This window comes from Ambystoma mexicanum, chromosome 10 (assembly GCF_040938575.1).
Source record: "Ambystoma mexicanum isolate Mex_15411 chromosome 10, UKY_AmexF1_1, whole genome shotgun sequence".
Taxonomy (NCBI): Eukaryota; Metazoa; Chordata; class Amphibia; order Caudata; family Ambystomatidae; genus Ambystoma; species Ambystoma mexicanum.
In genome coordinates this window covers 889,708,981-889,997,338 of record NC_090932.1, presented here as the reverse complement: position 1 = coordinate 889,997,338, position 288,358 = coordinate 889,708,981, and the positions used below count along the sequence as shown (strand labels likewise).

The 288,358-nt window shown below is 46.0% G+C and overlaps 1 protein-coding gene across 1 annotated transcript; it reads left to right on the top strand.

The window, feature by feature from the left end:
* Positions 1 to 53,620: 53,620 nt before the first annotated feature.
* LOC138493246 (T-kininogen 2-like) lies at positions 53,621 to 229,380 on the top strand. The gene is made up of 13 exons (XM_069620380.1): positions 53,621 to 53,833; positions 73,714 to 73,809; positions 95,358 to 95,445; positions 113,321 to 113,454; positions 129,702 to 129,803; positions 155,915 to 155,996; positions 157,801 to 157,946; positions 175,839 to 175,940; positions 179,920 to 180,001; positions 187,918 to 188,090; positions 214,486 to 214,593; positions 221,443 to 221,535; positions 228,545 to 229,380. Exons 1-13 carry the CDS (start codon positions 53,642 to 53,644, stop codon positions 229,169 to 229,171), a joined length of 2,025 nt encoding a protein of 674 aa, XP_069476481.1. The 5' UTR covers positions 53,621 to 53,641; the 3' UTR covers positions 229,172 to 229,380.
* Positions 229,381 to 288,358: the final 58,978 nt, after the last annotated feature.

Genomic DNA, 288,358 nt, shown 5'->3' with positions numbered 1-288,358 from the left:
TCTTGGAAGGGAGTCCATGTAGTCGGAATATGTGTTCCAGGAAAATTCCAGCAAGTTCTGACGAGGATGGCAGTTTATACAGAGGTGTAAAATGAGCCATATGAGTGAACAGGTCAATGGAGACCATGATGGTTGTGTATCCCCTGGAAGGTGGTAATTCCACAATGAAGTCTGTAGCTATGCATTCCCAAGGCCTTTTCGGAAGTGGAGGTTGCTGCAATAGACCCACCGCTCTTTTGTTGTCATGTTTGTTTTGATTACAGACAGAGCATGCATGAACGTACAGTTGTACGTCAACTTTCATTTCGGGCCACCAAAATTGCCTTTGAATTAGTCGGAGGGTATTGGTAATACCACGATGTCCGGAGTGAAGGGTATCGTGACAGAGGTTTATTATCCTTTGTTGTAGTTTTTGTGTTGGGATGACCAAGGCGTTATCTTTGAACAAGTATCCATGCTTAGTCTTCAAATTCCACTGGTTCTTGCTCGAGATGTCTTTCCAGAGCTCAGAGGATTGAGTTTGAATGCGGACTTCGTCTAGGAGACTGGTTGCTTGGGCTACAGATATTGTATGGGGAAACATCTTAGGAAATGGTCAGTCTTCAGGAGGTTCATAGTCAGGACGCCGAGACAGGGCGTCAGCGATTATATTTTGTGTTCCCGGGACATGGTGAATCTGGAACTGGTATTGGGCAAAGAAGAAGGCCCAACAGGCTTGACGGCTATTCCTGCATTCCAGGGCCTGTAATACTTGGAGATTTTGATGGTCCGTGCAAACCTGGACAGGATGTTTAGCTCCTAGAAGCAAATGACGCCACTCGGTGAAGGCTTGACAGATGGCTAGCAGTTCCTTTTCTAAAACTGAGTAATGACTTTCACTGGGGGTCAATGACCGTGAAAGATAGGCAATGGGATGTTCCAGTCCGTCATCGAATTCCTGTTTCAGAACTGCTCCGATGGCATAGTTAGAGGCGTCTGTTTCCACTAGAAATGGTCGATTTATATCAGGTTGAGCCAGGATGGGGGCTTGTGTAAACTCTGTTTTCAAGCGTTGGAAAGCCTTCTCCTGGACTGATGTCCAATGAAAGGGATTATCTTTCTTCAACAAGGCAATAATCGGTTGAACAATCTCGGATAAGGATGGTATGAACTTCCGATAGAAATTGGCCAAGCCCAGGAAAGACTGGATCTGTTTTACGGTGGTCGGAGTAGGCCAGGATAGTATGGCCTTAACCTTGGATTGATCCATTCCTATGCCGTCTGGGCTAAGGACAAATCCTAGATAGTGAACAGTGGAAACATGAAAAAGGCACTTCTCGGGTTTTGCTAGAAGTTTGTGTTCACGTAGCCGTTGTAATACTGCCTTAACATGTTCTTCATGCTTGAGAGGATCTTTAGAGAATATCAAAAGGTAGACGATGACGAAAAGAAATAGCATATCCGAAAATACCCGATCCATAAAGCATTGGAAGTGCGCCGACCAGCATCGGAAAAAGGCCCCAGACTATCAATTAGGAGACCAGGTTTGGTTAGCCCCCAAATACATACCCATCAAAGGGACCCAGACCTTCCATCCTTGATATTTGGAACCTTATACCATCAAGGCAATTATCAACCCAGCAGCCGTCAAATTGGACTTACCACCTAATCTACAAATCCATCCGGCATTCCATGTGTCCCTCTTAAAGCTATGCGGTCTAGTTTTTTGGGTGTGGTGGCTTAAGGACTACTTTACCTGGACTACTTTACAGTGGCTATTTAAACCACACCCGAACATGACAACACGCTTTGCGTTTCTTTGCTTCTAGCAACATGACGCTCACCGTGTCCAGCTTTCTCACGAGCCTGGTGAATTCCGGACCTGCAGAAAAACCAAGAACATCGTTGGCAGCAGAATCTTACCTGAATTCATCATCCTTTACTGCTCGCAGCTCCTAGGCAGCTCTGTTGGTGGAGTTCACCGCCCGGATCGAAGGACCTGAGAAAAGGAGAAAGACATCATTAAAGGAGGTAGTGGAGACATTACAACCACAAATCGCTTAAAGACTTACCTGGTTGGTTGCTTTTCGGCCGGCATAGCTCCGGAACTCTATCTGCACTGGGAACTCACCGCGACCTACGAAAAGAGAAAAGCACAGGTCAGTGGGGACAAGACATCGCTGCGCTATGCAAAGCACCTCCTTACCTCATCATAGCGCTATAGTGCGCCATCATCTCCCGGTGAGAACCAGCATACCCAGTTCTCCAAGCGGATACTCCACGCTCCTAGGGAGATAAAAAAAGAGACATTCAACAGAGAAAAGGCATGCAAGAATTACGATGGCATCAATCGCAATAAGAGCTACCTGAAAGACACTACAAGGGCAGCAGTCAGTGAAGGGCAGCGCCCACAAAAGGCAACGCGCCCCTGCCCAGAGAGCAGGACGGAGAGCCCACCAATTCCGACAACCAGGTGAGAAGAGAACCTGGAGGGGCTGGAAACACAAGGGAGGTGGGGGAAAACTTACCTTGGTCGCCCAGTCCTAATATAGTCTTCATTTCCAGGCGGAATCCCATCGACACCGAGACCACACCAGGGAATCATTGGGAAGGGCACCAATGACGAACTGGCTGGGAGGCGTCCCCGTGGATACCAGGTGAGCGTAACAGTCCCATGATGCAATAACAATAATACCCAGAATAGGCCAGGCAGCCTATCTGACCCACCCCAGGACATCCAGCCATGCAATGCAGCACCACGTAATCAGGTCAATGTTCAACCCATGTAAGCATATCCATGTACCCTAAATGGCGTACTGTCACACCGTAGCTAACCAGTGCATTGCAATGTCACATCAGTGACAGACTACAAATGACTGCGGACTCCCACAATGCATATGACTGCAAGACATTCATGTTGCCCATGTCCCAACAACCCGGATGCACACAAGGTGCCCCACACCCATCCACTGAGACATGCCCATTGGGGTTTGCACGTCAGGACCATGGACTTGTTCCCCGGACCACACACTGCCATGTCTTTCACAGTCCATTCATGTCTTGCAGATGACGATGGATACCGTAGTTGCCATGGATACAGACCCCTGTGCGAAACCCTGCTACACCACAGGAGATGGCCTATTATGAGGCACAGGGGAGAACAAGATCATGCATTGAGAGGACATTTGGCCTCTGAAATCCAGGTTCCGCTGCCCACATCGCACAGGTGGTGCACAGATGTGGGGCCTCCCAGATAGACTCCTAAATATTTTGATCCATTTACATCAAGGCACAATGTTAAGAGTAAGGCTGGGTAAATTGGGGCTACTCTCTAGATCAATTGCCTCTGAGAAGGGAGTCTGTCAGGGGTGCCTATTGGCTCCATTCCTTTTTGTTCTGCTTATGGCAGGCTTGGGTGAGTGGTTGGCAGGTAAGGGCTTGGTAGCCCCAAAACTAGGAGGCAAAAAAGGTAAGTGGTTGGCTTATGCCAATGATATTGTGGTCATGGACCACTCTCAGGTCGTCTTGCAGAGATTACTAAGTGCACTTGTGGACTATGCAGTTTTGAATGATCTGTTAATTAACCCAAACAAATAGTTTATTGTGAGTTTCAAACATTCACTAAAATGAAATAAACCGTATGTATGGTCACTGAATAACATGACAATGCCAGTTGTAAAGGATTTTTAGATATGGTTGAGGCCAGGCTTAGAAAACTGGGTGCACACTGCCGGTTCTCAATGCTGCCACTAATAAAATACTATGGAAAGGTGGTGTCTAGTGTTACGTATGGCCTAGAAACTCACTTACAGTCTTTCAATGTTAATTGGGATAGATTGGAAGGTAAACCTTGGAAGGATGTATTGGTCCTTCCTTCCTCAATCCCCATTGTAAGTGTTTGATATGAGTTAGGCCTGGGTTCACTATTAGCAACAGTGGAGTGGAAATGGCTTAGTCAATTTAGGCTTATTTTGGAGCCTCACAAGAAGTCACTGTACAAAGAGGTAACGGTGCAAATGAAATTGAACAACAATCTGTTCTTGACGATTCTCTCTGATAAAAGCAGGAAAATCGTAGAGCAAGCTGATTGCTCATTGGAGACTCTGATCCAAATGCCGGTTAAAGCTAAAGGTCTATTAAAAAGAATGGACTGGATCAGGACGTTATCAAAGATGAGAGAGTCCAAAGTTTCCTCTATGTGATCTATCTGAGGAAGGGGTAGAACAAACTGTTGCCCATTTATTATCAAATTGCCCAGGGACTTGGATGATTAGACAGAAAAGGTTAAAGAGATGTGTTCATGACACTAGCATGTTAAACTAAAAAATGTTCTGGCAAAGATCGTGTCAGGGGCAGGAATCCTTCCTTACAGTGGAAGTGGTAGCTGTGTTTATAGAACTAAAGCGTGGGCAACTGACTGTGGTGAAATTTGAGTATGTGGTTACATTTTGAAGATCAGGATGATGAAATATTTTGGATCTTTCTTTTTTTCCCTCTCTTTTGTCTGTGTCTCTTGGTCTGTGCTATCTGTTTTAGATGTTTTTATTGTAACATTTTGTAATATGTTTTCTTATTTTTGTGTAAGAAGTCAAAATGTTGACTCATTTTTTGATTTTTTTTTTATTGAAACTTCAGTTTAGCTGTTTCAATAAAACAGTTAATAAAGCTAAACTTTTGTTACATACAAGTCAACAGACAAGGACAAATGCAAAAAACTGATTCTTAAATGTCAAACAAAACATCAAGATTAATAATGAGAGAATAAATAAAGAAAACACAGGAAAGACACAAAAGGAAAACCACTAAGTTGGCTGCCCCTTCCTTGAGCTATTTTTTGGCACCTTTCGCCAAAATCGAGTCCATAAAGTTAACCACCGCACAGGTTAGTTTTATGTTGTGACCTGCAATCACACACCCCCATCAATTTTCCATATCGTTGCCTAGTGGTGCAAAGATGACAAGTACATTGGATACTCGTGCCAGGACAAGCTATGACAAGGGGCCTCATTACGACCCAGGCGCTAAGTGGTTAACGGCGGCGTAAAAGGCTACGACGCCGTTAACCACTTAGCGCCTTACTATGAGGTCCCTTTGCGGGACCTGACCTTAACGGCTGATCTGGACCAGCCGTTAAAGTAGGGACCCGCAAAGGGACCTCGCAGGCAATTACGGTACCGCAATTTGCGGTACCGTAATTGCCACCTTCCCTATTCCCACTGAGCCCTATGGGACAAAAATGGGAATGGGGAAGGGCCATGGTGAAAGGGGGAAATTCCGCCCCGCCAACCTTGGAATGGGGTGGTATTTCCCCATTTAACCATGGCAGACCCGTTACAACACCTGCACCAACCATGGTGCTAATAGCGCCATGGTTTAGCGCCAGTGTTGTAATGAGGGCCATGATGTTGTAATGACTCGATGTCACTCAAACAGTAACGACATATATTGTCCGTTATATCATTGTTCTTTCGTTGCCACATCATTTCTTTAGTATTCAACGCATTTAGGCGAAATCTCAAAAATTGCTCACGATAGTAGCATGATGGACACTTTGTGAAATATCTACATTGTTTATTTATTTTGTGAGTTCCTGTTTCAATCTTCAGCGTTGATTACATTATGTCCCGTTGTTCTAGGTTGCTGATCCAAGACCAAGATTCAAATTTCTTTTTGACCCACTGGGGGTAATTAATCAGATCTGATTGTTTTAGGTCGGCCATTGACAGATGACCCACCAAAATATTCTTCCACTCATCTAACAGACTGGTGCTTCTTTCTTCAGAGCGTATCACAAAGAATTTGTAAAGTTGAAATGTTGACTAATATGCACAATAAAAAAAACAAAACCACTGATGTACAGCCCTGGAAAAGTAGGGAAAATCATAGTGGTCCGCTCCATGCTGCACAACATGTGCATACACAGGAATGTAGCAATGCCCGCAGATGAGGACAATGACCCCCTAGATCTGATGAGGAATAGACTGGGAGAGGGAACGGGGCACCCCAGGCCATACGTGGGGAAGCAAGGGAAGGTCGGATGGTCTGCCAGGAGCTCATTGAAAAGATGTTTTGACTCCGGACACATGAAACCCATACATGCAATGAATGCATCTGTCTAAATTGGATTACATTAATACTCTCAATATGAAGAAGATTCAAGTGGGTTTACTACTGGCAACAAGGTAACACCATCCCCAACACCAACTACCACCCCCAACCCATCCCCAACCCCAACTACCACCCCACCTCATCCCCAACACCAATTACCACCCCACCCATTCCCAAAATCAACTGCCACCCCTGACCCCATCCCCATACCATGTACTACTCTCATTAGTGCTTGTGCTTATCCCCCTTGTCTGCAGGCCTGGCAGTATTTGAGACATGCTGTTGTGAGCACCTGGGCGGGATGTTCTGGAATGACCCATCGGTAGGGGTAGTGGACTGCGAGCTCCCCTGCACACTCTCTTGTAGATGTGCCATGCTCAGCTGTATGGCTTTGGCCATGATCTAATGTGATGAGGACATTTGTTCAGCCAGCTCCCGGACCCTCTGGCTGGTGAGATGCAGGCTTGCATTGCATGTCACTGTGCTCATGCAGAGACGGTCGACTGACTGCGAAAACCACCCCGAGGACCCCTGGCTGCAGTCACGCATGGCCTCGGCATGCCCCAAGTGTTCCTGTGCAATGGCATGCATTTCTGCCTGCCTCTGTTCCATCCGGTCTAGGCGGTTTCGGATGGCCTGGAGTGTGAGGGCAGGCACTGGCGGTGGTGCTTGCATTTGGCCATGTTCCTTGTGCTAGGCATGACGCTGAGCATCCCTGGCCTGATCATCAGATGAGTCCTCCGCATAGCGCAGGACATGGTGAAAAATCATGCTAGGATGGTGGTGTGTGCAGTAGGGAGAGGCTGCGCAGGGGGCAGGGGGCCGGACTCAGGTGAAAAATGGCAGAGGGGCAATGTAGGTGGCTGGATGCAGGGGAGGCACCTTCATACTGGTCTACATCCATGCCTGTAGTGGCTTGGCCTGCTGTGATTGGTGGCTGTCATCCCCACTTTGACCCACCTGTGTGCCTGCAGTCAGACCAGAGGTGGCACTGTCCTGGCATCTTTGTGGTGGCACGGACTGCACACTTGACGTCTGTGTTGAAGTCTGTGTTGACCAGAGTGTCTGTTGTTAGCCTGATGGACTGGTGCCTCTTTTTGGGTGGCCCACTCCCACTCCCTGAGTTGCCTTGGCCTAGCTGCTTGCTGGCAGTGGTTGGTGCTGGTGTCGTAGAGGGGCCAGCCTCTTGGGACAATTCCTGGGTGTCTTGAGTTCCTGTTGGGACAAATTGACATGTGTGTTACCACATTGGTGAGGAGGTGCTTGGCAAAACAACATTCACTGTCATTTGTACTATGTCATCACTGTGTGATGAGCCTCCTGGGGGTGGGGAGGGCTGGCATCATGTGTCAGCCACTGTGTGCATGGCATACATTGCATCTGGATGACCAGGTGTGGGCTGGCCAGCTTCATTTGGAGGTGCAAGGGATTAGTTGGGTTATGGGCTGTCATGTACAGTGGTGCATCTGGACTGTTAGTGGCACGTATCTGGTGGTGCAGTCAGGTGGGTGGAGTGCATTTGGTTGTGTGTGGGTCAGGTGGGCGTGTTCTCCTTAATTTGTCTGTACATGGGCAAGAGTAGCCAAGGGGCTTGTGGCTGTGACACAACTATCAACAGTTGTGCATGGTTGCATGGTGGCTATGTTGACTGTGCATGGTTGTCATGTCGGGGGGTCCTGTGGCCACTGGTTGCTGTCATTGGGGCCTGGTGCCACACATGGATGGTGACTGCTTGCTTGGGGTCACGTTGCTTGCTTGTATGGCAGTGTGGGTGTTCGAGCATGCCTGCAGGGTTGTCCATTAATCATTGGATGTATCAATGTGGTATTCACCAGATTCAGCTTGGCTACTGGCTCCTAGCTCTGCCACACCCTGTCCCTCGATCCCAGCCATCTGCAGTATCCCAATGACCATCTCCTCCCACAGTGTCAGTTGCAGGGGTTCCACTGTGCCACCACCAGTGGCAGCTGTCTCTGGTGGTAGATCGAGATGAGGTTCCTGACCCTGGCCTTGAGGTCATTGCACCTCTTCTTCATGTCCTCAATATCACATTGGACATGCCCTATGGCCACCAATTTGTCCCTGATTTCAGCCATATGTTGCTTTTGTGCTGTTGGCTGGTCTTACTGTGCGATGCCTCATATAGCTCATCAGAGTTGGCAATCATTTGCTCTGCCAACACTGTGAGCTCAGGATCACTGAATTTGTGCTTCTGCTGCCTCATATGAAGCGCTGGCCTTAGTTGGGTGTCTGGATGGCACTTCTATCTCAGGATATTTGATGGATTTTAATTTTCAAAATGGCCGCTGTGGAGATTCCTTTTATAGCGATGATGAATTTCTGCTGACCGCTATGTCGGTAACGGTAATTCTGCCATTTCTTAATGTTATTTCATTGTACCAAGGGTTGTTCGGCGCTAGCTCCGCTGGGCCGAATTACCGTTGCCACCATTGGTGTGTGTGTGCGCCTGCCAGGTTGTAATTAAGCATATTTCTGCAGCAACACACAGTGGTAATGCTAATTCTGCCACAGAGGAATTACCACCGAATTAGCATCAAATTCGTAATGAGGCCCAAAGTTCTTTGGTGCGCATCCAATGCAGCACATAGTCCTGTGAATTGTTGACCAAAGGTGGGTGAGTATCCAATATACGCCTGTCTGGCAAACAGAACTCCCCTAAGGCTGGTGTACTCCCCCTTGATCTCCGCAGAGCCTCCAAAGTGTAAGGTGGACCGGACTGTGGATTGTGTAGATGAGCACAGTATGAGTATGAGAAAATAACATAACAAGCAACCTGTAGGAATTCAGGAGAAAATGGAGAAAATGGTCAAATGGAATCTGTTTATTTGTTCAAAAAATTAAAACTAATGGGAGATTTAATCGAAAATCAGCTTTATGAATATTACTACAGCCGAAAATGTTGAATACATCCCCCATTTAGTGTTATTATAGTCAACAAGGACTGCAGGAGCTGTGAGGGTGTTTCTATAGTTCACTGTAATTCCATCAGGGGTGTCCCCTGCTCCTTATTAAAAAAAGAGGTCCGTGTGGCAGTGGCTCCCATTCATGTAAGTGAAGGGAAATGGCGTTGCAGAGGGATGCAGGAGTTGGCTGCACAAAAGGAGGTGTGCTGCCAAGAGGTAAGTAAGGGGGTGAGGGGAAGTGCGTTGTCAGAAATGTCCACTGGAGTGAAAACTGAAAGTTATTTTCAGTCAAATAGCTTCTGTTTTTTATCACTCTCTGACATTTCACATACATGCGAGTGTCCGGAGATTCCAGGGGAATGATAGGGGTAAAACCTCGCCTGACCCTAAGAGGGTGGATATGGATACCTGCCTCCACCAAGAGGGAATACAAAGGGCTCTCTCTCAGAGCCCCCTTTACCTGTGAAAGGAAATAAAACTAGCACGTTTCGTAGATAAGTAGCTTGATAATGTGCACTACAAGGGAATAAATGCAATATACACAAAGTATGAGTTACTAACCCTGGAACCAGGCAGTCTTTATATGATGAATACTAAATAGATCAATGATGTGGCAGTATAACAATAACACAATGACGGGCTAGCTTTGAATCCTACATACAATAGCATGAGAAGCCTCGCAGATGATATCAAAATTGATCTTGCCACCTCGGTGTATATACATTTGCATTTGATAAATAATTACATACCAGTGTTAACTTAAACGGGCAAACAATGCATTAAATAAAACCTGTTCACAGCTTTAAATACATGGGCTTTTCATTAAAAGAGCTGAGCAAATAGCGCCATGGATAACCCAAGTTCACAGCTTTAAATGCATTGGGCCTCATTCCGAGTGTGGCTGTCAATAAGTTTACCGGCACCCTTGTTTCCAGACTGCCACACTAAAAGTATGCTTGCATGGGCCGCAGCGTCTGGCAAGTCTGTCCCTGCCTGTTGCATTGGCCCGGGTAGGCAGAGTCATCACAGAAGAACTGGCATCTTTAGCAACAGTGCTTCCGTCTCGCCGCTCCCTTGCAGTCCTCTGGGACTCCACAGGAATGGGGAGTTACCGAATCTGCTGACTGACTTCCCGCCCCGCCGGGACTTGTAATGTCCTGGTGGCACCGGGAAGTGAGGTGCCCGATTCAGTGTTTCGGGGTTGGCGTCAACCGGTCAGTAGCACCGGCGGGCTACCGCTGACCTCGTAATGAGGCCAATTGGCTTTTCATTAAAAGAACTGAGTAAATAGTGTCATGGATAACACAAGTTTACAGCTTTCAATACATTGGCTTCTCATTAAAGACTCTGTGATCCCTATTCCCTCTTCTTTAGTTGGGTTCCGTGTGAGGGTCAGCATCTGTGTGTGTGAATTAGTGAGGAGGTGTGGTTGGCAGCACTTCATTAAATCAACTGTGTTTGCTTTACCATTTTGGTGCCAGTCCAAGCCTTCAAGTGGCTGACCTGCCATCTTGGATTTTTCGTTCCCTAATGGTGGGGACGATGCTGTGCCAGTGTGTCTAGGCAATTCCCTTTCTCTGTAAATGACCCCGCATCTGGGCTTGCTACCTGCAAAGGAGTTAACTGATTATGAGGAAATTAAAAACATTTTTAATGTAGTGCCATTTACCTGCACAAGTACTCAGGGCTTGCGCCTCAGGAGGACACTCACAGCATATGTTTTTAAAGTGCACACACCAAGCCATTATTATACAGAGGTATGGTATAACTCTGAAGTTCAGATGGGCTTCCTGCATGAGTGTTTTCAGAAAATATGTGATGTGCTTCTGATGTCGGAGTAGGCTTGTGAAGTGAGTGCCGTAGGAAAATGGTACGCTACTCTGATATTGAAGCGGATCATGGAGAGTCAGCCATAAAGGAGGAGTCTCTGAGGTTTGAGCGGCCTTGTCGAGCAAGTGCCACAAGGAAGTAGATTGTGCCTTTGATGTTGTAACGTATGTTCACTACCTGAGCCCTCTACGTGGTTGCTTTTGCTTGCTGAGTTCAGTTCCATTAAAGGGGCCATGTTCAGAATGTTCTCTGCTTCAGGAATACATAGAACACTTTTCTTTGGGAAGGAGGTGAGCATGTCAGCACTGATCTTGTTTTGGTACAGCTCCCCAGGTTTAGGAGGTGTTTAACTTAAAAGTATCATCTCTTTAAATGACCCCATGTTATGGTCCCCTGATTTAGAGTGTGGACTAAGTGTGGGTGATCAGGGAATCCTCCCCATAACACCCCTACGCACATCCTGTACTGGCCGGAGAACACCCAGCCCCCTTGGTCAGCCCACTGGATGTCCACAGAGTTAGGAAGGAGACTTTGTCACAGCAGTAGTACAACTTTGTGTTGGAAGTGGTTTGGATTAGAATTTGTGAGTAACCACTCTACTATTCTGAGCCAGTGTAGCTTTAGTCAGCACACTCTCTGAAATAAACTGAGAACATCTCATCCAGAGCGGGAATTACTGATGCAAAACTGCCAAAGAAATGGCCTGTGTGTTAGGGTATCTTGAGAATTCATCCATTACAGCTAGGATGGAATGATCACAGTGCAATGGACCAAAGATGTCAATTGCTTCTTCATAATGTATTTTTTCTGCAAGTGGTGACATGCTTAATTGCTTTGGTGGATACTTCTTGGACATGCTGTAATGTTTTTCAAAGTGTCTTCTTCCTTTTTATGTTTGTTGGAGCACAATTCCTTTGTGGCCATCAGGGGCAAGATCAACAATCTTTTTTCTTGGAACAGTAAGTACAATAATCCTGCTTCCATTCTGTCAATTCCTTGAAATTGACATTCATTCTAAATTAGCAGAAACGTCTTAACACTGTACAAGTTATTTCGTTCCATTGTCTTCAAATTCATCAATGTGATGTCATTGTTGAAAATTAATGAGATCCATAACTTCAGATAATGTGGATTCCGTATGAGACAGATGAGCTGTCACTCAAAGACACATGAATGGGGCTTCATTGGTGAACAACGAAATAATGTTTTTCTATTGCTGCCAATGGACGACTGGACTTTTAAGGGAGTAGATTGCGAGAGCAAAAGTCAGCTGGGATATGATACTTTCCAGTTTTATGTACAATTTTGATGTGGTGGTCTTAGAGAGGGATCCCATCGGGGGAACATCTTTGCTCTTGGATTCTCTCACATTGTCAGAAGCACTTGATGGTCAGTTATGATAATAAACCTATTTCCATACAAGAAGAGATGATGGTACTCACACGCCCACCCAATCACCAACCTCTACTTCTCAATACTGAGTAGGCTCTCTCAATAACTGTCGAAGCCCTACTGGAAAGTATTTTCCCCCCTGGTGTGTCAGTTCCTGGTTCGTGTTTTGTGACAGCAGTCCTCTCAAGCCCACCCCACTTGCATCCACTGTCATTTGATTGCATGGATCTGGATCAAAGTATGCCATGCAGTCCACACTGGCGATGTGAGATGATATTCAGAAAGACATGTTGACACTATTGAGTGGAATGAATGTCTCTCCATGACAAGTCAAAAACCAAGTGGAGCAATGATTCTTGCCAGGCATTGAATGTATTTGGTGGAATAGCTCGCCATGCTGAAATATTAGCATCATTCTGTCATGCGTTGGAGCAGGGGCCAAAGTCAGCACATCTATTTTCTCTGGGTCAGGACACATGTCATCTTTGAAAAGATTCATCCTTAGAAGAATCAGTGTAGGCAAATTGAATTTGGCTCTTTTAAGGATTAAAACTCAGTTGTCCCTATACCAAAGCCACCCATATAGTTATCATTATGCTGGTGTCTGTATCCTGTAACTAGCCAAATAGCAAAACACTATCACTACAATTATGTCTTGAAAATAAACTTTTAATTCATGGATATCCTCTTGATAAATTTCAGCAGCTGGAGACTCTCTGAAGCTTAGTTGTTTCTACCTATCGAGACGTAATTGTGTCGCACAAGTTGCAATGCACCTAGGTCCGCGATGTAATTCGTGTTGGTGGTTTCTTTTATTAAAGTCTCATTTAGAAAACATAGTGAACCCTTCTGTATATCTATAATGTACTATTTCCTGGGTAGATGCTTGGGAAGCCGCCTGCCAGTGTCCACACAGACACCTACCCACACCACATCTTGCCTGTTGTGGGACATTTTCCTTCTTGAGGAAAAAACTCATGTCAAGTTCAAATGTATTCGATTGTAGGTAATGATAATAATGATGTGTTATTAATATAGCCCTTTAATACAAAGCGCTTTACAGAGCACATATTTACATTAAATATCACCCAACCGAAATTGGTACGCATTTATTGACCTCAGAAGGATGAAAGGCTGAGTTTGGCTTGCCAGGATTCCAACCTGCGACCTGCAGATAATGCTCAGATCGCATTAGCGAGCGCTCAACCCACTGAGCTATCTTACACATAGTGAACTACAGCATACAACAAGAATCCCATGCAAAACAATGTAAAATGCTTTCCTTCTGAAATAAAATCTTAGGACATAACAGCTTACAAGGAGACATCAGTACATTAAACGATAGATGCACGGGTTAATAATCAAAATTTCAATTGCAATTAAACACAATCAAGTTAGTAAAACGCGTCAGTGATAACATAAATATAAAAAGCCCAGTAGTCCACGTAATCTTATTCTGCCCCAAGGGGTGTGGGGGGGGGGGTCCTTCATAAGGCTTTTCCTTAGACCCAAAGCCCTCTTTATGTACTGATCTAGTACCCAAGATATGATACGGTCTTGCAACATGAGACAACGATAAAAGGCGGGTCTGAACTGCGAGAACCCACTTTGTCTCGGCACCGATATTAAAGTTCTCTTGCGTACACAATTATATACCTGACAAAAGAAAAGAAAATGGCCCAAAACACTTGCCAGATTTGGGTAATTTAGGATGTTCACTTAGCTTGTGAACTAGTTTGGGTTAAGGTTTTGAAGTTGCATAACTGTCATAGCTGCCACGTGCATGTGTGCTGCGGATGTGGCACGCACCCTCACTATTATGTTCTCTAATGTCCTGGGCTTTTGAAGTAACACTCTTGCCCAGCTGTTACTTGGCATGTCAGAACTTCATCACTAGAATACAGATGTAAGTTGCAGTGTTTTATTCTCATGTTCAGGTGCATTTAACGACTGTTCCAGGTCCCACCCTTGGATTGTACCGTCAAGTAAAATAAGTATTTGTCCTAATCTATGGTTTTCTTTGGAGTGAATTATTCTTTCAGCATGACCAAAAGCATCAATTTTATCCTTTCGGAACTCGAAAATGGTATCACACACACCAGGAGCAACCCAGTGCCGCAGTATTTCTCTTTTCCCCTTATCATCCACAAGACCTATGCCTGCAAAAAGTCATGATCCCATCTAACTCACCTGCGACCAAAATGGCCTCGCTCAGGAACATGTTTTGCCAGCTGCAGAGAAAGGGCATTAAGTGCAGGGACATTTGCGCCAGATGAGGCCAGGGTGGATGTGGCACACTGGTGTCAGATGAACTTTCTTCCGAAGACATGGAAATCCTCAAAATATAGAGGAGCGTATCTGGGATCCATGCAGCATAACAAACGGCCAGAAGAAGTAGGTGCCACATATAACAATGGTACGATGCCAATGTATGTTTTGCAAGTACCAACAAAGGGGGTGTCACATGAGGATTAATGGACATACCCCAGTCTCATGTAGATACACGGTAAGCCGCCAATCGTGCTGCTTTCCCATTAGCGAGTCCACAGCGATAACGAATCAATGCATTATTTATTACAAACATGTTTATCAAAATCCATGAAACTAAGACAAAGACGTATATTTATTTGTCAACACATTCAAAAGTGCATCTGTGCTTATGGCTTCTCACCTGACTCACACTCACTCTCTTTATATCTGCATACATACATCATATCATAGTCACAGACACAAAGGGCTTGTGCTGTTTCACCTCTACTGAGGGATTGTGTGGATCACTATTTTTTTGATCCACATATGTTAATCAAGTATATGGTCAACTAGCAGAGGTTGTAAATGTTCATTTTTATTCCCAAATGTGTGTTTTAATGCCTTCTGCTGTTGACATCTGAACGAAGAAACCATTATCATCAGTCATCGTCAGGACCAAACACATGATTAAAACCTGCATCACAAACAAAAACAAACAAAAAATAAACTCATAGGTATCAACCATCACTTACTCTGTGTCTGAGAACAGCTCAAAAGGGGACAAGGAGTTAAAACAACCATAAACATATCTCTGCGAACAAATCTTGCGGTATGTTCTCATAGTGAATTAAATCGCAGATAAATCCGTTGTCCGGGTGGTGCATGTCAGGTGGAAGATAGAATCACGCGCAGAAGCTCCATGCAAATGTATCTGTGAGCGTGCACTCTAAAATATAGTGCCCCTGGAAACATGGAATCTTACCATGTTACCATGGAATCTTTATGTCCATATGTATCCTTCAACTTGAGTCATGTCAATCCACCCAATGACTAAAGGGTCTGGTCCTTCCCTTAACAAGTCCTGATCATTACATGTATTTTTTTTTTTTGCATTTTTAAAGCGCTCACACAGCCCGCGGGCATTGTCATGAGCGCTACTCCCGAGGAGCCAAGACTGGCCCAGCGTCCCCGGAAGCAGGCTCATCATCCACACCCCCGGTTCCAGCAGACCCCTACAGGGGCCCTTTGGACCATGTCCTGGCGCCTCTGGCGCCAGGCTCATAAGGAACCACAGTCCCGGCGCCATGGGCGCCGGGCTCATATTCTTAAAGTGTGCAGTAGTGATTGGGTGGACTTACCTGTGGCAGACCATGCTGCATACTCACCTAGAACAATCCAAGCTGGGTGAAGTCCCAGCCACTGGCTGGGAGGGACCAATCCTCTGTTACAGGAACTCTTTTCTTACCTGGGTGGGGCTGATGCTAATCCTCTGACACTGGAACTCTTTTCTTACCTGGGGGAGGCTGGAGGATGCCTAAGGAAACCAAAGCACTTCTCCACTATTTAAACCACGCCCGATAGAATTCACGTGCTTCGCGTTATTCTGCAACAGCAGCAGGACGCTCACCGAGTCGGCTCCTGCATTCCAGGTCCAGACACACCCTCAGCTTCTCCAGCAGCAACCTGTGGATGAAGAAAAGGCACAGGAACATCTACTCACCAGAATTCAGCCACAAGAGTCCAGTCTCCGACAACCTGCAAATAAAGACATAAGGTTAGAAAACGGGCAACACGCTCGGAGCTGAGCTCGCTTACCTTATCCATCCGTGATCACACCGGAGTTCACCGCGGCCTTCGCTTCGGCAGCATCCCAGCACCTGGAAGACAAAAGACATTATTAGAGGTTCCCATTTTGAAGTGGCCACAATTCAGTAATACTTACGCGCTTCTTCAAGCGCAGCAGCATCGCCCTCAGCATTTCAGCACCTGAAAGGAAGGAAAATACATTATCAGAGGCGCCCATTTGGAAACGGCCACAATTCAGTTATACTTACGTGCCACCGCACGTGCAACAGCGGCGGCATCGCCCACAGCATCTCGGCACCTGAAAGACAGAAAAGGAAATTATAAAAGGGTGCTCCTTCAGAAGCGGCCTCAGATCTTCTATACTCACGAGCCTCTTCTTGCACAGCAGTGGTGGTGTCGCCAACAGCTCCTCGGCACCTGAAGGACTATTACAAGCCACAAAAGGACACTGAGCCTAAACACTGAAATCATCCAGTGACGTAACTGGATTCCACGCGCCCCTGCACCAGAAGCAGGATGGAGAGCTCGGCTTTATTAAACCAAAGGTGAGAGTTCGTGGAGACCAGTCGAGAACCAAGAAGTGGGAAAAGCAGAAGATTGGTGGGAGAACTTATCCAACCAGCTTGTAATTACCCCTTTTTCTTCCACCTGCAGAAAACTCACCTTACAAGCCAGACAGTCAATATTCGGAGGTCCTCCCCAGAGCGTCTTCCGAGTTCTACGCCTCATCATAGTCATAGAAGCAACTGTAGCAGTCCAGTTTGGGTCAGCGCCTCCGTGGGAATCAGGTGAGCGTTACAGAACGCAAAGCCTACCCATAATCTCCTACCCAGGCGCTATGGAAACTTCCGACACAGACCAATTGGCCCAGTTGTTGGGGGAATTAAGAGCTGAAGTCCATGCTGCTCGCCAGGAAACGAACGCCCTTAAGAGGGAATTGATAATGTCAAAAGAACGAACTGACGATCTCACCAGACAGTTATTACAGAGTCAAGCGGGGCAAACTCCTCTACCTAACTCAGGGGGGAATTATACCCCAGTTACTTCAACCAATCCCGTTCAAATCAACCTACCTGGAAATGTGCCATTGGCACCACCTGAACGCTTTTCTGGTGACCCTAAAAGATTTGCAGTGTTTATAAATCAATGCCGACTGCACTTTCTTTGTAGACCAGCAGCCTTTCCAACTGACCAGACCAAGGTAGCCTTTGAACTTTCGTATCTTAGCGGCAGCGCCGCTGATTAGTCGATCCCTCTGGTTACACAGGATGACCCAATTCTTCGGAACTTCTCAGCCTTCCAGGCGAGTATGGAGAGACTTTTTGCAAGACATTCCCAAGGGCAGGCCCTGGACAACGAACTCCTCTCCCTGCGACAGGGCAACCAGGACCTCTTAGCCTACATTGCATCTTTTAATAGGTTAATCGTGGAAACTAGATGGCCCGAGGATAAAAGGATCACGCTAATTCACAGAGGTCTGCGTGGTGAACTTAAAGACGTCCTTGCCCAGGTCGTGAATCCTCCTCAGGACTGTTCGGAATATATTGATTTGGTGGTCCAATTGGATCATAGGCTCCAAAACAGAAAGGCGGACCGATCCAGGTTTGAAACCCGAGTATTCACAAAAACACAAACCAACGCCAAAGGGGTCGACACCGGTGAACCTATGCAGATTGGGGCCGTAAAGGGTCCCTTAACCCAGAAAGAGCGTGACAGAAGACGACAAATGCAATTTTGCCTCTATTGTGGAAACTCTGGACATTTTCTTCGAGATTGCCCGGTAAAACCACCTAAGAAGACAGTAGGAGCTTCTGACAAGAACTCTGAAAAGCCTGAGCTGGGAAACTACCTCGCCCGACAAGTGTAGAGGTCCGCTTGCCGAGCTTAAAAACCAGTTCTTTGACCTCGCACTTCATAATGCCTATGGTCCTCGTAAACCCAAAGCAACCAGAACGTTTGCATGCTATTAAGGCATACATTGATAGTGGAGCAATAGAAAATTACGTGGACCGCCAATTGGCTTCCAGGATGAACCTACCTCTTTGTCCAAAGGCGGTTAAAGACGTCATTACCACGGTGGATGGGACCGAAATCGCCTCTGGACCGGTAACCCATACCACTGCTGAAGTGACGTTACTAGGCCAAGACGGGCATCGGGAGGTAATTGTGTTCGACGTGATCAAGGCTCCTCAATTCCAAGTAATCCTAGGAATCCCTTGGTTGGAGAAACACAACCCTCAGATTAATTGGCGAGCAAAGACGATAATGTTCCCTGAGTGTGCACCAACCTGCTATCCACGACCCAGTATTGGCCTAACGTCAGCAACGACTGACGGTCCACAATTACCTCAAGAGTATCAAGAGTTCCAAGATGTTTTTCAAAAGGAACAGGCTAACACCTTGCCACCTCACAGATCATACGATTGTCAGATAGATCTGCTACCCGGTGCAACTCCCCCTTGCAGTAGGATTTACACCCTCACCGAGCCTGAGAACCTTCATCTGCGACAGTATTTAGACCAGTATCTCGCCAATGGCTTTATCCGTCCGTCAAAGTCTCCTGCATCCTCGGCTCTGTTCTTCGTACCAAAAAAAGAAGGTGACCTCAGAACCTGTATTGATTACCGTGCTCTGAATCAGATAACAGTAAAAAACAGATACCCCTTACCTCTGATCCCGGAACTCCTCAACCAGGTGAAAAACGCCTGTATTTATACCAAGCTTGATCTCCGGGGAGCTTATCATTTGGTACGGATCAAGGAAGGTGATGAATGGAAGACGGCATTTCGCACTAAGTATGGGCTATTTGAATACCAAGTGATGCCCTTCGGACTATGCAATGCCCCGGCCGCCTTCCAATATTTCATGAATGACGTCCTCAGAGAGCTCATTGATGCCTGTGTTGTCGTCTACATAGACGACATTCTTGTGTACTCATCTTCGGAAGCTGATCATCGAAATCATGTTAGGGCGGTCCTTGAAAAACTTCGCCAACATAAACTCTTTGCCAAGCTCGAGAAATGTGCCTTTCATGTCACCGAGGTCGAATTTCTGGGATTTATTCTGACACCCAAAGGAGTCCACATGGACTCGAGAAAAGTTGACGCAATCCTCAAATGGCCATCTCCTACTTCCGTGAAAGGCGTTCAAAGCATGCTAGGCTTTGCCAATTTTTACCGCAGATTTATTCCAGAGTTTTCACGAGTGGTACAACCCATCACATCCCTCTTAAGAAAAAATAAGCGCTTTGAATGGTCTGCAGAAGCTGAACAAGCCTTCCAAGAGCAAAAGGCCAAGTTCACCTCGGCGCCAATACTGAAACACCCACGCCCGGATCTCCCTTACATCGTTGAAACCGACGCCTCTAGCTTAGCAATGGGAGCAGTTCTATCACAAAGGGATCCAGAGACTAACCAACTGCATCCTGTGGCGTTTTGGTCTCGAAAGTTCTCGGCGTCTGAGATTAATTACACCATCACGGACAAAGAGCTTTTAGCTATTAAATCCGCCTTTAAGGCCTGGCGGCATTATCTCCTCGGGGCCAAACACACCGTTACAGTGATCACCCATCATCGAAATCTACAGTATCTGAAAACCGCCAAAGCTCAATCCTCCAGACAGCTTCGCTGGGCTCTATTCTATGCTGAATTTGACTTCGTGATCACTTACCGCCCGGGCAACAAGAACGGCAAAGCGGATGCTCTTTCCCGAATTGGAATGGGAGATAACGTTGTCAATCCCGAACCCGTACCAATAATTCCTGAACAAAGGATCTTGGGTCTGATTTCTTCGCAATCCATCGAGGATATTGAGGCAAAAACTAAACAACTTGTGACCCCATCAGACTTACAAAGCTGGTTACAAAGAGGAGAGAACTTCACCGTAAACAATGTCTTGCCTTATTTCCAAGGACGATTATTCCTACCACACGCCGATTTACAAAAACAGGTAATCTCCTGTTATCATGATTCATTAATGGAGGGTCACCCAGGCATCGCCAAAACCACAGAAAAAGTGAAGAAACACTTCTGGTGGCCTTCATGGAGAAAAGACATAAAAGAATTTGTGATGTCCTGTGGTGTGTGCGCTCAAAACAAGGGTCAAAAGAAAAGGCCGGCTGGTCTTCTGCAACCATTAGACATTCCACCGTGTCCCTGGCATACCCTTTCCATGGACTTCATCACAGACTTACCCTCTTGTTCCGGGTACAACACTATTCTCGTTATGTCACGATCCGTCCCTGGAAGCTATGGCACGATTGGAAGGCACTACCACGAAGAACCTGACAGTAACGGCCTAGCCCTCAACCAACATGGAGGCCACCGCTACTTAAACCAGCCCCGCCCACTTACCTGCGCGTTGTATCTGTGATTTTCAACGATACGCTCGCTCGGCTACTCCTCCGAGTAGCCTCCTCCCAGCCTTCTACCGTTTTCTTCCTGCAATTCACTCTACTTGCCCTGCCTACGAATTTACCTTGCTTCCTTCTTTCTGCGGCGTCTGCCGCTCATCATCCACTCTGATTCCTTACCTTCGGCGCCTCTCCGTTCCGACTCGCGGTCTCCTCCGCCACTCTCGCGCCTCCTCGCGTTCTCCTCTATTCGCTTCGGGGTTCGGTCTATCCTTTCGGTTTGGGACTATACCTGGCTTCTAGTCTCTCTCTCTCTTTCTATCCTTTCTGCTTCCACCGCTCTCTTCTGAAACTGTTACGGATCCTTCTGTGATAGCTTACAGTACTCTTCTACTTCTCCCAATACCTTGTACTCTTTGCTGGTATATTATTCCTGGGGCTTTGCTGGTTTGCTTCCTATGTGATCCTGAGAAGTGAAAGAAGTGAAAGTCACCCCAGAACTTTACCGGTCTGCCTCTTGCAACTATACTCGACGCGAGTACCCTTCCTGGAACAGTCTGCAGGGTTTTTTGTGCCATCCATCGGCTTTTTCCCTGTCTTTTTGGGGCTTGGCTCCTCGGGGCCCCCCTCAAGACAGGTCCCATTCCCTGTCGAGGTGGCCTCCGAGGGAGCCAGGCCTTACTTGCATGACAGGAGGTCAAAGGAGAAACCATCTAAGGAACATCCCAAGGTACTACGGAAGAAGCCATCCAGTGTCCGAGAAAGCCAAGAAGGATCTTCAGGTGAGGAGCAGGGGGCGGAAGGTGATCAATGTGACAGAATACAACGCCGAACGTAACCATGGCTTCTCTGGAACAGTACCAGGAGTTGGTTGCCGCCTTACAGGGTTTAACCATAGAAGTACAAGCCCTGAAGACTGAGAACGCCGCTTTACGCCAACAAGTGGTCTTCCGTAGAGATGACCAAGGGGATTTGCCGCCTATGCCTCTTACATTTGGAAAGTATGATGGTTATCCCGGCGGTCTAAAGGAATTCTTAGACGCCTGCCAAGTTCACTTCGTCTTTCGACCTTATGCATTTGAAACTGCTAGAGCTAGGGTCGGTTTCCTTATCACCAACCTAACAGGGAATGCCTTGGCATGGGCCACCCCTTTGGTGACCAGAAACGATCCCGCTCTGTCCAATTATGACCAGTTTGTGGATCTCTTCAAAGGGAGATTCGATCGTCCTGAGGTCCTATACACCTCTCTTGAGGCAATACTCGATGTGAAACAGGGGAACACAGACGTGCAGACCTACATATCCCGATTTTTGAGACTAGCGGCGAAGACAGACTGGCCTGATTCGGCTAAGCAGACGATATTTAGGAGAGGTCTCCAGGACGAACTAAAGGACGAGTTGGCTAGGGTAGCTCGCCCACCGTCGTTCCAAGATCTCATGACACTGACCCTGCAATTGGAATACCGGCTATCTGAACGCCGACAGGAAAGAAGGAGACCTCGGCTCAATCTACCATCACCTAGCCCTGCTCCACATCCTCCCAAAGACATGCCGACATCAGAAGAACCAATGCAGATAGGAACAGCCCGAGGTCCTTTGACGCCTGCAGAACGCAAAAGAAGGAGAGACTCTGGTCTCTGTTTATACTGCGGCTCCTCGAAGCATTTACTCAGGGACTGCCCGGAAGTACCTCCACGAAGAAAGGAAAACTCCAACCCTCGGTCCTTTGCAAGGGTGGTCTCGGGGGAACAAGAAACAGCCCTTGCAACCTTACCCGACCCTCGGAACTAAGGGAAGACAACAGTCTGATGATCTTTCGGGTTCAACTATGGACTACAGAATCCTCCCCCATAGAAGTTCTAGCCATGCTGGACTGCGGAGCCGCAGGAAACTTTATGGATACCGAATGGGCTAAGGCACAACGAATCGCCATTAGACGCAAAGAGAGACCTATCCCTGTAGAAGGGGTAGACGGTGAACCCTTGTCCTCAGGTCCCATAGATTCCGAGACTTTACCCTTACACTTGGTCTTGGGAGAACACCATGAATCTATGATATTTGACCTGATTCGAGCAGCACATTTTCCTTTGGTGATAGGTATTCCATGGCTTAGACGTCACAACCCTCAGATCAATTGGACCACCAATGTTGTGCGTTTTGACTCTACTTATTGTAAGGACCATTGTACCATCAATCCCCCTACCCAGGGAGAGAACAAGGAACACCGAACACCCCAGCATAAGGTGGTAGCTGCCATTCCCCTACGATACCAGGAATATGCTGAGGTGTTTCAGGACACTGTACCCAAGCTATTACCTCCCAATCGACCAGAGGACTGTGCCTTAGATCTCCTTCCAGGGTCCGTGGTTCCCTTTGGTAGAATGTATCCTTTGGCTCCTTCCGAAAAACTAGCCTTACGGATCTACTTGGACGATAACCTTCAGAACGGACTCATTCAGGAATCCCGATCGTCCGGGGGTGCATCGTTATTCTTCATCCCCAAAAAAGAAACCACCGAATTGCGACCCTGTATTGATTACAGGGGACTCAACCAGATCACTGTTCGTGACCGCTATCCTATGCCTTTAATCAGAGACATTCTGGAAACGGTCAGAGGGGCCTCTTATTTCACGAAACTAGACCTCAGGGGAGCCTATCATCTTCTCAGGATAAGGACAGGCGACAAATGGAAGACCGCATTTCGAACCCCATTCGGGTTATACGAATACCGTGTCATGCCCTTTGGTCTCGTGAATGCCCCAGCTGTTTTCCAAAGATTTATAGATAAGATCTTTTCTGACATGTTGTTTGTGTCGGTTGTCATTTATCTGGATGACATCCTTATCTACTCTGAAAGGCTTCAAGAACACCAAGAACATGTGAGACAGGTGTTACACCGACTCCAGTCTAACCACCTTCTGGTAAAACCAGAGAAATGCCAGTTCGAAGTAACAACTGTTTCTTATCTAGGTTATATCCTATCCAAGGAAGGAATCCAGATGGAACCCGAGAAGATCAGAGCCATCATCGAATGGAAAGAACCTAGAGGAATAAAGGAGGTTCAAATATTCTTGGGTTTAGCCAATATCTATCGCCAGTTCATCCCTAACTTTTCCGACCTGATGTTACCTATTACCGGTCTTCTCAAGAAAGGAGTTAAGTACGTTTTTGGTCCAGAACAGAAGAGGGCATTTTTGCGCCTTAAGGAGTTATTTACTTCGGCTCCCATACTTGTACAACCTGATCAAACAAGACCCTTTATAGTGGAAACTGACGCGTCTGGAGGAGCACTGGGAGCCGTACTTCTACAAAGAACGGACGATGGCCTCAAACATCCAGTCGCTTATTACTCAAGGACTCTGACGAAAAGTGAACGTAATTACTCAGTTCTGGAAAGAGAATTACTTGCCATAAAATCAGCCTGTCAAGAGTGGAGGCACCTACTCTTGGGAACAGTGTATCCTTTCCAAATACTTACAGATCATCGCAACCTCCGGGTATTGCAGCAGATGGAGTGCACCAATGCTCGACATGCCAGATGGGCCTATTACTTTTCCCAATTTGAGTTCACCATTTCATATGTACCGGGTACTGAAAACAAGATGGCAGACGCACTCTCCAGATGCCAAGGAGAGGAAAACAACCTACCGCAAGAGCATGACCTCTTGTTCCCAAATCTGAAGATTATGGCTAGGGTCGTGCCACTTTTACAAGATCTGGTAACCCAATACAGTCTTCTACCGGCCATACCCGCTTCCGTCACTCAGGCCAATGACGGTCTATACTACCATGGTACAGAGCTGTTTCTCCCTTCCAGAGAGCTTCAAGAACAGATACTATCATGGTGCCACGATACCCCCCTAGCGGGACACCCAGGTATCAAGAAGACACAGGAACTCATAAGCCGCAGATTCTGGTGGGCAGGACTACCCAAGGATGTCAAAAGATATGTAACCACCTGTCCTGTATGCGCCGCCAACAAATACCAAACAGGCAAACCTTTGGGCCAGTTGCAACAGCCTATCCTACCCACTAGACCCTGGGAACTGATTTCCATGGATTTTATTGTTGACCTGCCGGAATCCGAGAATAAGACAGCTATTATGGTCACTGTAGACACCTGCAGCAAGATGGCTCATTTTTCTGCTCTCTCAGGTCTTCCGTCAGCTCCAGAGACGGCTTCGATCTTTCTCAGAGATGTCATTCGTCTCCATGGATTGCCTCGGACCATCATTTCGGACCGCGGAACCCAATTCACCTCCAAATTCTGGACGTTACTATGTCACCAATTGGGTATCAGCCGAGCACTTTCCTCTGGTTTTCACCCCCAAACTAACGGACAAACCGAGAGACTCAATGCTGGGCTGGAACAATATTTAAGGTGTTTCTGTAGTCACAAACAAGAAAGATGGTCAGCCTTTCTCTCTCAGGCCGAATTTGCCTATAATAACAATTACCACACGTCCATTCGCATGAGTCCATTCTACTGCACTTACGGGTATCATCCACAACAACTGCCCTGGACCGGAATGCAACCTACCCAATCTCCCGCCATAGACGACAGGTTGTCCGAACTCAAGGAAGTTCATAGAATGGCTAGAGAAGCACTGGAAGGCAGTCAGCTCACACAGAAAAGATGGGCGGATAGAAGTCGACGGTCCAACCCAGAATGGAAGCCAGGACAGAGAGTCTGGTTATCTACCAAACATCTTCCTAGATGGATACACAAAGGCAAATTTGCACCTCGATACCTGGGTCCTTATCCCATCATCAGACAAATCAACCCCGTAGCTTATGAACTACGCTTACCTAGAGGTCTTCAAAGGGTACATCCAGTCTTCCACACCTCATTACTCAAGGAATACAAGGAGGATCCTTTTCACCGCAAGACTATGAAGACTAAGACTCCGAAGGTAAAGGAATCCCAAGAATACGAGGTTGATTACTTAGTGGATTCACGTTACCACCAAGGGAGACTCCAATATCTGGTCCATTGGAAGGGATATTCCGAAGATGAAAGGACGTGGGAACCCAGGTACCATCTTCACGCACCCAGACTCGTAAGAAGGTTTCATCTGAGGTATCCAGGAAAACCAGGGGGGTTCCGGGGAGGGAGAGGCCATACTGTCACGATCCGTCCCTGGAAGCTATGGCACGATTGGAAGGCACTACCACGAAGAACCTGACAGTAACGGCCTAGCCCTCAACCAACATGGAGGCCACCGCTACTTAAACCAGCCCCGCCCACTTACCTGCGCGTTGTATCTGTGATTTTCAACGATACGCTCGCTCGGCTACTCCTCCGAGTAGCCTCCTCCCAGCCTTCTACCGTTTTCTTCCTGCGATTCACTCTACTTGCCCTGCCTACGAATTTACCTTGCTTCCTTCTTTCTGCGGCGTCTGCCGCTCATCATCCACTCTGATTCCTTACCTTCGGCGCCTCGCCGTTCCGACTCGCGGTCTCCTCCGCCACTCTCACGCCTCCTCGCGTTCTCCTCTATTCGCTTCGGGGTTCGGTCTATCCTTTGGGTTTGGGACTATACCTGGCTTCTAGTCTCTCTCTCTCTTTCTATCCTTTCTGCTTCCATCGCTCTCTTCTGAAACTGTTACGGATCCTTCTGTGATAGCTTACAGTACTCTTCTACTTCTCCCAATACCTCGTACTCTTTGCTGGTATATTATTCCTGGGGCTTTGCCGGTTTGCTTCCTATGTGATCCTGAGAAGTGAAAGAAGTGAAAATCACCCCAGAACTTTACCGGTCTGCCTCTTGCAACTATACTCGACGCGAGTACCCTTCCTGGACAGTCAGCAGGGTTTTTTGTGCCATCCATCGGCTTTTTCCCTGTCTTTTTGGGGCTTGGCTCCTCGGGGCCCCCCTCAAGACAGGTCCCATTCCCTGTCGAGGTGGCCTCCGAGGGAGCCAGGCCTTACTTGCATTGACAGGAGGTCAAAGGAGAAACCATCTAAGGAACATCCCAAGGTACTACGGAAGAAGCCATCCAGTGTCCGAGAAAGCCAAGAAGGATCTTCAGGTGAGGAGCAGGGGGCGGAAGGTGATCAACGTGACACGTTATTGTGGATTTGTTTTCTAAAATGGCCCACTTCATTCCGCTAAAAGGCTTACCTTCAGCTTCAGTACTAGCCAGAGAATTCCTTGAAAACATTGTCCGGTTACACGGCTTCCCGTCGGTACTAATCTCTGATAGTGGAAGCCAGTTTATTTCTCACTTTTGGCGTAGTTGTTGTCGGTCAGCTCAAATCGATGTAAGACTTTCAACCAGCCATCACCCCCAGAACGACGGGCAAACCGAGAGAACAAACCAGACTCTCGAACAATATTTACGATGCATGCTACAACAGTCTGAAAGCAACTGGAAGGACATCCTTTGGATAGCTGAATATGCATACAACAATTCAGTTCATTCGGGAACCGGGAAGAGTCCCTTCTACATCTTGTATGGAATTCATCCTCAAACCTCCAACCTCGACCCACCTCAAGATCTTGGAACACCCGCCGTAGATCAGTTGCACTCTGTTATTACCCAAGCTTTCAAGTAAGCGACTGCACATCTACAACAAGCTAAAGAAAGGTACATAAAAGGAGCAGACCAACACCGAAGCGATGCCCCTCAATACCAGGTTGGGGATCAAGTCTGGTTGTCCACCAAACATTTATCACTAAAAGGACCTCGCACCTTCAACCCCAAATACCAGGGACCATATTCAATTACGGTCATAATTAATCCAGTGTCCGTTAAATTAGATTTGCCAATCCATATGAGAATACATCCTGTGTTTCACGTATCTCTTTTGAAACCCATGCAACCTGGAACCAGACTGACCAGACCTCCAGAACCCATTCAGGTGAATGGAGAGCCCGAATTTGAAGTTAAAAACATTTTGGACTCCAAGATCATCAAATCAAAACTATTCTACCTAATCGACTGGAAAGGCTACGGACCCCAGGAAAGATCCTGGGAACCCTATGACTACGTCCATGCTCCTCGTCTAGTCAGGAAATTCCACCGAACCTTTCCCGATAAACCAAAACCCCCGGGGAGGACAAGTTTGGGAGGGGCCTTGAGGGGGGGTGCTGTCATGAGCGCTACTCCCCAGGAGCCAAGACTTGCCCAGCGTCCCCGGAAGCAGGCTCATCATCCACACCCCCGGTTCCAGCAGACCCCTACAGGGGCCCTTTGGACCATGTCCTGGCGCCTCTGGCGCCAGGCTCATAAGGAACCACAGTCCCGGCGCCATGGGCGCCGGGCTCATATTCTTAAAGTGTGCAGTAGTGATTGGGTGGACTTACCTGTGGCAGACCATGCTGCATACTCACCTAGAATAATCCAAGCTGGGTGAAGTCCCAGCCACTGGCTGGGAGGGACCAATCCTCTGTTACAGGAACTCTTTTCTTACCTGGATGGGGCTGATGCTAATCCTCTGACACTGGAACTCTTTTCTTACCTGGGTGAGGCTCGAGGAAGAATACGCACCAAAGCACTTCTCCACTATTTAAACCACGCCCGATAGAATTCACGTGCTTCGCGTTATTCTGCAACAGCAGCAGGACGCTCACCGAGTCGGCTCCTGCATTCCAGGTCCAGACACACCCTCAGCTTCTCGAGCAGCAACCTGTGGATGAAGAAAAGGCACAGGAACATCTACTCACCAGAATTCAGCCACAAGAGTCCAGTCTCCGACAACCTGCAAATAAAGACATAAGGTTAGAAAACGGGCAACACGCACGCAGCTGCGCTCGCTTACCTTATCCATCCGTGATCACACCAGAGTTCACCGCGGCCTTCGCTTCGGCAGCATCCCAGCACCTGGAAGACAAAAGACATTATTAGAGGTGCCCATTTTGAAGTGGCCACAATTCAGTAATACTTACACGCTTCTTCACGCGCAGCAGCGGCAGCATCGCCCTCAGCATTTCAGCACCTGAAAGGAAGGAAAAGACATTATCAGAGGCGCCCATTTGGAAACGGCCACAATTCAGTTATACTTACGTGCCACCGCACGTGCAACAGCGACGGCATCGCCCACAGCATCTCGGCACCTGAAAGACAGAAAAGGACATTATAAAAGGGTGCTCCTTCAGAAGCGGCCTCAGATCTTCTATACTCACGAGCCTCTTCTTGCACAGCAGTGGTGGTGTCGCCAACAGCTCCTCGGCACCTGAAGGACTATTACAAGCCACAAAAGGACACTGAGCCTAAACACTGAAAGCATCCAGTGACGTAACTGGATTCCACGCGCCCCTGCACCAGAAGCAGGATGGAGAGCTCGTCTTTACTAAACCAAAGGTGAGAGTTCGTGGAGACCAGTCGAGAACCAAGAAGTGGGAAAAGCAGAAGATTGGTGGGAGAACTTATCCAACCAGCTTGTAATTACCCCTTTTTCTTCCACCTGCAGAAAACTCACCTTACAAGCCAGACAGTCAATATTCGGAGGTCCTGCCCAGAGCGTCTTCCGAGTTCTACGCCTCATCATAGTCATAGAAGCAACTGTAGCAGTCCAGTTTGGGTCAGCGCCTCCGTGGGAATCAGGTGAGCGTTACAGGCATCGAGGCGCTGTATGTTTAGCAAGTCAGCAAAGCTTGAAGACTCTTGGGTGTACCCAAAAGAAATGAATGCCAAGACACAGAGGACATTTCGGTTGTCAAGTATCTGTGGGCAAGGCTGGCCTCCTCAAGATTCATGGAGGACAGAGAGGAAACAGCAGCATGCAAATAAATCAGCAGTGCTAATTAAGATCATGCCAAAGCACTTGCATAGAGGGAACAGCGGAAGGGACATTTCAGCACTTCAGAAGTTTGACACATGTTCAGCAATCACTCTAATCCGGAAGCCCTGTAACTGAACTTGCCCTCAGAACATAGCAGACCAGGATATTCATACTAAGCAGCTTCACTACTAGATAGAACTGTGAATGTTAGCAATTGCCACATCTAGACAGGATTGTGAATGTTAGACATTGCCACATTTAGACAGAATTGTGAATATTAGCTTGCATCACATCTAGACAGGATTGTGAACATTAGCCTGCATCACATTTAGATAGAATTGTGAATGTTAGCCGATGTCACATCTAGATAGGATTGTGAATGTTAGCAATTCCCACATTTAGATATAATTGAGAATATTAGCCGGCGCCACATCTGGACAGGATTGTGAATGTTAGCAATTGCCACATTTAGATATAATTGTGAATATTAACCATTGCTGCCACATGTAGATAGAATTGTGAATACTAGCCAGTGATACATTTAGATAGAACTGTGAATATTAGCTTGCATCCCATCTAGATAAAATTGTGAATATTAGCCTGCGCCACATTTAGATAGAATTGTGAATATTAGCCGGTGTGACATCAAGACAGGATTACAAATATTAGTCTGCATCGCATCTAGACAGGATTGTGAATATTAGCCTGCATCACATCTAGACAGGATTGTAAAGGCTGGCTTGCGTCACATCTAGACAGGATTGTGAATGTTAGCCATTGCCACATTTAGATAGAATTGTGAATATTAGCGTTCATCACATCTAGACAGGATTGTTAATATTAGCCTGCATCACATCTAGACAGGATTGTCAATATTAGCCTGCGTCACTTCTAAACAGGTTTGTAAATGCTGGCTTGCGTCACTTCCAGACAGGATTGCGAATATTAGCCAGTGCCACATTTATATAGAATTGTGAATATTATCCTGCATCACATCTAGACAAGATTGTAAGTGCTGGCTTGTGCCACTTCTAGACAGGATTGTGAATGTTAGCCATTGCCACATTTAGATAAAATTGTGAATATTAGCTCGCATCACATCTAGACAAGATTGTAAATGCTGGCTTGCACCGCTTTTAGACAGGATTGTGAATGTTAGCCAGTGCCACATTTAGATACATTTGTGAACATTAGCTTGCGTCACATCTAGCCAGGATTGTGAATGCTGGCTTGCGTCACTTCTAGACAGGATTGTGAATGCTGGCTTGCATCACTTCTAGACAGGATTGTGAATGCTAGCCAGTGCAACCTTTAGATAGACTTGCGAATTTTAGCCATTGCTGCCTTTAGATAGAATTGTGAATATTGGCTCGTGTCACATCTAGACAGGATTGTAAATATTGGATTGCGTCGCTTCTAGACAGGATTGTGAATGTTAGCAAGTGCCGAATCTAGATGGAAATGGGGAGATTGTCATGCGCCACATCTAGAAAGAACTTGGAAATTAGCACGTATCAGCTCTAGATAGTGAGGCCAATAACCAACCCACTAACAATCTCACGCCTCTGCAAACACCTCTCAAACACTAACCAAACACAAGCACAACCCTAAAGCACAGCAAACTGCACAAACTTCACTAAGTGTAGCAACAACAAAACAAATCACACATAGCTTTGCACAACAGAACACGATGGCTACCAACCGAAAAGCACACCTAAACTCAACGAACAGTATTACATGAACTGAAGCTGCCTACAGCACATAACTTCTCTCTTGCACTTTTCCCGCTCAGTCCCACTAACTCACCCCACCTCCTTTCCTTTTCAGATCCGCCAGAGCGCCAGGGGACCATTCCGGTGGTGATAGAGTGTGGTACAAATATCCTTTAACATATCTTTTAACATGTTGGGAGATAGTGTGGGGTGAAATAACCCCAGATGCCATAAGTAAAAGGCCAGGGTGAGTGGGGGACAGGCCCCCAAGTAACAGGCCAGCGCTGAAATAATGCTGCCCTTCCTGAAGGAACAAAAACACACATGGACCTAAGGTGTTAACCAACTTAAATATGTGAATTACCATTCATGAAGGAACAAAAACACACATGAACATCTGCACTGATATTTCCAGGAATTGTAGTGCACATAATATTAAATGGAAATGCTAAGATTGTGTTTCAAACCGTTGCAGTAAAACAAAGCCTTTTTTTCCTGTGAAATAAATACATGCCTGTCACTTTTTTTTCCTTTTCAACTAATAATATGTACAGCAAAATGCTTGTCAAACTTTCAAAAAGTGGATAGGGTTTCTGCCATGCAAGTGTTTTTACACAAAGGTCCTCCAGAAGAGAAATAGCTTGAGCTACAAACACAGTGTCAGGAAACATCTTGGGGAAGGTTCGTGCTTCGATGGGCTCGTAATCAGGACGTCTGGACAAGGCATCAGCTATGATGTTATGTGTTCCAGGGAAGTGAAGAATTTGAAATTGGTATTGGGCAAAAAAGAAGGCCCAACGGGCCTGACGACTGTTTCTGCACTCCAGGGATTGTAGCACTTGTAAATTTCGAGGGTCCGTGCGAACTTGTACTGGGTGTTTGGCACCCAAAAGGAGATGACCCCAGTCGGTGAAGGCTTGTCGGATGGCTACCAACTCCTTCTCCAAGACGGAATAATGTGTCTCACTGGGAGTCAAGGTGCGGGATACATATGCAATAGGATGTTCCATCTTGTCCTCAAGTTCTTGCTTCAAGACTGCTCTGATGGCATAGTCGGATGTGTCAGTCTCTACCAAGCAGGGTCGATCTATATCAGGTTGAGCTAGGATTGGAGCTCGAGTGATTTCCTGTTTCAGTTGTTGAAAGGCTGTCTCTTGAGTCGAGGACCATTGAAATGGAGTGTCTTTCTTTAGAAGTGCTACAATAGGATGTAAAATGTCAGAAAACATGGGTATACATTTTCTGTAGAAGTTAGCAAGTCCCAGGAAGGATTGAATCTGTTTCACAGTAGTGGGAGCAGGCCAAGACAGGATGGAATCAACCTTGGAAGGATCCATTCCGATACCTTTGAAACTAAGGACGAATCCAAGATAGTGAACGGTTGATGCATGGAAAAGGCACTTTTCAGGTTTGGCCAGGAGCTTGTGTTCACGCAGGCATTGTAAAACTGCTTTTACATGTTCTTGATGGGTCTGAGGTTCCTTGGAATAAATTAGTATATCGTCTAGATATACAATGACGAAAAGGAACAGCATGTCAGAAAAAACCCGATCCATGAAGCGTTGAAATACTGTGGGGGCATTGGCGAGACCAAAGGGCATTACCAGATACTCGAAATTGCCAAAGGGAGTTCTGAAGGCTGTTTTCCACTCATCGCCTTCCTTTATGCGAATGAGATGGTAAGCACCCCTGAGATCAAGTTTAGTGAATATGATAGCACCCCTCACTGCCTCCAGAATGTCCAAAATAGTGGTAATGGATAGCGGTCCTTGAGAGTGCATTGGTTGAGGCCACGGTAATCCAGAAAAGGTCAGAGTTCCTTGGTGTCCTTTTTAGGGACGAAGAAGAGGGAAGCACCAGCTGAAGACTTGGAAGGTCGAATAGTACCGTTTGCAAGATTGGTATCCAAATATTCTCTGAGGGCTTTCTTTTCTGGTTCAGACAAAATGAACATTCTTCCAAAGGGAATCACTGCTGATGGTTCTGTATCAATGGCACATTCCTCAGGTCTGTGAGATGGGAGAGATTAAACAATGGCTGTTGAAAACACATCTGAGTATGTTTGGTATGCCTGAGGGATTTGGATAATGTTACAAACAGTTGCGGATGGTTGGTTGAGTTCCTGGAAATCCGCTGAAGGACTTGACAATATGGTAAGAGATAAACAAGGGGACATGCAATGTTCTGAACCGAGAAACAAGGACCCGGCTGCCCAATTGATGTAGGGATTGTGTTTCTGTAACCAAGGCATGCCTAAAACCAAGTGGTAATAAGCAGATTTAATGATGTCAAACTTGAGTATTTCCTGATGGTTGTTTATTGACAGCAGTAAGTCCTTGGTTTGGTGAGTTATGGGTCCAGAAGACAAGGGTCTGCCATCAATGGCTTCGACAGGTTGTACTATCTCTTTGGTTTCCTGAGGAATGTGATGATCGACAACCCAATCATGAAAATGCCCATGACACCACAGTCCACTAAGGCCAGGATGGGGTAGGATTCTCTCTTGGAAGGGGATAAGACTGTTTGTAGAATCACAAGAGTGTTCTGTCCTGGAGATTTCACGGAAGGAACAGATGAGGAGCAGACATCATTCTTCCGAAGCTGTGCTCCGCTTAGTATCGGGAGCTGGCATTTCCCAAACGCTGAGGTGGCGCTATAGGACATTCTCTTACAAGGTGTTTATCAGAGGCACAATACAGGCACAGTCCTGTATTAATCTGACGGATCCTTTCTTGGGGAGAAATAGGGCCTCGGAAGGCGCCTAGTTGCATAGGTTCTGGATCTGAGGCTTGCGAGGCAGTTGTTTCTTTTGGGCAGGGATAGCTCATGGCTGTCTTTGGAGATGTTGTCTTAGATTTCTTTTGGTCTGCCTTTCTTTCCTAGATTCGGAAATCGATCTGTAGGGAGAGGTCCATGAGAGCTTGAAAGGAGCTTGGGCGAGCTACTCTAGCTAATTCATCCTTTATCTCATCATTTAAACCTCTTCAAAAGAGGCTAAAGCTGGCTTCCTGGAACCAATCGGCTTCTTTTGCTAGCTGTTTAAAGCGAGTCACATAAGTGTGCATATCCTGAGTTCCTTGTTGGAATTCAAGCAGTCTTTCCTATGCACTATAAACGAGTTCAGGGCAATCAAACATGGCCTTGAGGGCTTCCACAAATCCATCGTAATGATCCAGGAGAGCATCGCTCGCATTGACTAAGGGAGTTGCCCAGATTAAGGCATTGCCCGTGAGATGAGATATCATGATTCCAACCTTTGCTCGTGGGGTGGAAAAGTAGTACGGTTTGAAGGTGAAGTGTACTAAACAAGAATCAAGGAAGTCACGTAGGTTTTTTTGATGATCCGTCGTATTTGTCCACTACTCCCCTAACAATACACTTTCCTTGGCTGCAGAGTCAAGAGATAAAACCAACTGCTTTAATGCCGCATTATCAGCCTTAAGGTTTTGGACTTCAGTGGTTAATTCTTGCATACCTCTCATGAGGTCCTGAACTGCGGCTTGCATATCTGCCCTTGTATCAGGTTTTAGGCATCTCAATCTGTCACAAGTTTCTCCCCTTCCCACCTGTTTCTCCTTACTTGCGACCTTCATGGAAGTGGCTTCCTTCTTTCTTACTGTCGGGACTTATACAGACCTGGACACCGGTCTTCGGATTCCAGCGTGAGGTCTGTTGCCTTCCACTAGGAAGAATTCAATATCCAGGACAAGGAACCAGAAAGGAGATGACCTGGCTCGGATTGGAGCCGAAGCGCCGTAGGACCAAGCACAAGGTTAATCCAATAATTGAGTACGAAAAGAGAAGTAAAGGGAACAAAGGAGTACCAGGAAGGAGGGAAGCAAAGGAATCAAAAAAGGGAGCGCAAAGCGAACTTCGATAACGCAGGTCTAACTACTCCAAGCAGTTGCGTTGAGACGCGCGACACCGCAGGGGCGTGGTTATTTTCTAGGAAGTCGAGCATAGCATGAAAGGACTGGTGTGCAGCATTTCCGAACTGTCGACCATGCTGGTAGAATCACGGAGTTCATACCGCGGTGCATCATGGACCATGAAGTCCAGAATGGACGAATTCGGCGGTTCATGACAGGCAGAGCTAATCTAAACACTGAACCCTCTCTGATGTCAGAGCCATGAACAGGGAAATTGAAACTGGGAGAGCAAGGGTGAGGGCCAGAGCAAAGGAGTGGTTTGGCTGCCCATTGTGCAAAAGAGGAGAAATGCATTTTATCGTGTAAAATTGAAAATATGTATCGCACAATAATCATTGTAGAATTTCTGGAAAGGTGTCGGTTTAACCCCTTCTGGTCATCATAAAATGATTTTTGTGAGGTAAACACAACTAAAGTTATTCAGGAAAATGTGATGTGGCCCTTCTTGCCAATTCCAGTGAGGAGAAAAATTGATAAAACATGTAAAATGTGATCAGTATGGTTCCCATAAAAGGCCATCTTTTTCACTGATATGAGTCCAGAGCAAATGAAGAAAAACAGTAGTTCTGCACAGGAATGAAATACAAACCCATGAGTAGTGTCATTTGACTTGCAGCAAAATATATGTTTCAAAAATGCATTCATATCTATGAAAACATGGATGTAAAAGGTATTTTTAAGGTAGTGAGATTTTAAGGGCAAAAACATGACCAAGCCCCCTGTCAAAGTGAGATGAAAAAGTGGTCTCCTCCCCTGAAGTGGTCTCCTCCTCTGCAGTCCCAAATCACTCCCACATTTCTTGGACCTATTAGCACACAGGTGGGGGTGGGGTACTGGAGCATTAACCAATCCCTTCTGCAGGAACTATGACACATTATTGATGTCATTTTCACTTTCACTAAGTAAGCTTGCCTCAGAGCAGGACTTTCCCCACTAAACCCTGAGGTGATCTGCTGTCGACATCTGGAGAAACATCCCAGCAGTGAGAGGATTACCTTGCAGTGGAGCCAGGAGATGTAGAAGTTGACGCTCCCTGATATTCAGTCCAGACCTCTCCTCTAAGTAGAACTAAACACCAAAAGCCATAGAGTGTGTAGGCTCTGTATTCCTTTTGCATTGCCTTAGAGAATTCCCCATTGTAAAATCCCCTTTTGCCTGTATATTTCAGTCATTTCCCCATTGAAGAATCTTTTGTGTGCCTGTATATTCAGTCATTGCCCCATTGAAGGATCCCCATTTGCCTGTGTAGATCCTTGGCCTATTTGTCAAAGTAAATCTTAATTCCCCCATTTAATCCACAGGATCTGTTTTGGTGGAATTTGAAACCAACAATCTTTTCCCAGTGTTTTGTGAGCTGGTATAGTCCTAAAGATTTGCCAAAGAATTAACTTCAAAATGCCCTTTTTCCTATCGTCCCAATGAAAGGTGCAAAACAAAATTGTTTCCATTTTTCCATTCTGTCCCTATTGTCCCATTGTAAGGTGCAAAACAAAATTGTTCCCATTTTCCCATTCTGTTCCTAATTCCCCATTGTGAAGTAAAAACGAATTTCCATTTGCTTTGTCTTTCCCCATTGAAATTGTGCTCAACATCTCAAAATCCATTTTCCCATCCTGTTCTGACCATAAACCTAAAACCCTGTGTGTTATTGTCAGGGGTGGCAAAAATGTTTTTTCCATTGCATCTCTGTCTCCTCTTTAATGTTTTTATGATTAAGTAATCCTAAATCCGATTTCCCAATGTGTGCTGACTAATAAATAAGCCTTGCCTGTCTTTTAAGTTTAAAAATAATGAATTCCCTTCCTTTCTATTGCTTCCCCAAGCAGTTGTGATAAATAATTCGAAGAAAAACGATTGTACCTTTGTGCTTTAAAAACAAATGTTCCCATTCTTTGCTTACTCCCCATATTGCTTCTGTGAACCACATCCCAAATCCAATTATTCCCTTGTGTTCCCACTCCTTACCACTGCCTTCCATCCCAAAGAGGCAAGCCTAGTGGATGTTTGGCAGGGGGGGCTGAGGATTGCTGGGACCCAAAGCACACTTCTGTGTGCATTCACTTTCCTGTTTGTTTGCATTCATCTTCTTGGTTTATTTTGAACTGTTCTTTGTCTGTATTTGGGGGTGGCGGGCGAAGCAAAAGGTAGCTATTGTAACTGCATAACCCGGTATCAGCTCTGTGGTGGTACATGACCAAAAATAATAGTTTGTCTTTGTATTGCCACAACATTGGTGGGTGATGTAAGCTGTTTATTCTAATTTGACATAAATAATAAATTAATGCATATCTTCTAATACACACCGTCCTGGTTCCTAGTCCATTGGAGCACTGGGTATTCATTGGGATTTGTTGTGTGCGAGATGGTTTGGAGGCCTTCTAAAAAAAGGACCTAAATTGTAGAAATCAAAGTGTTTTTATTGTGCTCCACATTCATTGTAGGGGAAGGAGATTCCTGACTTGCGTGTGCTGCATAATAAACTGTGACAAATTGGGGGCTCGTCTGGGATTGGTGAAGTGTTTTCAGGATGTTTTCAGAGCATACTAGTTATTGAAGGTATTGTTCCATTTAGTGGATAGAAAGCTGGGTGGCATTGCGAAGGTGCCAACCAAACTTGTACCCTGGGTTTCAGGGCTTTATGCATACATAAAAATAATCAGTGAGTCCATTGGTGTGAATACAAACTAAGCAGGAACAGGGTGGAGATTTCACCCTTGCATAGAGAACCTATGAGGTGCAGAACACATTTCATAATGAGCACCGTAGAAATTAACATGGCTAGGAAACACCTTCTATCTAAATTGTTTATTAAAGGTGAATGGGTAGAACAAGAGAATGAAGCATGGCAATCTAGAATGATGCAAGAGGTTACTAATTTCGATATGTGGTAAGATAATGGCCTATTACATCGGGCCCTGACAGATGTTTATATGGCACAAACCACCAGAGATGAGCCAAACACTTGTGTATAGGCGCGTTTTAAATGCCATGTCATATCATATCATATCAAATCAAAATGGCTTAGCTCACAGCATATATGTATTTCCATATGATGATCATGGAAGAAAGATATCAGGAGAGTGTAGCCTTTGTGCAAAATTAATCTGAGCTTTTGGATCAAGCACAGAGAAAGTTGAAGCAAGTAGAGGATAAAGTGCAACAGTCAACATTCTGAGTTAAAATGAGAAAATATCATTCAGCAGCTAAAGGATGAGTTGGCAGCACAGCAGCGAAAAAACTTAGAGCGAGAGTCCACATTTTCTGCACTGAGAGAGGAATGTCAAGAAGGTGTTGAGGACCTGAGAGAGAGTCAACTAAAATTGAGTCAATAAGTTGTGCACAATAGAGCCTGCTTAGAGGAGATGAGTACATTTCAAAAGCAGATTAAGCAATTGAAAGAGGAGAATAGCCGGTTGGCCATAAGGGAGGTCCATTCTCAGGTGGAATTCGATCTGGAGCACCAGAATTTGAGTGCTTTGAAACAACAGAGAGATCAACTCAGCGAACCGAATAGCAAATTGTGTCAGGAAAAAAGTGCCCTGTGTCAGGAAATGTGCCAGTTAAAGACAGAAATGGAGAAACGCGAGTCATGTTTTCAGAAACTGACTGACATGAGGATAGAAAATGAAAAATTAATGGGACATGTGAGGCACGCAGAAGTGGACCTAGAGTAGGAAACACAGACCAAAGGTGCACAAAGTGAGGAGATTAGTCTCCTGCAAAAGAGGAGTTCTGAGTACACCCATATAATACAGGCTGTGGGAAAAATAGTCCCTTTGTGAAGAGAACAAGGGACTCAGTGGCCAAATAGTGGCACAAAGCAAGGTCATAGAAGCTACTCATGCCCTGATAGCAGAACTCAAAGCTCAGGCCTTTACACATCAACAAGAAATAGGGACTCAGAAAGATAAAGCTGAGGGATTAGAGAAGGAAATGGCTAGATACAATTAGGCTTTGAGGCACCGTGAGCAGTTAGGGTATGGAAGGGAAACCCCTGACCATGGTGTGATGTCCTCTTTAACAGGGGCCTCAAGCCAACTCACCACATTATATGTGCAGGGTGCTGTTAACTTCATGCCTACCAGTTTACAAGAACAGGGAAACATGAGGCAGCTGGACTAATCAGGTCTAGTACAACTGAGCCGGAAGGCCATTCCCTAGCAGATATTGACGGATATTCATCTTTATCCAGATTTCAAAATACACTAGCAGACACATATGACCAGGAGTGCTCCTATGATGAGAGGATCAGGGAGTTAGAATGGCAGAAACATAAACTACAAAGGGACCACTTGGTCTGCTTTGCAGACAGAGAAGGATCAGAGTCCAGTCCTCAAAAGAGGTCATTTTGGGAGGTACTCCCAGTCTCAGGGAGGCATGGAGCTCCTAGAGAACAGGGAGTGGACCACAAATAGTAGCAGCTCTGAGTCTGTGCGAGAATGGTGCAGCAGAAAAAGAAGGCTGCCAAACAGAAGAGAGGTCTTGTAAAGGACCCAATTCGGCAGATCAAAGCCATCAGAAGCTTCATGACTCCCTACCACAAAAATGCCAAATACTCAGCATGGGAGCATCTGGAGCTGTATGACCAAATGATGATGTCATTTGGCATAAAGAATTATCACAATTCCATGGAGTTTGTCAAATGGATATTCTCCTCAGAATACTCCAGCTTCTTTGCTGGGCTGGAGTATCAACATCATCAAAGGTGGTCCACCTATAGGGCAGCCATCTTGAAGCACTTCACTGTGCACAGGAACCCTCAGGAGGCCTGCAAGGTGGCCTAAAACCTGCAGTGCACAGGGGACCAGGCACCTAAAAAGTTTGTGCAAGACATTAATCTGGCATTTGCCCAGACCTCTACACGGTGCGCACCAATAGCAGGGAGTTCATTAAGACATATTTGCATGCCCTCCCTAAGTACATAATGACCCAACTGGTTAGGTACTTCCATGAGCAAAGGACCCTGGATTGGGTAATAGAACAGGCTACCTGGATTTACGAGGCCCAAAAGCCAGCTGAAAACAAAAATAATCCCAAAAACCCCAAACCTTCAACCATTCCCGCTGCTGCAAAGGTGGCAGAGGTGAAGAATAACCCCATTTTGGACTTAGAAATGGGAGGACCTAAAAATACTCCTCCCTATAATAAGCCAAATGAGAGGCAGAGGAGACGCTCTGATCAATCCCAATTGGGTGGTAGCCAGGCAGGGTATCCAAAACAACTCTTCACCTCACACTGCCACCTATATTAGCCCGAGATATATGGGTAACAGTCCCATCTTGGGGTATGTATGGACTCCCCCGGCTCAAGGGAGGTTCAATCAGGTAAGTACGGCCCCAGGAAACCTCCCTCAAAACTTCCCTCAGAACTTCCCTCAGGAGGAAAGAAATATTCCACCCTCCAAAGTAACTTTCTTTCCCAGGTACCCTCCAAACCCCAACTTCCAGAACAATCCTCCTCTCTCACCCCACTTTCAGGACTCTAGACCCTCGAATCAGGGAGAAGGGAGACCAAGGATGGAGGGCTACCAGGGAAACCCTCAATACCCAAGGTACTCTGGGAGAAGGGACAGCTGCCCTTGCCAAGAGCAGCAAAGGTATGACTCTAGACCCCCATACCAACCAGAAAGGATGCCGCAACTGGAGAGCCAGGTTCAAAGTCTGACACAAGACCTGGGTCACATGTAGGCTCAGCAAAGCCCTCAAATAAACATGGCTGCCCAGAACAACTCAACACCGAGTCTGGTGCCCCGGAGCAATGACAGGGACAAAATCCCGACAACCAACAGGTACCAGAGGAGGAAGCACAGGGGGAAGGGAGATGCAAAGCCCTATAGGATACTTCCTTTCATACCCAAGAAAAACCCCTAGAAACCTCTGAACCTGAACTTAAATCTCCTACCCTCGAAAAGCTGCAACCTAGGGAACAGAAGGTAAGTAAGATAAACCGAGGGACAAAGAAAACCCATTTCGTGGAGGAAGTCCGCATCATCCCGTTTGAAGGGGAAGAGTCCCTGGAGGATTGAGGGAAGACAATCTTCTCTTTCAGGGATGTGGGGATTCCTGCCAAGGAATAATTGGTCCCATAAGACCCTAACTTAGACTGGGTATGTATGGGGAGTGACCAAGAACCACCAATTCCTGTAGCCCAAAAATTTTAGCCCCAGATCTCTGAAAGCAATTAGGGGGGCAGCAAAGAATCAGGGAAAAAGGGGATTTCCAAACCACACAAATATCTGGGTGCCAAATTTTCTTTACAGATTCCCGGTCTCTGACACAGAAAACTGCCCAAGAGCACACAGTGTCGGAGTTCAAAATAAAGAAATTAACTGCCAAGGTAGCTCAGAATGCACATTTTCTTTGCTCCCTTGAAGAGAGAGAAGGCAGATTTTATGCCTCAGTCAAGGTATAGGGCCAATGTGCATTTTCAGCGCTGGTGGATACTTCATCCCAAGCCACCCTCCTGTCCAAAAAGGCAATAGACCAAATTAATTCAGGAAGGGGGAGAGTTACCAAACTCCCCTCATACCGCTTCCACGACAACTCCAAAACTTCGATGGAAATGATATTTCCATTGAGGGGAGTGCGGATCTGGAGATCAAAATTGGGCGTCATAAGGTGAAACACCCGGTAATAGTCGAAACTCCAGAGGGCACACCTTGTCTACTGGGGAATTACCTCCTCCAGGGTTTATCACCTCTGATTGACTGCGTGAACAAAGTCCTCTGAACACAGACTAACCGTCTAAAAAAACTGAATCAAAGTACAAATTATGTGAGTCTAAATGGCACATGCCACATGATTGAACAACGGTCAGACCAAATCGAATTTCACTTTAGGAACAATGAAGTCTCTGACATCACTGTCATCTTTGTAGGAGAGCAAACTGGTGATGGGAACCCTTCTCATTTTTGAAAATCATTCCAATCCTCCTCCCAGTTTTAAGTGGCATTCCACACTGGAAGGAAATAACCAGAACTTTTATACCGATCCACAATCTGAAGAAAACTCAAATCCCATGACAAAAAATGATGAAAAACCAGCTGAGTTTGACTGACATCCAGAAAAAGGGTAAACAGTTCTTTCTCCTGATTCAGGTAAATGACAGGTGCGGGGGGGCATGTCCTCCCCAGATTATGCCTGAATAATGGAAAACGCTTAATCAGCTAAGCATTATTCAGGAAACTCCCAAAAGATCAGACCATTCCCACATTTAAGTTGATTGATAAGTGGGAAATGGGCCTGGAAACTCCCAATTCAAACATCTCCTGTTTTGAGAGATGTCCCCTATGTCTTTTACTTAGGCAGTGACATTCTCGATTGAGTCACAATTAATTTGGACCAAGTTAATTACAAAGGTTGGTCCCGACTTGGGGGTGGGGGGTAACCTCATGGGCTTTGACCACTCTGAGAAAGCATTTCGGTTATCCCAGTTGCTGATGTATGCAGTTGGGGTTCAAACGGGAGAAGAGGTCACCAAACCAGGACTGGTATGACAATTTACAATTCCCCTAAAACTTAAGCGAGGACAGAACCTCAAAAATCAGGACGCTTACATATATTTAAATTATCACCTCCAACAGCAAGGGTTGTATTTGAACATGACACCACTAGTTGACCTAGAACACAGCACCATTGGAATATTGGTGGATAACAGCAACCATAGGAGTATCACTCTGGGCGCTGACACCTTTAATGGAATGGCAGTTGATGCCCAACATTTTTCCATTGACTAAGGGTATGAGATCATGGGACAAATTCCAAATGACTGTTACAATTGTAATGACAACATCTCTCCGGAAATGATTTTCACCCAGCAAAGCGGGAATTTCTTGTTATATTCTTCCTGCCCTTGTGGGGGGTAAGAGGTAACCTGTGATATCAGGAAAGATGAGGTGGTATTTCAACAACAGTGACTACCTTCCCTCCTTGAAGCCTCCTGTCCAGGCCAACACCATAACAGGAGATCTCTCCACTCAACTGGAGGATACAACTGAAATTGCAAAACCTGAGGTATTTCCAGGCTTCAGGCAGATGGTTGAGGAGCAAATCAACCTCACTGATGCCTGCGAGACTGGGGAGAAAAAGCAGAAGCTGAAACAGGTGTTTTTTTGGGATTTTCAGGAGATTTTGCCGTTGACTCGTGTGACTGTGGTCACACCGAGATGCATTCAACCTCCATACCAACAGACCCTGGTATTGCCCCCATGTTTGTAAAGCAATACCAGTTGCCCCTTGCATCTATGGAGTCACTCACAGAGATTATAAAGAACTTAGAATCTCGTGGGATAATTTGTCCAGTCCACAGTACCTTTGATAACCCGATACTGGGGATACTCAAACCCAATGGCCAATGGAGACCTTAGGGAGTTAGATAAATGGGTCCACATGTCCCGATAGCCCCTTCCCTGCATCAAATAAGGACTGGCCCAGATCCAAGGGTCAAAGGTTTATACCACCATTGACCTGACCAACAGTTGGTTACTGGACAGTACCCGTGAGTAGGGAAGACCAGTACAAGCTTGCCTTTACCTTCGGGGGTGGCAGCAATACACGTGGACCCAAACCCCCTTTGGATACATAAACTCCGGCAACTAATTTAACATCTTCCTGCATAAGGCCAAGCCTGACTTGGGCAAAAGGCGAGTGAACCTGGCCTATGTAGATGATGTTCTAATCAAAAGCTCAACTATTGAGGAACACATAGCTGAAATATGTTAAGTTCTGACCCAGTTGAAGGAAGCCGGAATGAAACTGTCCTTTCAGAAGGCGCAGTGGTGTAAAACCCACGTACATTTCTTAGGGTATGACATCAGCCCTAAGGGTCTCAGTCCCCAGGCAAAAAAAGTGGAAGCCTTATTGAAATGAAAAGGCCCTACGACTCTATGTGAACTAAGAAGCCTTCTTGGACTGACTTACTATAGGAGAAATTTCATATAGGAATATGCAGAGGTCACAAGACCCTAGGTCCATTTACTTAAGGCCGGGTCAAGTGGGAGTGGCGTGCAGAGCAAGCAGAGGCAGTAAGACAACTGAAGGAAAGTCTTCCCCAAGCGCCTTGTTTGGCTTACCCCATCAAAAACAAGGAGCTCTTCTTGGAGACAGGGTTCTCAAATATTTGCTTAACAGCAGTATTATACCAAAAGCATGACAAGGTCAATAAAGTCATCTCATATGTGAGCAAGAATGTGTCCTCTGTGGAGGAAACCTTCAACAATTGTGAAAAGGCACTCCTGGCAACGTTGTGTGCATTGAAAAATTACCGCCCGTTCAACCAGAGAGAGCACATTATTGTCGAGATTCCTCACCAGCCCTTGCAATATTTCCAAAGTGACCGAATCCGAACAGGGAACGTGAGTAATTCCAGAATTACTTCCTGGATTCTGCCCATGCAAGGCTTTCCCGTGGAGTTCAGATATAGCCAAAATAAGAAGAGTCCTCTCGCGCAAGGTTAGGCTGACTTGCATGACTGTGCTCAAGAAAACTGTCTCGAGGTCGAAAGTCTAAAAACCAAAGACAACATGGAGGGTATCTAACTTCCCTGCACAAAGTCTACGATGAAGACACGAACCAGGGGATACCCAAAGTTTATGTGGATAGGTGCTCCTACCATGTTGATAATCACGGGGAAAAGGAACTAGTGGCTGGAGTTGCTAATGCCTGAGTGAATGATGTCCCAGAGCCCTCTACTGGGTACAAGGTCGGTCCCCAAAGTAGTCTGGTGGCAGAATTAACAGCGGTACATCAAGCCATCCTCACTGCCGTGCAACACTAACTCCAAGAACTGGTCATAATCACTGATTCAGATTATGTTAGGAATGGGTTTGTGGAGCACCTGTTAAATTGGAAAAATCAAGGCATGCTCTGTGCAAACAACGAACCGCTCAAACATGGGAAATGAATACAATCCATTGATGATCTGGTCACCTCTAATGAGATGACCATCTACTGGAAAAAATCAAAGGTCACTCCAGAATAGAGGGACCAGACAAATCTGGAAATTACTTGGCTGACCAGTTGGCCAAAACCGGAGCCATCCACGGAGATCTCATAGAGATCGAGTCACTGTTGGGGGAAATCCAGGAAGCTGCTGTCACCAGGTCCCAAACACTTGCCCAAAATGAACTCTCAACTGCCCAGTGGAGTAAGGAAAGGCCAGATGCTGATCTGATTACAGCACAAAAAGGGGATCAGCTTATTGGGAAATTTTATCAACACATTGAAGAACTCATGAATTTTCCTCTGACAAAATCTGATTACATCAGGAAAGATGATCTCCAGGTGTTGATGAAGTTTTCCAGAATGTTCTGAATCCAAGATGGTTGGTTGATACAGAGATCCATCTCTGGATGTGACCAGTGTGTGGTACCTACCTCATTCTAAAGCCTAATGTTAAGTCACCACCATGATGCGTCCAATGCCCATCATAGGGGGTTTCATACAACTCTGGAAATCTAGCGAGAGGTTGCATACTGGCCACACATGGGTCAGGACATCAACCAACATTTTAAGGGGTGTCTTGTGTGTGCTCAGCGAAGTTCCATCACATACAAAGCTCCCCTACAGAAAAGGGGATGACACTGCCTTGGTCAGATTTGCAAGTAGATTTCATTGGGCTCGTGATTCCCTCCTCTAGAGGAAACAAGTACATGTTAAACGTGACAAGCTTGTTTCCCAAGTGGGTGGAATGTCTCCCCAAATTGCAATGCAGAAACCGCAGCTTCCCTGATGATCAAGCACATCTTCTCGCATTTTGGCCTTCCCCAAAGGATTAAGTCGGACCGAAGAAGTCACTCTACAAGTGAGGTGATGTCATGATCTCTGCTTCCAAAAGGTCAGGGTTTTCCCAACTCCCTTGGAAGCAGATCCATAACCCAGGTTCCGAGTGCCAACCAGTCCCAATTGGGACCTTTTGGACCCAGTCCTGGCGCCAGTGGCACCAGGCTCATAAATATGCCCAGTCCCAGCGCTGGAAGCGCCGGGCTCATAATGCTTGGGTGGACTTACCTTCAGCAGACCATGCTGCTTACTTGCCTGCCAGTTGAGCCTCTGATCCTCTTCTGTTTGGAACTACTTTTCCTGTTGGGTGGGGCTGGAGCCACTCCCTAGATTCAGAACACTGGAACTCTTCTGGAAGACAGGAACTCTTTTCTTACCAGGAACTCTTTTCTTACTTAGGCGTGGCTGTGGAAGGAGACACCTAAGCACTACAGGAGGCTATTTAAACCACACCCGGTGGATGAATCTTGCTTTGCGTTATTCTGCAACCTCTGCAGCAGAACGCTCATCGTGTCTTCTGCATCCGGTCCTGGGCCTAAGGAAAAAGGCTTACCATCCTGAATCCAGTCTTCAGCAACACCTATAAAGACAAGAAAGAACAGGTTAGCATTCCGGCATCTGAAAGGCAAAGGCTTACCATCCTGAATCCAGTCTTCAGCAACACCTATAAAGACAAGAAAGAACAGGTTAGCATTCCGGCATCTGAAAGGCAAAGGCTTACCTACTCTTCGTGCGCTCCGGAGGCCTTCGGCGCTGCATCCCGCATCTGAAAGACAAAACAAGGTGCGTTTAAAGACATTGGGGAACTTTAATACTCACGTGCCATTACTCCTTTCCACATCTAATCCAGTGGGTATTCCGGCACCCTGCAGCCGCTCCGAACTCGTACCTGCAAAATAAAAAGACAGTTAGAGCGCATAGTGAAGCAGGCAACAAGCGCTTACTTACGTGCTTCCAGGCGCTTCTATTCATCACACGGGCTCCATCTTCAACTCACTTCAGCCCGTCATCCGCCATCGCCGGAACCCTGCAAAACAAGAGACATCCTTACTAAAGACTTTAAAGACATTTGAATGACTCGAAACTTACCGTTCGTGCAGTAAACGACGGACAGCAGTCCTCTGAAGTCAAGAGGCCTGCGCTACCTATCCAGTGAAGAAACTGGTTACAGCACCCTGCCCCGAGGCAGATGGAGAGCTCGGCATTCACTTACCTAAGACATCTTACTCTACACGTCAGGCATACAGTGCACAGAGGTCCAGCCCAAAGAGCCAACCGGGTGCTACACATCACCTTTGAAGATACGGTAGTCGCCCAGTCAAGACCGGCGCCTCTGCGAGAATCAGGTGAGCGTTACAGGTGATGACCAAGATGTGGGAGATACTCGGGGTAAAGAAAAAACTCCATATTGCCTACTGCCAAGCCTTGAGTGGGTCAGTTGAGAGGTACAATAAAATGATTGTGGGCATCCTAACGAAGTTTATGGTGGACTCTGGGCCTAGTTGGGACAGTCGATTACTGCTTGTCCTGATGACCATCAGGACTACACCATCTTCTGTGACAATTATGTCGCCATTTGAGCTCATGACTGGATGAGAAATGGTGCTACCTCAGCATTTGCTCAATAGAACTCAAGAGCAGACCCTGATCAATGCTTCCATGTCCCATGAATGCATTGATACTTTGCAAAAACACCTGCAGCACGCTATTTCCTTACACTCAGTGAAATCTGGAAAAGTCGACAGAGGGGATCAAAACCCACTACAACTTAAAGACCACAAAGAAAGAGTACCAAGTAGGAGACAGAGTCTACCTGTGCAATTTTCAAAGGTGCCAGACCAAAGACCGGAAGTTCCTCCCCTCCTGGCGTGGTGCCTTTAAAATTTTAGATACAATCTCACCTGTCACCTATAAAATCTGCATCCCTAGAGGAGAACAAATGGTAGAGAAATGGGTTCACATCAATCAGTTGAAGAGCTGGCATCCCAGGCAGAACTTGCGACTGATTGAAGAGCCCAGTGAGGGTAGAGCCCAGGAACCATCCGAAGAGTAAAGGTAAAGAATTGGAACCCGGACAAAGAAAATCATTCACTTACAGAGAGTAGAAAAATGTATACTTATTTTAAAGTCGTTATGAATATATAATTGCAATGTTCTCAAATGTTATCATCAAATGTTATGTGTTACTTGTTCTGTTGGTTGTCATTTTTTGGGGAAATAGTATTGTATGAAATACTTAATCTCTCCTTTCTTCTTGGCAGATTAAATAACTCCTTGCCTATACAGGCCAGAGGTGGAGCTGCCAGAACGGGAGAGGCCCAGGACAAAAACCTAATGGAAAAATTAATATCTGAAAAGAGTGGAGGACCGAACAGAGCACCACTCCATCAGGACCAGCAAAAGAGCAGACACACTCTAAACAAAATCCCTGGGATGAACCCAGGCCCCCATAAATGGACACCTCACTCTCTCCTTGCTCATCTCTGTGAGAGACATCAAAGAGCCAGGAGGGGCGAATGTGTGGCTGGAAATAGCAGCAGATGCCATATGTAAAAGGCCAGAGTCAGTGGGGGACATGCCCCTAAGTAACATGCCTGCGCTGAAATAATGCTGCCCTTCCAGAAGAAACAAAAACAAACATGGACCTAAGGTGTTAACCAACCTAAATATGTGAATTACCATTCATGAAGGAATAAAAACACATGGACATGTGCATTGATAATTCCAGGAATCATAGTGCACAGAATATTAAATGGAAATGCCAAGATTGTGTTTCAAGCCATCACAGTGAAACAATTCCTTATTTTTAGTGTGAAATAAATGCATGCCTGTAACTTCTTTTTCCCTTTCAACTAATAATATGTACAGCAAAATTCTTGTCAGACTTTCAAAAAGTGAATAGGATTTCTGCTGTGCACAAGCTCACAAAATTGACAATATTCAAGGAACTTGAATAGTTTGAAACTGTGTATTTCATAAGATGTCATTTTAAATGCATTTAGGTTGCTGCCAGCCATTTATCCAAGATGTGAAACTGGATTCCAAGGTCCCTGTTGTCATGGGGATTTAGGCCTGGTTCAATTCATCCATCAAGTGCCTTCCCTTATCAATACAGATATGAGATGCTTTGAGATGAAATCCACGGGATGGACGAGATAAAGAAAGGTCTGTTCTCCAGCCTTTATGACCCCAGGTCACACAAGCCGCAATAACACATGCATTAGCTAATCATTAGCTCTTGAAGGGCTGAGCTTATCTAAACACAGAACCCTCTCTGATGACACAGCCATTAACAGGGAAATTGAAACTGGGAAAGCAAGGCTGGGGGCCAGAGCCAATGAGTGGTTTGGCTGCCCATTGTGTAAAAGGGGAGAAATGCATTTTATCATGCAAAATTGACACTATTTATCACACAATAATCATTGTAGGATTTCTGGAAAGGTGTCGGTTAACCCCTTCTGGTCATCCCAAAATGATTTTTGTGACATAAACACAACTAGAATTATTCAGGAAAATGTGATGTGGCCCTTCTTGTCAATTCCAGTGAGGCAAAACATTGATAAAACATGTAAAATGTGATCAGTATGGCACCCATAAAAGGCCATATTTTTCACTGGTATGTGTCCAGAGTAAGTGAAGAAAAACTGTAGCTCTGCACAGGAATGACATACAAACCAATGAGTAGTGTCATTAGACTCGCAGCAAAATATAGCTTTAAAAAATGCATTCAGATCTGTCAAAACGTGAAGGTAAAGGGTATTTGCAAGGTAGTAAGATTTTAAGTGACCACACATTGCCAAACCCCCTGTTGAAGTGAGATGATGAAGTGGTATCCTCCCCTGGTGCCCCAAAGCACTCCAACATCTTCTGGAACTATCAGCAAACAGGTGGGAGTGGGGTACTGGGTATTAACCAATCCCTTTTGCTGGAACTTAGACACATCTGATGTCATTTTCACTATAACTAAGTAAGCATGCCTCAGAGCACGACTTTTACCACTAACCCCTGAGGTGATCTGCTGTCGACATCTGGAGAAACATCCCAGCAGTGAGAGGCCTAGCTTGCAGTGGAGCCAGGAGATTTATAAGATGACTTGGGGCCCCTTGGAGGTCTCAGCAGAGACCTTGACTGGCCCCTTTTTGCTGACCGAGCAGTGTCCTGACGCTCCCTGATGTTCAGTCCAGACCTGTCCTGTGAGTAGAACTAAACCCCAAAAGCCATACAGTGTCTAGGCCTTGTATTCTTTTAGCACTGCCTTAGATAATTCCCCATTGCAAAATCCCCATTTGTCTGTATATTTCAGTCATTTTCCCATTGAAAAATCACTTGTTTGCCTATATATTTCAGTCATTGCCCCATTGAAGAATCCCCATTTGCCTGTGAAGATCCTTAGCATAGCTGTCAAAGTAAATCAATTAATTCCCCCATTGAATCCACAGGATCTGTATTGGTGGAATTCAAAGCCAACAATATTTTCCCAGTGTTTTGTGAACCAGTATAGCCCTAAAGATTTGCCAAAGAATTGACTTCAAACTGCCCTGTTTCCTACTGTCCTATTGTAAGGTGCAAAACAAAATTGTTCCCATTTTCCCATTCTGTCCCTATTTCCCCATTGTAAGGTGCAAAACAAAATTGTTCCCATTTTCCCATTATGTCCCTATTGTCCCATTTTAAGGTGCAAAATAAAATTGTTCCCATTTTCCCATTATGTTCATAATTCCCCATTATAAAGTAAAAACGAATTCCCATGTGCACTTTCTTGCCCCATTGAAATTGTGCTCAACATCCCAAATCGATTTTCCCATTCTGTTCCTAATTCCCCATTTTGAAGTAAAAACGAATTTGCATTTGCATTTTCTTTCCCCATTGAAATTGTGATAAACATCCCAAAATCGCTTTTCCCATCCTGTTCTTACCATAAACCTAAAACCCTGTGTGTTACTGTTAGGGGTGGCAAAGCAAATTTTCCCCTTGCTTCTCTGTCTCCTCTTTAATGTTTTTATGATTACATCTTCCAAAATCCGATTTTCCCATTGTGTGCTGACTAATATTTCCTAAAGCCCTGCCTGTCTTTTAAGTATAAAAAGAACGCATTCCCTTCCTTTCTTTTCCTTCCCCTAGCAGTTGTGATAAATAATTCAAAAAACGATTTTACCTTGTGCTCTTAAAACAAATGTTCCCAATCTTTGCTTGCTCCCTATATTGTTTCTGTGAATCACGTCCAAAATCTGATTTTTCCCTTGTGTTCCTACTCCTTGCCACTGCCTTCCATCCAAAAGAGACAAGCCTAGTGGATGTTTGGGGGTGGTGAGGGTTGCTGGGACCAAAGCATAATTCTGTGTGCATTCACTTTCCTGTTTGTTTGCATTCATTTTCTTGGTGTGATTTGAAATGTTCTTTGCCTGTATAGAGGGTTAGTGGGGGACGTAAAAGGTAGCTTTTGTAATTGCATAATCTGGTATCAGCTCTGTGGCTCTGTGGTGGTACTTGACCAAAAAGGATATTTTGTCTTTGTGTTGCCACCAAACCATTGGTGGCTGATGTAAGCTGCTTATCCTAATTTGACATAAATAATAAATTAATAAATATCTTTTAATACACACCGTCCTGGTTCCTAGTCCATTGAGGCACTGGGTATTCATTGCGATTACGTTTGAGACTGGTTGGAGGCCTTCTAAAAAAGGACCTAAATTGTAGAAATCAAAGCGTTTTTATTGAGCGCCACATTCATTGTAGGGGAAGGAGATCCCTGGCTTGTGTTTGCCATGTAATAAACTGCGACAAGAGATACAGACTTACAAAGCTTTTCTGAATTGCACTGCAATTAAAGCACACTCTGGCATACCAGAACGGGCCTCGGGCAAGACAAACCCTACACACAATAGCAGCATAAGATGTGCACGAGTGGATTGCACATTGTGTCTAGTTGTATGTATTCAAAGGGGTTACTTCTTTATACGTGCATCTCTAATCCAACAAGTCATTTATTCATTTATTTATTTGTACATTTGTAGAGCGTGACCAAGCCCTGAGACATCTGGCCACTTAGCTTAAGGATATGGTTACAGGTTAGTTTGCTGTGTTCATGGTGTTACAGACATACCACTGGTCTTGCATATATGTTGGGTTACAAACAGGTTGTCATGAAGCAGGTACATTACTAGGTTACAAACAGGTTACATACCGCCTTCTTGGGAGAACAGCCACGTTTTCAGTCTTTTGCGCAACAACCAGAGTGGCAAGTCCGCTCTGAGAGCTGGTGGCATAGAATTCCACTGTTTGGCCGCGATTACTGGCAAGCTGCAGCCTCCAGCTTTTTGCAGTTTAAATCTAGGGATAGTCAGAAGGTGTAAGTAGGCAGATCGGATAGGTCTTTTTGTCTGGGCTTTGGGGACTTGGTTGGCAATGTAGGCCGGGGCGCTATTGGACAACCATTTGTGGGTCAGTGACAGGACTTTGAATTTAATGCAATCTCGTACTGGTAACCAGTGGAGGTTTCACTTGGCTGTGGAAATGTGATTCTTTTTGGAGATGTTGAGGGCAGCTGTGATTGCGTTATTTTGAGTTATTTGCAGCTTACTAATGTTTCGGGAGTTGCAGTAGCCGATTCTTGAGAGGATGAGTGTGCTGGCTAGTGTGACGTAATTGTCTATCATCAGGAAGGGTCTGCTAGCTGTGATCAATTTGGCGGTGTAGGCTGCTGATTAGGCAATGGCATTGACTTGTCTGGAAAGAGACAGAGATGAGTCCAAATAGACTCCTAGAGTGTTTACCTCCTTGGCCAGTGTGATGATGTGACCATCGGTATTGAAGGCTTTGTATGCTCGTGGTAGTGAGTTTAATCTAGGGGGGTTGCCAATGATGAGTAGTTAGGTTTTTTCATCATTCATTCAAAGCTTGTGTTGTGCCACCCAGGCTTGAATTGTGAGGTAGATATTATTCAGGACTTTAGTGTCAGTGGGTCTCGTCAGCATCGTTAGTGTATGTGACACCCAATTTGTTGAGGAGGTCAAAGCGCAGCTTGGTAAATACATTGTAGAGAGTAGGGGAGACACAAGAACCTTGTGGTACTCTGCATGTGACAGGGATGGGTCATAATACTGCGGTGGAAGAAAAGACTCTCGTAATCCGGTCTGCCAAGAAGGATTTGTCTGTTCTGTGGAATGTCCTTGGCCAGGTCCTTCCCACATAACAATGTGGCCAGAGTTAATGGGCAGGGCTGGGGGAAGGATAACCAACATGCAATGATGGCCACAGGGAATGTGCTCACCAAGAACCACAAGGAGACTGTGTGTGGTTCACATGTCTCAGGATCACTGCCTCGCCCATGGCAGAACGGCTGTAGTACTCTATTATGCAGAGTGATGCCACATGCATCACCACACTATGATGTGCGGCCCGCCTCACGTCAGCCACAGCACCCGTCCTGTATGATAAACATAAAGAAGCTCAAGAGTAAACCATTACAACAACATAGTGGTTCTGAGTCGCAGTAAATTGCATCACAGCATCAGACAAAGCGGTTTAATACAAAATTTGTCTAACTGTTCACTTCAAAGTCTGTCAGTTGAAGTAGCCATGTTCGCACCTCCACCCCCTTGTAGCTGGCAGAGAAGGCTCTGTTGAAACAGCAAATTTGCTGATTCGGGCAACCTGTTGATCAGCCCCGCCTCTCTCTCTCCTAAGGCTGCTTGATAACCTTTGACTCTTTGTACTGTGCTTCAACCATTTGTTTGCATGAACTTGCCTTATTTAAACAGTCTGGGAGGACACGGAGCACCCTTCACAGGACAGCTAACCATAAATAGAGGTTTGCTAAGGCAGTGGCCCAGGACGGAGGGTTCGCCATCAGCAATGAAGTGGTTAGCTGTGCTGCTCGTCTGCGCCCAAGCCTTCTCTAGTAGGGCTGTCCCCCTCCCAATCCAACAGGCCAGCTGCAATGACCCCGTAATATTCGAAGCTGTGGACGTGACACTCAGGAAATTCAATGCAGAGAAAGGGGGAAACCAATTTGCGCTGGACAGGATCACAGAAGCTGGCACTAGAGTAAGGATATTTTAATCTGTTTTAGCGTCGGGCACAATTGCAAAGGAAGACAGATTGCTGTGCTGTCTGTGGAGTGGTGCTGGAAAGTTAAGTGCTGCAGAGGCCATGCAGATATTCACAGAAAGCTGAGGTGGCAAAATCAGTAGCATAATTCAGACACTAGTGACAGATGCAGCGAGTTTGTTAATAGTGGTGTTGGTGAAAAGACGAAGCTGGAGACTGACAAAAATGCTTTTAATGGGACTTTTCCACCACGTTAAAAAATGTTTTGTAAATCCGGCCATAAGAGTGAACTGTGCGTCAGATGAATGGCCAGAGGGGGTGGCCCTGTGTGTTAGTACCTCAGTTATTACTCCTATAGACAGCACCTTAAAACCAATGAACATGCAACAGAAAAGGGGATGGGTCCATTACACTTTAATTACAATCTTCTTTCTAGTTGCCAAAGCGTTTCCCAATCCTAGTAATGGCACCTGAAAACCATTCACTTGGACATTATTTCCAGCACCATTCTCAAGCTGCATTAAGCGTAAGGATTCTGAGCCTTGACTAGGAGTAAAAGCAATGTTGATTGCTAAAAGATGGTAAACTAGGGAGTAGTCATGGTAGCCCAGTGATAGTGTAGGTCACACAAGCAAACACTGTAGCACTTAACTTTCAAAGATTTGCCCCTGAGCAAATGAGCCCATGCTCAGAGGTATGTCTACCTCACAATGGGTTCTCAAAGCCTAGAGCTGGTGGAAATGGAAACATGCCTAGAGCCTCTTTGGCAGGGTCACGTGCTCAAGGGCTTCTCAAAGATGCTGCAAGCCCCTCTAGATGTGCATAGGCTTTGGACTTTGAGAACCAGGTATAAGGCAACCGGTGCAAATCTGAGGTGCTCCAGGGCACCGCCTCATTTGCTCCCGTGCAAACCCTCCAGAATCGGCCCATTAGTGCAAAGGGTCTCAGAACTGTGATTCAACACTCTTCAAAGGGCTCATAATGGAACCCATTCATTGCACAATATGCCAAATGTGGCTCAGAACACACACACCCACATACAAACACACTTACCGCTGGTCTGGCTTTGCATCCGGTTGCACATCAGCAAGTGGTTCATAATTAGATGTGCCTTCTCCTTCAGGAGGTAAGGAACACTGTGGGCAGGATTCATGTGTGGTTGCACACGCAAATGCTATTTGTGCACATAAGTGGCAGTGCAAATGTGCACACACTGTATTTGCACCAGAGCGAATACAATTTTGCTTGCGTAAACAGTGTTCTCACATGCACAATTGGCCAGTATATATAACCTTTATCTGGCAAGCCTAGCGCCATAAGGAAATACTCCCTTTAAGGCAGACAAAGACAAAACCATTGAGTTTGCTTCCTCTGTGAGTCCACCCCACAATTAGTTTTCAGTTCAGAACTTTTCTCGACACTTCACTAATTTAGTCTTATAGACCGAGGGAGGTTTCATTCGCCTCGGGCCATAACTTGGTGGTGGGTCCTTATGCCAAGCGATATTTACCCCTGCCGAGATCTACAAGGCTATTAGTACATAGGGGTAGTAGTAATACATGTTTTGTAGTGTTGGTGGCTATGTAAAAATGTTACTTTAATTGTGAGTAAAGTAAATAGAGAATTTCAATTAAATGTGGTTTTATTTTGTAGTGCTTAATAGCAGAGTTGTCTTCACAAATTGAGTATTTAATTGCAAACTTAGTTAAACTGGAGTGGGTTTACCAGGTATTAGGCATCATGTTTGAATAAACAGTTTATCTGTAAAACAGCACCTTCGCAGAGCATCGAGGTATTCCAGGGCCCGGCACCCCAGTGGAAGGGCAATCTGCCTAAATGTTCCTGTCCTTTCAGTTGCACATCCCTAAAATCTGGACACAGGCACCCCCCCCAGGAAATTCGAAGGTTGGCACCTCTGTAAGAAGTGATAGCATATTCCCATGTTTTAGCTTTTGCTACGGTGTGTTAAACAGGGGGTTGCCACAGAAGAAAGCCCTGCTGCCCCAGAAAGGAAGTGTCCTGTTGAAAGAAACCTTGCCTTGAAATTGCAGTGTGGTTTCCCTGTCTACTTTTCAAGTTAGAATGTTCAGAATGCAGTCAATACCAGTAGTTATTGACTGCATGCTGAACATTCTTATTGGTTGAGGGGCGGTCAATAACGATCTCCATGTGTTAATACTATAACAAGATGGAATGTATTATCAACTTGCATAGTAAGACTTGCCTTCATAATGAGTTTGGGGCATAAGCATTGCTAATACTACCAAAGAGATTTTCAGTTAATAGCATGGGTTACAGTGGTAAATCCACCATGTTAGGAATGTTGGTTCCTTTACATTTGAAAGTCCCGTACAAATTTGTTGGGGATTGGAGGAATTACTGCAGGCGGTAATTCCACCATTTATCTGGAGGACCCGTCCCATGCAAGTGCCGCAGGTATTTCCTCCGCTGGGAACCTAACTCATAATTAGGTGGACCAAAATAAGGCATTTTTTTACTGCCTTTTTTCACTTTTTCACCTAACTTGTAACAAGGGCCTCAGCCACCAACAAAATGAAGCAGAATTGAGATTTCTTATGAGGCGCTCCTTATGTACAGGGAGGAGTGTGTTCAGTGTGATATTTTCTGTCGTTGTTAGTGCCAGCAGAGCAGACACCGTAGACTGAATTATGTGTCATTTGCTGGTTATACCCTGCTTATTTGATCTAAGCATGAGTGCAGTTAACATTTTAGTCATGAGTGGATAGATTTTTTCCTGAAATCATAACCCCTACATCCTTTGGGTGCCCTATTGTTGAAGGGGTGTAATTTATTTCCTCTGTAATCTAGGATTTCTACGGGCTAAATTGAATGGATTACCTGGCAGTGAGAACTTGCAAGGAGCATGGCACCCACGCTGTCTTTCGCCATCTAAACCAAAAAGCTAATAATGGGGTGTCAGCTGTAGGAGGGTGTGAAAGGGTGGTGGGTTGTAGGACGGAGACCAAGCGATACTGTTCTTGCCTGCTCCGAGCACCCTATTGCTGACACTTCTCTGCTGTGGAAATCAAGCTGCCTGCCACCCATCAACAGTGGCATGATGATTACTCCAGCCTGGCACTGCCTTATTTGTTCCATGTCTGCACTGCAATCCTAGTGACGGCCCTTCGTGAATGTCACAACCTGTTGCCAAGGTTTTTTCTGGCCCTGGAACAAATACAACATGAAATGAACCAAAGGGCTAATCAGCAGTGTGGCATGGCACTTTTTCCCAAAGCAAAAGTGCAAGTAGAGTAGGAAAAGTCACATACCCGGGTTTAGCAGGATCTCTTAACAGCAGCACAGCTACTTTAATCTGGCACCAGGTGCTGTTTGAGAGCCCATTTTGAATGTGTTATATTTTGTAATGCTTTTATGGAATCTTTCTTTTCTCTCTGAAATAAACTTATGATGGTAATGAATGGACCCCAACTCTGCAATTGTAGTGCAGGCTGTGTCTGCATCTTTTTATGACTGTTTTCCAGCATTTTGGTAAACCGTGAAAGTGGTGTGGGCATAGGGACCCCACCTCTGTGGCTGGTGTTACGACATGCCACAGCACGTTTTAGCAATGGGTTGTGGCCTACCTAACAACCAGGAGCAGCATAGGTCAGCACGCAAACCACTGCAGCACTGTACTTTCATGCTGACCAGATATATATATATATATATATATATATATATATATATATATATATATATATATATATATATATATATTTATATAAATATATTTATATTTATGTTTATATTTATATAAATATATATTTACGGAAACCTATTGGAGCAATATGTAGAGTGGCCATGGCGGAAGGCCATGGCTAGTGGGGCTGAAAGAAAACTATTGGGGTAACATATAAAGTGGCCGGGCCAATGGTCATGAGCGGAGGCTCTGGCTTGTGGTTCAGAAAGACATGTATAGTGGCCAAGGCTGAAGGCCATGGCCACTTAGTGGGTCCAAAAGAAACATATTGGGGGAACATATACAGTGGACACAGCCCAAGGCAGTTGGCCAAAGGCCATGACTAGTGGCCCATTAAAAAATGATGGTATAACAAAACCCTTGAGATTCACTGAAAAAACATTAGTTAAGGTGCAGTTAAATTGCTCAGATTTAAAGCAACAAAAGCCTTGAAGTTCAGCGGATGTCGGGAGTCAAGCAGGACAGTCATTGGTGTCGGAGATGCGGTCAGGGCATTACCGTCTTCCTCGGGCAAGACAGGTGATGAGGTGGACGACCACAGGAACAAACAGGCTGGGGACTAACCTGCAAATGTAGTGCTGCGGGTGCCCAGTGGGCCGTTCTTGCCACAGCGAATCACTGTAGCAGGAGATTTCTGCTGGAGAGGGGTGGGCACCGAGGCACTGACACCGCCCCAAAGCAAGGAGTCAAGTACTGGAAGTGGTGAGGAGCATCCAATGGCGGGAAACGGAGGAGGGACCACCAGCCTGCGGCTACATAGAAATATATGTGATCTCTGCATCGGCAAAACATCAAACATGTATTTAACACTACATATATCCAATGTATATGGCCTAGGACATTTGTATTATCTTATGCACATTTCACACAGAACTATATGATTTATGTGTGGACTTTAAAATGCATTGCAGAATAACAGACTGGACCTTACAAGAAGGGCACTGAGCTGTTATTAGTCATTTCTGCCTCTATGCTCTGAGGGCTTAACTGGCAGCAAACCTCTGGGTGAGGACACAGCAGCCCCTCCCCCTCGCAGCATTGCTGCCTGGTGCTCGAAGTTATACGAAAAAGATGAGGAGGCCTTAAAGCATTGTGAAAGCGGCGTGACCTCATATGTGGCCTTGTATATCAGTGGCCTTGCAATTCCTGTATTTTACTAAGCTTCGTTAGGAGAAGCGGGATTAGCTTCTGTGTTGTGAGCTCGCCTCACACATCGGGGCAGCCTTCATGTTGCAAGTTTGACGCCCAGCAGGGCCGACTCAGCTCTTCATCCTGTCATGCTCGAGAAGTCAAGAACACATAAATTGGTCAATAATAACACCTTTAATTATGGATATTTGAAGCAGGAGCAATCTGCCATGAAGTGTAACATAAAAATGTGATGTATTTATGATGAAAGTGTCCACAACCATGCAACCTGCTTAAGGTTTGGAATGCATGTCCATGCCCATGCAGTAACCTCCGCCAGAAGACACCAAGACAGATCTGAGCCATGTCTGTAGACCTGACTCTGGGTCTGCACCCGGAGGTGGGACTGGGTTGGGCCTGTGCGCTCAGTGTGTGATGCCAGGAGCACTGCATGATGGCGGCCGAGTTACGGTTGGTTTGGGAACCAAACCATGTGAATTTCTGTGGTTTTGATGTTTTGTCCTTCCACCATAATGGTCCTTCAACTAAAGATTTGCTTTTTAAATGTGCATTCGTTTTCTTATTAGCCTAATGAAGGGGGCAACATGTCTCCTGGAGACCCAGACCACAGAGAGGCTGCTCCACCCACTGAACATGGTGTTACACCCTTTCAGATATCAGACATCAAAAATATCTTTATTTCAAGAGGTTCAGATCCTTCATAAAGTAGAGATACACATTGAATGATTAACATTAGATAACACAATTGTCATTGGTGAATTCATCAATGAAGTACATACTTTATTTCAGCTTTCTGTGGGAGGAGCATGGCTTATAATTATGTAAAGTGATTTGCCAAGGATCACAACATTTGTTGAAGTGGGGAAGCAAGGATTTCCTCCCTGATTTCTTGACCCCACAATTTGCAGTACATGCAGTAGACTCCATCTCGTCCTGTCCATCCTCAGATTTCCTCCAGCGGACAATGCTTTCTGCATAGTTGCCTTTCAAGAGCTAAACTACTTCAATGCTTTCAATAAAGCCGACTCACACTGCACTAAAAAAACACTGGTTACATCAACAATACAATACAGAAGAAATCGTGATAGCGATATTAGGTAATATATGTATGGTGCACTCTGGAAGAAGGAAAGAGCACATGTCTTCAAAATAATGACAAACCAATTCATCCAAGCTATGTGAATTAAAAATACAATTGTTGTATTCTCCATATTACAGTGTCAAATGTAAAAAAGTGTAAACACTGATTCTATGGTGAAATCAATGTACAGAACTGAGTTAATATGATGAACTATTTAAGAAGTTGACAAACTGTAAAAATGACCATACCTGAATATATCACCATACGTGAAAGAGGAGACTCGTTTACATTGTGGTTTTAAACAGACAAATACACACATTTGCAATATTTCTGATATGGGCCATAGTTTGCAGAAGGCGCAGTCACACCCACCAAGCTCAGGGAATCTGCACCTGCGTTACTTAAATTAGGCGGATGACATGGTTACCTGCGATGTGACCCTGTTGGGCTTCAAAGGTCGTTGCAGGCTTTGATCTTGTATTTGGTAGATTTAGTTTTACACTTAAACATTGTAAAATCCAATATCTTGACCCTGAACGCTGTAAAGTCAAAAGGAAGAAAAGTGTAAATGGCATTTTGGGAGTCAGCGCTTAGAAGTTGTTAATCGTTTTAAATATTTGGCTAGTGAGATATACTCTAAGAGCAAAAAACAGTCCATCTATAAAACAACTAGCACATCTTTTTTATCGGCAACTTGGTAGTCACGACACAGTGACTTTAAATTTGCTCATTTTTCAATGAGACCAGCGTTAAGGTATTATCACCAAACAGTGGTGCCGAAACTGTTTTTTGGTTCGGAAACAGCGTATCAAGAGGTGGCTTGGTTTTAATAAGAAGCCATTTGGGCTTACTGCACAAAAATACCCAGACTCGCTTTAAAGTGGAAAGGGTTGCTTTAATGTGAAAGGACACAGCTCACAAAGAAACGTGACGTTGGCTCCCTGGCCTTACAGACTAAATAATCGTTTTAACAATTGCCAAACAATGAAATAAATAAACAATTTCCAGTCCCCCACAATTAAATAATGAAAGCATTTCAAATTCCTCCCTTCCTATCCCTTGCTCCCTTCCGTCTCCTTAAAACCTTCTCAACCTTTATTCTTGCTTTCTCCCCGAGGCCAAGCCCCTCCTTCTTCAATACCTGTTCTCCCTCTTTGTACCCCTGGGGTAGCCCATTCGTGCAAACAGCACCCTCCCCTTCCTTTACCGCGCTAGTACCCCATTGTGCTGCCCCCATCCCTCCTCCAAAGGGCCATGTCCCCATCATCCAGCAGCTCCTTACCCCCATAAACTCCGCTCTTCACCAATCTCTTCCGTGCTTGACCTGCAGCCAGGCTGACCTGCCACATCAGTAAAAATGAACCTTACATTACATTGCCCTTCCTAATGCCCAAGCCTGTCACATGAAAACTACCAGATCCGCTGTCCTATTCAAACCTTTCCAGAAAACCATGTTCCTGAAAATGGGTAAACCAAAATTCCAATTAAGATCCAACGCCCCCTTAACTTAGTACCCAAAATTAAATAATTAAAGGGGTAGGAGGGCGGGAACAAACGCTTGTTCCAACTGTTGCCTGCTCCCAAACCTTCCCTGCCCCCTATATATAACCAGGGGCGCTGTGCACGCATGCCAGCTCGCTGGCCTGCGGAGCGCCCAAAATTACCCCGGGGTCCCCCTTTGGGTTTACTGCACAAAAATACCCAGACTCACTTTAAAGTGGAAAAGGTTGCTTTAATGTGACAGGCCACAGCTCACAAAGAAACACTACCTTGGCTCCCTGGCCTTACAGACTAAATAACCATTTTAACAATTGCCAAACAATTAAATAAATAAATAATTTCCAATCCCCCACAATTAAATAATTAAAGCATTTCAAATTCCTCCCTTCCTATTCCTTGCTCCCTTCCATCTCCTTAAAATCCTCTCAACCTTCATTCCTGCTTTCTCCCCGAGGCCAAGCACCGACTTCTTCAATACCTGTTCTCCCTCTTTGGATCCCCGGGGTAGCCCATTCGTGCAAACAGCACCCACCCTTCTTACCGTGCTGGTACCCCATAGTGCTTCCCCCACCCCTCCTCTAAAGGGCCATGTCCCCGACATCAGAAAAACCCTCCCCTGAGGTGTTCTTTCTGCCCCAACTAAACTAACCTTCCCTCTATGTCCAATTTTTATTATCCCCTTATCTCAATAAATCACTGATGTAACTGCATCCCAGTTGAGTCCCAACCACCCGTTATCTCCCCTAATTCCCTGGCCATTAACAATCTGATGGCCATAAATCCTTATCTGTGGCAACTCACCACTCCTCCATGCCTCCATCTGAAAAAATAAAATTGTTATGAGTTCCTCCTTCTCGGCTAGGCCCCATCCCGCAAACTTACGGTGCCACCCGCCAACCTCCTGAAAGCATAATTTCGCAACCCCTGCCCCCCCCCCCGGGCCACCAAAGTCATCCTTCTAACCCTCCAACACTTATATTGCCCCCTCTGCTGACCCGTCCCCATACTGGACACCACCCGACTTCTCCCTGATATCTCTCCCCCAAGACAAACCATCCTCACCGGGCACCTTACTTACTCTACGGAAGCACCCAACAGCCCTTCCCTTCTGATCCCCTTTTCATTTGTGCATCTTTACCCACCAAATTCTAAATAAATGCACCTTCCTCAACTTGGATCTCTTTCGTCTGTCCTCCTGTTCCCCCCTCTGTTCTCTCTTGACCAACCCTCCCGCACCTTACATCCATTTCCCATGTTTCTCAAACTGCACCAGGGGGCCCTCATGCACCCCTGTCCATGCAGGTCCCCATCTCCTCACTTCCCCCCACTGCACCAGGGGCCAACCTGCACCCCCGTCCATGCAGACCTATTCGCACCTTACCTCCATTTCACCATTTTCCCCACACTGCACCAGGGGCCCTCGTACACCCCCGTCCATGCAGTCACATCCCATCGCTTTCCCTCACTGCACCAGGGGCCATGAGCACCCCTGTCCATGCAGTCCAAATACTCTAACCTGCCCCTCCATCATCTTACGTCAGTTTCACCAAGTTTCCCCCACTGCACCAGAGGGGCCCTCGTGCACCCCGTCCATGCAGTAACCTCTCATCACTTCCCCTCCCACTGTGCCAGGGGCCCACCAAGCACCCCCGTCCATGCAATCCAATCCCCCTAACCTGTCAATTCATGTAGCCTCTCGGTCCAATTATCCTTTTGAGTGCCTCTCTTCTTCTGCTCATACATCGAGCAACTCTGATTTGCCCCTTTTGCCTCCAAAATTACTTTAAATAATCCAAGCCAAACGTACAATTCCCTTGACCGCACCTTCCTACCTCCTCCTGTGGTCTGTGTACGGAGTTCCCCCCCCAGCGTGTGCCCTGTCCTCTACCCACATGCAAACCTAGGCCACTACCGTACAATCAAAAATTGCGATACCCACTTCCCTTCTGTCAATCTCTCAGTATTAATTCTGTTCCGCTATAACCCTCTCAAGCCTCCCCACATCCCTAGCCTGCTCACCTTGTCGTGCGGCAAGCATGAGAACACAGCCGCCACATCAAGCTCCCTTCCTAGAAAAGTCAACACCCCCACTGGTTCTTCAGTTATATCCTACTGCCCATGGCCCTCCCCATTACTACCTTCACGTCTGACAAGACCTCCACGACCGCCCCTGTTCTCTGCCCGCCCCACTGAAAATCATCCAGCTAATGCACCCTCTTACACAACCGAAGCTGTAAGAAAACCCACTACAACAACTGCTAAAACACACCCACGCACATGAACATGTCCAGCCCCTAGGCAACACTATGTCCACATAATTTTGGCATTTAAACTGCATCCACCACCTGCGCCCCTTGGACCCTTCTAACTCTTAAAGCCCTCACAAAATCATTCCCTCAAAATGTTGGCCCCCTCCCTGTCTGGGCAAACTGAGCCCCTCATCCATCCCACAACTCTAACTGGAGTATGGACCTTCCCCCCAACTCTTTGCCCTGTTCCCCACCCTCTCCCTCTGCCCCCTGATTGAAAACATTGAGTAATCAGATGCCGCCCCACACATCCGCTGCACTCGTGCCTGAACTTGCACACTGTCCTCATACATCCTTTGTTATTGAAAGCCCAACATGCTGCTGAGGGCTGACCCCTGCCTCCTCCCCCCACCCCTTCCAGGGCAGGGCAACCATGAAAGGGCTGGTAAGGCACGGGTAACCCGCTCGCTGTATGTAGCGTTGGTGCTGGCTGCGTGGGCGCCATCCACTGCAGCCAGAGATTCATATCAATCTCACCCCACACCGCCTTGCTGTCCTCTGCCATCCTCGCCCTGAATTGCTCATCATAACGTACCCACGCAAAACTACCTGTGAATGCCTTCCGTATAACATCCATATATTTCAACAGTGCTACCCACATCTCCGTCCAATTCTCAATTGTCATTGGCACCTTTGGGCGTGAGGCCAACTCCTTCTCCTCCTCCTTAGCTCTTACTTTCCTATGCAGGAGCTTAAAAACATCCACAAAATCTCTTGCCCATATCTTGTCCTTTGTTGCCCCCATCAAATGTGCACCCAATGGCTTCGTAATGCCCATATATGGCAACCTTTTATCCTTCTTGGTGCCTTCCGCCGCCCTCTCCTCCGGGGCCTGCACTGCCTCGGGTGCCACAGGCTCGTCCACCTTGTCTGTTTGCACGTCCAGCGAGGATGCCCTCCTCTCTGTCTCCACTGCCCCCGCAGCCGTGAACCCTTTTCACCCCCTGTCACCTGTGCCCCAACCCCTTCCCTTCCTGACCCCCACCTCATGTCACCCCTGCGCCAAGCTGCTGACCACTCCCCTTCCCGGTCACCTCTTTCTGTCCTGCCATCGCCCAGCCACAGCCTAGCCTCCACTCCAATGCTCCTCATCTCCTTCCTCGCTGGGTTCCTGCTGCGGGGACAAAACATGTCAACAGTCGCACCCGACCTGTCTCCCCCGATCCCCTGCACCCCAGCCCCCTCTCTTTCCCACCTTATACCCCTTCTCACCCTTTCCCTCCTCCTTATACCACTGTACCCCTCACCCTCCCACTATCCCACATGCTCCTCCTCCCTTTCGTAATCCCCAATGTAATACCATGGGTGTTGTGAGCACATGCTCGGGCTGGGCAGCTCCTCCTCGTGTGAGCCCGGGGTGTCCGCCTGCCAATCTCTCGGTGTCCTCTCGGCAGGGTTGTAGAAACCCCTTCCTGGTCCTCTCCTCTTGGGCAAGGGGTCCTCTCCTCCGCCCTTTGGTCCTCTGTGCTAGGGGCTGTACTGCACCCTCTAGTCTGTCCTCATAAGTCCTGCAGAGGGGCCTTTCTTAAACCCTCTCCTGTCTCCTCCTCTGGAGCCGTGGGGGCCGTACTATGCCCTCCACCCGAAGTCCTACCAGGCGGGGAGGCTGTTCTGCACCTCTCTCTTTCCTCACTTCTCGATGGGGACTGCACTCTCCTCCTCCCACCTGCACTTTTCTGCAGGTATTTTCCTTCCCTTACCCCTCCACACTGCTGCCCGCACTGATCCTCAGCACCCCTAACCTCACCCAGCCTGCCTTGCACCCTTTTGCAATCTCCGTCCACCAACAGCCTCCACCGGCCCTTTGTCTCCCAACACCCTCCCTGACCCCTCTCCTATCTCTCCTCCCCCTCTGGACGCTCTCCTGGGGCTCTCCTTCCTACTCCTCCTGCCCCCTTTCTCCCAAACCAGCCACCGGGCTACATGCCACTACTGCGGCAAGAGCCCCATCTGCTGCGGCTCTCTGCTGCGGGCTCCCCCCACCAGCCTCCTCTTCCCCCGTAACTTCATCCACCGCCCCCTCGAGCTGGGCTTTGCTTACCCTGCTGATAATATCCAAAGCCTCCCTCAAAGCTTGTGCATCCACCCATCCCTTCTTCCCAGATCCTCGCCTTGCCATACTGTTGCCCCAGCAATAACTAGCTTCAATGCCACTTCCCTTTTCTGCCCTACCAACCAAGCTGGCCCCCGAGCCAAATCTTCTTCTGCGTGGCCTCCCTAATATCTGAGCAGACGTATTACCAGGCTTCTTACTGAAACCCTTGTAAAAATCCCCAGCTGAGTGCCAATAATTCCACTCCTCTCTAAATGTATTGATATATATATATTAATTGTGTTGTATTTTTTTTTTTTTATATATAACCCTACCCAATCCCCAGGCAGATTGTTTTATATAAAACCTTACCCAAACCCCAGGCTGTTTGTCAGCTCTTTCTACTGCTCCCAATATGAAAACAGTGCTGCTCCTTTAAGAGGTCTGCACTGCCCCCTGGTGTCAGGATGGCAGCACTGCACGCTAATCCTTTCAAACTTGGTGAGGACCTGGGCCTGAGAACGTGCCCACACTGCCATTCTCCTCCGTTAATCCCCCTACCCCCTCAAGCCCCTTAACACAACCCCCTTCCACAGCAGGCAATCCGCGATGGAACCAGGCCAGCTGGCGTGGCTCCGTCTCGAAAGACCCTTATCTTTCCCCAAGAACTGGGCATAACACACATAATGCCAAACCCGGAGGCAGCTCACCAAAAGGTAAGACCTCGGAGTGTTTCATTTACAACACTCCTCAAAAAAACGCCGTTATGGCGTTACCTTAACTTTGTTTATAAAGATTTTTTTTTTTATAATCCCCCGCCCACCCAAAAGCACACCTCTCCCTAAACCACCGGCCTTGACCCTATCAACTCTTCCACCCACGATCAACGGCCCACAGCAGCGAAGGCTCGGAAGCAGGCAGACAAGCACTAATTCCAACTGTCACCTGCTCCCGAACCTTCTCTGCCCCCTATATAGAACCCAGGCCGCTCTGCACGCAGGCCAGCTTGCTCGCTTGTGCAGTGCCCAAAATTACCACGGGAGAAATGCTTCGTGTTCCCCCCCGTGTACCCACTTTTGTGGAGGAAAGTGCTCTCTTTGCAGGCTCTGTGCCAGTGGCTGCAATATGCCACACGCTTGGCATTATGTTGCTTCAAGCTTGGTTATATTGGGAAGCACTGCACATGTTTGAGTGTATTTTATCACCACCACAGGCGACTTCATATATGTCACTCCAGATTGACTTATTTAAGACCTCAAGTGAAGTGTTGCAAAAATGGAAAGAAAAATGGGATTTGCTTTTGTAAAAATGGGCTCATCTGCTGAATAAGTAAGTGTGCATTGCTGCGGGGATAACTAAGCAAACATTATTTAGAACAGAATGGATTTTAAATAGAGATATATTAATGAATGATATTTGTTTTAATCATCATTTTCCTGGGCTAGAATTGTGGCGCTGGCCCTTTAAGGGCACGCACGCGACGGAGTGACGTTCACTCCGTCGCGTGTGCTTTATAAATAAACAGGACATTCCCGGCGGCCGCAGAGCCACCGCGGAGCCCACACGAGCAACATCACATCTCCGGGTCAGTGTGTGTATGCGACTGGAGGGCTCATGGAAATGCATTCCGAGTAACTGCTAACAGTGGCGACGAACGATCGGACCCATCCCCGGGACAGGCGGTGATATTTGCATGATGCGCGGATGATCCGAAGTGAGTGAATTTTGCAAAATCATGCCGCGGAGAGGGGTATTAGACACGCGGTGGGCGGCCATCTTGTTGAATAGGCTCTGGGAGGAACATTGGTATCTGTGGGCTGTTTGTGGCTGCATTTCAGGACCATTCTCTGCAGAAGAACACTGGTGTGTGTGGTGGTGAGTTGCAGCCCCATTCTTTGGACATCCCTGGGGTGCCTGTGCGCTTACCACCATGAGCCAAGCTGCAGTGGCTGCGGCTGTCCCTCAACAACCGGCTGCTCCTGCACCACAGCCACCACCCATCCTGCCGCCAAGACCTTTGCTGAAGCCACCTGGGGCCCTACAACCAATGCCTGAGTTTGATGTCTCAGGCAGGCCATCAAGTCTGGGACCGAGGTGGAAGATGTGGATGGACAGACTCGAGATGTACTTCAGGGCCACTATGGAGACTAGTGATGACAGTAAGTTGGCCACCCTCCTGTACTCTGCAGGCCCTGCGGTATATGAGATATTCTTGTCCCTGCAACCTGCGGATGGGTCGTTTGCGGCGGCGAAAGATGCGCTCCACAACCATTTTCTGCCCATGGCAAATGCAGATTATGAACGTTTCCTCATGGGGGCGGCGCGTCAAAAGGAGGATGAGACCCTTGATGTCTTCTATGGGAGGTTGCGCAGACGGGTGGTGCCATGTGCGTGGAATGTCCCAGACACCATGATTCTCAACCAACTCATACAAGGGTGTGTGTCTGGCAAACTGCGGCGCCAAATCCTGCAAGAGCCTGGCATCACCCTTCCCCGCATCCTGGAACTTGGCAAATGCCATGAGGTGTCCGAACATCGAGCAACCAGAATGGAGGCTGGAGTGCGCCCCAGCACGCTGGATGACATCTGCGCGGTCGGCAGGGGCCGTGGGCTTAGACGCCCCGCTAGTGGCCAAGGACCTAGAGTGCCAGCAGGGAATAACTCCTGCATGAAATGCAGATACGATCTTCCACACCCAGCAGAGTGCCCGGCCATGGGTATGAAGTGTAGCCGGTGTGGGGGGTGCAGACCATTATGCCAGGATGTGTAGGACTACAGCTCCGAAGGTGGTTCCCAGAGGGCCTGTCCGGGCTGGTTTCTTCCGCCCCCAGAGGTTGTCGAATGTCACCCAGGTGGACCAGGGCAAGGACGGTGCCCCTCAGGAGGGTGACGAGGAGGAGGAGGATGAAGAAAACGTGTTTTTTGTGTCCAGCATTGGCGTCCTGAGAAACCACTCCAAGAGACAGCCCAGGTGCAACGTGCTGGTCAACGGGGACTCAATACCAATGTTAGTAGACACTGGGGCTTCCGTGAATGTGATGGCCGGACAACACTATGACTCGATGCAGACCTCTCCGGCTCTGGTGACACCAAAGGCACGTATCTTCACTTTTGGGGGCGATCAGCCAATCCTCCTGGACAGCGTGTTTGTGGCAGGAGTCCAGTACGGCAACACATCACTCCGAGCCAGGTTCTACGTCACACCGGTGAGCAACAACACATTGCTGTGCTGTGCGGCGGCCGAGGCCCTTGGAATTATGACATTTGCATACTCGGTATACCTGGATGACATACAGGTATTGGTGGGCAAGCACGCTTCCCTGTTTGAAGGAATTGGACAGATGGTAGGTGAACCTGTAAGGCTACACATAGCTGAGTCGATCCAGCCAGTGGCGCTTAAGCATCGGCGGGTGCCATTCCACCTTAGAGAGCTGGTGGACCAGGAGTTGGACAACCTTGTCGGTTTGGGCATCATTGAAAAGGTGGATGGCCCCACCCCGTGGGTGTCCCCCATTGTGATCACCCGCAAGCCCAAACAACCAGATGCGGTGAGAATATGCGTGGACATGCGCCTCCCCAACAAGGCCATAAAGAGGGAGCGGCACCTGACCTCCACCATTGATGACATCATAATGGAACTGCAAGGGGCGAGGTTTTTCTCTAAGCTGGATCTAAGAGCAGGGTATCATCAGGTGGTCCTGCACCCCGAGTCCCGCTATATAACGACATTCACCACTTATCGGGGGTGGTACAGATATAAAAGGCTGAGCTTTGGGGTCTCATCGGCTGCGGAGGTGTTCCAGAACATCATCCGAGGGGCGTTGGCAGACCTGGATGGAGTCCTTAACATCAGTGACGACATCCTGGTGTACGCCAAGTCTGAGGTGGAACATCTGGCGTGCCTCGCCAAGACATTTGGACGCCTTCGCTCACTGGGACTCACGCTGCATAGAGACAAATGCGAGTTTCTCAAAACTACCATTGCGTTTTTCTGATTTGTTTTCAAGGCGGACGGGGTGTCCCCTGGCCCCCGCAAGGTGAGGGACATAAAGGAGGCCAGACCACCAGAGAATGTAGCTGATGTGAGGAGTTTTCTGGGCATGGTCACGTATTGTGGCCGTTTCATCCAGTACTTGGCATCCCGCTCGGAGCCATTGAGGGCACTAACGAAGAAAGACACCGTCTGGCAGTGGGGGCCGCTTGAGCAGGCGGCCTTTGATGACATCAAAAGCGCTCTGACTGCCCAGGACACCATAGCATTTTGGATCCAAACCTACAGACTGAGATCGTTGTGGATGCCAGCCCCTATGGGCTGGGGGAGGTCCTCACCCAAGTTGGGAGTGATCAGGAAATCCGCCCGATAGCATACGCCCGTACGGCGCTCTCTGATACCGAGCAACGGTATTCACAAATCGAGCGAGAGGCCCTGGCGGTGCTGTGGGGCTGCAGACATTTTTGCCTGGACATCTTGCGGCGACCATTGACTGTGGTTACAGACCACAAGCCTTTACTGCCCATCATGGCTGGGTCCTCATCGAAGCCACCAGTGAGGATAGAGCGATGGATGCTTGCGCTACTCGAGTATGGAGTTTCGCTGATCTATCGTTCGGGAAGTAACAACGCTGCTGACTACCTCTCCAGACATCCGAGAGGGGGCTCCCAGGCGTCCACGTCGGCAGAGGAAGCAGATGAAGATGTTCGGCTTGTCATTGAAACGGCAACGCCGAACTCGATGCAGGTGGAGGAATTGGAGCAGGCGTCTAAAAATGATGAGTGTTTTGAAATACTGAAGACGGCCATGGGGCAAGGTGCCTGGAAGACTGTGTTGGAAGCCTTGGGCCGAAGAACAAATGAGGCCAAAACAGCGCTGGAGCAACTCTGGCGGGTGCGCGAAGAATTGACATTCTCGGAGTCTGGGCTCCTGCTGAGAGGAGACAGGATTGTGGTCCCCCAGGCCAAGGTTCAGCAAATCATCGCCCTGGCGCACCACGGTCATCAAGGCGCCCCTAAAACAAAGGCTCATCTCCGCCAAAAGGTGTGATTCCCGGAGCTGGAAAGGAGGGTGGAGGAGTTTGTGTCGTCTTGTGTGTGGTGCCAGGCTGCTTCACCGGCCCAGCGCGAACCATCCATCGAAACGATGCCCCGAGGACCAGGCCATGGGAAGTCGTTCATGCTGACTGTGGGTCCACAACCAGGGGCACTCACTTCCTCGTAGTGGTGGACAAGTGGTCTCGGTACCCCGAGGTCGAGTTTGTGGAGTCGGTGGCGTTCGACAAGGTGGTGATAGCGCTGGAGAAGATCTTTGCCACCCACGGTCTACCCACTATCCTGTGCTCTGACAATGGGGCGCCCTTCCAGGGAGAGAGCTTTGCAGACCTCATGAAGGACTACGGCATCCATCATAGAAAGGTCACTCCACTCTGGCCTCGGGCCAACGGGGAGGCAGAGCGCATGATGCGCACACTAAACAAAGTGTGTAGGATCGCTCAAGGGAAGGGCGAGTGCCTACAAAGGGCGCTGTATGTGTTCCTGCGAGGATACTGGACGACACCCCACTCCTCTACGGGTGTGGCATCAGCAGAGGCACTGTTCCAGCGTTGCCCGAGAGACATTATACCTGAAGTGGGGGAGCGAGAGCCGGCTGTCACTGACAATGATCAGGTGGAAGAGGAGAGAAGGGCAAGGACTGAAATGGAAAACAACAGAAGAGGTCTGAGACCCCCAAGGATTGCCCCTGGAGACGAAGTGCTGGTGCGGAATCATCACCCACAGGGCAAATTGTCTCTCATGTATGAACCGGCCCCTTTGGACATGGTGGCGGTCAAGGGGTCCATGGTGACCGCATCCGATGGAACAACATCAGTGACTAGGAATGCCAGCTTCTTTAAGAGACTGGGTGAGCCAAGGGTGGAGGCCATGGAGGACATTGACCTCGAAGAAGCACCGGACGAAGGAGGGGGTCAAACCCCCACAGTGGACTCTCCGGCCCGTGGGGGGCCAAGCGAAGGGACACCGACCAGAGAGGCTGGCAGGAGGTACCCCCTGAGAACAGGGCATGGGAAACCTGCCCGCCTTACAGACTATGTGACAGACTGAGATGGGAAGGCTGGCCAGTAGTTCTGTCCAGGCCGTTGGGCAAAGTTCCATCAGGGGATCCAGGGTGGCTGCCAATAAACGGGGGACGTGTGGGTGCTCTAATGTGTGCTGAGTAATGTGTGGTAGTTTAGACCATCCTTTTTCAAGTTTTGTTGTTATGGAAAAGGAGGAGTGTGGCGCTGGCCCTTCAAGGGCACGCACGCGACGGGGTGACGTTCACTCCGTCGCGTGCAGTGAATAAATAAAAGGGACATTCCCGGCGGCCGCAGATCCACCGGGGAGCCCACACGAGCAACATCACGTCTCTGTGTCAGTGTGTGTATGCGACTGGGGGGCTCACGGAAATGCAGTCTGAGTAACTGCTAACAATTATAGCGGGAGGATAGCTCAGCGGCAACATGTTCGCCTCGGAAGTAAGGCGACACAAAGCAACACAGGTTCGGTCCCTGGGTCCGCGCTTAGAAACCTCTGGGTATTTAAGCACCTTTTAAATACGCAAATAAGACAAAAAAACAATTACGCAACTAAAAAACAATCAATTCCTGTAGCAGCGCCTCCATGCCCGCGGGCTGTGTGAGCACTTTAAAAAGGCAAAATTAAAAAACTATATTGTACTGGCACCGTACCAAACATCCCTCGCATGATTTTAGAAACAGTGTTTTAAGATGTAAGCTAAATCTGTTTCTAACCCGTGATGTGGTGGGAGCTAGATCTCATATTGCTAAGGAAATGAGATTATGTCCTTATTGCAATATGACAGCAGAAACTTTAAAACATGTATGCATTGGTTGTTTGGTTTTACTGGATATCCGTATGAGAAAATGTATCAGATTTGTATGTGGTGTGGAGGATATGACTTCAGATCGGTTTTGGGTTCCTATTTTAAATGTCAGGGAGCTTTCTTTGACTATTGCTGTAATTGAGTTTTTAAAAGAAGTTTTATGAAGTTGTTTATGTATGTTGTTTATATTTGTTTGCTTGTGTGAAAGTTTATTTTCATCTGTATCGCACAATAAACAAATAAATAAATAAGGATGTACACTGTTGCAAGGTGGCCCACAGTCACAGGGTAAGGAGGCGAGAAGTGGGTCTCGGCAGGATAGCTCAGCATGTTGGCCCCAACAGCTGGAAAGCAAACATGCAATAATGAAGCATCCAGATGGACAGCCAATGAGGGCACGATAATGAATTCAGATGAAATGAAAGGGAAACTCTGGGTTCCCGGTACCGAACTCACCATGAATCAAATTATGGACCAAGTAAGGGTCCACCTTTTGGGTCTTTTGTCAACTTGTCCAGGCCCCAGACCCATGGTGACATGGCCCGCCCGAGTATGCTACTCCTATTTGCATATGTGTGCATAATAGCCAACAGTAAGCGGTCGGAGCCCAATGAAAACTGGGTCACTAGTTTTACAGCGCTTAGAGGTGGAAGGAGTTGAACACGAAGTGCTATGATAATACGTGGTCTACTTATTCTTTTGCACACTTTTTCACACAACGTTTGTTTGATAACATAAGAAACATTTTATTGTGGACTAAGCTTGAAAACGTGTGTTTTTGTGTGGGAGAGTGTAGGTGTTTGTGTGAATGAGTGTGTATCTGTGTTTTTGTGCGCAGTTCTGTGAGTGGTTGTGTGTGCGAGAGCGAGTGTGTGGGTGTTTGTGTGAATGAGTGTGTGAGTGTATGTTTGTTTTTGTGTGCATTTCTGTGAGTATGTGCGTCTGTGTGGTTGTGTGGGTGTGAGAGATTGTGGGTGCTTGTGTGTGTTTTTGTGCGTTTTGTGTGTGTGCGTGTGTGTCTGTGTAGTAGTGTGTGTGTGTGTGTGGCACAACATATGACACAGTCTTATTTTATCAATCATCTCAGAAGCAGATAGACATATGCGCTGTAAGGCTTATCTGAAATATGTGACTACAAATAACTGGGTAGGAGTGTCACTGATCTGTACAGATGCATACAACATTTAATTGTGTCTTTTTCTCTGCAGGGCCAACATCACCATGTGACATTTGAGATTAAAGAAAGCTCTTGTGCCACTCACAATGGCCGTGTATGGCAGGATTGCCAGTTCCTTGAAGGAAAGGTATGACTTGAAAAACATGTGTGTGCATTGCTGGAGAAACGCAGGTTGTACTGTGCATGCAAGCTCGGCCTAAGAATGTATTTTTATCTACTCCTAGTATAGCTAAATTCATTCCACCTTGCAGGCATTTCAGGACATCTTTTCCCTCGCAAGCAAGCAGACCCTAACAGGGCAGCTAAGCAATTGGTCAGATTTAGAGATGAGCCTTCTGCCCTTCAGGCTATTCTGCCAAACATTCATTGAGGAAATGAATGGAGAAAAACATATCTGCTCACCCAGTGATGCTCACTTGGCGTCTCAAAACAACGTTTCCTCCTAAAAACCCAAGGCATTAAATGACATTACCTTACCCATCTCTATATACACATGCATGCACTGAACGGGTGGGGCTATATACATACTTGCATCACGTTTGTGGGGCGATATTGGGTGCTTGGATCTTTGAATTCTGGGGGCACAAATCACCGACCACTGGCACTCTGGGTTACGAGTTTTTAAGCAGCAGGAAATGGACAAAGGCCTTGCTGTTAGATCTGCGGCAGCTGCTCATGATCAGAAAGCACTGCAGGTTATGAGAGCAATGCAGGTGAATTAACTATCCCAGAGCACATCTGAGGCCATGGCCACCTTTCACTGCAGGTGGATTCACAGAGCATGCTGGTAGGGTCACTGTGCATCGGCCATGCCCATAGACCATGCCCAGTGGCCACTGTCGCTGGGTTCTGTGATCCTGCGGGGCCTGGCTACAGGCACTGCAGAGATGGCCATAGTGCTCAGTACATGGCTACACGTCTAAGGCACCTCAAATAGGCTAGCTCTGGCTAGGGCAAGGCTGCAGATGGGTTATCTTTGCCTGGGCATGTCTGAAGGCCGTGCCCCTGCCACAGACCCTACTAGGCGTAACCAGCAGCGGTCGAGTTAGGGTCACTGCCGCTGGGTGCAGCCAAATGCCAAACCCTGTGAGCCCAGGCAGAAGGTTACATTTGCCCAGCATATAGTCTGCCCTGGGCACAGTGGCCTTTTCGGTCGTGTCCCAATCGAAGTAACCTTTTTACAGTTCCTACGTGGGCTAACCCAGCAGGCTCTGAGCCTGAGGTGTGTAAACACACATACACACACCCACACCACACACACACTCACAAACATATGAGTGGAGCTGCACGGTGTGATACATGCAGTGGGCAATTGGCTCTCACTCATGCTCTACAGCTTACCTATCTATGCTGTTAATCAGCATAATGCCGGAAACATGTTTTCACCTGGCATCCTGAACCAATAGGGAGGAATAAGCCCTGCAGACCCACCATCAGCTATGTTAGCATGTGCATAAATAATTCTACATAAACACTGGCACCAAACATACATGTAACGGAATGAGACACACAGGACCAACAGAGATAAACAAAAGTAACAGTGAAAGATGTTTCCTGCCAACTCATCTACATGAAACCTATGGGGGTTCTCCCCACCATTATCAAGATATACCAAAAAGCAGGGGACACACAGCTGTAGCTAAAGATCCAGTGACTCAATGACAGCCATCAACTCAAGCACTGTTTGTCCCTCATCATGCCAAGTGCTTACCTCAAGCTCACCCCTGAAACTCCGAATTAGCACTCTCAGGAAACCCCATAAAGCAGGCCTGAGACCAGAGAGAAAGGACTGACATCATTTCATTTCATTGATTGAATTTATATCGTGCTGTGGCAAATCGCCGAACAAATGGATAACGGTACAAAGAAAAGTGTAAAATGATTCACAAAGACTATTTATGATGATGAGAGGAGGGGGGCTTTCAGAGAGAGACAAAAGAATACAAGGAAGAGGAAGAACGGATAGAGAGGGACAACGAGTTCCAAAGCTTGGGGGCTAATAAAGAGAAAGAGCAAAACTGGGAGGGGCTACAGGGGAGTTCAGGCGTATCAAGAAGAGAAAGAGATTGCGAGTGAAGAGTGCAAGCAGGTATATGGAAAGAGACCAAAGAAAAAAGGTAGCGAGGCGCTTGGCCAAGCGTAGATTTAAAGACAATACACAAGAAATGAAATAATACACAGCATTCAAAAGATAACCAAGAAATAGAGTGTAAAGCATTTGCAATAGAGCCGCGAGAGGAGCTCGGAAAAGAGTACGGATAGCAGAATTAAAGAGAGAGCGTAAAGGAGCAAGACGATATGCAGGAAGATCAATAAGAAGAGCAGAGCAGTAGTCAAGTCTAGAAAGAATTCGAGAAGGAATACGTTCAGTAGCACAGAAAGATAGAAGAGAACAAGTCTGCGTATATGAAAAAGCTGCACGCGACAAGACCAGGCAGTGGCAGAAATATGAGAGGAAAAACGCAAGATCTGAGTCAAATATAACTCCTGAATTGCGAGCCAAGCTAGAGAAAGAGGTAGAGGAAGGGTGAAAAGAGATCGAGGAAGGAGAACGAGAGGAAGACATAGCAGAGCATGGAAAGAGCATCATTTTTGTTTTAGACGAATTAAGGCGTAAGAACCATGGATTGAACTGCAGTAGACAAGCAGAGACATTACTATGAATAGCCTCAGAAAGGATGAGAAAGAGAAAAATCTGAGTGTCGTCAGCATAGAAGTGATAAGAGAGACCAATGGGTTTAAGGATTTGATCAAGACGGGCAGTTTAGAGGGAGAAAAGGTGCGTTCCCAGGACAGAGCCTTGAGGGGCGCAATGCTGAAGAGGTGCAGGAGGTGAAATGTGACCATCCCACGAAACCGAGAAAGAACGAACAGCAAGATAAGAACAGAAGCATAAACAGAACCTGTGATGTTGAAAGAGGAGAGAGAGGACAAAAGGAGAGAGTGCTCCACGCTGTTGAAAGCAGTAGAAAGATCCAGCAGAATAAGAATAGAAGATCATTTAGAATGGTGGGCAGATAGAAGATATGGAAAGGTGTCGGCTGGGTGTGATAGCCCCTCACCCACTGGGCAGCATGACACTTATTTCTATGGCGTGTTACCAGAGTCGCACATTGGGCTCATAGATATGTTGGACACATGTCTTCTGTGCTGCCGTATGAACCCCAAGCCTGATCTCTTTTCTAAACTTGCGAGATTCATCCCATCATAAGGGATGGGGGTGGATGACATGATATATTCAAAACGCCTCACCCACTAGGTGAGGACAGTGATCAAACGTGCATTGCCTTATCCATAACACACAAAGTAAGGCATGAACTTAAATCCAGTTTGATTTAGAGTATGACCCAAAGCAGACTTCAAATAGCCTCTCACTTGCATTGTGCTGAAACTGGTTTACCAGGTAATTCCTTCCTTGATTATTAGTTTTCGCCGCACATTAATGCAGGTGCATGCATAAATGGGAGGTTCTCCATGTTATAGGTTGAATGTTTAGATTTATGTTCAATTGGGCTAATTAATCACTTTGACTTATTAGATGAACTATATCCCACTCAATTGTAGAGAAGTTGTGATAATATGAAATGTGTGTGCTACTTGATTCAATGAGTTTACTTCATGGGGTTGATTGAAGGATTTTTTACTTAGAAGCTGAAACTTCAGAAACGTTTCATGATTTTGATGTGTTAACTGATGAAGAAGGGGAGGGGGGAGAGGTGGAGAAAGCTTAATTGGTTTGTACAAATATTGTTGCGAAGTTACATTTGTTGATGACATTTTTAGTTCTTTAACCTGTTTCAACTTTTTTATCTATTAATGAAGATTATGTATTTTCATTATTTATTTTTTTTAGTCCTAATTTCTGTATATTTTCCATATTGTGCATCTTCTTCTAAGTATGTTAAAATACAGGGCCGGGTGACTGCAGGATCTCTATCTGCTACTCTTTAGCCATGTTCTGGCCTCAAGTAGTTTTAGATTATTTTTTCTATTAATTCTATATTCGCATGTTTTCTTTTATGTTTACATTTTTATTTTCAGTGTGCATTTCTTGCTTCCTTTTATTTCGTAGGGAATTTGACCGTTATTAGCAGATATATTACGAACATGCATTTTTGCATAGTCCCGTCTTATACTAGGGACGAATGTCTCATAGAAGGTGAGGTCCTGGTCAATTTCAACACAGAATTATTTTCTTGTCCATATGTCTGACAATTTACGTATCATAAGTTGGAAAGTGAAGAGGGTGAATAACCCAATAAAAACAAAGAAAGTGCTTAATTTCCTGAATAGAAAGAAACATGATATTGTCCTAGTTCAGGAAACACATCTACAACAGGGTAAAATAGAGTATAACGTATTTGTCAAAGAATATTCCAGTGCTTTTGCTAATAACTCGAGAGTGGTGGCTATTTTTTTTAGAAAAAGTCTGTGATTTTCTGTGGAAAGAGTAGACATTGTTTCTGAGGGTAAATTTGTGGCTGTTGAACTGATAGTGGGGAATAGACTCCTAATAATTCTAAACATGTACACCCACAATAGTGTACAATCTGATTTCTTACGCAAACTTGAAAACGTCTTAATGAACGTTGGTAGACGGCGCAATATTAATAGGTGGGGACTTCAACACTATTCTGGATAAAGTATTGGATAAATGGTAACTTTCACGTTCTTAAGCAGAGGAGAGGGCGAGAAAGGGCCTCCTGCAACTTATGTAGTCTTGGGACTTACATGATATAGGGCGTGATCTACAGCCTGTTAAGGGGCAGTATAGTTTCTGCTCAATAGCACATTGCACCTCATCTCAGATTGATTACATTTTAGTTAGCAGGGACCTCTATGGTGCCGTAAATGTGTCAGATATGGGTGATATTGTGATCTCTGATCATGCTTGTGTGTATCTGGAGTTGGACCAGTCCTTGGGACGTGAAAGGGGCAACATGCAATGGAGATTCAATGCTCGTTTATCATTTGATGATTTTGTCCAACAAATTGGTGCTGAAATCTCGCTTTTTCTCACAGATAACGCTGACTCAGTTAATAGATTGTCTATAATCTGGGATGCAGTAAAAGCATACCTGCGCAGTAAGATAATTAGTTATGCCTCATAAAAAAAAGAAAGATAGCTGAGGCAGATTGTTTACGTCTTGAGTCCAATTATAAGCTTTCAGTGGATGACTATACTACTCTTCTTCTGCTGTTACCCTGTCTACTATGCTAAGTGCTGAGCACTCATTGGATAGCATAATTCACAGTAAGCAGAGAAAGACTTATTTTACACCAGACATGCGTTCTGGGAACACAGGGTAACATCTGGCGCTTTGCTGGCTAACAGACTGAAGGGAAGGGAGAGAGGAAAGCAGGTGTTGTCCATATCGAATGGTAATGGGCCAATTTTCAGGAAAAACAAGGACTTTGTGGCGCGTTCCAGAAGTTGTGTGCGTCATTATACTGTGAAGATGGGCATATATGTGATGATGAGGTGTCAGTACACCTTGACCAAAATCCTATCTCTAAGTTAAATGATGGTGAAAAACTGGAAAGCGAGATTATGGCACAGGAAATAGTAGATGCCATGGTGTTATTAACATCCGTAAATGCCCAGGACCAGTTGGGTTTCAAATTGAGTTTTTATGCAACATTCAGCTCTTTGCCTGAATCCTTCCTGGTCAAACTTTTTAAAGAGATGATTGAATCTGAACAAGTGGCTGATTCATTGAAACCTGCAGTAATATCAGTGATCCCTAAACCTGGCGAAAATCACTCAATTTGTGGTAATTACAGACCCATATCTTTATTGAATGCAGATGTTAAAATCTTGGCCAAAATGTATGCGGTAAGAGTGAACCCTTTGTTACCAAAGCTGATCCACCAAAATCAGACAGGTTTTATTATTGGTAGGAATAGTTATGATAATTTGAGGGAACTACTGGATGCTATACATTTAAAGGGCCCTCACGGAAAGCTGATCTGGCTGGTGACAACAGAGTCTCTCGCCTGCTCTGAGCACTCCCTTGTGCTCCCACTGCACCTTAAGAAGGTCAGACCCATTTTGGGCTGAAGACTGCAGCGCTCGACCCTGGCTGCACTGAAATTTCATGCACATCCATGACATTCTGATTGCAGCTTTTGCTGTGCATTCCTTGACATGTGTCCCCTGCACTAATGAAGAGCTCTTTTTTGTTGGTAACTGTTCTTTCCCCCCTCGCTGAGAGGCTCAGAGCTGCAAGTCCATTCTGAAAGTTTATAACTTTAAACACCCTGTCTTGCCTCCTTTGTTTGCTGGGGTGCCTGGCCTTTCCAAGATGGCCGCCCGCAATTAGGATCAGACCCTTCTCCGGAACTTGGCCTCCATTGCCTCACTGATTGGCTGCCTACTTCTACTTGGGCCAAAAGTGTTGTCCGGAGGTGGGAGCTGGCACAGCATATAAAAGGCCCACATCGGCCCTGTCTGCTCCCTGTCCGCTGCTGGGATGTTCAGGGGGGACTTTCCATCACCCCTTACTGTTGTAATGGTGCTGGCGCTTCTTCGCTTCTCCATTGTTCTCTCTGGTGATCTGGTACCAACATGACTCCACACATCCCCATGGGTTAGTTCGCTCCATCTACAACTGCCTCCTTCCCCTCTGACTATCCCACCCTCAACCCGTCTCACCTGGACTCCCTCTCTCACTACCTACAGCAGTCCCCGGCGGCTGTAACTGTGTTCACCTAGTTTGCTTAGTTTTATAATCTAGCGTTGCCCTTTGGCTATAACTGTGTTCAACTAGTTTGCTTAATTCTATAATCTATCATAGCCCTGTGGCTGTAAACTGTGTTCACCTAGTTTGCTTACTTTTAAAATCTAGCATTACCCTGTGGCTGTTACTGTGTTCACCTAGTTTGCTTAGTTTTAAAATTGAGCGTTGCCCTTTGGCTGTAACTGTGTTCACCTAGTTGCAACTTCTTGTTTCGGTCTGGCCCAGTGACTGTATTGTGCTACCTTGTCCTGCTGTCTGTCCGATTCCACCTCCAGTGCTTTCACCCCCACCCCCACACCACTGCCCATCGTTGCACCCCTCTCACCCTCTACATGCCCCCCTTCTCTCTCCTCCTCTTCCTCCTTCTCTGCATCACCTATGGCGCTCTCTTTTTCGCCCATCTTCTCCAACTGTTTCTCCATTGACTATCCTCTCCTTACTATGTCAGGTAGGAAGAAGTTTAAAAAGGATATCTTGGTCTGTAACCCTGGTCTCCCTATTGCTGACACCTACACCAGCGCTTCCTCCAGACAGACCCTCACTGACATCCTCTTCGTCTGTCCTTTGCCAGACCTATAGACTCTTCACATGGTCTCTGTGCTTTCCTCTTTCTCTTCCTCTCCCATTAATAGTGGCATCAGATGGGAGGCCTTCCTGGCCTCCTTCCACTCCTCTAAGGTCATCATTAATGTCTACCTGAATGGCACCGTATTGATCCAATGCCCCCAGGCAAACCTCCTTTTTGATAGACGCTTCCCGCTCACTTTACTCCCACCTCTGCCTCCTCCCTTGCTACCTTGTCCTCTCCTTCCTCCATTTCTGCCCCCCCCTCAGACTCCTTCTACACCACAGCACGGCGTACCTCTGATTTGTACCCCTCCCCGGAAGTCTTTTAAGGTTAGCAACCTTCTCCTTCTTGCCACTCTAAAGTCTCGCTCAGCTGTCAAACACTCCTCTGACATCTGCCGCCTCCTGGAAGAACTTGACCTTGATGTCCTGTCCTCGGTCTCACAGAGGCATGGTTCACGGCCAGCTCTTTCACAAGTTTTGAAACTCATCTACCGGATGGCTATAAGATCCTCTCCATACCCAGATCCAACTGTCCTGTTGGGGGTGTAGCCTTGATCTTCCCGGAGTGGATTCCTGCCTCTGTGATTCCTATGCAGGCCCACTCCTTTGAATGCCTTGTCTGCAGGCTTTCTCTCTCTGCTGGCCACCATCTGACCCTTGCTACTATCAAACGGCCACCTGGCCAGACTACTTCTTTCCTCTCCGAATGGTCTGACCTCTACTCCTCCCCCCTGGCCTCTATCACTAAACTCCTCTTCCTTGGAGACCTCAACATCCTCTGGACTCTCTTGCGACCTCTGCAACTCTCACTCTCTCTTTCTCATTTTCCCTTTAGCCCGACTCACTGTGCAGGTCACACTCTGGATGTTCTCATCTCCTCTGACCTCTTCCTCTCTAACCCTCTCACCACTCCTCTCTCGTGGAGCGATCACTTTCTCCTTCCCTCCCATCTCTCACTCTCTACCCCTCAAGCCAAGCTAGCTAGAGCACTGCCACCTACCTTCTCGATCATCCAGCCCATGAAGCGTGTGTCAGTTGAGGCTTTCACAGCCACTATCTATCCCCCTCCTCCACCTCTGGCTGACTCCCGTCCTGACACTGACCTTTCCAAGCTCCACTCTGCTACCTCTGACACTCTCAATGTTCTTGTCCCTGTCATGAGTATCTGCATGAAGCCCAAAGCTAAGTGTAACTCTTGGTATAACTCTGACCTCATCACCCTTAAATGCAAGTGCAGGGTGGCTGAGAGGAAATGGCAAGCATCTGGTTAATCCTCTGACAAACTGGACTGCCGCCTGCTCCAAAGGCAATACCGGCTCTCTATCCGCACTAAGAAGAGAGCCCACATCCAAGCCCGTGTCTCTCCAGCATCTAACAACTCAGCCGAGCTCTTTCAAATCTACAATGAGCTGGACAATCCTGCTGCAGTCTCTACTTCTCCTGTCCCCTCCCAGTCACTGTGCACGGCCCTGGCTTCTCATTTCATCTCTAAAACCCAAGACATCCTGTCCACCTCTTATCCTCTCCTCCTCTTCCAGCGTTTCTCTCTGCTACCTGCTGTTCCCCTGCAGCCACCTCTCTTCCCTCTTTCTCTTCCTTTCCTCTGTTCTCCCCTGACGAGATTACTAGACAAGTTCAATCTATGAAAGTCTCGTTAAAACAGGTTCTTCCCTGTTCATCCAAAACCTTCAAGGACCATATGGACACCCTCATTCCTGCCCTGGCTGATTTCTGTAACCACTCCATCACCACCAGAGCCTTCCCCTCCCATCTGAAGCACTCTCTTGTGCACCATCTTCTCAAGAAACCCACAGCCGACACTTCCTGCCCGGCTAACTATCTCTATCACTCCTTTCTTGGGCAAACTCCTTGAAAAGCAGGCCATCTCCCAGCTTGACCTCCACACTGATTCTGTTGGTTGTCTCCATGACCATCAGTCTGGCTTCTAACCTTGATTCTAATCTCCCCTCTGTCCTCATCCTACTCGATCTTCTGCCTTTGATATGGTCAACCATGCCATCCTGCTCAACTGACTCTGTGATAATATTGGTATCACTGATCAGGCCCTGGTTTGGCTGACCTCTTGCCTCTCCAACTGACCCTCCCAGGTACAACTTGGGTCCTTCCTTTCCTCTATCTCACTCTCCACTTGTGGTGTTCCGCAGGGGTCTAACCTTTCTCCCTGGCTCTTCAACCAATACCTGGCACCCCTCGCCCACCGCATTGTTGCTCTCTGCTCCATCTTTCCGTGATATGCGGATGACACTCAACTTGTTTTCAGGCTCCCTTCAGGCACATCTCTCCCTCTCTCATCTATGTCTGTCTGCAATCCAGGAGTGGTGTGCCACCATCGACCTCTGCCTTAATGCCAATAAGACAGAGATTCTCCTCATCAGCACTCCTACACCTTCCTTTCCTGTCACTCTCTGGCCGGCCTCCCTTAGCACTCTTCCTGCTCCCACCAGTGAGGCTAAGAACCTTGGGGTCATCTTCGATTCTATGCTTTCCTTTTCTCCACACATCTCTGACGTCTCTAAGAAGTCAAACTACCAACTGCACCTCCTCAGGGGTATTATTCCTTTCTTCTTCTTCCCCCAGAAGCTCACAGTCTCTAGAGCTCTGGTTCTCTCTTGGCTGGACTACTGCAACAGCCTCTTTCTAAATCTGCCTGCAACCCCTCTCCGCCCTCTGCAACTCATCCAGAACAGGACTGCAAGACTTGTCCTTGGCCTCAAGCCCAGGGATCGTATCTCTTCAGCCCTGACATCTTTTCATTGGCTCCCAGTGGCTGCAAGGATTAAGTTCAAGACCCTCCTCATTGTCCACAAGACCTCTGGGGCCTGGGTCCGCAATACCTTCAAATCTCCCTTCGGAAATACCTTCCTACTCAAGCTCTTCGCTCTTCCACCTCCAACTCCCTCGGGGTCAGTCACTTCTCCAAGCAACAAGTTGGTGGTAGATCTATTCCTTTCTTCAGCTGGGGCCTCCCTCTGGAACAGCCTCCCTGCCTCTCTGAAACTTGAGGAGAACCATATTCCATTCCAAAAGCACCTCAAGACCTTCCTCTTTGCTTCTGCCTTCTCTCTTCCTCTCTCCTGCTGATCTCTGTCTGTTTCCGCAGTGGGCACCAGGATACCCTCTGAACTCAGGCCCAGATCCCTGCCCAGCCAGCTGCATACCCTCACTTCCTCCTGGCTACCCTTTGCACTTGGGTCTGTATCTGCTACCAACCCTACAGTCTCCTCACCCGCACTTATTAGACACCCGTTGTCTGTGCTAATTCTTGCATTTGCCGCTTGGTGGCCGCACTACCTGTTGTTGTTGATCACGTGTTCAGCACTTCCCACTCCTCCCCTGCCCCTTGCACTTTCCCACTTCCCTCTCCCCTGCATTTGCACATTCTCAATGTCACTGGTCCTAGTAAGATCATTGTTTTTTGTCCTCCATTGTACCCCTCCCTTGCCTCGTCGTTCCCTGAAACACTTGTGTATGGGCGCAATGTAAATAAAATCTCATATCATAACTCAATGGACTCTTGTGCCGCAATTAGCTAGGGTTAGCTGGGTATACCTTTGTTGAGTATTAACAAGAGTGAATTGTGGCCCTTATTTCTTGAAGCTATTTAGCGCCTTCTATAATGATGTAGAGACTAGAGTATTGGTAAACAGTTGTTTATCTGATTTTTTTTGGATCCATTGGGGTGCAAGGGAGGGTTGTCCCTTATTTCCTCTATTATTTGCTCTTTCTATAGAGCCCCTGGCCATCGCTATCATGGAAATCGTTGGCATAAAAGGTATCTTGATAGGTAACTGTACCTCTAAAGTTCTCCTTTATGCGGACGACTTTCTGGTTTTACTTTCCGACCATGAGGCTTCGTTCAAAAAATAAATTTTGACTGAAAATATTTGTTCAGGTATCGGACTATAAAACCAATGTATCTAAGACATTGATCTTCCCAATTTCAGCCTCATGTCACAGAGGACTTTTTGGAGTTGAGCGGGATGGTTGGGCTGAGAATGGTTTCAAATTTTTGGGAATACAGATTTCTAGGCAAGTTAATTGCTTATTAGCTTCCAATATTCGGGACAAACTTGCAGAGATAGCGCTGCTATATTTGAAGTGGAAAAGACTGAACCTAACACTGTGGGGAAAGATTAATGTAATAAAGATGACCCTACATCCAAAACTACTTTACGTCTTTAGCATGCTTCGTCTACCTCTGACAGGGGATTTACTTTCTATGGGTTGAGTGGGCAAGATCCAAAATCCGGATGGATGTACTTACGAAACCAGTACACTTCGGCAGCTTTGGTTTCCCAAACATAGTTTCATATTATAAAGCCTTCACCTTGCGCACCCTACATTTTTGGTTAAGAGAAGATGCGGCTATTTGCCCGAACTGTGTTAAAAAAAGACTGTATTTCACTCGGACGGTGGGATCAGCTCTCAGTCTTCCTAAAACTCTTTTTTTGGTGGTTCGTTCTCTTTCCTCCTCTGAGAAAATTACTCCTGTTCTCTGTTCCACTCATGAATGCTGTGATTCTCTTGCTCAATTCTTCATATCCAAGATCAATACCATTTGGACTGCCATTCAAACATGCTTGCTGCCTTCAACCTCTAATGGTTGTTCTACTTCAGCAGGTAGTTCTACTATAGTTAAAGAATGGTCTCCCTTTCCTCTTTTTTCAGAAGAAACATTTATGGGGGCCATAAAACGGATTAAATCTGGCTCTCCCTCAGATGTGATTCCACTAGCAGTTATGAAATAAATTGCCGGCAAAATCCTTTCGGAACTTTCTACATCTGTGAATGTTTCCTGCCAGACAGGATCAATCCCGGCTGAACTTAACATTGCTACTGCCATCCCTTCTCTCCTTTCCAATTTCCACCCTATTTCCCTTCTCTGTTTTCCATGAAACTGCTGAAATCCTTGGTCTCCTCTCTTCTCTCTTCTTTTTTAAAGTCATCTTCACTGCTTGATCCTGCCCAATCTGGCTTTAGGCCTGGTCGGGGCACAGAAAGCATATTGGTGTCAGTTCTAGATGACATGGCCAGGCTGGTTGATGCTGGTGGTGTTGGGACCCTGATTTTGTTGGATCTCTCAGTGGCCTTTGATACAGTCGATCATCCCATCTTGCTAACCAACTTGTCCCAGATTGGGGTTACAGGCCAGGTACTCTCGTGGTTCTCCTCTTTTCTGTCTGATCGCACCCAGGTGCTCTCCCTTCATCCTTTTCTGTCCCGCTCTTTTAACCTCACTTGTGGTGTGACACAGGGTACGGCCTTGTCACCCATTCTCTTCACTATATATATCTGGCCTCTTATCTGTCTCATCCTCTCCCTCGGCGTCAGGTGCTATTCTTATGCCGATGACACCCAGTTCCTAATTCGTCTGGATTTAGCTTCTACAGAGGTGTCGTCATGCTTTCACCAGTGCCCGGCCTCTGTAGGTGAGTGGATGATCCGGAACTGGTTGAAGCTGAATGGTGACAAGACAGAGGTGTTGGTGGTTGGTGCCCCCCCTGATCCTTCACTCTGGGTGTCCTCTTTCTGGCCCTCTTCGTTGGGTTCTCTGCTGGTCCTGGTGACAAAGGTTAGGAATCTGGGTGTTATTCTCTCTGCCTCTCTTTCAATGCACGCCCGGTCTCTGCTGTGTGCAAGATAGGCCACTTCCATCTTAAGATCCTGAAAAAGATTCTACCGCTTCTTCCTGCCACTCTTCACCCTCCGGTTGTTGCAGCCATGGTGCTTAGCTGTCTGGTTTACTGCAACTCGCTGTGTCTCGCGCAACCTAAGGGCTTAATCCAGCGGCTGCAGCGCCTCCAAAATCTGTCTGCTCATGTCGCTACAGGATCTCCGTATGCTGCTCATATTTCCCCGGTGCTGCCGTGCTTTGCACTGGCTCCCGGTCAGTTGTAGAATTGAGTTTAAGTCACTGTGCATTGTTCATCGAGCACTACACGGACTGGGAGCCGAGAACTACAAGATTTTAAAGGGCGGAAAAGCCCTTTCCCTGCTATGTACCCTGTCTCTGGAACAAGTTACCCAACATACATAAAACTGCACCCCTCCATTCTACAGCATGTGAAGAGCCTGAAGACCCATCTCTTGAAAGAACATCTCGTCAATTGCTGATCACTCAACTCAATCAAATTTCTGCCTCTCTGGCGTCACCCCTCTCTGCACTAAGGCATCCTTGCTCCTCTGCTAACCATTTACCCTACTTGTAATCCTTTGGCTGCATCCCCTTTGTACAGTACATCATTGTTTCCCATCCAGGTTTGCGCTATATAAATCCTGTGCATACATATTTAATTACATACATGCATATGTATGCATACATATATACAGGGGTAGAGTCTTAAAAACAAAAAAAGGTGTGGACAAAAGCCAAACCATTGGCACTGTCAATGCTTGCTTTTTTGTAATGGCACACCTAACAGTAGCATCACTTTTCAGTCATAACACGTTCCTCTAACTTAGGGTCATATAGTACTTAATACACATGTTTATCCTTTTTCCAAGCACTGATAATTTTAATTGTTGAGGGAACATGGGTAACACAAAAGATAAACGATTTGTTCCTAGTCCACAGTCAGCAACTAGCTGCGGACTAATTGATATTCCTACTATGATCGTGTCCTGCACACACATATGCACATGCTTGTACACACACGCCTGCATGCTAGCACACACAAATGCACACACCACATCTGAAATAGACATTTCCAGATGTTTTCAAATATTTTATTGAACACACATGTCCAGAATTGTATGTCTCATCTGCATACTTGGTCTACCTGCTGCAAAGCTAACTCAGGATACCTATAGGGTGTATTCTCTATTTGGTCTAAATGGTCTAAATCCCTTCTAATGTATAGTGTGTCAAACATGCCCCCTTGCATGATGTGAGGTGTCTTTATACAGGTAAACAGAGTTTCCCTTGGCAATCCTCCAGGCACAGCCACTTTCACTGTAAAGTTTGTGTTGACATCTCTAACGCTCCCTTCATTTAACCATCCAGTTACTGCTCCGCAGCAATCTACAGGGATAGGGACATCAACATGTGCTTTATCCATTCTAATATCTCTTAGTTAGATAGCTGTTAAGAGTACTTGCTTAAAAAGACACCCTGCTCTTGACTAGAGTGTGTTTTTAAATCTTTATATTTATTCTACAGTCTATTCTTCACTAGAGTGTGTTTTAAGGTCTTTATATCAATTATTTGTATTGCCAGGCTGGTAGCAACCCCATTAGCCCCTCCTCAGTAGCTAAGTAGGGAGAATATTTTAGGGTATAGGATTGTTTGAGTTGTGGACCAACCCAGGCGTGCCATCTTGGTGTGATTTTTATCACCTCTATCTCACAGAGCCTTTCCTTCACCCGAGGGAAGTGTTGTAGACCCCACCCAAGTAGGGGCTGTGGTAGGAATAGAGATAGCAAAAAGCATATACTCACTGTGCATCAGCAAAGAGATTAGGCAACAGCCCCCTGCAGAGGGGCAGCTGTTCTCAGTCATCCACACAGATGGCGTCATCAGGGGTTGGGCGGAGCAGTAAAAATGTGTCTGTAACGCTATTACCACCTCATTACTGCTCTGCCCAATCACGAGTATTGGGAGAGTCAGAGGATCCATATGCCCCACAAATAATACTCATGCTCAAATACTTCTGACAGGATTCTCAATAATGAACACTCTATGAATACTCTTACACTCTCATCTGTGGCGTAATTCTTTTAATTATGAGAAATAAATAATACAGAACAGAAACATTGCTACCATTGTTGTCATTAAAACACTTAATATGCAAAAGATTATTAATGAATATGCAGCTATCATTGTCATTCCCTCTATGTCTACTCAAGTAACCGCCAATCTCATCAGATCTCGCTAGGCAATCTTATAGAATGACCTGCTTTGCTTAATACCTCTCCTCTTTCCCTCTAACTCTCATGTCCTCTCTCTGACTGTGGCACCTGGCCAGGCCACCCTCTTCCCCTCAGAATGGGCTGAGCTCTCATCTTCTCTTCTTGCCTTCACCTCTCATCTTCTCCTCCTCGGAGACCTCAACATGCACCTGAATGCTTCTAATCCCTCCTCCCGACACTTCTGCAACCTTTGTGACTCTCTCTCTCTCTCTCGCTTCATTCTACACTCAGGTCCAACACACTCTGCCAGGCCTACCTTGGATGTTCTCATCTCCTCAGACATCCCCCTCTCTAACCCTCTTACTACTGCTCTCTCTTGGACTGACCACTTTCTGCTCTCCTCCCACCTGAAACTTCTTGTCCCCCGGGCAAGGCCCTACCCAGCACTGCCAAACTCCTTTTTGGTCATTTGGCCCATGAAGTGAGTGTCAGTGGCTGCCTTTGCCTCAACTTTCTCTGCTCCTTCTGCTCCAGCGGCTGGCTCCCATCCTGACACAGCCCTCTCTAACCTGCATCTTTCCATTCCAACACCTTGGGCATCCTTGCCCCTGTCATGAGAATCTGTCTGAAGCCTACCTCCAAGTGCAACTCTTGATATCACACTGATCTCCCTGCCATGAAATGTAAGTCCATGGTGGCTGAGAGGAAGTGGAGGGCTTCGGGCGCATCCTCTGATAAACTGGCCAGCCACCTGCTCCAAAGGCAATACAGACTCTCTGTCTTCTCCAGGAAGATAGAGGGTCTACATCCAAGCCTGCATCTCTGTGGCATCTAACAACATGGCTGAAATCTTTAAAATCTGCAAGGAATTGGTCAATCCTACTGCAGTCTCTACCTCTCCAGTTCTTTCCTAGGCCCTCGGTATGGCCTTGGCATATCATTTCACCACTAAAGCTCAGGACATCCTGTCCTCACTTTCCTCCTCCTCTCTCTGTCTCCCCTACTTCTCCCAGGCCACCTTTGTCTGCCTCTCACTCTCCTCTTCCTTTCTCCTCCTTCTCTCTGACAAAACCTCATGATGTTTCCAGACAAATCCGATCTATGAAAGTGTCATCCAAACAGCTGCTCCCCTGCTCCTCCAGAACTATTAAGGACCACATTTACACCCTTGCACCAGCCTTGGCCAATTTCTGTAATCATACTTTCACCACTGGATCTTTCCCCTCTCCCCTCAGGCACTCCCTTGTGCACCCCCTCCTAAAAAGCCTTCTGCCAATTCTACCTATCTGACAACTATCGCCTGATTTCTATCACTCTTTTCCTGGGAAAACTCCTGGAAAACCTGGCCATCTCCCATGTTACTTTACACATGTAATCTATTGGTAGTCTCCATGACCATCTGTCTGGCTTCAGAGCAGCCAGAGGCACGGGACCTGCTCTCCTGAACACTTGTGAAGATCTGCTCTCTAATCTTGATTCCAGCTCTCCCTCTGTCCTCATCCTCCTTGACCTTTCCTTTGCCATTGATATGGTCAATCACGCCGCCCTGAACAATTGACTCCGTGAGAACCTGGGCATCATGGATCAGGCCCTGGCATGGCTGACCTCTTTCCTCCTGGATCGACCCTCCTATGTCAAACTTGGGTCCTTTCTCTCCACCACCTCTCTCTCCGCATGTGGTATGCCCGAGGGCTCTATCCTCTCACCCTGGCTCTTCAATTTCCATCTGGCCTCTTTTGCTCACCTGACCTCCACCTTCTCTTCTAACTTTCAGTGGTATGCAAATGACACTCAGCTCTTTCAGGCTTCCCTCAGCCTCCTCTACTTCCTCGCTCATTCCTGATTGTCTATCCGTGATCCAGAATCTCCAACAATCTCTGTCAAAATGCCAGTAAGACAGAGATCCTTCTAACTGTAACCCCTACTCCTGCTTTCCCTCTCTCACTCTGGCCACCCTCCTTGGGGCCTCTTCCCTTACCATTTTGTGAGGCAAAAAACCTTGGTGCCATCTTCAACTCTACTCTCTCCATCTCTCCTCACATCACAGACCTTGGCAAGAAGGCCCACTTCCAGCTGCACCTCCGCAGAGGTACTCTACCTTTTCTCACCTTCCCCCAGAAGATCACTGTCTGTAGAGCACTAGTTATCTCCAGGCTGGACGACTGCAACAGTCTCTTTCTCAATCTTCCTAACACTACTCTGCTTCCGGTGGTGACAAGGATCATGTTCAAGGCCCTTTGCATCCCCCACAGGGATTTCTGGGGCTGGGGCCCTCTCTATATCCAACTCTCTCTGCCTAAATACCTTTCTTCAGGAGCCCTTCGCTCAGCTACCTCTAACTCTTTGAGGGTCAGATGCTTCTCCAAGCATTGATTGGGGAATAAATATCTCTTCTCTGCAGGTGCCTCCCTCTGGAACGGCATCCCTGCCCCTCTCAAACTTGAGCCGGACCACCTGAAGTTCTGGAAGTGGCTCAAGACCTTCCTTTTCTCCTCTGCCTTTACTATCTCACTTCCTTGCTAACCTACCTGTCTGCTGCACCAACTGGTTGCTTGGTACCCCCAGAGTCTTACTGGGCACCAGGCTCCTCCATGGCCAGTCTTCCTTGCACTGCCTCCTCGCCTACCGTGCACCTAGGCGCTGTAATCTGTAACCCTTACAGCCCCCTTCCTCCTTGCACTTACCCAGATCCGTGCTGCCATGGCTGCACTTTCTCAGGGCCATGCCACCCTGATCGCACTTTCCCCTATCTCTCCACTGCACTTCCCTCCCTCCCTCCCCCTGCACTTCTCATTGTCACACTTGCACGATCATAATGTCACAAGGCCTAGTATGATTGTTTGTCTTGTCTCCCCTCTGCCTACCCTCCCTTGTCTTGTGGTGCCTAGAAACACTTGTGTACAGGCGTGTTATAACTATCATATCGTATCATATCAATGTAATATTAAAGATCGGTTTAATGGGTTCTCACACTCACTACTATCCTATAATGTAGGGAGATGAGAGCTGGAGGCTGGATGTCTGGAGGCCTGTAGTTTGCACAATCCAGTAAAAAATCCCAAAAATATAAAAAACCACCTATCAAAAATCACAGTGGTCCCTTACAGCAATAAGCAGCTAAAATGGGAAAAATGCTTTAAAAGGAATCATTGTCCATTGGAATTGACCATGGTGTCTGCAATAACTGATTGTGTATAGGTGATGAGCTGGTTGCCACAGGTAGCATTCTTAGTAGTAGTTCTTCTCAAAAGAGGATAACAAGAGTCCTTTGGCTACTCAAAAGGCAAAAATCTAATTTAGTGGCTTCAAAAAGACAGGCAGTAAAAAGGAGGGATTTCCCCCCTCCCCCTCCATATAGTTTGCATGGAGAGAGTGATTGCAGTCTTTTCTTGGCTAGTCCTCCAGCTTCCATCTGCTTCCTGCTTCTTCCAGCTAAATCAGGCCCATATGCAGCTTATCTCCTGCTGCCATCCCCGTAGCTAGTCTTTTATGATATCGGAGCTTTGTTTACTTTAAGCTGTCTCCTCCTCTTCCTAGCAGAGTGCCTTGAGTGACCCGCTGCCCCCCTCCCCTCGCAGCAAGCAAGGTGCCTAAACCTGTAGCCTACATTCTCCCTTATTCAGTCTTAGTGGGCTGCTGCCTCGTAACAAAATGCTGTTTTATGAGCATAGTGAGTTGCTGTGTTATCACTAAAGTAAGGCCAATTCAAGAGGTCTAAACCTTTCACTGAGCAATGAGCTGCAGCCTTATCACGCTGTGGTTAGCTGCTAAATAACCTCTAGTATATTTTCACGCATTCTCTCCCATATCTGTCCTTGCCCGGAAATCTTGTAGTTCATTGTAGTTTCTTCAGACATTGTTATTGTTTACGAGAACATTTAGTTTTATTTACTATAACAATCGGAATAATTTGGAACACTTCCCAGACTGTTGGAGTACTGTCATAGGTTTTGTTTATGCGGTATGTGTGCATGTTCCAAAACAAAGATAAGGTTGGTACACGGGCCAGACGTTCAAACTAAATGTTTGTTCTCTGTACTTAATTGTTAATCCTGCTCATTGTCTGAATATATTTTAATGCCATTGCACTATGCACAGCGTGCCTGCTGACTACATGGCTTGAAATACCACACATGGCTTGAGATACCATTCAACCCTAGCATTCAGGCTAAACTACCTGTCAGTGGGATTCCATTGCCAAATTAATTTCCTAGAGATCTGCTTATCCCACATCTGAGGTCACTTTGGAGGAGGATGACTCATGTTTCATGGTCCAGGGTACATACAACAGGCACCTGCAATGCAAGAGGAGATAAGCAACTAGATGGAGTCTTCTGAAAATCCCCAAGCTTGCAGAAATAAAAAAAATATCCATATCAATTCAAAGTAGTCAGAAGATCTGAAGGGGACCTGTAAAGTGGAGACACATGTGCAGCGCTCTGCAGTGTTCCCCGCGTGATGCCACCAGCCGCAAATTGAAGGGAGGAGTTGAGATGAATAACATTTCACATCACATAAAATGAGTTTTCAAGATGGCGCTAAATGCTATTTTAACACTCTTTCAGCTCTTACAAGTACTAATCAGAGCCATCAAAAGGTTGGCCAATCCAAACATTACACTGTTGATGCCCTAATTAGAGGCATTAAGAAACTATTGTGGAATAACAAATGAGGAGCAAGGATTCAAACTAATCTGAGGAACAAGCTATTAGAATCGAAGCCCCAGGCCAAACCCATGTTGAAGAAATTTACAAGGGGCAGGGAAACCTAAGAGGACAGAATCTCAGAGGTGGCTTACATGCCTGCTCATAGTATTTTACTAAAAGAAGAGAATCCTGAAGGAAGAAGCACAAGTATGATATCTACCAGGAACAAGATTCAAGATGGGCAAAGACAGCAACACCCAGACTGTCTATACCTGTAGACTCTGAAATGAGAGGTTTAATAGGGTGATTAGAACATTGTTCACACATTGGTAGGCCCACAGACCAAAGCCATCCACCAGAAACCCCAAGACAATTGGGAGAATAACTGTACACATGACAGGAGGCTGAACAATATCAGGTTTGTAACAAGGACCATAAAACCGGGTGGGGTGAAGAAATATCGCTGAAGTGACCGTGAAGCTTTTCTAACCCAAGGTCTAGAGTGGGCTGGTTGCAAATGCTGAACAGGAAAAAGGTCCACACGGGTCCTTTTAAGAATACTGAACCAAACCATGATCCAGGAGGGGCCATTTGTGACTCTGAAGAGAACCAAGGTCCAGTAGGGGCCTGTTGAGAATCCTGAGCAGAACCAAGGTCCAGGAGAGGTCTGTTGAGAAACCTGAGTGGAACCAAAGTCCAGCAGTAACCTCTTGAGAAACCTGGAAATTAACCTGTGTTCAGGAAGGACCTGTTGAGAATACTGAACTGAAACAAGCTCTAAGATTCCTAGTTAGAGTCCTGAATCAAGGCAAAGTATACAAGAGACCAGCACTTGTACTGGTCAAAACTCCAAATGTTTGGAAGAACCTTAAATAATGCTAAGAGATCTCCAGGACCATAGAAGTCCCAGAAGTACAGAAACACCATAGGAGGAGCCGGAGGAAGCAGTGACTGTGGGGTCAGAACTGTGGGCAAGCTCTCAAAACTACAAGGTGAAAGCAGAAGCACCAGACAGGCAAGACCAGTGAGTCACTGTTTCAAGAGCCTACCCATATGGACAATGCACTGATTATATTACATTAGGATTGGACTTATAAAGCATTGGGTTGTGAACATTTACATTGGGTCGATCCTTGATACTGTTCTCTTGATTAGAATATGGTTTCCTCGGGTCTTATGACCTATACAGATTAGGCTTTTGAACTTAAAGTGGCCTACCCCTGTGAAAGACATTCTCTTTGTAGACTAGGGAATCTCGGGGGGAGACAGCACTTATAGGAATAGGACACAAACTCTATCATTCGGTAATGAAAACACAGAAGTCCCTGACATCTGTAGGAAACCTCATTTTGAGCTGACCCAACCTTCCCACAGTTTTCTGTAGTGTAATCAATATTAGTTAAAGCTTTTCCCATAGACCTTATAGGCATCTATCCAACCCCTACCTAAAAATATCTTTAGTAAAGATCATTTGGGCTTTAAGCACCATAGCTCTGCCTTGTGTATCATTGCTCAGCCTACCACAGGAAGTAAAATAGAAAGAAGAAAAATGGAAGAAGCTATTTTTTATACTCTCCATTTCACCCTTCAAGTATGAAGTGGTCAGGAGGGGTTTAGATTGGGTGAGGGAGGGTAAGATAGGTAGAAGTGAGTACACTCCTGCAAAACAGAATGGAATTTTATTGGCAGCATTAATTGATGACAGTATTTTTACAGCAACATTATAACACAAAACCATTTTTCGTACTTAGTGCCCAAAACTTGCCATTCTGCCATTCTGAAAGGACATTTTTGCTCAGCTGATTTGTTAATCACTTTAATGGTGTGCACTATTTTCTGTGTTTTTTTAGGCAACAGGCACGTGCAGAGCAGAAGTTTATATCAATAAAGAAGAGAAGCTGACCAACGTTGTTTCTCACGAGTGCCTCATTGCTCCTGGTATGTAACAATTGTGAAACACATAATGGTTTTTCATGAAACTCTTTCATCAAATGAGTGGTCTTACTAATATACAATGGAACCTATTTTATAATTCACAAAACGATTGTAACCAGATTGGACCCCACTGAGATTCAAACCACTGCTTCCCATACTACACTGAAGTATGAGTAGCAGGTGTTTCATCCAACTGAGGAGTCCTATGAGTTTAGTCTTATCTGGTCATTTATAGGAGGGATGAAATGCATCCCAGTTGTTTCCCTTTTGGGGTCAGATCTATTATGTAGTTGTTGTTTGATGGTTTGGTGGTAGTGTGAGCAATCAGAAGGTGTTTCACCCGCTAGTCCCCGGGGATCTATCATCCAGGTGGGCAGGACACAGCCATCGCTTTTTTATCCAGTTCCTGGGGTTTGGACCAGTGTGGGACGATCACCTGGATGAGGGGTCTTCAGGGAGTGGGAGTGGGATGCCGGATGATGAGATGTGGTATCCCCTTCCCTGTAACACCTTTTCCCCATCCTACCAGATGGGATACTAGGAACTCAACACCCCCCCACCCCCGACCCTATAATACCGACACAAACACTTTTGCACGGACAGCTCACTGTGAGAGTAAATGGGCTAACACCCGAGCCGTATACCTGACATGTCCAAATGCAAGAGTCAGACAGAGTCAGGCAATTAGTGATAATTACACACACCTGAATACCTTCACACTACGCCACATGGATAAAAGGCGGAGCACGAAAGCACACTCTGAGCAAGGCAAAACACACAAGGAAGCAGCAATTCCAAGGTGGTAGTTTAATACGAGGAGAAAGACAGCAATACCAGAGAGGGTTGCAAGGTGGGAAGTACCCTTGGCCTTTTCGGAGAAGAACTGCTACTTTCACGAGCCCTCGAGAATAAGAAACATAAGGCCAGAAATTAAAGCTGAAGAAAGGTGCATTGTGTGTTGAAGGTACCTGTGGTCCTGTTGCATCGATAGACAATGCAGGGAGGCAATTGTCGCTGTGGTACTATCCTTGGCTTCTACAACAAAACAGCAGCGGTAAAGTCAGCACAGTGGGTGAGTCGGGGAGAGTGATAGCATACCAGTCTGTCTTAGAACAAAGGTTGCAAGCAGCAACATTGTATGAAGAGATCTGCAAAGAACAGAGTGTGAGGCATATGTGATGAGCGACACAAATATAATTGAACGTCCAAGGAGTGACTGAACCTTTGAAGCCAAGATAGATACCATATACAGAGTGGTCCAGCACTACGTGGGTGCTCATTTGAAGGACTGTGTTAGCTATCCAATTGAGAGTGTAAAATTGTGAACTGTGAAATCGAAGTGGTCCTTCAATGGATTAAACTAAACCCAGTGCACATTCAAAAGTCTTCAATAGCTAATACGAACTGCAATTGGTCCGAGCCCGGCTGAGGGAGACTAACTGTGTAAAAGGGATCTGAGTCGGCTGAGGGGCATCTGGGGTAACCGTGAGTCACCCGAGGAAAGATATTCTATAACCATTGGAGAGGAGGATCTGAGCCCGGAAGAGGGGGATCCAAAGTAAAAATTGTGCTAAAAAAAGGGATCTGAGCCCAGCTGAGGGGGGTCCAGGGTGAATAGTGAACTGCCTGACTTTGGTACTTGTAAAGAAACTTTTTGTTTCATTTTGGTACATCAGGCCCTCTGAATCAAGAGACATTGATAACTTAAGAGACTTGGGCACAGAAGGCCCTGATGTTGGTACTTGAACTGTGTCCTTATGCCAAAGAAGACCGAGACTGTGGTATGCTCAAGTGAACAACCTTGTCCTGTGCTGAAAACATGCCGAAGGGAGGCCAACGGCTTAAACACCCTGACTTATCATTTTGTGAACACTTCTTTCTTTTTCATGAACATTACCCCACACTATTAGTTTTTTTTTTAGTATAGGCTCTTTTATTTTGATGAGACTCCACTAGGTCTGCATTATTATTATTTGATGGTCGTAGCTTGCTAGCATCTGTAGATTTAGTATTAGATAGGTATTTATCACACCTTTGCTAAAGTTGAGTAAACACCATTGAACTGCAGTCACTTGTGTATGTCTTACTTTGATACAATGCCTTCCTTACAGTAGCAACAGAAATAGTTGTTGGTGGCGAGATCACGTGATGTGCTGGTCACTACAGAGAGTGATACATATCTGCAGATGGTGACTGCAGTCAATTTGAAAATGAACCTGGAGAAATGGGGGTCACACTACACAGGGTTTGTGTCAGTGAACAGTCTTGAGGCACTTCATTATTTGCAGCAAATGCAATTTTTGTGCTACCTTGTTAACTGCATTGAAGCATTATAGCTATTTACCCATATAGAGCGTACGTCAGAGCAACGACCTCTCGATTCCTGCAGACTCCAGTCCGCCCCACAGTTTGGATACATTTTATTCATCAAAACTCAACGTAGGACCAATAAAGCACCTTTATGCTGCTAGTCTCACCTTGGGGTACTTTTCTAGAACTGTTTTATTACAAAGCAATATTTGATCTTTGTCCTCCCTTCCCTGAATCCTGATTTCTCCTTTCTTGTGGCCATTACTGCATTCAGTTTCTCGCACCTGGTGTTCTTTAGCTTGACTTGGGTGGCCTGGCTCCACTTTGTTTATGATGATGCCTCTACACATCTGCCTTGCCTCGCCATCACCTCATCACCAATTCCCATTCGCGCCTCATCTTTGAACCATTGCTGAATTGGCACGTACATCCAATCAAATCGTGCCCATGGTGCTTTGTGTTCCACTTCACCACCCCACCATTACTGTTCCACGGTTCCACTAGTTTGTCTTCACCTTAGGTCAATAATCCTTTGCTGAGTGTTGAATGAGCCCATTTTCACCTGGGATACTGCCTGAACTTGTGTGTTGCTTGCCTCTGCAACTGCTTGTGTATTGTCAATACTAGCATCATTTGTCATTGTTGCCCGGTGGCAGTGAGCACCTTCTTTAGAGTGTCATTTGGGCCTCAGCATCCCTATTTGGTAAAACCTCTATTTGGTGAGTTGTTTGGCTTGTCTTGTGTATTACCAAATGAACAGTTTGCTGGTCTTGGTTTTCTGATTATTATGTGTTCAGCCCTGAATTATCCAGCTGGATTTGATTGTGTAACTACGGGCTAATGTTGGTACTGCTGCCTTCTGGTTAGCCTATTTTGCTACATCTTCACACTTGGTCTGTGGCTGCTCTTTTTTTGGTCAGCCGTATGGCCGCTCCTATTCTCATGCTGACATTTTAGAACTTCTTGTGGTTTTTATTGTATTAATTTCTCCTTTCCTTTGCTGTTATGACTTGTTCTATCCCTATTCTCCATTGTTCCTCTTGTTCTTCCTCATTTCATCCTCCTGGTCATAACCACAACAATCCATTTTTCATTCTATTCCTACTTCGCTGTTTGCCACTGATCTACTCTTTGGAAAGCACATTCTCTGTATAATAAACCCTCCTCTAATCTTGATCTCTTCCTTCATTACAATTTCTCTGCTCGACTGAAACTTGGATCTCTGCTTTTAATTCGGATACTCATGCAGCTAAACTTCCTCTTCTAACTCATTGTCATATTTTCCTCGTCTTTCAGGCACCAGAGGTGGTACCGCTATTCCCTATTACTCTTCATTGATTCTTCTACCTCTACCTACTTCTGTTCCCAGTTTATTTCTTTTGAGTATCGTTATGCTTATTTGTTCAAACCATTTAATCTTTCATTTCTAATTGTCTATCACTCTCCCAGTCCACCTTCTTTCTGCTAGGATATTGATTCCTTGCTATCTTGCCATCTGCCTTCTGAATCTCCTTTATTTCTTCTTGGTGATTTTAATTTTCATCTTTCATCTATTCACTCCATGTAGCATTTTTCCTTCTGCTATTGATTCTTTTAACTTATTTCAGTTATATAGCCCTGCTGCTCAGATTTCTGATTTTTCTCTTGATTTGAGTTTCTCTAGTCACTTATTCCACTGTTCTGTTCCTGCTTTTCCTTTTCTATAGTTTGTTCATCTTTTTCTTATATGTTCCCCTTCCACTGCTCCTAAAGTGCTTTTTTGAATCAAGATCCTCATTGTTTTGATGCCCCTTCCCGTCCTTCTCATATTTACTCTTTTCTTCATCTGTTTCAGGGTTTCTCTTCTCTACATCTTGACTCACATTGGCTAATCCTACTACTGCTCCTTCTGTCCCCCTTCATTCGTCTATTATTCCTCTGGAATATACCATCTTTCCCCCCTATTAATTCTTCTCTATCTTTGGTGTTTTACTTCCTCTTTTGAGCATGATGTTATTCAACCTATTTTCAAAAGAAAATGTCTTGATCATTTTCATCCTATCTTCCACTTTCTTTGCATTCCTTTCTGTCTAACCCCCTGGAATGTGCATTCAATGACTAACCTCAAAAACAATGAGCTCCTCGCACCATGTGGACCCATCACAGTTGGCATGATGCTGGTATCAACCCCACAGTTGAACAATCCTATGGAACAAATGGAATCTATGGTTGCGGAGGGCAAAAAGGGCCCTGCTTGCGATGCCACTCTTCACACCAGGTCTCCCTTCACTGGCACTGCCTTGAATATGAAGGAGCTGAACGCACACCCGGGGAGCAGCCCCTTTCTGGATTTTGGTTCTCGAGGCAACCCGTTTTACCAGGCCCACACACCATGCATACTGTTGATCCAACTGCCAGGGGGATACACGTGGCTTGCAGATGTAAATGTAACCTTGTCCTGTCTGAGTTTGCATACTTGAAGCGGCTGCTGTTGGTATTTATAGAAGATCTGGGGAGAGGGGTGCCATTGGGTGAGCCTACCTTGCAGCTTGGTGAACATTTTGGGTGCACAACACCCACTTCAGGAGTTAGTCCACCACAATATCAATGTCCCCAAAAACATGATGACCACCAGTCCGAGGGCATTGGGGCCTATTCGTGAAAAAGGAGAAAACACCAGTCCCAATAGTGCCATTGCTAACAAGATGCCCCAGACTTTGACTCCCTCTGATCCCCCTGCAAAACCAAGGAACCAAGACGAGCAATTGCCCCAGCAGCCTTTACCTATGCAAGCCAATCACCTAGCTAGTATTCATTTAATGAATGATAAAAAAAGATGTTAGGGACAGTAACTACAACCATGCCCCCAGGGACGTTGGCCCTAGGGAATGCAGTCATGGCTCAGGGAAGAGTATGAACATAGCAAGGTGAATAGGGGACCTAAGAGGGGCATAGTATTTTTGCACAAGGTGCCAAAATTGCTCCATACCCAATCAGAACCCAGAGAAGCCCTTATAAATAAATGTATGGACTGGCTTTGCACTTTACGTGGCTGTTTTTTGTAGCCTGGGAGTCCATTCACAACTGTTCCAGATTGCGCTATCAGGGTGAAAGCACATGCAACCTCCTCCAGATAGAATTCAGGGACCAGAGAGGGGCCAAAGACATCCAGGGACTTTCTACCTGATACTAGGCTCCATTATTCAGCGCTATCTTGTGTTAACACAACACCATTGGGGAAACGGCCCGAATAACTGCAATAGGATAGGGATCTGTGGGTCCTGGAATGACAGTTGTGGAATGGACCTGATGGCTATAAGTGGGAGCTTGGGACTTTAGTAAATGCTATATTGCATTGTTGAACAATGTATTTTAACTGCAATTTTATTTGTTTTCTGTATGTGTTAGGATTTACTTTCATGGCCCCGTGTCTGAATAAGGTTATTGACAGACATTCTATTCCCAGATTTCTGTGTGTCTAGAAAATATGTCTGTTCTTCCCTCTCTCGAATCAGGTTTTGCTCTCCCCAATCTACTGGGACTGCTCTCTTACATGTTACCAACTTTCTTACTATGTTGCGTCATGCAAAGCAATCTTCCTCTTAATTTATATTGAGAAATCCATGACCTTGATTCAATGGATCACGCTATTCTCCACGCTTCTCGTCTTGGTGTTCTTCTGATCTTTCTGATCATTCATATCATTCATATGCTCTTTCATGCTCTGGACATTTATCTTCCTTTCTTCCACTTCAATATGGAGCTGCACAAGGCACAGTCCTTGTTCTGTGCCTTTATTCATTGCACACCATTCCTTTCCGTGCTAGCATTCAATCATTTGTTTGTTCTTGTCATTTGTCTGCTGATGACTCTCTGATCTCTTTTTGTTCTCTTCCTTTTCTGACACCCTACACGAACACTCATTTCAAACTTCTTGTCAGCTGTCAAACCCTGTATGCTCTCTCACCCTCTTCATCTTCATCCATCCAAAACGAATATGCTCTTTTTTCCTGCCCCTTCTGTCCGTGCTTGCCCGACCCATCATCCCTTTCTTTCTATCCTGGCTCTCTTTGTCTGCTCGGAACTTAGGTGTTATCTTGGATTCTTCTCGTTCATTGGCTCATCACATTTCTAATCTCGCTCAGTCCTGTAGCGAGCAGCTTTGCAATATTGATAAAAATGAGAAAGTTCATACTTTCCTTGATACAGCCACACTTATTTTGACCTCTGTGTTATCTTGTTGTGATTACTGCACTCCTCTTCGTGTCAGGTTGACTGCCTGTGCAACTGCACCACTACAATCTGTTTTTAGGTGCCAATTTGTGTACTTCCTCTTCACTCCCATAGTGCACCTTCTTCAGCTGCACTTGAGTGGCTTCTATTTGTTTTCGCTGTAAAGTCTTTAGATGTATTCATGGTCTCACCCTCCCACCATCTCTGTTCATTGGTATCATGGTATGTTCCTCGTGGGTCACTTTTCTCTTCTCTTCTTCTTTTGTTCTGGCGCCTAATCTTTGGAATACTCTCCCACTTTCTGTAAATGTTTCTTCTATGTTAACCAGTGTTCGTGCCCTCTTAAACCTCACCTCATAGGTTCTTCTTGAATTAAATATATTTATCGGTCGTTACTTTTTGTTAATCAATTGTACACCACATTTACAAAAGTGCTAGATACATGACAATGTAAAAACACCATTTTCCAGTAAGATGCTTTTTTCACTTATGCAGTATTCAGTGTTGTCCAGTCACAATTTCCCAGATATTTCCAGTAACGTGATTGGCATCCGTAAATATAGAGCTAGTATTCCTATCTTCTAAAAGTTGGATACTGCAGTGCATTCTGCTACGACCTTGGCTAAATCCACCTACCTTTAATTATTTACATGTGTACAGGCCTGTAAATACTGGCCAAAGTGCAGGTTTTCATTGACACAGTAGGACCACTAAATATCCTAAGGCAACAGCTCCCTCTATCAGTGGCAATAGGTAAAGCTACTGCATCGGACAAACATACAGGGACAAAAATACATCTGGCCTTTTAGTATATTGTTACATAACTACTTACAAACTCTGTTTAAAGTAGCAAAACACATCTATCTGTGCATAAAGCAATTTAATCCACAATTCGAAACTGAAGTGGCAAACACTAACAGTGCACACAAAGCAAACATCCCGAAAAGAAGCTTCAGTGTAAGTACTTGTCAAAACACGTGTGAATGTAGACAATAAGCAATTGGACACAATCATTAACATGTTTAAAACAATGTGTGGCCAGTCCATTCATGTGATCCTGCCTTCACCCGAATATCTATTGACAACACCAAGCAATAGATATGGTCACAGGAAGTTACTGAACAGATAGAACAGTAGTCTGCAACCATTGGGATCTCCAAATGTTTTTGACAACTACTCCAATCAGTAGTCAAAGGTGAAGCACCACGAAAATGACAGTCCAAAATATTTGGAGAGCCACAGGCTGCAGACCCCTGAGCTAGAATTTCTGAAAGGACAGGGCACACTATGAATCCCAATGGCTACACCACCGTGCTGCTTGTATTCATACTTAAAATAGATCCTTCAAACACATATGTAAGAATGCAACAGTACGTCTTGTGGTAGTCCAGTTGAGCAGAAAATGTATTTACTATAGGATGTCTCATTTGGTACGATATGGGGTACGAGTGAACTATGACTCCCAATATGCCTCACTATTGACTGTGCTGGCTAGGGCTGATGGGAGATGTAGTCCAAAACATGTGGAGAGGCAAAGGTTTCAGATTCTACAAACAGACAACATAAATCAGAACATTATTTTCCAGTTAAAATAATACCAAATATGTGCATTAATAAGGCCAGAAACTTGTTTTTAAAAAAATGGCCTATACATAAAATCAAATAATTGGAACCGTCATACTCATAGCTATTGTACTTTGCTATGGTTCACAAAGTTAGGAAAGTTTGATCTAGTGCAGACTATAGTCTCCTATTTGTAAATGTAGGTTAGTTACAACGTATAGTTTATATTTCTTTCTCACTGGTTACTAGAGCATACTTTTAACCCTTGATAAACAATTGTGTCTTTCACAGACAAACCCAGGTTGAAATTTCGAGTGACCGAAGCAGGAAAATGTTTTTCCTTGGATGGGTCATAGAAAATCATTGCACCACCTAGAAATAGAAATAACTAGGCCTAGAAATAATGAGTGTAAAATGTCCAAATACCAACATACTTATTATTTTGATGGGGTACACCACTGCACAGGCTCGGAGTGGCCCATAGGGCAATAGGACAATGCTTGAACCCAACACTCAAAATGCTGGTGTGGGACCTTTTTTGGTCAAAGTGGGACCCTTTTCGGGCCAATGTGGGCCAGTTTGATGAGTTACTTCACTATGCAGCTAGTAGTTTTGACCAGTGTTGCTGAATAGATATTCTTTAAAATGCACAATTTGCATCACATTTTATCAAAAAACTCCCCTTGGGTACTGTTCAAACAGTCTGTCACAAAAAAATGAATTGCCATTTGCAACTGTGGGCCACTTTTTCATTGGTGCCATAGACAATTGTATGCCCCAGTCCGACGCTGCCACCGCAGATAGGATGCTAGGTGGCTGGATTGTGAACAATTAACCTTTTGTGATCACTTGGATGTTTCCAGAGGTCTCTTGTCGCACAGTGGGATTGCCTGGCCTCCAGAATGTGGTATCAATCAATCAGGGCTGGGGCACTTGGATTGGTGGCTAGACAAGGGTTTCAAGGCAATGGTTACCACCAAAGAGTGAACCAAGAAGAGTACTGTTCCTTCTACAAAATTGCAACTTAAAGGGAGTAGTTTCTTACCTGTAACTCCATTTTTCCAGCGTTGGTATCTTTCATGGATTCACATGCTTAGAATATTCCCCGTCATCAGGCTGGGAACCCTCGGTATATTCATGAAGACATTTCCTATAGAACATTTTTTTGACACTTCTGTGTCCTATCTACGTCGCTTTCGGGCTGCGTACGCTTGTCCCAATAGTACGTAGGGATATAAATAGCCCCGCCCCCGCAGCTCCCTTCAGATTTTAACCCCCAAAGTAGAGGGAAAATATAGAGTTTGCATTCAGGGGAGGCCGGCGGGTGCATGTGAATCCATGAAAAATAACAAAGCTGGAGAAATGGAGTTACAGGTAATAAACTACTCCCTTCTCCAGCATTGGATCTTTCATGCATTCACATGCTTAGAATAGATTATACAGCAGTACCCCTAACATGGAGGTGTGCAATGCAAACCAAGACTATCCAAGCCATATATGCATTTGAGTATATGAAGAAAAAAAACATCAAGGTACATTGACAATAACTAAACATATGGGATATTGACAAGAGTATACACCTCTTTGTGGGGCTTACCTTACTGAAACAGATGCCGAAGGACCGCCCGTCCCATCTGCATATCTGTCGCATGCTGTTGCTGTAGGCAATAATGCAGAGTAAATGCGTGCAGCACCGACTATGATGCCGCTTGACAGATGTCCACCAATGGAATTCCAGACCGTAACGCTGCTGTTGACGAGGTGGATCTTGTTGAATGAGCTTTTGGGCGTCTTTCCAATGGTTTTCCTGCTTTAGAGTGACAAAAAGCAATAGTCGACAACACCCAGCGGGCCAGTCCTTGCTTAGAGATTTGTTTCCCCTTCAGGTCCATAAGCTACAAACAGTTGCCTTGAACGTCTAAAACCTTGAGTACGACTGAGATAGAACTTCAAAGCTCTTTTTACATCCAACGTGTGGAGAGTTTTCTCTGCCGCAGAAGAAGCTGCTGTGAAGAATGTTGGGAGAACAATAGAAGAATGTTTGTGGAATGTCGTCGGCACTTTAGGAATGAAGTGAGGATTGGTTGCTAATACTACCTTGTCTTTGAAAAACCGCAGGTATGGAGGATCAATGACCAATGCCTGTAATTCCGAAAGCCTTTGCCGACGTAATGGCTACTAGGAAGGCCATTTTCCATGACAAATCTTCAACAACAACGATGACATTGGCTCGAACAGAGCTTTCATTTGTGCTGACAGTACTAGATTGAGACTCCATCTCGGTGGAAATTTCTTAGCTGGCAGAAAAGTTCGAAAGAGGCCTTTCAAGAAATGCTTCACCAGTCGATCGCTGAAAAGAGGCGTTGAATGTCTTTTTCTAGTAAATCTCGAGATGGCCGCTAAATGACCTTTAATGGAGGAAAAAGCCAATCTTTGCTCCGCCAAGTGTAACAAATATGGCAGACTCTGTTCTGCTCCGACGTTCAGGGTGTCTACCCTTTGATCATCTCTGCACCATACACAGAATCTCTTCCATTTACCTGCATATGAAGCGTTCGTAGACAGAGCTTGTGCTGCCTAAAATTCATCGACACTCTGACGGAATGTTCAAGTCCCCGAACTCGGAGGAGTCAGGAGCCGGGCCGTCAGGTTGGCAGAGTCTGTGTCGTGATGCCAAACCGCTCCTTTGTCTTGAGATAGAAGGTTCAGAATCTTCTGGAACCTCACTGGCTCCGCTATCGATAGTTGTAACAGATCTGAGAACCACGACTGTCTCGCCCAGTAAGGAGCCACCACAATTACCCGACATGAGTACTTGTGAATCCACTGGAGTGTCCGCCGGATGAGTGGAAATGGAGGAAACGCGTAAGCAAACTTGTTTGTCCACGGGAAGGAGAACGCCTCCCCCTTCGATCCGGGCTGTGGCCACCTGCTTGCGAACTGTGCACACTTCTTGTTCTCTTGGGTTGCAAACAGATCCAGGGATGGATGACCCCATTTTCTGAAGACTTTTACTAGCTGACAATCGTCCAGTTCCCATTCGTGCAGTTGGTTAATTTCCCTTCTGAGTGAGTCTGCTTGTATATTCTTTACCCCTGGAAGATGGTAAGCCATTATGGTGATGTTCTGCTTGAGGGCCCAATGCCATATTTTTTGAGCTTCGCTCGAGAGCGTCCTGGACAGGGTGCCCCCTTGCTTCCTGAGATGGAACATCGTTGTTGTATTGTCCGTTAGTAGTCTGACAACCGATGCTTGTATGCGTGGCAGAAAGAACTTCAGAGCCCAAAGTACCGCCCTTAACTCCAGCACATTGATGTGAAGAGCAGACTCTGCTGGGGATCATTGTCCTTGAACCTGCAGGTGCCCTAGATGAGCTCCCCATCCTTTCAGCGATGCATCCGTCACTACCGTTGCTTGAAAATCCGGTTCCTACAGGAGCATACCCTTTGTCAGGTTGTTCGAGAGCTGCCACCACTGAAGTGCCCGCCAAAGTTTGTAGTTGATGCTCAACTTGTCTGACCATAGGCCTCGACTCTGGGACCACTGGTCTGCCAGAAACTCTTGTATCGGCCTCATGAAGAGACGGCAATTGTTCACAAATGGAATACAAGATGCTAAGGCCCCTAGCAGTGACATGTATTTTCTGACTGAGACCCTGGTGCCCACTTTCCATGCCTTTGCCAATCGTCCAGATATGGGAAAACATGATGACCTTTTCTTCGCAGCCACGCTGCCACTGGAGCCAAACACTTTGTGAACGTCCTGGGAGACGACTTTAGTCCGAAAGGAAGTACTTTGAACTGGTAATGGTTCTGACCGACTACGAACCTCAGAAACTTTCAGTGTAGTCGACGCACCGGTATATGAAAATATGAATCTTTCAGATCTAACGACGCCAGAAAATTTCCCGGCTGTACTGATCGGATGACCTCCTGAAGCGTAAGCATCTTGAACCTTAAACTTTTTAGGGTCTTGTTGAGGGCCCGAAGGTCCAGAATGGGTCGCCACTTGCCATTGGGTTTTTTGACCATGAAGTAACGAGAGTAAACTCCCTGGCCCCTCTTGGCCACTGGAACAAATTCTATAGCCCCTTTTTGCAGCATAAGCTCCACTTCTTGTTGTAATATGTGAAGATGGGGCTGTGCCGAATACACAGGTGGAATTTGTGATGGAGTTTCCTTGAACTGCAGAGAGTGGCCTAGTTTTATTGTGTCCAATACCCAGCGGTCTGTTGTTATACTTTCCCATTCATCGACGCGACGGGCCACCCTTCCTCCCAGGACATCCTGTAACATGTCTGTGATGAATCCAATGGGAAACGTGCAGGAGATCTACAATCAGGCACTGGCTCTGGCAATGTAATGACAAACCGGACAAGCCGGGCTGTCAAGGGTTAACTGCAGATGTCCGCCGGAGACAAAGTAATGGACAGTGATTACAGCGAATCACAGAGGTCTGACGCTGTTGTTTATTTTTCTGGTTGTCTAGGGAACGGAAGAGGAGGAGGACGACGGTTACAGCTGGGCCTACTGAGGTACGGGGCTGGATCAGCTGAAGTCCGTGGTCTACGCAGCTGGGTGTGTCAAGAAAAGTAAGAGAGAAGAAGGAGAGAGAAAATTCCGGACGATCGTTATCGTTCCGGAAAGGCAGAGATTACTGACGCCAGGTTGACAGTCGAAGCTGCGAGCAGGATCGCTGGAGGAAATAAAGTGAGGAGGCGGGTCGGATGAAGGAGGCGTTCGTTATCGCCAGGGGCGAAGGGCAGCGCCGTTGCATGAAGGCGAACAACGCTCATTCAAACCGGGTAAGCAAACGCTTGCGTTTGAATGAATGAGGAGAAACGCGGATCTGCCTAACAGACCAACGTTTATGAGACCAAGCTCAGACTAATACTGAGGCGCATTACAGTTGAGATAAAGTAGCGCCGTTGCGCGATAATGTAGCGCTGTTGCGTTTTTTTTTGTGTAGAGGAAAGTTAAAGTGAAGAGGCGAATGTTGGCCCCCTAGAACATTGGAAGAGAAGCGCTGTTGCGCTGTGAGTTATTTACATAGCGCCGTTGCGCTATGTGGACACAAGAATACTCTGATTGTTAAAAGATAATAACCTGGCATAAAACAAGGAATGTGAGACCAATATAAAGAAAAGAATTCGAAGAGACTTAATACAGAGGCTGTTATACATGTGGCTAGAAAAATTAAAGGGAGAGAGTCTACATAGAAAGTGCTCAAGAGCATCTGGGAAGGGAGAGTGTGTCAAGAAATGTTCCCAGTTATAACAATGCCCAACTGACAGCAGAGAACAAGTCTGAAGAGATTAGACAATAAGAAAATAAATAAAGAAAAGATAAAGAAGGGAACAGGAACAAACAACTAGAGAAGAAAGTTATTCTTCAAGACTATAAAAATGAAAGCCACACAGAAGGAAAAGAAGTCTAGAGATGAGAGAGAAGACATTTTTAAGAACTAAATTGACTCTTACCTGAATTACCTTAAGCCAAGTCCGGTTGGAAGCTGAAGAGGTTTGAGAGAAACCGTATCCTTTTGTCCTTGTTTCAAAACAAAATACCTAGAAGAAAACAAATAATTATTAAATAAAGAATTGGGTTTACTTTATAATCCAAACAATCTACTTACTGGCTCAGAGTTTTATTAATGTGAACCATACGAAATGTAACAATGTCATTGTTGGGACTTTGACTGCCTGTCTTTTGCTGACGACGAATATCCCCTTCTTCTCGAAGCCTTTTAGTTTTGGCCTCTTCGCGTTTCCTGGACTGCACGTCTATAAGCTTGGGAGGTTGGGAGGCGTATGATGGCCTGCTGAAGTTTCGGTCTCTAGATGCAGTAAAAAGGGAATTTCCTGATGCTCTGCGGAAGGGACGAAAAGATCGAAAAGCTCTTCCACTTTGCAGGGCTATAACGACCTGGCCGTGTCCGTATCCTCTTTCATACCTTTCAAGGCCTCATCCACTTTCTCTCCGAACAGTTGGTCACCCTCACACGGCATATCGAGTACCTTGTACTGGACTTCCGGTCTGAAGTTAGTACATTTCAGCCAGACTTGCCTTCTCAAAACCACTCTGTTGTTTATTTGCTTAAGCCCGGACTCCGCCAAATCCACGGCGATGTTAATCGAGTGGTTCGATGCTTTTTCTCCCTCCCGGACCAGTAACATGGCAGACTTTCTATGTTCCTCAGGAAGATGTTCTAGGATAGGGGCCAAACGATGCCACATCTCCCTGTCATACCTTGCCATAATTGCCAGCAAGTTAACTGCTTTAACCGTCGTTGCTCCTACGGATAGCACCGTTTTGCCAAATGCGTCCTGTCTTCTAGCCTCGTTATCCGGAGGGGTAGAACATTTGTGCTGCGATCTGGCCTTCCTAGCTGCTGCAGCCGACACTACTGACTCTGGAGTTGGTTGAGTGGTCAAGCATTTAGGCGTAGAGTCTGGAGCCTTGAATTTCTTCTCCAACCTGCCCTTTATTGCTGGTTCTGAAAATGGATGGCGCATGGTCCTCAAACCTTCTTGCCAGACGTGGTCTAGAATGGGAACTGAGAAGGCTGACTTCCTTCTTTTCCCCATATGGTCGAACAAGAAGCACTCCTTCTTTTCTTCTTCAGGGCTCAGACCAAACTTAATACAGGCTTTGCCCATCATCGCGTGAAAAGCGCCAATGTCGTCCGGAGGTGATGGTTGAGCCGGGCTTCCAGGTGCCTCCATCTCCGCTTCCGACTCCCATGTAGGATCCCTCGAAGGGGATGAGGATACCTCTGAAAAAGAGTCTCTAGGCTCCGACTCTGAATCTTGTAACTCTCCTTCTTCCAGGGTATGAGTGTGGTGGTTCCTCGCTCACTGGTCGGGAGGTTGGATTCTCCGTAACCCGCATAGAAGGACCCGGTTTGTCATCAGCAGGTCTCGCCGGATTCCCTGAAGGTGCGTCTACGAGGGGTAACTTCTCATCCAACACTTCAGAAGAGACTGTAGCATGGACAACACTTGCAAGGACAATATAGATTGAGGGTTTAATAAAGACGACGAAACAGGGACATTTTGCCCCCCCCCCCCGAAATCGTTGACGACGCAATTCCTTCCAATCCCAGATCTGCTGGACCAACGATCTGTTCTCGATCCTCCTCCATGGATGATATTGAGAAGGCCGCCTCCGGCTGTAGTAAGATCTCTGGCAGAACCGCATCGTACACCTCCGGCTGCCACGCCCTTGGAGGCTCCACCATCGACGATGTCAACGTGGATACGTCTATCATCCCTATCGTATTCGCCGGGGCCACTGCAGGCGATACCTGTGTCGACGGTTACCTGTGTCGACGGTAACACTCTTGTCAATGACAGAGTCTCTGTGGACGATGGTGTAGGCTGTGACGCAGACTCCTTTGGCGATCCCGCCTTTTTTGAGCTAGATTTATGCCTCATCGAGTCTCTACTCGATGATGACCTGTGATGGTCTCCTGAGGAGGAGGTCTTCAAAGGATCTTACCCTTTTTTCGACGAAGATGAAGAAGAAGACTTTCCTTGATGGCGATCTTGCCCATGTTTCGACGAGGATTCCTTTGCCTGATGTTTTTCTGAAGGGCTTTTTTCCATCGAACGTGTTTTTTTTCGGAGGAGGCTCCGCCGACACCGACTGGCGATGGGATTCCGCCTTGGATGACTTGGGCCTGGATGCTAGGCTGCGTGCCGATCCTACCGCCGATGAAGGATAGGTACCTTCCTTTAGCCACGTCACCAGTCGTCTATTCCGATCCTTTAGCGTCTTCTGTGAGAAACCTTTGCAGATCTCACATCTGTCCACCGAGTGATGAGGGTGCAGACAGTACAAACAATCCATGTGCCCATCTCCTTCATAGACTTTTTTCATTCCGCACGTGGCGCACGGGTGGAACAACGCCTTTCTAGACATTTTCTCGAAAAAACTCTCATGAGTAGAATTCAACCTTGTACAGAAGTAGAAACAAACACGAGGTGCTCCCACTACTTTGGAGACGGTTGAAATCTGAAGGGAGCCATGGGGGCGGCTCTATTTATTCCCTACGTACTATTGGGTCAAGCGTACGCAGCCCGAAAACGATGTAGATAGGACACAGAAGTGTCAACATTTTTTCCTATAGGAAATGTCTTTATAAATATACCGAGGGTTTCCAGCCTGATGACGGGGAATATTCTAAGCATGTGAATCCATGAAACATCCAATGCTGGAGAAAGTAGCTGATTCAGACTTTAAAGCAGGGTATTGCGAACGTGTGCAGCTTCTCTTCATGCTGTGGGTGAACTTTCATGCCCTCAACAAACTGGCAGGGGTGCAGATAGTACCTAAAGACCTGGGATTCAAAATCAGAGGTTGGAAAAGGGCACTCAACTCAGATCACAGGAATGCAGCAGACCACTAAAGACCGGCTTCACCCAGGCAATGTTTCCTTCTTGCACAGCTTCCTCTCCTTCAACAAGTGCGGAGTGGGGTTGCTGCCCTGGGAAAATGTATTTATTCTTTACAAGAATGGCAGCAATCCAGCTGAAGTATCTAGAATCCAGCAACAAGAGTAGGACAGCTGTCCCTGATGAATCAGAGGAAGGCTCTCTTATTTTCCTATCACAGCTCTGGGCCCAGCGTCACAGGGCACACCAGGGCTCCGAGTCTAGTCCTCTGACCTCGTTCCCATGGCATGGGAAGAGCCAAGAGCGGACTCCGTGGACCAGTACAGGGAAAGTCAAAAAGATGACCCCCCCCACCCTTTTTCTTAGAAGGTTCGCAGAGATGGTGCAATCAGGAGGATTCTCTTCAGCTTTACATGCCTCCTGTGTCACTACAATTCATGTTAGGACTTTAGAGAAGATTTTGACTCCATTCTTAAAATGCTGCTAAGCACTGCTCTGGAATTCAGACAAGGACAACTTGCGTAGGATTTTCGAAGTTGGGAACACACATTCTCACTGATCCATGTAATTCAAGAATTGCCTAGCAGACCTTCTCTTCATGCACACAAAAAGCACGTCCCAAAAATGAGACCCATGAAAGAGAGACCAATGGCCCAGAAGAACACATAGGCCAGATGGCCTTTGCACGCAGTCAAACGATGTTTGCTGGTATCAATATCAAGGCGTGGTATGAACATGTTTGGAAGTGTATGTATATGGTAGAGTGTTTATTTTAACACAAATAGTACCCACCACATCGGAGAATTAGCTCAGAGTATTCAGTTAAAGAAAGACAATAGCTCCCCATGACCCCACACTATTGACTATGCTGACTGGGCCTGATGAGAGCTGTACTGCAAAACATCTGCAGAGCCAATGATTGCAGATCCCTGCTCTAGGTCATGGGTAGCTCTCTGTTGCCTTGGAGCAAGGTTGCTCTGGTAACCAAGGAAACAGCTCCTCTGTGGAGAACCTGCTCTCTTGTACAAGCATCACTAGTGAGACTTTACCAAGGAAATCCCCTATTCAGGGACTGTGCAGTATTTTCCCTGCCCCATTTCCTTTCTTTGTAGATTAGTGAAGGGCCCTCATGCATAGCTGCTCATGAAAGCTGGGTCGCGCAACAGAGGAAAAGGTGCACCTCACGCTGGGGTATCCTCCTTTAAACAGTCACAACATTACCCAATTGAACATGGCACAAGCGAGAAGTTCTCAGCGCTGAGGTGTGCCCGGACAGCCCGCAAAGGGAGCTATTCAGTGTTGTGTTGGTTTGATAGCTGAAAATGCATGAGCGTGACAGTAACCAATAGTTTTAATATATTCGTTATTTAATAAAAAGCTTTGTATTTTCTTTAAAAGAATCATGCCCTGGATGTCCATTTCCCTTATGGAGTGACAGTGAAGAGCTACATCCAATCCTAGAAAAAGTCACCCAGCTGTTCGGCGGAAGATACCATCATAAAGTGGCAAAAGTAATGAAAGCATCCAAGCAGGTAGGTGTTTGGCTCGGTCCACTCTTGTTTTGGGTTATGTATCTGTGGGATTTATAAAGCACAAACTTAGCTGGGAAGCAATAGAAGGGTATTCAGCGCTCATTAATTAGCACTTTACAAGAGTATGTTCTTTCTTACAGAGATTGATTTCATGAGTGTTAATGTGGTTGTGGTAGAAAGAATGGCATGAAAAGGGTATTGTGCGAGGTACTGGCTAGTGAGCTGAAGAGTACAGATGAAAAGGATTTTTCGGGCGTTAGATCCTCATTCAGGCCCTTCAAAAGAGAGTGAAGGAGGCAAACAGCCCCAGGCCTAGCCCTTGTGAGGGCCTTGCATCGACCCCCCCTGAGTGTCAGGCAGCAAAATGCCCCTGTGTTCATTATTTACCTGGGGACCTTGGCTGCCTGTCTCCTAGCAGGGGCAAGTGTCCCCCGCAAAAAATTTTTTGTTTGTTGCAGAAACTTTTGGGCTCCACAACAAAGCAAGATTATGAGAAGCGGTGCAGGGTTCTAAGTCGCACCCTGAGACCTCTCATTATTGCACTGACAGCACAGACACCCTGATTGTTGGGAGAGGACTCCTTTCCTGTCAATCAGCAAATTCGTGTTGCGAAGAGGAGGGACATCTGGTCCTCTTCCATGGTGCGCAGGTGCATGTGGTGGCTGCGAGGCTGCAAGTAAGCTAGGTGTAATTTGTTTCCTAAAAGTGTATGTATGTGTGTATTACACGGACTGCGGTAGCAGCCCTTTAGTTATGGTTAAGTTGCAAAACTCATAGGAAGAGCACTTTTTGGGCGGCTTATAACTTTGCTCCCCCTGGACGAATTGTCACCAGATTTTGCTAAAGAAGTATATGGCCCACTCTGAATCTTTTTGGAAAGTTTGGTGAAGTTTCATCAGGGGGGGGGGCAAAGTTATAGGGGGGTCCTACTTTTTTTTCTCCATAGACTGAATGGAAAAAAACTTTGCTCACGCCTACAGCCCAAACTGCTGGACGGATTTTCACCAAATTTGCGGCAGGAGCAAAGGCGTGGTCCCGAAAGCGTACCTTTGTAAATTTGGTGGAAATCTGTTCAGTAGTTTTTTTTTAAACGACCAAAAGGTAGGTCCCAAAAAATGTGTGATATCTGGGTTCAGTCTGCTGCCCATTTCCCTGTTAGGTCCGCAGACAGGCCTCCGATTGGTCCAGAGGGTGACGTGATGTCCGCAGACATCAGACGCGCCCAATTATTGGATGGTAAAAAGCGTGAAGTGCGTCAGATTTTTAGAAACACCCGCCATGTTGGATTCGCGGACATCGGCCTGTGTCCACGGACATCGCGGTAAAAACATAAAAAAAACCACAACATTGCACTTGTCAAACTTATCAAACAATCTCTGGGGAGGTGAGAGGTGATGAGGATGGGATGGGATATGGCCCTAAAAAGCCAAAAAACAGGCGTTTTTCACCATAAAAGTCTGCGAAAAGTCCTGTGAAGTTCGCGGACACTTACAGGGTTGGTGAAAAGCAATTTTTGGGTAACTTTGGCACCACTCAATGAAACTGCATGCAACTCTTTTCTAGATCTGGTTCTGAAAGGGCTTACAAAGTTCGGTGGGGTCCTGTGAAGAGGGGGGCAAAATTAGATGGGGATCCCAAAATAATGTAAAGGCTTATAAATCTGGTGCCTTTTGACGAATCTGCACAAAAGTTTGCAAAACTATTTTAAATTCGGATATAAATGTTTTTGCAAAGTTTGGTGGGATTCTGTCAAGAGGGAGCACAATTAGAGGGGGGTCCCAAAATATTGCAAAGGCTTATAAATGTGTGCCATTTCACAAATCTACACAAAGGTTTGCAAAATGATTTAAATTCTAGATAAAAATGTTTTTGTAAAGTTTGGTGGGATTTTCTCAAGAGTGGTCCTGTATGAGTAATGTCAAGGTAGTTCACCACTGAGGACAAAGCTGCACTCAGTGCATTTCACTGAGTGGTGATGACTCTTGGCGAGGAGGCATGGCAATAGCTGATGCCATGTTTAATGTAAATAGCAGTTTTGCTACTATTCTTCCAAGTATGTGCTTTTACTAGATTGTTAATGGATAATGAGTAGGAATAGGTGTAGGAGCTGTGCAAGGGTACATTTTGAGCTTGAAAGTTCCTATATCAGTAGAAAATGCAGTTCCAAACTGTCCTCGAAGCAAGGACCCGAACGCAAAGTGCAAATACGTTCATGGACAGGTCATCATGCCACACGCAAGCGCATGGTCACGTGGCACTGTCCGGAAGGTCCGCAATTACTTCAGACGTTAGCTGACGGCGATGCAAGCAAAAACAGTGGAAAAAGTATAGAAGTGTTAAAAAATTATGCTGGGTGGGAAATGGCAGAGTTTTAAGGTGAAAATTTGCAAATTGGACTAAAATGTTGCTATATTCGGTAAGTATATTATCATGCAGTGGTAAAAACCCATTAAATTCTCTGAAAGAAGCTTTGTTAAAGAGACTTTATGGTTAAGTTGCACCAATACAAACCTATAAAATTCAGGGACAAAACTTTGTTAAAGGTTAAGGTGGTTAAGTTGCACTAATAAAAATTCATGAAATTCAATAAAAAAACTTTGTGAAAGGGACATTGGGCCTCATTACGACCCAGGCGGTAAGTTACCGCCTGGGTCGTACCTTTACCACCATGGCGTAAACTATGTTTACGCCATGGTGGTTGGTGGACTTACCGCCCCATTCCGAGGTTGGCGGGGCGGTAAGTCCCCAATCCCCATTTACCCTTCCCTATTCCCATTTTTGCCCCATAGGGCATAATGGGAGTGGGGAAGGCGTTAATTACGCCACCGTAAATTACGGTGGCGTAATTAACAACAAGGTCCCTTAGCACCATGGATTTTAACACCTGCTAAAAGCAGGTGTTAAATCCTCCATGTCGCTAAGGGACCTCGGAATCAGGCGGTAAGGGTCGGCGCTGTTTACGCTGCCGTAAACCCCTTACCGCCTGGGTCGTAATGAGGCCCATTATGGTTACAAGGAAAATCGAAAAACCTCGAAATGTGCCAGTTATGGTAAGCTAAGCAACCTTAACTCACGCCACCACCGTGCTCTGCTAAGACTAACACCCAGGACATCAAAGACATCACATGTGAAATATATTTTGATGAAAAGTCCCTATAAGGGGTTGTGTTCATAATGTTGGTAACACGTTGTCAGGTGTGATTGTGAAATGTTAAACATGTAATAACTAGCTAACAATTCAAGACTTGCTACACATTTATGCTAGTGCAAACAGTACATATGAAGACCCACAATGCATACACATCAGAGGCACATACAGGGAAACTAAATTAAGGAAGAATGTGTCATGCATGTCAACCCTTGCATACCTGCGTCTACACGGAAGTCTCCCAAAACTGTGAAACTGCCTGTCCACACGGCCAATAGAACTGCCAGGCCGTTCTATACCCAGTGGAGACTGTTTGCGAAGTTGCCTGGGAATCGCTTTCATTAACGTTCTACATGCGCATTGTAAACGCTCCATTAACGTTCTACATGCGCATTGTAAATACTCGCTTTCATTGACTTCACACTCGCAGGTCTACATCACGTGGTATGTGATTGGTCACCTGATTCTAATGCTCGGGGAACGTGGTGTCATCACATGCTATGCGAGTGATCACATGTTACGATTCACGCATAAAGCAATTGCGTATCATTGCGATCATTGCTTCTGATCGGAATAGTTACCTGGGTTCCGGAGCTTCTCCCGCTCGCTGTGGACTTCCTTCTCAGCTCCTGCCTGAAGCCTCATTCCACAGCGGTACGTCTGACACTTTACAGTCTGTTCCAATTCCATTTGGAGCGGCCGTTCGCAGTGCCACCCGGCATTGATGCCTGTTGATTTCCTCTTATAGCGGCCTCCCCGCTATTCTATCATTCATAGCAGTTTCCCCGCTATCCATTCAGCCATAGCGGTCCCTGTTACTCTAATTAGTCATTGGGACTACCTCCAATTTATAGGTGGTTTGCCTGTGATTTGGTGCGGGCAGGGACCGTTACTTCTAACCTGCCTCTAACCTGCCTATGACTGTGCATTTATCTGCTTACTGTGATTACTCAAGTCATCTTTACAAAGGCCATTTCTTTCACATCAAAGACTTGGAACAATTATCACCAAATACCAACGCTACAACACCGTTGGGATTTTTCCCTAAATCAGGACACGTGCACTGGACTCATTGGACGCTATCCTGTGTGCACCAACCCGACTCTAGTGCGGCACTCGTTCCACTCGGGTTAAGTTTCCTCTACTAATGTCCTTCCTTGTCGTTGTTTCCGCTTGCATTTCCTGGTGCAATTTGGGATTCAGCCTGTGACTGTCCTGATCAGCAGGTTAGTGTATTACAGAAAGGTTCATACTTGCTCTTGGCAGTAGTCTAGTCTCCAATGTACGTCTTTGTTTCTATTTGCAGTCTGGCAATTTATTGTTCCTTACACGCCCTTTCCACTGATTACTCCCTTTGGCTGTTGACTTTTACAGCCAGAGAGTGACATCAGTTGGAAGGTCTAACTTTGTCAGAAGTTGTTCTACCTCAGGTCACTCCTCAATATCCAGGAACGACTCCAGTTGTATCCTTTATTAAGTTCCAGCCTGTATGCTTTGATTGGTATACTAGTAGCGTATTCTGGTTTATGACAGAATCAGAAGCCATAGAAATGGAGGGGACAGACTCCTTGACTGTCCTAACTCAGCTAGTAGCGGATTTGAGTCAGGAGATGATTATGGCCCAGGAAACATTGCGCCATCGCATGGATGTGCTCCAAGACGCTATGCATGCATCCCCTCAAGGGGTGGTGAACCCAGCTCCTGTTGCCTCTAGTTCAGGTTTCGCCGCATCACAACGTGAATCAGTTCAGGTGGTAATGCCAACTCAGTTTCCTTTGGCACCACCAGAAAGGTTCAATGGAGACCCCAAGGTATATCGCACATTTTTAAATCAGTGTCGCCTCCATTTTCTATGCAGGCCCAATTCCTTTCCGGACCTGACTACAAAGGCAGCGTTTGTACTGTCACATCTAGGAGGCACTGCTGCAGCTTGGGCGAATCCTTTACTGGAGTCCAACAGCCCATTGTTGTGTGATTGTGATGCGCTGCTGTCAGCTATAAGTAAAGTATTTGATATGCGATATGCAACTCAGGCAACGGATTTGGAACTTTTGAATGTACAACAAGGTAATCAGTCCTTGTTAGCTTATCTCGCCCGATTCAACCAGTTGACGGCGGAAACTCAATGGCCATAAGATAAGAAGACCGAAGTTTTCTACAAGGGTATATCTGAGGAATTGAAAGATGCCTTATCTATGGTACCCGTAGTTACTGCAGGATTTACAGAACTACTGGACCTCGTCCTTCAAATAGACGCACGGAGATCCGCTAGAAAAGGCAAAAAGAAACCATGCTTATCAGTTCCTGGTTGTGCCGATGTTCCCCAGAACATCTACAGTGAACCTGCACAAATGCAAATAGGGGCTATTTGCGGTCGCTTGTCATCTGCCGAGTGAGAAAACCGTTGCAAAAACAACCTATGCATGTATTGTGGTTCTGCTGATCATTTATTGGTTTAATGTCCAAAGAAACCAGTTAAAAGGCAGGAAATGCCAAAGCACGGCAATCGTGGGGGTCCCTCTGTCGAGTGCCAAACCGGACTCCACTTTACATATGACCTTCTCCTCCGTAACGGTAGCTGTGTCATTGGGTTTCAATGGCATAGCCATTCAAACCAAGGCTATGGTAGATTCTGGTGCATCTAATAATTACATTGGCGTTACTTTTGCCAAACAATCTGCAATTCCCTCTGTAACCAAACCAGTCCCTGAAACGGTCAATACTGTCAATGGTTCCGCTTTGTCTTCCAGTTTAGTAACAGAAGAAACAGTACCTATCAGGGTGTCTCTACCTGATGGCCACACAGAGGATATGGTTTTTGAAGTGATTGCAGCACCTTAATACAAGTTGATATTGGGTCTCTCCTGGCTCAAGTTACACAATCCAGTCATAGATTGGGTGACAGGCCTTATACAATACCCTTCTGATTATTGGAATGAAAGATGTTTTCTAGAACCAGAAGTGGTCCAACATACACCTGTCCTGGCTTTTCTTGATGGGGTTCCAAACATAGGTGCAGTCGTTGCAACCAAAGCATCACTACCTAAGGAATATATTGATTATACAGATGTATTTGATAAAGGCAAGGCGGAACATTTACCACCACATAGACAATATGACTGTCCTATTGAACTGGTTGTTGGAGCTAAGACACCGACCGGTCGTGTGTACTCACTGACTCAACAGGAGGATGCAGTCCTGAAGGAGTACATTCACAAGGCCCTTAAGATGGGCTTCATACGTCCTTTACAATCCCCGGCGGCTTCTCCTTTGTTTTTTGTCCCCAAAAAAGAAGGCGACCTGAGACCCTGCATTGATTACAGAGCACTCAATGCTGTTACTGTTAAAAATCAGTATCCTTTGCCATTAATCAATGTTCTATTGGATCAGTTGGGCACTTCTGTCATTTTCACCAAACTGGACTTGAGTGGGGCGTACAATCGTGTACCCATTAGGGAAGGAGACGAGTGGAAGACCGCTTTCAAGTCACGGTATGGTCTGTTCGAATACCTTGTCATGCCTTTCGGGTTGTGCAACGCCCCTTTGACCTTCCAGTACTTTATGAATTACATCTTTGGGGATTACATTGATCAGTCCGTTGTTGTCTACCTGGATGACATACTGATTTATTCAGCATCCACTAAGGACCATATTGAACATGTGTCCAAGGTTCTACAAACTCTGCGAGACAATCATCTTTTCGTCAAGGCAGAGAAATGTATGTTTCACACTCAAGAAGTAGAATTTTTGGGTTATGACATTACCAGTCATGGAATTAGAATGAGCCATTCTAAGGTTAAGGCCATTCTCGATTGGCCTGTACCTAGTTCCATCAAATCCTTACAATCATTTCTTGGGTTACAAACTTTTATAGGTGGTTTATTCGATCCTTTTCTAAGGTGGTGGCACCACTTACAGCATTAACAAGTCTAAAGACAGTTTTCCTCTGGACCCATGAGGCTCAGGCCGCATTTGATTTGCTCAAAGAGGCTTTTACCATGGCTCCTGTCCTACAACATCCTGATCCAGACGTACCATACATAGTAGAAGCGGACACTTCTAGTTTGGCAATTGGTGCTATCCTTTCGCAGGAATGTAAAGAGACTGGGGTGGAACATACTGTTGCTTTTTTTTCTCGTAAACTAGCCCCATACGAGAAGAATTATACATTGACGGAGAAGGAATTGTTGACTATCAAGGAGGCATCCCTGACATGGCGACATCATCTCCTTGGGGCTAAGCATCCAGTGTTTGTTTATTCGGATCACCGACATCGTCAAGCCATCAAAACAATGAAGTGTCTTACTGCACGTCAAGCTCTATGGCATTCATTCTTTGCCCAATTCGATTTCCGCATCACGTATCGGCCTTCTAGGGATCATACTAAAGCAGATGCACTGTCCCGTCTCCATAGTGGTGTTGACGAAGTGTGCACTGAGAAACCTCCGCTCTTGGCGCATAACGTAATTTGCAGTTGTTCTGCACAACCTTCTGTAAAGCAGGATATTCAAGAATGGGTTTCACAGAACCCTCAGGAGGTGCATACCCTCAATTTGGAAGTCAGAAATGGCCTCTCATTTATACATGGAGTTTTGTATCTACCTACAGAGAAAACCTGTAATAAAGCATTGCGTTGTGGACATGACTCTTTGGTAGCCGCCCATCCGTGCCAAAAAAGGACATTGGACTTGCTTCGAAGATGGTGTTGGTGGCCTAAAATGGCACGGGACGTTGTAGACTTTGGGCCTCATCACGAGTTGGGCGGTAACGTCAGAGCTATTAGCGCCGGCGTTAATAGCCCTACTGCCAAACACCCCGGCGCTTATAGCGCCGGATCACGGGTTTGGCGGAACGGGTATTGCCCATTCCCCACTGATCCCATTCGGGAATTCCCCAATCCCCATTGGGCTCAATGGGGAATTTTCACGTTCTTACCGCCGGTGGATTTCCCGCCGGTGGTAATAGCGCAACATTTCTGCGGATTTCCCCCCAGCTCAGAGGTGGCTGCTGTGCATGATATTCTTTTTTTAATTTACCCTTGATGCACAGTGCTGTGCATTGATGGTAAAGAAAACATGACAAGTCAAAAACAATGTGATCAATTTCCAGTAGCACCACAGAGACCCCCCTGAGCATGTCATGTCTGGTATAGGGTTTTCTGAAATGCTATCCTGGATCCTTCACAATTTTGTATTATGGATGTGCCAAAATAAAACCTTGGATCAGCTGTGCAATCAACTTTTCATCCTCAATTTCAATTTGCACCAAAAACCCATTTGGCACCGCTGAGCATGATATGCATCCCAAATTTTGGTTGGCTCGTCATGTACTTGACTAAGCTGAAGTCTTTTGTAATTCTAGCTCACTAGTGGACTGAAGGAGGCTGACAGGTCACCATGGCCACAGCATAAGAGATGTATGTCAAGTGGCGGGTTTTGAAAATCTTATGACATGCTGTACAAGACATTTAGAAAATCATTGATATCTTAGCAACATAATCAGCACGTCTCACTTCCTCGAAGTGCATTTATGGATGTTCTAGTCATAGCACTAACTTCGGATGTTGATTCGAAGAGGCTCTTGTAATGCAAAACTCAATCATGGGATCAATGCCCAGATTGGACCTGGGCATCATTATTGTTGCTTGCCAGCCCAGTGTCATGATGCCTACCCACGGGGAACCAGACCAGGTCCAGCAACCCCAGAAGCAGGCATCAAGTTATTTTGAGCAAGCCCAAAAACCCCTGCTAGGGGCTGTTTGGGTGCGGTCCTGGCACCTATGGCGCCAGGCTCATATGGAGAGTCAGTCCTGGCGCCATAGGCGCCATGCTCATAGAGTAGAACTTACCTGATGCAGCCCATGCTGCAAGCTTACCTGGTGCAGACCATGCTTCAGAGCTCCAAGCCAAATGAGGCTTGGAAGGGACTATTTTACCTAGGGACTATTTTTTACTTGGGTGGGGCTGGGGAGGAATACTTACCTGTGACTACTTTGGAGGCTATTTAAACCACGCCCGAAGAGCAGCACACGCTTCGCGTTATTCTGCATTCAGCAGCGTAACGCTCACCGTGTCTGCAAGCCTGCATCCAGTCTTCTGGCACGCCCGCCTCGAGACTGCAGCTCCTAGAAAAAGAGAGGAACAGAAGGAGAAAAGATTAGAATAAGAGCAAACCTTCGATCCTTACCTGAATTCCGGATCCACCGTGCCGTCGAGCTGGAAGAAAGAAGCATTTTACATGCACCGCCTCGCCTGCTGCAGCGCCGCGCTGAACTCACCGGCCTTCGCAGCATCCTCACGATCCACCGCATCATTCTGCACGTTCCCGCCGCATTCTGGCACCTAACGAGAACACAAGAACAGCAAAGGTGAGCCAAGGAAATAACCAGAGGCAATAGTAACTACCCCCATAGACTTACCTGATTACTGCCGGGGGTACTATTCCTCTTCATGGGTCGGCACAGTCTCCATTGCATCCTCTCCATACCCCGGCCCCTAAGGGGAACAAAAGGACAACAAGGTGAGACAATGGGATAAATAAGGGGAACTCTTCTCACCGCAATAGACTTACCTAATTTTACCGCCAGAGGCATAATTCCCCGAACATCATATTTTCTCTCCACACCTGAATAAGGGAACAAGCAACAGGTTACATTCTGGCCTTATTTTATTGAACGGTGTAGGATAAGCCAAATCCTTACCTGAACTTCGTCAGCTACCACGAGGAACTCTTCGCTGGGGTCAAGCTGCAAACTGCAAGGAATCGGACAAGAGTGAAAGTCAGACATGTGAACTCTTACGAACTACATACTTTTCGGAGTCAATATTGTTCTGGAACTCACCAATTCCTTCGAGCCAGTGAAGCAACTGGTTATCAACGCACCCCTGCGCTCAATGCAGGATGGAGAGCTCATCTTTTCAGACCATCAGGTGAGACTATAAGAGGGGACATCAAAGGTGATCTGTGGGGAGAACAGCGGGGGTGGCGGGATTTACGCTCGACTCCACGGGTGGTTAATTCCCTTTCTCCATTTGCAGAAGAATATTCCTACGGGCCAAGCAAACGAAGCTAGGTGGGTCAGTCCAGTCCGTCATCTCGGTTCTACGCGTCACATTGGTGGAGACCGCAGCTGTCCAGTTCAGATCGACGCCTCTGTGGGAGCCAGGTGAGCGTAACACCCAGCGAGGTGGAAGATTCAGGACCCTTATCTTCACTGCCATCCACCCTGGCCTACGGTTAAACAGACACATACATGCCACATGCACTGGGCACTGGCTCCCTTTGACCTAAGCTGCATGAGCACCCAATAGCACAATGTTGCTGGGTCTATTCACCGAATCACCCCACCTCTTCACAGGAGCATGGAGACAAGATGAGGATGTACAAAAGATAGTGTGCTCAGAAGCCGATGGAGAAGGCTCATTGCCTCACACTCCCCTGAGTCTTGTGTCTCCTTGCACAAGCAGCCACCAAATTGCACACTGACACCATGGTGCAAAGGCACCACCGCCTGTTCCCTTTGCCCATTCTATTCGGACATTTGCAGATGCACTTTGATCTACCACCTTGTTGCCAGTTGTTCCAGGGTCTTCCATGGGCCACTTAACTGTGCAGTGCTGGTCCACCTGAGCCGTGGCCATTCACTGCTCCTGCATGCCGGCAGCTCATATTTATTACTTTCATGGTGATACTGTGTGCACCATCATGTCTGCTCAGGTGTGTTTGTGTGTGTGTGCGCGCATTTGTGCATTCAAAATACAACAACCCCGCAAACTCAGAACCCCTTCTGGGATGCATTTGGAACTCACTTTTCATCCCTTGAACATTTTCCTCTTGGGTCGCTGCCTGTCCCCATGCCCCCTGAAATTTCCCATCAGGGTTTGTGCCACAGTGAGACTTCCGTTAGTTCCATTTCTCCTGCCTTTGCCGTGACCGTACTAGTGTATGTGGTGAGAGGTTGACTAGTCTGTTGCCAGAGCCAGCAGGAGCGTGTCATTACCATTGGAGCCAGATGTGCTAATGCGATACGGTGGGACAAGCAACCAGAATGGGCCCTAATACCACCAGAGCCAATACACACAATCACATCCTCCATCATCCAGGCTTTCGATACAACATTAGCTGTCTTCTGTGAGTCTTGCCCCTTTCATGAAACACTTTCTGTTCACTCTCTTTCAGCTCCAAAATTCCTAAACTTCTTTGACTTCCACTCAGAGATGGGCTGTGGAGGAAGTGAGCCTGCAACACTCAGACAGCCAATCCCCCACCATGTATGCACCCACCGACTCTTTCAGGAAATCGGATGAGATGTTGGAAAGTTGAGTATCACCAGCCCCTTCATTCCAAGCTTTAGGTCTCTGTCCTTTGCAATCCCAGCCTAATTCTTAACGTTTGACACCAGCTCTGCTGCCTGACATGCTAGTTTACCGGACGCTGACCCCGCTCCAGATCCAATCGGGGACTTCTGCTTAGTTAACTCAGTTTTTTTGAGCATTCTGCTAAACGTTGCATGTGTCTTGTCACGTAAGTAATGGGTATCAATAGACCAGACTCCTGCAACTTAAGGTTTATTTAGGACAATTATAGTCCCGGGCCAAAATGACATACTGCGAAAGACATAAAGTGTAACTAAAAGATGTTAGGATTCTCTGGTAAACACTAATAAGGGCCTCACTAAGAGTTGGGTGGTATTCCAGCTGGGATAGCGCCCAACTTTATTTGCGTCAGCACTCACCCGTCAGGTGGTATTACCGCCGGATCACGCATTGGGCGCTACCCGTTATCTTTCGGAGTGTGGGCGGTACAGGGGTTCCTTTCCCAACTGTGAAAATGTTGCACTAGAAGAAGATTCCAAGCAACAATAAGTCCCCGCTGTCATCTGCCAGTTGCAGATTTGTCAGGGGTTCCCTTAAACTAGGTAAATAAGGGGCAAAAAGAAAAGTTTTCTAAACAAGCAAATTCTCAGTCACAGGTTTTTGATTTTCTGCACCCTTTTAGTGTCTCCAGGGAAGTCCATCCCTGGCCTCATGGCCTCGCTCTGCCACCTTGAGGAGGAAGAGGTAGATCTGGAATTGCTCTGTCAGGAGGGGTGTCCAGGCCCCGAGTCAATATTCCAGTCTCCACAAGGACATGGTCTTTTGGCAACTGGGTGGGTCACAAAGAAGGATCATTTAGATTCCCTGAGGGCTGATTCTCGCTGATTTCTCTGGCTCTTATTCCTGCCTCTCTGAGCATGTGATATCCTCCCTGCTGATTATTTGTTTATCGCCTGCCTCTATCACCTGCCTAAGGCCAATCAGGTATCAGAATTTGCCTGAGCTTATTATTTTCCTTTTCCTGATGTTATATGCATTCCTCCATTCTTCTTCTTATATGTAATCCACCACTGTCTCCGTCTCTGTCTCTGTCTCTGTCTCTCTCTCTCACTGTCTCTGTCTCTCATTTTCTCCCTCTCTCTCTCTCTCTTTCTCTTTCTCGTCACCAACCTCCACTTCAAACCTCCTTTGCCAAGAACTGGAAACGCTACCATGTTCCTATCATCCCCTGACAACCTGCAGTCTCCCAATTTTCTCATTCCTCCTGCTTCTTCCATATGCAACCTTCTGCCTCCTCCAACAACCTCCTGTTATCTTCCACACCTCTGCTTAATGTTTTCACCAATTCCACTGAACTTGCCAATATTTGCTTCCTAATGTTCTCCATCAATCTCTTTCGCTGCCTCTCCTGACAGCTCTTTCAGATGTTTGCAAGCTTCTGTACCGTCAGCAACCTCCTCCAGATCTTTCTTAACCTTCTGTGTACAACTGCCATCCACCTCCTCAGTTTGTCAGACCTCCTCACTATTCAGTTTGAGGTCTTTCTTCTTCTCTTTGCCATTCTACTCCTTAGGGTGACTTGTCTCGGAATTTCCCTTATCAGCCTACTGTAGGATTTTAGCACACTCTATAAACCATCTGATCTTCCCTCTCATCAATCTCCCATTTGGTGCTACTAACCCCCTCTTCTCAAAAGCACCACACGGCCTCTAGATCTTGTTCCTTCCCAAGAGTCTATCCAGACTCCTCTGCCTCTGTCAGGTCTATGTGATTGCTCCACCATTCTTGCTGAGACCCCCAAAATGTCATTGTTTTATTTTGAACCCCCTTTCACCTCAGATATATGTGGGTGGAGACCCCCTGCAGCTTCCCCTAAATTCATTATATACTATACCTACCCCCCCCCACATATATTTGGGATGAAAAGGGGGTCAAAACAAAAATGATTGACATTTTGGGGGGTTGCGGCAAAAATGGTGCAGTAATTGTACAATCCCCCTCTACCACCCCAGTTCTCCATTACCTGGTTGCACACCATCCTAATGGACTGATGCCCCAGCCTCCCCTCTACACTCTCCAGACACATCATTTGCCTCCAACGCCCTCTCTGAAGCTCACACTCCTCTTCAATATTCCAATGTCCACACTCCAAATTCAGACTATCGCAAAACACCCACTCTGACTGCCTAATATTTCTTGGTTTTACAGTGCTCCCCCTCTTCCCCTAGATTTGGCCTTTGGTTTTATGACTGCACCTGTGCCTTGCATGTGGGGCAGCGTTGAGACTGGTTGTTATTTCTGGGGGCACCCAGCCTAGAAGGTATAGAAGGTTATCTTGAATGAATGGATTTCCAACTTGTATCCTCAGAGGGGGAAATCTCTTCTGGGATACAATGGATACACTCATGGTACAATCTGTGATTGGAAAGCTGCATAGTATGCAAGTTTGTATCAAGCTCAAGTATTATAGACTCTGAGAGCAACTCTGAGAGTTTGAAATGACTTCCTCTCTACCACTGGATGGTTTGTACCAATATCAACGTAAATGGTAATACAAGCATGTGAATGAAATTTTCTCAAATTCAAGGGAATCATTTGTTTTTCGTTTTCAGGAATTTGGGTCTGCTTAGAGAGATCTTCAGGCTCTCTCAGTTGCACAGGGAGTTCATAGCCAATTTCCCTCTAAAACCTGGGATCCAAAGGGATGGGGACATGGTGAGGATAGTGAGGAGGTTATTTTAAGCATTCTACCTGGAACTCCTAAGAACAGAAATCTGGCTTGGTCACTTTGTGAATCAAAGAGCATCCTGGCAGGGCTGTTGGATATCGGTGAAGGGTTAAGTGAATCAGTGGAGGGCTCACCTTTTTCATGGCTAACATCTTGTTCGTCAGCCTCCTCCATCTATGAATCTATGCAATTTTCCATGTGGTACTGACAAATTTCCGTAAGAGCATAGCTTTGCTCAATTTGCACACACACTACAGCTTTCTGACTCAATTCTGCTCCCCCATTTCATCTAACTCTGCAGAAATGAAGGGGTCTTCATCAGTGACTTCATTTTCTAACATTCTTTACACACTAACAGTCCTTGTGCAAAATTATCTGCTTCGATAGGTGTTGACTGAGATCTACCACTGCGTCTCACTATGTAAGGCTGTTCAAGATATAGGGCATTCTCAGGTCATCACACTGAATAAAAGAAACGTCTAGACAAAAGTAGGCTTAAAATATGGTGAACACTTTGAAGGCACACCGAGAGCATGTTGGCAGAGGTTGATATTGTCATAGGCAAAAGACCCAGGCTTTAATTGCTAATTTTCAAGTGTCAATAAACTAGTTTATTGTTAGATGCAAGGGCAAAACATTTCAGATGCTTGCTGGTAATCTTTAAGGGTCACACATAATCAAAGGGTTCTTCCATGTGTCAAGGGACAGAGTCATAGACCACCACAATCCTGCGATAGTTCACTAAAAAGATGGCTGATTGATCTAGTGGCAGGTGGTCCTGATGCTGAGCAAAGTTACAATCTTGTTGCATGGTGTCATTATGGATATCACATTCCTTTGGAATGCAATGTCCAGTTCCTCCCAATCCTATTGTCAGGGTCAGCTGCCCAGAAAAAACAAATATGGAAAATAAGCCGAACTCTGGACGAAATGCAGCATGGGGAAGAAGGTGTCTTGTGTTTGAGCCCATTGGCTTTTGATGAGTTACGATGGGCAATCTTTAAACCTTTATGCAGGTGCTTTGAGGTCATGTGTTGCCAGGGGAATTTGGCCCACGGTTGTCAAATTATCATCTTCGGGATGAGGAACTGTCACAGTTTAGGTCACCAGTTCTTACACCTCCATTGGCATTTATCATTGGTGCTAGATCTATTTTCTGAACTCTAGATTGGTGTGGAGAAGACAAAGTGTTCCAAGCATGTGATGGATTTCAGATAGGTGCAGCAACTCAATTCCAAAAAGATAGTGCTGGGTAAACAGCGAGGGTCCTCATTCAGAAAAGAATATGTCCCTTTTCGGTTTCCTTGGAGGAACCTAGATAAAAAAGAGTAAGCCGTGCTGAGCAGTGGGAAATATGGAGGCAAAACCTTAAGTTTGAATGTCTTCAAATCATGGGTATTTTGGGGTGTGTTCCAAACAGAGATGGACTGGTCTAAAGGAAACTCTTGATATTTCCCAGTAGGCCTCTGCACCCTGGGCCTCTTTTGTCTGGTAACCTATCTAACTTCCACATTTTCTCATAGGAAAGGGGTAGGGCTTGCTGAAAATGTGTAATATGGGGCCACTTTGAACATTATTTCCAGGGCCTCTCTTGGTTCCCAGTCCAAACCTGGTTCCAAAGAAGCAAAAGAGATGCAGGAATGAGAGGCTGCAAGGGTGGTTGAGTGTTACACCCTTGGCTGTGTGAAATGGAGGAAGAGATGTGAGATGCAACAGCGAGCATGGAATCTAGGATTAAGCCAAGACATGAAGCCAGTGTTTTGAGCTAAAGCAACCTAAGAAGGTGCTAATAATTTATGTTGTTCACTGGACAAGGTGTCTTGCAGCCACACATGTTCTCTTGAGATATGATTGCCCTGTTTATGCAGCATATATTTCAGCTTTCTGGCTTCCTGATTGGGTTTCACTTTTTGATGCTGCTTTTTGTATTCATGCTTTTACATTGCTCAGCGTTAATCATAAAATAAATGTTCACGCATTGTAGGCTGTGTTTTTGGCTTGTTTGTAGGAGAACATATTATCATTTTGATATATTTTCTATCCTCGTTTGACGCAGATTGTGGCCGGAGTGAAATATGCAATCACATATACATATACGGAAACGAATTGCTCCAGAAAAGAATTCCCAGAGATAGGTCCACACTGCACCGGCCAAGGCGTGAGTTATTTCTACATTAATGTTCCCAAGAAATTCTGCATGGAGGAAATCAAGACCAAGGAGAATTGTCCTTTTATTGCTTTCATTGATCACTGCAAAAGTCCCAAATGCCAAATTACATGATTACATGTCTAGCTAGCGTGGTTCCACGACATGCAGTGTATTGACCATGTTTGAAGGCCAATGTGCCTTATTTTAAATTAATTTCATTTTCAAGCAAAGCTGTCAAAGCAGTCAAAGCTGTGAATGCCACTGGGATGATGTAGCTGCCTCACTGTAGTGCAGGGGTCTGCATGCGGCTCTCCAGAAGGTTTGGACGGCAACTTCCATGATTCCTCACCATTCACTATGCTGGCTAGGGCAGATGGAAGTTGCAGTGCAAAACATCTGGAGAGCCAAAGGTTGCAGACCTCTGCTTTAGAGAATTCACTTAGAATCCATTGCAACCTAGGAAGAGTCTTGTCAAATAACGCTGTTGAAAGAAGCTGTAGGCGAGCTGCTTCAGGAGCCCACCACTGCTCCCAGGGATTATCAGTAGTCAAACGTGTGGCTCTCCAGATGTGTTGGCCGATGACTCCCATGATCCTTTCCGTTGACTATACTGGATGGGCTGATGAGGCGTTGTAGGCCAAAACATCTGGAGACCCATCAAGATGCCTCAAAGATGTTTACAGGTACCCTGATCAATATCTCACCAAAAGGCAGGCACATAGAAAGAAGTTTTTTTGTGACCGCTTAATGATCAAGGGCCTTAACTGGAGAGAAAGATTCTAGGAGCTGTGTCAGTGTGCACCATTTTGACAGTGAAGGAAACTGAAGGGCAGTGAAAATTGTAGGTTTAGCAAGATCACTGACACATCTCCCGCATATCTGCGGCATCTAACAACTTGGCCAAACTCTTTCAAATCTGCAATGAACTGGCCAATCCCACTGCAGTCTGTACCTCTCCTGTCCCTTCCCAGGCCCTCTGCACGGCTCTGGCTTCTCATTTCGTCTCTAAAACTCAGGATATCCTGTATTCTCTCTCTTCCTCTTCCCCTCCCCCTCTACTCCCTGCTCTTCCGCTAGCCCTTTTTCGGCCTTCTCTCCTCCCTCCTTCTTTGCTTTCCCCCTGTTATCCCCAGACAAGGTTTCTAGACAAGTCCGATCTATGAATGTCTCATCAATACAGGTTCATCCCTGTTCCTCCAAAACCATCAAGGACCACATTGACTCCCTGGCTCCTGCTCTGGCCGACTTCTGCAACCACTCTTTCTCCACTGGAGTCTTCCCATCCCCCCTGAAGCTCTCCCTTGTGCACCCTCTTCTCAAGAAACCCTCTGCCGACCTGTCCTGCCAGGCTAACTATCGCCCAATCTCCATCTCTCCATTCCTGGGCAAACTCCTGGAAAAGCTGGCCATCTCCCAGCCTAATCTTCACCCTGATTCTGTTGGTTGTCTTCATGACCATCAGTCTGGCTTCAGAGCTGGCAGAAGCACGAAAACTGCTCTCCTGAACATCAGTGAAGACCTGCTCTCAAGCCTTGATTCCAACGCCCCCTGTGTCCTCATCTTACTTGATCTCTCGTCTGCCTTTGACACAGTCAACCATGCCATCCTGCTCAACCGTCTCCGTGATAACCTGGGTATCATCGGTCATGCCCTGGCATGGCTGACTTCTTTACTCTCTGATTGACCCTCCCAGGTACAACTTGGGTCCTTCCTCTCCTCTATCCCTATCTCTATCTCTACCTGTGGTGTCCCCCAGGGTTCTAACCTCTCTCCCTGGCTGTTCAACCAATACCTGGCACTTCTTGCCCACCGCATTGCTGCTCTCTGCCCCACCTTTCAGTGCTATGCGGATGACACGCAGCTCCTTTTCAGGCTACCTTCTGCCACCTCTTCTCCGTCTCTCATCTCTGACTGTCTGTCTGCTATCCAGGAGTGGTGTGCCGCCAATGCTCTCTGCTTTAATGCCAGTAAGACTGAGATTCTCCTCATCGTCACACCCGCTCCCTCCATTACTGTCACTCTCTGGTTGGCCTCTCTTGGCCCTCTTCCTGCTCCACCTGGGAGGCTAAAAACCTCGGGGTCATCTTCGACTCCACACTCTCCTTCTCTCCTCACATCTCTGACGTCTCTAAGAGGTCACACTACCAGCTGCACCTCCTCAGTGGTATTCTTCCCTTCCTCCCCTTCCACCAGAAGCTCACTGTCTCCAGAGATCTGGTTCTCTCTAGACTGGACTATTGCAACAGCTTCTTTCTAAATCTGCCTGCTTCTACTCTCCGCCCTCTGCAACTCATCCAGAACAGGACTGTTAGACTTGCTCTTGGCCTCAAGCCCAGGGATCGTATCTAAAAAGGACTGAAATCTCTTCACTGGCTCCCAGTGGCTGCGAGGATTAAGTTCAAAACCCTCTATATTGCCCACAAGGCATTCTGGGGCCTGGGGCCTCTATACCTTGAACTCTCTCTTCCTAAATTTCTTCCTTCTCAAGCTCTTCACTCATCCTCCTCCAGCTCCCTCACGGTCAGTCGCTTCTCCAAGCAAGGAGTTGGTGGTAGATCTCTTTCTTCGGCTGGGACCTCTCTCTGGAACAGCCTCCCTGCCTCCCTGAAACTTGAGGAGAACCATGTCTGGTTCCAGAAGCACCTCAAGACCTTCCTCTTTGCTTCTGCTTTCTCTCCCCCTTCTCCCCTGCTGAATTTCTGGCTGAACTGTACCGGTTACCTGGCAACCCTCTGATCTCGAGCCCAGGTCCCCTCCCCCACTAGGTACACACCTGCACTGCCTCCCTGGCAACCCCCACACCTGGGGACTGTTTTCTGTATCCCTACAGTACCCCACCAGCATTTGACACCTGATGTATGCACTTACCCTTGCACTTGCCAGCAGCTGACCCTACTTCTCATATTGTTTATTTATTTATTATCCAATGTACGGCACTGTTCCCCCCCTCCCACTCTGCACTTTTCACTTCCCCCTTCCCCCTTCCCCTGCACTTGTGTGATCTGAATGACACTTGGCCTAGTATGATCACTGTCTCTGTCTTCCCTCTGTTCCCCCTCCCTTGCCGCATTGCGCCTTTAAACACTTGTGTAGGCGCGTTATATATGCCATATCATATCATATCCCTGGGTTTTAATAGGTAGGATGCACTTTTCCGTATCCGCAGGGCCAACGGATTGGCATTTGAGATGCTAAAAAATGAGTGCCCAAAAGAGATAAATAGATATAGCCTTGGTCACTATGTAGCACAGGCCCATCCAAGCCACACCAATACATCATTGAGGGGCACATCATTAAGTAGAAAGGTTGACCGAGAGCATACAGGATTTGAATTAGTGCTCAATACAGCAGTGTTGAAAAGGAGGAGCTAGATTATTGAAAATATTGTTTTACAGTAAAGTAGAAAAGGAGGGTTAGTCTATAGGTTATTGTACGTATATGTTGTATGTGTTCCGGACTCATCTAAGTAGAGTTGGTCATATAAAGCTCAAACAATGTTATTCATCTCGTCAATGACTACAGAGATTGGACCATAAAAAGCTGCACTGAAAGGGATGAGCGTGAAACTCTAATGGCTCTCAAACCAATATGGAAAACAGTGTTCTCACGCTTTCTGCACTCTCACTGTATTGTGCCTTGATCTTGCCATGTCGACGGCAACTTCCTCCAGCGAAAACTGGTTCAAAGCATTTCTAATTCTGATCAGTTACCTTAAACCATATCAATGTTCGGAGCAGGTGTATCACAATTCCTGCTTCTTCAGTTATTGGCCAATGTGTCCTGCTGCCACAGAGATACCTTCTTAATGGCCAAAGCATAGCCAATGATTTCACCACTCAGGTATTATTTCCTGGAGCCCTATACTGTGCCAGAGAGCAGACTTATCCAAGGTTACTCTCATGGCTGGATCGCGTTTCAGACTAAAACGTGCCAAAAAACAGGTCACCATAAAGCAAAGATGAGTTAAGGCGCCATGATCTCATTGATACTGATAATGGGGAGTGTTACCAATAAAGCCTATGACGTTCTGACTACTTTGCATATTAAGAAGCATTTAGGAACCATAAAAATGACCACAGAGCTTTGTATCTGTCAAATACATCAGTGAGAGTTGTATGACTGAATCACGAAACACCTAATGCACCCTGGGCTTGATGCACGTTTCATTTTTTATTTCTTTTAAAGAAAACTCAATTTAGTTTTTCAATCTGCTGTAAGAGGATTCAATTCAACACTACAGCTAAGTCAATTCCAGTTTTGTCTGGTCCCTCTACTTTGGAATGACCCTTGATCTTTTTCCAGTAGATGGTCATCCCATTCGATGTGACCAGATCATCAATGTTTTGGATCAACTTCCCATGTTTCAAGGGTTTGTTGTTAGCACATAACATGCCTCTGGTTTTCCAATTAACCAGGTGCTCCACGATCCCGTTCCGTACATAATCCGAATCTGTGATTATGACCAGTTTGTGGAGTTGATGTTGGACAGCAGTGAGGATGGCCTGATGCACAGCCATCAATTCTGCCACCTGACTACTTCGGGGACCAATTTTGTATCCGGCGGAGGGTTCTGGGAACTCCTTCACCCATGCATTCCCTACGCCAGCCACCAGTTCTTTCTCCCCGTCGTTGTCAACATGGTAAGAGCATCCATCCACATAGACAGTGGGCATTCCCTCACACTTGTCCTCTTCAAAGACTTTGTGTGGGGAATTAAGGTATGCCTCCGTGTTGTCCTTGATTTTTAGACTTTCGTCCTCGAGACAGTTTTCTCTGGCACAATCATGCAAGTCAGCCAGACCTTGCGCGAGGGGACTCTTCTTGTTTTGGCCATATCTGACCTCCACAGGAAAGCCTTGCATTGACAGAATCCAGGAAGTAATTCGGGAATTACTCACATTTCCGGCCCGGATTCTATCACTTTGGAGATATTGCAGAGGCTGGTGTGGAGTCTCCACTATGATGTGTTCCCCCTGGATAAACGGGCGGTAATTCTTCAATGCCCACACCGTTGCCAGAAGTGCCTTCTCACAATCGTTGAATTTTTCCTCCACAGAGGATAAAGTTTTGCTCGCATAGGAGATTACTTTATTGACCTTGTCATGCTTTTGGTATAATACTGCCGTCAAGCACGTATTAGAGAACCCCGTCTCCAGGAAGAACTCCTTGTTTCTGACAGGGTAAGCTAGGCAAGGCGCTTGTGAGAGGCTTCTCTTGAGTTGTTTTACCACCTCGGCTTGTTCTGGACCCCATTCCAACTTGACCCCCCCTTCAGTAGATGAATCAGGGGTCTGGTGATCTCTGCGTAGCCCTCAATGAACTTTCGGCTGTAATTAGTCAGTCCAAGGAGGCTCCTTAGTTCCCGCAGAGTTGTGGGGTCTTTCAGTTTCTGAAGTGCTTCCACTTTCTTTTTCTGGGGACAGAGACCCTGAGGAGTAATCTCATGCCCCAAGAAATTAACACGGGTTCTACACCACTGTGCTTTCTGATAGGAAGGTTTTGCTCCGGCGGCCCTCAACTGCATCAGAACATAACGGATCTCTGCTATGTGTTCCTCCACAGATGAACCTTTGATGAGGACATCATCTACATAAGCCAGGTTACCCCTTGCACCCAGGTCGGGCATGGCCTTGTGTAGGAAAATGTTGAATTCATTGCTGGAGTTGAGGTATCCGAAGGGAGTCCGGGTCCATGTGTACTGCTGACCCCCAAAGGTAAAAGCCAGCTTGTATTGGTCCTCCCTACTGACAGGCACAGTCCAGTATCCATTGGTCAGGTCTATTGCAGTGAATACCTGTGACCCCTGGATCTGGGCCAGCCCTTGGTCAATGTAGGGCAGAGGCCATCGGGAAGTATGGACCCGTTTGTTGAGCTCCCTGAGGTCGGCGCAGAGTCTCCACTGGCCGTTTGGCTTCAATATTCCCAGCACCGGATTATTGAAGGTGCTGTGAACTGGACGGATTATTCCCCGGGACTCAAGGTTCTTAATTATTTCAGTAAGGGACTCCATGGATGCAAGAGGCAAACGATATTGCTTCACAAACACTGGAGTCATGCCAGGGTCCATGGGGATTGTTGTTGTGTGGATGTCGGTGCGGCCACAGTCATATGAGTCTACCGCAAAGAGATCTTGGAAATCCAAGAAAACTTGTTTCAACTTTTGCTTTTGTTCCAGAGTCACACAGGCATCAGCTAGGTTGACTCTCTCTTCCACCATCTGCCTGAAGCCTGGAAAGACTTCTGGTTTGGCTATCTCAGCGGCCTCCTCCAGCTGGGTGGAGAAGTCCCTGGTCAGAGTGCTGATTGGGACTGGAGGCTTCAGGTGGGAAAGGCAACCCTCATGGACCTGGAAAATCACCTCATCCCTCCTGAAGTCACAAGTCACATCTTCCTTACCATAAGGGCAGGAAGTGTACACCAGGAAGTTCCCCCCATGCCGGGTAAACATCCTGTCTGGTGTTGTATTGTCCTCACTGTCACTGTCAAAACAGTCCTTGGGGATTGGTCCTAACAGTTCATTTCCTAAATCGATGGAAAAATGTTGGTCATCAACCGCCATTCCAATAATGGTGCCTGCGGCTAGAGTAATACTCTTTAAGTCGCTGTTATCCACCTCTATTATAATGGTGTCATGTTCTATGTTGACTAATGGAGTTGGGTTTACCCCCAACCCTTGCTGTTGGAGAGAAGCATTTAGATGTATATAAGCATCAGGGTTTTTCAAATGTTGTCCTCTTTTAACTTTCACTTCCAGGGAGAATTGTCGGGTCCTTTCTGGGATGTTGACTTCCTCTTTGATCTGAATTTCAACTGCATAAGGTAGCAATTGAGCTGACCTAAATGCTTTTTCTAGATCATCAAAGCCCATGGGATTATCCGCTAATCGGGACCAAGCTTTGAAGTTTATTAGGTCCAAACTAATGGCAAAGCGATTGAGAATGTCACTGCCTAAGTAAAAGGCGGCAGTGACGTCTCGCACGACCCAACAATTACGGACTATGCTCTTGTTGCCAATGGAGATTTTGAGCATACACCTGCTTGGCAGGAGCTGTTTGGAATTAGGTGCTTCCAGGTCCATTTCCCATTTGTCTATCAGTTTGAATGTGGGAATGGCTGGATCTTTTGGGAGTTGGCGGAACATGGCTTTGCTGATGAAGCTCTTACCTTTGTTCACACACACTCGAGCGAGAACAGAGTCCTTCCCATCATTTAACTGAACAGGGATGAACAACTGCTCTCCAATTTGCTGAATATCAGCCAGGCTCTGAGCTGATTTCACCTCTTTCTGGACTATAGGAGTGAGAGTTTCTGATTGTGGATTAGTAAACAATTTCAGGGTGTTTCCTTCCAGTGTGGAATACCACCTTAAACTGGAAGGAAGGTTGATTTTCAGAAATAGAGAGGACCCCCCATCACCAGTCTGTTGTCCTACTGCTATTACTGTCACGTCTGGAATCTGCTTGTTCTGGAAGTGAAATTCTGCTTGGTAAGATTTTTGTTCAACCATGTGGCAGGTGCCGTTTAAACTAACATGGTTGACACTCTGTTTTAATTTTATGGGTCGGCTAGTCTGGGTCCAGAGGACCTTGTTTACGCAATCTATTAGGGGTGACAACCTTCTCAGGAGGTCATTCCCTAGTAAACAAGGGGTGCCCTCTGGAGTCACAACTATGACTGGGTGTTTCAACTTGTGTCGCCCAATTTTAATGTCCAAATCTGCCGTCCCCTCGACGGGAATTTCCTTCCCGTCAAAGTTCTGGAGTTGTCCAGGAAGTGAGGTGAGAGGAATTTGGTAATTCCCTCCCCTTCCTGCATTCAGTTCATCAAAGGCCCTTCTGGACAGAAGGGTAGCTTGAGATCCCGTGTCCACCAGCGCTGAAATCGTACCCTGCCCCTGTACTTGTACCGGGGCATAATATCTTCCCTCCTTCTCCTCAAGGGGGGACAGATAATGCACATTTTTGGACAACTGGTGGGCTAACTTTCTGGTTTTGGACATTGCAAGAGAAGAAATTTGGGCAGAATTCTGTGGAGAGCCTTGGGAATCTGAAAGAAAAAGTTGGCAACTGGAGATCAGAGCCATTGTGGGTTCCCCTGGTTCCGGTTCTGGGCCGCCCCCCCCACCTTTTTGGAGGCAGTCACCAGGATGGGTTTGAACCAGGGGATTTCGGTATTGTGGGTTCTGGAATGAGATGATGGGCGGCGGTAGCTCAGTCTCCATATCTCCCCAGTCTGAATTGACATCCCTTGGGACCCATTTTTCCTTGGAGGAGTTCCCCCATCTCTGAAGGAGAAGATCCTTTTCCCAGGATCTTCTGAGGATCCCTCTCCCTCAAATTGGAAGACCTGTACCTCCTCCACAAAGTGGGTCTGTTTGGGTCCTTTGTTTCTCCTACCCCCCCTCTGCTCCTTGGGAGGCAGGCTTTCAGGGGCAGGAGATTTTGTTTCCGGTTCCTGGTTTTCCAGGGGCTGTTTACAAGTTGGGAAGGAAGCTTCCTCCCTAGCAACCTGTGTGTTATCGGGGTGCTGCCCCCGTCATTGTTCTGGAGCACCAGGTCCAAAGTTTGGGGCATTCTGCGGTGGCATGCTCATCTGAGGGTTCTGTTGAGCCCTCAGTATGTGACCCAGATCCCGTGCCATATTTTGGACTTGGCGCTCTAACTGGGAAACCCACTCAGGCTGATACGGGGCTCTATTTTCTCCCCTGGGCTGATCCCAGGAAGGGTAGCTATCCCTTCTCTGGTAGTACCCCTGGTTGTGAAGATTTTGGTACCCCTCCACCCCTGGCCTCCCCTCTCCCAGATTAGGTTGTCTGGGCTCAGGGAATTGGGGAAAGAAGGATGGATGATTTTGGGGCTGGAAATTGGGTGGATACCTGGGGAAGAAGTTCTGCCCAGGGTTTGCAGAATGTCTGCCCTCCTGTGGGAAGTTAGGAGGGAAGTTCCCTGGGTTAGGTGCTTGGCTGTATCCCCCCCCTTGGGCTGGAGGAGTCCACACATAACCCAGGATGGGTCGATTTCCCTTGTAACGGGGACTTACATAATCAGGAGAGCGAGGGACCCCATTTGTGGGACTACCTCCTTGACTCCCTGTTTGTGACTGGCCCGAGGACCTTCTGGGCCTAGCATTATTAGGTGCAGGTAGGTTTTTAGGCCCCCCCATCTCCAAATCTAAAACGGGGGCAACCTTTACCTCTGCCACCTTGGCAGCAGCAGGGGTGCTGTTGGTTTTGGGATTTTTGGGCTGGTTTTTGTTTTCCACCGGTTTCTGCACCTTGTAGATGCGGGTGGCTTGTTCAATGACCCATTCTAAAGATCTTTTCTCATGAAAATCTCTCACGAGCTGGGTCATTATGTATTTGGGCAAGGCATGGAAAAAAGTATTAACAAATTCTCTGCTGTCCGTGCGCACCCTTCTGGTGGTCTGCGCAAAAGCACGCTTTAATTCTTGCACAAACTCTTGTGGGGCCTGATCCTCCCCACATTGCAAATTGTAGGCCGCCTTGCGAGCCTCTTGGGGATTTCTGTGAACAGAAAAATGTTTTAATATGGCCGCCCTATAGGTGGACCACCTTGAATGATTTTGGTCCTCCAGCCCCGCAAAGAAACTGGAGTACTCTGGGGAGAATGTCCACTTTACATATTGGATACAGCTTTGGCTGTCCTTCAAATGAAAAGTCTCCATCATTTGCTCATAGAGCTCCAAGTGTTCACAAACAGAGTACTTGGCGTTCTTATGATAAGGCATGATGACACTCCTGATTGCCTTAATCTGTTTCAATGGGTCCTTAAGCAAGGCCCTTTTTGCCTTATTGGCCTTTTTGGTTCGGGTAACCCTGGTCCATTCATCCTCTGACTCAGAGGCACTGCTCCCAGAGGTTCCTGTCTGATCTTCCAGGTTTTCCCGGATTCTGCGAGCCTGGGAATGGCTGGCAGAATGTGGGGACCTGGTCTCCTGTGTCCTGCGCCGTTCAGAGGAGTCTTCAGATTCCTCCTTGCTGCCAGGATTTGATGGGTACCCCCCCCTCCACTGACCTAACTGGGGTTTTCAGGATGCCCTTAATGGGCCTATTCTCCCGGGGTTCCCCACTAAATTGCACTGTGCTTGGGTGCCCATTCCCGGATGCCCGCCCATCCATTCCTGGCCTATGAGCGCCATGCTTCTGGCTGGATAGTAATCTACCATCCCTGTGGCCCGGTGCTCATGTGCGCCAGGGGACAGGGGGTGGCAGAGTCCAGGGACTGAGAGAGATAAAGGCCTCTGGTACTAGGGCTCCTGAGGTTATGCTCAGGAGTTTCCCTTTCCCAGCGCACCTGGTCTCTATCCGCCCCTGCTACCTGTTGCAATGCAAGAGCCTGCGCCTTCAGTTCCTCAGTTAAGGCCTTACTAGACTCTATCAGTCTCTCAAGCATCGCTACCTGTTGTTGGAGCCTATTGTTGTGCTGGCAGAGAGCCTCATTCTCTCTCTGCGTTTCCTGATTGGTCCTGGAGCACTGGGCCATCTTTGCTGCCGGAGGGTTACCTCCTGAGCTGTGTCCCTATTGGCCTGCTCCTGTCTTGCCAGAACCTCCTCCACCCTCCTGGTGTGCTCTAGCAAGTCCTGGTGTTCTTTTTGGAGGTCACCCAGTCCCTGGTGGGCCAAGTGATTTTCTTCCATTTTTCTTCTTAAGTGGCAGACTTCCTGGCCTAAGGTTTCCCTTTCCTGACCAAGAGCTTGAATCTGTGACGCCAGGTCGTCCCTTTGCCTTTGGAAGGCACCAGCTTTCTGGCGCTCCCGATCAAACTCTGCCTGGGTATCCAGGTCTTTCAGGATCAGTTTATTGCTCTCCTCTTTCTCTCTGTCTAGTTGGATTTGCAGGGTGGCTACCTGCTCTGTGCATGCCCTGTTGAAATTGATATGTTGCTCCAGCTTTTTCTGGCTCTGCAGTAGGGAGTCCAAACTGTCTTGGCGTTCCTTCTGCAAAGCCAGAATTCTGGTATCCTGGTCTGTCTTTTCCTGTTGCAGTATATCCATGTCCTCTTTTATTTTAATGATATACTGCCTACTATCATTTTCTGACTCCTGGCTCCCCTGCAGCCTCTGCTCAGAAGAGACCAGGTCAGATTGGACCTTCTCTAACGCCATCTGTCGCTTATTCGCCAGATCTTGGCTTTCAGTACATTTATCCTGCATGTCTCCCATATATAGGTACAGGTATGCCGCTATCCTAACCATATTGTCTTGTTCATCCTTAGCTTTAGGAGCCATGTATAGTTCACTCAGGGCCACATGTAAGGGACCCTGATCTCTCCATATATCTGACCCTGTTTCAGTGACCTGTTGCGTGATGGCCTGCAACCAGACCATGCGGTCCTGGTGAGTCCACTCACCTCTCACAAATAACTTATGTAAGAAGTGCTCTCTGGCTATTTTCATGTCTACTAAGGTCGTCATTCTAGAGATTGGTCTCTGTCCTGACTTACAGAAGTTTGTATTTTATTTTTGCAAAACAGACCTTTTCCTTAGAGCGTTCCTTTGAGGAGTGCTTTACAGCATAACACAGCGTGGTGATCCGACCGGATATGTGTATCTGGTCATCTGGCACGCTGTATTAATCTGCACAATTGATAGATCTAACCCAAACGTCCGGCTCGAGCCCCCAATTTGTAAGAGGATTCAATTCAACACTAAAGCTAAGTCAATGCCTAGTCTGGGATACTGAATGGAAACCCTGATTGATATATCTTTGTCCAGTTCATGAGTTCTGGATGACTACCCCTATATAACACCCCTCTCTTGGAATCCCCCTGACCCCACTGAGCCAAGAAGTAGTTCTGTTTTGCAAGTTTAAACGGTTTATTTGATAATTTAAACAATATATATATATATCACACTTTATAATAAATTAATAATTGAATATCACACTTAATCTGAGCAGTAATCAATAATGGGTAGTCTGGCACTAGCACACTTCTTTATAATCAATGATGAGTGGTTATAGGATGGATAAGATAGCAACAATACTTTTATGGCTTCAAATGGATGCAATGTGGAATGAAATGCAGTACAGAAAATAACTTGATAGGATTTCAGCAAAAGACAATGTAATCACTTTTCTCTGGCAATTCACTCCCCCCCTTTATGCAATGCAAGGAAATGGAAGGAAAGCACACAGTTCTCAGAAATGTAATCAAATGTAATTCAGTTCACCCCAGCAAGCTTAGACTACAGAAGTTTGAAACACAGGCCCAAAATGCTTTTATATGTGCTGGCAATGAAGTGAGGAATATGCCGAAAATGGGTTTAATTCCCTTTAGGAGGTTCAGGGTGAGTGATAGATACCTTGAATGAGTTCAGGATCACTTTAGCAATGCTCTATGAATGGTTGTCAGGTTGCAAACAAATTTTTGCAACGGAAGGCAAGCAGCTGCAGATTTTTACACGTGAGCTAACCTTTCAATTCGCGGCAAAATGTCAAATTGCGGCAGATTTTTCTGATTGCGCCGGGCGTGATTACAGAGGAACTACAAGAAGTAGCACTATCGTTTTGGGGTCCCAGGACAGCCTAGGATCTCAGCTTCCGGATCAAAGTTAAATTTCGTTCCTAACCCAAACGGTTCCGGAGTTATGAATGATTTAGTAAAGGTAGATTTTCGGATTTAAAACAACTCAAAATGACAAGTGACAGCGTGCAACTTTGGAATTACATATGACAGCTCGCAGCTTAAGAATGACAGGTGACAGGCTCTCTAGGAGACAGTTCTACTCAAGTTAAAATAGCTTGCATTAGATTATTTTAACTAAGAGATTGGGTTCTGCACAGTTTTGGCGGATACTCACTCCTAATTTTTAGAAGGACTGGGCCTCGTCACGATCTGGTCAGTGGGTTTTCTTCACTCGCCACGGACGGTCTCTGCACACAGCGTCTTGGTCAGCTCTACTCTGCTGGTCTGGGTCTCTGGTTCTGATCAGGTCTGTGGGTCCAGATACAGCGGTCTCCGGTTCAGCTGGTCTCTCTCTGGCAAATGGCAAGAGTTCTTGCAAAGAATTCAAACAGCTCGCCTGGCTGTGAATAGTTGCAATGATTTGAGGCCTGCTGAAGAGGGATTTAGCTTGTAGTTGACCTCTCTGCTACAAATTCTGAAGTAAAGTCTTGGTCTCTGAAGGTGGATAGATTGAAGTCTCTGTGTTGGCTCTCTGGAGGTTGATGGAGGTAAAGTATGGATTTTCCCGGCAGAGCGTCCCGCAGCAGATGGAATAGAATGTGTCTATCTGTCCTGACTGTCTGCTTTTATGTGTTTTGAAAGTGGGTGGAGAGGCTAGCTTTCTAGGCCCTACCCCTCTCCAATTGTCATTGGCCACTTCCTCCTCTTCCCCTTGATTGGGGGAATGAAATGAAGTGACATCATGATGAGGTCTGTTTATGATACAGAGAACCCACCCCTGTCAACTTTACACCCAAATCTATATCTGATCCAAATACATACTTCCCCGATAGACAGTTGTTTGTCATTGCATACACACATCATGCATTTACTGATGGTAGCCCCTGTTCCAATTCTGTCGTTTCTAGGAGCTTGGGTTCAAAAATAGCAACATATTTCACTTTTTGGTCGGGTTACCAATATTGGATTTGTCCCCGCATTTACACAAATGTTCACAAAGCATGTGGGCATTAGGTGGTGGAGTGTCAGATTTTTAACATACATACATTTAGAGTAATATCCTCTTTTCCGCTAAAAACCCCCCTGAACATACCACCGGGTCCTAACACGTCTCAAATGTGCACAGAAAAATCACAAGAATAATGATATCACTTATAAAATTTTCACAAGTCCGCTCTATGAATGATCCATCTTTTTAGATTTATGTTCTGGCCCCAAAGGGGTGTGGTTTCCCCCCAGCACAAGGTTGAATTTCTGGTTTTTCCAGTTCTGCCAAGCCAGCTTGCTCTCACAGGCAGTGCTCCTCCCCTTTCCTTCCAGGAGGAAGCCACTTTTACGACCCCCCCAATAAAACATTTGCCTGAGTCAGGACAGGGCTTTGTTCAATTTCCTGCAGAGCCCAGGTAATTCAATCAGAGAAGTGTCATATCCCTTTTGGTGGGAACAGCAAAAGGCAGCTAGGCCTGGGAACACAGCTGTTGTGCAAGTCTCAACTCCTGTCGGGGGTAGCTGGTGGGCAAAGTTCCCTCTATTTTTAAGCCAGGCCTCAGCTAAATGTCTCTTTGGCTGCCAGTTTTCCTGGCCAAATCAAACTTCCAATTTTTACGCATGCAGCTAGAATGCTGATTCTAAGTTTAAAACTATGACATTTAAACAATTGCAACCTATGTGACACTCAAAAGTAGGTCACTCATTTCTTTTAAACATTTAGATTTTTAGTGTCTTTCAGTCCAAATTTACTTAAACTGCTGAAATCCACAGCTCAGCCAGTTTTGCTATGAACATTATTTTAGGCTCATCCTCTTTCCAGATTTTGTATGCCCACAAGACTTTATTCTGTCAAATGTCTGCTGGTGTTCAGTGAGATTGTTGGATATTCTGCAATTTTTGAAATGGGCATTCTGAGCTTGCCTTCAGAGAAACAAAGGATGATTTTTAAAGTGCTTTCTAGCGAACAGGCACTGCTGTTTTTCTCTTTGGCACCCCATTTCACTCATGGCTCTTCTGACCCAGCACACCCGCACTGGGGGGTGGCAAGTCAGGCGACCATTTTGGTGTGTGCACAAACTGCGCGGTTTTCATAGATTCTGGCGCACATGTGGGCTTTTTGGCCATCTTGGATTTTCTAAGCCCACAGCACCAAATGTTGCAGCATAATAGTCCAAACGTGGGTCAGAACACCCAACACTGCGCAGGCTGAATTGGAACTCATTGCTATAGAAGGGGTCTGGAATATTATATCGGACCTGAAGCTGAATCTGAAAGGAATTGGATTATCCAAAGCACCCAAAGTCCACCTAACCATGAGCCTCACAGAGCCTTTGAGAACAAGAGGTTGACCAACACCTGTTGGATCTGTCAGGTGATTCAGTACCTGCAAATGAGGAATGTGAAAATCTGTAGAAAGTTCCAGAAGCTCTGAAACTATGTTTGCAATGTTACAAATATTTTCACCATCACCAATGTTATATTTTATTCTCACACGACCTGGCTGCTGCCGATCAGTTTAAATGGAAGAAATACTTACTGTGTCTCCAGTCGCAAAACTTGAAGGAACATGTTCATCATATTGGTAAACGGATCCAGTCTGCAGATTAAAAATAGTACCAGGTGAGAAACGAGATGGGACACAAACAGAACTGACAGAAAAGAATCACATAACTTCAAGAGCAACCAAAACACTTGAGATTCAGGTACCCACTGCTAGGATCCCTCAAGTATCTGGAGTTCTAGACTGGCAGGAAGTTGGACCCAGAAGGTATGCTGTTATGACTTCAACACTCATCTTGAGACAGAGGTTCTTCACAAATTCCTCAAGTAGTCTGAATGTGAAACCTCCTGGATGGTTGATGACCAAGACAGAAAATACATTTTCCATCCACAGCTTCATCTGATCTCCAACCAGTGATCTTATAGTGAAATACACTGACAGAAGCTCCACGCAATGTATATGCATCTACGATTCCACTGGTGACCTTTTGCCTCCAGTAGAGAAGTTCCTGAACCTGGCTTCAATCTGTCTATCTGGCATCTGCTTTGTTCATGATCTTTGGTGTGGACTCAAAAATAGTCTTCTTCAGGCCTTCAAATGATCTAAACCCCAATAGGGTGAGGTTATAGTCTCCCCTGCCAAAGGAACTACCTCTGAAAATGTCAGACCCTTGAGGAGATGATAAATATTCACTTTCTAGATCCTCTACTATAATGGCACTCGTAAGATGGCCTGTATGGAGGCAGTGTATAGCCACACAAATCTGGCTTGCTCTCTGAGAGATTTTCGACCCTATTAAATAGCTGATGACATCTAACTTTTGACATAGAATACCTTCTGTCTGAGCAGTGTCAATGTCACTGATGCAGTGTCCACTACGAACCCTAGAAACTCCAGTTAAACCGTCAGAACAAACTCTGACTTCTTTCAGTTGACGAGAAAACCCAAAGTTTGGAGAAGAGCAGTTACCAACTTGTCATGCATTACCAGCACTTGTGCACCTTGGAACATGAAGATCATTATCGTCTAGATATATGATTGCACCTATGCCCTGTAATCTAGCGTGCCCAATAGTGACTTTTATGTGCTTGGTAAAATGGTTACATGTGTCTTTATCTGTGGTGTTTCTATTGCCAGTTTTTCGCTGCCAGCTTTTCACCTTTTTTTGTTGAAGAGGCAAAATTCTGTGGAAATCGACCAAAGATCCCTTTTAATCCCATCACCTACTCATAAAAGTCAATATTTCATCCCCAAAGGTATAATCTGAGCTTTTTCATTTAAAAGTGGACAGTGCACTGTATTGCTATGAATATTCTGCACTGAAATTGTGTGAAGTAAATATTCTGCAATGAAATCAGTGGGCACCAGTACATTAACTCTGTGCGAGCAAAACACTAACAGGAAGACTCAGGTGGGGGCGATAAATAGCAACTGTCAAACACTCATCCTTCCAAATGATATGCATCAGGGAATACATTCCCTTAAGTTGCCCTTGAGTACTATAAAGATTTTCTTTCTACTGTGAACTAGAGAAAAGTTGCTTGTCAAATCTCTGGTGCGTATTATTGTTTACACTTTTTCTTCCTACCCTGGGAGTTCTGCAATTTTCTTGCCCATTACATAATTTCCTACTCTGGTAACATGCATATGTAAACAATTCTTCTCTTGTCATGCACCCACCCTCTGAAACTCAATCCCGGTGTCGGCCTGGAATGCCCCTACAATTCTTCAATTTCACAAATCTATCAAAACATGGCTCTTTCAACAACACCTGACCAAAGACTAATTGCAATGAATGCACATACTGACACACAGACCTCACAGTACTGCGCTACTGTGAAAAGATGGCAGCCAAAATGCTGGCTACCCACCCTAAGTAGAGCGCCGCGGTGCTCTCGAGCAAGGTCCACTTCTTAAACAATAAACATAAAAATAAAAATAATGCACTGGGAAGGACAGCCTTGCTGGGAAGAGCATCACATATAGTTTAATCACAAAACCCTGGACTATCAAGAACACTCAGGTATCATGTGATGTCTTGCTCTAATTCCAAACATCATCAGTAGGGTAAAACTAACCTGTCTCACGATGGTCTAAACCCAGCTCACGTTCCATATTAGTGGGTGAACAATCCAACGCTTGGTGAATTCTCACATATGCATGACCTCCCTCTCCAATTGTTCACCTGCTGTAATAGCTTGCTGTCTAGGGGTGTCCCTCAAGCAAAGACCATGGCCTCTGCAGCACATGGTGAGAGAGAGGATATCCTGCTGTTGATCGTCCCAATATGGGGAAGGACGTCTTCCACCTCGCAAACTTTGTCCTCTACTGTGTTCCTGCAACACCCAGCACACCCAAAAACTCTGTTTGGAAAAACCCCTCTTAAATGACTGAGCGTTGTTGAGGGACATTTACATACTGACAAATGTATTCATTTGCTTTAGAAGTGAGTTCCTGCCCATGCTCTATAAGTCCCTCAGCCCGTCTAAGCACCTTGGAAGAGGCCAGTTTGTCCAACTTGACGTCAATGTTTCTAAAAAACTCTACTTTTCTGTGGTGCAGCTGTAGTTACCCAGAAGCCATGCTCCTCCCTGGATCCAATCAGCCAATATTGCAGGATACGCAGGCTCCCCTTTTCCTTGATCCATTTGGCCTTGGCCATTATACCAGGTCTAGCAATTTGTCTTGGCAGGAGCACCAAAATATATCTATGCCCTTATTGGGGTCTCTGTGACTCTTGGAAATATATGTCAATATCCAAAGTGTACCTCTGGGGTGACTGGTACCACGCCCACCTCAGCTGTGGAGGCTATTCAGCCTTTATCCTGGTCTGTACTTTTACATTGAGGCACCTATGTACTTTGAGACTCATATATTTTGCCATAGATAGAGGAGTCTATTCTGACGATATGTCAAGGTGTGAGTCATCGAGGTAGCATATATCCCACAATCTCATCCCATTGCAAAGCAAAGGGCTATGACCCACACGACCCTGTGTATCCACTCTTCAGTTCTTTTGATCTTCCCAATCAACTTGGGAATAGGTGATAATTGCCTGCTTGCTACCTCAGCCCCCTTGATTATAAGAGCTGTTTTAAGATTCTGAACTATATGTTTGCCTTTGGGAGGGTTTATTTTTTATCTTTGTTAGGCTGATGGGAGGTGGAGTAGATAATTATTTGCATCTAATGGTGGCGATTTACTCCTAGATTCATCCCTAGAAACCCAGGTGGCTGACCTGCCTGTTTAGTCCAGTCTGCACCCCTGGAGTGAGACTTACATGGCAACTACAGTTGCGCAATTGAACCTCTATAGAATCCAGCCTTTCGTAGACAGGTTTCAGGGTGCCACTAACTGCCTGTTCCACTGGGCAGGCAATGGACTTGCCCAGCATGCACTGAATTCTACAGCAACAGTTCTCATTGCCCATTTTTTATTAATGTCATGCTCTTGGATAACACCACATTCTGTAGGATACGTAGGAACCTGGGCAATTGCTCTTCACCGTGACATTTAAAAAAATAATGCGTACTCTTTTAGGCCCTTCACGAGATGCAGTCAACATCTCTCTAGAAACAGGGATCCAACCAGAGAACTGTCAATGATGGAGATTACCACTCTTTTAAAAACAAATGCAGCTGGTTTTACATTGGTTGAGAAATATTGGACAACTTCTCAACTACCTTTTTTGGTACGTGTTTCTGAAATAAATAGTTACTGTACAGTTGCATCTTAGAGACTCATGGCCTTTGCGTGAGTTGCAGTTTGGTTGTTAACCCCTTATTTATTTGGTGGAGGGGGGTTCTCCCTGGAAACATTTTTAAAATAATGTGTCAAAGTGGTGCATTTTGCAGCACATTTGTTGAGAATAATTAACAATAGAGCCATACAATTTATATACAACTTGTTATCTAGGGTAACACATGAAAAATCCAGAAAATTCCATGTTATCAACAGTACAGTAAGACAAACAAAAGAGGTAATGGCTGGAAGGTTTTAATTAATCTGGAACTCTGGCATTGCTCTTGGCGACCCTCTAGACAATTGGTCTTTGCCTGTCAAGCCATTTCAGAAAGAGGAAAGACCACATGCAAATCAGGCTTGGTCCCACCCCAAAAGGGGGAGCCCAGCCCCTCTCTGGGGTTGCTTGTGGTCTTGTGCAGAAGGGGTGTGACCAACCAGTTCTTGCTAGACTGCCCTTTTCGCTCTGGGCAACCTTGCAGAACATTGTTCTTCAGCCAGCTAAGCAATTACAGAAAGGGGAAAGGCCATACAGTACAGTACACAGGTGCACTTTACACCATTGTAATGAGGCTACAGCACCATTTTCCTATGCCTATGAAAATCCAGGAGGATAGCTCAGGGGCAATGAGCTTGTCTTGGAAGCAAGACAACGCAGAGCAACACAGGTTCAAACCCCCAATCCCTGCTTAGAGACTGGTCTGTGGTATTAAGCGTGTTATAAAAGATGAATTAATTGACTACTTAAATCCTTGCATGATGGTGCAGCCAAAACCTATCCATTCCGTTAACGGTAATGGTAAATCCCTGGTATGAGGCTGTGTTCCCAACCTCTATGCCACTAATGGTCAATGTAAATTCCTTGCTTGAGGCTAAAGCCACAACATGTCTACACTGATAATAGTTACTATAAGTCACTTGCATGAAGTGTTGGACACAATCTCTCTTTGCCAATAATGGTCCACATGCATGACGCGGCTGCCACAATTTATCAGTGCCTATAATAGCTGCTGTAAATCACTTGCATGGCCCTGAGTCTACAAACTATCAATGCTAGTACTAGACACCACAGTGTGAGAACAGAAATCGGCATTGCTTTTTCCTCTGAATAATACCAACACATGCACCCTTTACATGCATGCATACACACACAAACACTGGATGCATTGCTTGTATTACACGTAACACACTTACCTTAGGTCTTCTTTCTTCATGCAGAGAACAGAAATCGGCATTGCTTTTTCCTCTGAACAATACCAACACATGCACCCTTTACATGCATGCATACACACACAAACACTGGATGCATTGCTTGTATTACACGTAACACACTTACCTTAGGTCTTCTTTCTTCATGCAGAGACAGTGCAAGTGCACCCTGGAAGGCCTATAACACCCAGGGCATGCAGGCACCTCACTGCTGAGCAATGTGGTTGCTAAGCATTCTGGAGAAAACGTGCCACACCAGCACATGCACAATTTCATTTTAATTTCAGAAAATTGGTACTTCTCAAGTTGCGCAAGGCACATTTATTGAAATATGTCCTTAGTTTAACACAAGTTTCGTCCTTGAGCCTTTTTCAAAACCGGACAATTAAATCATTCTGAATTTGTTAATAATGTGTGCATGGTGGATAGAAAGATAGGGGTTGGCAAAAGGTAGGATTCAAAGGGTGACAAAAACAAGTCAAATATTTCATTAGTCATTTCATATTTGCTTAAAAGATTCCTCATTAAATTAATAAATCCTACAATCACATTGTATATTTAGGTTATACTCACCCTGATAACCTTAATTGCATCCCACACCAATTTGATTATTTTTTAAAGAACCTTCCCAATCTCAGGTTAATCCCTTGTTCCTAAAATAAAAATATCATTCATTATAGTTTCAAACAGGTTCCCTACCAACTAGTCATGATCTCCCCTTTAATGTAGGGTTCTTGTCTTCCCCCACTTGATAGGTTCAATTTGTTCTATAATTGTATGTTGATTCAATCTCACTAGACATATAGATAAATTAATCACACCCACCTGTTCCTACAGGTTGCGAGGTTTATATCGTCAGATTGCTCCACAATATCGGGCCAGTTACTGCCCATATCAAATTATTTCCTATCTGTTCTGAATTTAATTCTGCATGCATTATGCTGATGAAGGTTCCCATTCAAAGGTTACAGACTCCGCCTCCAACTACTTTTAAAGTCAGTGCAAGACACATTGCTCATAATACATTGACTAAAGCGTCACTAAGTTCAGAGTTTCTCCAATATGTGCATCCCATGCTGCTAGTCAATCGCAATGCCCTTGACTTGCCATAATTCCTGAAGTTCGATCGCCTCGCGGCAGCATTCCATGTTTAGAAGCATGGTCGCCATTTTGACTATCCTTAAATACATGCGCGTGGGCTAAACCACATCCACCGCATGACTTACCTTTTTACCTATATTGTAGTAAGTAGTTCCTTCCTACAACCAGACGATGCCTATATTTCTCCCGGCATCTGTCTTATATGAAAGGCCTACATATGCCTCATGTATATTAGCTGACTTGTTGATCCTGGTGCATACTCCATAGTTCATGCACAGGTGTGTAAAACTATAAAAGAAATATAAAAATAAAAATAGGTGTTGACTAGTTATGTATCATGGAATACCTTTTTACCTTATCTACATCAGGTTTGCTATCACAATTCTTGCGCATGATACCTTTTTGTAAATCTGGGTCAATTAGTGTTACTAATAGATTAGTCAGTATCTCTGTTTACATGATGGCAAGTTTATTTTAGTCATAGTTACTATTAGATAGCTCCACTTTATAGGAATATGCTCATATCATTGTCTACCTTTAAACCAATTTCCGTAGCACAAAATTTACAAATAATTATTAATTATTAATCTTGAAGTCTAAGAAAGTGATCTCTTTCTCATGTTTTCCAGTGAATGATATTCCAAAAGTGTTAGTATTGAATTATTCTATAAACTCCTTCAGTTGCGATGAATTTCCCTTCCAAATTAATAAGATGTCATCTATATACCTAGCCCACATTAATACATGTTCTCGATAGTTATGGTTTGTATAGACAACGGTATCTTCAAACAGTCCCATGGAAAGGTTCGCCAAAGCTGGCGCATATTTGGGGCCCACTGCCACCCCCTGTACTTGTCAGTAGAATGGTTCATCAAATATACATTTGTTATGTTGCAGCATCGCTTCTAGCATTTCCATTACCATATTTCTGTGATGGTAGTGTGATGCAGAGCTATCCTTGTAGGTGTATTCTGTTGTCCTGAGAGCTAGATCATTTTGGATTGAGGTATACAAGGCCGGAACATCCAGTGTGACCAATACACAGTTATGATCCCAATTCAGTGTCTTTAGAATGTTTAGTATACTGGTTGTGTCTTTAAGGTAAAATGTTTGTTTACTCACATATAGTCTGATCATGGTATTAATATATTCTGAGATAGGTTCCATTGCCCACCCTATTCCACTTAGGATGGGCCTTGCCTCTGGTATTAGTTCAAAAGTCTTGTGCATATTCTAGAGGAAGTAGATGGTTGGTAGTACTGGTTCCTTTATACTAAGAAATGCTTTCTCTCCTAGAACTACGGAGGTAAGATACACAATACTTTTGAACTAATACCAGAGGCAAGGCCCATCCTAAGTGGAATAGGGTGGGCAACGGAACATATCTCAGAATATATTGATACCATGATCAGACCATATGTGAGTAAGCTAACATCTTACCTTAAAGACACAACCAGTGCAATAAAAATTCTTAAGACACTGAATTGGGATCATAACTGTCTATTGGTCACACTGGACGTTCGGGCCTTGTATACCTCAATCTGACATGATCAATCTCTCAGGACAATAGATACATCTTCAAGGACAGCTCCGCATCACACTACCATCACAGAAATATGCTCATGGAAATGCTAGAAGCAATGCTGCAACATAACAAATGTATCTTTGATGAAACATTTTACCAACAAGTACAGGGGGTGGCAATGGGCACCAAATATGCGCTATCTTTGGCAAACCTTTTCATGGGACTGTTTGAAGATACCGTAGTCTATACACACCATAACTATCGAGAACATGTATTAATGTGGGCTAGGTATATAGATTACATCTTATTAATTTGGAAGGGAAATTCATCGCAACTGAAGGAGTTTATAGAATAATTCAATACTAACACTTTTGGAATATCATTCACTGGAAAACATGAGAAAGAGATCACTTTCTTAGACTTCAAGATTTATTTATCGGGGAAAAAACTACTAACCCATATCTACAGGAAACCAACGGAAGTAAATTCAACTTTATGTGTGAAAAGCTGTCATCATAACTCTGTTACACACAATATTCCTGTGGGCGAATTCATAAGGGCGAGAAGGAACTTTGAGGACCAAATGATCTTTGAGCAGGAGTGTGATCTACAATCAAATAGATTTTGTCAGAGGGGTTATCCCCAATCAAGTATAGAGGCAGCACTAACAAAGGCAAAATTAACAGATAGAAAGCAAACACTGATACAGAAAGATAAGAACATGGATTTATTGACAACAAAAGTTAAATTCATCACTAAATATTGCCAGAACCACTATAAGATTCGTGACATGCTTAATAAACATTGGCATCTCTTATTACTGGACAAAGATCTAGCGAAGCACTTGGAAGAGAGGCCTAAAGTTGTGTTCAAATGAGCGGAGATGCTGAAAAATAAACTAAGTCAGTCTTTTCTACTGAGCACTTTTACTGAAAGAACAATGACCTGGCTGCAACCCTTGAGACATGGCTTTCAAAGCAGTTCACAGACTTGAGTGGAATATCAATTTACATTAAGGACTATATCAACTGCAAAGTGTCCTTTGTTGTGTATGCATTAGTACGTGTTTGCAAAAAAGTATATATTGGCAGAACGATTAGACCACTTAAAACTAGAATAAGGGAACATATATCCTCTATTAATAGCCAAGACCCCTTGCCCAACCATCAGATGCATAATAAGCATGAATTAAAATGTCTAGGCTTGAAGAAAGAAACATTGAGCAAGAGAGGGGGAAGCAAGGAACACCTCCTGAGGCAACCAGAGGCAAGAATTATTTGTACATTCCGTGCTACGGAAATTGGTTTAAATGAAGACAATGAGATGAGCTCATTCCTATACAGTGGAGCTATCTAATAGCAGCTATCACTGAAATAAATTTGCCATCATGTAAACAGATATACTGACTAATCTATTAGTAACACTAATTGACCCAGATTTATTAAAGGTATAATGTGCAAGAATTGTAATAGCGAACCTGATGTAGATAAGGTAACAAAGTATTCCATGATGCATAACTAGTCAATACCTATTTTTATTTAAAAAATTATATTTTTTTAATAGTTTTATACACCTGTGCATGAACTATGGAGTATGCACCAGGATCAACAAGTATCCTAATATACATGAGGCATATGTAGGCCTTTTTATATGACAAATGCCGGGAGAAATATAGGCACCGTGTGGTTTTAGGAAGGAACTACTGACTACAATATAGATTAAATAAGTGAGTCATGTGGTGGGCGTGGCTTAGCCCACAAATGCATGTATTTAAAGATCTTCAAAAAGGCGACTGCGCTTCTAAACACAAATCACTGCCACGAGGAGATTGAACTCCAGGAATTAAGGCAAGTAAAGGCCATCGTGATTGACGAGTGGAATGGGATGCACATATTGGTGAAACTCTGAACTTAGTGAGGCTTTAGTCAATGTATCATAAGCAATGCGTCTTGGATGGACTTTAAAAGTAGTTTGAGGTGGATTCTAATCTTTGAATGGGAACCTTCAGCAGCATAATGCATGCAGAATTGAATTTATAACTGATCGGAAATAATTTGTTATGGGCAGTAACTAGCCCAATATTGTGGGGCAATCTGATGATATAAACCTTGCAACCTGTAGGAACAGGTTGGGGTGTGATTTGTTTATCTATAGGGCTTGTTCGATTGAATCAACATACAATTATAGAATTAATTGGACCTATCGAATTGGGGAAGACAAGAACCCTACATTAAAGGGGAGATCGTGACTAGTTGGCAGGGAACCTGTTTGAAACTTTAATGAATGTTGTTTTTATTCTAGAAACAAGGGATTAATCCGAGATTGGGAAGGTTCTTTAAACATTCATCAAATTGGTGTGAGATGCAATTAAAGTTATCAGGGTGAGTAAAAGCTAAACATACAATGTGATTGTAGGATTTATTAATTTAATGAGGAATCTATTAAGCAAATATCAAATGACTAATGAAATATTTGGCTTGTTTTTTGCCAACCTTTGAATCCTACCTTTCGCCAACCCCTATCTTTCTGTCCACTATGCACACATTAATAATATATTCAGAATGATTTCATTTTTGTCTGGTTTTGAAAAAGGCTGAAGGCTGAAACACGTGTTAACCTAAGACTATATTTCAATAAATGTGCCTGCCGCAACTTGAGAAGTACCAATTTTTGGAATTTGTATGTATGAAGGAGGGGGTAATACTTCCTGGTACACATCAAGAGCGACCGGCAGTAACAAATGTAAGTGTCCACAGCACTGAGTGACTCTCTTCAATACCCCAACAATTTCATTTTACACAACATTTTACAAATCAGTGCTGGTGCATTTGTCTGCCTTTCCGTGTTTCTGGTGATGGCATTTCGGCATGTTTATCATTAACTGTACGTAGTTGACCATTTTTTTATTCGTCATTACAATTACTAGTATGCTTTCTTTGGGGCTGAGATGTTCTACCACAGTAATAACACGAACGGCAAAATATTCCGATGGTAAAACGTTCCTTAGAAAATGGTTCATGTGGTTAATCACCCCCTCTTGTCTACTTTGTGCCCTAGTTCCGCATTGAGTCATTACTTGGTACCACTGTCCGGGTGGTAGAGTAGGCTAGTATTTGGATACAATAGTGTTCCTTACAAAGGGGCATTTACACTAAATTATTTCACTAGATCTACCATTATTCCCTGAAACCTCCTAGGGGAGAAGACCCGACATTTTGGCTATTCTCCAAAATCCCAATGTGATTAATCTTTACTGCGATTTTGAAGGTTTGTATGCGACTAATATTTACTGTCCTGAAAATGGTTGTGTGGACCTGTCACTGAATCGCCTTCTCTCAACTTGATAAAGAGCAAATCTGAGGGACTTGTTAATTTCACTCTGAGATGGTTTGTTTTTTTTGTTCACAGATTTTTACTAGATGCAAGGTTGATTTACATGTTTTACCGAATGGTTCCTTTGGAGAAATTCAGATGGGCTGCGTACCTCCAGGTAGGAAGCTGGTCTGGGCAACCCAAATCTACCTGTAAACGTACAAGTCTCTCCGGTCATAAAAGCACACAGCTATGGCTCCTGCCCTTAATCTTTATTCTGCTGATGTAGACTGTTTATCAGATAATAGATTTATTAAGTAGCTTTACCTTGGCATGGGGATGTCAGGGTGCTCGATTTAGCCACACCTGCTAAATGTTCTCCTATAAGAGTCAGTGCAAGCCATGCCATGTTAACATCGTTTTTGCTCTCAGACAAATGTTCGTAGTGGGCTTGTCTGCCACTGTCGCATTAAAAAGTACTTTAGCAACAGCAAGTGGGAGTATTTGGGGATTGCTTCAGACCTTTGCCTTTGAATTTTATGCCCAGTCTCCCTTTACCCCTGTTTTGGCAACCAGGGTTTGTGTGTTAAAAAATAAACAACGCCTTAGAACAATACAAAAATAAAATAAACGGAGGAAAAGCACTATGGAAAGTAATGCTGCTTTGTTTTGCATATAGTCATAGTTCAGATTTTAACCTGACAGTGACTGCGAGCATGTCTACAATGTCAAATGCAAGTATAAAGAGTTACACCGACATGTTTAGCTGTCTAAATATGTATAAATAAGGAATTAATAAAACTAGTTTAATTTCATTATGGAAATAATTAAGTCCATATTTGCACAATAATTCCATTCTTTGGACTGGAAAATATGTCAGAGAAAAACACAGAACATCAGGCACCAGCCCAGTTAATCAGGCACGTGTGACCCCCATCATGTGAGGGTCAGGCCTTTAGTTGTAGACCAATATGGGGGGATTCAGAATGCCAGGGGTCAATTCTGTGATCTGGTGGATTAGGGTGATGGTGGATTCTTGCACGCGCTGCCGTCTGGTGGTGTTACTGAGGGAATGTGACACAGCAGATAATACGACATGTTGAGTATAGCTACATTATGTTCATGGGCAGTGGAGTGTGTGTCTAGCTGTCCACAATGTGTAAAAGTGAAATAAATGTGTGAGAAATGACTCACTGAGACCCAGGGTATTGGATCATTGCAAAGGAGACATCGCGTGTTGGCTGGCATTACAAATGCAGATGACAAGTAGTGTATATGTAACCGTTCATTAATGGCGCATGACTAGTAAAACATTTAGGACGTGGCCTCTATTTTAAATATACAAGAGTGCTAGACACTATATGCAATGTCATTACGACAAACCAGGCCCACCAGAAGGCCCCAAAACCAAAGGTGACAAGCTGGTGGAAGGGAATATAGTGGCTTTCATTCCTCTAATTAGTCCCTATTTAGAAGATCATGCCACACTTACTCAGGGATAAGATGCAGAGTTGACACTTGCCATAATGTTGGCCACAGGAAGGTACTAAAACTCTTCTATGCCGTGGGTAACATACTAATGTTGGGGGACTGGGGGGTGCTGTTGATAAGGAGAGCCATTCCTCTGAAAAAGAATTTGATATTCTTTCAAGCAGAAGAGGTTTCTCTTCCTTTGCCAAGAAAATCCCTTGTGTCCAAGGAGATCCTGATAACCCATAAACCTCCGGAGGAGTAGAGGATTTACATGAACAGTAACTCTTGGAAACAGTTTTTTCAATAATTACAAAGAATTGATCACAGCTAATTATCCACTGCAAACAGTCAGAATGTCTGTTGCACCTCTGAGCACAGAAAAGCCATGCAGGGCCACTACAGAAGCCTTCCAAAGCAAGAAAGGAGATCAGAAGTGTCGACAGCTGCAAGTGTGTGTGTGGTTCAGTAACTGACAACTTTAACTGAAGGCTGTTTCTTTTCCCTAAAAGCCTTGTGTATCGGATGTCTAGAACCCGTAAACAGCAACAGTGAAGAACTGCAGCCAATCCTAAAACACGCCATTGAAAAGTTTAACAGCGAAAGCAACCAACAAAACCACTTCCAAGTGGAATACGCAAACAAAGCCAGCAAGCAGGTCTGTATATGACATGGTTACTTTGTGTCTCTTTCATTGTGTTCTGAAATGTAAGTTTCGTTATTACAGTAAGCAATTTAAATTGTGTTGCTCAGAGTGTAGAGATGAAAAGACACTGGGCTTCATTACAAGTTTGCCGTTCCAGAAATAAGAGTGCAGGTAAGCTCACCAGCACCCTTGTTTCCAGACCTTCAAACTGCAGGTTTCCCTGCCAGAGCTGCTGTGCTCAACAGGTCTGACCCTGCCGGGCACAGAGGTCACGGTAGGCAAATATGTCAAGGAAGCACCAGCATCGTTAACAACGGTGCCGGTGCTTCCCTGTTCCCACTCCCACAGAGTTGTGTGGGATTCTATGGGGATTAAAAAAATGACTGTCGCCTGACTTCCGGCCTCCAGACTTGTAATAGCCCAGTGGCACCGTGAAGTCAGACAGCAGTAATTTTTTACGGGTCCGGCGGGAACCCGCAGGCAGCACTGTCAGGGTTACCGCCGGACCTGTAAGGAGGCCCACTGTGTCTCTAGCTGCAATGCTCTACTCTCATGCTGGTGACACTTCTGCTTGTAACGGTGTTCAGTTAATTCATCGAAGTGAATTACAGTTTTGTAATTCACTTTGATGTTACTTTGTAGGGAATTTATTAATGTATTATTATCTGCAGATTTGGCAGAAAGGGGCTTAAGGGTGGGACTGGAGTATGGAGGAACCCCCCATTATAAATAAAAAAAGAGAAACAAAATAGTGACTGCATCAAAGTCAAATACAATGAAGTAATTCACTTTGACAAAACAATTTAGAAACCTTCACACACACACTCACACACACACACACACACACACACATACACACACACACACACACACATCTAATCTTGTCTTTTTTAAAGCAAGTGTTGCTCCAAAAAAGACAAGATGTTACCTTAGTTAGGCACAGTCATTTATTTACAAGCTTTCATAATTTTCAAAGGACTTCATCAGGCACAGGAAGATAATGAGGCTTTTGGAATAGCAGGACAGCCCATAGATTCACCTCTGGAATGTCTTATCTGTTTGTGTCTTCTTCTGATTGGTTTCCTCCACACGTTCACAAGGAGTCTTGCACTTCAGAATTTCCCTCCACACATTCCAGTCACAAACATTTTAGTGGGGCACTGAAAACGACAGACAAGCAGCCAAGAGAGCCCCCACCCCCAAAAAGAATAATACAGTGTGGGCTGCTCTGAAAGAGGTATGAAGCATTGGGGTAGTGTCAGTCATAGCATGTGCAAACCTACTGCAGGCTGGTATGTATTAAACGGTGGTCAGTCAAAATTTAGAAAACAAAATCTCGAATGACAAAAAGCACGAAACAAAAATCTTGAAAAAAAAAATATTGAATTTTTTATTTATTTATTTATATAAGTTTTTGGGGTCAGGTAAGTAAAAAAAAGGGGTAAAATAAAAAAAAAATGAAAGAAAGGAGGGTTGGGGGGGAACCCCCCCATTTTGAAAAATAAACGCATTGAAAAAAAAATTCGATATATTTTTTTTCGGCCTTTTGTTTTCGAGATTTTTGTTTTCGAGATTTTTTTATTCGGCATTATCACTATGAACCGTATTAAACATAGTCATTTGCGTGTCCATCTCCACTAAGTCTGTTGCCCACAATGCCCAAAATGCCCACCTATGGGTAAGCTTGGGATAGGAAATGCAGCAAGTCACTTGCCAGCCAATTATATTTAGAACATTATTCAGGCTGTTGGTCTAATTTTGGTCTTATTTTCAGTACTGTCCTCCCAGAAAGCCAACAACGAGGGGGACCACTAATAATGTTTTGGCCCTTTGGCTTGTGAAGATGGGTTTGAAAAGGATACTGCCCTGTAGAGAGTGCTCTTCTCTACATCTGGAGGCGGGAAGGTAACAAGGACAAAACTGTTTGCCAAGAAAAACAAGCACTAATCATCCTCTGGGAAGCTTATTGGGCAGGGCTTTTAAAGAGCTGGTAGGGCTTGGGCAGGAATGAGTCCAGCAACATAACATTGCATCAGTGAAGCAGATGGGGCTGGGGATGTGCCAGTAAAAAGGCATAGAAAATGTTATAGGAAAAAACAGGTCTATCTGTTTTGGGCTCTTTTTGTCTAATGGTGCAAAGAATGGGAATGTGTTATTTGGGATAGTTACTCATGACATTGCACTGTCTATTTAAACCATTTTCAAGTATATTGAAAGTCTGCATGCAATTGTATTGATATGTTTTTCACACATTTTCTGTCCTAAAGTTACCTTTCGGCACTGCAATTTAAAAGCCATCAAGGGTATGATTTGGTTCCAAAAAGTGCAGACTGATAGGTCTGTCCTTCGCCGACAGTTTTGTCTGTGTAGATTCTTCTGCTTATGTAGTTGCTGGTCAGTTCCCCAACATAGTAGCCCCCATATGAAACTTCCTGTGGTTTTGTCATCCTGCCCCGTGTGGGCTAGCTTGATTGTATCTGAACTGCAGATATGCAGCCAGGCCAGGCATCTTTTGTCATTGCATGGCTCTCTGTGCGATGTGTATGTAACTTTCTTCTTATCAGCATTTCTTTGCGATTGGCTGCCAGTCTGAAAGCAAGGAGGGGCATTTCAGGGAAACCCTCATACAGTTGTCATCTTTTTCCAGTTCTTGAGCAATCTATGCTGATGATAATATTCTTGTTTGTACCGCTGGGGAACAGAACAAAACCCTATATGCTTCCACAGAAGATGTATTGATTAATTGATTGTGCACGTGTAAGGCGCTTACACATCAAGTAAATTGTGGGGAGGGAACATGGGAACGAAAGGCAATTATAATAACAATGAAGAAAGAGAGAGACAGGCCTACTAGGGCTTACAAGCATTCAGAGCATATAAGTGCAGAGACAGAGGTCATGAGGGGGGGAGTAAGTGCAAGGAGTGCCACAAAGGGAAGTGCCAGGGAAAAAGTGCAGGCCTGAGGGAAGGTACAGGCCAGTGTGAGCCAAATGGCAAGTGCTGGGGGCGAGCATAGGCTGAAGGCTATGGAGGGAGACAGGACCCAGAGGGACACATAGGGAGAAGGAGGAGGTGAAAAGGGAAGTTTTGTTGAGCTTCTGGAATTAGAAGAGATCCGGCTCAAGAAGGAGACGAAGGGGGAGGCTGTACCAGAGGAGGTAGCCAAGCGAGGAAAGAGATCGCCCACCATCTCGCTGTTTAAAAAAGTGCTTGACATGCAGACAGTTGGTGCCAGAGGAATGTAAAGATCTGGAGAGAGAGTATCTGGTGAGAGACAGTTGTAGATATTGTGGTCTCCAGCCCCAGATAGCCTTATGGATGATGCAGAGGGATTTGAATTTGATCCTTGGAGAGACTTTACGGCTGGAGAGATGCGGTCCCTGGGTTTGAGGCCAAGGTTAAGTCTTACTGCCCTATTCTGGATAAGCTGGAGGGGACATAGAGAGGAAGAGGGTTGATTGAGGAAGATGCTGCTGCAATAGTCCAGCCTAGAGAGTACCAGATCTCTAGAGACATTGAGCTTCTGGGGGAAAGTTTGGAAAGGAAGGATTCCTTTGAGGAGGTAGAGTTGAAAGTGGGCTTTCTTGGCAAGGTCCTGGATGTGAGGGGGGGACGAAAGAGAAGAGTCGAAGATGACTCCAAGGTGTATGGCTTCAGATGAAAGAGAAGGGGGAGAGCCCATAGAGGGTGGCCAGAATGAGAGGAAGAAAGAGGGAGCAGGGGTCCAATGGGTAGGATCTAGTTCTTGCTGACATTGAGGCAGAGAACATTGTAGGCACACCAGGACTGGATGGCAGATAGGCAGTCAGGAATAATGGAGGAAGTAAGGAGAGGATCGGAGGGTAGTTTTAAGAAGAGTTGAATGTCATCTGCATAACACGGGAAGTAAGGGGAGACATCTAGGGTATTGTGGAGCCATTTTAAAAGGATGGAGCGGTTGACCGTGTCAAATGCAGAGGAGAAATCAGGTAGAATGAGAACAGACGGAGAGTTAGAATCAAGAGATGCAAGCAGTTCTTCACAGGAATTTAGGAGAGCAGTGTCCGTGCCTCTGGATGCTCGGAATCCAGACTGATGGTTGTGTAGGCAACTGACAAGCTCAGTGTGCTGGATCAGTCGGGCGAAGACCAGCTTCTCCAAGTGTTTTCCAAGGAAGGGAGTGATAGTGATGGGGCGGTAGTTAGTCAGACACAAGGGGTCGGCAGAAGTTTTTTCAGGAGGGGGCGCACAAGAGAGTGCTTGAGGGAAGAGGGGAAAGACCCAGTAGCAAAAGAGTGATTGCAAACATTAGCAAGTGCAGGGGCAAGAGAGCGTATATATACCTTAATGGTTCTGTAAGAACACCGGGAGACCTGTTTGGAGGAGATCTTCATAGAACAGACAACTCTAGTGACCTCATTGGTTGTGATAGTAGAGAAGGAGGAAATAAAGGCAGAGAGGGGATGGGAGGCCATGGGTGGCAGGAGGGTGGGGGCAGGGGAGGGAGAAAGGGAAGAGAGAGTGCTCAAGATGTCTTGAGTTTTAGCAGTGAAGTGTGTGGCCAATGCGTTGCAAATAGCCTGGGAGGGAAGAGGTGAGGTGGAGACTGCGGAAGGGTTGGCTAGTTCCTTGCAGATTTTAAAGAGTTCAGCTGTAGTGTTGGATGCCCCTGAGATGCCAGCTTGGATGTGGGCCCTTTTCCTGGAACGAATGGATAGTCGGTATTGCCTTTGGAGTAGGCAACAGGCCAGTTTGTCAGAGGGTGAGCCTAAGGTCTGCCATTTTCGTTCCGCAGCTCTGCACTTGCGTTTCAGGGCTGCAAGTTCAGATCGTACCATGTGTTAAGCTTGAAGGCATGTTTCAGGCGGATCCTCATGACTGGGGCAAGAACGTCGAGAGTGTTAGTGATGGCAAGATGGAGGTTACTGAGAGCGGAGTCAGAGGTAATGTCTGCAGTGGGAGGAAAGGGGGGGTAAAGGTGGAAGCACAGGCAGCAGCCAAAACTCGTTTCATTGGGCGGTTGTCTGTGAATGAGGTTGGCAGAGCAATGGGAGGTGCGGTCAGATGGCAGAGAGGACCAAGGTGAGAGGAGAGGAGGGAGTTGTCTGATCAGGAGAGTGGAGTGGTGAGTGGGGCAGAGAGCAAATGATCAGTGTGGATCAAAGCATCGAGAGTGTGTCCATATGAGTGGGTAGGACCAGAGGGGAGTATGGAGAGTGAGGTGCAATGCTCACAGAAGAGAGTGGAAGCCGCGATTGAGGAGTCCAGGTGGATGTTGAAGTCACCCAAGGGAAGGAGTTTAGAGGTAGATGTGAGGAGAGAGGAGGCAAAATCAGCCCATTCAGAGAGGAACAGGGTGATAGAACCAGGTGGCCTGTAGATAGTGGCAATGGTCAGGGAGGAAGTGGGAGATGTCTGATCATCTGACCAGCTTGCAGACCAGGCTCTCGAAGGAGGAGTATGGCTGGGTGGGTATGGGGGAAGGAGGGACCCACTCTGGGAAGATCAGGGCAACCCCACAGCCAGCACAGTCAGGGCCAGGATTGAAGATTATCTTATAGCCATCAGTGAGAATGGAGTCAAAAGCAATGACTGAGCTGGCACTGAACCACGTCTCGGTAAGAGCAACGCTATCAATGTCAATGTCTTCAAGGAGGAGGCAGATGACAGCAGAATTCAATGAGTTCCGCGCAACTATCAACCTCAAACTCTCCTACTCCCCTGAAAAAATAAATTTCCTTGACACCACCTTAACAATAAAAGATGGTCTGCTACAGACCACGGTATATCGCAAACCAACAGACTGGCCCAGCTATTTGAAGAGTGACAGCTTCCACCCAGCGCACACTAAGCTTGCTAAAATATTCAGCCAGGCAGTAAGGTACAACCAAATATGCTCAGACACAAGGGACCGGGATAAAAACATAGAGGTTCTGAGGTCTGACTTCCTGAACCATGGATTCAACTACAGGATTGTAGACAGACAGATCCACCCGGCAACCAGGATCCGCTACAGTAACGCCGTGGAATACAGAGCAAAAAAGGCACAAAATTAGGTGCCACTGGTTGTTACATACAATCCAATGTTGGAATCCCACCGCAAGATTGTGCAAGAACTGCAAACCATCCTGCAAGAAGGTGAACGACTGTGTGAGGTTTTTCCTGAAATGCCCCTCCTTGGTTTCAGACAATCAGCCAATCTCAAATAAATTATAAGAAGCAAGTTACATCCACATTGCACACAAAATGGTGCTAAACCATGCAATGACAAACGATGCCTGACCTGTCCACATATCTACAGTTCAGATGCAATGAAGATACCCCACATGTGGCAGGATTACAAAATCTCAGGAAGTTTCACATGTGTATTGAGCAATGAAGTCTATCTGATTGTGTATACGAAATGTCCTTTGGAGGGCTACTATTTTGGGGAAACTGGCCAGAAACTAAATAAGAAGATGAATCTACAAAGACAAAACTTTAAGCAATGAAGTTAGGACACGGCCAGCATTCTCCACTTTTTTGAACCAAAACTACCTGGATGACTTTAAAATTACAGTGCTCAAAGGTAACTGTAGGACCGAAAAGGTGCAAAAAACACATGAATACAAATGCATGCAGACTTTCAATACCATTGAAAATGGTTTAAACAGACATCAGAGCTTCATGAGTCACTATCCCGCATGTAAATAACAGGGAAATACTCAAATCACAGGTTTAAAACCTACGAATCATAACTATGATCCCATATATGCATGTCTCGCCAAACGCCACGCTCTTCAATTAGCAAACTCATTTCTAGTCTTGTAAATTCTTCTTTTGCTCAAGGCATGGTTCCAAGAGAGCTTAAAAAGATCCTTTCTGACTCCTCTATTAAAGAAACCCTCACTGGGGTGGGCGCTGTTGCGTGGCATCGAAGATGGCAGCAGCCTGAGAACGCTCTGCTGGAGGCTGTGGATCCTTCGCCCACCGGAGCCGATTCATGCGTGGCTGAGGCTTGGATTTTGTTCCAAGTTGTGGCGGAGCACTTAGGGAATACTTGGACCGCAGCTCAAGGGCTGCGAGTGGTGGATCGCGGTGTCCGGCCTTGAGTGGCTTCGGCCGCGTGGACCTGGTGTGCCCCTCCCACTTGCCACATGGAGATCTGTGTGCCGGGCGGCCCCGGCCATTGCTGGGCATGCTATGAGCGCGGCTTGGAGGCAGACGGTGCTTGGTGGCGGTGTGCACGTCCCACGGTGCCTGTTCTTGCCCTTCCTGAGGCCGGGTGCCGGCTCTGACATCTGCTCCGTGGCGCTGGCGACCCGGCTCGGCGCTGCGGGCCCCGCTTTCGGCAGATCGTCGTTTGCCTCCTGCATGTCTGCTTAGGATATTGGAGGCGGTGGGGGCGGAGGGTCGTGGCCCCCATGGAGGTGAGTGGAGAGGCCCCTTTGTGATTATGCACGCCTGTGCTTTTGGGGCCACCTCATGGCAGCGAGTGACTTTGGGCACCTATATGCAGCTGGTTGTGGCTTCCTGAGAACTGTGGTGCAGATTGGGGGTATTTGAGACCTGTGGCAAGTTGAACTCTCTAGTGAAACATCGACTCTGTGGAAGAGGTGGTGGGGTATCCCCCCGGCCTCCCTCTTTGGAGTGTAGTGAGGTGCCCCCCTCTCCGTGGATGTCCCCCTTTTTTTTTTTTTTCTTTTCCTCCTTGTTGTATTTTGGCCTCTTTACTCCTTGGGGCACCTCTGAATTGGACTCCTGATAGGGTGGTCTGCGGGCTGGTTGTTGGCACGGTCCTCCCCACCTGTCTGGGCTAAATAACGGTGGAGTGGGGCGCAGCTCGTGATTGTTCTTGTGCCTGCGGGGGAAGCTGGGACCTTTGCCCTCATGTTGTGCTTATACGCCCCTTAAGTCTGGCAAAATCTGGATTTAAAGAATTTCTCCTCCCTGTGTCTGGAGCCGGTGCAGCTTGAGCGCAGCTGCCATTTGTGGTTCCCTATATACCCCTAGAATGGGCAACCCAAAGAAACAATCCAAGATGGAGCAATTCGCAAAGGCGGATAGAGTAATTGCCGACCAGGGAGAGGAGTCTAGGGTTGCTCATATTGACATGTCTGCCTTAAATCAAACCGTACTGGCCCTCAAGGGAAGTACTGACAGCTTGGGAGCGAAGATCGATGCTTTAACCTGTATGGTGGATGTATCGGCGATACAAATTGAGAAGCTGTGCGGACGGATGGCTGAGGCAGAGCAGAGGATTAGGGATGGGGAGGACAAGATCTCCGCTCTCCAAAGAGAGGTGACCTCTTTGCAACAGGCAGTTGAGAAAATAACGGCAAAGAATGACGACTTGGAAGGGAGATCAAGGAGGAAAAATATAAGGATTACCGGGGTGGCTGAGTCCACTCATATTGATAACATAGAACTCTTTGTTGAACAGCTTCTGAAGGAGGTTTTGGACAATCCGCCAGTTTCGAATATGTTTATGGTCGAAAGGGCCCATCGTTCATTGGTGGTCAGGCCGCACCCGGGCGCCCCGTAAAGGGCCATTATAGCCCGAATTTTCAGCTACAGGAATCGTGATACCCTGTTGCGCATGGCCAGGGAAAAAAAGACCCTGCAATGGGGCTCATCAACAATATGTTTATTTCCTGACTTTAGCCAGCAGGTGCAGGATCAGAGGAAAATGTTTCTCAGCCCTAAGGCCATGTTGCGGAAGAAGGGAGTCCCTATGCTATGATGTATCCGGCTAAACTTAGGGTGGTGCATGATGGTAAGGTGTCCTTCTTCATTAACCTTAAATTGGCTGAGAGGTTAGCCTCGAGCATTCCGGACCCCGCGCCTCCTGTTCCGATGTCTCCTTGATTGGGAGCGAACTGGCGTGGTCATGGGGCTGCTCAAGGATGCACGGCGGGACCTGTGTGCTGGTCATGTAAAACATCAATTTGAGTTTTGACTGTACCAACTAACCTTGTCTTCTGGTGGGTGATCGAACTGTGACGTGTAACCATGGTATTCAGCATCCAAGCTTTATGAGCCGCAGATGCCGCCAGCTTCCCCCTAACCCCAGCGGCCATTTAGCTTGGACTTGCATATTGTTTGTGGGGTTTAGGGTGGTGGGTGGGATGAGGGGGCCAGTAGATTGGGGTTTCTGGCATGGGTGCAGGGAGGGTTCTGGGGTCTGGTTTGTTATTTTGTTGGAATTGCGTGGGTGTTGTTGGGGGGGGGGTTTCCCAGGTTATTGTATGCACAGACAGAGAATTCACCAGGATTATATTTGGTGGTATTACCTGTCTAGTAATTGACTTTGACCTGACTTTGCATCCGTTGGGGTTCTCTCATAGTCTCGGGTGTGGTCACCCCGATACATTTGTACACAAGGGATGGGAGGGGTGAGCTCTCCTGTTGGCGAAGGCGACGCTCTGGGTGCGCCCGGACAGACTGGGTTTTCCCATGGCTGTGCCCAGGTTGATATTTTGGCGACTGCAGCTCCTTCGACATATACCCATAGGCTGTTGACATGAGTTCTTCCTCGGGGCCAGGTTCCCCTGACCCTTTGGACATAACCTTGCTTACATGGAATATTCGTGGCCTCACTAATGCGAAAAAGGTACGACTCATATTTAATTATGCCAGAAATCATCAGATTAACGTGTTATGTTTACAAGAGATGCACCTGGGAAGGGGTTACAAGCTCCCTGCCTTTCCCGGCTGGGGAACACATAGGTATGGTTCTTCTTACTCTACACATTCCCGGGGAATTGCAACTTACATTCATCGCTCCTTAGGATTTAAACTTCACAAGCAGGTGGCAGACGAGGAGGGACGATTTCTGCTGGTGGGTGGGGAGATCGCCACCCATTCTATTATATTTGTTAACATCTACGGTCCTAATTATGATTCTCCCGATTTCTTTCAAACATGCTTGGAGCATCTACGACTGTTCCCGGGTTACGAGATAGTGTGGGTGGGGGACTTTAATGTAGCCCTTTCTTCCACGCGGGACAGGTTGGCATCGACTCACCGGTCGATTCCCCACGCTGTGCAAAAATGGCAATCCATTATAGTTGATTACCCCTTGTTTGATGTTTGGCGACGGTGTCATCCTGATGCTCGAGAATTCACGTTTCACTCTAGTGTACACGGGAGTTCGTCCAGAATTGATTACGTGTTCATGTCCCTGGGCTTGGCCCGCAGGGTGGTCAGGGCGGATATTCTCCCGCGCACCCTTTCAGATCATTCCCCAGTGCTGGTAAAATTCAAGGGACCCCCATCTTATCCTAGGTAGCTTCGTTGGAGGTTTCACGCCCGAGCATTGGAAGACTTGGTGTTCCGAGAGGGGCTTCGCCAGGCCATCACAGAGTTTTTTCAATTTAACGCAGAGTCAGTTCCCAGTCCGGGGGTGGTTTGGGAAACTTTTAAGGTGCTTCTACGAGGCTGGTGCATGTCGCAGGAAGGGGGGGTGCTGAAGAGTATTCGCGGTTCGATAGCACGTAAGGTGAGGGAAATTAGAGATCTGGAACTCCTTCAGGGAAACGCAGATTCACCAGATCTGCAAAATACTCTTGCAGCGAGGAGGCGGGAGGTTCAGGCCCTGATGGATGACGAGGAGAGATTCTCGGGCGACCCTGTGGAAGCAGCAAGATATGGGGAGGGGGATCATGCGAGTAGGACCCTGGCCTGGGCTGTCAGACAGGAGAATCATTTGGACCCTATTCCAGAGGTGGAATCTCAGGGTGGTTCTCTTGTCAGGGATGTGCTAGAAGTAAACAAGGTATTTCGCTAATATTATGAGCAGTTGTACACTGCTACTGGTTCGGCTGGGCACGACGATATCACCAACTTTCTTGATAGGGTCGCCTTGGGTTGGCTGGATTCTGAGGTTTGTGGGCTTCTTAATGAACCCCCCACGGCGGAGGAATTCCATAGGCTGATTATGTCTCTTCCGAATGGGAAAGCCCAGGGGAACGGACGGGATTGCAGCTGAATTATACAAATCATACCCTGATTTGCTTATCCCTCACTTATGTAAAATGTTTGAGGAGTCGTCATCCTGCGGGGTACTCCCGGAATCTACACGTACTGCCCTAGTTACGGCATTACTTAAGCCCAATAAGGATCCTAAACAATGCTCCTCCTATCGCCCACTTTCATTGATAAACACCGATAATAAAATCATCGCCAAATTACTTGCAGATCAGCTTCTCCCACACATGCCAGCACTAATCCTTCCCGACCAGGCAGGTTTTATTCTGGGGTGATCCCCTCAAAACAATCTGCGCAGAATATTTACTATGATGCATAATGTGAATCCGGAGGTCCCGATTGCGGTGGTAGCCTTTGACGCGGAAAAGGCGTTTGATTCTGTGGAATGGCCTTTCATGTTCGAGGTCTTGCACCGCTCAGGCATCGGCTCTACGTATCTTGCCTGGATACGCCTTCTATACGCGGCTCCATGGGCACGGGTCTATACGAATGAGGTTCAATCCGCTCCCATCTATCCATCCCTGGGCACTAGGCAGGGCTGTCCCTTTTCCCCTCTCCTATTCGCCCTGGCTATTAAGCCGGTCGTCTGTGTATTGAGAAAATTCCACTTTCATTGCGGTGTGATAATCCGGTCGCATGTATCTATCATCTCACTTTACGCGGATGACATGCTTTTATACATAAAACATCCTTGAATAAACTTGCAACCCATGATGGGGGAGATAGTTGCGTTTGGTGCCCTGTCTGGGCTACAGATAAACTGGTCCAAGTCAGAGGTACTTCCGCTTACACCGGGAGTTACCCCACAGGATGTGGGAGAGGCCTTCGTGTGGTGTCCACAGGGGATCCGGTATTTGGGTAGTAGGGTATCCACTTCCCCTGCACTTTTGTATCAGGAAAATTATGTCTCTATCTTGCAACATTTGGAACACTGGGTGGATTCTTGGGTCCGGCTTCCCATCTCCCAGGCGGCCCGCATCTCCCTAGCTAAAATGATTGTCTTACCGAAGCTATTGTATGTTTTCAACAACGTTCCGGTATGGCCCCCGGTATCATTCTGGAACCGTATAGAGTCTATGCTGACTAGATTGATCTGGGCGGGGAAACGATCCCGCATTTCCCTGCGCTCAATGTGCAGTTCATGTGCCCAGGGGGGTTTTGAGGTTCCTAACCTGTTCCTCTATTTTCTAGTGGCAAAGATCCAGTACTCGATTTGGTGGTGGTCCCCAACGAACGATCTACCGCACTCGCAGTTGGAGAGGTCAATTGCTCAAACGGAGGACCTTAGAGGCTTCCTTTGGGCTGTATGGGAGCGCTATTTGAGGGCGGAGGTTCAGCCTTTGGAGATTACGCTCAGGGCCTGGGACAGCTTGGCGAAGGTGGTGGGGATGGGCTTGTGGTATTCACCCCAGATGGCCATACATAGGGTCTGTGGGATCCCTCTTACATTTGAACACATCTTCATTCAGCATTTCCAGAGTCTGCACATTCACACCCTGGGCGATGTAGCACCACAAGGGAAATTCATAACTTGGGAAAACCTTAAGGCGAGAGGCGACTGGACTCCGCTCACCCAGTTATTATATTTCCGCCTCCGCGAGGTACTGAAATCGAAATGGCCTGACTTCCCTGATGCACCAGAGACCTCCCCTGTTTTAGAGTTTTTTGTAGCCCCGCCCTCTTCTAGAAAAGTGATCTCTTCCCTGTATTGTCTGGCTCGGGGGTTTGGGGGCTGTCCTTCTTCTTCCTATAAGGCCAAATGGGAAGTTAGTATGGCTTGCTCATTACCTGACGATCAGTGGGAAGGCATACTTGCTCAGACTAAATCGATTTCCAGTAATAACAGATTTCGCCTGATTCATTTTAAATTCTTGCATCAACTGTATTATTCTCCTCTGACTTTGCACAAACTGTTGCCCCTTCGGTCATCAGAGTGCAAGAGATGTCATCAGTCCCCCGCTGATTTTTACCATGTAGCTTGGTCCTGTTCCCATGTCCAGACTTTCTGGGGTGGTGTCGCTGAGGTGATGGGGCGGGTGTTGGAGATCTCTATCCCTTTCACTCTGTAAGCGTGGGTGCTGTCGTGGGTAGATCTACCTGTAAGCAGCGATAGAAAACTGTTTGGGATGGCTTCGGTGGTCGCCAAGTCTCTAGTGGCACGTACATGGGGGACTTCTAGGGCACCGTCAATACATCAATGGGTGAACTGTATGTCGACGTATGAGCGTAGAGAGTCGCAATACAACCAAATGCTCCCCCTTAACAGTAGACCCAAGGACTATTGGCACTCTTTTAGGAGCTATATGGCTCGTGAGTCGGACTCTGAGAGTGCCCTCTCGCCGCAGGACAATGTGGAAGTCACCCAAGAACGGAGTTGAAGATTATTGTCTTTACAATTGGTTTAATATCTTCGCCAGTTGTGGGCCTATTAGTATCTGGCTCATTGTCTATATGAATATAGTCTAGGTCAATATATCCTAGGTGAAGCTCTTGTCATTTGGATGTGTTCTGTTGCATGCATTGATGACCTGGTGGGAGTTGAAGGGAAGGGTGGGGGGGGGAGGTTTGTTCCCATGTGGGAAGTTGTTGCTTGTCTTTCTTTTTTCTATTTGTAAGGTTGTATTGGCATTGCCTGATGTGTTACTTGTTATGTAACTGGAAAGCTAATAAAGAAAGGTTTTTTTTAAAAAAAGAAACCCTCACTGGATCACAATATACTCATGAATTATTGCCCAATTACAGGTCTCATTTGGCTGGCCAAAATCCTTGAAAAGGTTCGTACCTTCCAACTGCAGAGGTTTCTGGAATATCATCATCTTCTTAATATTTTTAAATCAGGCTTTAGGCCCCACCATGGTAGAGACAGCACTTCTTGCTGTGTATGACGACATAATGAGATCAACCGATGAGTGCGACCTCAGTTTGCTGGTCATGCTTGACCTGTCGATGTCATTCAACACAGTTGATGTTTCGATATACTCAAATCTAGGCTGTCTGAAGTCGCCCAAGTGTTGGATGACCCCTTAAAATGGTTTCTATCTTTTTCATCTGATCGGACAGGTAAAAATGGGAACTTATTACTCATCCTCTCTCAGTGTTCCCTGTGGTGTCCTAAAGGGCTCCTCCCTTTCACCTTTACTATTCAATATATATATTCAACCAGTATTGAGCATTTTCTAAAAATGTGGTCTGTGTTATCATTCTTGGGTCCTTCCTTTCATCTATCTTCCTCTCTACCTGTGGTGTTCCCCAGGGGTCTAACCTCTCGCCCTGACTTTTCAACCAATACCTGGCAACTCTCGCCCACTGCATTGCCATTTTCTGCTCAAATTTCCAGTGCTACGCTGACGACACTCAACTAATTTTCAGGCTGCCCTCTGCCACCTCCTCTCCCTCTCTCATCTCTGATTGCCTAACTGCCTTTCAAGATTGGTGTGCCGCCAATGATCTTTGTCTGAATGCCAGCAAGACGGTGATCCTCCTCATCGGCACACCTTCACCATCCTTTCCCCTCACTCTCTGGCCGGCCTCCCTTGGCCCTCCTCCTACCCCCACCTGCGAGGCTAAGAACCTCGGGGTCACCTTTGACTCCACCCTTTCCTTCTCCGCCCACATCTCTGAGGTCTCTAAAAAGTCAAATTTCCGACTGCACCTGCTCAGAGGTACTCTGCCTTTCCTCTCCTTCCCCCAGAAGCTCATGGTATCTCAAGCTCTGGTTCTCTCTAGCTTGGACTATTGTAACAGCATCTTTCTAAATCTACCTGCCTCTACTCTCCGCCCTCTGCAACTAATCCAGAACAGGACTGCGAGACTTGTCCTTGGATTCAAGCCCTGGGATCGTATCTCTCCAGCTCTGAAATCTCTCCACTGGCTCCCAGTGGATGCAAGGATTAAATTCAAAACTCTCTGCATTGTCCACAAGGCTTTCTGGGACCTGGGCCCAAAATACCTTCAGCTTTCCTCCGCAAATACCTCCCCTCTCGAGCTCTTCGCTCCTCTACCTCAAACTCACTCAGGGTCAGTCGTTTTTCTAAGAAACGAGCTGGGGGTAGATCTCTGTCTTCGGCTGGGGCCTCCCTCTGGAACAGCCTCCCTGCCACTCTAAAACTTGAGGAGAACCATCTCCTGTTCCGGAAGCACCTCAAGACCTTCCTCTTTTCTTCTGCCTTCGCTCCCCCTCTCCCCTGCTGATCTGTTCTCTCTTGGCATCGTGCACCTGGCCACCCTCTGTCTTTTGGGCCCAGGTACCTGCTCATCCTGCCACCCTCCCGCACTGCCTCCGGGCGACCCCTTGCACTAGGGTCTGTATCTGTACCCATATAGCCCCCTCTTTTTTTTCCTGCACTTATCGGACCTACCCTGTCTGCTGCCTTAAACCTAGCACTTGCAAATTGCTGGCTGTATTACCACTGTTTCTTGCCTTTATTATTTATTTATTGTTATTTATCTGTTTCTCCTCTGCTTCGCACTTTCCACCTCTCCCCCCTTCCATGCACTTTTCCCCTCCCCCTCTGCCATGCACTTGCGCGTTCTCAATGTCACTGGGCCTAGTAAGATCGCTGTTTTGTTCTCCCCTGCTCCCCTCCCTTGCCTTGTCGCGCTCTGAAACACTTGTGTACCAGCGCGATAGAAATAAAATATCAATCAATCAATCAATTCTTACAGACAATACAGAAATTTACGTTGGTATCAACAATCCATCATATTCAATCAAAATGACATCTGGCTGTGCTCAAGAAATTAAAAGCTGGATGTTGGCAAACAGGCTGCAACTTAATCCCACCAAAACAGAGATTATCCTATTTTGCCCCAAACACCTTTTGGAGGAAGCACAAACCTTCCCTCTACCCTGCACTATTTGATATGCCTATTGGCTTCTCACATAAACTAAAACATCCGAGCTGCATATGGCAGTCCAACCTGACGTGCAATCTGCCGATCGGTGAGATGTTAAAGTCTATTTACTGATGGCTCAGTCTCCTGTGATTTATTCTCCCTCTCATTGCTGAGAAAGATTGATCATTAGTCATTGGGCGTTGGTTAACACCAAACTTGATTACTGTAATGCCATTCTCACCTGAATCCCGGCAAGCCAAACCCACCGCCTGCAGGCTGCCCAAAATGCAACTGTTAGACTCCTTTTAAAGTTGCCTAAAACCGCTTCTGGTCTTTCCAACATAGATCACTTCACTGGCTACCAGTACAACAGAGGATCCTTTTAAGGTCCTGTGTCTTGTTTTTAAGTGTCTTCATGGTCTGGTTCCCACCTACATGGCTTCTAAAATCACTCTTTATCACCCAGTACAACTCCTTCACTAGTCTGTCCAAAACCTTCTGGTAGTACTTACATCTCATTATTGTAACAGAGGTGACAGGTGCTTTTCTGTGCTTGGTCCTTGCACCTGGAAATCCCTCTCTCCTGACCTTCGGAAGCGTGACTCCTTTTCCTATACTTTTATATCATTTGGTTATTTGTTCTCTTCTTTTCAAATAAGCATCTGCGCCCAGATACAGTCTCTGGCTTTTCTCCTTGGAGGAAATAAGCGCTGTACAAATAAACAAAATCAATAAAAATCAAATCAACAAATTCCCGTTCTCTGTACCCATAGGGAGTGAGAGGTCAAAACAGATAGACCTGTTTTTTCCTATTACATTTTCTATGGCTCTTTACTGAAACTTGACTGATACAACCCCAGCCCCATCTGCTTCTCTGATGCAATGCTATGTTGCTGGACTCATTTGTGCCAAAACCCTACCAGCTACTTAAAAGCCCTGCCCAATAAGCTTCCCAGAGGCTGGTTAAAGCTCCTTTTCTTGCCAAACTGTTTTTTACTTGCCCCCTTCCCGTCATCCAGATATAGAGAAGAACACTCTTCTCATGGCAGCATCCTTCTCACACCTGTCTTCACAAGCCAAAGGGCCAACACATGACTAATGGTTTCCCCTCGCTATTGGCCTTCTGGGAGGACAATACTGAAAATGTGACCAACAGCCTGAATAATGTTCTAAATACAATTGTCCAACAAGTGACTTGCTGCATTTTCTTTGCCAAGCTTAACTGTAGGTGGGCATGGTGGCCAACGTTATGCCCGCAGGAGCTTGGAGCATCCCATGAAATAGTGAATTGTCAATTTAGGCAATCCTGATACATCCCTTGTCTGTTTGAAACAAATGAAAATGAAACCTTCATTAAAATAATATTCAAGTTTAAATATAAATCAGCGTATGACCAACGTTCCCTGATTGCTCTTTAAGTGATCTTTCCGGTTTAAACTCATAGACAATTCATGAATATGATGATAATTGCCAGTGGGGGTAGACGTAAAGGCTGGTGAAAGCCCGCCAGCTCAGGTTAATGCCCGAGTGAAGCGAGTGCTATTACTGTGAAAGGTAATTCTTTACCGGCCTGTACTGCCCGGGCCACTGGCCATTATCGTCGTTGGCATCCACAAGTAAGAAACGTGAATGTAAATGATTTGATAAAAACTTAATGACATTTCCTTTCATCAGAGTGTGCTTGCGGATGAGCTTTCCTCCATTAAAGGAAATGTAACACAAGCAAAGATGGCCACCAAGGAAACAAGGAAGAGACAGTCAGGCAGTGACCCCTTCTCTCTTTACAGGATTTGCATTTGGGGGAAGAGGAGACTGGAGGTGAGGGAAGGCTTTTCAAAATTGTTTTGGGGGGCTAGGGGGATCTGGCAATCCAGGGGTAAGGGAGAGCTGACAAGAGTAGCATGAAAACACTTTGGCGGCCCTCTAGGTTTTGTCGGCATGTACATGTTATAAAAGTGAACAATGCCTGTGTTCCGAGCAACCTGATTGGCTGCGACGGCCACCCTTTGTGCTTATTTGTATAAAACAGTGAACTCACATTAGTCATCATCAAAATACTTCTCAATGTTTCCATTGAGCATATAATAAAATAGGGTCAATTTATGTGCCTGATTCCTGCAGGTGGTGGCTGGAACAAACTACTACATTGAATTTACGATCAGAGAAACCGATTGTGCCAAGGATAAAGTTCCAGCGTTAAACCCAGATTGCAAAATGCACCAAGTAAGTTGTTTCTACATTGATTGTTTATACTCTAGTTATATATATATATTTTTTGAATGATATATTGCAATGTTTAATGACATTTGATATATTCTAAAATTATACACACTTAGACATTGTCAACTCTTTGACATCAGAGCACCGTACATATAACCCTTGTAGTAGGCCAAACTAGGATTGATTTCTTTTTTTCCTTCACTTGGTAGCAACTTCACTGTCACACTTGGTATCTGAAGTCCTGGAATTTATCATGTTTTCAGCACTGCTTGGAAACCCTATACTTTCTTCAATTTCGGCTAAAATTGAAACATACATATTAAAATTCGACGCATTACTTAAAAAATGATTTTAAGCGAACACATGAAAACCCTTTTTAGGAAGAGAAAGCATTTCTCATGTCGCTCGATCAAATATTCGGAAGGCGATTTCAATCCCAAACATGAAAATTAAAAGTTGCCAAACTTACTGCCACCTTGGCCTTTCAAGCCAGACATTAACTTTCTATTCACCTCTGAAAATCCCTGTGGCCTGAACCGAAGAGTTGATGATTGTGCATGCATTTCAAGTTTTGTAATTATTTTAGCTTTTTCAAGTGCATCGCCTGCTAGTTTCACTTAAAGGATTATAACATGTCGTTTAATATTTTAAAATTAATTGTACTAGGCGCTTTTCGGTTTTTCACACGTTCCCCAAGTGGTGTCTCTGAGAATCAAACATTAACAATACAGTGTGTCAGCAAAGAGCATTTGTTTGGATAAGCACTTTGATACTAAATGTATTCTAAAAATCACAAATATTGAGAAATATATCAGAAATATTAGGGCCCGGCTTCAGAGCGCGATGCATAAGGAGAGAAGGGTGGGTGTGTGATCCTATGGTATTGGGCTTGCAGTGTCCAGATTCCAGAATCCTTATAATTTCCCCATCTGGCGGGATATGGGGATGTTATGAAAGCTTTGCGCTCGCCCTCTTCCGGGTGCAGCTGGTTAGACATCTCCGTAGTTGCTCCGGGCTAACCTCACGGGGGTGGCACGCAGCCTCAGCTCGATGGCGACCTGTTCCCGTTCGCCACCGTATACAACCTCGCAGGTGTCCTGTCCATTGTAGGTTCCGTCCATTTTGTAAATGGCCAGTGAGGCATTGCCCTGCTTCAGCTCTTCCGGGAACAGGGACACCCTGCTTCTCCAGGCCTTCTCGAAGTCACAGAACCGGATCAACCTCTTGTTGTTGCGCCTCCAGTACACATCCACCAATTCCATGCGTATGGGCTGGGGGTACACGGTGAAAATACAGCTCAACAAGACGTCCCTGGTCCCTCCCTGGACAGGCATTCACCAGGAATGGGCTCTTTGAGGTGACCCACAGCCAGGCAGCCGAGTGAGGAAAGCGGTGTGACAGGATAAGGAGCCACAGAGCCACGCGCCTATCCACATGTAGCCCCATTCCCCGCCGCCGTTGGTTGCGTGGCCTTATCTCGTGTCGGCGCCATTTGCCAAATCTTAACCAATGTTATTCTACGCTCAAGTAATCACAACAGGTTATATTCTATATATATTTTTTTAATTTTTCACTTTCAAATTCCCAAAAATAATATGGTGAATGCTGAGCATTCTACAGGCCAGGACGCATGCCTGTACCGCTCTTGCAGAGCCTTTGACAGTCAATATATTGGTCGGTTGTTTTAATACACTTTTTTGTAAAACCTGAAGCAAAGGTAAGTGTATTGCTTGGTATCGAATCAGATAGTATGAGGCTTGATTAGAAGCAAAATGCAGACACTGAAATGTGCCGTGCTTTTCCAGCACACACACAAAGATTCATGACATGACATGGGGTTTTTCTGCTGGGACAGTTGGCTCTGGTTTAGGCCTACACAGCCGCTTCGGAGGACATGGCAATGCCACCCACCCAATTACGCAATATGGCCATGCAAAATGCACGTGTACAGGAAAAAAAGGATTGCCCCTGCATTCCTCCGCTTCTTGATCAGGGTGTGCAGACGAGGGTTGTACCAAAAAGCATATTCAATATGCGGCCGAATACTGGAGCGGCCTCAGGACATTAGTTTGCAATTTCCAATGCCAGCCACGATTTAACCCATCCCTTTCCCTTTTGCAGAGGTTTGAGTAAAATAATAAAATGTTGCAGGGAAAATAGAAACCAACGGGACAGAACTCCCCTGCATGTCTTTGAAATGACCTTTGGTTTTAGGAGGCACAATCAGCAAATTGCATGAATGCAGTCGGCATCAAAATGTGCATGCATGAATTTGTGACGTGAAACATATCAAGGACATAAAAGTCAAATTCTCATATCATATGTTTTTATTTTTTTTATTTTTTATAGCGCAACCCTCACCCAAAGGTCTCAGGGCACTCACATGGACAAAAGACAACAGAGAAACAAATAGCTAGAGAGGGGTTAGGAAGTCACTTTGAAATAAGGGGACTAGGAGAGTCCTTAAGAGTAGCAGGTAGTTAGGAGCATATATTTAACTTTTATATATAGTTCAAAGTTAATACAATTGATAGATTTAAGGATAGACAGAACATGGGGAGGGAGGGGCAGATATGTTGGCTCTGGGAAGCATCATCTCTTCATGTGACATATCAATGTGGCCAGGATGTGCCGCTCTTGCACACATGTCGTTTGTATGCACAGGCTTTGTTATCCGAGCATGTGGATGTGTTTATATGTGAGTGGAATCCAGGAGACACTCCCATGTGAGCCCCTCTCCCTCGACTCACCCGTTTAGCATAAAAAGCATGTAATCCCTTATCATTTTAATCATTGGTTTATCACATTTCCACCTGGACTCAATCCTTAAATGATAGCTTTTTTTATAGCCTTTATGAAATTATTTACCTATTCATTCGACATTTCCAGGCAACCTCACTCATTCTGAAATGACAAAGGCCCGGGTCTCTAGGAGGTTATGTTGCCCAAAGTGCCGCCCAAAAGCATTGCAGCATGGTGCGGTAATTCCATTTTACGTCATGTTACGATGAGTGCTCCCAGTTCCTTCTATTTTTTGGGAAAAAATAAAATACCACAGGTCTCCTTCTCCTGAAGGTCCTAAATGCACAGAAGGGTCTACCAATGTACGTGCTTACGTGCACTGCACGGCTCGCCATGCAATTTGATATAATTTCAGATAAGAATATAGAAGTAACACATAAATCCAGGGGTGACCATAGCAACCTTCACTGAAAGGAACTGTCAATTCTGACAGTAAATCTACCATTACTGCCACTTGGTCCGGCATATTTGCCGCCAGAATAAAAATGGTGGTGTTAGTTCCCATTCATTTGGAGTGCATAAGACTCCATTGGGGATTTTGGTGGAATTACTACAGCAGTAATTCTGCTAATGGTAATTCCACTGATTTTGACGATTTTTGGTGGAAAGTGGGAGGAGTTACTACGAGCATGAGGCTGGAGGTAAATCTCGCACCCAGGGCCAAACCGGTAGTATGGCGGAGCAGGAAAAGTGGTGGTAATTCCGTTAGCTCCACTTTTCTCCTGCACCGCCATACTCGTAATGAGCCCCATGTCTCTCGCCAAGTACAGATGGGTGGAGGCATTGAACATGAATCCTATAGGAAGTCCATCAGTTACAAACATGAAAACCACAGGCCTGCATGAATTCATGTAATTTTTCGCAGGTGGGAATAATGTTGTTCCGTGCCCCTACTCCACCTCAAAAAATTATGAAACTCACCCAAAGTGTTAAAACAGGTTCAAAACCATGTACATTACTTATACACTTGGGTTTTACTCCTGGATTAGTGCTCTGGGGAAAAGGACCCTTTATATGTGTAAATATGAAAAATGACAGCGGGTATTCCAACCAGGAGCAACGCTGTGTGGATGTGTTGCTGATTCTGCTGTCTGCCTTCTTTATGGCCAAACCTAAAGCTCGCTGTGCATATTGATGTTTGTGAATTTCATAGTAAGATTCATGTTGTATTTGTCAACAGCTTTCAGGTACCTGCAAGGCTGAAGTGCACACTTCTCTCAAGGGCGAAATTGCGGAAATTAAGCAAGACTGCCAGCTCCAAGGTAAGATGCACTCTCAGATGTGCAAATGCAGGAGTCTCTCTGATGATCTATTTCTACTGAAACTGGCGAATCATATTGATAATTCTAGAAATGTATTTCTGTTCGCTCTAGGCTTAGGTATTCAGGGATGCGGTGATGCACGTGCTCCAAATACAACCAAATCAGCACTTGACTAGAGTTGGAACTTTTAATGTTGCTTCATAAAACATTGAGTGGAATTAAACTAGATCTTTTCAAAATCCTAGTGCTTGAATTCATGGATGCTCAATTAGGAGGAGCCGGGCACCAATGGAATGGAGCGGCTTTTTCTGGGTGCCATTGTCAAATGCAAATGTACTTATATATATAAGTGCTGCACCTGTGGACTTGGGCATAGCATGTTCACACTTCCTAGATATTTCGGGCTGCAACTCCAATGATCCCCTCGCAGTTGACTCTGGTGATGGGAGTTGCAGTTCAAAACATCTGGATTGCTAAAGGCTGAACACCCCATGCCAAATTTCACCATAAAACAAAGTGCAACCAAATCTGCTGCAACCAGAAAATGTATAGAAAAATGTGCATTTTTCATTTGTTAAGAAAAACGATTGATCCCAGCTGACTGTCTCATTCATTGGCGACACTTTATTGAAACAAAGTTCTGAATATCATGAGGGTCCAATGAAGGAAACCAATATGACTCCAACCCCCTTTTCCCACCCTCGCACACCAATTCGACTCACTTCAAAAGCATGAGGTATTTTCTGTCCGCTACATGAAAAGAAGAAGAAAAATACACCACAGTTTGGAACTGTTTCCTTCCTAAAAATGGCTTCCAAACACTTTCATTCTACTTGACTTGAGGCTCATCTGACTTTCGAAAAAGGATGTTAGGAGTCGGCATATTGCGGATCTTTATTCTATTTCAGTGAACTGCTGTAGAAGGCAACACTATTTATTGTACAAAGACTGTGGTAGAGATCCACTCAGTCAGTCTTAACCATTAATTACACGTTTTAGTTTCCACACAGTGAACGTTTATTGAGCAACTCTCAAGTATAATACAACCTGCCAACGTGCCATTGGGAACGTAAATAGAGTAAGGACTCAATTCACCTACTTAATTTTAAGTTGGTTCAATTGATCACCAAAATGATACATTTTTTGTTGCCTTTTCTTAAAATTGGGGTTTGCCATATCTTTCCTCCTTCTGACCCCCCAACTTGTCCTGCCTCTGCACTGCATATTCTCTGCCCCACCCCTGCATCCCTGCCTATATATATGCATTCAGCACAGTCTCAGTATGTGACCAGGAGTCAGGGACACACCCGGCCACATGCACACAATAGCCAGGTAACATTTGTCCACTGAAGTTGTTGTGGGTCCACAGTTATTAGCGATTCGGTCACTGAGCATTTGAGAGTCACTCTTCATCCTGATATCCATCTATCTTTGAGTAAACTGCTTTCCTGATGTCTGGTGTTCCATCTTCCTTACCCCTTTCCATTGACTGGCTGTGGGCCCCACTGGGGCTTTAGGCGACTTTATGAACTCTAGGTCCACCCGGCCTTAGACACTCCCCCCATGTTGAGTCATCTGTTGTGCCGAGGACCACTGGTATGGCGGGTCAATTGGTTGAGTTGGCTACTTTCTGGAGTATGGTAGGTTTGTTTAGTATGACATTGGGTTTCTCTGGGCTGGCTGGTATTTTTATTTTTTTCAGCTATCTCACATTCTGTTGTAGTCTGTGTCCTGATAGGCCACCCTGGACTTCTTTCTGTACATTCTTCACCATGGTTCTTTGTCACTCCATCATATGCCTTTTTTCCTGTGCTTTCTGTTCCCTTTTTCATGCTTTTAGTTGTGTTTTTTGCTTTCTCTATATTTTCTTCTGGTGCTGTTATGGAATTTGAGCGCTCTTTAAAAACAATAAAGAAACAATAAACAAAAAAAGATGCATACCGGGAAGAACTTGAAGACAGTACTGACCCCTCATATGCTGATCTTGACAATAAATGCAATGGTTTAACTTCAATTATGTTTACCTCTTCCATTAGACTCTCCAAACCAATAGCAGACATGTACTCCTCATGTCACAGACTGTTGTGCAATCCTCTTGCATACCTTCCAAGCTCTGGACAGTCCTTCTCATGTCCACCTCGTCAACAGTTAAATGTGGAGAAATGTCACTGGAACCACAGTCGCTCCCAGGAGTTGGACAGACTTCAATGTATACAATAGATTGTAGAGCAAGGGCTTTCCATCATGCTTCACACCTTCTTTCCCACTTGCTCTAGAATACTCAGGAGATCATGCCAGATTCCACATTCTAGATGCCACAAAGAGAAATGTCAGAAACATGCTGTGAAATTAACACAAACATAACACGTGTCAACACTAGCGTACGTGGGTGTTACCTAAAGAATACTGACCATCACGTGTTAACATCTGTGATACAATTGCTAGCCTTGTCTCAAAGGATATTATTTTACATAAACATGTATTACTACTGTGTTTTTACTCACGAATAGTATTCTGTATTTATTAATACCCAGGGAAAATGTGCTTGAGGAGTTGTGAGCAACTCTTGACTGATGCCTTGTCAGTTGTTTGTCTCAGTGTTGCTGAAGTTATCATCATCTGATGACCTCAGCATGTAAAACCGATCCTTCTCATAAATGTACAGAGGAACTAAGCGGTGCTAGTTAACATTTCTTCAACCTGGTAGTGAGAGTGGGGTCCACCTATTGAGAGGACAATCCTTAGCACATATAGTGCATATTAACTGACACTCAATCTCAGACACATGCAATCTACCAGACTCATATATTTTTCTAAAGGAGAATGGTTACCCCTCGTTGAGTTGAAAGAGTAAAGGAATTACACCATCTAAATGTTATTGCTGTTTGCTATTACTAATACGTACAGCTCAATAGAGAGTGAAGACCACAGGATCTCATGTCACTTATTTATTTTAGAAAAACACATTATACGATGTACACAGAAGGCCGTATGAATCGGCTAAACCCGAACCATGCAAAATGGACAATCATTCAAAACAATTAATTATTACACTTCAAATGGACAATCATTCAAAAAACAATGAATTATTACACTTCACTGCATACAACAAATTACGCAAAGGTTTGTGACTGGGGGTGAGTATACTGTGATATACAAGATGTTTCTAGACACCAATAGCATACCGCTAAAATGGCAACCACTAGTAAATGCAAAATTATACTGTGATCCTAATTTCACATCAAATTTCTCATGCTGCACATAGAGCTTGTGCAAGTGCAGTTGTAAAATACTGTGCTATTTATTCAGTGTCTAGTTTCACTTTAGGAGGAGAAAATAAGAAAACCCTGATATTCAGCTTTCTTTCTCAAGTCGTCAACATGTGTTTTGGCTCTTTTTTGCGTGATACACTGTACCCTCGTGTTCACGATGTAGATATTATGGAGCCATCTTCAGGACATATAACTCTTTCTAATACAGGACAAATCAGATGACCACCTCACTGTTCACATGACCTACAATATAAAATGTACTATTGGTTTTACATCATGGTTGGACATCTCTCTTATACATATTATTAATGGTCTATTATGGCAAATTAAAAATGGTGTAATACCTTCCATTAAGGTAGGTAACATGGGAAGTTCATAGGGCTGTTATTTCCAGTCAGAGTACTTGATTAGCCCAATTTCTTCTTGAAGGAGTGATAGCTTCCTTCTACACAGGGACAAACACAAACTAAATTGTTGTTGTTTCTCCTGCATTCTAAATAAAAAATCATAGTATACACATGTGCGTTATGCCAATTCTTACTTTTGCCTACCCAGAGTCTTTGCTTGTTTTCCTGGAAGGCTTGGTGTGCAGTACTGAGACGCGTTCTTAGGTACAGCACATTAACAGGATTGGATCTATAATGGAAACAACACCAATCCACACATTCTTGCATTGTGCTTTGAAAGGTATTTTGATACAAAAGTGTTTATTTTTTGGTTTGCTTGATACATCACTCAAGTGAGGGTTTCTGAAGAGTCTATATTCTCTCAGGCAAGTCTGTCATAAATCATTTGCAATATCTGGGGCCTCGTTGGGAAACTGATTGTGTCAGAGCAGATGGAAAATAGTCTTCCTCAGCTATACAGGACGGACTAGAAGGGGCATTTTCAACCTTATCTATATGTACCTAATGAGCGCACAACAGGGGATGGGTCCACCATCAAAACCAGGGCTGTGTTACTTCTATACGAAGGCTTACCTAATGCAGTATTCAATAGCTGCGCACAGACACTCGTCTGGTTGTCTGGGATGCGGCAGAAACAGTCCGCGGCAGTAAAAGCCAACACATCTTCCTGGTTGGGTTGTTAAGGAGACGGCAACCAAGCCTCATTATGGAAACGAGGTTTGGGAGTTATGGCGGGGGCCATATTAAATAATTTGTTTATCAATGTTGCTATGGCGTTCTAACGCGGTTAGAAATTAAGATGATGTGCTACATCTTACAGACACTCATCTATTAGTGTATTAGTGTAACGGCAATCAGGATTTGCTAACATAAAAGACTGGCGCATCATCTTGGTAGTGTGGTTATTGGAGATGCAGTAGCCGGGCCCCATCATGGAGACGAGGATTGAAACAGATGGCAGATGCCATCTTGGATATTCAGTTTACATGTTTTGCTATAGAGACTAGTACAGCAGCATGCAATGTGTCGAGAGCCCATTATGTCATAATATTGGGCCTGATTGTATTTTCCTGAGCCAAGGATTTGTGGAACAGATTACCGAGATGTCAAAAAATGTTGAAAAACTAGATCACTCACTTAATGCATGCATATTGAGGCAAATCAGGAGGACAACTTTTTTTAAGGAAAGAATTACCGGGGGCACCTCGAAATTCTATTGCCATTGTCAGGTGTTTATTTATAAATAGATCATAAAAAATTGATGCTCGGTTGCATTCACACTCAAAAATAGGCACTCAAAAATAGGGTTGATTTACGCCTGCCATGAGTATGCATATATCATGACCCAGACTATACCGTGGTTGGTAGCAATTCCTATCTCATATGCATAAATAGACCCCATTCGATGGTGGTATTCAAACCATGATTGACTGTGTCCAACTTGAAAATCCCTTTTTGCTCAGCATTTCTGAGTGGGGCATCTCTATCTACACCTCTCAGTGAAGGCTCAATTATTTAAATAATGAACCATAGCAGATCAGTGGGTATGTGTTGATATTGGTTAAAATGGGCTGCCAGGGGTTTATCAGTAACTTTGTTCTTGAGACATGAGCAGTGTTCACATATCCGTTGTCTCACTTCCTGTTTTGTTTTTTCCAATATACAGTAACTCGTATAAGCACTTGATTCCATAGATTGCCCTATTGTTCACTATTGGCTGCAATAGCATCTTTGCTCTCCTGCTATATATCACATTGTTTAGGGTATGTTTTTTCAGTGGGTAGGCAGTTAGATGTATAGGCAGGTCTATATTGAGTAATTTCAGAACACCTGTCACCGCACTTTTAAAGACTCCCCACTTTCCAAAATAAACTTGTGCCCTTATATTTTTCTGTTCCAAACACCAAGATTTCACTGCTGCAGCCAACAATGCTTTCTACCACAACAATAACAAGTCATCATAGGGGACTCACATGGTGTGGGGCAGTGAGGACACTGTTGACATGATGGGGAGCGCTGGGGACATGAGGGCAGATACGTGGGCAGTGCAAACTTTAAAGGAAGAGGGCAACTGATGAATGGATGAGGGGTTGCAGCTAATGGAGATCAAATTGATGTGGAAACTTGGCATCTGATGTGTGAAAATATTCAGTGGGTGGTAGTCAGTTGGCAGTTTAAGAGTATACAGTGGTAATCAGTAGGCAACCGTAGAGTAGATCATGGTAGTCAGTGGGCAACCTAACAGTAGAAGGTGGTGGTCAGTTGGCAGCCTAAGAGTAGAAGGTGGTAGTCAGTGGGCAAGCTAACAGTAGATGGTGGTCCTCTGGACCTAACTGGAGTCGTATGTGTGCCGTTATGGATGAAGATGGGTAAAGGGGGCTGGTTAGTGAAGCTAAGCCCTGGGGGCTCCTCATCTGGAAGTTTGGGAACCAGAGACCATATGGGCATTGGTGTTGGGAGAATTTGGGTTCTTGGTGAGGATGGGGACTGGGGATTTAATCAAAGGGGGCGCTGGTGGGTGAGATAGTTAGCAAAGCACAACCACTGGTGGTTTCATTAAGATGTGGACACTGTGGGACTAAGGACGGTAAAGTGGAAATAGAGACCAGATGATGTGGACATTGGGCACTTTAAAGTCAGGCATTCGGGAACTGACAGAGGAAGGTCACTGAGACCCAAAAGGCAAACGTATGGACACTGAAGACCTGATCAAAGGAAGAACTATGGCAATGATTGGTTAAGAGCTGCACTAAGTAACTGACAATATGCAGACAATGGAATAGGCCCAAGTGCTATGTTATGATTGATAGTTGTGTATGATTTTGGGGCATTGTGGGTACTGCTCAAGAAGACACATTGGTGTATTTTGGAAACTGGTTACATAAGATATTCAGGAAGGCATGAGAAGGAAAAGTTGGAGGAGCTATGTGCAGAAATGGACCACATTTATCGTGAGACTCAACTGTATTCTATGGAGCACAGCACCAAAAGGAGAGAAGACCGGAGAAGAGGTGTTCGCTGCTCCAGGGGGTATGTCTGGAATGTACTCACTGTATGGTGAGCATGGGCATGTTGAAGCCATGCCCAAGAAAATGCATATGGCATGCCCTCCTAATTACTTCCTTGGCCCCCAACAACATGTGGGAGGAGATGTATGCTAGAAATCCGAATTTTCCAAGTTTGCAAAAGCTCCCTGAAAAGCGCGCCAAAGAAACTCAAATGTTTCTGTTTCTTCCTTTAGGTCATTTGGACCTAAACCCCAGGCTTGCACTTGTATGCAAAAGTGTTTAAGGACCAAGACTTAGCCGTGGTGAGACTTTTGAGCCTTCCGCAGTGTCATGGTGAGCCAAGGCATGTAGAAACCATGCCCAAGAAAACAAAGTGAGCAAAGCGCTTCTACTTACTCTCCCAAGCCCCAGAATGGCCACAAGCAACCAGGTTCTATGGATGGGAAAGCTGGAAGGAAATATGAACACATTTAACTGAGGGTGGGATTTCAACTGAGGCTTCCTTGGGAGCAGGAGCCCCAGTCAATCCTTCCTGGAGGTTGATGAGTCCTGCAAGAGGCTTTTAATGTGATGGTTATATTAGTGTGTGAGGCAGCCATCCTCTTAGGCTGAGGCTGGGCACTTATGGAGTTAATTTAAATAATCCTGCCTTTGACTAGCCCTCTCACCCAGGGCTGCAGTTACTGTGTCCAATTAATAGAGGGCATCATGCAAATGTTAGTTCAAAACAGAGGTGGATGGTCTAGTTAACAGATTACATTTCCACAAGTCTACCCTTCTAGTTTTTCTTTTGGCATATTTAGGGCGTTGCTACCTTGTGTCTTATGCCTGCTTTGAAGGGGCTTGAAAATGAGTAATTTAAATCAAAACATTATAAAGAAACCTCAACATAATATAAAATGACCTAATCAGCTAGTATAAAAGGAGACCGACATCATACCCTCCCCCTCTTCTCCCGAAAAGAGTGAATGTATACATACATTAGCACTAAGGTAGATTCTAGTTAAAGTATACTTAGCTTTGAGAAAACAACACATAGATCCCAGCAGAACAAGACATTACACAACATGTTTCTACAGCATAAAACTTGACATTGTGTAACATAGACTAATACACGAGCATAGAACACAGACCACATCCAAAGCCTGTGGGCCTTGTTCAGAGCTTCATTTCGCACACAGCTTCAAGTCTTAGCTCCCTGAATTAGTTTATTTTTGGTTCTCTTTCAGTACCACCAACTTTGCCTCCTCCAGTTTTACCGTGTCTTGGTTGTCCAATGCCTATCGATGCCAAGAGCCAAGAAATAACGCACCTTCTGCTTCATGCAATAAACAAGTTCAACTCAGAGAGCAACCATCCTTTCCTTTATAAGGTGGACGACATCGAAGAAGCCACACAGCAGGTTTGTGTTATCTTCTTGCATTCTGTTTCATTCTCGGTATGTGGACTGTACTTGTCTTGTTGATTTAAGAATGTATGCAATAAGCAACATTGTGGTGTATGCAAAGAGCAGAAGACCTACATGTGACACAGTGAACATTAAACCTCACTGTAATTACCTGCACAAACACAGACATTTTACATCCTTCATCCAAGGCTATCCATTCATGTGGAGCAGGAAAGGAGTGTGAATATGCAACTGAGCATTGAAATAAATTATATCTTGAAGAACTTTATGGGACAGTGACACAGGTCCTCATTACGTGGTAGAGGTAGCCATGGTGCTATTAGCACACTGGCTACCCCCTTACTGCATTCCGGGTCATGGATCCCGAAATAGGGACTTACTGGGTCATTCCAACCTTGGAGGACTCGCTAAGTCCCCATTCCGGGAACCATTCCCCATTCCCATTCAAGCCCCCATAGGGCTCAATGGGAATGGGGATGGAGCTAATAACGGTACCGAAATTTGCGGTACCGTTATTTGCTCTGAAGTCCCTTAACGGGTACCATCCATAACGCCTGGTAAAACCAGGCGTTGAGGAAGGGACCCGCTAAGGGATCTCGGAATAGGGTGGTAAGGGATTACCGGCACCGGTATCCAGTAATCCCTTACCACCTACCGCGTAATGAGGCCCATAGTCTTGTGATGATGCCTTGCAGTTTTTTGCTAGCTCACTCTTCTCCCGGAACTTTGCAAGCAGCCACAGCTAACACAGCAGAAATCTCAAGACTGCAGTGTGAAATTAATTGACTACTGTCTCCATGGCAATCTGTGTCTCTGGCTTTGTAATGGTGATTGTGTTTTCTTTGCTAAACTCAGACTTATGTTTCAACTAGCTGGGGTACATGGCGTTGCATGTGTCCAGATCGAGTGGTGTCTCATGTGCCGTGGAGGATGTTGCTCTTGTCCTCTTGTTGTCAAATCTTGCTTCAGTTTGCTCTGGCATCTCATTTGCCTTGGAGAAAGTTGCTCTTGTCCTCTGGTGAGCAAGTCGTGCTGCGATTTGTTGTGTTTCCAAAGCTCTAGATATTGATTTACGCTTTGCATCAGATGGAGCTTTTCCAAGTGATATTCGTTTTTTGTGCGGCATGTTTCAGCCTTCAGTCACTCAATGACTTCAGCACACTTTAGAAAATGTCCAAGAAAGATTGATTGTGCTCTCTTCTCCTGAATGAACTTAAGTAAACTGTAACCTTGCCATTTCCCATATTTGGAGTGGCATGATAAAAGAAAAAGTAAGATTTCTTTTTTTTTATTCCCTTTAAAAATGCTTTAATAAGCACTTTCGAACTGTATACAGTGGTAATACATTTCAAAGGAATAACCTACACATCGAACATTTTGCTTCAGACACTTTTCCAAATGTTGCCTCCTTCTAGTACTTACTGTAGTGAATCGAGGTGAGCATCAGTAAATGAGGGTGTCCACAGAGTGAATTTTTTGCATCCAAACATAGAGTACAATCTTTCCCCAGACAAATGAGGAATCCATGCAAAATTTGGTAGCAGTGGTTTCAACAGTGTGGATTTGTGTAGCCAGACAAACATACACACACACATCCAAAATTTGTTTTGCATATAAGATTTTTGCATCCAAACATAGACTATGATCTGGCCCCTACTGGAAGACTTTTCACTGAAGCACCAGCACCGTTACTAACGGTGCAGCTGCTTCAAGTCCTAAGGGACTCCACGGGAATGGGAACTTACCTTTCCTCCGCCGCCTGTAATATACTGGTAGTACTGGGATATCAGGCGGCAGAAATTGTAAGGCGAGTCTGCCAGTCACCCGCCGGTAGCACCAGCAGGTGACTGGCAGACTCGTTATGAGGGCCATATTGAAAGTTTAGGTCCTACTTCCATCTGGTCCTTGCATTTGGTCCTTGAAGCAATCATTAGAGTATATGAAAATATTGAAGACTCATGTCATCAAAATACTTCTTTACTCATGACTATCATGAATAAATTAATTTCTGTGAAGAGAAGCAATTGCTAAAGGTGGGCCAAAGATCCTCTGATGGAGGGCTTGACGTTCGATATAATAAACCCGGTTGCTCCTTTGGACGACTATCTGAGTGCATTACTACCTATTTATTCATCCAATCCAAGATTAAGTGCTTCTCCAAATTGGTTTTATTGTTCTAGAGGCTCCAAGAGCTTTCTTGAAAAGAAGTCAACAAAGATATCTTACTTTCCTCTGACTCTGATATAATATCTGCTGGTCAGAGAAGACAGAATAAAGGGAAAATAAACAGCTAACAAGAAAGACAAAAAAACAAATGGAAATAAAAATGAAATCTTTGACAAAATATCTCTGTTCACTGCCTGTTGACAAAGGAATAATAGATGTCAAAACACAAACGAGTAAAGAGGTGGAAGACATGGTAGGGGAATCCACAGCCACAACAAACCTCTAAAAAAAAAAACGAAAAAAAGTCCAACACAAACACTGCTCAATGGAAGATAACACAATGTCTAATTCCTCAGGAGAACAATGACTTGGTTGTTCTTGAGGACCATGAGTAGAACCATGGGACAATATCGTTAGGTCTCGACCTGACGAACATTGTGATATATTAACAGCTACCCAGTCTGTTGGCTCAGGAAATTTGGCTAAATCTGTTTTAGAGGAGAGGGTCATACCTTCAGACTCTATTTCCGCAACATTGTGTGAAGTGCAAGACCAACTCCATTACAATAGAGATTGCCAACGCTGACAGCTCAGGAAGTCTTCATTCTATTAAAGACAAGGAGGCGAGCATTATGCTTTATCTTTCTTTAATACTGCCACAACAGCTTTTCAACTTATACTTTTAAACATCTACATTTGTGCTTTTTTTTCTGACACAAAATAAAAAATAGCCAATCCGAAGTTTAAAAGTTTGAAACCAGAGTCTTACATCTCAAAAAACTCTCAAACTCCAACTCCCATGCACCTCCAGGAGTGCAGTAGTCCTGACCCTATCCCATGCTCCAATGCGGTGATAGGTCATCCTATAAGAACCCTACTGTCCCAGGTCCTTTCCTCTTTCTTTCTTGCCTTGGAAATCCTCTGAAACGAATCCAACTCTGTTATGAACTGTCAACAACCAACTTCCAACTTATAACCAAAACAGTGTTCTTGGAACCAAACAGCCCTGCTTCTCAGACGACATAGAGTACTTCACCGGTACAGTGATTGAGCTCATGCTGCTTTCTGATCATCTCCTAGAAAAAACAGAAACATATTCTTTTAAAGGGCGGGTGATTAGACAAAGTTGAACATGTGATATCAACATTATAACATCAACTTTTTAGTCTTTTTGGGTGGGATATAATGTTCGCCTCCTTGTCTTTAATAGAATGAAGACTTCCTGAGCTGTCAGCGTTGGCAATCTTTATTCTATGACAAGACATGAGGCTCACATTATGCTTCTTCAAAGCTAGCCACCACCCTATTTGCCAAATCTGACACTGGCTTGAAATAAAAAGTCTTAAAGGTAGACTCGGAGGACCAGTCGGCCGCTTTCATTATATCTTGGAGTGGCACTCCCGCTGCAAATGCTCTAGATGCCATCACCCCTCTAGCTGAATGCGCCCCAAACTGTGACAAGTCTATGCCTGCCCATTGCATTATTTCACGCACCCATCTCGCAATTGTCGCTGTTGCTACTGCATGAAAAGGTTTTCTACGCGCTATTAACAGCTGTGTTACGCCTCGCGGTCTCAGCAGTACTGTGGCTGTTTCATAATCTTTAATACATTGAGCTACACACAGTTTCTTATTTTCTGTAAAATAGGGGTATGAAATCACTTGAGTGTCTGTTTTTGTTCTTTTAGCTATGGAAAATGCTACTCCCTCTGGATAGAATATTTTCCTGTTTATCTCTAGCGCTTTCACATCGGAAACTCTTCGGCATGCTGTGAGACACAACAACATTGCCAGCTTGCCAGAGAGTTGCGATCGAGATAAATCTTTATTGTCTGGCCATACCAGAAACAGCTGAAAAACTTCCCTGACATCCCATAATGTCGTATACTTAGGTTCTGGGGGCTTTCTTAATTTCATTCCTCTCAAAAGACGCAAAACTGATGGATGTTCTCCTACAGCTTTACCATCTACCATGTCATGACCTGCAGAGATCGCGGACCACAGTACACCTATCGTCCTGAAGGCACTACCTTCTTGGAATTTTATTGCTAGGAAGTTCAATAATTGAACTACAGGGGCAGAAACGGGATCCAAACCATGATCTGTGCACCAGTAAGCCCAAATCTTCCATGCTGTGTTATAGCTCCTGACGGTGGAAGGCGCCCATGAATCTCTGATGCAGTCTGCAGCGAGTCGCGAAATGCCTGGCAATTCCCACTTTCTCCTGAAACCTTGCAAGCTATCAATCGCAGGGTGCCTGTCGATACTAGTGGATGAATTCTCCCGATTGGGTCTAGAAGAAGGTCCAGCTGCTGTGGAACTATCCTCGGAAAATCCGTAGAAAGTTCCATCGCTACTGGAAACCAAGGCTGCGATCTCCAGATGGGGAGGACTATTAATAGGTCTGCTCGCTCCCTGCGCACTTTCGCTAGTGCTCTCGAGATCATGAGAAACGGAGGGAAGGCATAATTCAGTGTTCCGTTCCATGGTTGGATCAAGGCGTCTGTGCCCGCTGCCCCCGAGTCTAATCTCCAACTGAAATAAGTCTGCATCTGCGCGTTCTGTCTGGACGCAAATAGATCTATATGAACGGGACCCCAGAGGTTCTGTAATCTGTTGAACACACTCGGGTGTAGTTTCCAATCGCTTCAATGTACAAGATATTGTGAATTCCAGTCCGCTCTCTCGTTGAGCGTCCCTGGCAGATACTCTGCTGTGACTGCTACTTGATTCTGAAGGCAGTAGTGCCAAAAGTATTTCACTAGTTCTGCTAGCATCCTCAATCTAGTTCCTCCCAGCTTGTTGATATAACGCACTGCTGAAATGTTGTCCATTTTGAGCAGAACGCAACATCGAACTTTGTCCTTCGTAAATGCTCGCACTGCAAAGGACCCTGCTAAGAGTTCGAGACAGTTTATGTGCATTTCTAGTTCCTGTTCTCTAAGTTCTCGCATCTGGCACCCCATCCCTGCTTGCGTCTGATTCTATGACAATGTCGGTGAGTCTCCGAAAATCGCACGGCCATTCAGGCCTCCATGTTGGCGAGCCACCAGTGGAGTTCTGAGATCGCTTCTGGGTCTAGGGTCACCAGCTGGTGATATCCTACCCCCTCTTGTAGGTGTCTTATCTTGAGCCTCTGTAGAGCTCGATAATGGAGCGGACCCAGAAAAATCGCTTGGATTGAAGCCGCTAAGTGGCCAACTACCCTTGCGAGATATTACTTTCTTTGCTATAACTGTTCTGAGCTCTTTCTTTATCGCCTTCACTTTGTGATGTGGTAGCTCTAGGGTTGCTTTGTTTGTGTCTATACTTAAACCCAGGAATTCTATGTTCTGCACTGGCACTAGCTGGGATTTGTCTAAATTTATTAGGAATCCTAGAGAGGTCAAGAGCGTGAATATCCATTGCACGTTCTTGCAAAGCGTGACTTTGTCTGTACCCATGACGAGAATGTTGTCTAGGTAAATGATTATGCAAATGCCTCGCTCTCTTATGGCTGCTGCTACGGGTTTCATCAGTTTGGTGAATGCCCAAGGCGCAGATGCTAGTCCGAACGGGAGACACGTGAAGTGCCATGTCTCCCCGTCCCACCGAAACCTCAGATATTTCCGAAACTCTTGAGCTATCGGAATCGTTAAATAAGCGTCTTTGAGGTCTAATCGCGCTAACCAGTCCCCCGTCCGGAGGAGATCCTGAAGTAGATGAATGCCCTCCATCTTGAAATGGTTGTAAACAACCGATTTGTTCAGCCTCTTCAGATTTATGACAGGGCATACTTTGTCCCCCCTGTGAAGAAGAAACAAATTGATGAGGAAGCCTGGCCCTCCTTGCGTAACTTTTTCTATAGCATTTTTGTCTGCTAATTGGAGAATTTCGCTGTTCAACAATCTCGCCTCTTTTCGAGGCATCTGAATAAAATGGGGTTCTGATCTCTGAACTGGGTTCCCTACAAATTCTAGCTGTAGTCCTGCTACTGCCTGCAGCACCCATGCATCACGCGATAATGCTTGCCATGCGCTTAGAAACTGGAGGGTTCTCCCTCCTACTCGTACTCTCATTGCACTCACCTCCTGAGGCATTTGGTTGCCGGTATGCACCTCTCCCTCTTCGTCCTCTGGGAAATCTGGACCTGGACGGGAAGAATGTGTCTTGTTGTTTTCCTTCCCAATATTGGGCACGCAGCCCCTGGGGTCTGCGTTGATAGTTAAACCGACCGGACGTATGATCCCTGTAACGTCCGGTCCCGGAAAAAACTCGAGTGGGGAATATCTTTTTGATTGAGCTTTGTGCTTGTTCAAGAGCTGAATAAGTTCCCACAAACTGTGCCATTTCTTTAGCGAATGCCTCGCCGAATAGTAGGCCTCTTGCTCCTTCACCTGCCTCGTACGACGCTAAGTCGCTCAGCTTACTGTCAATCTTAAGAAGAACACCTCTTCTTCTCTCGGCAATTCACGTTACCCAAGATGCAAACAGCTCTCTGAGCCCAACTGGCTAATACGGAAGCATCTACAGGAGTACCTGTGTCCTTCGCTTTCTCCGCGAGATTCATTATTTTTGCCAATGGTCCGGCTAGGTCGAGGAGCTTATCTTGGCACCCTCGCCAGGCTCGGTCCACGCCCTTACGTATGTCTTTCGCCGTCTTTGTAACAAAGGTGACCATTTTGGGGTCAAGTTCAGGAGTGTCAGCCAGTTTGCCTGGCAGTTCCGGTCTAGGCCATTCTGAACGCATCCGCAACCTTATTTCTCTATCCAGTGGCTTGCGTATACGTTGAGCCATGTAGGCTGCCACTCTGGGCGATGGGACCCACTCTGATGACTTAGGGTGTCTGATAGCCTCCAGGTGAAACATCTCGGTTGAACTCTCAGGTTCTTGAGGATCTATCGCCTCTTCGTAAAGGTGATCCTCTTCTACCTCATTACCCTCATCATCCGGCATGTAGCCTTCATCATTGTCCCCTGGATTACTCACCCCTGCGATACGGGGTCTGTCCTGGCTTCTTTTCTTCTCCAGGAAGGCTCTTTTAAGCCTGGCGACAGGGTCGCTATTCTCTTGGGGAGCAGAATCCTCCCTATCCAGATTGCTCGGGGGGGTCATAGAGTGTTTACTCTTGCAAGCCGCTTTCCTCCCCCTGGGTTCAACCCCATCTTCGGGGTGTCTGGCTGACAGCTCTTTATCTTGGCATTCTGCCTTTCTCTTTTTTGCAAGCAGAGCTTGCTGTTCGTTAAAAACAGCATCCAGTATATCCAGCCTTTGGGTAATAGGCTGTACTCCTTGAGAGACTGCTCTGGTCAAGGAATCTCCTAATACTTGCTTGAAGCTCTGTGACATGTCTGTGTCCTGTTGGTAAGGACTCTCTTCCCACTCCTCTTCTGACCATTCCGGTGAGGTAGAAGGAGTGGCACCGGGAATTTTGTAATGAGCCATAGTGTTTGCAAGGCTAACTGCTGTGCTGTCAGCAAGGGATTAATGTTAGTCACCTTTGACAAATCTGCCTTTCTCTCCTCAACTTGCCGGCTCTTTAGATATAAGAGGCAGTCTAGTATGAATCCCTTTTTGCTCCTGTGCAAAATGTGATTATACTTTTTTTTTTTTTTTTTTAAGACCGTGTCACTCCGCTTTTCTCCTCACTCGGCATACGCAACACAATGAAAACTTTCGCGCTGCCGGCGGAAGACCTGCCAAGGGATGACGGGAATTCAGCTCCTCCCGCTACCCTGGGTCCTCCCGCACGTCGTGTTCGACGGCGCGGAACTGAGGAGCGGGGCCGGGAGCCTGAGGCGATCGCGTTCGCTCGCGGTGCCGGCCCCACCTCCTCTTCACAGAAATATCTCACGGCGCCCGACGCGAACGCGTGAGAGAAAACGAAACAAACAAACTGAAGCACACTTTCGATAAAGTTCACCGTAAGAATTGTATTTACCTTCTGATAAATAGTTTACAAACGCGCAGCTTACGCGTTTCTCATGCAAAATTCTATACTACGCTGATATAGCTATTATCTTAAACAAGAGAGTGAATTATGATGTACTTATCTCATGGCAGCAAAAAGAAAGAGGAAAGGACCTGGGACGGTAGGGTTCTTATAGGATGAGCTATTACCGCATTGGAGCATGGGATAGGGTCAGGACTACTGCACTCCTGGAGGTGCATGGGAGTTGGAGTTTGAGAGTTTTTCGAGATGTAAGACTCTGGTTTGCAACTCTTAAACTTCGGATTGGCTATTTTTTATTTTGTGTCAGAAAAAAAAAGCACAAATGTAGATGTTTAAAAGTATAACTTGAAAAGCTGTTGTGGCAGTATTAAAGAAAGATAAAGCATAATGCGAGCCCCCTGTCTTGTCATAGAATGAAAGTCTCATAGGTTTCGCAAATATTTCAGAGATAAATGGAACTGTTAACTTCTATCAATCTAAATTGCTTCATATATTCTCAAAATCCAGCTCTCGGTCTTCTTCATTCTGGAGACATTTACATAATTGAAATACCAGATTACGGTGGCAATAGATTGGTGGACCACTTTTACTGACACCTCGTAGCATGTGTAGTTTAGGATCAAATTGATGCTCTTAAGTCAATGGGTTTCGATATGCACAGGCTGAGAGATCCTGTCCATAACTTGTCTTTTCTGTCAAACACTAAGCACCAAACCCGAAATCTTCAGCAGATTGGTACTTGATCAACTGAGTTAAGAAATGAAGCTTGTAATATTTGTAATCTCTCAGTGGTATGGCTAATTTACAGCAAGGTTGGTCCTGGTTAGCAGAAGAGCTATCTTTAGTAAAAGATATTTGGGATTTTCGTCATGGAATAACTATGGTTTCACGAACATTGTTAATGCAACAAAACAAGAGTCTATTTTTTTAGGATTTGATATATTGCTATTCCAGGAGACCATGACGTTAACTCCACTTATCCTGGACATTATCATATGTTTACAATAGATGCTAAAAGAGGTGTTTATGGTCGTCCCTCAGGTGGTCTGGCCATAGCTGTGGCTATTGAAATAAAAGCATGGCCTTACTTAATTCAAACATCCAATGAAGGATTATTAGCCTTAGGGCTGGAGTTTGAGTGTAGTCCCGAAGATGTGTTGATAATAGACCTATAGTGGAACCCTCAGAAATGTAAAATTGATTATATCCATGATACAATTTATGCTTTAATGGGTTAATGGTTGTGAGATAGGCCTCCTGATAAAATTATTGTATGTGGTGACTTCAATTCCACTTGTGTGAAAAATCTGTTAACAAGTAATGATGTTTGTAGTTCCACATTTTCTCATGGGTTAGACAAGGACAGGTTGTGAAGGGAAAAGATGGAACATTTTTCCGATCGGTCTTGAATCAACTGATAATGTTTTTACCTGGACTACAATGGTGGCTTTTTACTGGATAGACCATCTTTTTATTTTGGGTAATTTATTGGGAACCTGTTCACACATATCTATTGACAATGGGAGTTTTAGTGACTATGCTCATGATAACATTTGATGTCAACATTTAGGTTGAATTACTGGAGGGTTCTTATCCTTTGGCACTAACTGAAACTAATAAGAGGGGCTGCAGTGTCAACTGGAACCAACGTCTTTTGAAATCGTTTACCCAACTATTGAATGATTTAAATAATGTAAATTGTTTTGATAACTTTTCGGGATTATTTGGGGTAGAATCTGTCAATTACATGTTTACCAGGTGTTTGCAACAGTTAACTTGCAAAGGCATCTTTTATGCCCCTATAATCTACTCTCATATATTTGACATAAGGATAGCCAAAGCCAAAAGAGAGAAGCATGCCCAAATTAGGCATTTGGTTGGCCAATCTCTTGTTTAAGCATCTTTTATCAATGCAAAGAAGATCTGCCAAAGATATAGGAATTGTACTAATACCCTTAGGATTCAGTTAATTAACAATGACAGTCAAAACACCTTATGCAATCTTGGGAGTTTAAAATGCACTAGATTTGGAAATTAACAAATTCAATTTTAGAGAAAGATTCCCTGGTCAATGCCTCTATTAAAGAAGAGAATGAATGGGTGTCGTACTATTAGGAGATTTATGCAAAATAATCCAATTCAACTGTTACTGCAATGCCAAATGTTGCCTCTGAATTACTTGTATACAATACTCTGGATGTCCACGTTATTAAGGACATTATTTGTGATATCAAGCCATCCAGGGCTGCAGGTCCTGATTTGTTGGCACCTATACCATTAAAGACTGCCCCTGACTTGTGGTTTAAAAACATTTCTCATCTTGTGGTCTAAAATCCCATTCCTCTTACCGGTAGCAATTAGGAAACAACAGCAGCTCTCCTCATTATACCCGCAAAACTCTCTTATCTGCATTCATGAGGTAAGCCCTCGTGGGCATTGTGTTCCTGCAAGTGCTTCTGCATTGATTCTGTGCAGTGAGCGCTCTTTACTATTGCAAATTGCCTGTTCTGCCCTATATGAAAAGCGGCCGTGCCACATTACCAAAATCGACTCACTGGCCTTGTTATACCCGCAAAACTCAGTTAGGCAATTTGTTTTTGGGCAAGCTCTGATCGACAAATGTGGCTGCCGCCTGAGGGCAAGCACAGGAGTGCCTGTCCTACCTCCCCATTGACTGCATCGATTGGCCATCATTCCATTCATCATTGCACAATCATTGGAGCTGGCAGGTGAAAGCCGGCCCCTCCAAGGCCCACACTAGGCCCCTGACCTGCCTCTCTCTCCATTCAGGTTGCCACCAGCTGTTAGGAGACAACAGTGGCTCTCCTCTTCAGCGTGAGGCTGCAGGAGCAGCGCTCTTATCTGAATTCACGAGGTAAGCCCTGGTTGGCATTGTGTTCCTGCAAGTGCTTTTGCATTGATTCTGTGCAGCGAGCGCTCTTTACTATTGCAAATTGCCTGTTCGAAGGGATTGTGTCCTCCGACGTATTCCTTATCTTAGATAGAAATCCTTCAGCTTTGCTGGCCTCGGAAAATTTTTTCGCCAGAGGGCGCTGCGCGTCGATGATCGCCGAGTCGATGACCCTCGACGGCCTCCGTGCCGACGTCGACGTCATCCTGCCTATAAAGGCCGCGCGCAGCGTCCGTTGCTCAGTTCCGTTTTTCCGCGCTTCGTTGTGCCTCGGAACACCGTTGCTCAGTTCTCGTCAAGATAACGTATATAATAACTACTATTTACCTCGATATCGATGGCATCCTCCTCCGACCCGACGACCCCTCGGTCCGGTTTCAAAAAGTGCCGAGACTGCGGGAAGAAAATGTCGTTGACGGACCCTCACAGGGTCTGTTTGTGGTGTCTGGGAATCACGCACCAGAGTTCGGAGTGTGAGGAATGCCTTTCAATGACGGCGAAAGCCTTGAAGGAGCGTAGGGGGAAGCTCGAGAGAGGTAGGTCAACTTTAACTTCCTCGAAAGCTTCTTCGGTAGAGTCGAGACGTTCGTCTCCTCACCATAAAAAACACTCTCGATCTAGATCACGAAGTGGCTCCCACCACTCGTCGACATCGAGACACTCGAAGAAGAGACGTAGGAGATCCCCTTCGTCATCTTCGTCGAGTTCTCCTGAGAGAGTTCATTGCCCCACAAAACGCAGCTCGCAAGCTGAGTGGGAGGAATTCAGGAAAAAGATGCTAAGCGTCTTCGAGAAAGCGGCCTCGTCCCCCTCGAAGACAGCTGAGGGTGATACCCCGGGTAAAAAACCCAAAAAATCTAAACGCCGCGAGTCGCAGTACCCGGCGGAAAAGTCAACCCGAAAGCGCCTCGAGCCATCGGGAGATAAAGCATCATCGACGCCATCGTCGAAAACTCCTTCGAAACAGAGGTCGGCGCCATCGACGCCGTTGTCGAAGGATTCATCGGCGCATCAGTCGATCGAGTCGACGCCGACGTCGACGCCGATATCGACGCCGGTGAAGGAAAGAACCACGGCTACTCCACAGCCAACGGTTAGACAAAAGACCTCCGACTCGACGCCGAGAACGTCGACGTCGTTCTCGAGCAAGACTCCGATCCTTTCGAGTTCTTCGAGGCCTAGTACACATTTCTCGACGCTTTTCACGGCGCCTTCGAGTACTTTCACGTCGGTGTCGACGACATCGACGTTTTCAAGGCCTGTGATGATGGCTCCTTCTGCATTGGAAATGGGGTTTATACCATTCCAAAAACCAATGTATCCCCCTTTAACCTCGATTTTTGAGGAAAGGGAGGATTCAGACCAAGATATTGATTTACAGAGGACCACATCACCAGAGCCAGAGACTTTCGCCTCTGAGGAAGGAAGATTAAAAAATCTTCAGGATGCACTTCAGGAAGCTAGTGGCTTGGACACTTCTCCTGAAGCAGAATTTATCAAACCAGACCCAGGAGAACATGCGGAGACTCCATATAGAGCTCTGATGTCTAGAATCATAGAATTTATGGGTTGGTCTGCACCTTCTCCTGCCTTTCAGCAGGATGACCTCACTGACATACTGGACAAGGGCCCACAGGAGGATCCTGTGGTTCCATTTCACTCTGCTCTACAGAGAAGGATTTTGACAAACTGGGAAACGCCAGAAATTATCCCGGCAGTAAATAAAAAACTGTCAACAAAATACAGGGTGGCTAGTTCTGACCCTGAATATTTGTCAAAACACCCTACTCCTGAGAGCTTGGTTGTACAGGCTGCAACCTCATCAGGCAGCACATCTGCATACCCCACTGCTCCGCAGGATAGGGATGACAAAAAGTATGATGCCATGGCTAAGAAGGTTTTTTCTGCCTGTAGCATGGCGTTAAAGTCTATTAACGCGACCTGTACGCTCGCTAGGTTCAGCCACACCCTTTGGGAGTGCGCTTCATCAGCGGCTGACTGCCTCCAAGAAGGAGAGGAAAGGGACGCATTTTTAAACATCATCAGGGATGGTAAAGATGCGATGTGCGAGACCCTACAAACTGGCCTAGATTCTGCTGACAGTATCAGCAGGGCCATGGCGGCAAGTACCACAATCCGCAGGCATGCGTGGTTGAGGAAGTCTGGTTTTGCCTCTGACGTGCAGACCAGGCTTTTGAATATGCCCTTTGACGGTTCTACCCTCTTTGGAAAGAAGGCGGATGACAGTTTGGAGAAACTGCAAACGTCCAAGGCAGCAGCCAAGTCATTGGGAGCTGCTATCCGTCAGAATACCTTTCGTCCTTCGGGATCATCGTGGAGAGGACGGTCCTTTCGTTACTATTCCTCATATGGAAGGGGCAGGGGACGACCGGCTCAAAGAGGCCAAGGAAGATTTACCCGTGGTGGACGGGGTAGGGGAAAGAAAGCCGCACCCGCAGGAGCAGGAGCCACTTTACCTTCGGCAACTGCATCAGCCGCTTCAAAACCACTCTGAGGTCTCCCCTCACAGAACACCAGTAGGGGGCAGGTTAACTCACCATCTGACGGAATGGCAGGCTATTACGTCAGATGCTTGGGCTCTGGAGACAGTGGCCCAAGGTTACTGCCTGCCCTTCCTACATATCCCTCAGAGTCATCCACCGGGGAACAACCCTTTGAAGCTTCCAGATCCGCTCCTCTTGCAGGAGGTTTTAGACCTGCTAGAGAAAGGTGCCATAGAACTGGTACCTGTAGCGGAAAGGAACAAGGGTTGGTACTCCCCCTACTTCATAATACCGAAGAAGGACGGAGGACTGAGACCCATCTTAGACTTACGGGAATTGAACAAATTCCTCCGAAAGGACAAGTTCAAGATGGTGACTCTCTCTCAGATCCTTCAGGCCCTCCAGCTTCAGGACTGGTTGGTATCTCTAGACCTCCAGGACGCTTATTTCCATGTGCCGATCCATCCCAGGCACAGGAGATACCTGAGGTTCGCAATTGGCAGCTCTCATTATCAATTTCGAGTTCTGCCATTTGGGCTAACCTCCGCCCCGAGGGTCTTTACCAAGCTAATGTCGGTTGTGGCTGCAAGTCTAAGGAGGGAAGGGATTCATGTCTACCCTTACCTAGACGATTGGTTGATCAGAGCTGTATCTTCGGAACAGGCTCAGAGACAACTAGATTATGTTTGCCACTTCCTTCACAAGCTGGGCTTCTCCCTCAATTTAAAGAAGTCACAGATGATACCATCACAGAGACTCCAATTCATTGGAGCAGTCCTGGACACTTCCCTGGGAAAAGCCTTGCCACCAGAGGTGAGGGCTCGAGATATTCTGCAGATGGTCATCAGATTTCAGAATGCCCAATATCTCCCAGCCTACGACTTTCTGAGGTTGCTAGGCCTCATGGCATCCTGCATATTCCTCGTGCCGGAGGCTCGCCTGAGAATGAGATCCCTCCAGTGGGCACTGAGAACTCAGTGGTCACAGTTCTCAGGAAGGATGACAGATCTCCTTCGGATCCCGGTCAAAGTAGCCCGAGACCTTCAGTGGTGGGCCTGTCGGGAGAACATCCTGAAAGGAGAAATGTTTTGGCAACCATGGCCGGAGATAACAGTAGTCACGGATGCCTCACTCACGGGGTGGGGAGCTCACGCCAACGACTTGACCATCAGCGGTCGTTGGTCTCCATCGGAGTCCAGACTACATATCAACCTGTTGGAGCTGAGAGCCATCAGACTAGCGCTGAAGGCTTTTCTGCCGTCTGTACGGGGAAGAAACGTCCTAATAATGACGGACAATACAGTGGCCATGCACTACCTCAACAAAAGAGGAGGCGTAGGCTCACTACCACTGTGCAGAGAGGCGATGCAGCTCTGGTTTTGGGCAATTCAGGAAGGAATCTCTCTATCGGCAATTCACCTAGCCGGAGAGAAGAACTTGACAGCGGACGCTCTGAGCAGGCAGAGCACAGTCTCTCACGAGTGGGAGATAGCTCAGGAAGTCCTTCAAGAGATCTTCGCCCTTTGGGGAACCCCTCAAGTGGATCTGTTCGCCACCAGTATCAACAGGAAGTGCGACAGATTTTGCTCAAGGGAATTTCCCCCGAGAGGAGCTCTAGGAGATGCGTTCGTAGTGGACTGGGAGTTCCCACTTCTGTACGCGTTCCCTCCGGTCCCTGTCATTCCTCAAATGATCAGGAGGTTGAGAAGGTTTCGGAAGACCATGATCCTAATTGCCCCGGATTGGGCCAGGAGAACGTGGTACCCGGACCTTCTAGACATGTCCATCTGCCCTCCAATTCGACTGCCATACAGAGAGGATCTTCTCTCGCAGAAGGAAGGTCAGGTTCTCCATCCAGCCATCAAGACCCTCAACCTTCACGCTTGGTGTCTGAAAGGTTGAGGTACAAGGATTGGGACCTTCCGGATGATGTTATGGAGGTGTTGCTTTCGGCCAGAAGGCCGGCAACTAAAACTCTATACCGCTGCCGTTGGAACAAATTTTGCAGCTGGTGCAGAGAAAAGAATATTGAACCCTTTTCTTGTGGTACACCTATGGTGTTGTCATTCTTACTTTACCTGGCTAATTCAGGCCTACAGGTTGGCACAATTAAGGGCTATCTCGCAGCGCTATCAATCTTTAAGCGCACTGCAGAGGAGCCTTCATACTTCAAAATTCCATTGGTAATACAATACCTAAAAGGATTAACTAATGTTTATCCCCCGAAACCTTTTCAAGTTCCCTTATGGGATTTAAACCTAATTTTAAACTTCCTAAAGGGTGCCCCTTTTGAACCACTACACTCTTGTTCATTGAAGCTTCTCACCCTCAAAACTGTTTTGCTAATAGCATTGACATCTGCTAGAAGGGTTAGCGAGTTGCAAGCCTTATCGTGTAAACCTCCACATACAATCTTTTACAAGGACAAAGTTGTTCTTCAGGTGAAGCCTAACTTCCTCCCGAAGGTAGTCTCGGAGTTTCACATCACTCAGAAGATTATATTACCTTCTTTCTACCCTCCTCCTCATCCGGGGAAGGAGGAAGAGAGACTGCACAGGCTGGACCCTAAGCGAGCCTTGAGCTTCTATATCAGCAGATTGGCTAAGATCAGACAAGCAGACCAACTCTTTGTAGGTTATGCAGGACATAAGTTGGGCCTTCCAATAACAAAACAAACCATCTCCAGATGGATTATTTTAGCCATTCTGGAGTGCTACAAATTGGCAGGAAAGGAGCCTCCTCAAAATCTAAGGGCTCATTCTACCAGGGGTATCGCAACATCCTCAGCCCTTCAAAGAGGGGTGCCAATTCGAGATATATGTGCGGCTGCCACATGGTCGTCCGCACATACATTTACCAAATTCTATAGCCTGGATTCCTCCTCTAGTCAAGAAACTAGATTCGGCAAGGCTGTGTTACACTCTGTCCATTCTGGAAGGGTAACATAACTTTTATTACTCCCGCCTCCAGTCACAATACCACTGCTATGGGAGTCTATCTAAGATAAGGAATACGTCGGAGGACACAATCCCTTCGAAGAACTAGTTACTCTTACCTTGTAACGTTCTTTCGATGGGATGTTCCTCCGACGTATTCCTTATCGACCCTCCCATCCATCCCCGCAGTATGACTTCCTGTGGGTTTGCAGCCTATGCTCCTTCAAGGTGATTAGTCTAATCCAAAAACATTACTGGGGACTACAAAACGGAACTGAGCAACGGACGCTGCGCGCGGCCTTTATAGGCAGGATGACGTCGACGTCGGCACGGAGGCCGTCGAGGGTCATCGACTCGGCGATCATCGACGCGCAGCGCCCTCTGGCGAAAAAATTTTCCGAGGCCAGCAAAGCTGAAGGATTTCTATCTAAGATAAGGAATACGTCGGAGGAACATCCCATCGAAAGAACGTTACAAGGTAAGAGTAACTAGTTCTTCTGCCCTATATGAAAGGCGGCCGTGCCACATTACCAAAATCGACTCACTGGTCTTGTTATACCCGCAAAACTCAGTTGGGCCTTTTGTTTTTGGGCAAGCTTTGGTCAACAAACACGGCTGCTGCCTGAGGCAAGCATCGGAGTGCCTGCCCTACCTCGCCATTAACCGCATCGATTGTCCATTATTCCATTCATCATTGCCCAATCATGGGAGCTGGCAGGCGAATGCCGGCCCCCTTCAAGGCCCACACTAGGCCCCTGGCCCACCTCTCTCTCCATTCACCTTGCTGCCAGCCATTAGGAAACAACAGTGGCTCTCCTCATCAACGTGAGGCTGCAGGAGCAGCGCTCTTATCTTCATTCATGAGGTAATCCCTGATGGGCATTGTGTGCCTGCAAGCGCTTTTGCACTGATTCTGTGCGGCGAGCGCTCTTCACTATTGCAAATTGCTTGTTCTGCCCAGTATGAAAAGTGGAAGCGCCACATTGCCAAAATTGACTCACTGCCATGTTACCCACAAAACACAGTTGCGCCACTTATTTTTGAGCAAGCTCTGATCAACAAAGATAGCTGCCACATTCATCTTTGCCCAATCAAGGGAGCTAGCAGGCGAACGCCGGCTCCCTCCATGGCACATACTAAGGCCCCTGTCTGGCCATGTCTGGCGCTGGATGGCACCCCTCGCCAAGCCGCTACTACATCATCCTTCCTCCAGGCACTGCTCCTATAAAAGAAAATCAAACTGTCAGTGACCTCTACATGCTCCAAACATGAAAACGCCTGCTTTTGCAATGCACCCGTAAGCAACCCGGATCACATTGGTCTGGCCCACACACCTCCCTTATACCATCTACCAATGACTGCTTGGTTGTTTTATGCCTCTTTTTCCCCTCTAGCTTAACTGTATATTTTAATGGCTGCGGCATCTGAAATATGTTTCTTTCTGTACTTGAAACTGGATACTTAACTGTTTCTCAATGCCTTGTTAACATTGAAATTTAAGTGTGCTTTGCCGGCCACCTGATGAATTTGCTTGTGCATTGTACAGCCTCTTTATCCATCCCTCTTTGATCCACCTTAATGGCACTCTCCATCTCCCCCATCTATTCTAACTATTACTCTATCACCTATTCCTCTTCTCTCACGAAGTCAGGAAGAAAAATGTTTTTAAAAGATTTCTTGGCTTCTAATCCTGACGTAGCACTAACATAGGTGTCAGCAATACGTAGACCTATGCTAGTGCTACTTCCAGACAGACTCTCACTGATATCCTCTTCTCAGTCCCTTATCCAGGCCTATGGACCTCTCGTCTGATCTCTCCCCTCTCCCCTTTTTCCTCTTCACCCATTAATGGCAGCACTAGATGGGAAGTACTCTTGCTGCACTGTTCATCCTCTAAGTGCATCATTAACCTCCATCACACTGTAACTGTCATGACCCAGGGTCCTCAACCCAACCCTTTTATCTTCGACCGGCACCTGCCAGCCCTCATCAACTTCCTATCTTCTCCTACTACTCCTCCTTCCTCTCTCTCTTCACCTCCTTCAGCACCTCCGATGGGTGCACCACCCCCCTGTACCTCTCCTCAGAAAATCTTCAAAGGTGGTGATCGGCTACACTTATCCACTCTGAATGCTTGATCTGCTGTCAAACATTCTTCTGACATCTGCCTCCTTCTTGAAGACTTTGATCTCGATGTCCTCGCTCTCATTTTGACTTGGTTCAGTGCCAGCTGTGTCACTGCTTTTCGCTACATCCTCACTAATGGCTACAAGATCCTCTCTAAGCCTCGGCCCAACCGATCTGGTGGTGGAGTAGCCCTGATCTTACCTGAGTGGGTCCTACCTCTCTCATACTCACCCAGCCTTATTCCTCCTTAGAAACTCTTGTCTGCAAACTTGGTGTCTCTCCGACTCTCTCTCTCACCCTTGCCACTATCAACAGACCCCCTGGACCTGTGTCTGTCTTCCTCTCTGAATGGGCTGACTTAATCTTCTCTCTTATGACTTCTACCTCTAAACTCCTCCTCCTTGGTGACTTCAACATCCACCTTGACTCCACTACTCCTGCCTCTACACTCTTCTGGGATCTCTGTATCTCTCTCTCCCTCACTATTCTCCCTTCCAGCCCTACGTATGCTGCCAGACACACTCTTGATGCCTTAATCCCTGCTGATCTCCACCAGCACTGCCAATCTCCTTCACAGTCATCTGACCAATGAAACGAGTGTCAGCAGCTGCATTTTCCTCCACCTTCATCCTTTCTCCTTTCTGCCCTCTGGACTTTCCCACTGACTTTGCCCTAGCCAATATTCTTCGAGCTATCACTAAAATCCTTGACATTCTTGCTAATGTCATGAGGATCTACCTGAAACATGCCTCCAAGCCTAACAGCTGGTATGACTCTGATCTAGCCGCTCTGAAACGCAAGTTCAGAGTTGCTGAACAGAAGTGGCAGAGCTCAGGCTCATGCACTGACAAACTGGCCTGTCGCCTACTCCAGAGGCAATATGGTCTATCTAACCTCTCCAAGAAGAGGGCCCACATCCAAACCCATATCTCTGAAGCATCCAACAACACAGCTGAATTCTTCAGAATCTGCAAGGAACTATCCAATCCATCTGCATTCTCCACCTCGACTCTTCCTTCTCAGGCCATCTGTACTGCACTTCCCACACAATTACACCTCTTAAATTCAGTATATGCTGTCCGCTCTCTTTTATTCCCCTTCTTCCACCCTTCCCTCTATCCCCTTGGCCTCTCTTCCACCCCACCTACGTTCTCCTCCTTCTCACCCATCAAAATGGCTGAGGCCAATAGAATAGTCCACTCTTTGAAGATCTCATCCAAACAGGTATCGCCCTGCTCCTCCAGAGCCATTAAGCACAACATCTCCTCCCTCGCTCCGGCACTTGCTGACTTCTGCAACCACTCCTTAGCCTCTGGCTCTTTCCCTTCCTCTCTCAAGTACTCCCTCATGCATCCACTCCTAAAAAAGCCTTCAGCCGACCACTCGTGTCCGACCAACTACCGCCCTATCTCTACTACACCCTTCCTTGGGAAACTCCTGGACAAGTTGGTCTTCCCCACACTGACCCAACACACATGGCTCCCCGGTTGTTTGCATGTCCATCAATCTGGATTCCAAGCATACAGAGGCATGGAAACTGCTCTCCTGAGCACCTGCTTGAAAATCTTGACTCTAACTCTCCTGCGGTTCTTGTTCTCCTTGACATCTCTTCTGCTTTTGACATGGTCAACCATTCTATTCTCACAAAGTGGCTCCATGACACCCTCAGTATCTCAGACCGGGCACTGGATTGGTTGACCTCCTTCCTTAATGATCACCCTTCCCAGGTGCTCCTCGACTCCTTCTCCTCCACAACATGTGGTGTTCCCCAGGGCTCCATCCTCTCGCCTTGGCTTTTCAACATCTGCCTTGCACCTCTTGCACACTTGATCTCTGCCCTCTTTCCTCATTTCCAGTGTTACACAGATGACACACAACTCTTCTTCAAGCTCCCCTCTTACTCCTCTTCTATCATCCCTGACTGCCTGTCTGCTATTCAGTCTTGGTGTGCCTCCAATGATCTCTGTCTTAATGCCAGAGATTCTTCATATAGGGACACCTGGTCCCGTTTCCCTCCTGCACTATGGCCACCCTTTATGGGCTCTCCTCCCTCTCCTTCCACTGAAGCCAGAATCCTTGGGGCCATCTTCGACTCCTTTCTCTCCTTTATTCCTTACATATTGGACCTTGCCAAGAAGGCCCACTTTCAACTTTACCTCTTTAGCGGCATTGTCCCTTTCCTCACCTTCCCCCAGAAGCTCAATGTCTCTAGAGCTCTGGTCCTCCCCAGGCTGGATTACTGTAACAGCCTCTTCCTCAACCTGTCGCTTTCCTCACTTTGTCTTCTTCAACTAATCCAGAATAGGGCTGCAAGTCTTATCCTTGGCCTGAAGCCCAGGGACCACATCTATCCAGCTCTAAAATCTCTCCACTGGCTCCCTGTTGCTGCAAGGATTAAATTCAAGACCCTGTGCATCATCCAGAAGGCTGCCTGGGGCCTGCGACCACACTATCCACATCTCGCTCTTACAAATTACTCTCCTTCTAGATCCCTCTGATCTTCTTGCTCCAACTCTCTGCTGGTTAAAGTTTTCTCCAAGCAGAGAGCTGGGAGCAGGTCCTCTCCTCAGCTGGCTCCTTCCTATGGAACAGTCTCCCTCTCCCACTCTCTCTGTCTTGAACCGGACCACCTCAAGTTCCGCAAACAACTCAAGACCTTTGACTTCTCATCCTCTTTTCCTCTCCACCTCCTGTTCTACCCATTCCCTCTGTCGCTGAGATTTCTGTCCCGGTCCCTGAAGAGTCCAATAGGGTCCTGGCCTTCTTCCCAATCGCCACCAGCATCCCCCCTCCTGCACTGCCCTCTGGGCTCACACCCGCCTGTCAGGTGGTTTGCCTCTGCCATAAAATTACCTGTTGGGTGGTAGACCTCCCCACCTTCGCTTAGAATGTCTCTGCTCATGCACTTACCTGTTGCCTCCCCAACAGGCACCTCTGGCATTCCCCCCCCACAGGGATCCTAATACCACTTGCCCCCACCCCACCACCCTTTTTTCTTTTCACTGCACTTGCACATTCTGAATGTCAAAAGGCCTAGTAGAGCCACTTTTTGTTTCTATTTTATATTGTCAATTTTCAATGTTTATTTGCTCCCTTGTTCCCTCCCCTTTTGTTTTATGGCCCTTTAAAACACTGTCTTGCTGTATAAGCAGCATATAAATATCCAATAAATAAATAAATAAAATAAATCTATTTGGAGAAATTATTAGAACCAATGTGTTGTCCATCTCTTGGCACTTAGCTATTGTAATGCGCTTCTGATCTCTCTATACTGGCTAATTATCACCAGATAGCTATACTAGATTCCATGAGTAAAGTGTTTACTTCTTTGCTATTGAAGGAACTTGAAGAATGGGTAGATACATTAAATATGCTGTGCAAGTGCCAAGTAGGATTTCGTAAATCGCTGGGAACAACTTTAAATGGGTCAATATTGGGTCATATTCAGGCTTCCGTTCACAAAGATCTGTGTATATGGTGTCTATGGACATGTCTTGTGCTTCGTTCAGGCTAATCATCAAAGATTGTGGCACAAATTATTGAGCAAAGGGATTCCCAATGTTTTGGTAAAATGTCTATCTTTCTTGCACCAAAACACATACGTTAAGATTAGGCATACAAAAGGGTTGTATATTTTCTGGACCAATTGAGATGTTCATAGGGTTGAGGCAAGGCTGTGTCCTTGCCCCCCTTCTTTTTAATGTGTACGTTACAGATCTGGGTGACTAATGGGAGTCTTTGGACACTCATCCGGTGAGACTGGGAAATGTGAGGCTATATTGATTAGCCTTTGTTGATAATTTGATTTTCTTTGATCTCACACCTGTGGGTTTACAGGGGAAATGATCCAGATCTGCCAACTACATGGTGTACAATAATTTGGCTATAAATGGCAATAAATCCCAAATTATTGTTTTCTCAACAAAGTGGAAACCAACACTAATGAACTGGAGGGTTGGATGTGCCACCCTGGAAAGAGTTCATAACATCCGTTACTTTGGTTTTAACATCTCTTGTAACAACTCTACATCCAGGACTAAACAGGATGCCAGAGCCAGGCTACAGCATCTCACTGCTCAATTTAGTCGGGACTGCAAAAGACTGTGGCCCTCATTACGGCCCTGGCGGAAAGGGTTTTACGCCAGCGTAATGCATGGCGTACCTTTCCGCCTTACTACGAGTTCCCGTAGCGCCATGGTGGTTTTTTCGCCTGGTTTTTCCGGGCGGAAAAATCCATGGCGCTACGGGACCTGTTGTTAATTACGCCACCGTAATTTACGGTGGCGTAATTAACGCCTTCCCCACTCCCATTATACCCTATGGGGCAAAAATGGGAATGGGAAGGGTAAATGGGGATTGGGGACTTACCGCCCCGCCAAGGTCGGAATGGGGCGGTAAGTCCGCCAACCCCCATGGCGGAGTTGGCAGCTCTGCGCCATGGACCATGGTGCAAATTGCACCATGGTCCTCCGCCAGGGTCGTAATGAGGGCCTGTGTAAATTATCTCTAATCCCCGCCTTGAAGTTCTATATGGACAAAATCGTTCCGGCAATCACTTATGGTTTGAGATTGTTTTGACAGATTTGGGTGTATATCTCAATTCCATTCAGGGCATAATCTAGAAGAGAGTTTTGGGACTAACCCTTTCTTTGCCAGATTATGTTCTTGTACCACGCACTGTTGCCAATTGTGTTGTTTCTTTAGCTGTGGCGGATCTGTAAAGCAGGCGGTGGGGATAGGTTAGTAGGACCGAGCGGGAGAAAAGAGCAAGAGAGCTGTGATGTGCTTTTGACAGCTTCAGTTCGGTTTACACTGTTCACTCAGCGTAGGTGTGTTTTTTGGTTGGAAGCCTCCATGTTCTGTTGGGCAGGGCTATGTGTGGTGTGTTTAGTTGTTGTGGTGTAGTGAAGTGTGTGCGGTTTGTTGTGCTGTAGAGATATGGTTGTGTTCAGTACTGAGTTTGAGAGGTGTATGCAGAAGGATGAGTTTTTTATTAGGGTTGGTTGGTGGCAGTATCCTAACCTACCCTCTCCCTTATCTCTTTTCCTGTCATATGTTCTGGTGTGCTACAATTACCACTCATATGTTGTGTGCAGAGGTGTGGGTCTTCAGCTGGTCTATTCAGTGGCAGCACCCACTCCACCCCCAGTGTTCAGACCAATTGCTGCGCACATCCCTTCCCCCCTAGCACACCCCATTGTGCAGCAACCACGACCCCCACGGCCCCCTGTGCTCCCTCTGCCCCTGTGCTCCCTGTGCTTCGTGGTCCATCAGTTCCAAGTTTGGGACACCTCTCTCTCCCCCTTTTACTCAGTTCCAATTCAGTCAGACCCATCTTTGACCCTCTATGGGAAACGTGTACACCTCAGTCTCCCTCCCATTGAGAGGCCTCTCTACTTCCTTGCACTTCACTTTGGTCTAGTCTACTCCCCAGTCCTTTTCGTTGTTTGTTTATTTCATGGGGCGTGGGTGTTGTTCATTAGTTTTCATTCCATTCTGAGTTGAAGAGCCAGGTTTTTAGATTTCTTTCTGAATTTTAGATAGTCTTTCATGGTTCGTATTTCTCTGGGGAGGTAGTTACAAGGTTTTACTGCTAGGGAAGGGAATGCTGATCTACCAAGCTTTTTCCTCATGTACGGTTTAGGTTCTAGGCGAATGTCTTCATTGGATATGAGTGTTCTAATCGGCTGGTAGATGGTGATTTTCTCATGTATGAATTCCGCTCCTAGGCTGTGGATTGCTCTGTGTGTTATGCACATTGTTTTTAAAGTGATACATTTTTTGACTGGGAGCCAATGTAGAACCTTTAGCGCTGGAGTGATGTGGTCCCTTTGTGAAGTCTGGCAGCTGCGTTCTGTATACGGTGCAGTTTCTTCAGTAAAGGATCCAGCATTTCCAGGTATAAGCGGTTGGCATAGTCTATCCTGGAAATGATGAGGGGTATGATGGGCAGAGTTTTGTGTGTCAAGCAGAGGAATGGTAGAATCTTTTTGATTGTGTGTAGATGGAAGAAGTATTTCTTGATTATTGCGTTTACTTGCGGTTTTAGAATTAGCTCATTGTCCATTAGGATTCCAAGGTTTTTGACAACTTTAGATGCTGTGGGTGCTGTTCCCAATTCTGAGGGCCATAGGATGTACTGGTTGCTTGCTTGGTTCTTGGATATAATCATGATTTCCGTTTGGACTGGGTTGATTTTTAAGTTGTTGTGCTATATGACATGGGTTAGGCCACATTTATCTCGTCATAGTGGTATTGTGGAAGAAATAGGGCATTTACCTTAAGATTCTGGATCCCCACAGAAGTCACTGTTTGTTGATTGTAGCATGGCTCTTTTGGCATTAACTATTCCATCACTTACTGAATTAAGTTTAAGTGTGATTTAATTATTACTTTTGATTGAGTCTGATAGAATGGAATTGACTGAAATCACGAGCAAGGTAAAGAAAAAGCGTTATGCCTTTGACTAGATGGCCACAATCACCTTTAAAGTAATTATAATTCCTAAATTGAGTATACAAAATTTACGCGGACACTTGACAGTTTATCTAAGTACATTTATGTGTTTTCTTATAATATGGGCCGTACCATCGATATTAGATTGAAGCTCAATTTATCACCGACCCTTGAGTGTGTCAGTCCTAGAATTGGATTAGATAAAACTTCCAGGTCGTGTAGGTTATGTGTGAGCACTGACTGTCCTGAAATGCTAAAACGCCTAACTCTGTATTGCCCTAAAACTGGTCTGATTACACAATTGCATTTCAGTGCTTTTGTATGTTCTCAATTTGCACAGGTGAGTGAGTCAATCTGGTGGATTATGATGCAAGCAGGTAGCATTGCACTTTTAATAGCACTTTACAGATTTTGAATTGCACTCTTTGAATTACTGAAGATAAATTGAAACCATTCTATGGATGTGTCCAAATAAATGAAATACTTTTAGAAATATAATGTATTGGTATAACTGTTCAATGTTTTCTATGTGGAATTTAACAGTTATTATTGCATCTATGCTTTTCCTTGTAACTTTTGAAATTTTATGTAAGGTTTAATTTTGAAACCAGTTCACAATAAAAAAAATACAATTAAAAGAACTGCCTGCATCACGCCAACAGAATATATATATATATCTTGCATTGTTCTTCATTCCACACTAGCCCAATCCAGCACCCCCACTTTCAGGTCTGCCAGAGTGCCAAAGGCCACCCAATAAATAGAGAACCCAATAAAATAACAAGATATCAGCTCTAAGCTTCTATAACCAAACTTGTGACAAATTCCATGAAAAAAACCCACACAATTCTTTATTCTCTTTACAATTACAAATATTATTTTCTGTTTCCCCAAACGTTTTTGTTTGTCCTTGCTTAAAGCACTCACTTTGTTAATGTCATCTTTCAGGACATTTACAGTCCTTAACACCTGACAAACTGACTTGTATGTTTGATATCAGCTCTACCTATGCTTGGGAAGCCCAGGAAATAAAACCGACATACGGTATTGAATGTCAGTGAATCTCTCGTTCAGCTACACAAGGAATATCTTGTGTATTTGAGGCCTAAAATGTTTAACTGTCAAAATAATTCTCGCATTGTCTGTGAATTTGGTGCGCCTGTTTGCGATTTCATGGTTACAGTTCATTTTACATAGATTGTAAGCTATCTACTTTCAACATCCAGATATGCCTTTTTTTCAATTTCGCAGCACATGTTTTATATATGTATTTAAATGACTTATTCAGCAAAACTGAATAAGCTTCTCTCAACAATAATCTATTTTTGCATAAATTATCCTATTTTCACTTTCCAGGTGGTTTCTGGGATGAAATATGCTGTGGTTTTCTCAATAAGGTGCACAAATTGCTCAAAAGAGACCAATGAACACCTGCATGACGGCTGCCATGGAGACGAAAACTCTGTACGTAATCAGAAAAAAAATCCTAGCTGGACACATATTTCTTAACAGTTAAATGGAAGTTAAATGCTTTTGGAAACCTAACATGAAACATTGGGAAATGCATGCATATTTATAGTTAGTTATCGATACGGGATCATTCTCATCAGAGGCCGAGGATCTACAAGGGAACCGTGGTCGAAATGTTAAGGGGAGGCATGGGTGCTTGTCCCCCTAACATATCGTGGCACACGATTCTGTTGCCCTCATTTAGCAGGGGCCCCTTTCTTTCAGATGTCACCCTCCCACCCCCCAACATTTTCAACAGAATTAGTCCACGGATGGGAATAGGGATTTTTGAGCAGTAGTTACACCAAAGTTACCCGACTACTGCATGTAAACAAATGGGGAGAGTTTCATGACTTTCCAACACTTTCTTGAAATACAACCTTTTGGTTATGAAATGCCTTCTATTTTTAGCTATTTCTTTGAAGAGTATTAGGTGTCTACCAGACCTCTTACAGATACACATTAGAGAGGCACTGGTGTCAATCGGCATCTCTGTCATGAAGAATGAGTCCATCACAGTGAAAGCTCTGTTATTTTGTCAGTCATTTTGTAGAAGCAAGTGGGACTTTTTAAGATGTGGAGATAGTTGTTGAATGTTGATTTTAACGAGTGTGTTTTTTTTCCCTTGCTACTTGCCACATTATTGTGTTTTCTGCTACGTTCCACCATGTTTGTTATTGTGTTCTTTTTGTTATAATCATTAATATTATTGATGATGTTTATGGCTGCCACTGTTCATATGTATAAGAAATGCAGCCATGATGGATTGTGCCTTATATATAAACCTTTACTATGCGCCCAATCCATCATGGCCACCATTATAGTAAGCATTGGTAAAGCCAATAGGTGGGCCTTTGCAAATGATGGGGGGTATGAATTTATTTTTAGAGGGCCCACATGACCAAACCCAATCTGACACTTTATATTTGAAAAATCAGACCTTGTTGCTCTGCCATTGCTTGTTTTCTGAACTGTGTGAACATTAGCCACAGAACAAGGAAGGATTCATTGTACTCGATAAAGTCAGCCTGAAGATCTTATATCCCCTAATACCAAACCCAACTCACAAAGCATTCTACTTGGGGATTTTAATCTTGGTCTTAATGACCGTTTGAACACTAACGCCCTTGAACTAACGCCCTTGAACTAGCTCTATATACTTAAAGCTTTGAATACCATCGCCCATTTAAAATTGCGGAAACCTAAACCACAACGTCATCTGAATTCGTGGTTCACGCCCCATCTAAGAGAACTACGCAAAATTAAAAGAACTACAGAAGCACACTGAAATAAGTGCCCTTCAGTAACTAATAAGAATGAGCTAACCCTAGCATCTTCTAACTACAAAGAGGCCATTATACTTGCTAAAAAAGACACCTACAACAAAAGAATCATACAAGCGGAATCAAATACAAAAGAACTTTTTAAGATCCTGAAAGAACTGGAATCTCCTGTCGCCCCTGTTGACAAATGTATCACAGATGCCTCATGGTGCACTAACATTCAGAAGGCGCTATTAGATAAAATAGCTCTGCTACAATCTAAAATCAACGTGAACATTTTTTCGCTCTTTTCTGACCCAGAATACAAACAATATCCTAATAAGACCTCCACCATTGAGCCTACCTGTAAACCATTCAGCTTCTCACCCTTGTCAATCTGGGAAGTGGAAAACATCATTAGGAAACTCAAACCCTCGAATTGCCAAGGCGTTGCCAGCCCTGCCCCGATCATCAAAGCAGCAGCACGTGAACTCGCCCCATTTATTACTAACCTTATCAATGCCTCCTTTAAAACTGGGGTAGTGCCTGATAACTTAAAATACGCTTGGGTCATTCCTCTAATTAAAAAAACAACCCTTGACCCAGCCAACCCGTCCAACTATAGGCCGCTAACAACGGTAGCCTTTTTACTAAAAATATTGGATAGAGCAGCGTACCTGCAAATACAGGCGTATCTAGAATCTAACAATCTATTGGGACTAAGGCAGTCCGGTTTCCGACCAAGACACGACACGGAAACTGCCTTGATAGATCTCACCACCCAAATTCAAGTACTAAAAGACAATGGTAAACTAGCCCTCCTCTTACTGCTTGACCTGTCAGCAGCTTTTGATTTGGTGAACCACCAAACGCTATGCCATCATCTGAAATCTGCAGCACATTTCTTCGACTCAGCCACATCTTGGATCAACTCCTTCCTGGCAAACAGAACTATGAGGGTCTTCTCTCCTACTAACACTGCCGAACCCTCCCTAGGACTTTGTGGGGTTCCGCAAGGCTCTTGTGTGTCCCCTACGCTCTATAATGTCTTTACAAAGCCCCTATTCGATATTCTTGACTATCTGGGTGTCACGTATACTAACTATGAGGACGACTCCCAGATACTCATTCCTATCTCTGGAGACTATACAACTGACAGCAACCCCCTTAACGAAATCTACACAGTAATACAAGCATAGATGGCACAACATGGTCTTTGTCTTAACGATGAAAAAAACTGAGCTGCTCATCCTTGGTACTCACGCTAAACTAAAAAAACTAAATACCTAAATACTGCCTTCAAATCATTTACTATAGATGGCAATCCCATCACTGTCTCAAACAACACTAAAACCCTTGGCATTTACCTTGATGCCACCTTTTCCTTCTCCAAACAAACTAATGCGGTAGCATCATCATCAGCTTATACTTGTAAACTTATCACCGCCTGCAGGCTGTTCATTTCCACACCTAATTGCATTACACTTGCTAGAACTTTAGTTCTGTCCAAAATAGATTATTGTAACGCCCTCTATTTAGGTACTAGCCACAAAAACATTAACAAGTTACAAGTAATTCAGAATAATGCCATCAGGGCAGCCCTCAACATCCCTAAGAAGTCGTATATTTCTGAGACTAGACGCAATCTGCACTGGCTCCCGGTAGAGCATAGAATATCTCTCAAAACCCTTGCCCAAACACACCAAGCCAGGGCCAACCTTGCACCAGCCTACCTTACTAACCAACTCACCCCACATACGTCCTCAAGACCACTTAGAGCAGCTCAAGCAAACACAATGTTTATACCGAGATTCAAACTCCATAACTCGGGAGGAGATAGTTTCCCTGTACAGGCCTCAAAGCTATGGAACACACTCCCTGCTTCCCTCAGATCAGAACCCTCCTTCCACTCATTCAAGCGCAACACTAAGCCCTGGCTGCAGGACTTGGATACCATGAAATCTTACCTTCCCAGACCTTAGACTTATTGCCTGCCCTACTGTTTCTATTGTAAATACTATACTATATTATTTAACTGTATCTTCCATTGTCTACTGTATGTAACTGCAACATGTATGTATCTGTAACACTAACGTATCTCCTTATCTGTATGTAACTGTAACGTTCTGCAACCTGATTTAAATTGACGCGCCCGTATGCCTACAAATACAAATAATACAATTATCCCGACATTTCCCCTTTATGGCTTCAAAGCCCCCCCTGCACCTCAATAATGAGCCCTCGTAAACTAAAAAATATCACTGACATGTCACTTTTATGACTAGACCTAACTGAAGAAATATATGTCGTTTATATAGTCACATTCGTGATAAGAACCGATGCAATCTGGGATAAAAGAAATGTGTAATATAGGCCGTCATCCTCCTGTCATTGGGCCTCATTATGAGTCCGGCGGTAACCCGCTAGTAGCACCAGCAGGTTGCCACTGAACTGAAACACTCTTTCCGCCGCCTGATATCCTGGTGCCACCAGGACATTATAAGTCCCGGGGGCCTGGGATAACAGGCGGCAGAAAATGTTGTTCCGCATTGCCATGAGCCCCATAGGACTCCATGGGAGTGGGGAGATGAAAGCACTGGCACTGTTACTAATGGCACCCTTATTTCTGGACCGGCAGTCTCATAATGAGGACCACAGTCTCTCAACCTTAAAACCATTCTGTGCCCTCAGCATAATCGGTGGTGGAGAGTTTGGTGGGGGATGCACGGCCACCAGACCCCAGTGACTTACAGGTGGAGCTTTGAAAGTGTCCTAAGGCAGTGAAGGCATTTGCGCTTTAAAACGTAGTCTGTGTGCAACATCACTCACAAATCTGATTGACTGATAACCGGAACGTTTTGTGTGCAGTCACACTTGTTGGGGCAATCCAGACCCAAATTAAAAATGTGAGCTTAATGGGACGATAACTTTGGGCCATCAGACACCAGCTGCTCCAGGCGGTCATGGAAGTTTGGTTTAGAAATGTACCGATTGTGCATCACAGCTCCAAGATACAATTAAGTTATGTATTTGTCCAAGAGTTGTCTCCAGGCGAAGGCTGGACACTGTCTCTGAATTAAGGAAATAGGATCCGTAAAATGCGCCTATTGGTAGGAGGGGTCAGGAAATTTAGGCCAACCTATCAGGATTGCAATTGGACAGATGAAGATACAGATTAAGAAATAATCTTGTTAAATACATTTTTATTCAGGCCGGAGTATAGTTTATAGAAGGAAGGTATCAATAGTTCACAAAATGTACATTTAAAATTAGCGTTATTTGTTGGAAACACAAAGTCACTTGATATTAATATTTGCAAAGTACCTTTTCAGCCAAGAGGAGGATTACGCACAGGGGTCACCGTGGTCCTAGGCTCTCATTAGGACTCGTAAATGTTAAACTATTAACCCTGAAAGCTCATAGGCCATTGTGTAAGTGCTAGGCTAGCTGGGGTGTCTGGGTTTATGGCAGTGACAGGCTCATTGGAGGGGCGAGAGGGTTCTGATGCTGACCCATTTTAAGAATTTTAAGATGGGCATGAACTGTCAGGTAGGCAGTCTTGTTTTTCAACTACCACATTAATCTGTGTGTGTCTGCCCCAAATGTTTACATCCTTGCTTGAAGAACTGGGACTCAATGGCAAAACATTGAAGGTAGATGATACGTATGGACAGAAAGTAGTGAAAAAGAAGCTGTTATCTCATGGTAGAGACTCTCTGGGTACACTTGAATCCCAGCTGGCAAAGCTTCAGCTTAATAGGGTAGTGATTTTGTCTCCATGACACAGGTCCTTACGGATCCTATTGCATCCAGGTGGTTTTGGTGCCGGTGCCAGCATGGATTTGGCGCAGCATACTACCTTGCTTCTGAGATGCTAAGAGGTCATGCTGGTCTGGGAGGGTGAGATACAGTGCAGGTGTCTCTGAAACAGGGGTTGGCAAAAGGTTTTCAAACCCTCAATGAAGCCATTCCAACAAACCTAATCATTCCTGGTTTCCACATACAGTTTTTGCAGGTTTTTACTGAAGACACATCTAGTAAGTGAATTCACTCAGACTAACTGGCATCCCAGCCAGATTGGCCAGAAGTGGTCTCTGATTTCTTAGCCTCTGGAAATCCCAGCTCTTCATCCACGGCTATGTTTAGCACTAACCATTCCGTATACACACTGTGCAGAGGAGCAATGCTCAGCCGCAGGTTCCTCACCACTGGAGTTTTCAAATGTTGTCCTGAAGGGGCACCCCTGGGGTACAGCCATGATATACTGCCTTATAATGATAGAAACTAACACCAAGTGCAACCCAACTAGGTGAAGTTACTCGCCTGGGGAAAACACAACCCATGCGGTGATCCCAGCACTCGGGCACCAAGAGACTATACAGGAAATCATCAAGAAGTACATCCGTGTCAAGCTCAGGAGGAAGTGAACAGTCAAAAAACACTGATTAACTAGAAAGGACTTTCCAAATGAATACTGACTCTGAACTATTACAAATTACACATTGCTGATGACTTCCATATCACCTATGTATTGCTTATTTCTTACTTGTTAAATTGAATACTTTACAAGCTGCTAGCAAGCGAGTTATTACATTTGTGGTTTTCAATATTAATTATACAGAACACGTGGCCCTACGTTTGTTTGTTTGTTTGTTTATTTATTTGTATTATGCACCAGACCCGAGGGTTCAGTACGTTCTTATCAATGTACTGAATGTGAAACGAGCTTTGGCTATAAATAGTACGAATCGTCCCGCTACAGCATTTGTGAGAGAGTATCAGAAAGTGTGTCGCTTGTGGCGATGACACCAAGAGTGGCCTTCATGCATTGCTAGATTCAGGGTAACTGGTAAAAAAAGGGCTATACAGATGTTTTAACATTAAGTTCCTTCACAAGACATTCCAAGAGCAGTGCCGCACTAGGCGCCTTGAAACACCATTCGCTGTATAGGCTCCTTACACATATCCAATAAATACATACATACATACATACATACATACATGTGGTGAGGCAAAAGAGTCCCTAACCAGAACGGAAAAAAATCTTTATTTTACGTAATTCAGGACAAAAAGCCAACCGTATTATTCTAGAAATGTACTGTGTGGGTGTTTTTCTCACTCATTTGTGTAATTATTTAGCTTTATAAAATGATGTTCAACTAATCAAGATATGACCTCATTTTTCCAACACCATCTGGGTGTTTGTTAGGGCTACATGGGAAAGTGGTGGACCTAAGTAAGACGAGCCAAATAGCAAATTATAAGTCACATTTGATTTGTTGTGTTTTGATTGTGGTCCTCAGAGTACAAAAATACTGCCCCCTCCTGACCTCAATTTATCAAAACATACCTTTAACACCTACCAGCATTTACCAGAATCATCATTGCCAAACATTTCTTGAATTGCTGCACAAACCCTGTTATAATTGTGTCCAGTATTGACATATGTATTGTGTCCTCAGATCCTTCAGGAGTGAAGGAGGCATGTTACATTCATGTAAAAGAAGGTATGTAAAAATATGTTTTTTTTTTCCTTTCTTAGGATTGGAAACGGTGCAGAGCATCAACTCGCATTGCACCCCGGGAAAAACAAGTGGATTTTGTGCAAGTGAACTGCACTCTTCCTCTTATTGAGGTAATGTGTACATTTCTATTGGGGATAATTTGCATTTCCATACAAACTTTCGATCATTATGATCATCAAGATTAGCAGAACCGTTTGGGAGGGATTCTGATTGGGTGGAGTACAGGCAGGTGTTTTCAGTGCGTTGGGTCCAAAAATACTGTCCCTCTGTTTTATTAATTTGCAATTAGATTGTGACCATTTTGTATTATGTGTACCTTTTGTTGTGCATTCAGAAACTATTGCCTTGCCAAAGATAAAACCAATAGTTGGTTTTATCTTTAGCAACGCAGGATCAAGAAAAGGAGAAAGGTTTGAAGAGCACAACATTGCTTAGTCTCACATTTCTGAAACTTTCAAACTCCTTCACTAGGGCTTGCTCTGCAGCCTAGTAGAAAGCTAACAACCCTTCACCGCCTAGAGCCACTGCACGCAATTGCCTCCATTAGAAGATCGCTCCAATTCGTGACAGAAGTGCAGAGTTACGCACCAAAGTATTTTTTTTGCTTTGGCAAAATTGAATATAAAACACTCTACAATGAAGATGATTGCTTAAGAGTGCAATGGCTAAAACAAAGAAAGGCAAATATAAACAGAAAACCAAAGGGACAAAAAAGGTAAGCGAGCACAATTAAATGCAAATAGCTCATAGTCCATCAGAAACAGCTGTTTGTCTTTTCCAGCACCAAAGAACACTGCAAACCTCTGAAGGGTCTATGCTGATATAGTACTAAAAGTTATGCCAAATAGCTTCCATTTGGATTATTCCTTCGATGGATTGCCTTTTCAGAAGCAGCATTCTTGTAAGCCGATCTTCAAGTTCATCAAGTTCCAGGGCTTGCCACCATCAACCGAGTATCGCCAATGACTTATAGGAATAAAGTATTAGTTACTTGGCAAGTTATGAAGGCTATATCAGTCATAAGTGCTCTTAGTTGGATCCACAATGTTAAATAGTGCCTTGGAATCTTGGAATTTGGAACACTTGTAAAGGTAATTAATACAAGGAATAAAATTGATTACACCCAGCACACTATCACTAACAGGGTTTCCTGCTAGGAAGATAAACCACTGATCCAGCCGAGAGATAGTCAACCATGTAGATTCATGAAGTGTGTGACCCAAAGGGCAGAGGTATTATTGCTGAGCGAGTCCAGGTCTGATCATTTTCAAAGGAAGAGATTCTGGGTCAGGGGTCTGCATACTTTGGCTCCCCAGATGAGTAGACATACATCATCCATCAGCCTTAGCCAGCATAGGCAATGGTGGAGAGTCGTAGTACAAAACGAATGGAGATCCGCAGGCTTCCGATCCCGTTCTAGGCGTTGAAAGAATTTGTTGAACAACGTCTTCTCTTGCATAGGGTACATGATAAGTGTCCTCATCCTCAAGACCATATGGAAATGGAGAGGATGCATCCAAGACAAGCTACTCCCTGGACAAAGGCTCTGCAGCACAGCCTGACTGAACCTCTGATTGACCCTGTAAATAAAGAGACATGTTTACTTGTGAGAAGGGCAGGTCAGAGGTCTGTAGATTGTCTAGAATCCTGCCTCTGTAGGTGCCCACAGTGGTCCTGCACACCGTCTGTCATTGGTGGTTTGATGCTTGCTCCTCATGCTCCTCATGCTAATACTAAGTCGCCATGAATTATTTTTTGGTTATTTATACTGATGCACCCCTTGTCTTGTGGTGTACCCTCTCAGTGAAGCACAGACAGTAGGGACGATGCCATCTTGGTTTGGGTCAAATCATTCATGCTGTGTGATGGCATTATGGTTACATAGGAAGTGTATACATGGTAAATGCTGTTTAGTCATAGGAGTAGGGGAGGATCTGATATCACACTCAAGATTATATTTCGGGTATACACAACTATTGTTTAGAATAAACATGCAGGTACCGTTCAGCATAAGTCCTTTGGTAGCCCCTTCCCAACAGACTCTGACACTGACTGTCAATTGACGGCCAGTCTTTGCCTTTTCTACACATTGGATCTAGGAGGGTGCATGTGCCCAATCCATACCCATTCCAATCCTAATGTCCGGATACTCGACACATAACAATTCACAATTCCATTGTTATTCTATTCCTTTTTAGAAATGTCCTCATTTAAAGTCTAACTTGACTTACAAGTGACTTCAGCTCTGTTTCTGCCCTTAACTTCTTGGTCATTCTTTGGTTTTTATTCAGTGCTACCAAATTCTAGGTTTGATCAGAGGAAATCTTTACTTGGCTATCGAATGACTCGATTATTCACACATGAGCATTGCAACATCCACGTCCGGTGATGGTACAGAGACATTAGGAAAGTGCTTCAAACTTGTTCTTCGGAGACAGCAGCGGGAAAGGGTGTACATGCCTAATTTCACATGAATGCATGCAGAAACTCACTGCGGCTTGCTTCTAATCTCGCTGCCTTGTGGTGTCCGCCAGACCCCCCATACCTTTGTGCCCATGTACCACCTGTGCCCTATTGATTAAACTAATTGCGCTTCTGCACTGCTGACATTGTGTGCTGCTGCGTGCCGAGGATGCGCTACTCCATTCCCGGTGGACATTACCTGGTGACCTGGAGTTGGCATGATTAGGCACTCCATCTGGATGCGGATGATGGCGATCTAAGACACTGAGGCTTCCTGAAGCAGTTCATTTGAGCATGAGTTGGACTCTTGCATGTGCCTTGCCACCCACTACTCCACCACCCTACAGATCCTATCCGATTGCCAGACTCGGCACCCGCCGGGTATTGTACTATGAGTTCTTCCGACTCTTCCTCTGGCCTTCTGGTATTTCCTGCAGTCTCATGTTTACTCCCTTTCTGCCCTACAATGATCCGGTTCCCCATAGCAGCGCACAGCATGGCACAGTGTACCTTTTGTGTTTTTGGTAGTCTGTCCACTTCCTCCACGCCATGTGGACAGGGATTTGATTTGGCAGTTCGGGAAGCACACCAGGGCTACATTTACTACACGTAGAAAGAAGTCACATTCGTAGTGTATATTGTTCACATGCAGGAAGTGGGCTCTAGGTCTCTGTCAGAAGTATAGCCTTCTGCCCACCCCATTTTCAACCTGCACCTTCATACGACTAGGGTACCGGTTGCGTATCCGGCTTGGCATTCTATATTGGGAACCCAGACAGTGATAGTCATCTATGACCCGTTTTTCCTCTTGCGACCTAGTCTGCGTTTGTTGCTTCCTTTCACCACTGCATCTTTTTCCATCATGTTTTTTTTACTCATAGGCCACTGTTGCCATCATTGGATTTCTGGAGTCTCAGTGTGTACCCTTTTCTTCCATCTAACTTTGTCCGCCTTGTATTATAGCTTACAGGAGCATGGCCCGGTGTGCCCTCTGACTTTTGAACAGGTTTAGAACTGCCTTCATCCCGCATCTGTCTGTTTCTTGCTCCTAGAGCCTCCACTAACACCGCTGGAGCTTTCTTGTGGACGTCCTTGTCATCCTGTACCTGTGCACATGCACCACCATGAAGGGCTTTGCTAAATGTCTGATTATTCCTTACCAGCTTCTGCTGCCACTTGTTAGGCAGGCCCAGTGATGGTCCTTGTCAATTTATGTGGATTATAGTTCCTACCATGCATGTGATGGCCATGATTTCTCACCATCGACCTTGCTGTCTAAGGCTGATGGGAGGCATAGTCTAAAACATCTGGAGAGCAAAGGTTGCAGACCCCTGCTCTGGGTGGTCCTCTGGTCTTTAAGTTTGCCTTTGCTCTCTGTCGTAGGCAAGAGTTTGTTCCAACACTCTTCTTCTAGTCTTTGGTGTTCCCCAAGGCTCAGTCCTTTCATTGGAAGGCTTTTATTTTCTCTCTTTTCATTTCCTCTTTATTCAATTATACTTTTCCTGACTTAAATTACCACTCTCATGTTGACGATTGTCAAATCTTTGTCTTTTCTTCTTTCACTAGCTAACATCATACTTCTATTTCTGACCGTCTTTCCACTATTAAGTGCCAGAAGCTTGCCCATTCACTCCATCATAAATCATCTAATACTGTTCTCCTCTACTTACCTGCTCCTTCCACACACGGCTGTCCGGCTCCTCCTTCTATGTAAATCCCGCCTTACTTTCTCATCTGCTGCTCCTAATCTTGGTCTCATTTTGGATCCCTCCCTCTACTTCTGATCTCACATTACTTCTCTTACTCATTTCTGCCATTGTCAACCTTACACTCTCTGCAAGATTAGTCCTTTTCATTATTTCACAGCTTCTAGGTCTCTTATCTTTACCTCAATCTTTTCCTGACTTGACTATTGTTCCTTCTTAGCCTTCCAACCTATACTCTTTCTCTCTGAATTTAATTTACAATTTTGCTATTTGCTTTCAGCTTCTGCCCTTTTATTATTTCACCTTCCATAGCCTTTCTTGTTTGGGTCTTTTTCCTTTCCATCTGCACATTCGTTACCTGTAATGTTTTTAAATATATGCGTAGTTTTGCTCTCCCTTATGTTTCTTCTCTTCTTTCACTCTACTTGCCCAATCAGTCATATTCTCTTTTCTTATCAGCTGGCACTCACCCCAACCCCCCTTTCTGTGCTGTGTGCGCTCCTGTTTCTGCTCTTTGTCTCTTGCTCCTACAGTTTGGAAATCTCTTCCCTACTCTCTTTGTTCTGCCCTCATTCAAGCTTTTTTCTTTTCTTAGCGACACATCTTCTCTCCATTTTGATCCGTTACGTTTGTTGCACCATGCTGATTGCTCTTACCGTATTCATGAATTTGATTGTTTTCACTTTTTGTAATTTTTATTCAATGCTTAGATGCTTTATAAATTCAATTGATTTAACACAAAATTAAATAAATATATTAAGTCACACAGCAAAACAAAACATCACAATGCATGGCTCAAGGGACAGGAAGAGGACCACTTTAAGCAGCTGAATTTTCTGCAAAGAGATCTTTTGACTCAGTTCAATGCTTAACTCCCTGTTCCTCTGCCCTGTGATGTGGCCTAACTGAGGCCTATACGCACCGTGCAATGCATATCATGGCCTTGTGGCCATAGTCAAAGCATAAACATCAAATGTGAGAAGGGCGCCAGTCTGTCACTGCATGCAGAAGGACAACATCTGGCCGTTCTCTCTTTGTCTACTCTGTTTGGCTGCACATCCACCTCCACCTTTCACATAGTATCATGATCACATATGTCATAAGGCGCTCAAGTTACATTTTGTCATTATAGAAGGCAAAACATCACTCCACTTTGATATCCTTCTTCCAAGTAAGGCACCATCTTGTCTCACCATGAACTAAAATGAAGTCTAGAAGGATATGACATGGGATAAACTCTTAAAAAGTACCCTTTTCACATGAAGGTGCAAGGCCTTTTTAGTTTTCCTGTACCAGTTTGACCACTCCATTCCCTTACATTCTGTTACCAGCAGCATTCACCTTTAACCACAGTCTATCCTTGTCTTGACCAATATTGGCTCAGGCTTTGCAGTCAGCACAACATGTATTGATGCCGGGCCAATAGCCACCAAAGTTCCAGGTTTCCTGAGATGCAATCTAGCCCCTTATGCATCAAACATAACATTATGTATCAAGCCTTTGTTTAATAAATCGACCTTGGAAATACAAGTCAAATATCACAACACTTTAGGACATGTCGCCCTCCTCCCTTTTGCTGAATCAAGATCCACCTAACAGTACTGACATGCACCATTCACAAAGCATTCTCCCCTTAGCACATCCCTTCATAACTATTTTATTTTCGCAGCACCTATTTCCCACTTGCTCACCATCTTTCCTTTCAGTCGCACACTTGCTTTCTTCCAGCAGACTGAGGTCGCCATACAGCTGGGGTGGGAACCACACCCCACTCCCAGGATAATCCCAGCTGTTCTAACCCTACTGTGATGGTGATTTGGCATAGTGTAACATCATATTAAAATAACACATCTTTTCAAAGTCACGTCAGAGGATTGTCATTAAATAGTTCCTTTGAAATGTTTCACTGTTTCTCCCCGACTCAGAAGTTGGGTTCACCAAGCATATTTCCTCATTTCAAAAGGAAAAATGAACTGGCATTTCAGGTCAGCAAAATAGAAAGTCCTGATGAAAAGACTTCTGCTCAAACTAATGGGTAAAACCTAAAGGGGTCTTCAGTATTTTTATGGGATCTGAGGCATAATGTCGATCACTACCACTCTCGTTCTGCAACTCTCCCATGCCTATAGACAAAAGACTGACTCAGCGAATACTCATGAGCCAATTTCTTGACTCTTTGGGCCTGCAGCATCAGTGTGGTACATTTGACACAGCACATATGGCGCTAAGGGCCTCATTACCAGTTTGGAGGTATCTCGGTGGTAAATCCGTCAGAATACCACTAAACAGAATTACTGTTACTGCTGCTTGGTGCGGAGGAATTACCGCCAGATTACAAGTGATGGTAGGTGTTGTTAATCCCCATTTACGGAGTACACAGGACTCCATGGGATTTTGGCATTACCACCAGCAGTAATTCTGCCGATTTAGCTATTTTTTGATGGGTTTTGCTGGAGGTTTTTCCTCCGACTCAAGACCAAAGTTGTAATAAGGCAGCGCAGTCATTGTTTTTTCCCTAACCACCGTACTTGTAATGAGGTCCTAATTGTTAGATATGGTGTGAAATATAGTATACAAGTTCTGCATGAGGCAACTTGGTTTGTTATTTAAATCCCCCATGTTTGAGACTGCTGCTTTAAATGTTTGAGTGCCTTACCCCCTCAGAGTCCCAGAATGCCTGGACAAAAGAACACACTGCACAGGGGTCCTATTTATTTGTGTGCACGGAGCACAGGGTTCACTGTCAAGTGCTCCCAAGTAGTATGCATATGTACGTCAAGGAAAGGGTTAAAATTGATAATGCTCGCTCTAAAAAGGAAGCGGTTTTGTTGAGAAAATGTCATGAAGGCACGTTGCTCCTCATGTTAATAATTCTAATTATGATGTCAGATATGCCACAGCAATTTGTGTGTAATATCAATGTGCTAATGTTTTCTATATTATCTTTCAGGTTGCAAGTTTTCCAGGGCTCAACCCCTTTAGGAGCCTTTCCATAGTTGAACATACAGATGGAGGTTCTCCTGGACAGGGAAAAGGACATGGCAAAGGACGTGGGCATGGTCCCGGTCATGGTCATGGTCACGGTCACGGTCCGAAACATGGAGATAAATGTGATCACCAACATGGAAAATCAAAGAAGAAGGACAAGAAATGCAAGCAAGATGGCCACCAGGACTCTTCTGAAGAATCCCACGAGCATCAGACCCGAACGCCTGTTCATTCCATGCCCGCTGTAATGCACCCTGTACCCAAACCCACATTGGAAGCTGTCAGCAACAAGCCGCCTGTTTTGCCATCTGTGCATCGCCCCGTAGAAGCCTCTACAGACGGGCAAGTCAGACCAGGGCCAGTTCCTGTTATTCCCATTGTCCCTGCAGCTACACCGGTTCAAGGGCTCCTTCCGATTCTCCCCAGTGATTCGCTGCCAGATCTTCCAGAACCACCTGCCCCAATGTGTCCTGGAGAACCATGGAAACCCAAAATGCAGATTTCACTACGATCCCTCATTAGACAGGCCATGCTTACAGAAGAGGGCAAAAATATACTTGCTGTTGATGAAGAATCATCGGCCAACTGAATTACCCAGCAGCCCCCTGGGAGCTCTGGAAGATGATCTGGCAGAAGCTTTTGTGTAATCAGATGGAATAAAAATGAATAAAATACCCTTTTGCAAAACCAGCAAAAATGTTTCATTGATAATAAAAGATCGTGCTATCCTCAGTAGTTGTGTGAAACCAAATATGTAAACAAAGAGCGAACAAATAAATCTTAAATCTGTCCGACCGATACCTCGTGAATGTCTGGTAAACTCAAGAGTGGTGACCTGCACTTGGCACTAAAATTGCTGTCAGATTCATATGTGTGTTATTTTTCGTGGGCTCTGGGTGCCTATGGCGCCAAAGTAGGAACAAGGACAACAAAACAATAGAAAGACATTTTATGGTTCAAAATATGTATTGATTTGTGTATTTTCTATGCACTGGGATGATCACCTTACGGTCATGAGAGGCTGTATTCTAAGCTTGGAAGCATACACATATGAGATGGGTAAACGGAAGGCACCAATAGGGCTTCATTGAGCAACAACCCCGATGGGCTGGTCCTTTATCTGGCCAGTTAATGCCTGGGCCAGTTTGAAGCCTGAGCAAAATGAGGGCTCTGATCTTAGACCACAAATGGTCTGTCCAGTAAAGCCCCTACCGCCCGGCAGGGTTTCTTGCTATTAGCATTCTGGCATGGTAACCAGGATGCTAATATTTGTTTTTTTAAGTGGAGAAACCACACGATTGCCGTTTCTCAACTTAAAAAAAACTGTAAACAAAGATGGCCACGATGGATTGGAGAGAAGGGAACTACATGTAGTCCCATGTCCTTTTCTACGGCAGCCATTGCTGTGATGGAGATGAGCCAGGAACATTGAGTGCTCCCGGTCCAGCAAGGGACAAGGGAGTGCAAGGTATGTGGGGCACGGTGAGGGTGGTGAGGGATGTTGAAATTGGGGGTCAGGGGATGGGGTGAAGGAGGAGATGGGAAGCACAGGGCAAAGGGCATGGTTACCTTAATTCCTGGTGGAGAAGAGGGAGGGCTCCCGCTTCCAAGAAGGCTCAAAGCAGGGTCTTTTCAATGAGGTAAAGACACCATTCCAAGCCTCCTGAATGGCTGGGAGGCCACCACCTCCCCACTTTGTGGGTGGGTGCTAATAAGGTACAACACAATGTTGGATGGATATTATAGGTTGAAATAGTGGATTCTAGGACACCAAACCTGATCCTAAAGGCCACAATAAGCCAGAGAAGAGATTTTAAAGTGGGTTGAAGTGGTCTCTTTTTGAAAGATGAGGACCAGTTTGGTTGCCCAGATTTGGCACTCTTTGTTGGTTGTCATGTGTTTTGTGAGGCCACAGTATATCACAGTGAAATTGTAAAATTGTGCCATCACTAGAGAGCTAGTTAGCTTTACACATTGCCTAACCTGCAGGCGGGGGAGATCTTGAGCAATGAGAGCTGGCAGTTGGTTCCTTTAAAAATAACATTGGTTTGAAGAGATAAAAAAAACCTAGGACAACTATAGCAATGACACATATTACAAATAGAACAGGTACCAAAAAACCTAAAACGCCTCTGCTTTTGTGGACTTCCAAATGATATGTTTTTGTTTGATGGGGGAAGTGTTTTTTACTTAATTTTTTATTGTGCATAATTGTTTAAAATAAACCTTAAAAACATTTATTAATAGGCATTTTGAGAACAAGCTAAAAGTCATATGTTAAAATACAGTATACAAGATACAATATCATTATCAGAAATAACCTCTGGTTGAAATTAATTGTTAAATACTTGCCAATATTCATAATAAAATCTTTAAAAATGTCATTTGTTCTGAATACCAAGATTACATAAGTACACAGGGATCAGGAAAGGTCAGTGATATGGTTATTAGTACATTTCCAAACATAAAACACAGCGGCCATGATTACAACAGATTCCGCACCCATGACGGTACTCCCAAATTGATCTCCCTCTCTCTGTTGCTGGTTTGGAAGAAACTGGGCATAGCCCTAATCATAATAATTAGACATCTTTGCACACTGAGTTAATACATGACGGGCCGTCTCAATTTCACTTCCACACATACAACACACTCTTTTTTCACTGAGGATCTTTTTCCACCTCCCCGTATGTTCCAGCGTGTTAATATATTAAATCGCCGGTAAGTAATTACATTTACGAATCAGAATCGAGCAATACTTTAACAAGTAGCTGTTGGCATGGGGCCCCCTGAATGCTTGTTTACAGTATTCCACATACATTGATTTAGCTGCCGTGGAATCCAAATTAATGGAGACAGCTAGGCTTTGGTTCTCTTTTTTAATACTGTTAACCAATTAGGATGGTCCCTCATTTCATCTGGTGGTAGGTTCATCAGTGCCATATGTTCTATTGCAGATTGCCTTAGCCCTTGTAGGAATGTGTTATTACAACCTATGCCATCTAACCGGGCCAGGTAATAATAAAGGGAATCTGAGGATTCTGCCGCTAGGCAGATAGTGATGTAGAGTTGGCACTGTTGGGTTATCCAATACGTTTTCAACGCTTGTACACCCAACTCGCATCTTAGAGCTTGCACGGGAACTGATTGGGGGACTTCTAAAATTGATCAGAGTATTTTACCTTCGAGTTTGTCAAGCCATGCAATCCTATTTTCCAGGAGAATGGCCATACTATAAAGTATAGCGGGTATAATATTTTTACTATAAAAGGTTGTTTCTGCCCTTTATGTGCATGATCTTTTTATAGACAAGGCATTTTTTCATCACCTTACAGGTCACAATATTGCAATAATAATCGCTAGAGGGTGATTTACATAAGTGGAAACCCAAATAAATATATTTATCCACCACTTCGAGGGGAGTTCTATTCAGGCACCATTTATAATTAACTGATTCATATTGGTTACCTAATGTCATTATTTTAGTTTTTCCGATATTTATGTTTAAGATGTTTGTGAATAATTTTCAATGGCAGAAATGGAGCGTTAGAGACCAAAAGCCATTGTGTGCAATAAAATTGCATCATCAGCGTAGCTGAGCCATTGTATCTTTATGGGGCCAAGCTTGGGTGTGAAGCTTTGCGCGGTTGAGATAGCCCCTCCCATGTCACTCACATACAAATTGTACAAAAGAGGTGCGAGTGCAAAACCTTGTCTCACACCTACATTCGTTTGAATGTCTGTGGTTGTCACCCCCTCATAGTTCAGACGAATTGCAACGCTATTCTCCGAAAACAAAAGAGAGATAAAAAACAGCAGAGTACCATTCATGCCACAACCGACTAGGTTTTCCCAAAGTTTCTGGCGAGGGACCATGTCGAATGCTCTACAATAATCAATGAAACATATGTATCATTTTTCATTGTACTTTTGTTATTGCTCTCAGAATGAGATTTTGAAGATTGCAAATGTTATACAAAGTCTTAAAGCCTCTTCTAAATCCTGATTGACATGGAGAAAGGCACCCTGCTTGGATGGACCATTTGGTCGCCGTCCTCAAAAAAATACTAGCAAAGATCTTCTGACTTGCATCATGCATAGCCAGGAGATTATAATTTTAAGAGTCGACTTGAGAGTCCTTTTTAAAGACTGGTTTTAAAATGGCCTTTTCTATGACTGGGGAACTTTGCCCTAGTGTAAGATTTTACTGAACAATTGTTCCAGGATATGAGCCGACAAACGCAGATTTGACTTATATACAATGCTTGCCAGTGAACCATGACCATGCGCACATGAGTTTTTTAAAGATTTAATAATTGATAAGATATTTTACCACCCAAAATCCTCATTGAATTTAAGGCAGGGTACATACTCAAAATGGGTCTTATCCTTGGCTGATACATCATAGAACATGTTCCTAATGGTCTCTTGCCATACTGACTCGCCAATCGGGCATAGTTCAATCATAGTGGAGTTGTTTAAGAATCTTCGAGCCATTCCCCAAAACATTTTATCATCCCCCATTCTAATGAGTTTGTAGAGGACAAGTCAGTTGGTCAATTTGAGTGATGCTTTACCACACCATTTCTGTGCTTCGTTTTCATAACAGTCTTCAGCTGCTTTTTATCCACCCCAGAGATGCTGTTATTTTTATCAATCGTCTTTGGAGCTGACACAGTTTATTCTTTCTGCTTGGATCTCAGGATCAAATACATTTTCGTGTTGTTAAAAAAACGTACACAATTTTGGAAATATCTGAACTTATGCATTGAGCCAGTTCATAAATAGTGCCAGTTCCCAGTTATTATTCCTGAGCCAGTTGACCGTGGATGTCTTATGATTATTTATGAAATTGTTGACTTTAATAATGCTCTTGTCTTTCCAAGAGATGCGATTTCCTGTTTGATTTACATTAACCTGGCAATTTATTTTATTGACCTTATATGGATTGGGCAATGTAGTGCTCCATGCTATGACCGAATGGTCTCTTAGTGCCGTGGTAGCTATCTTGAATTTTTTAAATACCTCTTGTGTCCCTCTGTGAATAAAATCATAGTCAAGACTAGACCAACTAGTGCCGTTTGTCCAGGTTTGATGTCTTGTGCCCTCAACCTGCGCAGTCCCATTAAGACTGACCAAATCGGTCTCAAAGAATAACCTGGCCCAGGCAGCCCCCCTGTCCTTGACAGTGGACAGGGGATCGCCATCCTGTTCCTCATTAACAAGGCCACATTCATCAATCAATTGCAGAGCATTCATATCACTGGCTACAATAACCCTCCCAGCAAGAAGTTTTTCATAGCATTTATTAAGTACATTTTGCACACTAATAATGTCCTCAATATATCCCTCTGTACCTGAAGCAGAATATACATTTGCAATCAATGTTAAAAAATGTGATGACCAATTGTAATGCAAGAGGTCTGAGGGTTGAACCCGCAGAGACCACATGGTCATGCAAAGCAGAACGGAGCAATGTTGTGGTGGTTGCTCACCTGAGATCGCTGCTGATTGTCCCCCAATTAGGCAACCAAAGCTATAGAATGAGAATAAAACTTTAACAAGGCTCACATGCCACAATTGAGAACATGATGTACGAGGAGACATGAAAGATGAAACACTGTTCTGGGGAAGGAGGGCGGGGGGGGGGGGGGTTGGGAGTTTTGATTTGTGATGAAAGTTTATGGGATGTTGGAGGGTGGGGTTGAAGGGGAAGGGTGGGGTTGAAGGGGAAGATTTTGACAACTCTGACATGCTCCAAACAAGGACTGTATGATGTTTAACATGTTTTCTGAAAACCTTAATAAATCCAAATTTGGAAAAAAACAAAAGATGTGATGACCTCAGGCCGACAATGGCCGCTAAGACTGATTTGGAGGCTACCTCTGGAATGAAAGGATCCAGATCCATGTAAGTCTTTGCGCCAATACTTATCCCACCTGAAGGACCCCCTTGTTTTCCACCTCCAGCATGAGCAGAAATAATTGTGTACCTCTGGATGAAGAGATCGTCCATCAGCCAGGTCTCTTGTAGTAAGAATATGTCACTTGACTCGATGATCTCAATTCCCTGAGGATGGGAAAGGAAGGACCTATGTCCTCTAGTATTCCCACAAGTAAAAGATATCTCCTTAATGTTATGTCGTACTCCGTCTGATCCTCTGTTAGTCCAGGAAACCAATCGGACTACAGGCCACTGAAGAAATATAGACTTTCTTCCTGAGAACACAGCTTGCAGGATAGTAAAATCTGTGAGGCCAAGGGCTCAGGCAAAAAGGCGGGATGCACAGCAGAGCTAGAGGGAGGAAAAACAAGGCAGCTATTACATACCGTTGTTTGTGGCAACAAACCACCCCTCTATCCCCCTCCAAGACCCACAAGCTTACCTGTGACAATCCCTTGATTTGCGGAATACCTACTTGTGACAGAACACAAGACAAGGTGAAGGAACAGGATTTCGGTAGCACCTTTGAGAATGTACCAAGAATAGTATCACTGTGGTTGCAAAGATAAGGTATGGGGTATTCCCTGACCCGGGCGGCATGAGGACGCTGCTATGGGGGTGACAGGTCACAATCCAGGGCAAAGCAGCAGAGCGTCCCAAAAATCCACAGCTTTGAGCAACCAGCAAAGCGTCCCAAAATCCACAGGTTTGAGCAACCAGCAAAGCGTCCCAAAAATCCACAGGTTTGAGCAAACAGCAAAGCGTCCCCAAAATCCACAGGTTTGAGCAAACAGCAAAGCATCCCAAAATCCAAAAACCCTATAAGGAGCACTCCCCTTACTTAGGCAGCAGTATGTCCAGGAAGTAAGAATAATGTCACCAATGGAACTCCCAGATAAGTGGGGACACGGGAAATGTGAAGACACGTACGTTTTTTGTACACACCCCTCGCTATGAGGAAAGATTGCCAAGCAGGGATACGCTTCTTTAAGCGGAGTGAGTAACAGGAACGGGCGAGAGCTGAGGAGTCAAGAGTCAGGAAGGGAGCCGGAGACCAGAACTGAAAGGGTTATCCAGAAGGTGATCCGGTAAGCAATCCAAGTTCGATAGCATGGTGGATCAGAGGAAGCGTCAAAACAAAATCAGGAACCAAAAAATAGAGCCCAGGAGGCAAGCAGAGTTCTAGAACCAGGTAAGCAAGAGAAACAGGAAGTTTTGCGACAAAACGCTGCTCACCGATGCAACGGTTTCAGAGCAACAGCATTATGGGGGCGTGGCCAGATATGGGAAGACCACTTGCGCGAGATGTGGAACGTACGGAAAAAACTAGCATTCCAGGAACGGGCCACGCACAAGCCATTCTGGGAATTGTAGTGTTGTTACAGGTGATGTCTCCGGCGTTGTTGTAATCGCCAGGGCAGGCACCAAGTTTTCCCCCTGCGGACATAGGGATGCCATAGAAAACTGGGGGGCATGACAGTACCCCTCCCCAAAAAAGGGCATCCCCGGGCCATAGACCACGAGACTGGAGAAAAGCCTGCAAGAGACGCGAGGCATGCATGTTGGAAGCAGGCTCCCCGGTGCGATCTCCCGGACAATAACCTTTCCAGTCCACCAGATAACAGTGAACCCCTCGGATCACCCGAGTATCTAGGATGGCACGCACCTCGTATTCCTCTTCGCCCTGGATCGTTATAGGAGCGGGAGCTTTGGACAGCCGCATACCAACAATATAAGGACGTAATAGGGAGACATGGAACACCGGGTGTATTTTCCAACTAGGAGGTAAACCTAAGCGAAAGGCAGCTGCATTGATGCACTTCGTGATTGGAAAGGGGCCCAAATAACAAGGGATCAGTTTACGGTTGCCAGGTATATGTAAATGCAGGGTGGATAACCAGACCTTATCCCCTAGGATATACCCAGGAGCTGCTTTGCGATGTCTATCGGCCTGCTTTTTTTCATGCAATCTTGTGCTTGATGTAGATGTTGCACCACAGCAGTTTGGATAGACAGCAATGAATGAGCCGTTGCTTTAGCTGCGAGTACCCGTGCCACCAATGGAAGGGCAGTCGGTAAAACCTGTGGATGTTGCCCATACATGGCATAGAAAGGAGAACAGCCAACATACCAGTGACAAGCATTGTTATATGCAAATTTGGCAGCCCCCAAAACTGACAACCAGTCAGACTGGTACTAGAGACAGAGACATCAAAGATATTGTTTCATGGTGGCATTAAGCCTTTCTGTCTGCCCGTCTGTCGAGGGTGGTAAGATGAAGACAAACGGACATCGATGCCGAAGAACCAGGTAAGGGCCAACCAAAAGCACGAGGTAAATTGAGATCCCCGGTCCGAGATGAGAACCAAAGGGAGACCAAACAGATGTACCACCTGTTCAAAGAATAAGTTGGCCAATGCAGGAGCAGAGTAAACACCCTTACAGTGAATGAACCAGGCCATTCTGGGGAAGGTATCTACCAGCACAAGAATTGTCGTTAGCCCTCAGATTAGTGGAAGTTCTACCACAAAGTCTGGCGACACGGTGTGCCATGGACGTGGCGGGATGGTCATTTTCTGTAGAAACCCTACAGGTTTACCAGGTACAGATTTGCACTGTGTGCATACAGTACACTTAGATACAAATTCTTCCACATCCTGTTTCATATTTGGCCACCAACACCATCCGAGTAAAAGGTCAAGTGTTTTGGTTTGTCCTGGCTGGGCGGCCAGACGGGTGTCGTGAGACCAACTTAGAGCCTGTAACCGGGTCCGAACATATGGGATATACAGCCGTTCCTGTATATATGGCAATCCCGATACTAACCGTGCTTGCAACCCTTGAAGGGCAGTGGGATGATCCTCCGTCCAACAGCGGATATGTTCGAGTAGAGAACTGGTCGATAGCACAAACACACGTAGCAGTGTTTTTTGGCAGACTAGGGAGGACTGTATTTGATGGAGATACATCGTCTCCTATGAGAGAAAGCGCATCAGCGTTTTCATGCAAGGGACTTGGCCTGTAAGAGACCGTGAAATTGAACTGTGCAAAGAACAAATGCCACCTGATCTGTCTGAAATTAGTGCACCTGACAGTAGAAAGGGCTTGGAGGTTATGGTGATCTGTGTAAACCGTAACAGGATGCCGTCCCCCCAACAAATGGTGTTGCAACTCTTTAAACGCAGCATATATAGCCAGCAGTTCCCGTTCCATTATGGTATAACACTTCTCAGGGGAAGTCAATTTTCTGGAAAAGAAAGCTACCGGGTGGAGCTGCCGAGTCGTGGGACATTTCTGTGATAAGATGGCCCCAAGTCCAATGGCTGAGGTATCAGCCTCGACTATGAAAGGCAACAAGGGATCTGGGTGCAAAAGGACTGGGGCCGTAGTGAAAGACACTTTCAGGGTCTGTAAAGCATTCTGAGCCTGGATGTCACAACAAATGGGAACCGATGGACTGGTGAGGCATGTCAGAGGAGCCACAACAGAGGAAAATGATGCAATGAACCGTCTATAAAAGTTCGCAAATCCTAGGAAGGATTTTAAACTTTTAAGAGAGGTAGGAGTAGGCCAGTCTAGGACCGCACGTATTTTTGCATCATACATGTGAACTTCCTGAGAGGATATCACAAAACCTAAGAACTCCATAGAAGACACGTGGAAAGCAAATTTTTCTGCCTTAGCATATAAACCGTGTTCACGTAGGCGGAGTAACACCGACCGTACGTGTTCCACATGCTATAGCAATGTCTCAGAAAATATAAATATATCGTCCAGATATATTACAACAAAAACGTCTAACACATCTCGAAAAATGTTGATGACGAAATGTTGGAACGTAGCGGGGCCATTACATAAGCCGAAAGGCATCTCTAAGTATTCAAAGAGGCCATGTTTGCTCTTAAAGGCCGTCTTCCACTCGTCGCCTCTATGCACCCAGACCAAATTGTAAGCCCCCCTCAAGTCCAGTTTCGTAAAGATCTTAGCGGATGTGAGACGATCCAACAATTCTGAGATAAGGGGTCATGAGTATTGATTTTTTATTGTTACCGCATTGAGTGCACGGTAATCCACACAAGGGCAGAGGTCCCCCTCCTTCTTCGGCACAAAAAGAATCGGAGAGGCAGCTGGAGAACGGGAAGGTCTTATGTGTATAAGTTTTAAAGCCTTCTCGATATAGATCTTCAACTGCTCCTCTTCTGGCCGTGCCAAGGAATATATCTGACCATGAGGGAGAGTGGCATTGGGCACCAAATCAATGGGACAGTCGTATTCCCGGTGGGGCGGGAGCTGTTCCGACAAGCCCTTATCAAACACATCAACCAAATCCTGGTATACGGAAGTAGTTCAAGTAACCCCCTTGTGGTGACATTAACAGTGTGCGTGCTTGATATTAATGCCATGCAGGGGGGAAGAGAGAGGCATCTCCTGAGCGGGAAATTACTCTGCTGTGCACAATGGAGAGGAAAAAAACACTGTTTGTTTCACCCAGTCAATGGTGGGATTGTGTTTTTGCAACCAAGGGAGGCCCGATATAATCCCAAAATGAGGTGCAGAGATAAGATCAAAAGACACGTATTCAGTATGCCCTTCCGCCTTACTCATGTGCAGGGGTTGTGTTTGTTTTGTGACCTGACCCGAACCAGACAGGAGCCATCTACTGCATAAATCGCTTCTGGTTTGTCTTTAGGGTCTACAGGAATACCATGGGTTTTCGCCACTTGTTCGTACATATAAATGCCTGTTGCCCGGGAATCGATCATGACTGGGCTAGTGAAGGTCTGAGCATTGGGCAACGAAAAGGACATGGCCAGGTATGTATGCGTGGCAGCTGGGCAAAGAAGTGAGCCATTGGAAGGCAGACCCGTCTCGTGTGCTCGATTTAGGGACGGGTCCTGGGGTTTCCCGACATGCACAAATGAAGTGGAGAAAAATGAACACATATGCACACCTGAGTAATTCAGGAATGGACCTGTTTCATAATTTTTAGATTAGTAATGAGGTGCAGAGGAGAGAGACACAACCCTGACACTAGGTTGTGAGTTATAGAAAACCAAAGGAGGAAGGGTATCCACAAATTGTGGATCCCTCGCGTCCCCTGCACACTCAAAGTACTGTCACTAGACAGTCAATAGGTATAGTTTTCTAGGGATGGCTCTGTATGCCAATACAAGTTAACATGTTTAAGGAAGATTTTTTAACAAATAATAATTGATTGATGAAATTTGATGTATGTGAATACGTGAAACTCCACAATCACCTACAAAATATCATTTGTGAATAAACAAATATTTGTTATCTTGAAATTATCATGCAAACTATTTGTTATAAATATTACTAAACAGCAACTGGTTGTAGAAATATCACCTTTAAATCTTGTTTGCAGATATACCTATTATACATTGTATTAGCAAAATGATGACTTATATTATTATTTGCGAGGGGTCCACAATTTGTGGATACCCTTCCTCCTTTTGTTATGCACGAATGAAGTGCCCCATCGGGCCGCAGTGCAGGCATAGATTGTTTTGCAACCGTCTCTCTCTCTCTCGGCTTTCGTAAGAGGACCTTTCACTGCCCCAATTTGCATGGGTTCTACGTCCCCAGTGGCTGGGGAAGATACCGCTTCGTGTTTATCGGGCGTAGGTCAGGATGTCGGCATTCTTCACGTCTCTGTTGCAGGCAGGCATCCACCTGCAGTACCAAATCAAGAAGTCTAGAGAATACTGCAGAAACACAGGGGACACCAAACAGTGCGTCCTTTAGTTCATCTGACAAACCCTTGTAAAAGACTGCAGCTTTTTTCTGTTCAGGCCAAGAGGTTTCTGCGGCCACCTGATTGAACCGGGCAAGATACGTCAATAAGGGTTGTTTACCCTGAGATAATGCCAGGAATTCCAAATCCGATACCTGAGCTTTATATCTGGCATCAAAAACCTGGTTCATGGCTAATAGTAAGGCATCAAAGTCATACAAGACAGGGACATCAGATTCAAGTAAGGGGTTTGCCCAAGCAGCAGCCATATCCCCTAGGTGTGAAAGCACGAATGCTGCTTTCATTGTGGAATTGAGGAATGCCAAAGGACAACATAGAAAATGTAGGCGACATTGATTGATGAAAGTCCTATAAGATTTGGGATCCCCCGTGAAGCGTTCTGGTGGAGCCAAAGGAAAGGGGCCAGGTAGCACCACCGGAGACAAACCAGGCTGGGAGTTCTGAGGATCGGGTGATGGTACAGGAGCAGGACCATCTCAGAACTCTTCATCCGTGGGCAAGGTGTGCACAAGGCTTTGCATGACATCCATACGTTGATGCAAGGAAGCATGTGCTGCTGCCATGTCTGTATGGAGTGTGGAAAAGGCCTGCATCATAGCAGCCACGGGGTCTGCACTTGGATCCATTACAGACAGACAGGCACTAATGTTGGGCTCCTAAATCTGTCGTACTCCGTCAGATCCGCCGTTAGTCCGGGAAACCAATCGGACTACACGCCACTGAAGAAATATAGACTTTTGTCATGATCTCTGCTTCCAAAAGGTCAGGGTTTTCCCAACTCCCTTGGAAGCAGATCCATAACCCAGGTTCCGAGTGCCAACCAGTCCCAATTGGGACCTTTTGGACCCAGTCCTGGCGCCAGTGGCACCAGGCTCATAAATATGCCCAGTCCCAGCGCTGGAAGCGCCGGGCTCATAATGCTTGGGTGGACTTACCTGCAGCAGACCATGCTGCTTACTTGCCCGCCAGTTGAGCCTCTGATCCTCTTCTGTTTGGAACTACTTTTCCTGTTGGGTGGGGCAGGAGCCACTCCCTAGATTCAGAACACTGGAACTCTTCTGGAAAGCAGGAACTCTTTTCTTACCTAGGCGTGGCTGTGGAAGGAGACACCTAAGCACTACAGGAGGCTATTTAAACCACACCCGATGGATGAATCTTGCTTTGCGTTATTCTGCATCCTCTGCAGCAGAACGCTCATCGTGTCTTCTGCATCTGATCCTGGGCCTAAGGAAAAAGGCTTACCATCCTGAATCCAGTCTTCAGCAACACCTATAAAGACAAGAAAGAACAGGTTAGCATTACGGTCTTCAGTGACAGCTCTTCACTTACCTGGTCCATCGGCTGTCACCAACGCCTCGCGCTGCATTCTGGCATCTGAAAGACAAAGGCTTACCTACTCTTCGTGCGCTCCGGAGGTCTTCACACTGCATTCCGGCATCTGAAAGACAAAAGCTTACCAACTCTTCGCACGCTCCGGAGGCCTTCGGCGCTGCATCCCGCATCTGAAAGACAAAACAAGGTGGGTTTAAAGACATTGGGGAACTTTAATACTCACGTGCCATTACTCCTTTCCACATCTAACCCAGTGGGTATTCCGGCACCCTGCAGCCGCTCCGAACTTGTACCTGCAAAATAAAAAGACAGTTAGAGCGCATCGTGAAGCAGGCAACAAGCGCTTACTTACGTGCTTCCAGGCGCTTCTATTCATCACACGGGCTCCATCTTCAACTCACTTCAGCCCGTCATCCGCCATCGCCGGAACCCTGCAAAACAAGAAACATCATTACTTAAGACTTTAAAGACATTAGAATTACTCGAAACTTACCGTTCGTGCAGTAAACGACGGACAGCAGTCCTCTGAAGTCAAGAGGCCTGCTCCCCTTATCCAGTGAAGAAACTGGTTACAGCACCCTGCCCCGAGGCAGATGGAGAGCACGGCGCTCACTTACCTAAGGTGAGAGCGTTAACCTTTGGGGTTCTACAGGAGAAGAGAAAGGGAAGAAGAGAGAGACATTCAATAACCCAGTTCCTTAATCCCATATTTTCTATCTGCAGACATCTTACCCTTTGAGTCAGACATACAGTGCACAGAGGTCCAGCCCAAAGAGCCAGCCGTGTGTTACACATCACCTTTGAAGATACGGTATACGCCCAGTCAAGACCGGCGCCTCTACGGGAATCCGGTGAGCGTTACAACTTTCTTCCTGAAAGCACGGCTCGCAGGATAGTAAAACCTGTCAGGCCAAGCGCTCAGGCAAAAAGGAGGATGCACAGCAGAGCTAGAGGGAGGAAAAACAAGGCAACTATTACATACTGTTGTTTGTTGCAACAAACCACCCCTCTATCCCCCTCCAAGACCCACGAGTTTACCTGTGACAATCCCTTGATTTGTGGAATACCTACTTGTGACAGAACACAAGACAAGGTGAAGGAACAAGAATTTGGTAGCACCTTTGAGAATGTCCCGAGGATATTATCACTGTGGTTCCAAAGATAAGGAATGGGGGATTCCATGACCCGGGCGGCACAAGGAAGCTGCTATGGAGGTGACAGGACACAATCCATGGCAAAGCAGCAGAGCGTCCCAAAAATCCACAGGTTTGAGCAACCAGCAAAGCGTCCCAAAATCCACAGGTTTGAGCAACCAGCAAAGCGTCCCAAAAATCCACAGGTTTGAGCAAACAGCAAAGCGTCCCCAAAATCCACAGGTTTGAGCAAACAGCAAAGCGTCCCAAAATATAAAAACCCTATAAGGAGCACTCCCCTTACTTAAGCAGCACTATGTCCAGGAATTAAGAATAATGTCACCAATGGAACTCCCAGATACGTGGGGTCACAGGAAACGTGAAGACACGCACGTTTTTTGCACACACCCCTCGCTATGAGGAAAGATTGCCAAGCAGGGGTACGCTTCTTTAAGCGGAGCGAGTAACAGGAACGGGCGAGAGCTGAGCAGTCAAGAGTCAGGAAGGGAGCCGGAGACCAGAAATGAGAAGGGTTAAACAGAAGGTGATCCGGTAAGCAATCCAAGTTCGATAGCAGGGTGGATCAGAGGAAGCGTCAAAACAAAATCAGGAACCAAACAACGGAGTCCAGGAGGCAAGCAGAGTTCAAGAACCAGGTAAGCAAGAGAAACAGGAAGTTTTCCGACAAAATGCTGCTCACCGATACAAATGTTTAGGAGCAACGACATTATGGGGGCGTGGCCAGATATAGGAAGACCACTCGTGCGAGGAGTGGAACGCACGAAAAATGAGCATTCCAGGAACGGGCCACGCACAAGCCCTTCTGGGAATTGTAGTGTTGTTATATGTGATGTCTCTGGCGTTGTTGTAATCGCCAGGGCAGGCACCACGTTTTCCCCCTGCGGACATGGGGATGCCGTAGAAAACCAGGGGGCAAGACATGTTAGGAGCAGGTCAATCATTTTTCAATGTTCCCCCATAGCCAACACATTTCTGATGAGGCAGTTGGTTTAGACACAGACGTATTATAACAAGATAAATGGCAAAGAAGTACAATGAGTCAACTGCACTTGTAATGTAATCAATAAGGTAACACAAGTTGCAGGTGGCTTGGAGTTTTGGGTACGTTGCCCAAGTACACCACAGAAATTGAAAGTGAGAACACGAGTTCCAGTCACTCTGCACCAAAAGTAAATTGTTTGAAACTGCTTGAGTTGCAGGAGTATTTAATTGAACATATGCAGTCTGACACGTGTTTCGAGCGTATCCGTGCTCTTCCTCCGAGGCTGATCACATGACAAATATTGTAAATCATTGACGACCAAACAGATAATGTAAACAAAATAGTACATTATTCACAAATCAAAAAAGGAACAGAAAAAGGAGGAGTTTTGTGTAGGGCGGACATGCACAATAATTAACCAGCCATATTAATGGCATAGAAAATGTGTACGTGAAAATAAATAAACCAACATCATTGTATTACATTCAAGTATATGCAAAAAACCGAATACATTTTCGGTAAGAAATGAAAAGGGAAAAAACAAAGAGCCAAATACCATGGGCCTCATTACACGGTAGGCGGTAGGGATTTAACATTACCGGTAATGGAATACCGCTAACATTAAATCCCCATGCGAATTACGACCCGGCTCACCGCTATTAGCGGCACCGCTAAGTACGGTGCCACTAATAGCGGGCAGTCCGCGTGCGCGCGACCCTCCATCCCGTAAATAACTCCATGCCGCTAATAGCACAGCATCACAAGGCAAGTGGACATGCCAATAGCGGCATGGTAAAGCCCCCAAAACCCCTTATCGCCATGGTGCTAATACCGGCATTGCGAACCACCCGTTAAGAGAACTGAGCAGTGTTTCCACCTGCCACAGGTGGACACAATCAGCACAGGTGGAGGCAATGGAGACTGTGGCACCTCAAAAGGAGCACACCACACCCCTTCCCACACCCCTTCCCACACCAAGATGGTTCCAATACTAGCAGCATTACATGGGCTGGAGGACATGATTGCAGCGCAGCAGCAACAACAACATGCAGCACAGAGGAGACGCAGGAGGAGGAGAAGGAGGAGGAGGAGGAGGGCAAGACAGGCACAGCAAGCACCACCACGGCACCTAATCATACCACAGAGGCACCCACCAATGCCCAGGATCAGAGCCAGTCCATTTAACCTAACCCCTGAGCAGATACACACCCTGTACCGTCTGGACTGGGATACCATCACCAGCATCGTGGACATGATACACAACGACATTGTGAGCCTCATAGACATCCGAACTGCCATCCCCCCTCTACTCAAGGTGGTGACTGTGCTCCACTTCCTGGCCACAGGCACCTACCAGCATACAGTGGGGCAGATGCATGGCATCTCACAACCAGTATTCTCACGCACGCTGAACCAGGTACTCGATGCCCTCCTGAAGCGTGCACCTGAACACATATTCATGCCACGGACTGCCCAGGAGATTGCAAACACCAAAGTTGGGTTCTATTCACTGGCAGGCATCCCAAGTTGCATCGGGGCCATCGACTGTACCCATGTGGAATTGGTGGTCCCACATCACAATGAAGTAGTCTATCGAAACAGGAAGCAATTCCACTCCATCAATGTCCAAATGGTATGTGACGCCAACAAGATAATCACACATTGCTGTGCCCGATTTCCCGGATCAACCCATGATTCCATGGTCCTGCGGAACTCAACTATCCCACGCTACATGGAGCGACAAGCCGGACAACGTTCGTGGCTACTTGGTGAGTAGCAGGGCAAGCACAAGGCAGTGTGGTTGTAGGGGGAGATATACATACTCCAACTGGGTGTGATCGGGGGGGAGAGATACATACTCCAACTGGGTGTGATTGGGGGGGAGAGATACATACTCCAACTGGGTGTGATCGGGGGGGGAGATATACATACTCGAAATGGGTGTAGCTTGTCGTCCGTCGGACAAATGCACATATAGATGTACGCCAATGTCCATCTGGGAAGGCCGCAACGTACTTGAGATGAACGGACATGCAAGTATAAGCTACACAACATAGATGACAATCCAGGTCTAGAAACATTAAACATCCATCCACATCCACATTGCACAACATTCCACGGCACAAAATACACTAATGTGATACATGCCGTCAAGATAGTCATACAGAATTAGTCCAGCAGAACATCAATAATGCTATGTGCCCTTGAATGCATGCAAAGGTATCACCCCTAGCCATAGCATTGCACCACGCACCTATAGCACCACTGAAGTGATGCCTCTGTGTATAGGCGCGTTACTAATACCATATCATATCATATCATATCTCAGCATGGCAACATCAATGTTGGAATGGCAGTACACCAGCAGTGTGGTACCAAATCTGCTTCGGCCCAGGGACACCTAAAACCTGGCCTCACCCAGGACATGTCAATTACTGTTGGAGACATTAATGGGGCATGTCTACTTGCAGGGTCGAGCTCACCTTTGCACATTGCAGTCACGCAGTCCATATGCATGTATGCTGTTAATTGTGTACTTCAATCACAATGCAAGGTCAATTTGTGTGATAAGAACACGCCGCTCTTGAGGTGAACAGTAACAGGACCCCATTCGTCCCCCCATACAGGTGATGCCGGCTATCCCCTGAAGAGGTGGCTCCTCACCCCTGTATGGAACCCACAGAACAGGCACGAAGAGGAATACAATCGTGCACATACCCGTACCCGCATCGTGACCGAGCAGACTTTTGGCCTTTTGAAGACACGGTTTAGGTGCATTAGCAGGTGTGATGGCGCTCTCCTGTATGGCCATGAGAAGGTGGCCAAGATCACCATGGCATGTGTCATGCTGCACAATATGTGTATCAGACGGAATGTGCCACTGCCCCCTGACGTTGAAATAGAAGCACCTGATGAGGATGATGATGGTGATGAGGACGGAGGTGAAGGGGATGCAGCTCATTCAAGAGGGGATGGCCAGGAGGGACGTGCTGTGAGACAGCATCTGATCAACCAAATATTCTGAGTAACATGGTTTTGTACTGTCACATGGATATGGGTAGTAATGCACTGGTGTCTGTTTGGAAGCGCACAATGGACCCTGGCGTCAATAAAGTACACATACACAATGAAGAAGTCCAAGCCTGTGTTTTGATCAAACACCAGTGTATTAAGGAACATAAAGAAGAAAATGTGCATGTCCCCAAACATCCCACCACCCTTCCCCCCAGCCCCCACAACAGTTCCATAACACCCTTCCCCCTGCCCCCCACAACAGTCCATTAACACCCTTCCCCCACCCCCCACAATAGTCCCATAACACCCTTCCCCCATACCCCACAACAGTCGCTTAACACCCTTCCCCCCACCCCCCACAACAGTTCCTCATGTGTCTGCCACAATGTTTCCATCCAGCCATGCATGCGGAAGCTTGACCATGCACTCCTTATTGGCCATTGCCAACACCAGCATTGGGAGGCTGCCTAGATGTGCGCCTGGTGGTGCGTGAGGAGCGGCGGAGGGGGCTTGTCTGCCTCAAACTGGCAGATGAGGAAGTGGCTGACTGTCCTGGTGGTGGTGGTGGGAAGTGGTGGTCCATTGCGTCCGCTATCCGTGTGAGGACCTCCCTAACTCGGATAATCTCCCCACACAGCCTGTCTGTATATGCCTCCATCCCCTCCCTGGAGTGCCTTGCTGTCTCCGTAATCTCTGCCCTGAGACGGGCAGCCTCCTCCACATGCTACCCAACCAGCGCAGTTATTTCCTGTTGCCGCTGGCTGATGCTGGCCAGGTCGAGGGCAGTGTTGGGTTCTGGTGGTGTGGCTGCTGTGCCCTGTGATGCAACCAGGTCAACAGATGAAGCCACCGGGGGGCTACTTAAAGCTCCCATGTTGTCATCGCCAGTGACATTAGACCCAGGTGTCTGCTGTGGTGATGGCTCTGGGTTTCTAGGGGGGGTTGGGGTGTGCATCTCCATGTGGAAATCGGTTGTGTCCTTCACATCTGATAGTGGTGCAGTGGTTGGCGCCTCTCCCGTGGAACTAGCTGCAGCTGAGGGTGGGCCCTCCGTGGCTGGGATCGGTGGTGGTGGGTTAACCTCCGGAGGTGGGGCAGTTGTTGGTGGTGTGGCAACTTGTGTCTTGGCAGTGGCGCTCCACCGATGTTTCACACTCTGCATCTGGACCCTTCTACCTTTGCTCCTTGATGTTGTGGGGATGTCCTCTGTGTCCTGTGCCCTTGTTTTCTTATGCGCAGGGGGTGCCCGAGATGCATTGCCAGCATTCTCACTGCCTGTATGTGAGCCTGTCGGGGACAAGAAGGGAGATGGCATTGGTTACGGTTCTATGTACTTAATGCAGTATACATCAATAACGCAGTTGTGGGCATTTGGACTTCATTGTAAAGGATGCAGGTGATGTGTCAGTTCAGTGGCTCATCCATGCATGGTTGTGTGTGGCACTTGTCTCTGGTGATGTGTGCATGTGTGTGTGTTTGGGTCTGACACTGATATGGCCTGGGTTGGATGCATGTGTGGATGTTTGGCCAGCCATGAGGTGATTCTGGGCTCACATTTGGGGGGACCAGTAGATTCACATTGCATGCTTTCATGTGTACACTCACCTCCATCTGAAGTGGTTTCCACGCCATGCTCCATCGTCCCGACTCCCTCTATGGATTCCACTCCAATGAGGTTGGCGCAGGTCTCCACCCATTCTTTCCGTTTTATGGGCGAACCAGATCCACCTGCTGTAACAATGTTGTGGTTTTCTGCAAGGATGCTTCTCACCCGGAGTCTGAGGTCATTCCACCTCTTTCTGCATTCTCACACATTGCGGGTGGTGGTGCCCACAGCACTGACTTTCAAGGCGACCTCAGCCCAGATTGCCTTCTTTTTGATGAGTGTCTCCCGCCGCATGTCGCTGGCAAAGACCACGGCGGCATTGTCAGCTAGGTTCTGGGTGAGCATTAATAACTCCTCTGTGGTAAATTTTTCCTTCCGCTGCCGGTCGGTGATTTTTTTTACTGCCTTAGGCATGTCGAGGGTGTCCCTGTGGATTTCCTACTGCAAACTACTCAGAACAGTTCCAGGGGAGCAGAGGATGGCAATGGATTGTGTTTTTAAAGATGGCCTTCGTGCTCTTTCTCGTTCCTGTGCGATGACGCTGTTTCCGGCTCTGCAATTTAACGGTCACCGCTAATAGCAGTGACCGCTATTTTCATGCAGCCTGAGGGCGGAGGTGCTATCTGCACTTTCGTCGAAGCCGGTAAGAGACTTTTTGGGGACTTTAGCGGCATGGCAGTAGGGTCATTACCGGCATGGCGCTATGCTCGTGTCCGCGTACTCGTAAGGGTACGCTATTAGCGCCCTCTTGCGAGGGCGGACACGTTAAGAGCGCCATGCCGGTAATTTGAGATTTTTAGCGCACAATGTCTAATGAGGCCCAATATCATTAGATTGTAACCAATTTAGAACTACCTTGGTTAAAATGTTTTCACAGACATACCTTTAATTCTTCGCAATTGCAGAATATATATTGCTAGTATGAAAGCCGTGTCAATTCAAGTACGCGGTCAACTGTCATTGTGTGAGTTGGTTCATAGTTGGATGCGAAAACACATGGAAAGAGAAAAAATAAATGGGGCATTGGTAAGCAACTGTGAGTGCCTCGTAAACTCATCTCATCATTTAGCCATGAGATACACGCTCGACCTGTGTCTGAGCGGGGTCCAAGGGACCGTATCAAAATCATGTTACCTTGGTGGTCGGCTCGAATGGAAGCCGAGCTGAATATGTTGTCTAAGGCTCACTAGCCCGTAATAGTATTTCCCAAAGTGGCCTGGTTGCGCCGCCATCTTGGGTGTGTTTAAGTAATTTACGTGCTCTTGATCTATACAATGTGGCCAATTCTAATTGTGTTAATCGGACAGAGTGCTTGGATATTCCGAAGCCGTGACAGACTGTAGATGCCAATACCAATTTTGCTAACATCTACAATCCTGTTTCGCTATTATGAAATCACGCATGGCCATTTAACTAATGAGTGCCCTTGCTGAAGTAACATATAGCCATGGCCGTTTCCAGCTATGAGACTGTATATATGCAGAAGGGGGTGCACTGTAGCTTCAAGGGCACGGACTGATTTAATAATGGTGTGAGTACAAGATGTCCTCAAAATTGATAACTCAAGCTCCTACGTGACACCCGCTCAATTGTAGCACCCATCTTCCTCTTATCCAAATATTTGTCATTGGCTATAAAGAAATTTGGAGTAACATTAACACCCCAATTGGTGACAATTGAAAATTGCATACTCTCTAATAGTTGTAATAGGTTAAGGAAAGGCGTATCCTTAATGGAACTGGCATATACTAACCCAGGTCACGGTCTCAAATAAAGATAACCTGCAAAGGGAATCCCTTAAATTATAAGAAGATAGCAAATTCATGATCAGAATTAAGGCCACAATATACAGTCCTATATTTGCAAATTAGTCTGGCTTCGAGCCTATGTAATTTTAAAGTCAAATTGCCCCCACATGAGGGCAGCATGACTCTGGCCAAAACAGTAAATCTGATGTTCTCTTTTAAGTCTAATTGGTGACATTTATGCCAATGGCTTGCTAAAGAGTATTTCGCATCTTGGCTGGCTATAGTTGATAAATGCTCCCTAATCTGGATCCTCAGGGGTCTGATAGTACTGCCAATATATTTGTTATCACACACACAGATAATACACATTTGGTGTTACAAATGATAAATGAATCAATGAAGCGTTCCTGTCCTGAACCAAATTGAACACTTTTTCTTTCAGCATATGAGCACATCGAACAGCTACTGCATTTGCGAAACCCTTTATTCTGGGCCAAATTTAGCCATGTCTGCTTACGTTCTGTATTTTGCATGAAGGAAGGACTCAGCATATTCTTGAGTGCGATCCCTTTGCTAAAGGTAAAATTACGGTGTGGGTCTATCCATTTGGCAATGTCATGATCCAGGTGTAGTAAGCGCCATTTCTGTTTGACAATCGCATGCAGTTTATGACTGTCTGTGTTATATCTGGTGATTAGCCGGATCTTATTAGGTACTTGCCTTGCAGCACCATTTTAGGTTTGAGCAAATCCTCTCTACTGATTTGGCTGACCTTTTTGGCTGTGGATTCACAGTGCTTGCCATTACACCCTCTTTGGATGAATCTGGCTTGAATAATGTTACTTTCTGCTTCAAAATCACTTAATTGTGAACAATTACGATGAGCTCTAATAAGTTCTCCCTAAGGAATATTAGAGATGGCTTGTTTCTTGTGGCAACTTGCCGCATGTAGTACCATGTTAACAGAGGTACTTTTGCGGAAGGTTCTGGTTTCAAAACCTTGATTCGTGATTGAAATTGAAAGGTCTAAGAAATCAATATTCTTGTAGCTGGAAGTATAAGTACATTGAATACCCCATGTATTGGAGTTGAGGAATGTTACAAATTCAGAGAGTTGTTCTGTGCTGCCTATCCACAACAAAAAAACATCAACTATGTATTGTTTCCATAAATAAATAGATGACTTGAACACATGATTGGTGAAAACAAATGCCTGTTCAAAGTAATGCATAAATATGTTGGCCAATAAAGGTGCAAAACTGGCCCGCATGGTAATGCTGATGAGTTGTTTATAATAAGTGTCGTTGAACAGGAAAACATTACTTTGCACTGTGAACATCAATAACTGTTTGAGCATCTCAATATGGTCATAATATGAGGCAGATGATTGGTGAAAAATATAATCAACACTTTCAATAGCCATGTCATGTTTGATAGAGGTATATAATGACCTGACATCCATAGTGACCAATAGCAAATTTTGTGTGAATGGTAAACTCTCAAGGATTTGTAGTACATGCATTGTATCTCGTATGTATGTAGGTGTAGTAAGCATCAGAGGTAATAAACATTCATTAATATATATAGAGACGGGTTCCAATATGCCCCCTCTACCACTTACAATTGCTCTTCCTTCAGGTATATTGATAAAGACTTTATGGATCTTGGGCAAGAAATAAACTGTCGGCATTGTGGGCCCATCAACTAATAGGAATTGTCTTTCAGTATCAGATAAAATACCTCTCTTATGCCATTCTTGGATCATGCTCTTAATAGTTGCTTTGATCTGATTCGTTGGGTTTGAGGGTAACTGTCCAAACTTTGTTGAAAAAACACAATTTACACACATTTCACTCACCGGAATACACTGCCAACAACACATGGCCTACCGTCCCGCGTTCCCACCGGTGTCCCAACGAAAACGGTACCTCATATGTGTGGGTGCACCTACCTGGGCACCAAGGGGAAAGCCTAAAACACGGCTAACCCCAAGTATTTCGGCACAGCATAATTTCTGGAATTCTGCGCATGCGCACAAATGGGAGACCGCATGCATTTCCGAAAAGAGGACACCCGTGGGAATCCGCAGAGGTCTGCCTTGTGCAAATCTCCCCAGAATGTATTACCCACAAGCCCTGCCAAAGACCCACATTGGAGAAGGGTGCCCAAGGCAGGGACATTACGCCGACTTTCCTGGAGCTCTGGCGTTACAGTTTCTCCCCACCAGGGAGCCCCGGCAGTGTGCCAATACCTCCCTGAAGGGAAAGCTGTAAAGCAGCCCAGCCGCAACTCCAGGGTGGTTGGAGGTGATGTCCCCGGCCTTGGAAATTAATTTACCATGTGGGTGTACCGTCCCCTAAGCACAGCGGCAGCTCCAGGGAGCCCCAGCAGGATTCCCATTCCTCCCCGGAGGTGTCATCTGTAACGTAGCACAGCCAGAGGTGCAGCTTGGGCTTGCAGATGGACAACCCACATGGGAGACATCCGCTCCCAGGGAAACACCAATGTTCTGCTGGCATGGGGGGCAATTTGTGGCCTGCCCCTGCAATCGTGTCCCAGCCCACCAAAACATCTACCCAGATGGCCTATTCCCACCCACACCACCAACAATCCAGCCCCAGGCTCACCCACCCCACTGACAGTGGGCACTAACCATAGAATAATAAAAAACAGTACTCACATAACGTTGCAGCTGCTCACGTAGAAAAAGCTGTAAACAAAACAAACAACATGTGTTACCTACGGTCACCCCAGCAAACACAAATCTACACTCATACTTTCCAATCGTGCCCCCCTTGCAAGCCATCCATGGTGGTCTACTGAACCTCACCCCCCGCCCCCAGTGAAAACACATTTGCCCCTTCCTACAGGCATAAATCTGCCACCAGGGAGGGCTGCATGAGGTGCCCCCCCACACTCCATTTGGGGTGGGGGGAGAAGCCCACCCCAAAACATCGTACAGACCCCTAATGGATAGGGCAGTAGGTTTTGGGCCCCCTGGGGGCAGATTGGCACATCAATGTGCCCATCTGCGCTAAGGGAAGCTTGGTAAACAAAGAAAAAAAATGAAAATGGTAGGCTGCACTTTAAGGGGGCTGAGGGACACCCTAAACCACCAGGGAATTTTGAAATGTAAAGGGGGGTGCACCTCTCCATCCCCACCCCAAATGGAGGGGCAGGCCATCTCATGTAGCAATCCCGGGGGGCAGCTAAGGGGGCGGCCTGTCATGTACTCCTCCCTGCAGTTAGGTGTCCCTTCCTAGGAGCAGATATCTGCCCCAAGGGAGGGCTGCACGACATGGCCCTCACTCCATTTTGGGTTGGGGGGAAAGGGCCACCGCCCCTTCCCATTACAAAATTCCCCGGTGCTTTGGGGTGCCCCACAGCCCCCCCTAAAATGCTGTGTACCATTTTCACTTTTTTTCTTTGCTTACCCAACTCCCCTTGGCGCAGATGGGCCCAATAGTGTCCCATTCTGCCCCCAGAGTGCCCTAAACCAACTGTCCCACCCATTGGGGGTCCTGTCCAACATTTTGTGGTGGCCCTCGCCCTCCTCACCCCAAATGGGAGGGGGGCACCTCATGCAGGCCTCCCTGGGACTCTCACGAACGGCTGCGTGTGGTACACCCCGCCTCAATTTGGGGTGGGGGAGAGAGGGCCACCAGAAAATGTGGGACTGGCCCCCCAGTGCGTAGGGCAGTAAGGTTTGGGCACCCTGGGGGATGATTGGCACACCAATGTGCCCATCTGTGCCAAGGCAAGTTTGGTAAACAAAGAAAACCATTGAAAATAGCAGGCTGCAATTTAGGGGGGGCTGAGGGGCACCTTAAACCACCTGAGAATTTTGTAATGTGAAGGGGGGTGCACCTCTCCACCCACCCAAATGGAGGGGTGGGGCATCTCATGTAGCCCTCCCTGGGGGCAGATAAGGGGGGGCTGTCATGCACTCCTCCCTGGGGTCAGGTGTCCCTTCTTAGGTGTAGATATCTGCCCTTAGGGAGGGCTGCAAGACATGGCCCCCACATCATTGTAGGTGGGGGTCGAGGGGGCCACCACCCCTTCCCATTAGAAAATTCCCCGGTGGTTTGGGGTGCCCCACAGGCCCCCCTAAAATCCTGTCTATCATTTTCACTTTTTTCCTTTGTTTACCCAACTTCCCTTGGCGCAGATGGGCACAATAGTGTGCCATTCTGTCCCCAGGGTGCCCAAACCCTACTGCTCCACCCACTGGGGGGGCCTGTCCGACATTTTGTGGTGGCCCTCTCCCCCCTCATCCCAAATGGGTGGGGGCACCTCATGCAGGCCTCACTGGGCCTCCTACGAACATCTGCGTGAGGTTCACACCTCCTCCATTTGGAGTGGGGGGGAGAGGGCCAGCGAAAAATGTGGGACAGGCCCCCTGTGGGTGGGGCAGTAAGGTTTGGACACCCTGGGGGAAGATACGGACACCAATGTGCCCATCTGCGCCAAGGCAAGTTTTGTAAACAAAGAAACAAATTCTAGGGCAAGACAGTAGGCTCCTATTATGCATTACAATCTTTACTCTGAAACCACAGCAGCAAAGAAAAACTTTTACAAACAAAAAAGTTTCCATAACAGAACTAAATAGAGTTCAATGCCAATGTAACTCCCCAATCCATCATGGAAGACAGGTCATGCCCTGCCAGGAACCAATGAGCAGGGACCCTCTTCTATATAAGTCCTTTACTCCAAAACCAACTCCTCTTTTTTTGCTGCTGATACCACAGCCAAGTCACTCTTTTCGTTCCTTTGCATGTGTTGCCTTTATTGGTTGCTGTAATACTTTGTGTCAATCGTATTACACAGTATTTCTCTTGTCAAAGGAAGCATTCGCTTTGGGAATGTGTGTTTTTGCTTTACATGGCATTTGGTGTCAATGAGGAATTTGTGTTGATTTATAGCGTCCTGTTACGCTACACCCCTTTCCCTTCAGGGCTCCTTATTTTAGACCCGCTATGAGAGCTTTGCTCAGGCTGTCGTGTGAGGGCTTTGTTGTTTGTGTTTATTAGAAATTCCTGCTACGCATGCAGGGCTGCCCTGTTCGGCCTCCGTGTTGCTTTGTTTATTTTTTCCTTTGCCTCATTAGCTGTGATGCAGCCTTCTTAGAAGCTTTTGCTTCAGGTCTGCCTGCGCCACAGCAGATTAACCCTTTATGGCACGCTGCTCGCGTGGGGGTTTCATTACATTTGCAGCCTTTTCATGCCCTGAATTGCTCAAGTTGCTTGCGAGCAGGGTTTGTTATAGCCTAATGTGTTCACGCTGCTCACGTGGGTTCCATGTTATTAAGGCACCTTTTTCTAGAATTCTCAGGCTGCTCGCGTGGGTTTGCCAGGAATTAAGGCATTTATGGCCTCTGTTTTTTTCCCTTATGCTACTAGTGTGTGTCTTCCTGCTGGGTTTAGGTGCTGCCTGTCTTCTTCTGAGAACTTGGTTCTCGGGTGCTGCTAGGGTGAACAGCCCAGTATACACCTGTTGGGTGTGTTCTATTTTGGTACGGGGTATAATATGTTTTAATACATTTTAATTTATTTTGTTTTATGTTATTGATTAATATGCTTTATTTTTTCCGCCCAGGTGCAGGTGCAAGCCTTTTAGAAGCTGTTGCTTCAGGTGTTGCACACGGGTGTCAAGGGGGGGGTTCTAAGGATTTATAACATTATAGCATTTTTTCTGGGAAATATTGACACACCTGGTTCACCTTGCTATAGGCATATCACGGCAGGCTCGGCTTCAGGCTTAGCCTGATTTATAGGGCGAGGTTACCCCTCATGTGCTGCTGATGGCCACACCCTGCTAGGGTGAGCAGCTTGATTGTGCGCTTGCGCATTTTGTTTTTCTCTGTGGCAGCAATAATATGAGCCGTGTTTCAAGAGTTTAACCCTTACCTGTTGGGTTTGCGATTATTACTACAAATAAAGATTACATTTGATTTTTTCTTTTAACAAAAGTGAGATGTTGGGGAAAAGGTTGTTTTGGGCCTGTAAAGGGTTTTCCCTGCCTAGCCATCCATTGGTACATTTTCTAGACCTATAAAGGAGTTCTCTGACTCTCATCCTGCGTTAGTGTATCCAATACAGGTACAGGACAACTCAGTCCTCCCCTTTCCCCCTGCTCCCCTGTGCCCCCCATTGTAAGCGGTAAAATGAATAGGAGAAGTACTGACTGTTCCTCCTTGGATCTGGTAGTTGCCTCCCGCAATCCCTTTGTTATTCTGCTTATAACCCAGTCTGGGATTAGCCTCCAGTAGGGCACAAGAGCTCTTGGACCCCATTTTTTCTCCATAAAATGGGTCAGTTTTTTCTTGTTGGGGGGGTTATACAATATTTTAGCTTTCTTTCTTAAAGGTAGTTTTCTCTCCAGGTTTTAGTCCCGTACAAAGTGACAGACCCCAAGTTAAAGGGGGTATATCAGTACTTGAGGAGTGTCAAGGAGAGTTTTTAGACGTGTTGGATCAGGTCACCCGGACTTCGGATTGGCTGTTTGCCTGTTGTTATTGTTGTACAGGTACTGCAGGGCTGGATTTGGGGTAAAGATTTGCCTGCTCTGCATCACTAGCGCCTACATTTCCACAGGATGGCGTAGGTTCCTTCTCATAAATCTCCATCCCAAATTGTCATTAGGGAAGGCTACTGTTTAAGACCTTTGCCCCTCAGGGGAATAGAGAACACTCCTTTGGCTGTTCCTTCTAGGGCTCTACCCATTCCAGGCAAGGCGCATCAGGGGGTGTGCACATTTACACCTCTGCTCGAGGGGCATAAACCCAGTTTTACCCTTGTAATGGTTGTGGCTCCATTAGGGAGGCCATACCGGTGAGGGTGCTGCTAGGCCTAGGTTACCTCCAGTAGGTTCACCTTAGATCTTTGGGGGTTGTCGTGAATAAAAAGGGGGTCGTTTTCATTTTCCTCCTCGCCTCTTCCCTTAGTGTCCGATAATGTCAAGCAGGGTTAATAGTGGTGGAGGTCAGTAACCTCTTGTTTGAAGGAAAGGTGGCACCAGCATCCTTCACAGTTTTAGTTTTTCTGAGCACAATAAAAGGGACGTGATGTTTTCAACTGATTATTATCTTACAAGTTCTAGCTTCTATTCATAGTCTTTCATCACTGCAAAATGGAAGGGATTCATCTGCTCATTGACTCCCTTCTCCCGGCAGATTGTATGATCAAGTTAGACCTCAAGGATGAGTGCCGGACGGTTCCTGTTCCTCCTCTTTTTCAAGAGTTTTTTGTCTCAGCTCCATTGTGGAGCTCGCACTGGCCAATGTCCTTCCCTTTGGTTTGCCCATTTTTTCCATGCTTCACAGAGTTAATGGAAAGGGTGATATCTCGCCTTGGATCCTAGGGGTTTCGGATAGTATCTCTTTGACATTCTTTCTTGGTTTTAACTTATAGGTCTCTGTCTACTTAGAATATGGTGGAGTTAGCGGTGTCCCTTCTACAATCATGGGGTTGGTTTTTTGTTATAAATACAAGAGATTAAGCTCCACATCTTTATCCTTCAGATGAAAGACTCTCCTTCGTAAGGAAGTAATCCCTTCCCCTTGAAAGGGAGATTTTCACTCTGATGGCTAACCTGGATAGGCAGATGGTCAGTTCCATCTGAGTCATCATTCCAAACATCTTCGCAAGAATCCGTTTTTTCTCACAGTTAGGTTTCTGTTCCCCGAAATCACATTGGAGCTCCTTCAGTAGCTCAGGCTCATGAGTGCCTGGAATGGCACTGCTCTTTTTCTGTTCCCTCTTTGAGTGTCTTCTGGGGTCAGATACCAGCAGACTGGACTTAGGGGGCCAGGATAGGAGGTTTTCACAGGCAGAGGTGGTCAACTTTAGTGAAGAAGCTGCATGTCCGTCTTCTGGAGTTGTTAGCAAGCTCTTTTGCATTCAAGAGCCTTTCTCTAGGATCAGTGCCAGATATCTCCAGGACGGGAGAAACATATTGTTAGACAGGACTCTCTCTTTGTCAAGATCTTGTACTTTTGGGTACCAATTTAGTGGTTCTCTTTCCCTTGTGCTGTCTATGCTAGGGTTCCCGGCTCTATTATGAATACCAGTGCACTCCTTTCAGACTATTTCCTCTGGGATTGGTTGGTTCCTTTTTGGTATGTGTTTTCCTCTTTTGCCATGATAGCAAGAGTTTCTGGTTGAGCCCCTAGCCCTATAGGTATTGTTGGTGGATATTACTAGTATCGTCCCTCTCCACCTGTGGCCTATCTCTGTAGCGACATTCTCATATGAGCGGGTCCTTCAGGGACTCCTCTATTGTTTATTGGAACATTTTTCATCTTCTTGGTGCTTTCGAGGGCTTTCGCAGTACTCTATCTGTGTAATTAAGGACTTTGAGCAGCATTTAATAAGTCAGGGCACCTTTCAGCTTGCAGCCACTGGGTTAGTAGGTGTGTGGCTCAATTTTTCAGTTCCGTTTCTCCCTTGCAGTAGAAATAGGTATCTTCTGGTGGAGCTGTTTAGAAAGAGTAACATTACATGTCGATGAAGGCCTTATCTGCCAATATCTCAACGTGACATGGGGTCATTAAAGGGGTAAACAGTGGATAGCAGTGCTAGGTCTGCAGAGCCTTCAAGGTCCTTTAGCATTGGGGGTCCACCTAAGCTAGGTGTTTTTTCTTCTAGGGGATGTTTACATCATATGGGATTAGTGCTTTTTGTTTCTAAGGGAAGGTTGTCTGGGCTACAACTGTTTTTATCCAAGTTTTCCAGGTGGTTTATTTCTTCCTGTTATAATGTTTTTCCAATATCAGTCCATTAGATAGGGACAGTTTAATGTCCTCCTCAATGGCGAGGGTCATTTTTCTGTGTTGCCAGAAGGGATAGCGTGGAGTTTCCTCCTTCCATTACCCAAGTTTCCAGAACTTTTTATGTATGACTTTTTAAGCGTTTTAGAATGTTTCAGTGCAATAAAGAGGCTCTTAGTCTCCTAATACCTCTCAGCTGCTTTCCTGTGGGAACACTTTTGCGGGGTCCCTTGCCCCTTTGACCAAATGGATTAAGTAAATTATGCGGAAAGAGGGAGTTAATTACTCCTTTTGGTTCTTCAGTTAATTATACTATGGTGGTTAGGACGTTCTCCTGTGGGGGGAAATATTATCAAAGCAGCTGATTGGTCCTGCGAATAATCATGAGAATAGTTTATTTTATCACAAGTATTTGTCATGGTGTAATTAATGTGATGCAAGGGCTTCAAACTTGCATAATAGAAGCCTCCTGTCTTGCCATCGAATGACTAATCCCCCTCCCTAGCATGAGAAGGGGGTTTAGATTCTATTAAAGACAAGGAGGCGAGTATTATCCCACCCACCCACCCTTGATGAGATATGATATAGCATTTATAACGTGCCAATACACGGGTGTTTCAAGAGAGAACATATTTTCGTTTGTTGTTCTTCCCACCCACCTACCCACCCTTCTTTGGTTTGTTATTCTTCCCAACCACACACCCTTCTTTGTTTGTTATTATTACAGCTTCGAGCTGGGAGGTTCTGTTCAGGAACGTGAGTCATGGATACAAGTGGTGGAGAGTGCGTCATCCGGGAGCTTCGCTGGATTTTGTCTCCATACTTTATCATCTAGTCTGTGCAGTGGACGTCCGATTTAAGACAGCTACAGAAAGAGGAGTTGGTTTTGGAGTAAAGGACATATATAGAAGAGGGTCCCTGCTCATTGGTTCCTGGCAGGGCATGACCTGTCCTCCATGGTGGATTGGGGAGTTTCCCATACATTGGCATTGAACTCTATTTAGTTCTGTTATTGAAACTCTTTTTTTTGTAAAAGTTTTTCTTTGTTGCTGTGGTTTCAGAGTAAAGATTGTAATGCATAATACTCGCCTCCTTGTCTTTAATAGAATCTAAACCCCCTTCTCACGCTAGTGAGGGGGATTAGTCATTGAAAATGGCAGGCTGCACTTTAGGGGAGGCTGAGGGGCACCCTAAACCGGCAGGACATTTTGTAATGTAATGGAGGGTGCACCTCTCCACCCCCAACCCCAATGGTGGGGCAGGACATCTCATGTAGCCCTTCCTGGGGGCAGACAAGGGGGGGCTGTCATGCCCTCCTCCCTGGGGTCAAGTGTCCCTTCCTAGGAGCAGATATCTGCCCCCAGGGAGGGCTACATGACATGGCCCCCACTCCATTGTGGGTGGAGGGGGCAACACCCCTTCCCATTACAAAATTCCCCAGCGGTTTGGGGTGCCCCACAGCCCCCCTAAAATGCTGTCTACCATTTTCACTTTTTTCCTTGTTTACCCAACTCCCCTTGGTGCACGTGGCCACAATAATGTGTCATTGTGCCCCCAGGGTGCCCAAAACCTACTGCCCCATCCATTGGGGGCCTGTCCGACATTTTGTGGTGACCGACTCCCCCTGCCCCAAATGGGTGGGGGGCACCTCATGCAGGCCTCCCTGGGTCTCCATCAAAAGGCTGCATGAGGTGCCCTCTCCCCATTTGGGTGTGGGGGGAGAGGGCCACCAGAAAACATGGAACAGGCCCCCCAGTAGGTGGGGCAGTAAGGTTTGCGCACCCAGGGGGCAGATTGGTACATTAATGTGCCCATCTGCGCCATGGGAAGTTTGGTCAACAAAGAAAAAAATTGAAAATGGTACACTACACTTTGGGGGGTGGGGGGGGCTGAGTGGCACCCTAAACCTCCGGGGAATTTTCCAATGTAAAAGTGCCCTAAACCTACTGCCCCACACCAAATGAAAGGCGTGCCATCTCAATTAGCCCTCCCTGGGGAAGATAAGAGGGGGGCATCTTATGCAGCCCTCCTTGGGGTCAAATGCCCCTTCCTAGGAGCAGATAACTGCCCCCAGGGAGGGGTGCATACCATGGCCACCAGTCCATTTTGGTGGGGGGGAGGACACTCCCTTTCCATAAAAACAATTCCCTGGTGGTCTAGTGGGGGGCACTCCCCCCAACACCATCCATGTTTTTCCATTCTTTTTTTTCCTAAGGCCCATTCCCTAGGGGCAGATGGGGGCAGCTGGGCACCCATCTGCCCCAGGGGAGCCCTAAACTGCAAGCCCCATCCTTTGGGAAGCTGCCCAAACTTTTCTGTTGGCCCTCCCCCTCTCCAATTGAATGGGGGACCACTTTATGTACTCCTGCCTGGGGGCACAAATCTTCCCGCAGGGACGGCTACAAGGGGTGCCCCCCTTTCCAATTGGGGTGGGAGGGAGAGGGCCACCACCATTTCATATAAAAAAAGATCTGGTGGTTAGTGGGCCCCCACCCCCATCCCCGTTTGGTTCCCTTTTTTTATTTTTTATTTTTTCTTCATGTGTCCCCTTCACTGGGGGCAGATGATCACTCATCTGCCCCCAGGGGTCCTCATACCTGTGCCCCCATGCTTTGGGGCTTCTGAGGGGAGGGGGCCACTTACCTAGTAAGCAGCCCCCCTAACACCTGCTTCTAAAAGGGATCACTGGTGGTCTAGTGGGCATTGCTAGCCACGGATCGAGCGGTCTGTGCCCGATCCGTGATCAGCAATGCTTTACACAAGGGGTCATTGGAAAGGGGAGAATCTCCCCTTTCCAACGACACCACCCTTTCATGTGGCAAAAAAATTCCCTGGTGGCTAGTGGTCCCCAACTCCCTCCCCCCTTCCCCTTTCGGCTGATTGTTTCTTTCAATTGCCCCCTACCCCTGGGGGCAAATAGTCACCTATCTGCCCCCAGGGATCTCCATACATGTGCCCCATGCTTTGGGGCCTCGGGCAGGAGGGGCCGCATACCTAGTAAGCAGCCCCCTTCCCCCCACATTCAAAAGATATCCCTGGTGTCTAGTAGCATTGTTAGTCACGGATCAAGTGCTCTGCGCCCGATCTGTGACCAGCAATGCTGTCACACAAGGTGTCGTTGGAAAGGGGAGAATCTCCCCTTTCCAACGACACCTGCCTCGATCTCCAGCTTGAAATACAGCCAGAGATCGAGGCAGAGCAAGGTGGAGACGCACCTTATGTTTTCACTGCAGCAGCCGAAAATGGCTGCCGCAGTGAAAATACTTGGCATGCATTACGCACGCTGACAGGAAACTGAAGGTAATCCAGCCCCCGAGCAGTGAGGGGGGTCCTCCTCCGAGCAGTGAGGGGGGTCTTCCCCCTCACATAACGCGGGGGTTGGTTTACTGTTTTGTGTGATCCCTGCTTTGCAGGGATCACACAAAACAACGTGCCTAAAAGGACGAGCTATCTCGTCCTTGGCAACCTGGAGGTAATGTCAAGGACGAGATACCTCATCCTTGGCACTTAAGGGGTTAATGGCATTTCAAACAAATAAAGAGTGCCAGTTTTTTTAAAAATGCAAGGACTTCAGTGAAGTCCTTGCACTCAGTGAAGAACAGCAGAGTACTTAGAAATCGAGTGGCTGAAGGCAGGCCTGGTAAGTGTTTACATCTCCATTTAAGTCATTATGGGCCTCATTACAAGTTGGGCGGTGCAGTAAAAATGTGCCAGTAATAGCATTGGAGGTCTGAGCTGAAGGTAAATTCTCTGACTTTCAACCCATTTTCAGTGCAATTACCGAAAAGAATGAAAAGAATTACTACTGCAGTAATTGTGCTCAAAATGCCACACTGTGTTCAATGGACTCCAAACCAAGTGGCAGTAACAGTAATTGCATTGGTTTGCTTCCCTTCCCATAGTTACACTACGCTTGGTTCAAGTCCTGGGGGAATGACTCCCATACCCTGGATTTCACACACTCTTGATTTCCTCATGCAACTTCTTGATAAGCATGAGAGCAAGCCCCAGTCCATCGTGTCTCGGTCTGGCACACTCTCCTCATTTGCTTCCAAAACACTTTTGTTCATATAATTGGGTGAGGGTCACAGACGTGCAATCAGTTCATCTGGTGTACTCTCCTTCCATGACTTTCTTAATTTGTTCACTTGTACTTGGGTGCAGGTCCCAGACTCGCAATTAGGTTGCCTGGTGTACTCTCCTGCCAGAACTTTCTCAATTGATACCTGGGTGTGGGTCCCAGACTCGCAATCAGGATGCCTGGTATACTCACTTGCCAGGACTTTCTCAATTGGTCACAGTTCCAGGCTTTTATATTTTCTTCATTCAACCATGGGATCCTTGACCTTCTTTCAGCTGCTTCACTTAACTATTGACTTGGTGCCCCAGCTCCCCTGCTCAAGTTCATCCAAGTTTTTATATCTGTCCTTTAATGGCGTGCAGTATATGCTACGAAGCGCCCTGGTGTCCCAACTCCCCTCTCTGGGCTCACTGGTCTTTCCTGGCTGCTTAAGCATTCTCCATGATCTGTGGTTCGCCCAGCGTTTCGCTTCCTCCTTTTATTGGTGTCCCGTCAATGCCTTGGCCTTCATTCCACAGCTTCCTCTGCTATAAGCCTCTGTGCACCAAACTTCTGACTTCTGAGCCTCTTATGAAGTTGCCTGTAGGAGCTCTCATGCTGTGAGCTGCAACTTGCTTCCTCTTGGTTTCCCATGCCTATGTTTGGAGTAGTGGTTCTCAATGTTTCTTGCTGCTTCATGTTTTTAAATGTCCTGCTACCTATCAGATCCTTCCAATAAATAGAGCACAACTCTGGTTTCAGTGCTTCAGCGCTCTGCATTACTCTAGCTCTCTTTCTCATCTCAGTCCTTTTATTACAAATGTATGAAAGACTCTTGTTGTCAGTGTGGATTGTGTGTTCTAGTTTTCCATTACAATAGGCAATACAAGATTGGGAATTCAAGAGGTTGGTGTCGTATCCTTAGTGAAATGGGGATACCATGTTCCAGCTAGCAAGTACACCTCCCTCCCATGAGGGTTGTCTCACCACCATTTGGTCCTCCCTCAGATAGCCACCCGCATGGTCACGATCAGGTAGTGGCTGCCCTTCCCTGGCCATATGGGAGGAGACCTTCCCCGGAGATGCAGTGATGACATTGCTAGATTCATCACGTATCCCAAATGGCCATTGGGATACTGTGGCAGCAGCACGAGAGATGGAGTCAGAGAGCTGGGAGAGGTACCAGGAAGGTAGGGAGACCAGTAGGGTAGCGGGAGGCAACCGAGTGGTGAGTAAAAATCAAGATGCTGAACTATACCAGTGATTATTGTTGAATGGCCTGCATCTGATTGATTGCCAGGATGGCAATGGTCTATTCTAGGTACTGTGATGAGTCTGATGGTGTCATCACTCCTTTCCCGGTGGTGACCTCTCCCCATGTGGCCAGGGGACAGCAGCCACTACATGATCATGTCCCTTAGGGTGGCTATATGAGGGAGGAATATGTGAGGGGAAGCAATGATTCGGGGGTGTTTAGGCATCATCAGACAAGGCATGGTATTCCCCTTTCTCGTCTGAGGATACCTCTACTATTCCCCATGCCCTAGTGGCATACTGTCATCCCTCCCCTGACTGACCAAAGAAAGGCACTGAAACATGTGCCTAGGTTCTGCACAAAAGCCATCACAGACTTGCCCTTCAGATCACTAAAACCACTGTACCAAAGTCCACATCCAAGTTATCAGAAACAGACTTTTATTTTCCTGAGTGTGAAACCACTGTAACGAGGAAGATAAAACGAGTGATGTGGACCAATAGAGGCCGGGAGCATAAGCTGTGCTCTAGTTGTTACAGAAACTACCTGAAACCAGGAAATGTAAATTGGCACAAAAGTTGATGAAGCAATGCTGGCTGGAGAACGCTACCTCCCTCGGTGTTAAGCGAGGATCTGCAAGGCGGGAGAGGAGTCTGTGGAGCGAAGCAGCTTTCTGAAAAAGGGAAGAAAAGCAGACTGCAGGTGAACGTACGTGGTGGGAATACCAGAAGGCTTTGGAGAGCTTCTGGGCATTCACTGGTAGTTCAAGGCAGCCTCCACTAAAGCGAAGCTCGGAGAGATGCAGAGAACAGAAGCGGTAGCCACGGGAGGCCGTGGAGCTGGAAAGCAGATGCATTGAGAGAGGCAGAACCCCAGAAGGCTGTTACTGGTTTGCAGAGAGAGACCCAATGTACGCTAGCCAAAGCCGGTGAGTCCACCCAAGGGAAACAGGGTGTATCAGCAAGCCTGCCAAACCCAAACAAATGCAAGTAAAGCACATACGAGAGGATGAGCAAGTGAAATTCTCTTAAAGAGGCAAAATAAATTATACGGAAAAGACTGTAAAGTTTGTGAATGTATGCAATGCACATATGATAGACACCCTGGCATGATAGTATACCAGGGGGATTCCAGGCAGGACAGTACAGATATAAGAGACTATGAAGTTGGTAAGTGTGTGAAATGCTCATATGAGAAAGCCCTGGCAGGAGAGTATACCAGGCAATTTAAAGGGGCACGAAGATACACATGAAAAAAGACCTGGCACGAAAATATACCAGGCAGATTAAAAGTGCAAGAATATACCTCTGTGAGAAAGACTTCGCAGGATAGTGTACCAGGCAAACCACATAAGAATACATATAGGTAAGAGAAACCCTGGCTGGAGATTATATCAGGTGGATACAAATTACAAGTATCTTTAAGTGGAAAAGCCTTGGCAGGAGAAGTATACCAGGCACAGTCAATTTGAACAGTGTGTACTATACAGTACCTGAGAATGTTCTGAGCAGGATATAACAGGACTGGTGAGAAGGCTGTGAAAATATGTTAAAAGGAAGTGGAAACCTGGCAAGAGAGTATACCAGGGATCCAAGCAAAATAGGGATTAGCAGCCAAGTTGTTTTGTGTGGTTGATCAAAAGAATCTTCAAGAATTGAAATTCTTAGAATACAAGTAAGAGTTAAGAGAAATGCAAGGAACTCTGTCCTTCTGGATCATTTTGTGTTGAAGCTAGGCATTTTCTTTTTGAACATGTTTGCACTACTAAAGGCCCTTGACATTTTCCCTTTTCAACAGATTTTTCCTAGATGTGAGGGCCAGAAAGATACTTTGGACACAGGACGATTTGTTTTCGACATCCTGACTCTGGACAGAACCTTAGTTTTGGATTTAGGTAGGGCAACACCTCTTAGCGTAGGGGCAGAGAGGCATTTCCCAACCCCCTTTTACTTTAATAAAAGTCTTTGACCAAATCCATGAATTCACTGTATCCACATCTCTTTCCTAGCTCTTCACAGTATGAATACAGCATTAATGGCGGCTCCAGGGGGTGGAGGGAGTGTCTTACTTGACCGGTCTGGCCTGCTAGTTTGAGGTTATACATTGTTTATCGTAAACAGTGACTGTGTAACCCCAGCCCTCTTTTGCCCCACCATACATTTATACTATTAGCATCTTAGGAACTGAGGATCGGACCCTCTGTGCAAAGCTCTCGCAGGACAAGTTCATGGTATTAAGCGACATAGGTGTGCACGAGATGCTGCCCGATGATCCTTAGCATGCATTGTTGTGTCCACGCTGGTGAGCCTTTAAGAACCGAGAATCGGACCATCTGGGGCAAAGCCCTCACAGGACAAGGCTGCAGTGTTGAGCAACGCATGTGTTTGCTGATGAAGGTTGCAGCACAGCCGTCGGCCAGCAGCTACTGCAAGGTAAGAAAGGTGTGGGTGGGAGGCACAGCTATTACTGCATACTACTTAACTGTCCTACCTCATGCATACTTCCCTTGCAATTGTGATTCTTACCGCGCACTGTCTCCATGCGACCATTAGGCTGTCCTCTCTTGGGTAGCCCTACTCTGTTTTCTGCATCTCTGAACTGTTTCTTTGCATTTCTGTGCATTTTTCTCTGTAGGTGAAGGTTTTGTCCCCTTCACTGTCTCAGCATTCCCCCTGCAATTACTGCTTTTTCTCCCGTTAGGTGATTGCATTGGCCCCTGGCTTTGTTTTGCATACTTCTGCATTTTTCTCCTCTATGCAAATGTTCCTGGGTGTGCTTCACATGGTATGCTTTGTCCACTAGGCCTTTCTCCTCTTCTCTAGACTCCCCTCTTCTCTGTGTTTCACTAGTGTTGTCTTCCTTCTTCCTCCCTAGGGGGTTTTAAGCAGGCTGCCACTGTTGTTTCTCAGTGCCTGCTGCTGCATTGTTTACTTGTTCTCTGTGCTCTGTTGTAGCCTGTTGTTTCCCCTTGTCTCCACCCCCACTCCCTGCTTATCACCTTCCTTTGCACCATGTAAGGCGTAGCTCTGTGCAGTGTTCCTTTCGCTTCTCCATCTCTCGCCTGCCCTCTCCTCTCTCTATCACACCTGTTATGGAGCTCTCTATTTCCCCCATCTTCTTTAACTTTTTTTTCTATCTCCTATCCTACACTTCTCACTATGACTGGTAGGAAGAAGCTTAAGAAGGACACCCTGGTCTCCAACCCGGGCTTCCCATCAGCGGATACCGAAATACAGTAGAAATGAATTGGAATTTGTCCAAGATCTTAAAATTATTAATTGTTTAAGAATTTAAAATGTGTATGAATGAGTGTATGAATGCATGATCTTAGGATGTTTTTTATGGATTCAATTAAAAATGTTCAGCTACTTTTCTATATAATTTTTTATACGTAAATTAAAATGAAATAAAAATAATGATTTAATATTTACAATCCTCTGTCTCGCTCTCACCTGTTTCTCTTGCTCTCCTGGTACCACCTTTGCTCTATATTATTATTCTTCCCATCACTAACACCTATGTCAGTGCTTCCTCGAGAGAGACTCTCACCGACATCCTCTTTGTCGTTCCTTCACCTGACCTATAGACCCTTCATATGGTCGCTCTTCTCTCCTTCTTCCTCTTCACCCATTAATGGTGGCACCTGATGGGAGGTCGTCTTGGCCTCCTTCCAGTCTTCCAGAGTCATCATTAATGTCTACCTAAATGGTACCATCATGGTCCAGGGGCCTCTGCTCAATCTCCCACTATTTGAAAGGCACCTCTCCAGCCTCATCAACTTCCTTTCTTCTCTTGCTATTCTTTCTACTATGTTCTCTGGCACCTCCTCCACCACCTTCCTTTACCATTCCAGCTCCTCTGCCATTTACCACCTCTCTGGCTCCTCCTCCACCTCCACCCTACACCTCCCTACCCTACCCTACCCTACCCTACCCAACCCTACCTACCATTTGCTCTCCTCTGGCTCCCTTGCCACCTCTGATGCCCACCTCTCTGGCCCCCCTTGTCAGCTACCTCTCTCACAGCTCCCTTGTAACCCTCTGCTTCCACTTCCCTGGCTCCCTTGCCACACACTTCCACTTTGGCTCCTCTGCTTCCTCCTCCCTTTACCTCTCAGGCTCCTCTGCCACCTCTGATGTGTACCTCTCTTCTCTGTACCCCTGAATGGAAGTCTTTCAAAAGTGGTAACCCGCTCCACATTGCTACTCTCATCTCTTGCTCTGCTGTCAAACACTCCCCTGACATCTGCCACCTCCTTGAACTTCTGGACCTAGATTTACTCGCTCTTACCGAGACATGGTTTAAGGCCAGCTCTTGTCATGACTTTTGACACACTCCTCCCTGTAGGCTACCAGATCCTCTCTGAGCCCAGGCCCAACAGGCCCTGAGGCAGAGCGGCCCTGATTTTTCCTGAGTGGATTCCTGCCTTTATCATCCCCAATCAAACCTACTCCTCCTTTGACTGCCTAGTCTGCAGGCTCTCTATATATCCTTGCTTCTCTCTGACCTTGGTAACCTTCTATAGGCCACCTGGCCAGGTTACTTTCTTCCTCTCTGAATGGGCTGACATCACTTCTTCTCTCCTTTCCTCTACCTCCCAGCTTCTCCTCCTTGGGGATCTCAACATCCATCTGGACTCCCCAAACTCCTCTGGGCACTTCCGCATCCTATGCAACTCTCTGTCCCTTTCCATTCTACCATCTGGTCCTTCTCACTCTGCTGGGCACACGTTGGATGCTCTGATCTCTTCAGACATCTCCCTCTCAAATCCTCTCAGGACCCCTCTCTCCTAGAGTGACCACTCTCTTCTTTCTTCTCACTTGAAGATTCTTGTCCCCTTGGCAAAGGCCTACATTTGACCTAAGAATCGAATGTCAGTGGCCGCCTTTGCCTCCACCTTTGTACTGGACCTTCTACTCCTGCAGCTGAATCCCATCCTGACACAGCCCTCTCCAACCTTCACACTCTGGACATCCTTGCCTCTGTCATGAGGATCCGCATGAAGCCTGCCAAAGGGGCAACTCTTGCTAGGACTCCAATCTGGCTGCTCTGAAATGCAAGGGCAAAGCAGCTGAATGGAAATGGGGAGCTTCGGGCGCACCCTCTGACAAACTGTACTGCAGCATACTCCAAAGGCAATACCGACTCTCCATCTTCTTTAAAAAGGATTTCTGCGGCCTCAATCAACAATCTGCAAGGAGCTAGCCAATCCTATTGCAGTATCTTCCTCTTCTACACCTACCCAGTCCTCTGCACAGCTCTGGCCTCTCATTTCACCACTAAAACCCATGACATCTTGTCCACACTCTCTGCCTCTCCTTGACTTCCCGCCTTCCTCTCCTTCTCTTCTCCATCTCTCTTGTCACACCTAAAGATCTTTCCAGACAAGTCTGGTCTATGAAAGTCTCAGCCAAACACGTGACCCCCTGCTCCTCCAGAACCATTAGGGCAACATTGGTTCTCTCGCTCCAGCCTTGGCTGATTTCTGCAATCACTCTTTTGCCAATGGAGTATTCCCCTCTCCTCTCAAGCATTCCCGTGTGCATCCCCTACTAATAAAGCCTTCTGCAAACCCCTCCATTCCGGCAAACTATCACCCAATCTCTATCACTTCTTTCCCGGGCAAACCCCTGGAGAAGTTGGCTCTCTCCCAGCTAACCCTAGACACCGAAGCTGATGGTTGCGTCCATGACCATCAATCTGGCTTCAGATTAGCCAGAGGCATGGAAACTGCTCTCCTGAACACAAGTGAAGATCTGCTCTGCAACCTTGACTCTTGCTCTCTCTCTGTCCTCATTCTCCCCGACCTATCCTCTGCTTTTCACATGGTGAACCAAAACATTCTGATCACTCTTCTCTGCAATACCCTGGGCATCACTGATCAGGCTCTGGTGTGGCTGTCCACGTTCCTCTTGCACCGACCTTCCGAGGTTCAACTTGGGCCCATCCTCTCCACCACCTCTCTCGCCACACATGGTGTTCCCCAGGGCTCTGTCCTCTCTACCTTGCTCTTGATTGTCTAACCGGCCCCTTTGGCCCTCCTGATCTCTACCTTTCCTCTTACTTTCAGTGTTCTGCGGATGACACACAGCTCTTTTTCAGGCTACCCTCTGCCTCCTCCTTCTCCTCACTCATCCCTGACTGTCTATCTGCAATTCAGTTATGGTGCACATCCAATGATCTTTACCTTAATGCCAGTAAGACTGAGATCCTTCTGATTGGGACCCGTGCTCTCACTTGTCCCCTCTCACTATGGCAGGCTGGCCTGGGCCCTCTGCCCTCAACCTCTTCTGAGGCAAAAAACCTTGGGGTCATCTTCAACTACACTCTCTCGTTCTCTCCACACATCATGGACCTTGCCGATTTCCAGCTGCACTTCCGTAGAGGTATTCTCCCTTTTCTCACCTAACCGCAGATGCTCACTGTCTCCAGAACCCTGGTTCTTTCTAGGGTGGACAACAGCAACAGCCTCTTTCTCAATCTGCCTAAATCTACGCTTCACCCCCTACAACTCATCCAGAATTGGACCGCAAGACTTATCATTGGTCTCAAGCCCAGGGACAACATGTCTCTGGCCCTGAAATCCCCCGACTGGCTCCCAGTGGCTGCAAGGATCAAGTTCAAGACCCTCTGCATCATCCACAAGGCTTTCTGGAGCCGGGGCCCTCACTATCTCCAACTCTCTCTTCCTAAGTACCTTCACACTAGAGCCCTCCTCTCATCTACTTCTAATTCTCTGCAGGTGGGTCTCTTCTCCAAGCAGAGATTGGGAGGTACATCTCTCTCCTCTCCAGGTGCCTCCCTCTGGAATGGCCTCCCTGCCTCTCTCCATCTTGAGCCAGATCTTCTTAAATTCCAGAAGCTCCTCAAGACTCTTCTTTTCTCCTATTCTTTCTCTCTGCCTCTCCCCTGCTAATCTTCCCTTGCCCCTGCTCCGTTCTGCTGACTGGCTGTTTGGTGTTCCTCTGAGTCTTCCAGGACCCCAGCCCCGCCCCCCGTCCAGTCCCCTTGCACTTGCCTGTCGGCCTTCCTTCACTGCCGCCTGGCCCCCCTTGCACTACCGGGTTGTGATTCTCCTTTGAGTCCCAGCCTTTCTTGCACTTAACTCAGGGCACTGCTGCTCTAGGTGCACTTCTCCCTGTACCCTCTCGCCTTTACTTCTTGTCTGCGCACTTGCACAATCTAAATGATACTAGGCCTAGTAAGATCGTTTGTCTTGTCCTCCCTTGTTCCCTCTCCCTTGCCTGGTTGCGCCTTGAAACACATTGTGCATAGGCGCATTAAAAATAAAGAACAAATCAATCAATTAATCAATCAGTCAACCCTGCCATCACACACCCATAGCTAATAAGGTTTAGTCAAAAAAGTGTTCTCTATGATGGAAGGACACACATGGTTGTGTGTCTTTATATTAAAGCGAAATATGGCCCAGCAGAAGATGGAAGCTATGACAACACAAGAAGATGCTCGGAACAAGAACCTTTTCACTGTCCTTACGGCAGGATCACAAGGGGACTGGTACTGTAGGTGAACAATGGTGGCATGAGTTGGACATAGGCTAGTCAGTAGGCTGGTGTGGCATGGGTAAGCAGGCAGGGTGCGGTAGGTGGCAGTGAGGAATTGGGCCAGTGAGGGGGAAAGCTGCAGTGTGAGGCACGTAGGGGAGCAGCCTTCAACTCCTTCAGAACCCAGGTCTTCATCATCAGATTCCATTCTTCATCCGAGGAAGCTTATTGACTGACTCCCTCATGCATTTTGCTAATAGGTGTTATTATCACCAATTTAATGGTTGATGGGCTCAGTAAGTCTGGGTATGATTCAAACAGATTTCCTGATGGCAGAATCCAGAAGTCTGTGATGAATGCATAACTGAGCTATATTGCTAGCTTGCAAACTGCATGCAAATAAACTGAGCCTGATTACTCTTGCAACCTGGAACTACTTCATGTTTGACCCTAAATGGCGCTAACCCCCAATCACCAAGTATATCTTAAAAATAGATGATATCTCACTATTGCCTTACTAGAACCAAGGCTATCACTGCTGGACCACTTGCCTCTGAGGGGTGACTCAAGGAATAGTGTCCTGCATGAAATTCTAATCTGTCTGAACAATGTCAGGAGTAAATTGAATCCAATATTTGTGAGTCTACACCATTTGAGAGGTAATCATATCCATTAGATGCTCATATTAGGATAGAACCACTTTCATCCAATGACAAATTGACTACTGTTGGGGACAGGTGTTCTTTCACACCCCCCTCAATGCTCCCGCGCAAAATGGAGCTCACATTTGCTAAAGGCGAGAGACGTCTCCGTGTTTGTCTGTTCGCATCAATTCAAATCAAAACACTAAAGTTACTAAATACAAATGTGAGGCAATGCCCGAGCACTGAGATCCATTCTGCTCTACCCCAAAGGCCATCTATTACTAGGCTTCACAATGATCTCTAAAAGAGCCTGTTTCTCCCTCACCCAGTCGCTCGCACAGCCTGCCCCTACTCTCCCTTCCACCTTCTACCAGCTTCACACAAACCAAGTTTCTCAGTGAAGTCTAACTTTGCAGTGTTGCAAATGTTTTATATCTTTCCATGTCCGATGAGCTCATTGCCCTGTGTGTGACTGGAGCCGGCTTTGGCCTATTTCACCCATTCGTCTCCACAAACCTGCTCATGTACTCTCCTCCCCTAACCAGGATGGCCATAGCTCATGCCGCCTGTGGTGCTGGCCCTTTAAGGGTTGAGCAAGCGGCGGAGTGACGTTGAACTCCACCGCGTGCGTATAAATAAACGGGGAGTTCCTGGCCAGGGTAGTGCGACCAGGGACCCGAACTGGACAGACGTGGCCATGTGTGCGTCTGTAGCGGGAGGGGGCTCACGGATGATCGCGAGACCTGGAGATTGCCCCACAACAGTGGCGACGAGATCAGAGCCACACCTGGGCACGGCAGTGATTCAAAATATAATTTTTCCCTGAACAAGGTGTATTTTGTCTCGTTCCATGCCGCCCACGCGGCTCGCCTGCCATTTTGTGGATGAGGCTTGGGATGGTCGCGGCCCTCTAAGAGGGTGCCTCTGAGCCATCCAGACCAATTCTTTGGAGATACTGACAGCATGCAGCTGTTTCTGCACGCACAGCACATCAGAAACCTGAAATTTCGATTTTGAAGTGCATTTTCATTGAGCTGAGATGAGGTGCTGGGGGGGCGGCCTGCTGTTTCCTGGTTGGTCACCTAGGCCTCCCTGGCAGAATTTCTGGACACATTGGAACTTTCCATTTCCTTCTCCTGTGGATTTATCTGCCACATACTGGCTGTGTGCATCAAACTATCTTGTGGTGGGGATGGTGATCAAGGAAGCCTGCTACTGACTTGATTCCAGCACAAAGCAGATTGTGTGGGGTGAGTTGTGGGATGCCTGTGTGCTTAACCCATGAATGACCAACTGATCAAGCTGTGGCCCAACCTGTGATTAAACCTGTACCTCAGCCTGCACCTACAGCTACGGCCCAGATGAGACCACCAGGGGCGCTGCAGCCAAACCCTGAGTTTGACATCGCTGGTCCCCATCCAGCCTAGGGCCTCAGTGGAAAAGGTGGATTGACTGCTTGGACATGTATTTCCGGGCCACCAATGAGACGGATGGGGACAGCAAGCTGGCAACCCTCTTGTACTCTGGGGGGCCTGCGTGCCAAGACATTTTTTAATCTCTTCAACCGGCAGACACATCGTAAGACGCAGCAAAGGCGGCTCTTCAAAACTACTTCCTGCTGTTTGCAAACGTGGATCATGAGCACTTTGTAATGACTTCCACCCATCAGAAAGGCGATGAGACACTTTCTATGGCTGTCTGCGGCGACTGTCAGTGGCATGTTCCTGGGACAATGCAGATGTGATGGTCAGGAATCAGCTGATCCAAGGATACTCATTGTGCAAGCTACGTATACAGGTGCTGCGGGAGCCAGGTATCACCTTACCCCGTATCCTCGAATAGGGTCGGTACCAGGTGGTGTCTGAAGTGAGATCGTCCAGGATGGAGGCGGGGGTGCGCCCAAGCAAGGCGGAAGTGATGTGTGCTGTAGAGCATGGTGCAGGTGGCAGAGGTGCCAGGAGGCCCGCGGGTAACTTCCATGACAGGGGCAGAAAGCCAGGGGATGCGTGCCTGAAGTGTGGGTATGACCTGCCCCATCCTGCTGAATGACCAGCGCGGGGAAAGCATGTGGTCGGTGCGGTCTGGCTGAACATTACGCCCACATGTGCAGGGCCTCTCTGCCTGTGGTGCTGCCGAGAGGTCTGGTCAGTTCTGGCTATTTTTGCCAATCACACCCGCCCAATGTCGCCCAAGTAGACTAGGGTGAAGAAGGTGCCCAAACGGAGGAAGAGGATAAAGAGGAGAACATCTTCTTTGTATCCAGCGCTGGTGCTCTACAATCAAAGAACAGAAGTCAACCGCGATGTATTGTCACAGTCAACAAGTCATCTGTCCCGGTGCTGGTGGACACTGGGGCCTCTGTCAACGTTATGGCAAGGGAACACTACGAAGTCATGGAGATCCCCCCGCAACTGGCTGCTCCCAAGGCATGTATATTCAATTTTGGAGGGTCACAACAAATTCCCCTTGACAGTGCCTTTGTTGCTGATGTGGGACATGGAAGTTCTCGAATAAGGGCTTGCTTCTAAGTGACACCTGTGAGCAGCAACATTGTGTTAAGCTGCGCAGCGGTTGAAGACATAAGACTTGTGAAGTTTGCGTATTCTGTCTATGTTGAGGGCATTCAAATGCTACTCGACAAGTACGCCAGACTGTTTGAAGGCATTGGGCTGATGGCAGGTGACCCGGTGAGGCTGCACATTGACGGCTCAGTGAAGTCCATCGCCCTCAAACATCGGCAGGTGCCTTTCCATCTGCGGGAGCTGGTGGATCGAGAACTGGACAATCTGGTCTCCCTTGACATTATCGAGAAGGTTGAGGGCCCGACCCCCTGGGTGTCTCCCATCGTAGTGGCAAGAAAGCTGAAGCAGCCGGACTCAGTGAGGATTTGTGTCGACATGCGCCTCCCCAACAAGGCCATCAAGAGAGAGAGAGGCATTTGACACTGATGATTGACGACATCATCACCGAGTTACAGGGAGTCAGGTTCTTTTCCAAATTAGACCTGAGAGCGGGATACCACCAGGCAGTGCTGCACTCTAAGTCATGGTACATCACAGCATTCACCACCCACAGGGGGCTGTAATGTTACAAAAGACTAAGCTTTGGAGTGTCCTCTGCAGCAGAGGTCTTTCAAAACATTATACGAGGGGCTCTGGCGGACCTGGATGGAGTCCTCAACATCAGTGATGATATCCTGGTCTTTGCCGAGTCACAATCAGAACATTTAAACAGATTGGCCAAGACATTTGCATGAACCTCTGCACGAGCAGATACCGTGCACATCTAAGGTAACTTTACCCACCGCCTTCCAAACCCGTCAAGTCCCACCCCAGAGGCATCTGATCCTGTCACCTTATTTACACCCTTCTCCTTAAACCTGCTGCGCGCTACCTGCACAAGCTAACTATCCTCCCTCCTTCTCCCTGACCAGAAATATAGTATCTAATTAGCAGTGGCACCTCCGGCTATCCCAAGGCTGCCCGAGCCATTGACCTCCAAATAATGCTGTGTACCATACACATACTCTCCATTTGACAAGCAGCCGCAACGAGCACACTTACCGACTGCTTACACAAGCACTGAACCGGCATATCCGTTATCCATTGCAAGTGTACCTGCTCCTACACTGGTGCAAAACATTGTACCCTGACACATACATTGAGTGCTGCTCTGTCTCATTCTGCCTTCACTGTGCTAATGAGTCTAGTTCTGGCCCAGGTGCCCCCATGCATTGTACTGCCTCACTGTGTTAATGAGTCTAGTTCTGGCCAAGGTGCCCCCACGTATTGTACTTCCTCACTCTGCTAATGTGTCTAGCTCCGGCCCAGGTGCCCCCACGTATTGTACTGCCTCACTGTGCTAATGTGTCTAGCTCCAGCCCAGGTGCCCCCACGTATTGTACTGCCTCACTGTGCTAATGTGTCTAGTTCTGGCCGAGGTGCCCCCACGTATTGCACTGCCTCACTGTGCTAATGTGTCTAGCTCCGGCCCAGGTGCCCCCACGTATTATACTGCCTCACTGTGTTAATGAGTCTAGTTCTGGCCCAGGTGCCCCCACGTATTGCACTGCCTCACTGTGTTAATGAGTCTAGTTCTGGCCCAGGTGCCTGCATGTGTTCTGGCCCAGAGGCTCCCACATATTGTACTGCCCATACTGTATTACTATGTCTCGTGCTGGCCCAGGTGCCTGCATGTGCCATACTGCCTTCATAGTGTCATCGAAACCTGTTCTTGCACAGGTGCCCACTTGTGTTCTGGCCCATAGGCCCTCACAAACAGTACTGCCTATACCATGTCTCGTTCTGGCCCTGGTGCCACTCTGCCCTCACTGTGTTACTGAGCTTTGTTCTGGCCCAGGTGCCCACATGCACTGCCTTTTATTGTGTCTTTGAGTTGCGCCCTGGCCCAGGTGCCACCACACATATTGTCACACTCCTGACGATTAACCGTGAAAGATATTCAGACCAACAATTCTGCTATGCATAATGGCCACCACCTTACATACTGGTCTGAGCAGCCACGCTTACCCTGCTAAGCTCCCGCCAGGTCCCATAGTTCCCGCCAGGACAGTAACTCCACCCTCCGCAAGCATAACAGCCACTAATAATCCCACTCCCCTTCCCCTCCAATCTGAATACTCTAGCGTCCCTGGGTCCACTACCCATGCCTCGTCACCCTGTGCCACGTCCAACAGAAACCACAGACTCCGTGCTAGACTTGCCAAACAACATGAACCTCTGAGAAGATCTCTACCTCCCATTAATCTGAAAACCAACTATCAGTATACTATGAGACCTGACCCATCTAAATCGCCATCACCTCAGTTTATCTCCAATATAAATGCCCACCAAACCAATCTTATCAAGCGCAAGCGAATGGATACTAATACAGCCATGCCTATCCAGGTCAAAGCTGTCACTGAGGCACACCCCCTTAAAGGAGCACTTCTCAATGCGAGATCACTTATCGCCCACGCACTTGACATAGCTGACCTAATCACAGAGGGTAATTACTGAGACATGGCTACACAACGCAGCTGGTGCATCCCTCATGTTAGCCATCTCAGGCGGATATACAATATCCAGACTAGACCGAGATAGCGCACGAGGAGGTGGCATCGCCATTATATCCAAAATGTGTCTCTCCATTAGACCAACTCCCAATCTCTCGCCACAATCCTGTGAATCCTTATCGGTTAAACTTCAGATAAACAACTCACAATCACTCACCATTTACCTAATTTACAGACCTCCGGGACCCTTGGTACTTTAGAAGAGGATCTGCACAATATACTCAGCAACAACCTCAAACCACCCTCTCAACTATTCCTATTAGGGACTTAAACTTAGGCTTTAATGACCGCATGGACAAAAACACACTGTCATAGCTAACACCATCAATGCACTAGGCTTGTCTCAAAAAGTCAACAATCCCACCCACATGAAGGGTAGAACCTTGGACTGGATAGTGGAGTACAACTGCACAGCCACTATCTCATCCATCATGCCTCTACCTTGGACAGACCACTCACTAGTGTCCTTCAACTTATCCACCGTTAGGCCTACTCCTACGGCCCCCCCACTGGCACCACCTTGCCTAACCAGAAGCAAAAAGAGCATCAGAGTAGAGAAAGTAATCCTGGCCATCCTCCCCACTCTAAATGCTCTGCCAGAAAACCTAGATCCCAGCTCTCTTATCCACGAATTCAACAACATTATGCTCACCACCTTGGATCAAATCGCCCCTCTCAAACTTAGAGCCAGCAAGCCTAAAGCCCACTTAAATAAATGGTTCACACCACAACTCAGAGACCTACGCCTCCTGGGAAGAAAAAGTGAAACCAAATGGAGACTATGCCCCTCTAACGACAACAAAGCCAAATTAACATCTCTCTCCTCGCAATACAATAATGAAGTCTGCCTGGGTAAACGCAATTCTTACGACGAACGCATAGCCAAATCAAACTCCAACATGAAGGAACTCTTTTCCATTCTAAAAGAACTAGAGTCATCAATAGCCATTCCTGATATATGCACCAAGGATAAATCCTGGTGTACAGACATTCAACAAGCACTAACAAATAAAATTAACATGCTCTAAAATAAAATACAACATAAAAAGAAACACTGAATCTGCAGCACTCGCCCAATACCCCGCCGGTCAATGTTCCACCCATGGCTCACAATAATAATTTATTTCACTTCACGAACATGCCTACCCTGGAAGTAGAAAAAATCATTCTCTCGCTCAAACCATCTAATTGCAAAGGCGACATCTGCCCACCACAACTTATCAAAGATGCCGCCAGAGACTTATCTACCTTAATTTCCAAACTAATCAACGCCTCCTTTCCCTCAGGCACTATCCCTGCCAACCTTAAACACTCCTGGGTGCTCCCTCACCTCAAGAAACAGACATTAGACCCTCTCATCCCCACAAACTACCGCCCCATCACCACGGTACCCTTCTTACTTAAAATTCTGGATGAAGCCACCTATATCCAGATTCAAAAACACTTAGAAGTGCACAAACTCCTAGGAGATAGACAATCTGGCTTCTGCCCACTACATGGGACGGAAACCGCCTTAATTGGCCTAAAATCCCGAATCGACAAGCTGAGAGACAAAGGGAAGACAGCTCTTTTGCTCCTACTTGATCTCTCAGCAGCATTTGATCTTGTGGATCATAAAGTCCTCTGTAAACACCTGCACTCGGCTGCCCACTTCTCATCTGAGACCATTAGATGAATTGAGTCGTTCCTTAGCGAAAGACCATGCAAGTATTCTCTCCTTCGGCCGCAGCTGACCCCATCCCCATCACATGTGGTGTTCCCCAAGGCTCCTGTGTCTCAACAACCCTACACAACATCTTAACCAAACCCTTGATTGATGATCTGGACCATCTAGGTATCACCTACACTAACTATGCAGATGATACACAGATTCTCCTCCCGCTTTCTGGGGATCACACTAAGGACACAGAGTTGGTGAACAAGGTATACCTTATCATCCAGGCCTGGATGGCTACCCACGGCCTCTGCCTGAACGATGAAAAGACTGATCTGATAATCATGGGCACTAATGCTAACTTCAAAAAACTAGGCCAGGAATTTTCCTCATTCAATATAGACGGGAATATCATCAAAGTCTCCAAGGAAGTAAAAACCCTTGGTTTCTGCCTTGACTCCACCATGTCCTTTGACATGCAGGTAAAATCCTTGGCATCCACCATGGCCTACACCTGCAAGCTGATAAGAGCTGGCAAGCCATTCCTCTCCAACAACAGCTGCTTGATCCTAGCCAGAGCCTCAATACTTTCCAGAATCGACTACTGTAACGCCCTATACAGCGGCACCAACAAATTCACCATCTGTAGACTACAAACATTACAAAACAACACCCTGAGAGCAGCACTTGGCATAAATAAAAGATCTCACATCTCCTCCATCCGACGTCACCATGAATGGCTCTCCACCAACAACAAAATACAACTAAAAACGATGTCTCTGACCCACAAAGCCTTAAATAACGCTGCCCCTAGCTACCTCATAGACAAGATTCACAGAAGAACCTCTCTCGTACCTACCTGAACTGGCAATTGTCAATTTCCTGGCAGTTCCCAGGATCAGGCTCACCACGGTTGGTGGCAACAGTTTCCCAGTGAGGGCGGCCAAAATCTGGAACCTACTGCCACAGAGAGCAGACCAGCCCTAAACACACTTCAGGAAAAATGCTATCAAACACATCGGCTCTTTGGACCCCTAGTCTCCCCTCCTCCAGGCTGGCCTCCCCTCCCCACACATTCCCCTTCCCATGCGAACCTTGTATATAACCTGTGAATAAGTGCATATTGTAATTCATTCTTATCCTACTTTTTGATGACTTTGTGAATAATTGTATATGTAATTTATTCTTATCCTACTTTTTTGACTTGCTGTAACACTCTATGCATGTATATTTGTAACCTTATAAGCCTTGCATCTTCTTACTATTGCGCCCAGTTATCCCCAGGTCTGGCGCGCATAAAAAGTGAATAAAACAAACAAACAAACAAACAAACACACATTTGAATGGCTCCGCTCCCTGGGCTGACGCTGCACCGTGACAAGTGTGAGTTTTTGAAGTCAACAATTGAATTCTTAGGATTCGTGTTCAAAGACGGGGGAGTGTCAACTGACCCCCATAAGGTCAAACACATAGTGGAGGCTCGACCACCGGAGAATGTGTCAGAGGTTCAAAGCTTTCTTGGCATGGTGACGTACTGTGGCCGCTTCATCAAGAACTTGGCCTCCTGATCCGAACCTCTGCGAGCACTGACCAAGAAGGACGTCACGTGGCAGTGGGGGCCGCTGCAACAGGCGGCGTTCGATGACATAAAGGGCGCCCTCACAGCTGAAGATACTATGGCGTTCTTCGACCCGGCCTTGCAGTCCAAGATAGTTTTGGACGCCAGTCGTCTGGCCTGAGGGCAGTTCTGACACAGGTGGATGCCACCTAGAACATTCGGCCAGTGGCATACGCCAGCAAGGCTCTCACAGAGACAGAGCAAAGGTACCCCCAGATCGAGCGGGAGGCCCTGGCTGTCATGTGGGGATGCCGGCATTTTAGACTGTATGTCCTAGGGCATCCAGTGATGGTGGTGACGGACCACAAACCCCTGCTGCCCATCCTAGCAGGCTCATCCTCCAAACCACCGGCGAGGAATGAATGGTGGATGCTGGCACTGCTTGAACACGGGGTCTCGCTGGTTTACCGGCCTGGGAGTAACACCACAGCTGACTATCTATCTCACCACCCCAGAGGTAGCCCTGCTGAAGAGGCGGATGAGTACATTCAGTTGGTGGTGGAGGCAGCGACTCGCAATTCTGTGCCGCTGGATGATCTGGAGAAGGCGGCTGCCCATGATGAGTGTTTTCTCATCCTGAAGTCAGCAATGCATCAAGGATCCTGGAAGGCGGGGCTTGACAATCTGGCGCTGAGGACGCAGGAGGCGAAGATCACTCTTGAACAGCTATGGAAAGTGAGGGATGAACTCTCGTTCTCTGGTTCGGGCCCCCTGCTCAGAGGTGATCGGATCGTAGTCCTGCAGGAGAAAGATTCAGGAGGTCATCGCACTGGCTCACCAGGGGCACCAGGGAGTGGCCAAAACAAAGGCACGGCTGCGTCTGAAAGTTTGGTTCCCTGAGCTGGAGAGACGGGTGGAACGGTTTGGTGCGTCCTGCGTATGGTTTCAGGCGGCCTTTCCAGCCCAGAGGGAACCTACCATTGAAAAAATGCCATAGGGTGCCCAGCCATGGGAGGTGGTGTATGCAGACTTTGGGTCCACGAACCGGGGGACACACTTCCTGGTGGTGGTGGATGAGTGGTCCAGGTACCCTGAAGTTGAGTTTGTGGAGTCAGTCGCCTTTGAGAACCTGGTGGTGGCGATGGAGAAAATCTTTGCAGCTCATGGACTCCCCAAAGTGTTGTTTTCGGACAATGGTGCGCCATTTCAGGGTGAGAGCTTTGCTGCACTGATGGAGATCTACGGAATCCATCACAGGAAGGTTACCCCTCTGTGGCCTAGGGCAAATGGCGAGGCAGATAGAATGATGAGGACTCTCAATAAGGTGTTCCGCATCGCGCAGGGGCAAGGCATGTGCCTACAGAGGGTGCTGTACCAGTTCCTGCGTGTATACCGGAGCACCCCGCACACATCAACAGGGGTGGCGCCAGCAGAGGCGCTGTTCAGACTATGCTGAGAGGGCTGATTCCTGAGGTCGGCGAGAAAGAGCCGGCCGTCATTGATGACCAACAGGTGGAACGTGAACAAAGACTAAGGACTGAACAGGAGAACCAGAGGAGAGCCTCAGTTCTCAGCAGCTGAGTCCCAGGGACGAGGTGCTCAACAAGAACAGGCACCCCCACTGCTCTCCAGCGAGAGAGATGGTCGACGATGGATCCCCCATCCGGGAGGCGGGCAGAAGGTACCCCCTGAGGACAGGGCGAGGGAAACCTATCCGCCTCAATGACTAGGTGCTGGATTTGTGAGTCCTGACTACACGGCCGGCAGGCGGAATTGTCACAGGGATCCGGGTGGCTGTGATTAAAGGGGTTTGGTTGCTGTGAAGTGTGTGGGGTATTATAGATGTTGGTAAGATGTTTTGTTGTTGTCTTCATGAAAAAGGAGGAGTGTGGTGCTGGCCCTTTAAGGGTTGAGCATGCGGTGGAGTGACGTTGCACTCCACCGTGTGCGTATTAATAAATGTGGCGTTCCTGGCCGCAGTAGTGCGACCAGGGAGCCCGAACTGGACAGACATGTCCGTGTGTGCGCCTGTAGCGGGAGGGGGCTCACGGATGATCGCAAGGCCTGGAGATTACCACACAACACCACCTAAGCCCCCCAAGTCCCTTGATACTGATGCCTTTCTTATCCCTCGCTATGACCAGGTCAGAACACCCACCCTAGCCCTAATCTCATGCATGCATACCTCAACTCAGAAACAACACATGTCTATCTAAATCACCAGCCATAAGGCAGATCAAACACCCCATGGTTGGTATCTGGGTCTGGGGGCTCTGTGTTTTATAGGCCCCGAGTATAAGGGGCATCTGAATCATATATCTGCCAGTAAACTCTAGGGCACCCCCAATGTGTTAATTGTTTATGGTTGTTCTTGTTCTCGTCTCCGGTGATTACCATTAGACAGGGCATCAAGCTCGACCTTCACCCTGCCGAGATGAGCCCAGCTGACCCACGTGCCAACGGATTGACAGCTCCTCATCATCCAATCCAAGTTAACTACTAGTAGAGAATGTGTAATATATCCATATGTTCCTCCAATCCTGTTATACTATTATGTACTTATGTTGACAAGTCATGTGTGACGTTTTTCGATGTTATAATGTGCAGCAGGTGTATTGTTGGGCAGAGCACTCTCGGGCAGCAGAGTTCTCTGTGTGCATTATTTACCTGATATAAACTTTGTTCAACTTGCAATCTATCTCTTGGTCTCATTCCCTACTGGGATGTGTCTATCATTCAGATTTTTGGATGCAGTGTTAGGGGATGGGTTCCTATGCAACTGCTTTGCATGAGTAGAAGGCTGAGCAGTGGCTAAACCGCCTATTCAGCTCTCCCATTACTACAGCAGTGATCCTAATCATAAAGGTGAATCAGGCAGAGTCAAGAGCTATACCTCCTCACCTTTTGTGGTAACCTGGGCAGAGGGCAGGCTATACTGTTAAGAGGGAAGTGAAAGGGATAAGATTAGCAACGCAAACAGCAATAGTAAACGTTCCAAAATAAAGGAACACTCAATCTAGCTACTACAAAAATATCTATACTTTAATGAAACACACAAATATACAAAATAAAATAATAGAAAAAAACCACCCCTTTGGAAAGAACACTGAAAACACAGAACGTGGACATGAAGGCACTCTGGGCACTGTAGCCGGATTGGAGAACAAGAAATTGTAACAATGCCACTTTAAAAAGCTGCATAAAGGTGGCTTATCAGTCACTACAGTCTCAAAAGTGAACAAAGGCACTCTAGACTATTTTGAAGTATCTTTTTCTTTCCTTGATCATTCAGCAGCATCAAACAGGGTCTCTCCTGCTGTTTATGTGAGTTAAATTGAGTTTGAATGTGGTGAGTTGCAGTGGCCCAGGCAGTGAGTCAGCATCTAGTCAGGTTTGATGTGAAGCTCTGTGCAATTTGAAGTTGCATGAGAATGAAGCAGGTCAAAGAGGTTTGGTTAGGTTTGCCAGTGGAACTGGTTGAGACGATGGGTACCATCTAGCCGAGTTGACAAGTTACACAATGCTTTCAGCTGTTCAAGTCAAGACCCAAGACCGTTCCAGTGCTGTTTGGAGATGCAGTGGTTGGATGCACCAAAACAGTGGGTCTAGAAGAGTTCCAAAGGCAGACCTGCGGTCCTGTACAGTTCAATGTTGTTGAACACGGTTCACTCGTGATCAAGGACAGTTAGAAACAGTGGATCATAGAAAGCAAAAGATGAAGGAAAAAGGGCACAGGGGATTGGACAACAGCAACCTTGCTGTAAGCGGTCCAATATCTGTCGTTGTAACAAGTGACTCTTGCCTTCTTGCATCATACCCAGAGTGTTCAGTTATGCAAGACATGGAGGGGACAGGAAGAATAGAGAGCCCCACGGAAAATCAAGATGGTGAAACCCTTGTCTGTCCTTTCTGGCTACTAAAACCCCACCGCAATCCTGTAACTTCAAAGAACTCTGGTATGCAACGTCCTGGTGGGAGGCTGGCCATTACTATGGAGGTGGCTCTATGAAGTATGGTTCCCAGGATCTCTCTTGCTCAGAGTTTCCTCCGCTGGATAGGAGGTATTAATATAATTGTTCGGTTTTATCTGACCGAATGTTACATTTGACTGAATTTGGCCCGTAACATTTGATCGTATAAAACCAAACAATTAGGCAAATACATACAGAACATGTGGAGCGGGGGCCGCGGGGGTGTCGCCCACTCCCTGTGTTTGGCATGTATTAGTCTTGGGGGTTGCAGGGGTGTCCCCCGCTTCCTCAATATTGGAGGCCGGGGACCGAAAAAGAAAAAGGGACAATTGCAGCATCAGATCCGACCCGTGTTGGAGGGACGGATCTGACGCAGCAGGGCTGAATTATACCAGTCTGCGAGATAACAGGTAAGTGGGGCATGGGGGTGGCCAACAAAACTTTTTTTTTTAAAGCCGCAAAGCTGTGCCGCATGCACCATCCTACTATATGAAGTTGCATGCGGTCAGCTTTTTTGCGATCTATTTTCTTATACCAATTTTATTTCGGTCAAACATACTCAAACCAGAGAGGAGGCATTATCCACCTCCATCAGGATCAAAAAAGTAGTTTAACTGACTATTGCCTTGCTTGCTGAAGCCATGACAGACAGTCTGGCCATAATCCACATAGCCTTTCCATAGCTGGCCTGAGCTCACAGGGTTGACCTGAGTGTGATACCAATTAAATGTGGCTTTAATAATTGTGTACCCATGATTATCAGGTTTTTGGATTATAGGTGCACGAACTATATGCAACCACTGTCAGCAGTAACCTTGCGTCACAGCAGTTGTCAATCAGGGCACACGTGACCTCTGAATCTGCCCTGTACCACAGAGGTGGTATACAGAAGGGCAGGCACTGCAGACCAGGAGACTGATGCAGTAGGGCATATGTGGTACTATGTTTTTGGCACAGAGATTTGTGAACATGGGCTCTGATTGGCAGACCACCCTTTCAGAGGTGGATAACCCGCATCATTTTATTATTTAATGAAAATCAAAACAGCAATGGCTTGTACACCCTCGCCAGATGGCAATCTGTCACACACCCTCCCTGAGAAGCCCCCTTACAGTATGAGCCAGTATTCCATTCCTCACACACAGAACAGAAACAGATGGGGCCTGGGCAAGTCCACTGCCTGGCACAGCATGGGCAGGACATTAAACTGTCACTCACATAAATCCCAAGCATGAGCTTTGCTAGCTCACCCTTTCCCCACAAACAGGTACACTGCAAGGACAATGCCAATCTAAGATTCTCTCAAAAACAGGTGCAGCGTGGACAGGCGCTGTGTAACTTATCTTGCAAAAAGGCACAGCATAAGCTTCCCGAGCTTAGGTTTGCCTTGCAAAAAGAGGTATAGGTACAGCAGGGACATGGTCAATTCAAGCTTCCCTCACAAATAGGTGCATCATTCTCCACTCGTTTTGTATTGTTTTTCCGTTTTTCCGTTTTTGCTTCTATTGGATAACTATGTGTGGCAAATGGAAAAGTGGGCAATAAAAATGTATTATATGTATGACTTTCAGATGCAGCTCCTAGTCGGCTTCTGTGCCACATATGATGATTGGCTCAAAACCTGTAGGCATGAAATCTATGGCTGTGCCGGGGTCAGTATAGTAAAACCACACACTCCAAGACATACATGCAGCATGAAAATATCACCAGACATTGTAGCACTTTGCCCACATCCCTCGTAACTCATGACAAATAGAGCATGCATTTGTGTCAGGACTGCCTTGCATGATTCCTAGGTTTTCTGTACAGTAGAATTTTCCCATTCTCAGCATATCCTCAAGGAGTCACTGCAGTCATCTCTACCATCCTTTCACAGCTGCACTCTGCCAACAAGATTTGCTTGCCCTTCTGCAGTAACCTTTTGCTAAACTGCATCAGTTACATTAAGTGGTAGCCCGCACCTGCTCGCCTTTTGTTCTCCAGTGGGTATGTGTGTGTCGAACGTAAGTGCCTCAGTCTAATACCTTCAGGATGGGCCCCGATTTCTTAGTCAAGGATGTTGTTTGGATTGCCTTTAAATCTAAAATGTCCAGGTTCTTAATTGCAGGGTTGAGGGTCTATGATTCCAGGTCTTGGCTCATTACCTGTTGGATTCCTTGCAGCCCTAACTCTGTGGCACTAAGAGAAGCAATTTCTTTAGAAAGCAACCCTAAAGCAATTTTTTCAATGACATGGCCAGACCCTAGGCCTTGAACCGAGTTTGGCGGTCAATCTGCAAAATTACTTTCATTCTTATTTACTGTTACAGCTACTGGGTCGTGAGAATTTACTTCAAGAATACGAGTATATGAGTAATGGCAGTATTAGTGGCCGTTTTGGGAGACCATAGAACTCCATGTGGATCTTTTTGGATTTACCTGAAGTGGTATTTCTGCCATGGTAAAGCAGATAATATTTACTGGAGGAAATCTCACCACTTCATGACGAAACCCTATAATTCCACAGTGTGGTAAAATAAATACTGCCATTAACAGAATTTTATTTAACCTGCTGCTGACCTTGAAATGAGTACATCTGTCTTTCCACATCCTGAACAATATGATGACGTAGTATGAACAGACTTGTGACTCCATCTGACTTAATCATCATCAGTTCCCGTTAAACGGGTAGAGATGACCTCTTTCCTCTGCTGTGCATATCCATAGCTGCTGTCATGCAGCAACCTAACTTCAGACTGCTTTCAGGTTAATCTGGATAGCAGCTTGGCATGTATCTATGTATTGGCATTTCTATAGCGCAAATCTGCGTGGCCAGCATGGGGGAACTCTCTGAGGGGGATATGTAGAGGTACAGTGATCAATGCACTGATATGAGGGGGAGGCAAAACAGATCAGGTTATTTATTTATTTATTGTGCATTAGTAAGACGCTTATACAGCAAGTCAATTGTATTTCAAAGTGCACACTGAGCAGCAGGCAGGGAACATGGGAGTGAGATGCAACTATAACAATGAAAGATAGAGGTGGTCCTACTAGGCCTTGTGAGCATTCAGAACGTGCAGCGAGAGAAGGGAAGGGGGAAGGGAGTTAGTGCTAGTAGTACAATGGGGGAAGTGCTGGGAGGGGTAGGCAGCTATTAAGGGACTTGGTGAGAGTGGTCAACTGCCAATAAATAGGTAAGTGCAGGCCTGTGATAGCACAGGCCAATGGGCGCCAAGGCAAGTGCTGGGAGTACCATAACAAGTAATTACCGGCAAAAGTTTCCTTTCTTAAGAAATGGGTCAAGTGGCTCCTCAGGCTGACCTGTCTGTTGTGGGCCAAAAAAGCCTCTCTGGGAGTCTTGGATGCCACAGTTATGAACAAGTGAATGCAAAGTGAATGCAAAGCTGAAAGGAATTGAAAGGGAAACAATATACCAACAACACCAAGGAAGCTTATAAAAGTTATATTAATTACTTTATTGGTATTGATAAAGTCAACATAAACAAACAAGGCAAACAAATACACTGCATTTGCTGTTTAGAAATAGGCTAGTTACATTACTTGGTGTAAAATGCGTTCATCTCATTTGAAGAATTTACACTCTGGCAAGAGCTCTCAGGATGCAGCATGTGGCATAGTGTGCTTTGGTTCTGCGGGGCATGATGGCGATACAGAAGAAATCAAGGGAAAAGTGTAGTGTGCTTTGTTACTTACCTGTGCTCCACTCCAGTTTGAATGTTGTATTAGAATG

What these genes read in the sequence shown, in the direction of transcription:
- LOC138493246 (XM_069620380.1), top strand. Translation starts at nt 53,642, where the DNA reads ATGAAGTGGTTAGCTGTGCTGCTCGTCTGCGCCCAAGCCTTCTCTAGT. An exon ending in CACACTGCACCGGCCAAGGC is followed by an intron (nt 129,804 to 155,914) that starts GTGAGTTATTTC and finishes TTTTGTTCACAG; the next exon opens with ATTTTTACTAGATGCAAGGT. An exon ending in CAAACAAAGCCAGCAAGCAG is followed by an intron (nt 157,947 to 175,838) that starts GTCTGTATATGA and finishes TGATTCCTGCAG; the next exon opens with GTGGTGGCTGGAACAAACTA.